At 36.0% G+C, this 236,983-nt stretch overlaps 5 protein-coding genes across 8 annotated transcripts; all 5 read left to right on the top strand.

Annotated features, from left to right (window-relative positions):
• Positions 1-649: 649 nt before the first annotated feature.
• Positions 650-12,012, top strand: LOC117330366 (ubiquitin-conjugating enzyme E2-17 kDa-like). Of its 2 annotated transcripts, none has more exons than XM_033888600.1 (6): positions 650-920; positions 2,656-2,719; positions 4,040-4,071; positions 7,387-7,464; positions 7,714-7,819; positions 8,354-8,850. In XM_033888600.1, the coding sequence occupies exons 1-6, from the start codon at positions 894-896 to the stop codon at positions 8,557-8,559; spliced, it is 513 nt and encodes a 170-aa protein (XP_033744491.1). In that variant the 5' UTR covers positions 650-893; the 3' UTR covers positions 8,560-8,850. The 2 variants fall into 2 exon arrangements, with proteins under 2 accessions (XP_033744491.1, XP_033744499.1); XM_033888608.1 differs by lacking the exons at positions 7,714-7,819; positions 8,354-8,850 and adding exons at positions 9,631-9,733; positions 11,345-12,012 and having other exon boundaries at positions 658-920.
• Positions 12,013-13,545: 1,533 nt separating this feature from the next.
• On the top strand, positions 13,546-16,592 carry LOC117330350 (ubiquitin-conjugating enzyme E2-17 kDa-like). The gene is made up of 6 exons (XM_033888570.1): positions 13,546-13,807; positions 14,458-14,521; positions 14,985-15,016; positions 15,326-15,403; positions 15,592-15,697; positions 15,938-16,592. Exons 1-6 carry the CDS (start codon positions 13,778-13,780, stop codon positions 16,075-16,077), a joined length of 450 nt encoding a protein of 149 aa, XP_033744461.1. The 5' UTR covers positions 13,546-13,777; the 3' UTR covers positions 16,078-16,592.
• A 9,259-nt stretch (positions 16,593-25,851) lies between these two features.
• On the top strand, positions 25,852-31,247 carry LOC117330341 (ubiquitin-conjugating enzyme E2 4-like). The gene is made up of 6 exons (XM_033888558.1): positions 25,852-25,967; positions 26,474-26,537; positions 28,604-28,635; positions 28,926-29,003; positions 29,441-29,546; positions 29,679-31,247. Exons 1-6 carry the CDS (start codon positions 25,944-25,946, stop codon positions 29,816-29,818), a joined length of 444 nt encoding a protein of 147 aa, XP_033744449.1. The 5' UTR covers positions 25,852-25,943; the 3' UTR covers positions 29,819-31,247.
• A 2,178-nt stretch (positions 31,248-33,425) lies between these two features.
• On the top strand, positions 33,426-224,088 carry LOC117330322 (BAI1-associated protein 3-like). 3 transcript variants are annotated; one of them, XM_033888529.1, is made up of 33 exons: positions 33,426-33,577; positions 89,036-89,234; positions 122,594-122,681; positions 158,727-158,804; positions 179,037-179,204; positions 179,856-179,922; positions 187,589-187,838; positions 189,594-189,638; positions 199,712-199,880; positions 200,457-200,660; positions 200,806-200,909; positions 201,287-201,404; positions 202,581-202,705; positions 203,190-203,280; positions 203,452-203,508; positions 204,126-204,232; positions 206,325-206,376; positions 207,438-207,473; positions 209,266-209,432; positions 210,684-210,807; positions 212,614-212,682; positions 213,042-213,116; positions 213,706-213,807; positions 214,533-214,742; positions 215,152-215,220; positions 215,564-215,710; positions 216,103-216,216; positions 216,426-216,509; positions 216,743-216,824; positions 217,351-217,389; positions 218,395-218,518; positions 219,227-219,426; positions 219,759-224,088. In XM_033888529.1, exons 2-33 carry the CDS (start codon positions 89,038-89,040, stop codon positions 219,854-219,856), a joined length of 3,660 nt encoding a protein of 1,219 aa, XP_033744420.1. In that variant the 5' UTR covers positions 33,426-33,577; positions 89,036-89,037; the 3' UTR covers positions 219,857-224,088. The 3 variants fall into 3 exon arrangements, with proteins under 3 accessions (XP_033744420.1, XP_033744428.1, XP_033744437.1); XM_033888537.1 differs by lacking the exon at positions 207,438-207,473; XM_033888546.1 differs by lacking the exons at positions 33,426-33,577; positions 89,036-89,234 and adding an exon at positions 97,456-97,627.
• Positions 224,089-231,603: 7,515 nt separating this feature from the next.
• Positions 231,604-236,505, top strand: LOC117330317 (flocculation protein FLO11-like). Its single transcript, XM_033888517.1, has 3 exons — positions 231,604-231,673; positions 233,274-234,916; positions 235,735-236,505. The coding sequence occupies exons 1-3, from the start codon at positions 231,619-231,621 to the stop codon at positions 235,801-235,803; spliced, it is 1,767 nt and encodes a 588-aa protein (XP_033744408.1). The 5' UTR covers positions 231,604-231,618; the 3' UTR covers positions 235,804-236,505.
• Positions 236,506-236,983: the final 478 nt, after the last annotated feature.

The raw sequence follows: 236,983 nt of genomic DNA, 5'->3' as shown, positions 1-236,983 counted from the left end.
TTAATGAATGAGAAAAAATGTTGCTGGTATATATGCTGTTGAAATTATGTCTGATATGTGGCAATTTCTGTTGAATACGAATTAAGCCAGTTTGAAAACTGCACCATATTTCTAGGACAGTGATGCAACAAATGCTAATACGAATATAATGGGAGATGCATGTTCTCCATGATTTAATAGGTTCCTAATTGTTAGATATTGGATAATATTTCAAGAACATGACATACTGGCTCAAACGGTTGTTTATATGAAATCTTAGCTAAAAATGCCAGAAACTGTTAAAAATTGATGAAAAGGTTTTGATTTTTAAAAATATTTATTGGAATTTTAATGGCATTTTCTGGACGTTTTTCGTTATATTTAGGGTAAAAAGTAACCTTGTTAGTCCAAGACAGTGTATGGCGTACAATCGTCCCTTCCACAAAATCCGTATTGAATATAAATGCAAAAGGATATACTAGTAATGTAAAATGATAAAATATAAATAATTTTCACAAATCAATCACATTATCGGAATTTATTCCAGTTAAATACTGGATGTTGGTGCCCCAAATGTACTGCACATGGACTGTAGGAACACATATTCACTGTCGGAAGCCATTATTCAAATGAGACTAAATTCAACTCCTATCTGCATATTCCACACACCTGTGGTGCATGCATTGTGCAACAGCATGGAAAGCATGCGACTTGACACACCTGTCCTATATTGTATAAATAGCATTCGTGATTGATTGCACATTCTCAACCGATTATGTAAAAAATGTGGATAATATTTTACATGATAGACAGTTTTTGGCTGATATCCTTTACACAGGAAGGTTGAGGATACCCGATAGCCAACGTCCTGGTTTGTGTATGGGTTGTTTACTGGTGGCTACAGAGAGATCATAATGGCATCTACAAAACGACTGAAGAAGGTAAACTCGTTTCTCTTGTTGATTTTAGTTGTGATGCTGTTGATAGGAGCTAACAGATTAATTTATATATATTAGTAGTTAGTGATCTATACTAGTAAACCGTCATAATGAAACGAATTGTAAACACTTCAATGAAGGAACACGGAAACATTTAAAGTAGAGAAGGGCCTTTTTGTTTGGAAATAATGTTAGTTCTGCTCACAAAGTATTTGCTAACGTAAGAGATCTTATAGGGGAATACTTATTTTGTATAGCGAGTAAATATATTTTATATTGCATACCATATTTTCCTAGTTTTGTTTCAGCTAATGCAAAAGGAAAACAATATCCTGTCTTACAGGAAATAACTCAATTTATCAAATTACTGTAATTAGACGTGTCACTCTCCTACTTGTATTAGATTTCTTGTTTTTGTTCCAGTTGTGTCCACCAATTCCTAATATTAAAAAAAACCTATTTTGATTTGTAACATGACATATTATTCTAGGTGTCTATAGAAACATTTTTGATATACCTACTGCTAATAAATGAGATTTTCTAATGTTATGAAGTCAGAATAAAAATAATGTTTCGAGTATATGTTCACTTTGTTTGAACTGATAAATATCATATTTGCGGTAAAATCAGCAAAATGTTTAAATGAAATACAGTTTTATTTCCAGCTCCAATAAATTGAAATTGATAGTGTCCGTATTCCTTTGATAAACGATTAATTGTGTTTAACATATCGGTTAGAATGATGATTAATTCCGGTCAAAGTTCTATCTCGGTTAGAGCGGAAGTGATCGGAAGGACAGCAGGAACACATATTATAGTACACAATCAATAATGTTTCTAAGTACCGTTGTGTATCGTCAAAGTTCTTTAGTCTAACTTCGCCGAAAAGTCACACTAGTAAATATTACTTTTGAAGATGATTTGCACCAAATGTCAAATATTCAAGCTGTACCATATAGCTGTTTGGACCATCTTGAATTCAGCAATGCTGATGGGGGCCAATAGGGTTGAAATTGAAAAAAAGAAATAAATAAAGGTCCTAAACAGTTGCTAAAGTGTTGATAAGGCGTGCTAAACGCACAGTGAAAAAGGCGAATTTGATTATTGGATTTTTGAGAGAGAAAAAACAAGAAACAAAAAATAAAAAATGAAAACAACAAAAAGTGTGTATATCTATCATCAGTAGAAAATGAAGATGGAACTATTACACCTCCACTTCCAGATTTTTACATTTCCTTCGAACTATTCTGAGTTGCCTCCGTTGCCTCACGGGTATCAATACTATAGGACCTTATTACCACCAACGCGACCTGGAAGGACAGAACAGCTTATGCTTTTCACATTTCTGTTTTTTTTATTGGTTCCACTGATGTAACTCTCAAATTGTATACAAAGGTTCTTATATTTTGTATTTTGTAAATCACCCATTTGATATTTTTAAACTTATTTGTACCACTTTTTTCATTGTGCATGTGTCGTTCTGATTTTGAGCGAGAAATATATTTCCTTAAACATTTAAGTGACCTTATTTTTAATGAAGGTCTAAGATCAAAAGTTTGTAACAAAGATGACTTACCGTAGAACTTACCTGTTAAGTACCCTGTAGAATCTTTGTTGATAAGTATTTATTTTTAGATAATAGGTAATATGATAACGGCATGCTACGTCAAAAATGTTCTTAACTCGCTATGTCATCAGATGTTTTATTTAATCAAAACTCACCCGATGTGGCGTGTAGGAGCTGCTATTGATGACGCGGGACCCGCCAGAGAACTGCTCAGCAAGCCTTGTCAATGATGACCGTAAGCCACCTCAATCATTTATTTTGTCTCGCTTTATTACAAGGCTATAATGTTACCAACTAATTTATGATTTACCAGCGATCACTTTAAGAATATGTCATTAACTGGATTTGATCTAGATATACGTTCTTTTCCCCTTCCGCTCACTTACAACCTAATCGGACTGATATATACTTCCCAATTTATAAAGTGTTCTGTCACAAACACACTTCAACACTTACGCAACACTTCAATCGGATCAATCAATAATACTTAACACAACAGTAGTTTCAAATGTGATCGAACCACTCGTAACTATTGTAAATTCAAGAATTAACTACAAAACGTATTTAAAGCACAAATTATTTTATCGAATTTATTTACATTCCCCCTCCTACTCTTTTTGTTGTAACTCGTGATCAATAATGACAGTTCGTTTTCGAGTTGTTTCCCATAGGACTTTGGGTATAGTATGTGGTAGATGTGTTCACGGACTAAACTCGGGGATTGGTTGTTTATGTTATCAATACTTAACCAGAAGAATGAGGTTAGTTGAAACCTACTAGAGATATTACATAAACTGCCCTCAAATTTGTCGAAACAAGTTTGTTAAATAGTATGATTTATAACATAGTAACATAAATGACGGAGGTAGACTTTTTAATGACTCCTGCCATGATACTACCTCGAAATCACGATCTACGGCAGATACTACCTCGAAATCACGATCTACGGCACCAAATCGCCTAGCGAGAAATACCCGCAGCTTATACCACTGCGTCACATCCACTTTTTTTTATATTTCATTACATAAACCATACATTCACTACCTTTCACTTTAGCAATCACTTCCATAACACAACACACGTTTAATCTGATTAAAAGGACGTTGAAAAACATTAAAAAACCCACCCAAAACCCCCCAACAAACAAACAAAAAACAAAAACAAAATAAAACATGTATCGGTTCCCTTATAGTTTACTTTCTCATCATTACATAGTTGATCTAGAGCACATAGGCATTTATCTATTATTATCACACAGCTTTCAATTTGATTTCAACAGAAAATTATAATTAATCAATTTCTTTTTCATTATTCATCGTTTACTTTCCAATTAATCATAAACAGAACGTTTCAATCGCACAGTGATGGTCGCCCCGATATCGTGACATAATCACAGTGACAAATCGTCTGAGATATGAATACCTGGATCGCTTTGCATATACATACATGGATGCGAATCGTACACATGTAGCAATTTTCAACACATACATATGATGCAATGTGTATCAAAACCGAATGATGTATATATTTATTTCCCCCATATTTTTATTTTCAGTTTTTCATTGGAAAGCATCACTTCTTGGCCCGGTGAGTAAATTTCACGATATTTACGATATATCATATCATTTTACACGTGATTATTTCACGATATTTAAGATATATCACATAATTTTACAAGTGATAATTTACACGATTCGAAATACACATTGCGGCTGTGAATTATAATGACATAAATGAATATATAAGCGATATCCCCATAATTTCATAAAATGACACTCATATCTAAACAGCGATAGGTCGGAGGTCGAGCTCGTGTGCCACAATTGATAGAGTTGGAAAGGTGCTAGAACAATTCCAATAACATAGTTTATAACACGCAAAATATTTATTTTATTGAGATACATAATAACCAGTAGGAAAACCGTAAAAGACATTACTGTTGGGACGACTGCTGTAAACTTAATAATTAGTATAATCATTTAAACACGCTACGAAGCGTAATGTTTTTAAACACTGCACAAACAAGTCTGGCTTATTGAAGACCTGCCGTCTTCCAGACATTGTGAATCAATGGAGAGTTTTTAATGTCTGTTAGTTACCTTGAACACAATCCACCTCAATCTTCAAACATAAAAGCAAGTAGTGCGGTCACATTCGTAGGTTTTGTACTATTATGCGTGAGCCAGCCTGTAATCATGTTCATACAATAACAGCATTTTCTGTATACTTCCTACCTTCAATGGAAACGTATGGGTAATAAAAACAACTCCCTGTTGTGGCCAATCGTGATTACATGACCATGAAATGGTGTGTGTGCAATGGACTGTAGTAACAAGTGCTGTAAGAATGGGAAGATATTCAATATTAACATTTTAATTTTTCTTAATCAATAAGTAGCGGGTTAAGATATACTAATGATAAATTCTTTTATCTTGACAGGGTGACATATTTAAACTTTCGTCTCGTTTTCAATACGGCCCTTTAAAAGACACATATATACAAGTTACAACAATTACATCACATTAATACTTTATAAGACAACACTTAGAAATAAGATACATAAATAACCTGCCAATAATTAAGATGACTAGTACGTTATAATAAATCTTCATAAGAATAAAGAACAAATATGTCAATTACCAAAACATAATGTAAAAAGTAATACCACAACTAAAATACAGACCAGACAGCGGGTGATTGGGAAGCCGCTACCAAACAAGCTTTTTGGCAGTTGTTTATAATTAAATTGATATTTTGAAATAAAATAATAATGTCTTCATAATAACAATTTGGAACAAAAGTGTGCATTGCATAAATTAGTTTGATAATAAGCAATATCACAGGATACAGACAAGAGAGCAGGAGATTGGGTAGCCCCTACCTAACAAACTCTCTGTAGAAAATTAATTAGGCAAAATTAGGTGTAAGTATAAAATAAATATGTTAATGATTTAAACGAGATGTAAAACCAGATGTAACCATAATATGTATCACAGGATACAGGCCAGAGAGCAGGTGATTGGGCAGCCCCTACCTAACAAGGCTGCTGTACATAGCATATTTAAATTAAAGAACGGCTAGTACTGGTTAAAACCTGGCTAACATAGGTAAATGAAGTTTGCTTTAAAGATTACACATTTTCTTCAATTATAAAAATGAAGACAAAAAGCATCCATTTCACACTCTTAAATAGTGGTGGTTGGAGTTAAAGTATCATTAATATATGAAATAACTCTTGCAGCTCTTTTTTTGAAGGATTACTCCAAACTAAACTGAAGAACAATACACGAAATTCTGTAAAACGACGGTATAATGTTTTTGGGACACCTCTAAGGGTATGGATTTTTATTTTTTTTAAAGAAGTAATGATGATGTTTATACAGATGAAAGGATAAAAAACATAATTGAAAATGATGATTTCTAAATTTAAAATAATATTTCATGGAAGAGTTTATGATATTCAGGAGCCGTTTCCTTATATAAAATTGCAACATTAAAAAAAAAAAAAAAGATACAGAGGGGAAGTACTGGAATTCCTAAGGGATTGATAATTCCTTACGAATGAAAATGATTTCAGTATCCTGTATCTTTGGCACATCTTGAAAATTACACTGAAAATGTAGTAATTTTCTGCCTCTCTCTAGCTTCTGAACACGTTGTTTCTCGTCTTTTGTTCTAATCCTTCAACAGACACTCCTTACCTTTCCAGACACCGGATCTGGATAGTAATCCAAACGTTTCATACAATAGAATTTTCCTTAACCTTTCGTTTTATTTTATGTTGAAATAGCACTAAAACAGAAATTCACTCCACATGAGAAATATCTTTTGTGTCGTTTAGGATGCATAATGACAGTGTTGTAAGTGTTGAGCCAAGATTCCCTGGTACTGAGTAATACTCGTACAGGTAAATTTTAGAGAAAACAAGGAAGAAGATGAGTATGGGGACTGACAAAGCATTTCCCCCCACCCAATCTTTCAGTTTGTTCGACGCAAGACGTATTCATTAAGTCAGTTATTGTGTCACTCGGGGCTTATTACACCCCGTCTTCGCCTTAGTACTCGAAAGCCATGCAATGACCTATACGTATAACATGACTGAATCACATAACTTTCCTGGTATATTCACAGGACTCACATAAACAAAGTATGACGCTGTCTGTTATCTACATATCAGTACATGCCTAAAATAGCTCATCATTTTTGGATCAGCGTTCGCGAAATCATGTATTCGCTATTATGTCTGAAGAGGTACTTGAGCGAAATGAAGTATTCGCGAATACTAACTGATTTATAGTATATGTTAGAGAAGAACGGATGCTGTTTGATTGAATTCAATCTTAGCTTGCTAAATAAAGACCATTTGTATTCAGTTCACCATTCCAAATTAAGAATACTTGAGACTTATTCTGAGAAACAGTAATGTATACTGTAGTTTTAGTTAGTAACGAATGAAAATTATTGTACAAAACACACAATTGAATGATAAATTTCAATATGAATTCAGTAATAGAGTGCATGACAAATAATGAATATCAACTTGCATCATACAGCTGGTAGTCCTTCTAGGACTCGTCAGGGGTGCTATTAATTATTTTCATGTTCTTAAATATTAAAATAATTGTACATTTATTGAATATCATAGTTTCCATACACTTTCTTTGTAACGAATGAGGATTGACCCGTGTTTTTAACAAACAATTCAGTCATACTAAATAAAAATATAGCTCGCTTCGGTGTCTTTCAGAGAGACAGCCTCTTTTCAATTTTGCATACTCCTACATGTAATCTTACAAAAACTGACGAATCATTTTCATATCTAATTTGTATATATATATAAATAATTTTAAATGTACATTGATTCGACACATGTTGACAGTAAATTAAATGTTTGATATGAAGGAAGAAACACCCTATGCTGGAGGCTCCTTTGTTCTAGACATCAGATTTCCAGCCGAGTATCCATTCAAACCACCACAGGTAAAACTGCATGCTTACTAGTATCTCATTCTTCATATGCATGATTATCTCACTTTGCGGAGTCTACCTTTGTGGAATTTTCTAGTTAATTCAGTTATTTTTATATAGCTTACTAATCTAGAATACTTAACTTAAGGCTTTAGTTTAAACAACATCACCTTAGTATCAGTTACACAAATATAAATTGTAGTTAGATGTTGCTTAATGATGCGTCTTTGCTTTAACACTTTAACATGTAAATAACACAAGGTAAAGTTCGAAACCAAGATCTACCACCCAAACATCAGCGTTAATGGCCAAATCTGTATGGACATCCTGAGATCCAAATGGTCAGCGGCCATTACAGTTAGCACAGGTGGGTAGTGTTATACAACCTCATACTATATTTTTGTATTTCATATCAAGTATAATTTGAAAATATTCTATTTCACAAATATTTACAAAAGGGATCAGACAAGTAACGTCTCATTACATTGCCGCAAAATATTTGATGCAAGGTTGATATTGTCCATTTTGATTGAGATGAATAGCAGGAAAACCTAAATGCAAATGGTTTCAAAAAATAGAAACAATTTCAGTAAAAATAATCATAGATAATTGTATACATAGAGATTGTTAGCCGGAATGATTTTCCCCCATGTGGCGTGGTCGATGTCTCCTCGCCATCAATTCCCTTCAAATTTTCTGTCATAGTTGGGAGTGTGAATGAACTTTTGATCAGAACAGCAAGTAATTATATAATAAAATCAGACAACGTATGAGTCGTTACTCACAATTATGAGTGTACATTAACAATATTTGGTAAATATAGCTCACAAATCAGCATTATAAACCAAAGTACAAAACTAATACCGAGCTAATTTTTTTATCTATTTTGATCTTTTTTCAGTGTTGTTGTCAGTAAGTTCTCTAATAGCAGATCCAAATCCCCACGATCCCTTTGTGCCGGAAATTGCCGAAATTTACCTAAACGATCACGAAAAGTTCACAGACATAGCGAAAGAATGGACCAAACTGTATGCATGTTCTGCTGTAACTGCTGAGCAGGATTTGACAGAAACCAGCTCTTCGTCAATGAGAGGTGAAGTCGTCTGAAAGAAGATAAACTTGTACACCAATGACTGTACATTATTCAGTGAAGTTGAGGAGAAACCTGTTGAAAAGAAGAATACTGCGGCGTTTGCCAAGCTAGGGACATTACATTTCTGAGGGTGGACTACTGAATTGGTTTTGTTAACATGGCACTGCACTAGTTTGTTGGTTTCTGAATGCTATTAAAACGAATCTGCATTTTTAATAATGCTTTAATGGCTTCTAAATGAAACGATGAATAAAGCAAACGTTTTCTGTGATAAATGCTCATTGTATGCGTTTCGACAGGCCCCGTCCATATAGTGGATCCTTTATATAACGCTTCCCATTTTATTTTCTACCCTGCTTACTGCAAGGCTATTAACCTTTTATTCTTTTCCTAAAGTAATTTACAGCTCCCTCTTGCTACATTACGAATAACGTTTGATTATCATACACGTGTGACCAATAGCATTGAAACGATTCTAAGGATTACTAAATTCAAAATAAAGACCATAATAAAGGTTATCAGCCTTAAAACAGTGGGGTGCGGTGTGTTACTATCTAAATAAATAGATGAAATATTGGTACATAAATATAGATATAAGAGTAAATGATATATATATAGGCTGGGCAGTTCGAGTCCTGGCTAGTATCCGAATCACGGTTTTATACATTATCTGTATACGTAGTTGTGTATTGTGTGGTTCAAGTAACAATGTAAAGATTTTACCAATTTGGTATTCGGGAAATCGGAATAAAAGTTATTTTACATTGTTTATTTTGTACATTGTTGGGTTATGAAAAAAAACAACAACAAAACAAAACAAAAACACACACACACAAAAACACTCAAACTTACTGCTAGGAAACTGACAAAAATATGTTTATAGAAGGAATGAGTTTGTGATAATCTTAATTATAGTTTTAAATATACAGATAAAATCCAGCCATGCACAAATAGTAAAAACATCGAATATCTCTTCCTTAAGAACGCTGAGTAATCATGTAGAGATTGTACTTTTAATTACATGTATACCGTTTTAACATTTTTTATCGGTTGCAACATAATCCTATATCCTTAAAATCTAAAAGGTGAAGTTTGAAACCAAAATCTATCATCGACACATCATAGATGGCGAGATTTGTATGGACCTTCTGCATTCCAAGTGGCTATCGACATTTACAATCAGTACAGGTAAGTCTTTTGTGTTTGATTCCCAGTTGTTTGAGTTTTTCTAAGTTAAGAATACTGTCTCTCCGTGAAACAATTATCATCATTATATGAGCGGTACAAACATCACTGGTCAAGCATGCACCAGCCCACTGTGCTGGATACTTGGTGATTTTGAAGAATTTTCGGGAGAGAAATTGGGAAAAAATAAGCGCGGTACAGTAATGTCGGTAATATTCACGTGGATTTAATTTCGCTACATTTGTGGTCATTAGATATAACCCGAAAAAATATACCAAGCGAATATTTATATATATATATACATGTGTAGAAAGGTTTTCAAGGTGGTGTTGTACGAAATTTAATAGCCGCGAACTGCCACAAATATAAGTTCTGGATTGATTTTAATTAAAGTGAAGTAAAATGTTTCCCAATTGGAGCACCTATGTCACCGGTTAGCCAGTCTTGAATGATACATTCACATAATTACCGAAACAAATTCGTTTGTTCCTTATTTTTATTGCCGATATCACATTCGGACTGTTATTGGAAAACTTCCGGGTTCTTTGATTACACAAGGTAATAACACCTTTAAATCCTTATTGTTTGATTTTGTGTATACTGGCGGACAGTGACGGTATGACACACAACTGTTTCCTTGGTTACTTGATTTTGTATACACAATGTATATTGACGGTGTGGTACACCTGTGTCCTTCGTTGTTTGGTCTTGTATATATTGACGGTGTGGTACACCTGTTTTCTTTGTTGCTTGATTTTGTATTTATTGACGGTGTGGTAGACCTGTTTTCTTTGTTATTTGATTTTGTATATATTGACAGTATCGTACACCTGTTTCCCTTGTTTGGTCTTGTATATATTGACGGTGTGGTACACCTGGTTTCTTTGTTGTTTGGTTTTGTATGTATTAACGGTGTGGTACACCTGTTTTCTTTGTTGTTTGATTTTGTATGTATTAACGGTGTGGTAAATCTGGATTCTTTGTTGTTTGATTTTGTATATATATTGACGGTGTGGTACACATGTTGTCTTTGTTGTTTGATTTTGTATATATTGACGGTGTGGTACACCTGTTTTATTTGTTGTTTAATTTTGTATATATTGACGGTGTGGTACACCTGTTTTCTTTGTTGTTTGATTTTATATATATTGACGGTGTGATACACATGTTGTCTTTGTTGTTTGATTTTGTATATATTGACGGTGTGGTACACCTGTTTTCTTTGTTGTTTGATTTTATATATATTGACGGTGTGGTAATTCTGGTTTCTTTGTTGTTTGATTTTATATATATTGACGGTGTGGTAATTCTGATTTCTTTGTTGTTTGATTTTGTATATATTGACGGTGTGGTACACCTGTTTTCTTTGTTGTTTGATTTTATATATATTGACCGTGTGATACACCTGTTGTCTTTGTTGTTTAATTTTGTATATATTGACGGTGTGGTACACCTGTTTTCTTTGTTGTTTGATTTTGTATATATATTGACGGTGTGGTACACCTGTTTTCTTTGTTGTTTGATTATATATATATTGACGGTGTGGTAATTCTGGTTTCTTTGTTGTTTGATTTTATATATATTGACGGTGTGGTACATCTGTTTTCTTTTCAGTCCTTCTTGCCGTTAGCAGTCTTATGGCAGATTCGAATCATCAGGAGCCGGAGTTCGCGCTGAGAGCCAAAGAATGGACAGATATGCATGCACGTCCGTGTCATACACGCGAACAGATCTCGGGGCCACCTTCAAAAAGTTCTGACATTGATTGATGGCCACAATGAAATATATTGCTGTATTATTTTCCTGTTATTATGAAATTATTAACTATGATAAATTTATGTATGGTTTCCTTTTAGCACAAATTTCCCGTATTAATATCTGAGTTTCCACGTACCTCCAAACCACCGGTGTAATCTTAATTAACACGTGCCTCGAAACCACCGCTGTAATCTTAATAAACACTTACATTTGTACCTCGAAACCATCGCTGTAATCTTGATTAACATGTGCCTCCAAACCACCGGTGTAATCTTAATTAACACGTACCTCTAAATTACCGGTGTAATCTTAATTAACACGTACCTCTAAACTACCGATGTAATCTTAATAAACACTTACTTCCAAATCACCGTTGTAAGCCCGATTTATATAGAGTGACCGATATTGTATGTCAAATAAGTCAAGTATTGTAATATCGTTGTTTAAGTGATTCCATTGGCCTACTGTGCATGTATAAATTGCCATTTTCAATTTCTTATTTTGTATAAAGCTATCAATTTGCATACTTGTGTTGTCTATACTCACTTAACGCACTGAAAAAGTGTTCGTTAAAATGCTAGGTCCAATCTTAATTCTCTACAAACCATCATTGAAAGCTGCAAATAAATTACACTGTCATATTTAAGAAATGCGAGGTTTGCTTTTGACGAATAAATAAAGCATATGTGATATATTTTTTATACCTAGCACTCATTAAATGATAACACAATGGGATGTCAGTCTAGTACATTACTGCAATCATACCTATATATATATATGTGTGTGTATATAATTTGTCCTGGACCTTTTAATATTGTGTTGTGACAAGACACGATTTAGTATAGTGAGTCAGTGGTGTAATTTAAACTAAATAAGCATGTCGTTAATTAAATGTACTTAACACATTTGGTTACTCATACAATGTATACACATATGTGATGCTTTATACCGCATATAGGTTTATAGGTATACATATACATTCTGCTATTTTACTATACACTGCTAATAGATAAGTTTATAAAATGTATACACAACATGTAATAATGTTATGCTGTATAAGTAAGTTTAGTATCTATATTACGATAAGCATATTATGATTATCAGGGGATATACAGCAGAGCGCTGGGGGTATTGATTATTGATAATACCATGTGACAGACTGTTATTATTCACATTATCGAGAGTTACATAGCTTTCTCAAATCAATTATCTTTGCCTTGGACACATTTCATATCTCTATACTGCAGCGTACGAGCCTGTATTAAACAAAAATCCAACCGTAAGAATACCGACATTATAACGAAACCGAAATTCTATTTGTACAGAGACTTCAGAAATAATATAAGGCGTAAGACCAGGTGTTCCGGAAAGGTAGGCGTCTTCTGCTTTATCGACGATACCGACAAAGCAGGCTAAATTTGGGCTCAGCAACATTCATATCATAAAATATCATAACAAATAACTAATTCAAGTAATGTCTAGCATGACTTCACAAAGGAAAGGATTCAAGTTATGTCTAGCATGACTTCACAAAGGAAAGGATTCAAGTTATGTCTAGCATGACTTCACAAAGGAAAGGAACATTTCCAAATGAGATCGTGATGTCTTCATATACATGTATCTCTTAAAAATCTCACAAACTGAGAAATAAGATTACAACACTGATTGAACAACAAAGACAATCCTAACCTCTGACAATTAATTAAACAATGCATCATTCTCAATGTCAGATAAATATACATTTCATTTAACCTGGCTTTCTGTCCGGTAAGCTGGTATATGCACTGTGTCTAAAGACGATATAGATTACATAAATTACAATAAAATGAATTGCATTGTAACAGTTAAGTAGGTATTGTTTCGCTTTTGATAAAATATCTCTAATTTCTAAAAATCCATTACCTGAATGAATCATATAATTCAGTGGAAATTCCCCACTGTTGTTCTATTTTTAGTAGCAATGTAAACTTCCAATCTTAAATATAGCAATGACATTGATTTCATTTTGACTCTACAGAGTTGTATAAAAAGTTCTGTCTCGAAGCCAAACCTGTATATTGACAATATACACACGATAAACACATATACCTCTACATTGTGTATTATAATCGATCTTTGCCTGGCTGCCGGTTATGTCCAATCACAGACAGTGGTGACGTGTGTTACTAAAGATAGATCACGTGTATTGTAAAAAGGTGCGGCTTTCCCTCGCTGTGCGTCATAACTAGTAAATATCAGACAGTTGCACAGATCTTTGTTTCTCTAGACATCCTTCGACACCGACACAATATGGGAGCGAACACCAAACGACTGAATAAGGTAAAACATGGCTTTTGTGAAACTATAACGGTGGCTATATCAGAAAGGTACATATGCTTATAGAGCACATTGTAGAGGCAAATTAGATATAAAACATCATCATAAAACTTACAGAATGAATACGTTTCCTTGGTATCCGGAAACAGGTTTTCCCTAGCTCCTCCCCTTCCTGAATAGTATATACATTAGAGAGTGATCATGATTTGTCAGAGATGTGTCTTATTAGTCGTTATACATTGAATTTTCATAATTTGCAGTGATAGAAAAATATCGAGAGAATAACTTTATTTTCGACTTGATTTACCTATCAACAATATGTTAGTATGTAGAATTACAACCCCCTCGAAAGATACTCTATACTTTATAAATCGTACTAATTATGTTTCATAGGTATGCATTGATAATCTCATCTATTTTACCTCTGGACAAGTTATTCTATATCTCTCTCGGGGCATTCAAAGTTGGCTGGCAAAGGTAGTTTAGATTAGGGATAATTTCTGTATTTATATTTACGTATACTCATTATTCCGAGACTATTTAATTTTGTTAGCTTTTGTGTTGCACTGACACTCCACACAAGTGCTATCGAGAGAAAATGTTAGATACATTATATAATATATCAGCCACAAGTATTAACGTGTTTTTTTCAGGAACTAATGGCAATGCAGAATGATCCACCACAGAATTGTTCTGCCGGGCTTGTTGGCGACAACAGTGAGTAGATCATACGACTGTAATTAAGCATATCGTATTTCATCAGAATATCATAATATCTTTTTATTTTTGATATTGATTAATCAGCATAAACTTAATTATCTATTATGTGATTCCCCTTTATTGGCGTTCTCAGCTGGTGTGTTTTATGCACAACATTTTGTCTAACATTGAAACACTACTCGGTAATGACAATTTTTTCTGACTTAGAAGTGCATTTTAATAGCTGCCAAACATTTTAAAATTTCAATGATACCATCTTGATTTGCGTCACCCATTTTTGTGTGTTTTTATCAATGAAGTTTAATGAGATAGGCGACATCCATGACAGGAATTCTGATACTTATTTTGATGCAAGTTTTTATATCCATTTGTGTGATCTCTTCTTCATAGTTCAGCATTTGACAATTTGTATGTAAACTATTTAATTTTTTTATTGACATTTCGTTTTGTTTTATTGCAGTATATCATTGGCAAGCCACAATAATTGGCCCAGTAAGTACAGTTAAGTTCATTAGATAACTCACACCCTTTTGGTAAAACTAACTTTACACATATTTTATACATATTTAAGTATTTGTTGCACTGGAAGGAAAGGCTACACTTTATGTGGGGCATGAATTGTGACAAAGTGTGTCGTCACATGTAAACTAAACATTATACTTAGAATAATAGTCGATTAATATTTTCCTCACGTATTGCTGTGTTAATTTGTGATTAAAGTAAAACACACACAGTCATAAGAAATACATATTGAATGTATTTGTTAAACAAAATTATTATTTATATTCTATTTCCTTTCAGGAAGATACACCGTATTCTGGAGGAGTGTTTTTCCTGGATATGAAATTCCCGACAGATTATCCATTTAAAGCACCGAAGGTGGGTCATACAATTTGTTAAATGGGTTAAGGGGTAAAAATTGATATCATTTCCTTTGTCAAGTGTGTAGAATTTGATAATGCATTCTTACATATAAAGTTAACGCTTTCTATTTTGCAAATACACCGCATTTCCAAATTCTGTGTTAAGGATGTAACAATAAAGGAAAAGTTTATTCTTTATTCTAGGTCTCATTTAAAACAAAGATATATCATCCAAACATCAACAGTAATGGAAGTATTTGTGTGGACATCTTGCGGTCACAATGGTCACCGGCCTTCACTGTAAATAAAGGTATATTGTTAACGGAAACCGAAAGTAGAATATCGTACTTAAAATATGTTTATAAACTGAAAAAAGATACAGTGCAGTTTAAGTGTTTTTGTGTTGTTATAAAATCAAATGATAACTTATCGATATAATGATGCTAGGTTACAATGGATAAAATCCATAACTTGGTTTTTGTAGCGATATATGTAAGTTTACATTATAGGCAATTTCACTTAGCTTATATTGTATATTTTCACTTTTCAGTTTTATTGTCGATAAGTTCTCTAATGGCAGATCCAAACCCTGCTGACCCATTGGTACCAGAAATTGCAAAACTATATGAATACGACCGACCAAAATACAACGCAAATGCAATGGAATGGACCAACAAGTTCGCACGGTGAAAACATTTGAAACGGACAAACTTGACCTATCCAAATAAATGACCTCATACAGACGTCAAATTCAATGGCATATCCGGACGCCATTTCCGTACCAAGCCATCTGTGATATATTTTAACAAGATGCAATGTGTAATTTAAAGCTTATGTTTAATAATATCAATGATAGAACTTTGGTACGTATAACACCGGTTCTCGTTACGGTAATTACATCTATAACGACTCGGTTAGCCCGAGTTCCCGACTTTCATGTTATAAGTTTATGCTACGCGAGTTCATCAACAACAGACAAAACCTGGATTTTAGATAACACAAAAGGATTACATAAAGGGAAGAGAGTTTCTAAAGTTATCAACATTTCAATTTAAAGCATTCATATTGAAATAAATCTTCTTGTTCGAGAAAGTTTATTTGATATATTTTGCAAGCTTATTGACAAACGAATACCTGTCTATGTATGTTGTATACCTGTATTGTGTTATATGTGTTGAAGTGTAATAAAGTTGTTATTTGTGATACTTACAACGTTTATGATATTATTGGAAAGTTTCTGTGTACCTACATCGATCAAATTATTAATCTGTGCAATATTAAGTACATGTAATAGTTAGATATATCTTCATTATTTGGCATCGAATGATTCCAACCCTTTTTAACAATAAAATAGACAAATATACACTTATATACAGCGATATAGAGTATATTTTATAGTGTCATCAGTGATACCAAATATATTTCACGAATTGGGCTAATATTTTAATTGTTTTACGAGTGAAAGATATATATTTGTATATATATATTAGCCGCACGAGTGAAATATACTTGATAATACTGAACATTCTGTTAGGTATTCTGTTTATTACATGCTTTTAGAAAATGTACCGGTCAGCTTTTAATTTTCCCCTTTGTCGTTTATAAGCAGTGTTTTGATAGGTCACATTATGGAAAGTGATATTTTTCACCAGTGAAATAATATCACTTTTATTTAATGAATAATTTTTGATATTTCACTAGTGAAAATGAAATATAATGGGATATCTGATATCACATTCAATTATCACATAAAATGATTGTACAAGAGACACACAAGGTAAAGCTAAATAATCAAAGCTTTGTAGTATTTAAAACTGTTACACATTTCCCAAACTACTCGTTTTAATGGAATCCGTTACAGTTACAATTATAATGACGTTTCCATTATAATTTCGGTTACTTTTATCAGAACGGTTTCATTTAAATCTACAATGTACTTAAAATTAGACTTGTTATTTCCGCTCCTCTACAATACTTTACGATACACTTCAACACCTTATTATTATTGTATTGCAGTGTATCGTATCGTAGAGTATCGTAGAGGAGTGGAAATTTTGGTCTGTTTTTGCTTTACGTCCTATTAACAGCCAGGGTCATTTAAGGACGTGCCAGGTTTTGGAGGTGGAGGAAAGCCGGAGTACCCGGAGAAAAACCACCGGCCTACGGGCAGTACCCCAAGTAGGTTTCGAACTCACAACTCAGAGGTGGAGGGCTAGTGATAAAGTGTCAGGACACCTTAACCACTCGGCCATCGCGGCCCCGGAGTGTAAATTACAAGTCTAATTTTAATTAGATTGGGTTTCTTTTATAATGGTTTCCTCTATAGTTGCGGTTACGTTTATAATGGTACCTTTTAATAATTATGGTTTTCTTTTAAAAGTCAATATCCCTGCGTTGTGTCTGAGACGTCAGATAAAAGGGGACGCTTTGGCTATACCTTAAGTATATTTTAAGTTCGTGTTAAAAGAGACCATTATGCATACACGTGTTTCTTTTGTTTAATCCATAATAAAGGCTGTAACGATACAAGGTCCCCGACCTCTTGAAACACAGAGCACTGCAGTATGACTATCCGGTACTGTTATTGGCATGCTCCCAAGTAACACATTTACAGGTAAACTTACGGATGCCCTGGTAGGACTTTTTAGTTTATCACTTATTATTTATTACTCGATATTTGCTATATTTTAGTTGTTATAACTAATTATTTATTTGATAATGGTAAGGCTGTACAGCATAATGGACGGCTTCAGCCCTAGCGAAAATTTAGACTGTTGATAAAGCATTAATCATTGCACTTAATTGATCTTTTACTGATTAGAGGTTACCTGCTAAGGCAATAATGAACACGGAATAAAAATAACAATTCAGTAATATCAAATCAGAATTAGCAAATCATAAATAGGTAACAACAAATGAAGAACGTGATTGTAGATAGTTTGAAGGTAATGAAAGAAACAAATAAGCACTAAAGGATAAATATAGTATACCTTTTAAGACATATGAATATTAATGATATAAAAAATATAACAGATAGTCATAATACTACAATACAACAATAATAATGATTGATAACAAATAAGTAGTAACAAATAAATGCTAACAAATACGTGATAACTAAAGATGTACCTACGGGGCTTCCATATTATACAGATGCAGAAGTAGTCAAATGATACGACTCGAGTATTATCCTAAATAAATCGTAAAATAAATATGGCGAAGAGAGACTATCAGGTTCGCTTTCCATAAAACTGATCATGGTAATGTTTCTCGTCTCTTCTTGTACACTTGTCAGAACGGATTAGGAACAAACTACGTTTTTTAATAATGTGACTAAGAGAAAAACGAGGCCTGCTATATAATCATTTGGAGAACGGTGTATGTCTGTTTTACGCAACATTTGTGTTTGGCATTTTTTCGGCGTTAATGTTAATGCTGTTTTGGCATATGTGATCTAATCTATGCGTAGAACATGTCCTTTCCGCTTCAATATCCTTTTTTTATGATGGTACTGATTGACTCCTTTCGAGTCCTTTCCTTCACTGTCTCATTCAGCAATGTAACCTGGTCATCTTGAGGAGGCTCTTAGGCATTTGTGTAAGAATGTTTCCAGGGTCTTATCATGATTGTCATTTTCAATGTTTCACTGTCGTAAAGTGATACTGAGATGACATAGTTCTTGTCTTTTGCCATATATTTTCTAAACCGTGCAACTATTTCAATGCTCAAATCATTTTAAACGTGTCATGCAGGTTATACCAAAGAAACATTGAATTCACAGATATTACTGCAATAGTCGTGAATTCAATGTTTTATATTTAAATTTCATACCTTTCGTAGTCATATTAGTACCGACATTAAATTCGCATTTCAGGTCAGATTTGATACAAGAATATACCACCCTAATGTTAACAGCAATGGTGATATTTATGTGGAAATCTTGGAGAGGAGATGGTCACCGGCCATAACTATGGATAAAGGTAACGGGTATCCGTTAAACTTTGCAATAAATATGGTAACTTGTCATCATTCTTATGAAAGATAACCATATAACCATATGACTATATACATGCCATAATACCCGTTTGGCTGTATGTTCAACATAAGTATTAATAACATTTTGAGAGATAGAATCCCTGTGTGTCGCGCACTTTTTTCATGAAGAACAAAATGTCAGGAAGTCGCATTTTATACTTTCAAATTATTGCTTTTTTGTGACTTAAAAATACAATTTTTTTTACACGTATGTTATAATCTACCCGTGTTTTGTTTCAGTTTTATTGGGTGTTATTTCACTTTTTAAGGAAGCTAATACTGATGACCCCCTAGCATTTGAAATTGCCAATGTTTACAAAAACGACCAGACAAGATTCAACGCAACTGCTAAGGAATGGACCGATAAGTACGCACGATGACAACATGTGATAAACTTTTTGTAATTAAAGGACGTCATCACGATTGACATTAACACGCAAAGCTTACTGTGATATGAATTATGACTAATTGAATCTTAATAACAATTTGATTAGGAAAACTTAAGGTATTCTGAGTTTGTGTATTAACCTGTAAGACACGTTATTTGCATTCTAAACTATAGTATAAGGAATGATACTTCATATATATCCACGTAGTTAACATTGAATTACAATCATTTTTATGAATTATGTTATATCGAAATTCATGCTGGTATCATTTGTTAAAAAATCGTTAATCATCACTCCGTCACTTTTGTCCCGTAGCCTCACTGATGTTTTAAACAAATGTAGCTATTTCAATGATTCCAATAATAATCATATAAAACGGCGTTAGCTGTACAGCAATCTAAGACTTCGCTACCTACGTCTGTGAGGATAGTGTTTATCAAATCATACGGTGGTTCATTTTTAGCTCACCTGGTCCGAAGGAGCTTATGCCATACCGTGGCGTCCGGCGTCCGTCGTCCGTCGTCCGTCAGTCCGTCAACAGTTGACTTCTTTTTCAAAACCGCTGATCGGAATTGAACAAAGTTTGACTGGTAGCATCATTATGGGCTGGGGATTAGAATTGTACAAATGGAGGGGCTGAACCCCCTGGGGACTGAGGAGCGGGACTAAAAAGGGTCAATTTGCCCATTAGATATAAACGACTTCTTCTCTGGAACTAAGCAATGGATATCACTAAAGTTTGTCTGGTATAGCATCGTCCAAGGGTAGGAATTCAAAATTGTACAAATGAATGGGCTGACCCCCGGGGGGCCAGAGGTTGGGGCCAAAAGGGGTCAGTTTGGCTAAATTTATATAAACGACGACTTCTTTGAAACTAAGCAATGGATATCACTCATATTTGACTGGTAGCATCCTTATAAGGTAGGAATTCAAAATTGTACAAATGGTGGGGGCTGACCCTGGGGGCTCTGTGGCCTTGTGGGGCGGGGCCGAAATGGGTCTATTTGGCTAAATTGATATAGACAGCCTTTTCCCTGAAAGTAAGCAATGGATATCAGTCATATTTAAATTGTAGCATCCTTATGGAGTAGGGAATCAAAATTGTAGAAATGGTGGGGCTGACACTGGGGGCAGGGTCAGGGGTAGGGCCAAAAGTGGTCAATTCGGCTTAATGGATATAAACAACTTCTCTGGAACTAAGAAATGGATATAGCTCATATTTGTCTGGTAGCATCGTTATGGGGTGGGGATTCAACATTGTACATATGGTGAGGCTGATCCCCCAGGGACTGAAGGGCGGGGCCAAATAGGTTAATTTGGCTAAAACGCTATAAATAATTGTCTTGAAGTAAGCGATGAATATCTATCATATTTGACTGGAAGCGTCATTAGGGGTATTCCTATATAAATTGCCCCCAGGAGGCTGAGTGTTGAGTCGAAAGGGGTCAATTAGGCTAAATATATATAAGCGACTTATCTAAAAGGGGTCCATTTGGCAATATTAATATTAATGACTTCTCCTTTTGAAGTAAGCATTGTATGACATTGATATTTCAGCGGTAACATTCCCAGGAGGTTTACACAAATAATTGGGCTGACACCCCTCATCCCCACCCCACCCCCTGGGGTCTGGGGTCTTTCCCCACCCTTGAAGACTTATTTCTTTTGTTTTATCTTTGAAACCATTCAGATCCCCACCCCATTATCATATATAGGCTTCTTTGGCATCAATAGATGAACACAATCCTGATGTAAATAAGCCCATGGTTCCCACCACCCCATGATACTTATAGTTTCTTTAAATACAGTCATGTTGAATCTTGACTATATTTCTGGGTTATATCTATGAAGCAGTTGAGATCCCCACAACATAATCATACATCAACAAATAAAGCTATTAGGAAATGGATCTTAAACATTATTTTAATGCTTGCTCAAAAAACCTGGTGAGCGATATAGGCCCTCTGGGCCTCTTGTTTTTATTTGTTGTGTGTACATATGATGCCATAGAGAAAGTTCATCTTGATTTGACATAAACTTGCAATTTGTTGGGTTTAATTAATAAGCAATTAGTTTGATAATTTTTCCTGGAAAGTCGGTCATCAAAATCTCATGACAACTCAGCATGTTTAATTTTAGAAAAAAATATCATTATATTATATGATATTATATATTTATTATAATATATAATATATTTATTATATAAGACAAAGTTTGATTGAATTTTTTCGAATCTAATTAATGCTGAGGGATAATTTCCCCGTTCCTAAATATCTTTTGATAGTCTTGATTCATTGGAATGTTATTATAACACCATCCTAAAAGATCCATTTTCGAATGAATCTACTCTCATCACTGAAGTCCCTCTCCGTCATCTCAAGTGATCACTCAGCATTAATTTGATTTGAACAAAATACAATCAACTTCGTCGTATATGATAAAACTCGTTTAATTATGAAATTATTCAGTGGAATTTCCCTCATGTCGTAAGTGACAGTATGTCCTAAACGAAGCAATGGCACGTGTTTCCTTTCGACTGTACTAAGATTTATGAAAAGGTCTATTCTGAAGCCAAATATATATATTTGAAATGCCGGTTAAATGTCCAAACACAAACACCGTTGACGTGTGTTACAAAACATAGATCACATGTATTTGAAAAAGCTGCGTCTTTCCCACGCAGTGCATTATAACTGGTAAAACATCAGCCAATTGCACAGATCTTTGTTTCTCCAGACACCTACAACATCGCCACAATATTGGATTTAACGCCAGACGACGAATGAAGCAGGTAAAGAATTCATTTGTTTTGTTGAAACAATTACGTTATTTTAATATCAGAACGGTAATGTGTTTATAGAGCATTCTGTAGAAGCAAATTCAATATAAAAATATCTTCGTAAATCTACATAGGGAATATGTTTCCTTGGTATGTAGAAACATGCTTTCTTAGATCCTTCTCTTCCTGAATAGTATATATAAGAGAGTGATCATGATTTGTCAGAGGTGTGTCTTATCATTCTTCATTTATTGAACTTCCATAATTTGCAACGCCAAGAGAAAGATTTAGTACTTGACTTGCATTTGATTTACTTATCCACTATGCTTTTATATAGAAATACCCCTATCCCATCCACTCTCACACACACCCTTACACAACCTCACACAAACACACACACCCTTACACGCATACCCTTACACACACCCTCACTCACCCCTCCCCTCCACCCCACACACAAACACACTCTTTATACTCACACTCTTTATACTATACTTGATAAATCATGCTTGCTATCTTTCATAGGTATGCATTGATAATCTTTACATCTATTTTACCTATGGACAACAAATTATTCTCGGTGCATTTAAAGTAGGATGGCAACGATAGATTATTTAAGGGATGATTTCTATGTTTCACGTATAATCAATCATTATACCAAGACGTTAATTACTAATCTATATACTGGTCGTGCAATGTAGCTGAGATATGATACATAACAATCATAGAATACTTATCTAAGTATTCCGTGTATTAAAAAATTATCTTTATCTATTAAATCTACATAATAAAATGCAGTATTCAAATTCCCCATGCAGGAAACAAACAAATGAATTTTAATGCGTCCCATCCCTTTATATCCAGTAGGCTCATTAACCGAATTTCCTAGTTGGATAAAAAACATTCACGACGCAACATATGTCAGACCTTGAAGGACGTACTATCTTTAAGCTGTGAGATGACCGTAATGGAGCTAATAATCTTAGAACATACAACCTATAATATAAAAAGACAAAAATTGTTTACGCAACTCAGCCTATATCGACTATATCGGAACAGTTTAGCAAAGGGAGTTTACCACTTGGTATATAGTCTGGTCGTTTTAATTACCAACCTGTGCCTCTAGCAGACCGCATGTGTAAATATTGTTCAAATGATTTGAATGAAAATGTGTTAGAGAATGAAATATCTTTTATATCCGATTGTTATTCTGTATAATGATATATGGATATTTGTATTTGATAGAGCAATGTATGTAATGAATAATTTCTCAGCATTGATCTATCGATCAACTTGTTTATCTTATGAATGGACCTAACCTGCAATTTATTATAGCGAAATCAGCATATCTCGTGCTTAAAAGACGATTACCTTTAGAATGCTATTATTTCATATTGTATGATTGTATAGTTATATGTTCTCATGAAAATAATTATTAACTTAGTGTCTTATCAATCAAATTTGGCTGGGCAATATATATAGTTTTTAAGTTTCAAATGTATTTTATATGAAATGTATGACCTAAATTTAAATATTTATTTTGTGACACTTTAATAGATAAATAGATTGATTGAATGGTTGATATCAACAAAATTGCCCCTTCATATACACTTCAAAAAAATTCTAATTAATTCCCACTCCAACTGTATCTAAAATACATGTTAGGTAGTTCTCATCGATCGTCAGATATCCACGGTTGATTGCACTACACTACGCTTTTCGTGAAAATACAATTTATCTTAGTTGGATTTGTAATTATAGGAGTCGGAAATGACCAGATATATGTACACGTTAATTATATCTAGAATCAAATTTAAATGTAAACCAAATACAATGTCGGAGAAAATAGGCAGTCATTGTAAGAACTGTTTATTATATTAGTATTCTTTGCTGTTTTTGCCTCATTTCAAAATATGCCTAAATCAGTTCAGTCACATGAACGCTTGTTCTGTAAAATAAAATAAAAATATTCTGCTACAGTACGCTGTTATTGCTTTACAAAATCATTCACATAATCTTAATTCACATATACATACATCGAACTGACCTTATAACTCATGTAGCCTTTGTTTACGTAATTGTTACTATTTGGTGGTATATTGTACACGTGTATCAGGGGACCATAAAATACCTATGTGGTGGTATATTGTACATGTGTATTAGGGGACTATAGGATATCTATTTTGTGGTGTATTGTGTATCAGGGGGATATAGAATACCTATTTGGTGGTATATTGTACACATGTATCAGGGGACCATAAGATAGCTTGTGAGGGTATATTGTACACGTGCATTATTGGACCTATACGTTACATAAGGTACTGAAAAACAGAATACATTTCGTGTATTGATATGCAAACGAAAACATAATCTAATTCTAAAGCGATTAAACTTATACTTTAAATATACTTACATGGAGAACATGACCAGGTGTTCGAGAAGGACAAGCGTCCTATGCTTCCCCGACGACACCCGAATACACAAACTGTTAGCTATTGATTTATAGGGAGCTAGGAACACGTTAGTTTGTTGTTTATAATGGTTTGATGAAATCTACTGTTCGATAGCTGCCTTTTTTATTGAGTTCTTGGATGTCATATTGCCTGTATACATCCTAGTGTGTTAAACATTGGTCCTTGATAAATTGGAGTGGTCAAATATTGTTTTGATACGGTTTCCATATCGAGTTAACCAAAGAAAACAAATCCTTTCGCCCTACCTCCTAACTAAAGAAAACATTTGAGTTACAAAAGTTTAATAAATCTATATCAATTTCTAATGAATGTGGAAATCAGCTAATTATGTTATATCTATAACCTAAGTCAGAAATCAATATAATTATATGTACACCTTATTATAGCCATTTGTGATCAGGATTATCACACACAAATTGATAATAATTTAAAATAAGTGTTGAATGTATGTTGATAAAGATACGGTGTATAAACAAGATAAGAACATACCAGTTATGACAAACAAGAATTGGAAATTCAGAAGCGAAGTGAGAAATATTGAATACGAGTGTTAGAATATAGAAATATAGGTACGACCGAGTGTCTGGATCGTGTTGTGTGTAATATTGGAATCTTAAAACAGCAATAGTTACTGTACATATCTCGATTTGTTTCTGGTTGGATGAACCCGACAGATCCCGAGATACAACTATACTTAAAAGACATACCTACATGTACATACATAAGCAGCATTGTTATGTTAACAACTCACGGTTGGAAAAGGTTTATACACTGTTGACGTCTGTTGCTATAAATAGATTAGATGTTTACTGTGCCTCGCATTGACATTGGTAGGTAAACTCTACACAACACACGACGCCAGCCCAATACACTGACACTATGGCGATGAGAAGATTGAACAAGGTAATGGCGTAGTGTAGAACTAGTAAGGGTAGGATGAGGTCCTAATATAGAAGTTTATTACATATACCTATTCATATTATACAGATTATCAAGTAACTGTGTGGATTAAAATGATTTGAATTCATTCACTAGTGTTCATGGTGTGACAAAGCCCCTATACTGTGGAGGTGTTACATGGTCAATACTGGTATATTGTTAACACCAAGATAATTATCATTAGCGCATTGTAATTATTTATATCAAGCAAGTAATTACCAATTATATACCAATTATATACCTATCTTTGTACGCGCTTCGTATCATAAAAGGTTGAATGTTGATTCCCTGTCTATAGGAAAGCTTCATATTTCAGCATTATTATACAATATGAAAAACGTGCAGCTCATTATAAACCACGTCCATTAGTGACGGCTCTCGCGGTTTCTTTAAAGTGAATTATATACAATACAAGTCACTGAGTGTGAACTATCTTCGATATATTCAAACATACTCACACTTTATTTCAGGAATTAACGACTCTAAAGGATGACCCCCCAAAGAATTGTTCAGTTGAACTTGTCGGAGAAAACTGTGAGTAATTATGAATGGATGAGTTCAAATATTTCACTACACACATTAAGTCGCGTGTCAAATATTTGAATCCATATCTAAAGCATGTGTCTTCTGTCATGTTGTAGATATATGCTTATTACTTCTTGATTTTTCCTATCCCTGTGGACAATATGACCATGTACTTGTTTACTCCAATCTGTCTTTACCCTGCTGCTCTACTTACGTCTGGTACCATGATATAAAACCTAGCTGTTTCAATTACATCTTTACTTATTCATGTTTACTTCTTTCTTCCTCTCTTGCATTTTCCTTCCGGAGTCGATGTTAATGCTATTCTGACATGCTTGATATAATCCATGTAACCTGGTCATCTTGAGGAGGGTCCTTCGGCATTAGTGTAAGAATGTTTCCAGGGTCTTATCATCATTGTCATTTCCAATGTTTCACTGCCGTAAACTGATACTGAGATGACATAGTTCTTGTCTTTTGCCATATATATGAGTTATTCTTATTTTGTAGTAGACAGTTCGTACATGATCCAGTCGCCTTCTGATGTCTTCGTTAGTACTGTCTGTAATGTTGACTGTACCTCTGAGGTAAATGCAGTTGTTTACATGTTCTATCGCATCTCCAGTAGCTCTTATTGTCTAGTTGATAATGATATCGATGCACATAATCTTTGTTTTAGAGACATTGATGCTGAGGCCAGTTGATTTTCATATTTGTCCAGTATATCTATGTTTGCCTGTATCTATTAATCTGATTAAAAATGCAAAATGTCGTCTGCATAGTCGAGGTCATCAAGTCCTAGTGTCATGTTCCAGTATATTCTTGTGTTTGTGTCATCATCCGGTCAATAACTAGGAGTAGTAGAAACCCAGACATCACTATTTTAACCCTTACTTGATATTAAACAATTCAGTAATACATCTTCCATGGATTGACTGGACATTAAACTAATTAAACTAGTCCTATGAACCTTACCCTGTATTCTATAGTGCCTCATAATCTTCCACATAGTATTTAGTTACACACTGGTTTTTCGAAGTCCACAAAGCATGTATATGAGTAAGAGTCCATTTGATGACCTACTCTGATATGTTCTTTGTCACTTTACTCTCGTGTCTTTTCCGCTGTATCTTTCTCTAAATTTCTTTTTCATTTCTTCCGATCTGGCATCTTCTACCTACATTTGATAGTCCGTCTCTCATCAACAAGATTCCAGTTGTCAGCGCTAAACCATTCGTTATTCGTTAGTGTTTTCTTTTTCGCCCCAAAGTGTATTTGCTGGTGTTTCGTTGTTTGCTGTTCTGAAGTAATTCCATACGTCTTAAATCTCTGTTTTCTCGTAGTTATTGAGGATGCTGAAACGATCGTTCAGTTTTATCGAAATGTCTCAGCTTCGCACAGTCCATGAAGCTTTTTATAAAGGGATTCTTTACCCTTCTCATCAAGCTCAATGATTGTGGTTTTGGTGTGTCTTGACCAGCATTGCGCTATGATGAATCTATCACTTATTGGTTGTCATTCCCCAAGGGACATAATAGTATCTGTCGACATACTACTGAATTATCTATGTCAAATGTAATTGTATATGCATTTTTAATTTGTTTTATTTAGTGTTATGAGAATTTCATTGAACATTAGCATATATGTCTAAACATTTCCATCAGGCTAGGAAGCAAGGTTTTTGTAAGATGTTTTGTTGCACAACCAATGAATGTTTATACGTGACGTTTCGATGACTAGTATGGTATTTACACTGTCACTTTCATCAGACAAATAACCAGGGCAGCATATGTACACAAAGGTGTAAAACGTGTACGTGTTGTCTTCGAAACTCGAATACCGATGTCGATTTCGGATATAGTGCAGTGTACCATACTTTGGTGCAGTAACTAATTGCACAGAAAATATTTAACGCATTTTTCTCAAGAACGTTAAACAAAAATATTGTACCTATTACTCTATATCTACCATACCGTGAGAAGATTTAAGTACCAAGGTATCGGATTATAATAACTGTACAGAAAGAATGCACACATCTTTTTGACATTTATGCATACAATTATTTTTTATTGTAGTATTTGAATGGCAAGTCAAACTCACAGGGCCCGTAAGTATAATTCTTCTTGTTAGTACGTTATCATTGAATATAAATGACGAATATGAAGCCAGTATTCCATATACATTATATGCATTATTATCTACACGTTTCGTGAATTGACTTTAATTGACTGATTGCTATACAAATGACGCTTATGTAATGTTAAAAAAAAGATATTATATATTAGTTGTTCACATTCTATTTTACCACAGAATACAAAGCAAAATCATCAGGAAATAATGTTTTATTCATTCAATTTGTTTGTTTTCATTCATAAAAGATATTCATTTTATATGTAGGAAGATACGCCATACGCTGGAGGTGTATTTGTCCTTCATTTGAACTTTCCTACAGACTATCCATTTAAATCACCAAAGGTAAGTCGGTTCTCTTGAGTAGTTCGTTTTGAAATGACACACGAGATATTTGTACTTTCAATACAAATTGATAGTTAAAGTAGACCCAATAATGAATTCAAATGCTGTTTCGCTCTTCTAGGACTCGTCAGTGATGCTAAACGTCTAAAGAATTATTACCTACTAGGTAGCGACGAAGGAAAGAACAATAAAGAAATGTTATTTGAAATCTGGATGAGGAGACGGAAAATACAAGCAATTCAATAAATATCATAATTTTCAGTATTCGATTTCAAAAGAACGTCCAGAACATGTTTATTCTGAACCGTGCCACTATCTAAATAATCAAATCATTTAAAATGTCTCATATAAGTTATGCATACACTAGTGCATGAATTCAATGTTTTCATACCTTTATTACTTGTTATATAGGTACAGGTATTAAATTGGTATTTCAGGTCAAATTTCATACAAAGATATACCACCCTAACATTAACAGCAATGGTGATATTTGTGTGAACACCTTAGACAGGAAATGGTCACCGAAAGATACAATAGATAAAGGTAAAATATGTAAAAAAAAAAAAAAAACAACAAAAAAACAAAAATAACGAAAGAAGAATGTTATACCACTGTCATTTAATTGAAAGAATATTCGTTAAACATGTTAAAAATCTTCTCCGTGTTTTGTTTCAGTTTTATCAGACGTCCTTTCACTTTTTATCGAAGCTAATGCTGATGACCCCCTAGTACCACAAATTGCCTCCGTGTATAAAGGCGACCGGAAGCGATTCAACGCAACTGCTAAGGAATGGACCGATAAGTACGCACGGTGACAACATGTGATAAACAAATTTTATGTAATTGAAGGACGTCATCACGACTGAAATTAACACGCAAAGCTTACTGTGATATGTTTAAGAGACGATTATATCATCATATGAGTGATGGAATCGTAGAAACAATTTCATTAAGAAAACTGGTCTTTTGCGCGTGAAAGACCCTGGAGTACAGTATCAGAAGTGATATGTGTTTATTTTCCATGTTGAAAAATTACAATTACAAGCATCATTTTTACGAATTCTGTTATATCGAAACTCTGGCAATCTGGTATAATTTGTTGATAAATCGTTAATCATTAGTCTAGTTCTTTACATTTTTGTCCCTTAACCTCACTGATCTTTTAAACTAATTCAGTTATTTCTACGGGATATCATTGGTTACGTCCAATTAGCGGTTATCGATCTGAGTGCGAAATTGATCGATATATAGGGATAGGATTTCACTTTTATGAAGCAATTTCTCTAAGAATATATTGTATGGGTCGTGGTAGCGATTGAATTCTGAGAGGAATTGCTGCACAAAAGCATGGTTAACATAAACGCGAAATCCAATCACTATATTTACACTTCATGACTTTCTATTATATTTTTATGTTAATCAATCCTCATTTGTAAATGACATCGTTATACCGTAAAAGACGGTTACTGGTGAGTGGAATTACCATTGTTAAAACAGCCAATGCTGACTCTTCACTTTAAGTTGAAACTTTATTTCTTTATGTTTTTACGTGTGAAATATCAATAAATAATACAAACATTAAGTGATATTTTAAAAACAATTTATATATATATATAATTTTACTGTATTAAAAACGTTATGTATATGGTAAAAGGTGTTCGTTTACTGACAGTTCCATACAGAAGTTCAAAGATCAATGCTTCCATGCAAGTATGGTAAACAAATACACCTAGTATTGTTGAATAGCGAAATGGCTTGGCAAGTCTAATTATACAAATATGAAAGGTGAGTTTACATGAATCACTGTGATACTTCAAAGAACTAAAGTTAAGTGCAATTTTCGCCTCAAAAATGACGCATCTAACTTTTATTTTTTATTCTTTAAATGGTATAAAATTGGAAAGTTTCTATACTTTAGTGTCAGAGCCAAACATTTTGAGTTTTGTGTATGATAATGCGTTTTTTTAAGGTTGAAGTTTGATTTTTTTTATATGTTTGTGACGAAGAAAGGTCAAAGTTATTGATCAGGGGCATACACTTTTGAATTTTCAAAATTCCTTTATTTTTGAAATATCGTTCACCTTGAGCGAGAAACCCGCGCATGCGCAACGCAGTATGTCCACAAATAGCTGCATAATTGCATATAATATTTGATGACAATATTATTGAATCGATATGTATTTATTGTATGTCATTTTGTTGTCTTGAATTATAATTAAATTGTTGTTTTTTCATGGGTGATAACGACATTGTTATTTTGTTTTTATCTAAGATTGATTTCTATTGTGGATCACAGTTTAATAATCTTCTAAGACAAAGATCAAATTCCTCTATCTATTGTCTATTCAAACATTCACACTTGGCAATATTCAAAAATACTCATTCAAAATGGAATTGATCCTGCCATTTTATATGAATCAATCTTTCTCCATTGGTCACATACAACAACCAAATCAAATGATAGTAATTTGTTTTCGTGGTTGTCTCCCTTGGCACCGATCATCCTTTTTATCAAAGTACGGTGACTAGATGATGCATACTGTTACCATGTCCACTGCATGACATTACATTGAGCTCATAGCATTCAAATTCATCGATCTGATGATAATTTCTATTTCTATTTCAATTTGAAATAAACGTCAAATATCAGTTGTAGATCGGATTTCATTGTATGTGTGTGTTAAATACATAGCCATGGTTTATTATTTATAATGCAGAACATGTCTCCATGAGTAGCACTAAAGAACAATTAGAGACATATAACAGACATGTTTGTGAAATATTTACATGCTTATTTTACAAACTGAAAAAATACTCTTTTCTCTCTCGGTAAAATAAATCAGGAAAACTATTTTATTGTTGATCCAGTAAGCAATTATGCTTTTTTCTGGACCCCAATTAGGGTAAAAAATAAGTTAGTTAGGGTTTAAATGCTTTAAACGCTGATTAGATCGTGGCTATCCAATAACCAATCAGCATTGACATTTCAAATGTTTAACACGGTTGTGATGTGAAAAAAAGTTGTAACCAAAAAGTAAATGTTTGACACATGGCCTAGTTTGACACAGATTTTCCTATCGGCCATTACGATGGACAAGGGCGTGCAACAGGATTAACTTCATATATGAACAAGTGTGCAACTAAGTTTGTTTCCTGCTAAGTTTAATCGTGACGAAGTTGAAGTGCTGACATGCCGTACTTTTTAAGCTACTCACTTGAGGAATTGCATGTTATTTGCCGGACGTTTCGGTGCCCAAACTAAGTGAAATATAACCATTTCCCAATGTTCCATGAAGCTAAGCGGGTTGCTTCAGTAGGCCACTAGAGTTAACTTTGACTGTACTTTATGGTCTGACGTTCATGGCATGCTAAGACTGTTTCGTATCCCATTAAAGGAATTTTCTTAACTCAGAAACTTTCCGAACATTCTGTAATGCTTTCATAGAGAAAATGAAGTTAAGGAACTTCTCTGGTTGAATAGGGGCCTGACTATCAAGCCTCACTCGTTTTTCTCAAGTCCCACCTTTCGAAAAACGCAAAACACACCAATATAGACGATGAATCTTTATCTTTTCATATCTTGATAACAAGCGATTGTTACGAGTTCCCTTTGGTATTACTCCCTCCACAAAAGGAGAAATGCTGCAATGGAAAATAGTCCCATAGCTTCGAAGTGGGACATTTCTGATTACGCCATGTGGTGCGAATGGTATTCGTCGAGTTCAGCATGACACAGCAGTATTGACGACCAGCCAAAATAGGACAGATTGTTACAGAACCTAGTCACATCACTTAGTCATACAATTTTTAAGTTAGTGAACTAGTAAGTATCATCAGCAAATGCATTATCGAAGAATATGCATCATACGCAGGATTCCTTTCCAAGAAAATCAATTTGAAGTTAACCTTATATATTGGTTAGTTAAAGTACCCCCGTATCGAGTGTGTTACTGAAAACTGGGTCAATGGAAACAAAACAGGAAAAACAATCTAATATTGATTTCGTTAGCTGAACTTCAATTGCCAGAATTTAGTGAGTAGTCTTTGAGGACATGCATACGTGAATAACCACGTTAGAAAATGCTCACCAGGAAAGGTTAATAGCTCTCGGGTGTTAATCACAAAATAATGTTCACTGCTTCATATATAAAATTCCTCCTGAGGAAGAAAACATTAAGTGAAAATCGATTCAAATGTAACACACGATTTTCAACCAAGTTCAATCACCCTCCCTTTTATTGCTGAATTATTACATCCAAACTATACGCCAATGATTTCCAGTAATTAAAGACCAGGACTATAATACGAATTGAATTCACTACATGTAAAACATGATATACGGTCATATCTGTCCGCTATAGGAAATCGATTTCCCTCACGATGGTGACGAGGCCTCCACGTGCTAGCACCATCAGCAGCAAATCAAAGTGCGACAATTGAGCGGTGAGTATCGGTGTGTACAGGGCTGTGACTATACAGTTACCTGTGGCAGTATTAACTGTTGTTGGGACTTAAACGGAAGAGGTACTAGGACATCATACTCGTAACTAGAGACTAAAGTCTGCTCTATCCAGGTAGGTGAATTTGTTTGTGCTATACATTAAGGAACGCATATGATTTATGAGTACATACAGTACATAAATATTTAATACTCAAGGTAACCTGACTGACGAATTGCCTTTGTTTTTCATTTGGGTAAGATACCTGACAAGTCTGAATGATTGCAATATATTCAACCGTTCGTATTCATTCCTTACAATATATAGGACAATTTCTAGATTTGTAAGGTAATACTCATCAAACTATTTTTTTATATAACATTGATCTTTATATATATATATATATATGAGTACGGTATATCGTTGTGTAAAGTGCACATCAGGTACAAACAATAGTACGCCACCTCCCTCTACACTCTACTCCAGTATAACTATAATCTATACAATAATCCTTACTGGCAAACCACACATAACATATGAGGAAAATTGGAACGATTTGGAATCCAATTACATCTGATATAGATTACTATGATGAATATATGATATTATAACTATGTTGATTCCCGACGCGTAATTACATCAACATTGCCTTTAAGCAAACGAAGCAGCAGCCCAGCTACATAAGGACACTCACATTCGTTAGAGCATACATAATATCTGACCAGATCGATAGTTGTCTTATATACAGATATGCAATTATTTATTGCTTTTTTTGTGTGAAAAGCTTCTGGACATTTTGTGACGTCCTCGGTATGTATTTGAGCGTTCACGGGCTGCCAGTCTCTTAGACACATGTCAATGGATGACAATCGTTGTCCCTTTGATTACTCACTCTCGTATCTCTCGTTTCGATCGTTAGCTGTACATACCAGTACGTTGCTCAATTTTCTTTCTTTCGGAAACACGTGTCGAGTTGTTGAACAGATCTTCTCTGTTGGAGATACGCCGGACATTTGTGGACTAATCTCTGTTGACATTTTGTTGGCTAGGGCTTCTGCTCAGGACGACATAGCCTTTGTTCTGTTAAACATTTTTACTTTTGAGGCTTCTGTGCTCTTTCTGGCTGGTCGCTTGTGTTGATGACAGCCTTTCTTGGCATTCTTTGTTGTTATCTGTTTGCTAGTTTGTCATTTTAGAAAATAAATGTTGTATTTAGATGTTCTTCGACAATCTTTGCCGGTAAGCTGTAAGAGGACGAAATGACTTGTATCCTTCATTATTGTGCACTTACTTGAGCAGCAACGTAAGAAAGCATGAAGCCAATCTATGTACATCTCGTATTTTAAAGGACATGTGTAACTTATGTTGAGAAATATGCATCCTATTATCAATAATCCTTTACTTTGAATACCAGTCCTTATATACACATGTAAATGTTACACGTTCTAGTATTTAGAATGTAGAAAATAAAAATGGAAATAACCAAATAATAATTGTGTCTCCTATGAGTCTACTTATTGAATAAGAAATTCCTGTCTGAATATGTCTTTGATGAATTACCTGTTTCTACTAATTGAATAAGACATTCCAGTCCGAATATGTATCCTATGAGTACCTTTTTTTATTTTGAATAATAAATACCTGCCGAATACATTGCTATTGGACATTCTATTGACGGATGCTGTGTTTTAGAGCATACTATCCCCGGACGGTAGTGTTGTTAATATTATTGATGGAATGGGACTTCATTTTCAGTATCCGGTCATCAACGTTGTTTGTTAGTAATACCTGAACATAGATATAGATCTACGGTAGAAGAGAACAATGAGGCTGTTTTAAAATAATTTGCATGCTAATCAATAATGCAAATATGGTTTGCGTGTTCGCTTCTCTTTGACCTCAGGAACATATATCGAGAATAGAATAAATTGCATGGAAAAATCTGTCCTACCTAAATTACACATCCATACATTTATTTTACCTATGAGAACAAAATCAAATATTTTCACAACTATATAAAGAGAATATAAACTCATATTATAATGAATAAATGAAGCTTAAGATTTAAGCAAATGATTTTCCCGGTAAAATTAGACTGAACAGTCTATACAAACATAAATGAATCATCGATTATCATATACGTCTGGGAATATATAGTAACACTATCTAACATGCCACTTTTTTAGTTTAAAACTTACACATGAATCCTTAATATGCCACGCGGTCTTTTGTGACCTAATCAAATTAAAGGACTGTTCCGGATTAATCAGATGAATAATAACGCTACTTAATTACTTTGATATTGATATGATATTATACAACATACTTTTGCGCTGAACGTTATTTCCGGACATTCGAGCTTTGGAGTTATTCTAAGACTGATCCGAGGCGTATTCGATGAGGTTTGGGGAATATGTACTTTGGATACATGACGGAGCATCTGTTAAATCTGTGTAAGCCGTAGGACAAAACGTTTGTCAATTCGATGTCTGTTTCCACTTAAATCAAACTCCTTGATCCACCTGATACTAGTGATATTGTTCTGTAACTACACCACGGGTCTCCAGGTATAGCCTGGAAAGAGTCAAACATTGGATGTTACGCGTAAACGTACGGGAGTAAGAATCGGTTAATGCCTACCTCGTATTCCCTTGAAATCTTATTTATTGAATATTCTCTGACGCGTTATCTGGCCAAATGTCAGGGTAGTAACATCCATCATCTTGTCTCTAATATCCAGTTTTTATGACAGGCCTAAGACCAATTATGCACGCCGTGCTTCAGAAATCTTGCCTGGCCTCAGTACACGAGGGTATTTATTAAGGATGGTGTTTGTTACCACCTCTGATAAAGATACGCAATATCCTGCGAAGAAGCACTTGATGAGAATGAGATCGTAGATACGGATATTAAATTGATCATCTGGTTTAAAAAAAAATCAGATATGTCCAGTCAGTACGTTGGTTATGCTTTAGAAACTGATTGGATAGTAAAGTCAGTCCATGTACGATCGCTGTATTCAATGATCATCACCACATGTTCCTTCGTTTAATATCTGAAATTGCCAACTTGTATTATTGGAATTTCGCTCTAGTCTCTGTTATTTAAATATTGTATTAACCAGTTATTGGTCGTATTGAATTGGACCTACATGGTTCTACATTTAACGTGTTAACACTCAGGTCTTTGCAATGACCATGTAATGCCATATTTAATTTTCTCGCTGTTGTCTAACGACATTGCCTCTAAAACATTATGTTGGAGCAATATTAATTCTCGAAAGTTATCAAAGTAAACATTATGTAATTTTATGCCGTGAATATAAGTAAACCGAGAGTTGCAGCTACACTCTACAAATGGGAGTATTTACATTGTTCTTAAAGCATTCGATAACAGTGCATGCACTCAAACATACATTATTTTATTGAATCTAAAATGCCCTTTCAGCTGTGTAAACGTAGGGTGGTGAGAATGATTTATTTCTCATCAAACCATTTATCTCATACGACCTGGCACTTAAAACGCACTTTGTTTGTTACCAGATCTGATTAGGTCGTATATTGTAATTATGACTGCTGATTGTCCCTAGATCCTAGTAAGAATGTCATGGTCTTTTAAGGTTACCACGTAATCAAAACATACCAAAGTAATCAACGATGTGACCACACCTTTATAATCAACGTTATCCGCCTCATCTACATTACTAATTCCTTCTTTCAAATAGTTATTCATTGGTATGTTTTGGTCGATCTCTCTTCGTTGAGCCAATCAACCATTGGGCATTGAAGGTATTTGCAAAAGAAATCAAATGTAGCATGGACGCTACACCGTTTATTTTCGAAAAAGCTTATTGCTGATTTCCTATTTCTCGGGAAATTGTTCGAACCTTGATCCCCAAGGCGTTTGTATTTTCACTGTAATTTAAGAATACATAAAGAACAAAATGTTAAATTCCAGTAATACCTTGAAGTGCCATTAAGCTGATAAAGGCTATTTCAGTCAATACTATTCAAATGTTTGTACTGAATATCGTGATTTTGGTTGATGCATATTTTTAACAGCCGCCAGCATTACCTCGTTGGGAAATATTCTGTTTCCATGTGTTGCTCTTTTCACTATGGAGATGTGACACAATTTCTATATGACCTACCCCTCTGCCCATTTTCTCTCTTTTTTCCATATGTTTAACAGTTTCCTGGATTTTAACTCAAGTTACCGATATATTGACCCACTTCCATATTCTGTTGATTGAAAGTTAATTATTTATTCTGTAAACAAATCATCCATGTCCCTGTATTATAAATGACAACCACCACAGCTACGTCAGGCACCGTTATTGTAATCATTCGGAAAACAGATATTTTGTAATCATATTGAAATGAAAAATCGATCATATTACAGTCAATGTTTTGTTGTTGTCACCGAGTATATGTCTGCTGTCATGAAACTGGCATTGTGCATGCAGATGTTGTTCGCTGGTGCATGGCTTTAAAATTTGAATTCACACAAAACGTAACGTTATGGTTGGTCCCGGCTGGCGTGTTTACATGTGATTCCGGCTTCAAATATCGACCGGATCGGGTCGATGACATAAAAAAGTCCATTCGTTATTGTCATTCGATGATTTGTTTTGTTTATTTTGGTCCCACAAGGACGAGTGAGTAAGTGATCAAACAAGAAAAACGGAAGGAAAAAGACGTGATAGTAAGAAATAAGAAGTATTGCAACAACGTCAGCGGATCGGATCGATTTGACCTCTTCAATGCGTTCTAAGCAGACATTTAATAATAACTCTATTTTTCATGGACACCAAGTTATAGACGATATCAGTCCTTATTATTTGGTTCTACAATGTCCTCTGAAGAAAAACAAGCCACGGACCTGGATATAGCCTATCAATTATCTTAATCACGAAGTGCATTGGATACAACCGTCATATGTATTTCCGCACAGGTTGGTTGTTTGAAGTACTTGCTTCTTGTATTTGGATACATTTTCCAACAACTAAATCCACTTTATAAATACTACATATCAGTATCGCAGAGTAAACAACAATATCACAGAAACCTACTGTAGCTCACTCTAGAGGACTGTGTTAGGGTATAAGGTCATGTACGTGTCATGGTCAAGAACACAAAACACCTAAGTCTCATCACTTCATGAAGTTCATTCATCACCAAGCATCACATGGCATTAAACCTTAGACGCTTTGATTGCTCTACGGCTTATGTCGCTTCTCCTCAAATGAACATCGCTTATTTGCCAGATCGATATAATGGACAAAATGCAGTGTCAATTTCCATCAATCATCCCTCCTTCTCGGTTAACTCTGTCTCATTTGATTGCCATTAGAAACCTCTGACACAAAGGTAAAGGCTGACTAGGCTACTCGATTGTTATGTTGTTATGATATATACATTTTGTTATTTTGCACTTGACAACAATTTATTTCTTTTATAATCATTTCTGGTAAAAATAAATTGGCAAAATTTTATGAAACTATAAAACTCGTCAGTCTATTCCTACCTGCTCATTGTAATTAATACATACAAATATGTTTTGAAGTAAAGGTGAAATGAGATTTTCACTAATCAAGTGATTAAGCTAATCACATTTTGAACAACTGGGCCCTAAAAAATATATAAATTCATTGCACGCAGATGATAATACAGACATACCATCATGCTATTATTTTGGAAGGATAGAATTTTCGTGCTTAACCATAAGTGTGAAGCAAATGATTGAAGTTTTTTTGTGAATGATACTGTGAATGTGTTTAGCTTTTTTCGCGATATTTCTCTCTCTAGGAAGATAAATATATACGAACATTTTATCATTGAATCGGTCATTGCAATGATATGGATACCATCGTAATTTGTTTTGTGGTTAGAGGAGGAGAGGAATGAGAACCCTTATTTTTTTTTATCTAATGATGAATATTTGGATATATTTAAGGATAGAAGGCAATCGAGTGGTCCTCCAATGTAATAAATAGTATCTGGTCACAAAGCTCATTTGCCATGCCTTGGAGGTCAATCACTAGCCTGGAATAAGTCGTTGTTTACATATTTGATAGTCAATCAAATAATATGACAATCATGTGTTGAGCTCCAAACAGACTCAGTTTGTTCGTAGACACAAGTGTAATATTTACACAATCTGGTGTCCGAGTCCACAGCTGTATATATCGACTCTGAATCGATGATATGGAAAACGGTACATTAACCAGACTCGTTTTCTCTCCTGTTTCTATAAAGAGCTAATGGTAACAGTTGTTGCCATATTTATACAACATTGGAGTGTTTTTAAATCACAATCTGATGTTATACCCAAGTATGGAATTCCTGTATGAAGGCAATCCCAGCACTCTATTCTGTACACTACAAAGAGTTCTAATTTGTATGTCATTTCGCTATCGTGATGTTTCTCCAACGTAATATACAACAAATATGCCGTTTACCAAAAAATATATGCATGCATATTTCCTACTGTGTAATTTCCAGTGAATCATGATGCTTAAAATGTTGATGCAGGGGGTAAACACAGTGAATATATCTTAGCCAGAGAGATTATCACATTGACTATGTCTTAGCCAGGGAGATTATCACATTGACTATGTCTTAGCCAGGGAGATGAACACATTGACTATGTCTTAGACAGGGAGATGAACACATTGGCTATGTCTTAGACAGGGAGATGAACACATTGACTATGTCTTAGCCAGGGAGATGAACACATTGACTATGTCTTAGCCAGGGAGATGAACAATAGCCAGGGAGATTATCACATTGACTATGTCTTAGCCAGGGAGATTATCACATTGACTATGTCTTAGCCAGGGAGATTATCACATTGACTATGTCTTAGCCAGGGAGATTATCACATTGACTATGTCTTAGCCAGGGAGAATATCACATTGACTATGTCTTAGACAGGGAGATGAACACATTGACTATGTCTTAGTCAGGGAGATTACCTCAGTGACTATTTCTTAGTCAGGGAGATGAGCCCAGAGAATATGGCTTAGCCATGAGGAAGAGCACAGTGAATATGTCTTAGCCAGGGAAACTATCATGGTGAATAAGTCTTAGTTATGGAGATGAGCACAGTAAATCTGTCGTAGTCAGGGGGATGAGGACAGTGAATATGTCTTAGCCAGGGAAACGATCACGCCGCGATCATCACGGTGAATATGTCTTAGCCAAAGAGATGAGCACAGTTAATATTTCTAAGCTAGGGAGATGAAGACAGTGACTATGTCTTAGCCAAGGAGTTGAATGCTGATTTAGAATATTTTAAAATCAATGATAGTTATGTTAAGTTATGCAATATAATATACTTTTGATTGGATATGTATTTAAATGTCTTTACAACAGCACAAGGAAACCTTCGGACACTCAAACTCTTCTCCGCTCCTTATCAAATTGATGTTATTGTGTTGATGATCCTGCACCATTTGATATGTAAATGATAAAATTGCATAAGATTATCTGTTGCTGCATTCCTAATGCTTGTGATTTATGTTAGTTGGTATACACTGCATATATGAAGGAAGCAGTACTCTAATTTTGTGGCATTCTACTTAGAGATGAAATGATAGCAAATGGTATCCTCACAGCACTAATTTTATCAATAATTTTTTTCATTAGAGACTTTATCGACTTTTCCACTATCATAACCTGATCATCTAAGATGTAAATTATATCAAGCTGTTGCCATCAAACTTATTCAAACAAAATAACACTGAATGAGAAATACTGTTGATAAGCAGTTGTTTCACATCTGGCACAGTCAGAAGTATTTGTAATTTATATAGTTTCTATTTCAAAGCCCAACTCATTGTTCACTGGATTTACAGAAGTGTTTGACCTATGTCTTTTCTGATACTAATACACTGCAATATATCGATGGGGTGTTCAAAGACTGAATACCTTAAAGACAAATTAATGCAAACATCTCATAATATTCAATATTTCAATTTGTGTACCAACATTTTATACGGATTAGCTGATAAATGAAAAAAGGGAGAGATTTAAATCGCTTTGAATAATTAATTTTTAGAGGAAAATGATATATCAACAGCTTGTCCATATGGTATACGTGCCTATTTTAATGCCTCCTTTCGGCAGTTTTTAAAAGAAGGCTAATAACTGTTTTGCAAAGAATACCCACCGATTGTCCCTCACAATTGTTCCTCACACTTCTAAAGAATCCATCTGGGACGAGATTGGAGTCGTGTAGTAGTGCTTTAGCATTAGCCATCTCTTTCACTGTCACGTTTTAACTTCCGCTGGCACTGCCTTGATTTTCTTTGGTGCTGTCACGTGGATTCTTCCGGTGGAGCGTCAGTGTGAAACTGACGCAGTGTAATTTCCCTTGTTCAACCAGACATGTGCATTGACAGAACTATTATTAGGTACTCATTGTCTCTTTCACTTTCTTTGCCCCCTGCTGCCAGTGCTGAATAATTTGCAACACATAATTCACAATTTTTCTACAAGCCATACACAAAAGATTGTTGAACTATTTGCACTGATATATAGCATATATATATAAGCAGTAGAGGTAAACACAGCAAACCAGAGAAAAAAACATAACGAAAAAAAGGGGGAAAAAATGTTGTTTTGTAATAGGAAAGTAGATCAATATTTGTCATATCAATGTCTGTTAAGTATTTGTCTCGGAAGAAAATCATCGATCCACCAAGGCTTAGTTCCAAATTGAAGTCGCCAACGGTGGTTGAATGGAGTTGAATACAACAGAAGGTGAATACAACAGACCTTATAATTGTATCAATGTCCCCTGAGTAGAAATCATCGAAGAAATTATTCCAGATCCAATCTAATAGTTAGTATATATACGATCTTACGTAAATTTTTAACTTATATTTTACGAAAGAGTGTTAGAAGTTTTTTGTTTGTTTTGTTGTTGGTTTTTTCCTTTGAGAGCCTTTGCAAAATGAAACTATCTTTTACCACATAACTCAGAATAAAGCCAATGTAAAACGCTCCAGAGTATATTGCACTAATGACCTACATGTTACACAGGCGAATTAACTGGATAACAGGGCGATAACGTGATAAATGTTGTAAGGTTTATCCAATACTAAAAGACATAGTTTGTTGTGGTTAAGCCTTTGGAATATTGCCAGTTTACCACACTGTACGGAGGCATGAGTGCACCCTGTGGAAATATCACGTTCGTGTGACTAAAAAGTGTTGTATCAGTATGAATGGAATGACCTTCTTTTCATTATGAACTGATGCATATTTCTACCTCAAAATTATTTTCCAGGGGGAAAACACAAAACGTGTTCTGTGATGCTATGATGTGGGTTATTGATCATTGACTGCCTTAAACAACAGTAATCCATGTCAATAGCGAACGCCTACAGGTCGATCGTCACTGTTCGGAAAGGTTACGTCCCCCGAAGGACCCGGGAGCTACGAGATTAGAATTTCAAATGGGATTATATATGGTTACAGCTTACTTCAGCTCAGTTGAAACCGACAGTTTTGTTTTGTTGATGATATTCTGCGACTCATTCTAGGAGATTATTTTCTAACTTCTACTTATTGAAACTCGCTTTGGATACATCTAGTAGTACATGTGTATATACAGTTAGTGGTAAATTGATATCATTAACTGTATTGATTTCAACCAAAGGCTACTAAACGTTATTTTTCAATAGAATCAGTAGGCCACGCACAGTTTGGCGCGGTGTCGCGTATTAATACACTAGCCCGAACTCCAATGTTTACATTTTCCCGTTGTGCCTGCACTGTCTGACATAAAAGATGCATATATTATGATTTCAGTGTTGTTTGCATGGCTTAATTACATACTGAGAAACAATATCAAGCAAAATCCGGTGTGAGATTGGTTTTACGAAGATCTGCAAGTTACACATAAAGAGTCGACTTTCACTTTGTCAGTGCATTTGTGATTGTAGCTGCAAAAAGCAACCGTGAATACGGTGGTTTTGCCACAGTATTTCAACCACCTTTTTACGAATAACCAAACACGTTCTACACATACAGTATGTCGATGGAAATGATCTTAAATCAATTGTAAATCAAACATGATCCATTGCATTCGCTTTTTCATGTGTTAATCCATTTGTTCCTCATACGACGTGTACTGGTGTCGCTGTGTCCGTCTGGAATAAACTCTTTCACAGTCGACCATGATGTCATCTTTCCCCTTTGGAATGCTTAGAAATCAATGTTTTTAACAGTTTGTTTAATTCAACTTATCATAGCAGATCGTAATTCAAGCACTTGAAGTTGAATAACCAACTTTCTGTTCGTCTAGTAGGTCTACGGTTTGAATTGGACGCCGCGTCACAGCTACTTTAATATTCTGCCGCGTAATATTTCCAAGTGTAAGAAAAGTGTTATATTGTACAAATGCTTGGAAGTAATTCAATTTATGCCATATTAAATCAAATAGATAATTAGATAAATAAAATTAACGAACGTTTTCCCGGTACTCTCTAGTTGAAAGTCAAATAAAACTTTTTCATATATTTCTTTTTATTTCTTTACTGATGTTTCAAAGCCTGTCAAAACCCGATGTTTTTCAATTTAACCTTTATAGTATTCCAAAGATGTGTTTCAGCAAATGTTTTAGTGTAAAAAAAGGTATGGGCAGTAAATATAAGGAAAAGGATTGAAGTGATTTTTCCTGGTGGTTTTTATCAAAAGGCTAAAGACGTAAGGTATCGTTACAAGACACTTTACAATTTACTAGTGTAGGAATAAAATTCGCTACTGTACAGACATAACTCACTGGTGTACAGACATAACTCACTGGTGTACAACTCACTGGTGTACAGACATAACTCACTGATGTACAGAAATAACTAACCGGTGTAACTCACTGGTGTACAGACATAACTCACTGGTGTACAATCCACTGGTGTACAGAAATAGCTCACTGGTGTACAGACATAACTCACTGGTGTACATACACAACTCACTGGTGTACAGAAATACCTCACTGGTGTACATACTTAATTCACTGGTGTACATACATAACTCACTGGTGTACAGACATAGCTCACTGGTGTACAGACATAGCTAACTTGTGTACATTTATAACTCACTGGTGTACATACATAACTCACTGGTGTACATACATAACTCCCTGGTGTACAAGCATAATTCACTGGTGTACATACATAACTCACTGGTGTACAGGCATAATCACTGGTGTACATACATAATTCACTGGTGTACATACATAATTCACTGGTGTACAGACATAGCTAACTTGTGTACAGACATAGCTAACTTGTGTACATTTATAACTCACTGGTGTACATACATAACTCACTGGTGTACATACATAACTCCCTGGTGTACAAGCATAATTCACTGGTGTACATACATAACTCACTGGTGTACAGGCATAATCACTGGTGTACATACATAACTCACTGGTGTACATACACAACTCACTGGTGTACAGAAATACCTCACTGGTGTACATACATAACTCACTGGTGTACAGACATAGCTCACTGGTGTACAGACATAGCTAACTTGTGTACATTTATAACTCACTTGTGTACATACATAACTCACTGGTGTACATACATAACTCCCTGGTGTACAAGCATAATTCACTGGTGTACATACATAACTCACTGGTGTACAGGCATAATCACTGGTGTACATACATAACTCACTGTTGTACAGACATGATTCAATTGTGTACATACATAACTCACTGGTGTACAGAAATAGCTCATTGGTGTACATACATAATTCACTGGTGTATGTAAATTATGAACCCTACGACAGGCTACAGGTAGCAGGCATTATTAAACTGCCGAACAGCGTTTGTTAGTACATCACTATCATTGGATCTCAGTATCAATAATCCGTACAGTGCTATCGCCATATTATTGGTAGATTAATTAAGATAACGTTGACATTCTGGTGATTGACTGAGTGATGACAGGGTGCCTAGAGCTAACATATTGTATGTAATAATAAACGATATATTCAAGACACCATCACGTTTAACATCCGATAGAAAATGAAATAGGCTGACAATATAGCTTTATTCCACGAATCTATACATAACAATGTTGTATACGGATATGTGTTCGTGGTTTTAACATTGTTAAGCTAATAAGGTCACGTTGTGTGTCCGTTTTACTTCCGTCAAATTGGAAATGAATTTCATGTGTGTGTCAAAAGAAGAATGAGTAAGAATGTAGTTGCTATCTATATTTGTATGTATTTCTGTGTAGCGAATATGATTACATTTCGTTGTAATCAATCGCCTTTTACACGCTATTCGATTTCGTTGGTTGGGCTTGACACTACTGACTTTAAAGTCCCAGTTGGCGATAGCTTTTGCAAGGCCTCAAGAGTGGCAACGATATCAGGCTTAATCAAATCCATATCGACAGGAATTGTGTATAGTGCCATCTTTTATGACATTACAGGTTTAAGCATCATTTTGTTGTTTCAGTGTTCATTAAAGTTCATGATAAAAATATTAAAAGAGAGTGTTAATTAATACTAATATACTGAAATTGATTTGTGTTAGCCATGTAAATTGAAGGATGGGAATTTCAATCTCATGCGGGTCAATATCGACCACTCCTGGTCGTTGCCTCTAGATGAATGCATATTTAAAACAGAAAAGCTGGACATTGACGGATATTTTGCTTCCGTTTCTACTGGAACATAACCTAACTTGTTCTAGGAATTGAATGCCAGCTTGTTGCAGACCCTTGCATTTGTATTATCAGATCGATACCACATGAAGGGCCAAACAATCACGGATGATAAATCGCTTTGGATCGTGGCAGTGTAAATATGATATGTAATTGTAGACCAAACTCCAAGATCCTTCTGCTTCGAGATTTGTTATCTTCATATCATAAAAAGCCTATTTGTCTACCCGTTTATTTCCAGCTTAATTTTATAATGTTTTTAAGGATAAGTCAATCTAATAGAGATAAGTTTGAATGCAGAGAACACGTAGGTGTAATTTTAACACATCTAAACATTTTTACATTTTGTAACTTTAAACTTTAAAATAACTATTAATGGGAGACAAACTGCCACTGCAACGCAATATTTTCATTACCATGATATCATCCATGTCGGAGCCTCGGGAGGGTGATAAGTTGGTAAATAAATAAGGTCAATTCCATCCGGCATGATAGAAAATCAATATAAAGCACAAATGTCATTTCCCTTTCTTACTGGATAACGGTGATAGCACTACAGGGCCAGAATATAATGTCACCCGATCACAGTGTTTAAGTGACACATTGAGTGATAACCTTAGTCAATTTCATACCAAATATGAGAATAAATTAAAAACTGATATACGCTTAAAGGCATTAAATTCGTATATGTTATTTTAATACTGGCTATTTGATTGATTGATGTGAAATCGACAATTCGAAGGATGACTAACACATAAACAACATATACTGAAAACGTACATATGTTAGAGGTTTTATGCTTAAAGTAATGATTATTTTAGTAAAACTTCCGCTTTATTATTTTGGATTACATACCCGGTATTCAGGATGCACTAATCTGCTAATGCGCCAATCTATGAGACCGCCATTTTATGACGGACTAAAATCTGTTCTGCTCAAACATACGTTTACAGTTGTAAACCTCATTAGATATACATGTAATTAAATATGTCTTGTCGGATTGGTCAAGGAAATGGGAAGTTCAAAAAGAGGCTAAAGGAATAATGGCTGATTACTAGTCAGTGTATTTAGAACCGTCAGAAGTGTTAGAATAAGATCAGCCTAAACTCTACGGATACAACATGGTCACAAATATTGTATTTCCTTTTGCGATATGAAGTTTGTGTTTAGGAATTCCTTTTCACCATAGTAGTTTTCATTTTGAGAACGTGAAAGAATCCGGATTTGACATAGATTTGTATGTTTTGTGTTGTCGATGAAGCAGAAGACATTTATCCTCCAGGACTACACGCTCTTTTTCTCCTTGTTTTTTCCAATGGCCCAAAATGAAAATTTGGAAATGTATTATTATTTTAGGCTCGTTTTAACGATGCGTATGCTAATTACGGTTAAGGTTTAATACTGGTATTCTCATTTTTCATCTTCAGTTGATTATTATTTGTAAACTTTCTTCATTCTACAACAATTGTTAAACAATTCATATCAACTTATATTATTTAGTCTTGTTGGCCCGAATGGAACGCGCGGGGAGTCTTAGTGTGGAAGGAAACCGGAGTACCCGGGGGAAAACCACGTGGTCGGTCAGGTGACCCCATACCTTTTCACCTTTTCTGGGAATCGAACCCCGGTAGCTTAGGTAAAAGGCGAGTGTGGTACAGCTGTGCCACTCGACCACACTCATTTGGTTATTAATAACTTAATTAATTAACATTAAGTGTGGATAATGCCGACACACACAAACTACTCGCTGATTCTCCTTGTTGATTGAGTCAATTAGTCAAATGTCAAGAAATTAGTTTTACTTCCTGAGTCGGTTTGGCATAAATAATCGCTGGAGGGGGAATAGCAGATTGTTTTATTAGCGTTGTACGCCTTCATGTTTATAGTGAGCCACATGCGTTGCGTGTACTGTCTCGATTGTTGACCAATGCAAGACATTGTTATATCATTGACACGCGAGGATATGCAAGTCATCACGGCATGCAATAGAAAAATGCGTACATTAACAGTCAATTTAATTGAGAAAAATAAGGTTCCGCTTTATCGTTTCCATAAAAATAAAAAACAATGTCTGCTTTAAACTTTTGTTAACAATATTTGAACCAACGGAAACTGTATTTCCAGTAATTTCTAGGACTCGACAGAAAATGAGGAATCCTATAACTAGGACGGTCACCATTTATCCATGTATATACTCATAGCAGCATTGTAATTAACCTCGTGGTTCTAATCTGAATTGTCATTTCTTTCGAGAAGGATATCACTTTAGCCGCGGAAAGGTTTACATCCCTCTGTGTTTTGTTATTTAACCCGGAGAAGGCGGAGAATGCATCAGCTTCCGGCACGGTTGGGGTTCAAGAAATTAGCCGGAACCTTAGATGAAACAGAGGAGTACGTGGGTGGACATTTTAATGAAAGAAGGGATTTATGATAACATCCTGGAGGTCAAGTATAATGCATCATGTTCTGTAAAAAAGTATTCTGTATGAAATTCTAAACGCGACGAAGGTAGCATGACATGGGGAATGAAAACAAAAATAAATTTGTCCGCCATTGATTGATGCGATGGAGGTTATCTGCTTGCCATCAGCACTGTCGACATCGGGTGCATTAAACTTGAGTTAAGCTGGCCGTGAGCACTCTCTAGATATTAATCTTTCTGAGCAAAAAGTTGACATCGTCGATTTATGAAGCTGAAAATTGCTTTCGAATCATGTTTGGGATTAGACATAAATACGCAGCATTGATTTAAGATTTAAGACACATAGCTTCGAAGCCGTTTTCTCTATAAATTAAACGATGATTTCGTGTAGGAATTGAAAGTAATTTATCTTTCTTTTACTTTATAATCAGATTCCCTATAATATAACAGTTTGAGTTGTTTTCATCTATTTGACAAACACCATTTTAAGAATGCATGTATTTACACCACCACTATATAACCCTATCACACTATAGTATGAAGTATGGCAGCGCAATGATACCAAACCGGGCATTCTGGTTAACGTCACACTACGGTTTGAAGTTATGACCTTATCATTACCATGTACGGAATTTTTTCCCCAGCAAATCAAAACTCTCATATACTTTTTTAGCAATGTGTGCAAAATGGCAGTAAAAGATGTAAAAATATAGTTGAAAACGCTGTAGCTTCTTATATGTGGCTGTTTTTTTGTTTCTTTTCCGTTGCGACAAAGGGTCATTCACAAACTATGAATAAATATTCCAATGGACACGTTCTTTTGGATGTGAGGGGTTTGATATGGGCGAGGCTTTCTGACTTTGGTTGACACTCGGAATATTAGGATATATATTCAATAAGGACTAACCATTATGAGTACCGACCAAAACATATTCATCATTTGAATAGGCTGCTTATTTGAAATTTCAGTGTTTCGGTGGTAAACTAGTAGTTTTTGCAAAACTTTTCTTATATTTTTATTTGTAAAAAATGACATGTTTGCTGCAAATGCACAGCAAAGTAATTACATTGAATAAAAGTCTGATGTAAATATTTGATATCAGAGATCACGTATTTGAAATATCAAATAACTAGATCGACTTTTCGAACAGTGCCATGAATGAGTGCCATGTATGTCATATAACAACTGACTAACTAAAGATACATCGGTTGAACATATGAAAAAAGTGACTGGAAACAGAGACAGGGGCGCATCCTGTCGGAGATACGAATATGTTTCCGGTTTGATATTGCCGTGCTTTCTGGTCCTTTTGATGAAGGGTTGTGTCTCTCAGGTCCTACTGTTGTAGTCGTTCGGTTTAATATGTTGTCAGCAAAGTGTCATGGCCATTGTTTATTTCCCCTTCGGCCCCATGCACCTAATGACATTTGGATAGCCAATCCATAAAAGCCAGAGAGAGACGTCAATTTTACTTTGTTATTGAATTGGTGGGTCTCCAACGTAAAACACGTAAATCGCAAGAGTACGTCTGCTGTCAGAACGCTTCGGGCAGAATTGGATTTAACCTTACCATAGCGTGGTATGACGACTGACGTTCTGTTCGCACTGACAGGCAAGGTCGGGCCAGTTGAGGTTCCTTTTGCTATTTTCGAGAGACTTGTTAAAATGCTTCACTGGTCGCAATCGGTTCCTTTCTCCATCTCACCCTAGTTATGTCATTAGTCGGAACATAAACTATATCTAAGAACATTCGACTTGATCAATACATGTTGTTCAACATACGCAGATATCTTGAGGCGGAAATTGGTGTTATGTCTGATAGCTATCGGGCTATGCAGCTAAATAACCCATCATGGATTGAATTCGCCGATGAACTTTGTCCCGAACCTCGTGTGGGTTTTACCTGGCATCCAATCCTCCCTCTTGTTGTAAAACAGTGCCGCCTCATGACTAGACATCCTAGTCATCAACAAGTCTCAAGGAACATTGTCCGAGATCCTCCTACTGGATACCAGGACTGTTCGCTGCCAGTAATTGTAACGTGCATCGGGGATATAACGGAGCGGGCATCCGTACAACACCTGTCCACGCTCGATGTTGTGTAACGTCGGTTCCTAGACTAACAACCGGACAGCCACAAAAGCTAGCTATTGGTCTCTTGCAGCTGAAATATAGCCCACGCATTTCTCTTCTTTCTCTGCAAGAGACATTTACAAATTGAAAGTGTTACATGACAGACAAAACAGAAGAAACAAAATGATAAAAACAAAGGTAAGCTTAATGACTGTAATGATGGGTGGACAAGTAATGCTTTATGCGCACGACATCTAGTGATAATTGATGTTTGTGCACGGCAAACAGTGATAATTACTGTATTCCCCAACTACCGAACTTTATCAGTTACACTTTTACCGCTCCAAGTCTATAAAAAAGAAGAGCACTAGACACACATTGAGATTTTAATTAAACAAACAATATTCATCACGCGGTATATTTACATATCTGGCCCCTGTGTCATTCAAACAGCACAGCTATGCCATCTGCAGCATTTGGAATTTTTGTTTGGTAATTTATTTCTTTGCTATTCACTCTTACGATAGCGTAAGGTATTAGTTAACACGTATGATACAAAAAAAATAAGATCATAACTCTGATCCGAAACGTGTGAAGTATTACACCAAGGAGAGATGCCTTTTTCTGCCCGGAACGGTTAAACTATGAACTCATAACCGCATATAACAGTGTATTATGTCGAAAAAGTATTTTTAATGAGATAAAAGATCATCGTGGTTGATACCGGTTTAAGTTAAAAATCCATCAACACAATAAGGTCACCCAAGACGATGGCAGCTGTATTGTGTATCGGCCTGGGTACTGAGCTTAAATTAAAACACACATTGGTTTTCAATGAATAATCATCAACGAGAATAGAGTACCTGTTCCATGAATATTATCCTGATAAGTATTCTATATAAAGATATTCTATGTTGTCATTTTCTGAGTTATAGCTACATAGAGATACCTCCGATATCTGTATTTCCTTACCTAAAACGTCTACTACAAATGTTTTTTGTACGGCAATAGTTATACTTGGTTCGTATTAACTTCATCGTAAAATGATGACACCATTTGTCTCACGGTATATTGTATATAATATCTCCGAGGTACACTTTATCAATTCCGCGCTGAATGCTTTACGCGAATGTTTTATTTAGATTGAAATATTGAATTAAAAGCATCAGAATTGTTTCATTAAGATTGAAATATTGAATTTAATGCTTCAGATTTGATGTATGGGATTTATTTATTTTTTATTGTTGTAAGCAATTGCTTCTTTCAATATTTTGTTTTGCACGAAAGGTATCTCAAGGGTCTAATAACACTTTCCGGCACATAACTTCCTTATTTCAAAGTCAATTATAAGGGTTATTGGATTTATTATAAAACTCTTACTTAAATGAAGAGCTTAATTGGAGATATTTCTGATACTGCATTTCATCACGTGATAATCAGTTATGACGTCAGTGTTTTTTGTGATGTTTTCATTTGAAATTATGTAAACGAGTTCTGTGATGGTTCATGTAAAAACTACTTGTGTTAGCCAGATATCTTTTAAAATGTTCCATAATAGATTTGATTAATGATGGTCATAAGAACTGTATTTCCTCACAACTCATTTTGTTTTTGCAATTAAAATGCATGGACTTGTTGAAAGAAAATTGATAAAGTTGATTTATTTGAAGAAGGTTTATCATCCCTTTCACCAGTTCTTGAAAATCATCACAATCCAACATTTTAAACATCTTTCCAACTCGAGCCATTTCATATGTTTTTTAGTAAGCGATGCTGATAATCTATCATTAGATGCTAATGAGTATGCAGGTCTGAAATATATTGATTTGCCATAAGTATAACATTATGGTCCATATTATATAAGATTGGTATTAACATCTTGATGGAGGTTTGTAGACTGGAAAACACTTACATGATCCACATTAAACTGTAGTTTGCAGAGAGCCGGGTAACGAAGGCCGAAAACTAAAACAGTTGCAATGTCTTTCTGTGATACCCTAAGGATATAACTACTTCTAAATATGTATCTGAAAATGAAAGTCAAAATAATATGTACTTATGGATTAAATTTAATCTATTTTTGTCCAAAACTCGTTGCTTAGTACGGAAAGCGTAAGAAAATTAAATATTAGTGTGAATGATCAAATTTATGAGCTGATAATTAACTATTGTATGAGCGTGTACGATTTCATGTCATAATTTGAAATGCCATAGTATCAATTATGCCCTGACATTTGTTTCATTGATAGTATATTATTATGGCTATCTGGCAAACAACACATATTTGATATCTGACATGTAAAAGTCACTAAAAGATAAACATCTAAAAGGGATTAGTTTATTTGTAAGGGGTTTATTACTCTTGCAAAGGGAAAAGTCACATATGATTCATTATATCTGTTCGTCCAGAAGGGAGTCTACAAGTGTTTGAACTTAGTCGTCTTAGTGAAATAAAAATGATGTTTCTCAAATGTTCAATTCGACCAGCAAAAACAAAGTAGTTGAATAAGCACTGCTTGGACAATACATCATGTCGTCTGCTCGCGTGATATTTTGTATCATACCTGACATAAGTTAGCGTGGAAGATATATACTATAAACATCGTTAGTTTTCATGGTTAGGTTGTGGGGATTCATTACCTGATGGATTTCATTATCACGAACCAGATATAATGGTACATGCAAGAACTTGCAATTTGTTACGCTGAAAAGCAATTTTAATCAAATTAGATTAATTTGATAATTGCCATAGCAGGACGAGACGCGAAATGGAGAGCGTCATGTTAATCAACACATTTTTTAGCAGACGACACTCACAGTTAGAGTTATTGGTAAAGTAAACCGTCTGGGACAGCGATACAAAATATCATTACAGCTTATTTGTCAATTATATTTGATTTATGATATCCTGCCAAACACATGACACTTAAACCTTTGTTTTCAAAGACAAGAAAAAACTGGAATCAGGCCACCTGACAAAATACATGTGCAGATGAAATTCATGTAATGATCGATATCTCTGACATTAATACTATCAATACTATAAATAATGTGGTTTGTCCTGGTTGTTTAGATTATGCTTCAGTCTGTGTAGACAGCATGTCGTGTTGAAGATAAATCCTAAACAGACAACTATCAATGGAATGTTTTGTGTTACAATTGTTATATTGTTACTTTCGAATCCGTTTTTTATATACCTGTGGAATAGAATCAAGTCGCAAACGGCCATTGTAAAATGCGACTTCTTAAGAACACACTATACCTTTTGTTCGTAACACTGTGAAACAAGTAACTATCATCACGATGTTTACTGTCCCCACGGAATATGTAACTCCATTGAGGAAACGTTCGTGTGTTTCGTCTTACTGTTATGGAGAAACAGCTCTACCTCTGCAAGATATTACTTGTTGTCGCGTTTAACGATTTTTAACCTCAGTTCGTACAAACGAAGAGAACGACAAATAGGGAACAATATATGTTGTGGAACAGGAGAGGAAATTGCAACAAACAAACCGGGACTCTAACCCGAGGGCCCCCGAACTCTAGACGGACGTTGAGCTACCTGGCCACCGCCGTTCATACCAGTCTAGTTCCGCTACAGTTGGGTATCTATGCCATGTCAAACGTTGTAAAATTCATAAATTTGTGTTCGTAGAATATCGATTCGTATTAAAAAAAATAAACAATTGTGTTTGTTTATTATTTTGTTTTCGATGTAGATGGAAAACTTACTCCAATGAAAATATTTAAGTTAGGAAGAATCCATGTCATCTCGAATATACCAATACAAGAGGAAGAACCATTGATCCACATTCGTGAATATCAATTTACAGTATTTTCATTTTGTTCCCCATTCTTTTGAGTATATATATATATTTTTTTACATATTTAGTAGCGTTCATGGAAATTAATTGGTAGGCTTTTTTGGGGAAAAACTTGTTTTATTTAAATGTTTGGCAATTGTTCAAGACTACCCAATTTATACGACATTCACTACGACATTAACATGATATATTCATAGACTGATACATTGATGTATATTACGATCAAGACAGAGTTGATTTTTATGGGAAAAAGTACACACCAAGAATAAATTTAATTCATTGTTGTTATAAAATCAGGCTAAGTCGGGATTCTTTTGGGACAAAAGAAGCAATTATTCAAATATAAACCGTCGCGCATCCCATATCAATACTCTATCTGCTGTTTCCATCTATCTGTGTTTATGCGGGACTGTGTAGATCAATACGCTATCAGATGTCAACAAAGGGAGGACAATCATTGGCTTCACTGCAATTTCATATCCGCCCTTGTGCCGCACATCTTCGTAATTTTCATGGCAATTTATATGTAAAGATAGCACTGCATATCAGATCAGTAAGGGAGCACAATACCAAGGCGTCGCCGAGGAGGTGAAAAGGTCAAATATAAAAAAATATGCAAAAATGAAATTAATTAAGATAGCCTTTTGGAAAGCAATGTGAGGTTTCGACTGATATAGAACAAGAATAAATGAGTTTATTAGTTTCACTCTCTGACAATTTAAACTTTTTTGAGCAAACCAGTAAGTCATAGCATATGGTTGTATTAGGAGGAAACAAGACCTCCAGCCAGTGGAAGTCGATATTTATATGTTACATGTGTGTATCGCCACAATTTCGAATTCTAGATAGCGATTTCCAATTTCTATATCAATCAAGGTCCCATCAACGGTCAATGAAGTAAGAAAATTGAACTCTATATGACAGGAAGGTATTTCTTTGGTATCAGGTTCATCTCTGAAAATGTTCATTCGGCTCCACAATCGAAACCGGAAGTGGAAGTGTTATTGGAATCTCTTCTATGCCTAAACACCCATTGCTTCCGGTTTTGCTAAGTTCTATAACATTTAACGGTTTGCGTTTCTTAAATGGATGATGCACGGTAAAAAGGATGCACGCCTCCATGTGGACAGTAAGGAATAGTTGTTTTAGTAAGAGTACTAGTAACTTTTCCTTATAACTATAAATTGGTGATAATTGTATATTTATGCCCGCAGACGTATGTCTACGTATAACATAAAAATATCGGAGAATGTCCCCCACCTGTACTTTCTTCCTGAATCAATAATATTGAGACGACGTTCTCATCACTGAAAAACGTAATTTTCTCTTCTAACCCGTTATTTGTTCGTCTTTATTTTTTTGACGATTTTTGACAGATTTTTAAGAAAGATGTAACTAGATTCAAGTTTGTTATCAGACATTGTGATGGAACGAAATTCGCCGTTCACATTATCTTAATCCGTTATATTTCTTTGTTTTGTTTCCATATCTTGTGTGATTTTTGTACAATCCTGTGTAATTTCAGGTGGTAAATACTGTTGGTGAACTGTATTTCTCAAGTTTGTCTAACCGGCATATCCCGCTCCAATTCACTTGAAAAGTGAGATGAGAAATCCTATGTTGAAAATCTAATATGAAATTTATTAAACTATTGGACTATTGCAGAAAAAACCCAGTATAATTCGTTTATTCTAATAACAAAGAACGGATAATGTCTAACTTTGCTGGCCATTGCATCTCCCCATCCAAAATGTGAATTTATTTCGGCTTATTTTGAGATTCTTCGTCGCATATCCTAGGTACCTTAATTACAATCAAAGTTCATGATACAGTTTAATTGATTTTGACCTACTGGATCAAACTCTGTATTTCTACTGAAAGGTATAAATATCTTGTGGGTCTTTTCTACAATAATCCAGGAAAAGATGTATATCTGAGGAAAGCAAATCTTTTATGCTATAGATTACAAATTAACTGACAGGGTTTCCTACCAGTAAACTGTAACTGTACAGAAGCTCTGTTTAGATAACAGACCTGAAGGAGACATTTTACTATTTAATCTATGCTGGGAGATATTAAGAAAGTAACGTTTCCGTTCCAGAACGCATACTTATGCTTTCCGGAGAGTCATGATGAATTCTTTTTTGTGTGACTAACTTCTCGGTTCCATGTTGTTGATTTTCAACAAAATACATGACTGTTTTAAAGGTTTAAAAGTTACACCATTTATAAAAAAAAAGTTTGAAAAACAAATTGAATTAAGCTGTCTATGCTCCGAATGTCCGAGTCCTCTGGGATTTTCACTAAGCTGAAATTGACAACCAGCAGATGGTTTTAACAGATAGACATAATCAGATACCATCAAGGATGATGCTACAGGGACAACTTTGATGCCCGTGGAACAAACTGAATATCACCATTTATACGCCACAAATCGAATCCTAGTTTTAATGAACGTGCTGCATTGGAGCGTGAGATTGAATCTCCTATCTGTTGACCCCCAATATTCCCTTTCCCGTTAAATATGCATACCAAAACCAATGTGATGTGTGCGAGCTCAGAAAATGTTACAGCTCCCTCTCAGTTTATTTGAAAACTTTATGTTCAGAGACAGGTTAATAGTATTCGGTTTTTTATTTCATTTCAGAGTATCTTGTAGCGCAGTAACGCCTACGAGACTTTCCATACATGAGAATACAATAAATAACAATAGAAAAACACTTTTAATCTATTTAATGACATGCATTTCAAAAATAAGTAACAGCTTCATGCTAGCAGCGAGTTTGATGATGTGATTAGACCGTCGTATGCTATAGAGTAGCTCTTATATTAGGCACTAATCCAGGAAAGTTTTAACATAGCTTGGTTTAAACTATCAACAGTATTTCCATTACCTTGAACATGGCATTTCAGTGAAATAAGCTAACAAGCGACCTCATCTTCAAAGTGAGTATAACATTTAAAAGACCCACTTCATATCCAAGATAAAAATATATTTACCATACTAGTGATAAGAATGCTATATATTTACCATAATTGTAATCAGAATGTTATACAGCAATCAGAATGTTATTCATTTACCATTAATCGTAATCAGAATGTTATACATTTACCATTACAGTAATCAGAATGTTATACATTTACCAACATAGTAATCAGAATGTTATACATTTACCATTACAGTAATCAGAATGTTATACATTTACCAACATAGTAATCAGAATGTTATACATTTACCAACATAGTAATCAGAATGTTATACATTTACCATCATAGTAATCAGAATGTTATACATTTACCAACATAGTAATCAGAATGTTATACATTTACCAACATAGTAATCAGAATGTTATACATTTACCAACATAGTAATCCGAATGTTATACATTTACCAACATAGTAATCAGAAAATTATACATTTACCAACATAGTAATCAGAAAATTATACATTTACCATTACAGTAATCAGAATGTTATACATTTACCAACATAGTAATCAGAATGTTATACATTTACCAACATAGTAATCAGAAAATTATACATTTACCATTACAGTAATCAGAATGTTATACATTTACCAACATAGTAATCAGAAAATTATACATTTACCAACATAGTAATCAGAATGTTATATATTTACAATCATAGTAATCAGAATGTTACACATTTACCAACATAGCAATCAGAATGTTACACATTTACCATTACAGTAATAAGAATATTATACATTTACCAACATAGTAATCAGAATGTTATACATTTACCAACATAGTAATCAGAATGTTATACAGTTACCAACATAGTAATCAGAATGTTATACATTTACCAACATAGCAATCAGAATGTTATACATTTACCAACATAGCAATCAGAATGTTATACATTTACCAACATAGCAATCAGAATGTTATACATTTACCATCATAGTAATAAGAATGTTAAACATTTACCAACACAGTAATCAGAATGTTATACATTTACCAACATAGCAATCAGAATGTTATACATTTACCAACATAGCAATCAGAATGTTATACATTTACCAACATAGCAATCAGAATGTTATACATTTACCAACATAGTAATCAGAATGTTATACATTTACCAACATAGCAATCAGAATGTTATACATTTACCAGCATAGTAATCGGAATGTTATACAGTTACCATTACAGTAATCAGAATGTTATACATTTACCATTACAGTAATCAGAATGTTATACAGTTACCATCATAGTAATCAGAATGTTATACATTTACCAACATAGTAATCAGAATGTTATACATTTACCATTACAGTAATCAGAATGTTATACATTTACCAACATAGTAATCAGAATGTTATACATTTACCATTACAGTAATCAGAATGTTATACAGTTACCATTACAGTAATCAGAATGTTATACATTTACCATTACAGTAATCAGAATGTTATACAGTTACCATCATAGTAATCAGAATGTTGTGCATTTACATTTACCATCTTGAAATGTAACCTAATTGATAAATAACAGCGCCGTCTCTGATTTGAGTTGACAGAAAACTCAAACATATTTGATTTTGAATACTATTTTTAAGATTCAAGATGTGTCCGGAACTTCAATTAAACAACTATTTATGATTATATCTCAGCTAGTATCCGTGTCGGATCTAGACGTTTATCATCGATTCAGCTTCAAACTGACCTAGAATATCTTTCAAACCCCTCTCCTTCCTTATGTAAGGCTTCATTAATTTTCTGATGTCGACATTACTCACCAATTGGTAAATATTGATTTTGTACCAGCCAGAAATGGGAAATTTAGCTGCGGGCATCGCCAAACGTTTACGTATATGTCAAACTTCTTGCGATGTAGACAGAACCATCGGTACAAGAAAGAATATATGACAAGATGGTATCTAGTATAAGGAGAATGCTCTCAATCAGAATTTATATTATAGACTGCTAATAGGGATATCGTACAGTCCTTTGTATGTAAGCTGAATACAATTTTATGATGATAGATCGTATTACGTCTGCCTGAATATCGAATTTAGATGGAGTTTTGGAGCTTGATTAAATAGAGGTTACACAACGAGTGGTTGTTGGATATGGAATTTATTTCACACGAGTAAGTTATTTTTTAAAAGTTACAAAAGACACGAGCTTTAGCGAGTGTTTTTTGCAACTTTTAAAAAATAACTTACGAGTGTGAAATAAATTCCATATCCAACAATTTCGAGTCGTGTGACCTGTTTCTACCACAATAATATCGGCTTGAATCAAAGGGAAACGTGGCCAAGTATAATTTGGCGTATGCAAATAAAGTGTACCAGTAACGTCCGGGACACGGTGATGTGACGTCATTAGATTATTGATGACGTCAATAACAATTGCAGCTTGGGTCAAAGTTCCCCGTGTTAGCCAATCAAAATGCGTACAGAGTTTATACCACGTGTGGTATAAACAGATTGTTAATCAACAGCTGTAATGATTAACTGATGGTCTGAGAGTTGAATAACACAGGGTATTGTGGTAGAAATAGAGGTTACACAACGAGTGGTTGTTGGATATGGAATTTATTTCACACGAGTAAGTTATTTTTTAAAAGTTGCAAAAGACACGAGCTTTAGCGAGTGTTTTTTGCAACTTTTAAAAAATAACTTACTCGTGTGAAATAAATTCCATATCCAACAATTTCGAGTCGTGTGACCTGTTTCTACCACAATAATATCGGCTTGAATCAAAGGGAAACGTGGCCAAGTATAATTTGGCGTATGCAAATAAAGTGTACCGGTGACGTCCAGGACCCGGTGATGTGACGTCATTAGATTATTGATGACGTCAATAACAATTGCAGCTTGGGTCAAAGTTCACCGTGTTAGCCAATCAAAATGCGTACAGAGTTTATACCACGTGTGGTATAAACAGATTGTTAATCAACAGCTGTAATGATTAACTGATGGTCTGAGAGTTGAATAACACGGGGTATTGTGGTAGAAAATTTCTTCTTCTTTTTTTTTGTTTCTCAATCCTTTTGACATGTGTTGTTTCCATTTCATCTCAACAATTTTAAATTGTTGGCTATGAAAGACTGCAACTGTGTAAAAGTATCAGATCTTTTATTTCATTTTCAATGTATATACAATTTATTACGAGAATATGATTAATATAATTGATATATTCTAAGAGTTTTCGTGTCAAACTGTTCTGGTTGTTTAATGTCAAATCGTGTATATTTTACTTAACTGAGTTTAAGATTGAATGCTGGCATTGACTGATAAAAATCAACAGCAGAAGAATAGCCACGCATAAATACAAATAATATTCTACCTCAAAATCTAGAAGGAAAAAAATCAAATAAATGTACGTGGAGGCGGAGACTCTTGAAAGAAGAACAAGGGCAAGACGATTGGATGTTCCGGAATATTGAGCGTCTTCATTAAGGATGACTGCGGTGTAAATCTAGTTCAATTCTAGGTAATATGATAACCAGGGTGAAATATATAGAGGATATCTAACAGTGTCTTCAGTAATACCAAATATATTTCACGAGTGAAAAATGCTGCGCACTCGTGAAAAATATCAAAATATAAGCCACACGAGTGAAATATATTTGGTATTACTGAAGACACTGTTAGATATTCTGTTTATTACATTTTTTATCAACGAAAATCCTACCCCGTATGCTAACTAGGACTACAGCGATAATTTGTAAACAAAAACAGTAGTTTCCCCTGTCCAGGTACCGGTGCTGACATATATGTCAAGCTTTCTGATTGGTCAATTATTTTGGTATTTTCTAATCTTTAATTTGATTGGTCAAATCAGCAAAAGTGATATTTTTCACTAGTGAAAAATATGATATTCTTCACTAGTGAAAAATATCACTTTTATAGAATAATTTTTGATATTTCACTGGTAAAAATGTAATAAATAGAGGATATTGAATGGTTTCCCGTTTAATATAACATATATTTCACGAGTATGACAGAATATCGATATTTTCACGAGTGCGAAGCACGAGTGAAAAATATCGAAATATTCTGTCATACGAGTGAGTTATATGTTATATTTCACGGGAAACCATTCAATTTTCTTTTTATTGCATTTCATAAACTTAAAACATAAATTAAAAACATCGAAAAATTAATAGTCAAAAAGTGCGGGAATCAGTACTGACGTCATCTCTTTGTGACGTTACTCCACGTCAACTTGACGGCGCCATTTTGAAAGGACTGATCAGCGCAATTTAAGCGTTTTCTGCTGTTATCGGATAATCTGTGCATGAATAGCTAACGTCTAGTGAGTATTAAGTAAAAAACTAGTCAGAATATTTCAGAAATACAGCAAAATAACCAATTTATCTATCTCCGCTTCGATAGGAAAAATCGTTTCAACGAGGTGAATACAAAGGTCCGCTCTGATTGGTCAAACACGGAAACTTAAATTTTCACCGCAAAACTTATATTTTCACTGCAAAATCTTATGTTTTCACTGCTCATCGCTGCAGTAAAAATATAAGATTGATCAGTTTGATAAATCTCTATATTTCACAGGCAAAAATGCAATATATATATTTATCCTGTGTGCTAGCTCACATTATATTCATTTTTTTCTCATTGTGTATCAATATTCGAGGGATAGAGAAACAATCTTAAGTCTACAATGAGACTCCAATATGTTCAGTACACTGTCTTTCTTTAGATCTGATAATTTAAACACTATCTTGCATTTCGATGGTGATTTCTTGTAAATACATGTTGCAAAGAAAAAAAATATAGTGCTTATTCACAGAAACTAGGTTGACGATTAAGCAAAGTCCTTACATCTTAATTTACAAAATAGAATGTCTCATGACCGCGTGTCGAGTCTGATCCAATACAACCTAATTAGAATCAGATGTACATTTACACTACGCTACTCTCTCTCCGTATGAACATTCATATACAGAGAGTAGCGTAGTACAAATGTACATCTGATTTTAATTAGATTGGATCCAATACTTCCGATTAGTTGTAAAATGGAATCAACACAATCACATACCGTGAACGTGTGTCTAACCTTTATATAACAACAGATAATAATGAAGAATCTGGACAGGCGGAGGGAGCAGTTTGAAAAATGGTGTTTTGTTGGAGGAATTCGGCGATGTTTTCGCGGATTATTGTGTTTTGGATGTAACAATTCGTATTGAGTGACACGGTAGGTTAAAGATAAATATTTCTAGATGACGGTAGTATATAGTATGCGCCGTGTCAGTTTGAATAAATGTGTTTTTTAGTCGATTGAAGTGTGGTGGTGTGCCGTTTCGCTCGTGGCGGAGTCGCCAACCTTGTACTTAACAGATTACACATACCACTGTCATATATACAGTGGACCCTCGATAATCCGAATACCTTCGTTCCCAGTCCAAACCGTCCGGATTACGAGTTTTCCGGACTGCCGAATTTCGTCTACCAGTTCAAAAAAATTGTCGTGTAAGAGTTATCTCCCTTGATTATATACAATCCTGGACGTTTCATAAACACGTCTAATTTGTCAGACTTTTTAACAATAAATATACTTATGTTTCTGATATGATTCTTGTTTTGTTTTATAGAAAGTAAAAAATAAGCTATGTTTTTAAAAGAACATGTAAAGTGAAAGTTGTTTTATTTATAGCGGGCATATGAGACATATAAAAAAAATGAAAATCAAATTTGCTATGCAAGCGCCTGTGAGAAAACGAGACCATAACCTTCCCAGCTGATAGAACAGTCTTTGCCTTCTTTGGCGGGGGAGAGCCAGGGTGCTTCCATTGTTTCGATTTTTGTTTGGCCTCTGGGGTGAAATAATAGACCCATGTTATATTCATAGTGACAAATCTCTGAAGAAAGTTGGCAGGATCTTCCTCAAAAAGTTTAAGGTTAGCACGCTATAATGTGCGCCTGGTTTGCTTCTGTTCAACTGTCAGAAGTCTTGGTACCAATCGGGCCGAAAGCTTTCTCATTGCAAGATCCTCGGTCAGAATGGAATGTACTCTCTCCTGTGAATGCCAACTCTATTGGCTATATATCGTTATGTGACACGTCTATCCGTCATAACAATATCATGAACTTTATTGACCATTTCTGGGGTTACAACATTGACAAGGCTTCGAGGACGGGTCATCCTCAAGGCTCTGTCCGCAGCGCTTAAATTCCGCCACCCACTTTTTCATTGTAGCATTTGAAGAGGCTGGCATATTTCCCTAGTGTTGATACCATATCATTATGGATATCCTCAAGTGTTAAACCTTCTTTATGCAAATATTAGATCACTGCTCTTTCACCGATTTTGTCCATTTTGCAAAAGCCGCTTGTCTCGTTTACTTTAGAGTACAACCTCGTCGATATAAACTAACCAAAGGAGACCAGTCCTTGGGTATACGGCCCTATATAGTCAGAGAATAGTAGGACTTAAAAAAGAACATCCATGAGTACCTCATTCAATACGAGGCACACAACATATCAATCATCCCTCGTACATTACACAAACACGCGTGTTGAGCTACGCTTGTTGACATCTCCTGTGTCATATGACGGAGAGTATGCTGCAAACATTAATGATGCATTACACATAAGGCCGAAATAAGCTACTTCGCATTATCATTACAGTTAGATAATTTCAGCGAGGCGTCGAACCGTTTCTTTAACATCAAATTCTCTGATGACATGATACAATCGTTTATCGTCTTACACTTGATTACCAATAACAGACAACGGGAGATTTTGCCTTTTTTGTCAAACTGCAGATGAAGATTAAGCAGAAACATCAGAAACACATTTGTAACTGATCCGTCTCATTCTGATACTCGCACGATATCGACAAGTAATCACGCACATATCCCAGACTTGATACGTATATAGGAGTGCTGTCATTTTCCCTGGTAAGAATATGACCATAGACATGAAATATATCTCTAAATTTCAAGCCGTCAATCAAGTCTTGTCCATGAGAATAGATACCACAGACGGAAACATAGACTTGTCCTCCTGTCTCTAGAATATTAAAACTCTAAATAAAATTGAGCTTTATTGTTTGGTCCCTAGCATATGTCTGATTCTAGACTAGTTTCAAAGTAGGGGGAGATAATCTAGTATTAGAATTTAGCTTGGCAATTCTTGTTACAAAAAAAGTGACCAGTCTAACAGAAACACTGAACGAGGCTACAATTATGAGGCTACAATTATGCCACTAAAATGTACATTTACGGAAAACACGATAAAAACATCTGAGGCATTGACCAATTTAGGCATTAATGGAAAGGTTTTAACATGAAAAGGTACTGTTATTAACACTGGCAGCCCTATATACGGTTAACTTAAGGGAATAGAGTATCTGAAAATGTTTTATCTTAGATAGTAGTGGAGCGTTCACATCTAAATCTAATTAGTCTGTATGTTCATTTACTCAAGTTAAATAAAGATCTCCATATCTCACACTGCATTTTACACTCTATGTAATTTGATTTAGGACTTGGTTACGTAGAGTTATATAAACAGAGATGCATTCATAATTGATAACTCCCCCTCCCTGATTCGATAACTTTGATATACATGTTTATCAGAGAAAAACACATTTGTACATGAGTGGAACTAATCTAACATTGTTAGTGTCCTCTTAGAGTACTTTGGAGTTGTTACAAGTGCAGATATTTCAGTCCCTTTAAGCAACTTGTCAGTCTCAATACGATATCGAACGTGCCTTGTGTATAGGATAGAACATGCCATTGTCTGCTTCACTGCAACGCTTGGCGTCAGTGCATTGATCCTATATGGAGAATCCTTGCATACCAACTATATGAAACACTTTCATTCTTGTTTGGATCACCAGCCGCGTGTTCAGGCGTGTCATATGCGATATATTCCCTGCAGAAAAGTACCTACTTAACTTTTTAACTCGTGTTGCATTGAGCTGAATTTAATCCGCAAACCTCGAAATTCTGTTGAACAATGTGTATACAGTCAAAATTTTGGTATCTGTTCAGGTGATGTGGCTTTATTGTCCAGACTTCAGGTGAGGGAATAATTCACTGTGAGGCGAGTTCCAGCGTTGATATATCTAACTTGTCGTTTAGGAATTGTTTACATTGACACACTTTGGATGTATAGATCACATGGTGCGAGGATCATTAATAGAATGCAAGGTGCAAGAATCGTTTATCTAACTTTACTGATACACAAGGTGACCGGTTTGCTGCTTGGACATACATGTTGAAGGATCCATGAAAAATTTGTACCAGAAGTGAAAAGAATATAATTTCCCGGAAATAGACCAGATATAAAGATGTTTCAAGGTAGTGTTTCCTTTATGTATTTTTCACTCTAAAAGTAATGTTTTACCTACTTGATTCCTTGTATTGTATTTCTCACAATTTTGATTAATTCATTTATATCGTTTTTCATATACATGTATTTATTTTATCATCCATGATTTGACAGATATTTGTTACTATATACTGAGTATCTGTTAAAATACACTGTGTCTTTTACTATATACTGTATATATATATTGTTATATACTTTATCTGTTAGGATGTACTGTATATATTACTGAACATAATATCTTACTTTATACTGTTTATGTTGCTATATACTGTGTCTATATGCAACTATATGCTGTATATATTACTATATAGTGTGCTTTGCTATACACTGTATTTGTGACTGTTTTTATTGTATCTGTTACTATACACTGTATCCGTTACTATATACTGTATCTGTTACTAAACACTTTATCTTACTATACACTATATATGTTACTATATATACTGTAGTTGTTACTATATACTGTATCTGCAACTTTATATACTGTATCTGTTACTTAACACTATATCTTACTATATCGGTAACTATATGTACTGTATGTTACTATATACTGTTGATATTGCTATAAACTGTATATGTTACAGTACACTGTATCCGTTACTATATACTCATACTATACTGTATTTGTTACTTTACATGTATTTGCGACCCTTTACCGTGTCTGTTACTATATGCTGTATATGTAACTATATACTGTATATTTTACTATATATTGTGCATGTTACTATATCCTTATATGTTTTTGTACACTGTAACTGTTACTTTATGCTGTATCTGTTACTATATTCTGTATTTGTTACTATATGCTGTATCTGCTACTATATGCTTTATCTGTTACTATATACAATATATATATATATATGTGACTATATACTGTATATGTTACTATATACTGTAAATGTTACTATATACTGTAATTGTTACTATATACTGTATTTGTTACTATATGCTTTATCTGTTGCTATATACTGTATTTGTTACTATACATACTGTATTTGTTACTATATACCGTATCTGTTACAATATACTGTATTTGTTACCATCTGCTATATCTTTGTGACTATATACCGTTATCTGTTACTATATACTGTATTTGCAACTATATACTGTATTTGTTACCTTATACTGTATCTGTGTGAATATATACTGTATATGTTACTATATAATGTGCATTTTACTATATGCTGTATATGTAACTATATAACGTACATGTTACTACATGTGTATATGTTAATATATGCTTATTCTGTATCTGTAACTATATACTGCATATGTTACTATATACTGTGCATGTTACTATATGCTGTATCTGTTTCTTTATATTAACATACAGCATGTAGTAACATGTACGGTATATAGTTACATATACAGCATATAGTAACATATACAGAATATAGTCACACAGATACTGTATCTGTAACAATATACTGTATTTGTTACCATATGCTACATCTTTGTGACTATATACTGTATCTGTAACAATATACTGTGTATGTTACTATAAACTGTATCTGTTACTATATGCTGTATATGTTACTGTACATGTATATGTGTCTGTTACTTTATACTCTATATGTTACTATATACCGCGTCTGTTACTTTATACTGTGTATGTTATTACATACCGTTCCTGTTACTTAATACTTTCTATAACTATAAAACATATGTCAGCTAACTACAATAGAGAAATGACAACTGGTATTGTCTGTTAAGAAGGCGAAATGACTTGCAATTGGAGTGCGGACATTATAGATTAAATTCACGTCTGTTTTTCGCCGACTTTGAAATAGTACAAGCGTACTAATAAACCTTCAAATTAGATTATCTTTTCAAGTGATAAGGGTGTACGTCAGGGATCCCGTATTGTATCAAGCTGGTTTCGACAACCTTGGTTGATACTGGTGATACTGTGTGCTTTGGTGTTGGTGTTAGACTGTACATGATAGCAAATGAACTACATTAAGGCTGTACCTATTTGATTAATATGTAGACATTGGTACCAACGAAAATGAAAATTTTTTTATATATATAGATCTATATGCGCTATTGTTTTAGATCTCACAAAACTGTTTAAGGAATATTATCATCAACGACGTTTATTGTGTAATAAAACAGGTAAAGATTTTTTCTATAGAATTATTCTACTGATTTGATACTTAAATTTGTTTTAAAATTATAAAATCAAATATGTTAAAGCTATCAATTAAATAAAAATAGATTATTCACAGCGAATATAAATGATATTTGGTTTAATATGGAAAGTGAGAACGTGAGTCGTGTTAGAAATGTTGAGATATTGTTCTCTTGGGACAAGATGAACAATAATATCAGGAGATCGGTTTTCTTATATCTATACTATATTGTTGAAACAGGTGATACAACATCTACAGCGCTAACTTCTTGTAAACTTAATGCAGTCATATGACTCCCTTACTTGTAATATTATCCTGTCAACTGAATTCCGTCACATGACTCCCTTACTTGTAACATTATCCTGTCAACTGAATTCCGTCACATGACTCCCTTACTTGTAATATTATCCTGTCAACTGAATTCCGTCACATGACTCTCTTACTTGTAACATTATCCTGTCAACTGAATACGGTCACATGACTCCCTTACTTGTAACATTATCCTGTCATCTGAATTCCGTCACATGACTCTCTTACTTGTAACATTATCCTGTCAACTGAATACGGTCACATGACTCCATTACTGGTGATACTATATATCCTGTCTGCTGAACCATCTACAGATGATGTCATATTAATAATTTACCGGCGAGCCATCAATATCTTCTGACAAATGCCCAACTTTCATACTTTTTCTATTTAAATGTTGCATCATGCCTCGTGATGTTGCTAAATTAAAACCATAAAAGCCATTCTATATACATAACATATATCATAAATTTAGTTTTATTTTATGTTTTGTGTCGGACGGTGAACAGACCAATTTATATTTTGAAATTATTTTTTGATGGAATAGATAACTTTTTTTCCCATTCGAATGCGGTGCATAATTTATTGAAAATCAATTATCATTGAAAGCATTGCTATAACATTTTAGTCATAATAATAAAAAGAAGAGAACATGTGTCGGTGCCTAGCTGTTGTTGATCAGTAGTTAATCATATAAATACTCCGTGTTCTCTCCAAGAACAGACGGACAGAGACACAGAATTTGATCATAATAACGCTCATGCACGATGATATAGTTTTATATGGCAGATTATGTAGATTTAAGGCTTATGTGACCGGCATCACAGATTAAAACCATATCGCAAATAACAGTTGAACAATATTTTTGCGGTGTAAGACCCCCCCCCCCCCCAAAAAAAACCCCCACCAAAGCATCCACTACAGTATTGATTCGTAGCAACATTGATTCCTAAAATTAACTATTTCCATAGGAAACTACATTATTAGATGTAAGGAAAATTATAAGTTAAAATTCTGTTGTTTTCCTTTGGGAAATTTTAAGTTACGAATCATCATCAGGTGCATTTGTACTTAAGCTGTTTTAATAAAACATCCAATATCAAAATTTGAGTTGAATTTTCATTTTGCGAACTTAAGTTTCGGATATCTTACCTGGATTATTTTGGGCCTTAGACCCTAGGATTACTTTCGAGACCTTGTAGAAGTAAGGACAAACCGATCGTATGGTGCAGTTTTCTATTCATCATCATCGTATTAAGTTTACATTATCTTTCTATCTATAGTGGGATTTCTACAATCCTTCCACACGGACGCTTTCTACTTGTTTTCTACAATCCTTCCTCACGGACACTCTTTCTACTTGTTTTCTACAATCAATCCACACGGACACTCTTTCTACTTGTTTTCTACAATCAATCCACACGGACACTCTTTCTACTTGTTTTCTACAATCCTTCCACACAGACACACTTTCTACTTGTTTTCTACAATCCTTCCACACGGACACTCTTTCTACTTGTTTTCTACAATCAATCCACACGGACACTCTTTCTACTTGTTTTCTACAATCAATCCACACGGACACTCTTTCTACTTGTTTTCTACAATCAATCCACACGGACACTCTTTCTACTTGTTTTCTACAATCCTTCCACACAGACACACTTTCTACTTGTTTTCTACAATCCTTCCACACGGACACTCTTTCTACTTGTTTTCTACAATCAATCCACACGGACACTCTTTCTACTTGTTTTCTATAATCAATCCACACGGACAGTCTTTCTACTTGTTTTCTACAATCCTTCCAAACGGACACTCTTTCTACTTGTTTTCTACAATCCTTCCACACAGACACACTTTCTACTTGTTTTCTATAATCCTTCCACACAGACACACTTTCTACTTGTTTTCTACAATCCTTCCACACAGACACACTTTCTACTTGTTTTCTATAATCCTTCCACACGGACACTCTTTCTACTTGTTTTCTATAATCCTTCCACACAGACACACTTTCTACTTGTTTTCTACAATCCTTCCACACAGACACTTTTTCTACTTGTTTTCTACAATCAATCCACACGGACACTCTTTCTACTTGTTATCTACAATCCTTCCACACGGACACTCTTTCTACTTGTTTTCTACAATCCTTCCACACTGACACTCTTTCTACTTGTTTTCTACAATCCTTCCACACGGACACTCTTTCTACTTGTTTCCTATAATCCTTCCACACGGACACTCTTTCTACTTGTTTCCTATAATCCTTCCACACTGACACTCTTTCTACTTGTTTTCTACAATCAATCCACACGGACACACTTTCTACTTGTTTTCTACAATCCTTCCACACGGACACTCTTTCTACTTGTTTCCTATAACCAATCCACACGGACACACTTTCTACTTGTTTCCTATAACCAATCCACACAGACACACTTTCTACTTGTTTTCTACAATCCTTCCACACGGACACTCTTTCTACTTGTTTTCTACAATCCTTCCACACGGACACTCTTTCTACTTGTTTCCTATAATCAATCCACACGGACACTCTTTCTACTTGTTTTCTACAATCCTTCCACACGGACACTCTTTCTACTTGTTTCCTATAATCAATCCACATGGACACACTTTCTACTTGTTTTCTACAATCAATCCACACAGACACTCTTTCTACTTGTTTTCTACAATCAATCCACACGAACACTCTTTCTACTTGTTTTCTACAATCCTTCCACACGGACACTCTTTCTACTTGTTTTCTACAATCAATCCACACGGACACTCTTTCTACTTGTTTTCTATAATCCTTCCACACGGACACTCTTTCTACTTGTTTTCTACAATCCTTCCACACAGACACTCTTTCTACTTGTTTTCTACAATCCTTCCACACGGACACTCTTTCTACTTGTTTTCTACAATCCTTCCACACGGACACTCGTTCTACTTGTTTTCTACAATCCTTCCACACAGACGGTTTCTACTTGTTTTCTACAATCCTTCCACACAGACACTCTTTCTACTTGTTTTCTATAATCCTTCCACACGGACACACTTTCTACTTGTTTTCTACAACCAATCCACACGGACACTCTTTCTACTTGTTTTCTACAATCCTTCCACACGGACACTCTTTCTACTTGTTTTCTACAATCCTTCCACACGGACACTCTTTCTACTTGTTTCCTATAATCAATCCACACGGACACACTTTCTACTTGTTTTCTACAATCAATCCACACAGACACTCTTTCTACTTGTTTTCTACAATCAATCCACACGGACACTCTTTCTACTTGTTTTCTACAATCAATCCACACGGACACTCTTTCTACTTGTTTTCTACAATCCTTCAACACGGACACTCTTTCTACTTGTTTTCTACAATCCTTCCACACGGACACTCTTTCTACTTGTTTTCTATAATCCTTCCACACGGACACTCTTTCTACTTGTTTTCTACAATCCTTCCACACAGACACACTTTCTACTTGTTTTCTATAATCCTTCCACACGGACACTCTTTCTACTTGTTTTCTACAATCCTTCCACACGGACACTCTTTCTACTTGTTTTCTACAATCCTTCCACACAGACACACTTTCTACTTGTTTTCTATAATCCTTCCACACGGACACTCTTTCTACTTGTTTTCTACAGTCCTTCCACACGGACACTCTTTCTACTTGTTTTCTACAATCCTTCCACACGGACACTCTTTCTACTTGTTTTCTACAATCCTTCCACACAGACACTCTTTCTACTTGTTTTCTACAATCCTTCCACACGGACACTCTTTCTACTTGTTTTCTACAATCCTTCCACACGGACACTCGTTCTACTTGTTTTCTACAATCCTTCCACACAGACGGTTTCTACTTGTTTTCTACAATCCTTCCACACAGACACTCTTTCTACTTGTTTTCTATAATCCTTCCACACGGACACACTTTCTACTTGTTTTCTACAATCCTTCCACACGGACACACTTTCTACTTGTTTTCTACAATCCTTCCACACGGACACTCTTTCTACTTGTTTTCTACAATCCTTCCACACGGACACTCTTTCTACTTGTTTTCTATAATCAATCCACACGGACACACTTTCTACTTGTTTTCTATAATCAATCCACACAGACACACTTTCTACTTGTTTTCTACAATCCTTCCACACAGACACACTTTCTACTTGTTTTCTATAATCCTTCCACACAGACACACTTTCTACTTGTTTTCTACAATCCTTCCACACGGACACTCTTTCTACTTGTTTTCTACAATCCTTCCACACAGACACACTTTCTACTTGTTTTCTATAATCCTTCCACACGGACACTCTTTCTACTTGTTTTCTACAGTCCTTCCACACGGACACTCTTTCTACTTGTTTTCTACAATCAATCCACACGGACACTCTTTCTACTTGTTTTCTACAATCCTTCCACACGGACACTCTTTCTACTTGTTTTCTACAATCCTTCCACACGGACACTCTTTCTACTTGTTTTCTACAATCCTTCCACACGGACACTCTTTCTACTTGTTTTCTACAATCCTTCCACACGGACACTCTTTCTACTTGTTTTCTACAATCCTTCCACACGGACACTCTTTCTACTTGTTTTCTACAATCCTTCCACACGGACACTCTTTCTACTTGTTTTCTATAATCCTTCCACACGGACACTCTTTCTACTTGTTTTCTACAATCCTTCCACACAGACACACTTTCTACTTGTTTTCTATAATCCTTCCACACGGACACTCTTTCTACTTGTTTTCTACAATCCTTCCACACGGACACTCGTTCTACTTGTTTTCTACAATCCTTCCACACAGACGGTTTCTACTTGTTTTCTACAATCCTTCCACACAGACACTCTTTCTACTTGTTTTCTATAATCCTTCCACACGGACACACTTTCTACTTGTTTTCTACAATCCTTCCACACGGACACACTTTCTACTTGTTTTCTATAATCAATCCACACGGACACACTTTCTACTTGTTTTCTACAATCCTTCCACACGGACACACTTTCTACTTGTTTTCTACAATCCTTCCACACGGACACTCTTTCTACTTGTTTTCTACAATCCTTCCACACGGACACTCTTTCTACTTGTTTTCTATAATCAATCCACACGGACACACTTTCTACTTGTTTTCTATAATCAATCCACACAGACACACTTTCTACTTGTTTTCTACAATCCTTCCACACAGACACACTTTCTACTTGTTTTCTATAATCCTTCCACACAGACACACTTTCTACTTGTTTTCTACAATCCTTCCACACGGACACACTTTCTACTTGTTTTCTATAATCAATCCACACGGACACTCTTTCTACTTGTTTTCTACAATCCTTCCACACGGACACTCTTCCTTATTTTTAATTACATGAATCTTTGTGACATTGTTGATGTTCGTTTTCAGGAGGCGCTCTCTTATGTGTCATTTCAATGTCTGCTTACCGTTTAACGGTAATAGTTGGTTGTTACTCTTTAACAGCCATGGTATAGCTCCATATCTATGATATATCATATGATAGGCACATCGGCTTGTCTTCTTCTTATTTTTTAATTTTACTTCACACTAAATGATGTAGACTATCATCATTATCTGTGTTTTACGTCACACTATACGATGTAGGGCTATCATCATTATAAATTTATGCGTTTTACTTTACACTATTCGATGTTGGACTATCATCATTATATGTGTATTACGTCACACTATACGATGTAGGACTATCATCATTATCTATGTTTTACGTCACACTATACGATGTAGGACTATCATCATTATCTGTGTTTTACGCCACACTATACGATGTAGGACTATCATCATTATCTGTGTTTCACGTCACACTAAAAGATGTTGGACTATCATCATTATCTATGTTTTACGTCACACTATACGATGTAGGACTATCATCATTATCTGTGTTTTACGTCACACTATACGATGTAGGACTATCATCATTATCTGTGTTTCACGTCACACTAAAAGATGTTGGACTATCATCATTATCTATGTTTTACGTCACACTATACGATGTAGGACTATCATCATTATCTGTGTTTTACGTCACACTATACGATGTAGGACTATCATCATTATCTGTGTTTCACGTCACACTAAAAGATGTTGGACTATCATCATTATCTGTGTTTTACAATAATTTACATGAAAAGAACATAAACGTATGCGTGCAAAGAGTGGCGTTGTAGTGTGCTTACATCAGAAAGGATAGCGTGATTGGTACAATTGGTTACAGGAATTTAAGTATGGAAATATGCATTAGTGAAGATGTTATTTATGGGATTTTAAATACGCTGAAAGTTTATGCAGCACCCCACAGGCTTCCAAAGACACAGTATTTCCTGGTTTGATAATGAATTGTCGTATATCTTTTATGAGTACGGCAGAGAACCAATACTTACCGAGTGCAAAACGTGAGTTTTGGGCGTCCCCGAGTGTTTATTGTCAGAGGCAAGCGTGACATATACACGGTTTTCAATGGCAAACTATTCAGTCTGAGTAAGTCCAAAATAAAACATTCATGGCAATTTATACTATATGTAACCGCAGTTCTTGATGGTGAAATCGGACGCCATCACATTATTTTTTGGCTTAAACTTTTTGTTGTTTTACAAAAACTTTGGCCCGCAGAGAATAACATAAGGGTTTTAATGCTGGAGAAAAACGGAAAACCGACATGGTCTGGCACGGACAATATACCCTTTTATAAAATTCCGGTTCACCAGCCGACCACCATGTCTGGTACGATACCTATTTCACAAGCCGACCACCATGTCTGGTATGATACCCACTTCACCAGCCGACCACCATGTCTGGTACGATACCCACTTCACCAGCCGACCACCATGTCTGGTACGATACCCACTTCATCACCCGACAACAAAAACTTTGGCCCGCAGAGAATAACATAAGGGTTTTAATGCTGGAGAAAAACGGAAAACCGACATGGTCTGGCACGGACAATATACCCTTTTATAAAATTCCGGTTCACCAGCCGACCACCATGTCTTGTGTGATACCCACTTCACCAGCCGACCACCATGTCTGGTATGATACCTATTTCACCAGCCGACCACCATATCTGGTACGATACCCACTTCATCACCCGACCGCCATGTCTGGTGTGATACCCATTTCACCAGCTGACCACCATGTCTGGTGTGATACCCACTTCACCAGCTGACCACCATGTATGGTACGATACCCACTTCACCAGCTGACCGCCATGTCTGGTACGATACCCACTTCACCAGCTGACCGCCATGTCTGGTATGATACCTATTTCACCAGCTGACCGCCATGTCTGGTATGATACCTATTTCACTAGCTGACCGCCATGTCTGGTACGATACCCATTTCACCAACCGACCACCATGTCTGGTATGATACCCACTTCACCATCTAACCACCATGTCTGGTACGATACCCATTTCACCAGCTGACCACCATGTCTGGTGTGATACCCACTTCACCAGCTGACCACCATGTCTGGTACGATACCCACTTCACCAGCTGACCGCCATGTCTGGTATGATACCTATTTCACCAGCTGACCACCATGTCTGGTATGATACCTATTTCACCAGCTGACCGCCATGTCTGGTATGATACCTATTTCACCAGCTGACCGCCATGTCTGGTACGATACCTATTTCACCAGCTGATCGCCATGTCTGGTACGATACCTATTTCACCAGCTGACCGCCATGTTTGGTACGATACCTATTTCACCAGCTGACCACCATGTTTGGTACGATACCTATTTCACCAGCTGACCGCCATGTTTGGTACGATACCTATTTCACCAGCTGACCACCATGTCTGGTGTGATACCCACTTCACCATCTAACCACCATGTCTGGTACGATACACACTTCACCAGCTGACCACCATGTCTGGTACGATACTTATTTCACCAGCTGACCGCCATGTCTGGTACGATACCTACTTCACCAGCCGACCACCATGTCTGGTACGATACACACTTCACCAGCTGACCACCATGTCTGGTACGATACTTATTTCACCAGCCGACCACCATGTCTGGTATGATACCTATTTCACCAGCTGACCGCCATGTCTGGTACGATACCTATTTCACCAGCTGACCGCCATGTCTGTTGTGAATTAAATCTGTGTATGTGTATGGACTGTCAAAGGTAATGACTTTAAACATTAAATCATATAATAGGTAAGTTAACTATATCATTGCATAGTTTTGATATTTATCTATATTTGAATTACCACGGCTATCCTCTCCATGACTTTCATTTTTATCGTTCTACTGTAACTCGCTGTGTGATTATTTCATTTGACTTGTCATGATTTAAATACTTTTACATAAAATATATGTTTTACTTCCAAGAATCCTTCGATGATTCATATCCAAGTCAAAATCTTATCCAAATCCATTGCAGAACAAATTATAAACAAAATATTTGACAGAAGCATCGCGCACCGTCATTCTAATGCATAAGATAAATGGCTTACTCCCAGTGGACACGATGAATATTTATAAGTTTGTGTGTACCCTTCCGGGACGGAATATGTTGACAGATTCAGTTAGGTCTGGATAGCCACACATGTCCCTACTAATGACCTCCTCCTCCACAAATGGACCTTCGGAAAGCACAATTAGAAGAAATCCATTAGGGATAGCATTAATTATTCACAGTCCTCGGTATGTCTCATTAATATCTTACTGACAACAGCCTAATCAAACATGTGGCCGAAATTGGGCCAACCAATTCTGTCTTTTGCAGATTTGATGTGTACATACACAGCTGAAATATACATTATTTACGTTAATCGTAATTTTCCTTCATTTCGTAAGTAGTTTGTATTCTTTAATGGGAGTTTGTGATATCTGGAATTTTAGTGGTATCTAAACCACATCGACAAATGATTTCGAAAATCCGTGTTCGTTTAGCTGTTAAGAGATGCAATAAAATTGGCTTCTGAATGACAATTCAAATCACAAAGGAACTAAATGATTTGGGAAAACCATCTTCATTGCATTAGTGAGTTTTAGTGTGGGTTAGTTATCCGAATGTTTCAAGAACACGTGAAAATGGATTTAAAGAGAGACATTAAGGAACTTTGAATATTTACGAGTTTCTGAAATCGCGCATTTAGTTAATGTCGTTCTTACATGTTTTGTACTTAACACTATACACATATACAGCATACAAAACTATACACATATACAGCATACAAAACACGTATATGTTTCTGTTTATTCATGCGTATATGCTCTAATTCTATCTTTTTCAGCCCAAGAAGCTTTACCTATAGAATATCACCTGATGTATTTTTCTTGACGTTAAGAAAATATGTCGTTGGTAACATGAGGTCATACTATCGATTCCCAAAGAATTTTAATATCTATAGAGATGAAGCTGTGTCGTAGTCCATTGTTTGTCGCCCCGCATGACATGTATAACAGGTTTACATACATACATACACGTTTGATTCCTGAGTATTATACTGGAGGTGTAATCTGCTCAGCTTAAGTTGATATAACGATTTACAGTTCGAGGGCAGAAAAATTGTAGATAATATAAACGTAACTCTTTGGAACATACATATCAGATTGCAGGGGTGTATCCGTATTTTATAATAATTTCTACTTTACCATCGTTCAGGACAATGAGGATATCGATCTTTCGAACTTGGAACAATTGCAGATGATGATAAACACTTAAACTTAAGACAGACTACACAATATACGTGAATACGTGAACAACTCCTTCGTATCAATTTAAGAACAACATATCTGAAGTAGTATTTGCAGGATTTACACACAGGAGCAACTTCCCTTTCTAAAATGAATGAGGAAATGAAAGGCTTTACACTTGTTAGACAACACAGAATGTTCTGATACAGCTCTGGCCTCACAGATACAGCTCTGGCCTCACAGATACAACTTGCGTGCCGTGACAAACACATATATGTCTAGAAAATACGTTTGGGAACTATTAATTCTATAAACTGCCATGGCCGTAAAATCGTGAACAAACGACAAAGCATTCCCGACAGACTGTAGCTGTCCAAGACTAAGACAGCTTCTGTCTGTATGATTCTGTTTCCTCACAGAATCGCAATTTAATGATTACTAAATGAATAATCAACGTTTCCAGTAGCCCTATATCACTTCATTATCATCTAGAAATCAATGAAGCAACGAAGACATTTCACGATTTTTCCTTTGAAAATTTCCTAAACAATGTGTTCAAAGACAATGCACAAAGGAAAACACGTTTAACGAGCTATACATAGGAAAAATCTAAATCTAATCTACATTCGACTGTATTTTCCCGGAACCTTTAATTAGGTCAAATAAAAGTTGGTTTGCAAACAAGAATACAGTTATAGAGTGGGGTTTGGAGAAATAGTCATTAAATTTTCCCCGAAAAAACTATGAAAGCCGGTAGACTACTTTATGTAGACATTCCTGTGTCATTGCTCATTCTGGCTGGTCTTGGGAAATGACCGGAAATTGGCTTGAATAATGGGTATTCTGCTCCAATGATCTCAATTACAGAAATAAATTCCACAGACATTATCAAAAACCATCAATTTGGTTTTAATGTATCGAACTCTGCATTTGTATTGCATGATGCCTGTTCTTTATGTGTGTTTTGTACAAACTTTTGAGATTGCAGGTGATAGACACTGTAGTGTTGGTGGACTGTAGTCCCCGGGGTTTACCGTACAGGTGGTGACACTGTTGGTGGAATGTAGTCCCCGAGGTTTACCGTACAGGTGGTGACACTGTTGGTGGACTGTAGTCCCGAGGTTTACCGTACAGATGGTAGACACTGTTGGTGGACTGTAGTCCCGAGGTTTACCGTACAGGTGGTGACACTGTTGGTGGACTGTAGTCCCGAGGTTTACCGTACAGATGGTAGACACTGTTGGTGGACTGTAGTCCCCGAGGTTACCGTACAGGTGGTAGATACTGTTGGTGGACTGTAGTCCCGAGGTTTACCGTACAGGTGGTAGACACTGTTGGTGGACTGTAGTCCCCGAGGTTTACCGTACAGGTGGTGACACTGTTGGTGGACTGTTGTCCCCGAGGTTTACCGTACAGATGGTAGACACTGTTGGTGGACTGTAGTCCCGAGGTTTACCGTACAGGTGGTGACACTGTTGGTGGACTGTAGTCCCGAGGTTTACCGTACAGATGGTAGACACTGTTGGTGGACTGTAGTCCCCGAGGTTACCGTACAGGTGGTAGACACTGTTGGTGGACTGTAGTCCCGAGGTTTACCGTACAGGTGGTAGACACTGTTGGTGGACTGTAGTCCCCGAGGTTTACCGTACAGGTGGTGACACTGTTGGTGGACTGTAGTCCCGAGGTTTACCGTACAGGTGGTGACACTGTTGGTGGACTGTAGTCCCGAGGTTTACCGTACAGGTGGTAGACACTGTTGGTGGAATATAGTCCCGAGGTTTACCGTACAGGTGGTAGACTCTGTTGGTGGACTGTAGTCCCCGAGGTTTACCGTACAGGTGGTAGACACTGTTGGTGGACTGTAGTCCCCAAGGTTTTCTGTACAGGTGGTAGACACTGTTGGTGGACTGTAGTCCCCGAGGTTTACCGTACAGGTGGTGACACTGTTGGTGGACTGTAGTCGCCGAGGTTTACCGTACAGGTGATAGACACTGTTGGTGGACTTCAGTCCCCGAGGTTTACCGTACAGGTGGTAGACACTGTTGGTGGACTGTAGTCCCCGAGGTTTACCGTACAGGTGGTGACACTGTTGGTGGACTGTAGTCCCCGAGGTTTACCGTACAGGTGGTAGACACTGTTGGTGGACTGTAGTCGCCGAGGTATGCCGTACAGGTGGTAGACACTGTTGGTGGACTGTAGTCCCCGAGGTTTACCGTACAGGTGGTAGACACTGTTGGTGGACTGTAGTCCCGAGGTTTACCGTACATGTGGTAGACACTGTTGGTGGACTGTAGTCCTCGAGGTTTACCGTGCAGGTGGTAGACACGTGTTGGTGGACTGTAGTCCCCGAGGTTTACCGTACAGGTGGTAGACACTGTTGGTGGAATGTAGTCCCGAGGTTTACCGTACAGGTGGTGACACTGTTGGTGGACTGTAATCCCCGAGGTTTACCGTACAGTTGGTGACATAGACTGGCCACCAGACCCTAAGTTTTTTTTTTTTAAGAATTGCCAAGCTAAATTCTAATACCAGATTATCTGCCCCTAGTTTGAAACTTAGGATCTAGAATCAGACATATCCTAGGGATCAAAATCATAAAGCTCAATTTTATTTATAATTTTAATATTCTAGAGACAGGGGGCCAGTCTAGTGGTGACACTGTTGGTGGAATGTAGTCCCGAGGTTTACCGTATCCAGTATGTCACGTTTTAGTTTGAATAGTGACACTCCTCAGAACATACAGAATGCCTGACTTCTTTTGAGATCTAATATTGAAAATTATGAAATTGATCAAAGATGTGGCTGATGCAACTCCCTATCTAGATTTTGAAATTGATTCCGGCCTCTTTTGAGTCACATTTGTCGCCTGCTTGGTTTTCTTTAACATCATTGACGAATCCTAGAAGGACGAAACAGTTGTTTAATTCAATTTTGACGTTCGCATTTAACTCTGAAATTGTATTGAGCTGTGCTGATATCTTGTGTGTCTATATATATTGTTTCAACAATATCAGCTGTAACAAACCAAACATAGGGACTTACTGATTACACGGTCAATGTGTTGTAAGTCGGGCTCTCTGTAAGGTCCTGAAGCCTTTGAGCTATATCCCCGAGAAATAAGACAAACACATATCATCTAGAAAGAAACATTATGGTCACTTTCAGTATGATATAGATTTAAAAACTTGGAGATGGAAGGAAACTGATTACTATCTGTTTTGAACTTTGTCACTTCGAGACACCTCAGAACAGCAATAATATTGAATATTGTATTCTTTTGCGTCGCGTGCTGTAGCCCACTTGTAAAGATTTCGATAAAAATGCTCGTTGTAGAAGCAGAATAATTACGCAGCGGGTTAATTATAATCCCAGCCAGTACATGTCAGCCAAGGTGTAAGGAAATTAAATTACTGACACAAGCCAATTAACCTAATCACTTTAAATTGACTGCTCCGATATAAAATCTAGGTTATTAAAAATCTTGATGATATCTTATTCAGAAAAATGATTTTACTCTCTACTGGATCCAAGGTGCCACTAGAAAGAAAGGAAAAATAGAATGAGACCGAATGGGAACAATGGAGAAACTGAGTAATTCTAAAGATAAGCTCAAGACTATAAGCGCGGTGTTCCTGCAGCCCAGACGGAAACCAATACGCTAACAAACATCCTTCCTCTAGTTATATAAAATCCATTATCCAATTTGAAAAATTACGATATCTTGAATCTGAAAAGTGAAACGCGTAGGCGTGGAAGTATGGAAATACTCCCGACGATGACTCGTTTCCGTGTGTAATTTAGTCTCAATTCAGAATAAATCATATATATTCCCGGATGTCTGTGGTACATTTTCAGTAAAAGTGCAAGTGGGCGAATAAACTACATAGGAAACCATATCTACTAGATTTTAGGAAAGATGAATTGTGTCCACATTTGTTGTTTTAAAGACTAATTTCATAATCAAAGCTGTTATTTTGTACAATCCTTTGGTTACGAAGTTTTCGCCTACGTGCAGATAACTAAGATTCGACTTATGACGATGGTCAGTTGATTGAGCGTCTCTCTGTTTTTACAATATTACCGGACGGCAGTATAAAACCAAAAGTGTCAGGGTAAGAACCTCGGAGCCTAAACTGACACTTTGTTTTTTAAATTTTCACGTATAACAAGTAACCACTGATTGAACGTGTTTTAATTTCACTGAAATTTAATCACTATGGTACTAATTCAAATACAATACACTGATTCGTGAACCTAGTTTATATGTTATCGGCTAGGAAGTTCATTTATAAATCAATCCTTTTATAACCGAAACTTATATAACCAAATTAAATTGTAATTGTAGAAGCTTTAAAGCAATGGCTTATGATTCTACTAAAACAAAACAAATACTTTCGAATTCTGATATTGAATAGAGTGTATATATCCAGCTCTCCGATAACGTTAATGACTGTGATGGACTTAATAATATTTATCATTTTTTTCATTAATAAACAGTAATTTTTCTGTATTTCGACGTCAATTTAGACCGAGCTGAATAGAAATATTGCGAATCACAAAGTTAATCCATATTAGAACCAACCAAAGTCTATGTCTTATGATCCTACTGTATATTACGTTCCTACTGTGTATTACGTTCCTACTGTGTATTACGTTACTACTGTATATTACGTTCCTACAGTGTATTTAGTTCCTACTGTGTATTTAGTTCCTTCTGTGTATTACGTTACTACTGTATATTACGTTCCTACAGTGTATTTAGTTCCTACTGTGTATTTAGTTCCTACTGTGTATTAGTTCCTACTGTGTATTAGTTCCTTCTGTGTATTACGTTCCTACTGTGTATTACGTTCCTACTGTGTATTACGTTCCTACTGTGTATTTAGTTCCTTCTGTGTATTACGTTACTACTGAATATTACGTTCCTACAGTGTATTTAGTTCCTACTGTGTATTTAGTTCCTACTGTGTATTAGTTCCTACTGTGTATTACGTTCCTACTGTGTATTACGTTCCTACTGTGTTTTACGTTCCTACTGTGTATTACGTTCCTACTGTGTATTAGTTCCTATAAGACTCTTTCATATGTGTGTATGTAGGATAGGGATATTCCACCCGAGGGGTCACAAAATGTGGTGAAACCCGAGGCTTGCCGAGGGTTTTACCACATTTTGTGATCCCGAGGGTGGAATATCCCTATCCTACATACACACATAATGGAAGAGTCTTTTTCTCTCATATCACTACCAAATTTCTGGCGAAAGAGTCCCTCAGCCATCCAATTTGTTCAATTTTTTAAGTTCTTTATTTGACGTTTTTACAAAAAATACTTATGATATTCTGAAAGATCATTCCCAATTTTGGCAAACTATGTTTGCACCCAAATTCCATTCCTTTTGTGGTTAAGTGATGAACGAATGAAAAATTCGCCAATAAAAATTGCTTTAACTTGACCGACTTTTGACGTGGCCGAAATTGTCAACATCCGAGAAAAAGTAGTTCTAACAACAATAACTTGAAAAATCCAACTCTGAAATGAGTTTTCCAATTTTACATATAATTTGATTTGCACCTCGACATATTTGATCATTTCACGGAACACAATGTACTTTTTATTGCCAAGTCACATTCTTTTATAAAATACTACGTCACTACATGACGTCACGACTGTCATTGGAATTCCATTCATAGTTCAAGGCTATTGAGAGTGATGTCGATCTCGATCGCCATGTTTCGTGGGTGGTAGTTTTAAATTCACAGTGATTTTGGCAACTTAATGTGTGAACCAGCGAACAGTGACTAGATACGAGTATTCGATCTTTTCTGTGACATAGGATTATATATGTGTTTAACCGGTTTTCTTGATGGAATGATGAAGGTAGGTCCGTCGATAACGATGGAAGGCTAAGATGACAGTTAGTTATCCCGGTTACTCTACACAAATAAAGACTATGTGTTACAATTAAAATAAATATATATTTTTATATGAACATCGAGGGGTGTCATTTTTACCGAATGTTTGTTCTTTTAAGAGCCAATTCCCAATTTCCAATTAGAAAGGTTAATGAGTAGCCCTACTGTAGGCCTAGGCCTACTGTAGAGTAAACAAATTCCAGGCCCCTTGTGCTGACGCAAACGGAACCATTTCATCGGTTGTGATGTTTGACATTTTCTTTTTTATAAACTTTTTTTTATTTATGGCCTTTTATTCAACTTCCTATCATTGTCAGGTGATTGTGTATTTGCATGTTTTAATGGCAAATGACAAACCTGTAGGGTAGACCAGTCTGTACAGTACTGTACTGTACAGTCGTAACTGTTATTAAACTGTTATAACAGGCCCGTACTGTAGCCCTAGTCTACAGTAACGGAGTTAGGCTATATTTTCGCTCAGATGAAATGTCTAATCGTTTAAGCGTGTAGCCCTATCGGTTTATTGTTGGTATGATATATATTTATCTCAGAATGTATGTATTTCTATGATTAAGTCCAACGTTTCAAAACCGACACCGACCATAAGGACTGTCGGATATAAACACAAGCAGACGACCTTGTAAGAGTTGTCCCCCTTGAACGCAGATTGCTCCGCGCGCGTGAAATGCTATGTAAGATAGATTTATCTTACATAGCTATCTTACATGGGCAAACTCTATCCAACATGGCGAGATATGAGAGAATACTGTGTATTACGTTCCTACTGTGTATTAGTTCCATCTGTGTATTACGTTCCTACTGTGTATTACGTTCCTACTGTGTATTACGTTCCTACTGTGTATTAGTTCCTACTGTGTATTACGTTCCTACTGTGTATTAGTTCCTACTGTGTATTACGTTCCTACTGTGTATTACGTTCCTACTGTGTATACGTTCCTACTGTGCATTACGTTCCTACTGTGTATTACGTTCCTACTGTGTATTACGTTCCTACTGTGTATTGCGTTCCTACAGTGTATTTGGTTCCTATTGTGTGTTTAGTTCCTATTGTGTATTTATTTCCTACTGTGTATTTAGTTCCTACTGTGTATTAAGTTCTTACTGTGTATTACGTTCCTACTGTGCATTACGTTCCTACTGTGTATTACGTTCCTACTGTGCATTACGTTCCTACTGTGTATTACGTTCCTACTGTGTATTACGTTCCTACTGTGTATTACGTTCCTACTGTGTATTACGTTCCTACTGTGCATTACGTTCCTACTGTGTATTACGTTCCTACTGTGCATTACGTTCCTACTGTGTATTACGTTCCTACTGTGCATTACGTTCCTACTGTGTATTACGTTCCTACAGTGTATTACGTTCCTACTGTGTATTACGTTCCTACTGTGTATTTATTTCCTACTGTGTATTACGTTCCTACTGTGTATTTAGTTCCTATTGTGTATTTAATTCTTACTGTGTATTTCAGTATCAATGTACCCTGTTAAGAATTGGTGCGTGGTGCTAGAATACTTTCGCATGGACAATTCAGGCTGATGTCGACGACACAAATGTTTGTATTCTTTACCTGCTAGACTTTATCACGTAGACGTGACACAGGGCAAGGACCGTGCGTGTATGACGTTCCAAGATAAAAAAAGAACAACTAAAAAAACCCAAGCTAGTCGCATGTGGCTGATGTAGAGATCCAATACTACGACCAATAGCAAACAAGATAAAATGGGACATGAAGGTCCCTTAAGCAATTACAAATAAAATGTCTGTGCTAATGCAGACGACTGGTGCCTTTTCGTTTAAGCGAACAAACCGATTCCGCCTTTCTGAAAATGTATGATTTCATGCATTATAGACCTACAGATGATAACCCAAGCATTGGAATTCTTTATCCGCCAGGTCCGCTTGAATATAAAATAAAATCACTAGGGCGTCCTAATTTCATAAACGATGAACTCTGTTCAATTCCGAAAAATCTTTTGGACAGCGATTAACGAAAATCTCTTTGTAGACTGGACAAGAGGCTTGATAAACATCAAACCAAATAATTCCATGGTTTGAAATATGATAATGCCAACTGGACTGAAATCTTCATGCTATGGTCATACTTTTGGAACTCTAACTTCAGAGGTGAATCAAAATCAAAACATTTTGGAAAAGTGTTCGTTTCGCGATTTTTTTCAGATTACTGTTTCGCAGTGTTTCTTTTTATTCAGAAAACAATGCAAAGTAGTTATACACGTATAAACGAGATATTTATTGTACGAACTGCTAAAATTTCGTGATTGACGTCATTTCTCCACTGAGGCCGCGATAGGTCGGTAGATTAGAGTACTGGATGCCATGGGTTTCCAGGGCGCGACGGTTTAAACACGACTATACCTGCTAAGGGTTCGTAGAGTGTAACGCAATTAGAAGCCTTGGCTAGAGAAGATGGGCAAACGACGGACCAGTTAGAATCAGTCAATTCTTCTATGCATTTTTAGCGGAATGGGAGTATGTATACGTACAAATGTACCAATGTTCTATGCTGTAGAAAGTAATGTAGACATTATAAATTTATTCATATCCGCGTTGCTCTTTTATTCAACGTTGTTGTATGGAAGGCCATGGACTCAATTATTGGACCCGGTTCCACAATCGCTCAAATAAACAAACGGGCGATGAAACCAAACGCGGTAATGGATGTATATTTACATATAAATGTTAGCTGCTGTCTATTCAAAGGTTTTGATAGAGTTGGTAGATTTACTTTCATCGATTCTTTTTTTATGTATTACAGTATTCACTTGTGGGTACCAAACCAGTACATTAACTTAATCATGGGCACAATTACAGCATCCGCTTACACAATGTACACTGTATCTCCCTAATGTTTTCAGATTTGAAATTATAGCTAAGAAACATTGCAATGAATGTTATTGTGACATATCGCTCTGTTAATCCAGACAGCACTATCGACGTCGACAGCTTTTGTGTGAAGAAAATTTATTATCTTTAACAGGTAGTGTTTCCCCAATTCATAGATCTAAAGTTTATTCCATATATAGTCCATATAACTACATCGGGCAATATGCATTTGTTGGGCGAACTTGCTGCCTGTCAAAGAAATGACTGGAGAGATGTCATGCCAGTGACATGCCATCCGGATGGACGCCGCAAAGGTGCTAGTGACATGCCAGTCCAATGTACAACCTTTTAGAAATAGGATTCAATATCTTTTGGTGCATAGAATAAGATAAGACATTGTAAAAGTTGGTCCTCCGATGCGGTCGATGCCAAAAAATTATTTGAATTCGGGAAAATTCTAAATAACCCGATAATGCAACTTTACGGTCATAATGAAATATCGATTGCAAATAACAAACACATTTTTCGCATATAAGAGTATTTGTATGATATGGATTGAAGGTTTGCATTCAAAAACTCAGTTTTCAGTTTTTTGATATTTATTTTTTTGATTTTGAAAACGGTCACATTTAGGTCGAAACATGGCAATATGCGCCATACTTCCTTCAACCTTCACGCCTATGCTCAGCATCGTAAGTGAGGTACACCGAAACATAAGTCCATTCTGGTATCAGTATGATGGATCGGAAATTACATATCATGCCAATGTTCAAGTGGCATACAATTCTGGTGTGAATATAATGGAACGGTAGAGATGTTACGTGAATGTCTGCGACATGACATCCCAGTGTCAATATAATGACCAGGGAGAAATGTCATGTGAATGTCTCCGACATGACATCCCAGTGTCAATATAATGACCAGGGAAAATTGTCATGTGAATGTCTGTGACATGAAATCCCAGTTTCAATATAATGACCAGGGAGAAATGTCATGTGAATGTCTCCGACATGACATCCCAGTGTCAATATAATGACCAGGGAGAAATGTCATGTGAATGTCTCCGACATGAAATCCCAGTTTCAATATAATGACCAGGGAAAATTGTCATGTGAATGTCTGTGACATGACATCCCAGTTTCAATATAATGACCAGGGAGAAATGTCATGTGAATGTCTCTGACATGACATTCTGGTGTATATATAAGGGAACGGTAGATGACAAAGTTTCAGTGAAATGACACAATGTAGGCACATGGAATTCCGCGGATGTGTCTCGCGCCACGTCACCTCGGACGTGATGGGGGAAGCTTTCATGCTGTAAACAAGGAACTTCTTTTCAAAACAACATTGCTTATATAAGATGATGATATATTAATCAAAATCCTTAAACTGCTTTCTTTTAAAATCAAAATTGATATTCTTATACTTCGGCAAATGTATTTTGCGGTGAATTAAGCTTTTGAATCGCTTACATATCAGTAAACATACTATATCCGAGTCAATGTGTGAGGCACGCCAAAGGATTTCTGATTGGTAAGAATCGACCCTTCAGTTGGCCCCATAGTTCATTGGCTAAATGAAATTGCGCTGTGTTAATATCACACCAGACAGAGTGGTTGGTTGTGTTCTATTTGCTCCGTGTTACACCATTTGATAGTTCCCTGTGAGCCCCAACTCCCACTATGAAGTCCCGAGGTGCGTGGTTCGATTCTCTATATCAGTTTCGATTGGTGTTACTTTGGAAGCTGAGAAATGGGTCGGTCAGTGTTGTCATGGTCAAGTTCAAGTTCTTTATTACAGCTCATCAAATTTGTATACACTTGGACTTGTCTTACTTACTACCTTTTCAAGAATGCATTTCTTATTTGAAAATTAAGGACAAAACATCATTATTCATGTCACATAAAAGACAAACTCTTTGGTGTCGCTCAATGTTATGAAATCTACCTTTTTCAATATTTACAGTGTGTTACGATAGTCGAATTTTAGCAATGTCTTTCAAGTATTCAGCTGATACGGGCTTTTTCAGATAATTCTGTAAATTATGACTGTTGTACATATGTTGATATAATTTTGTTTTAATTTTCGTTAAGACAGTAGTACACCACATTACAAATAATTTGGGCAGTAATGTCCAACGTTACCTCTCTATGTCGTCATGTTTTAAAACAACCTTGTTGACATTGTTCGATCTTACGCCACATATGTACCCTACCATTTTCTGCTCTTTCAAGAACTCGACACATTTGTACTTATTGTTAAATATTTATTCACAGCAATGGATGTTCCAAGCAGTCCTGGTTCACATTTGAGAGTCAAGTCTCCACACCGACATAGAAGGCGTCACCATTCTCCCAGTCGTACAGGAAGCGGAAGTGATTTGCGTCAGTCTAGACAGGTGACCGTAGTGACCAATTCTGGTAAACAGGAAGGAGATGAGTTTGAACTGCCACCGAGAGATTATCAAAATCCATTGTGAGTAATATTTTGATGAATATCGTTTTATATTTTTTTTGGACAGGCAGACTTTCGATTATTGTATTCAAAAGGCGCGGACTCTTCCTCCTTTTTATAACATTTTAACTTTTTGTATTTATTACGCAGAAAGAGTTTCAGCAATCGCTGTATACCGATATTTAAATCTGATATTTGGAATTGTCTTGCAAAGAACCAAGTATCCATTGCAAGGCACTACATCTCGGATGCAGTAACAGAGTACTGGTGTTCAAATCTCCACATAACAGTTGTAGTGAATTATTTTTTTCCAATCATTTGGAATTCGATAGACATATGTACATATTTTGTAACTGTTCGTTAAATGATGGAGTTTATTAGTATATATGGTACAAATAGCATTCCTTCATGATAAATAGCCATTATACAACGGACAAGTTATACATTGTCTTCTGTCGTCATTTGTATTACTATATTATATATATCAAATGATTAATCATTATGGACGTAGGCTTTAAGCCTTTATATTCATATCTGACAAAAACAGTGATATACATTGTATGTACATAACATAAATGGCTTTAAAGTTTACAATGTTACATAGGTCTTTGTAATCAAAGATTATGACTTGAAAGTGTCCGTCCAACAGTTTCTCGAAGTGCCTGATTGAGCTTGCATTCACAATTTGAACCGAAAGATTATCCCAAACATTTATAATTCTGAATGTTAAAGAGAATTGGGTTAGTTCTGAGCTACAGCGATATTTATAAATTTTGAAGTTGTGACCGCGGGTTCTTTCGTTGGTATCAAAAGTCAATAACTTTGAGGTATCTCTTCTTCTAATTATTTTGAAAACTGTAATTAATTAAGTCTCCTCTCATCCTGCGGTACTTCAATGTGAAGAGTTTCAGTTTCCTGAGTCTCTCGTTGTATGAAAGGTTCTTCATCCCTAGAAGGAGCTTAGTAGCTCTTCGTTGACCGTTTTCGATAATTTGAATATCTTTCAATTTTTAAGGTTTCAATGCACATGCTGCATATTCCAAGTGTGGCATGACTTATGTTGCTTGAATATAGACTCTTCCATATATGTAAACGATCTTCTGATTAAACCAAGTAATTAAATTGCCGTTTGAAATATGCAAGGTGGTATTTCCGTTCCTCTTTTCCTGTTCTTCTAATATGCAATGTCCTGTATTTGTTACGATGGAATTTTAACAACCAGTCTTCTTAACATTTTTGGAGGCTTTCTAAATATGATTGCAGAATACTTGTGTCTTCTTGACTTTTGATATTGCGATACAATTTTGTGTCATCAGCAAACAGAGTACAGGGTGATATTGTGTTGTCCGACATATCATTGCTGTGTGTTATAAATAGAATGTGTCCTAGTACGTTACCCTAGTACGTTATCCTAGTACGGTACCCTAGTACGTTATCCTAGTACGTTACCTTAGTACGTTACCCTAGTACGTTACCCTAGTACGTTATCCTAGTACGTTACCCTAGTACGTTATCCTAGTACGTTACCCTAGTACGTTATCCTAGTACGTTACCCTAGTACGTTATCCTAGTACGTTACCCTAGTACGTTACCCTAGTACGTTATCCTAGTACGTTACCTTAGTACGTTACCTTAGTACGTTATCCTAGTACGTTACCTTAGTACGTTACCTTAGTACGTTATCCTAGTACGTTACCCTAGTACGTTATCCTAGTACGTTATCCTAGTACGTTATCCTAGTACGTTACCCTAGTACGTTATCCTAGTACGTTACCTTAGTACGTTATCCTAGTACGTTACCCTAGTACGTTATCCTAGTACGTTACCCTAGTACGTTATCCTAGTACGTTATCCTAGTACGTTACCCTAGTACGTTATCCTAGTACGTTATCTTAGTACGTTACCTTAGTACGTTACCTTAGTACGTTACCTTAGTACGTTACCTTAGTACGTTACCTTAGTACGTTATCCTAGTACGTTACCCTAGTACGTTATCCTAGTACGTTACCTTAGTACGTTACCTTAGTACGTTATCCTAGTACGTTACCCTAGTACGTTATCCTAGTACGTTATCCTAGTACGTTACCTTAGTACGTTACCTTAGTACGTTACCTTAGTACGTTACCTTAGTACGTTACCTTAGTACGTTACCCTAGTACGTTACCCTAGTACGTTATCCTAGTACGTTACCCTAGTACGTTATCCTAGTACGTTACCTTAGTACGTTACCCTAGTACGTTATCCTAGTACGTTATCCTAGTACGTTATCCTAGTACGTTATCCTAGTACGTTATCCTAGTACGTTACCCTAGTACGTTATCCTAGTACGTTACCTTAGTACGTTATCCTAGTACGTTACCCTAGTACGTTATCCTAGTACGTTACCCTAGTACGTTATCCTAGTACGTTATCCTAGTACGTTACCCTAGTACGTTATCCTAGTACGTTATCTTAGTACGTTACCTTAGTACGTTACCTTAGTACGTTACCTTAGTACGTTACCTTAGTACGTTACCTTAGTACGTTATCCTAGTACGTTACCCTAGTACGTTATCCTAGTACGTTACCTTAGTACGTTACCTTAGTACGTTATCCTAGTACGTTATCTTAGTACGTTACCTTAGTACGTTACCCTAGTACGTTATCCTAGTACGTTACCTTAGTACGTTATGGGATTTTGATGATGATCCACTTAAAGCTTCTCTCTGATGTCTTCTACTTAAGTTTTCTATCTATTTTACTGTTTTACATCCTATTTTATATTTATAAAGCTTGTGAATGAGGCGACGGTGTGGTACTTTATAAAACGCCTTCATTAAGTCCATGTAAATGACATCCACTTACTGTACGTTGTCCAACATCTTTGTCCATCCATCCATCCATCCATCCATCCATCCATCCATCCAGGACTAGCAGCACCTAAAGTGTTTAGATCTACCGGGCTGAAAACCGAAGTGCTTATCGCTAAACAAGTCATTCATCTGCATATGAATTACAATTTTATTCCGAACGAGGTTTTCCATTGTTTTAAGGACGATACTTGGTAATCATAGTTCACACCCTGCCCCCTCCCCCACCTTTTTTTATATATATATAGCTTCCTTCCAAATTTGAGGCAATCTGCCTTCATTCAGTGATTTGTTGAAGAGTACCGACAGTGGGATACCCAAGACATCAGCAAGTTCTTTAAGTGTTTAAGGGTGCGTATCATCTGGCCCGCATGATTTGGTTCCACCAAGTTCTAAAATATACTTCCTAACTCGCTCTTCGCTAAAACTTATTTCATCAGAAGGCCGATATACTGTTTTTGCGCAAAATATAGATATTTCGCCTGGCGGTACTTTGGTAAAAACACTGGTAAAGAAATCTACTAGTCCGTCTGCCTTTTCAGTATCACTTGAAGCCATTTGTGTTTGGTCGCCATTCAGTCCCTTCATATCTGCTATTACTGATATCACTTTCCGTTTCTGGTTTTTCTTTCTAATAATACGGCTTTTTGTTGTCCCTTGGTTGCTTTGAACGAGAGTGTGTACGGCTAGGGTAAAGTGTACGACATTACTCACATCGTCCTTGCTATATAAGGCTGTAAATTCCGCTAAACTGGTTTCCAAAAGTTTTATCCTTTCTTCGTAGCCTGCCATGATCTCCGCGCATTTCTTCTCAACCAATTTTTCTGTTTAGAAGTTTCTTTTTCCACAGAAACTTTACATAGAGCGCAGAACCACATTGAGTCACATTATTTCAGAAATTCGTATCCTTCTCCCCTTTTCTGAGACGTGCGATGCAGAAGTGTTTCTAAAACAGGTCACACGCGTTATCTTGGCATTTGGGTTGCTACCATCCTTTTCATACATCTCACAAGTGGTTTAGCCAAAATGGGGTTTCATTTCAAGACGAATTGTCATTGGTTCGCTATCGGCCGTTTTGCTGGTTTTGGTTACGTTGTTAAATTGGCCATTTCCGGCTGGCATGACTAGAAAATGATCGCATCTCGTGTTTCAGCAGAAAACTACTTAAAATATAATTAGCGCCGTCTTTTGTTGCAAGTAGCCTAAACGTACTCACTGACACTTATCACGTTTGTTTGCCATCGAAAACTGTGATAAAATTATTAAAACCGCTCTGGTTTACCGGAGCAGTAAACAATGTGGTCCGTTGTCATTTATGACGTCACAATTATTGCAATATGTGTTGTTATATATGTATTATACACTATGTATTGTGGATCGAAATGTACTTTCAGTCGTAGTTGTACTGTGTTGAATATATGGTATACGTGTTCAATTCAATGTATATATATATATTGCGGTCCAGGTATTCATATCATCCAATAAACGACTTGTCACTATGATCATGTCATGGTATCGACCGACCATCACTGCGCCACTGGAACGTTCTTTTTAATTAAGAACGAGTATATTGCGCGGTATATGCTTCGGATATTTTTGCCTAGGGGATTAGGTACCGTAGATCAGGAGTTCGAGTCTCGGTCAGTGAATTAGTCATACAATTGTCTTCCTTTGTCATTTTTGTTACTATGTTATGTAGATTTAATAATAGATACCGTTAAACCCACGTGGCCTGTTGGCACTGAAGTCTGGTTCTAATCTGTTACATTGAAAACATGTCAAATGGTCGAACAAATGAATGTGACTATAACGAGATTGTGACGACCATTAGATGTTCATTTAGAGTATTTTCTTACGCTGACATTTCCCTTTCCAATTTAAGCATGCTTGGTCGTGGTCGCTTCCAAATGGACATTATTTCGAGCTTCCCTCACAATTTCCCTGAAAGATGTTCAAGGATATCATATATTATTTGAAATTCAATATTTAGGGCCTCATGCACCTTTTAGTTTCTAACAGTATTGACGAGATTTCTCAGTATCCTTCGTCATTGTCGAATAGTAATAAGGATTCCTGACCATAGAGAGGTTTGTCACTGGGGATTTGTTGACGGAATAGAATGTTACAAATAGTATGAAGTTGCTTGAATCAGATAATCAGCCAGGGAGAAAAAAAAATGAAAATTAACATGATGCTGGATGCACTGCTGAAGAGAATCGACATTGTGGTCATGCATTGCAGATCAGTTGAAAAAAATAACATCATGTGTAATGTCATTAGCACATTGACATGTGAAGAGTTCCAGTCCCGAGCAAATAATATCCTACAGTATTATCGCAGATACGTGTAAACCAAACAATGTCATTAGAATGTGACGCCTAATGATTCCCTTGCTCTTCAAAAGTGTTCAAAACAAATGGGTGTCATACACGTGTGTTCCTTTATCGGGTTCGTACCAGTTATACTGGTTCTCAGGTCTGTTGTTCTCATAATGGAACGCAATGTATAGTCGAAATTCAGTACTGAACACACCACACTAAACGAAACTGTCGGCATAGACGGCATGTCACGCTAAATAATGCGTAATTCCGATTTACTAGTTTTACTTCTCTTAGATCATTTCAACACTAACCGTAGATGACAATGGTGAAACAGAGCAATATCAAAATGTTATAATGGCTAACAGTTTTGTAGAGAGAGTGTGTGTAAATTCACAGACACTTGGAAAATTATCATAATTGGTAGTCTATGTGAATATATGTCTGTTCCTGTATGTTAAGGTTGCGGGGATGCATGATGTGCGTCGCTTTGCCATTTGGTTCGGTCGTTCGTTGACAGACTGTTTTGATCCCTGGTGGAGCCACACTACTCGATTTCAGTAGAAACACTATCCATTTCACAGCTGTGTGCATTCTTTAGCAACAAAACTGTCAGAAACGATTTTTTTGGACATTGCACTGAAACATCCCCGTTCGATGAGTTCAATGTTCGTATTTTTATGTGGAGAAAACTTAAACTAGTGTTTTCTCTGTAATTGAAATTTCATCCCAAGGCAACTATACACGTGTTCGACTTTCGTTTATTGCGATAGAACGTGCTAATTACAACTCAACGTTTCTGGGTAATTAAAAGAGAGTACTCTGCGGTCTCAGTGACACTTTTCCAATGCAAGGGAGATCACTCTTTTAAGATTCCGAACAAAATGTTATATAAAAGATACAACAGACCAGTCATGTTTTCCATCGATAACGATACTCTTTGTTAGAGATGTAGTATCGGTAATGGTATAAAGTACCAATATATCCAATCTATTCAGTTAAAATACACTTGAACATCCACATGTTGTTGTCGCTGTTCTTTGGTAGCTGAAGTGTGACTCGTGAGACCCTTCAATCTATTTTTAAAATCTACTCGCACACATACTTTTGAATGTACCAGGTATTATATATATGTAAATGTATTTTGTCCTGAATATTATTTACATAATGTTTGGTTCAAACGAAAAATACATATCGAATAACTGTATAACCGACCAATGACAATCAGTACGTTTAACTGGAACCTAGGGTTACGAATTAACAATTTATAAGTATTTTTAACGTTGACAAGTTTGAAAACATGGCTGAAACGTCAACGAAAAAACATGTATCATCTTCGAAGACTAGGTTCATGGAGAGCATAGACCATAAAACTTCGACTAGAAAATCGCCATGGTTTTATCGGAGAAATAAGGATATCTGTATTTCGCATTTCATTATATTTTAATTTTAGCTATGCTTTCCAATAATAAAGTGAACGAATAAATCAAATAATTAAAATACTAACCTCAAAGCTACCAGATGGCAATGGTCAAGGGAGGGCATGCAGTAAGTCACACCCAAGATGCGAATTCTTTGGATGTGATGGGGTAGGTGTACAGGCATGTCCCCTCCCCTACTAGAAATCTCACTTTTGGTCGACTTTCTGCATGCACCTCGGGAACAGCCCATCTACGTGCGTGACAGTTAATGTTATATCACACTGTAGTTGGTCCAGACAAAGGCCTTTCAATGGTTAGCCTCGTTCGAATGCCGAAACGTTACCGTTGGAAAGATGCGAGGTCTTCAATCATGCTTCCATAGAGTAGACGTGAGGCGTTCCATCATGCTTCCATAGAGCAGACGTGAGGTGTTCCGTCATGCTTCCATAGAGCAGACGTGAGGCGTTCCATCATGCTTCCATAGAGCAGACGTGAGGCGTTCCGTCATGCTTCCATAGAGCAGGCATAAGGTGCTCCGTCAGGCTAACAAGACACGTCTTGGGGACGACAGACAATAAATAGCTGATAAAGGCGAAATAACAGTTTATCAAACATACGCAGTTCAATTTTAATCTCTTAGATATCAAAGATAAGATATTGCAGGAAAAACGTTGTTTCTGAACTTTAATGAAACAAACCTTATTTTTAACCATTATTAGAAATTTGATTTAATTACGTCTGTAAAGTATGTGTGTAATGTCCGTGGAGAAGTGTCACTGGTCAGGTATCTCATTGGTCAATAAATATTAGTACGTTTTCATATTGGTAATAGTAGTAATATTGGTGCGTTAACGAATTCTATAATCTGATAAGCTTTTGGAGGGCCCACACGAATCTAATTTCGCAGTCTCATAAACTCTTGTTCAACAAACCAAACGTCCAGAAACGTTAGATTTATTACCCTTCGTTCGGATATAGACTAGATTAAGTAGATCTACCCGTAGAGTTACCTGAGTCTAACCTGGATGAACACGACTTTCTGTTACTAAGACCAAACTTGAACCGATAATCGCGTAGTTTAAGACATGGCCTTGTGTAAATAAATACCATCTAGATTAGAACTACACTAGCTTGGTATGCTATCGGGAAAATAATTCGTCAGACAAGAACAAAACGACTGGATGATTATTCAAGAAGTTTCCCTTTGTATCACGAGATAATTTAAAATTGACTGGTATACACAATATAGATACGAGGTGGATTCACGTATACCTGTATACCGGCTGGTAGCTACAATGCTGTCATAACTTGAGCAAGAGTCCACTATACGTTAACCCTATATAAAAACACGCCATACAGATTCATTTGTTTGGGAAATAGTACATCGGATTTCAAGCGTTGTTGTCAAAATCGTTTACGGAAGGAAAATAAATATGTATTTAAACCAATGATTAGGTTATACGATCCCGTACATTCACACACGTGCATGCGCGTGTATAGTGTCGAAATTAAAGCTGACGAATGGCTCTGCTAATATTGTCGATATCCTTTTATAAAATCGATTCTCATTACTATATATGAGGGTAAAGATTACACGTGTGTGCGTGGTATACATGTGATGACTGTACCGATAGCCTTGTGTCAGACACACCTGTCTGTGATGTGTGTATGTTTGTATGTTATGGCCTAGTCTATGAGAGGCTATGTTGATGTCGCATGCTCAAATGCAAGGGAACAAAAATGGATTCATACACCACGTTTTAAATTTTCAATATGGATTTCGAGGAACAACTGCGTAATGAAGCTGTACTGAGGAATATCGTGTTGTGAGTAAATGTGTTTATTTACTTTATAAACCATTGTTTGATATTATTCTCGAGAATTCAGGAGCCCTTTCATTCTAGCATTTCAGAGACATATATATATATATATATTTAGTTTTACAATATTCCCAATTATCATGGAAGTTACGTTTTATGTAGAAACTGTATTCCTAATACTTATCATGAAAAATCTAGTTTGATAATATAACTTTATGAACATTTTCATACTTTTCTCACGACATTCCTCTTTCAACACTCTTATCTCTCCCCTTTTAGTCTCGCTCTTCAAGTAAAGTAAGCTTCAATAACAAAATGTCAGATGTGAAATAGATGACATTGTAATATACAAACTTCACTGTACACCACGCCGGTGTTACGTCAAAAAGTGACCTACATAGAAATTGATACCCAGGGTCAAGTTTATAGTTGTCACTTTTATCTGACCATGAGGGGAAACAATTAAGGTAGGCCTCAACACTTTTATTATTCTATCGAGTATACAGACAATCAATTAAACATTGAACGGCTTTCAGTTGGCATTCATATTGACTATGAATGCCAACTGAAAGCCGTTCAATGCTTATATTTACCATCTGCGATTTTTTATTTGTCGTGCGATTTTTTTTTTGGAAATTTTCAAATTCAAATTTCAGTTGGCAGTTCATAAGCTGGTGAACTCGCAACTGAATTGGTAGGGTTATATAGTGGCAGTGCCATACAATGGTAAATATAAAGGTATAAATACGTGTTTGGTACTTTATTTTATGTAGAATGTAGGTTTTGATTTTCCTATCTGGAATGCGTTTGAATATACATGTATATATAGTTTCGTCTGTGCTCCAACCAACACGTCTCGTGATAAACACTAATTTGTGTCGTTGAAACAGAACACCCACTGTCTACAGTTTAATAACGACTGGATTACTTAATATCATGCACACATCTGTTACACTCCATTACATTTTATTGTATCAACAAAAATCATTCTTATTGTGCTGAAAACACACATACAGCTATGTGTTGATAAAACGAACTTTAGATTATTTTTATCATACTCTACCATGGAAAAATCTTTTTATTTTCTAAGTGAAGTTATTTCATAAATATGCCAGTTCGAAACATTTAACAGTATATACTATTGTACAATGTGAGGAGTGGGTGAGAGAAAGTATGGCGGTTTGATTGAGGTAAAGAGGATGTATGATAAAGTATTTATGTATAATATCAAATAGAAAATAGGTATGATATACTTTGTGAAAATAATAAATACATTGTGAGTTCTGTATTAAGGGTTAAGGGGAAGTTGTTAAATAGACGCTCGGTTATAGATAGCTAGAGTGTCGTAGGGAGATCGCTCTATTCTGTAGTAGTCTTTTGTAAAGTAATTAAATTGATAATCTTAAATGAATTACCTCCCGTTGATCAGTAATCGAATTTACTCAACAAGTATTCCTTTTCTCGGAATGATAGATAAGATCGGTATTTTCTGTTGATTGTAACCAGTTTATGGATAGTTTAATTTAGCGAAAGGACATCGTGTGTTACTGAGTGCATTGACATGGAGTTGACGGTCCGAGCACAGCCCTGAGGGTTCATGTTTACATTATTATTGTCTAGTACAATTGAACGAAACGTGTTAGAATTAGGTCACATGAAACCCTTTGTGAAAGCTACATTTTTTATAGACTATAAAAATGAAGAAATAATTTAAATTGTCAATGTTGTTTCAGTAAATAGGTCTGCAACATGCCTATTTGGGTACATTGTTATGCTACATGTAACGAACCAACCATATGGCACTAACACGATTTCATTCGTGCCAAATTCATCTCAAACGAAGCTTCATGTATGTCCTTTTTCGTTGTACATGTACGTTATACATACCCAGTGTATCTTATGCTCAGCTCTGTACGACACCTCTCGCAAAGTAATTTCATCCCCGATCAAATTGTATATTGAAACGTGCGAGTTACCTCCCGTTGAATATTGATATCAGTCTTTGTTTTAAATACCTTCATTGTCTGTCCTGCGCAAATTACGATTAATTGATTTATATACACTTCAGCCAAAATCACCAAAATTGTTCGTTATCCCATTTTCCCTAGTCATAAAAAATCACCAGAAACATACTCGCTATTCCATTTTAAATGCTGAGCCTCAAATGCTGTTGTAAATAAAAAAAAATGTTTTACAACTGTCACTATGAAGCAAGCTTACAATGTATCAACTCCTTAATCACTCCGAGTGACCAGAATGGAGCTGAACACAGGGGTAGGACATTTAGACGGGGTCGGGAGGTAGCGTTCACTATCCGCTAAAACTTGAGAATGGCCACGTTAGGATTGTTTATGTAAAATTCAAGGAGCCCGGAAGGCTGTAAAGAGGGCGAGGGGCAATAAATGCTCTCGTCCAGCGAGAAAGAAACATCCTATGACGTTTTGGAGTTTTCATGTTTGACGTGACTTATAATTCAATGGTAATCTGAAAGCATTTAAAACATTATGCTTAGGTTATTAGATTCTATTAGACAAATTAGAAATGAATGACGCGTTTGAAAAACCTATGATTTGTTGGATTCGTACGTGCACACTTGTTTTCTATAAATCGGAGCAAATTGGCAATGACATTACCATACAGTTGAACATATGGTATCGGGTTACTTTTATCGTTATTTTGTTCTTAACTTTTGATGTCTATGCATACTGATTATTTGATGAATTTTCTTCAGTTGAGCGACACCTAAAACTAAAACTGAATTAGGCCTATCCCTACATTAAACCATCACTCAAGCTCTCTATCTTTCGCCTACCCGAACCGACTTCCATTTCCTCGGTGCCGTATGGCTACAAACGTTTGCCGCAAATACAACAATAGATTATTATGACAAAGCGTCTGGCTAACGTAGATTCTTATAGAGATGTGTTACCTCCCATGAGAATGGATAATGTTAAAAGTCAACTTTCCAATGATTGACATTGATGTTGATGTGGTTTTGATGTTGTAGCGTGCTCCGTCAGATACGGGCTACCCATAGTATACCAAGTATTGATTTTTTCGTTGGTACATGATAAAGATTGACACGCGCTAATCAATAGGATGTCAAAGGAACCGAAATACATCCCACCGGCACACCTATAGAATAGGGAAACATGGGTTACGATATTTACGATATAGGCAATAAATAACAATGCTTAGATCATTTAAAGTGTTGTTTTATTATTACAGAAATAGGGGTTTTGTATATAAAAGTAAGGTCAATTGACTACATAAGCGGTTGACCATAAGTGGTTGATGTACGTGTAGTACTTCGCTGAAGCAAAACGTTCATCTTAATAGACCATGTCCGCTGAAGGGAGTCATGCTATTGGTCAGATACAATTGAGGGATATCGTTTTCCCTAAGCATTTAAGGACCTACATCTACAGTTGAATTGGACTGAGCATGAGTTAATTGGATCATAGCGAATGTGGAGCAACTAACAAAATGGGGGCGGGGTCGGGTCATCGAATCATTGACCTATACACATTCATTTTACAATCTTTGCTTAGTAAATCAGTGTTTCTATAACCTATAACCATTAAATGACAAACGTAGTTTCTACCACTCTATGCGGTGATATAGATTATTCCGAATATGATTGTCCTGATTCCTGGTCCATTATTAGTTTGCGACCTAGTGTTCCTGTTTAAGGATACTGGCATTAACAAAATTCTGGTGACCCCTCACTCCATATGACGCTGATAGATAAACTCAGGGGCGCGGATCCAGGAATTTGAAAAGGGAAAAGGAAAAGGGGTGCGTGCGTGCGTGCGTGCGTGCGTGCGTGCAGTTATTTAGTGGTATTAGGGGGGGGGGGGGGGGGGGGGGGGGGGGGGGGGAGTGAAACTCATACTCAAAGTGTATGTATATCGTGATTCTTTACCAAAATGTTTTACAAGAAACATGTGACATATCATTAACGTATCTGGAATTGGTCATTCAATAATGAATAATTGATTTACATGTATATGCATCAGAAATCACCAAACGAAAACACTTAAGCAACTCTGAAATATTTGATACTGATAAAATGTTAAATCCCCAAATATATATACAAGGTAAAATGTTCCAATGGACGCGTTAAGCTGTGTGATACCCTAGTTCATTGGTTTGTGTTTCTGTCATAATATTCTCAGCTGGAGTATTAAAGTCACACATTTATTGACCTATGAACTCATTGATGTTTTTGTAGAAACATCAATTCAGCCAAAGTGTATAGAACTGTTGGCAGACCACAAATTCGTATTAAACTCAAATGGAGCACTCAAGCACTGAAGATAACTGGGGCATATGCTATACATATTCTACGACTATACGATGGATATACCATATTTTATTGTTCCTCGGCGACAATATTTACCGAATAATAAACCATCAATTATGTATCGATGTGGTATAATATCCTATCGAGCAGTTACGCTGTAACGTAAATATCCCATCTTAGCGCAACGGGGGAATTTATATTACAAATGCCACCACCACCAGCTTCATCATAAATCACCTTCACGAGGAATTTTAGACAATTTGGTGGTCTATTGAAGTCATAACATATAATCTTTCCCTGTTCTCAACTTTCATTTACATTATTACTATTAAGCCTTTATCGTCAAATCCGCATAAAAGTTTGCAATATTGTAGGCAGAAATTAGTGGGAACGCGACGCAAATGCATAAAAACATGTATTTATTCGTTGCAGACTTGTTTTAATAAAATGTTGACATTATACAGTAAATATAGTTTTATCAGTAAATTAATAAATGTATGTGTGCACACATATCACTCGAAGTTCCCTGAAAATTATTATCTTCTATCATCTACCACAGTAAAGCCGAGTTATACGTTACAATTACGGAAAGAGCGCACATAATACCGACGATATACATCAAATTATCGTAATCACGCGCTGGCATCGATAAAACTGAAGTTGAAGCGTCCGTAAACCACAATTTGTTGTAAAATGTCCGTCCTTGAATTACGAGAGTTCCAAAACTAAAATAGCAGATATAGACCTACACTGTATAGACTTAACATATTCCTGGGTCACTGTGGGCGGTAGGTCTATAAACCTACCGCCACTATTACCCAGGAATATGTTACAGTCTTTACACAGGCGTTTAGACCTACCGCCCTCTACTACCCAGGGATATGTTACAGTCTTTACACAGGCGTTAGGCCTACCGCCCTCTACTACCCAGGGATATATTACAGTCTTTACACAGGCGTTTAGACCTACCGCCTGCTACTACCCAGGAATATGTTACAGTCTTTACACAGGCGTTTAGACCTACCGCCACTACTACCCAGGGATATATTACAGTCTTTACACAGGCGTTTAGACCTACCGCCACTACTACCCAGGAATATGTTACAGTCTTTACACAGGCGTTTAGACCTACCGCCACTACTACCCAGGGATATATTACAGTCTTTACACAGGCGTTTAAACCTACCGCCCTCTACTACCCAGGAATATGTTACAGTCTTTACACAGGCGTTTAGACCTACCGCCCTCTACTACCCAGGAATATGTTACAGTCTTTACACAGGCGTTTAGACCTATCGCCACTACTACCCAGGGATAAGAGACCTACCGCCCACTATTACCCAGGAATATGTTACAGTCTTTAATAAGGCGTTTAGACCTACCGCCACTACTACCCAGGGATAAGAGACCTACCGCCCTATATTACCCAGGAATATGTTACAGTCCTTACACAGGCGTTTAGACCTACCGCCCACTATTACCCAGGGATAAGAGACCTACCGCCCACTATTACCCAGGAATATGTTACAGTCCTTACATAGGCGTTTAGACCTACCGCCCTCTACTACCCAGGGATATATTACAGTCTTTACACAGGCGTTTAGACCTATCGCCCTCTATTACCCAGGAATATGTTACAGTCTTTACACAGGCGTTTAGACCTACCGCCCGCTACTACCCAGGAATATGTTACAGACCTTACACAGGCGTTTAGACCTATCGCCCTCTACTACCGAGGAATATGTTAAGTCTTTACACAGGCGTTTAGACCTATCGCCCTCTATTACCCAGGGATATGTTACAGTCTTTACACAGGCATTTAGACCTACCGCCACTACTACCCAGGAATATATTACAGTCTTTACACAGGCGTTTAGACCTACCGCCCACAGTGACCCAGGAATATGTTACAGTCTTTACACAGGCGTTTAGACCTACCGCCCACTACTACCCAGGAAGATGTTACAGTCTTTACACAGGCGTTTAGACCTACCGCCCACTACTACCCAGGAAGATGTTACAGTCCTTACATAGGCGTTTAGACCTACCGCCAAAACTACCCAGGGATAAGAGACCTACCGCCCACTATTACCCAGGGATAAGAGACCTACCGCCCACTATTACCCAGGGATAAGAGACCAACCGCCCACTATTACCCAGGAATATGTTACAGTCCTTACATAGGCGTTTAGACCTACCGCCAAAACTACCCAGGGATAAGAGACCTACCGCCCACTTTTACCCAGGAATATGTTACAGTCCTTACATACGCGTTTAGACCTACCGCCCACTATTACCCAGGAAGATGTTACAGTCCTTACATAGACGTTTAGACCTACCGCCCACTATTACCCACGAATATGTTACAGTCTTTACACAGGCGTTTAGACCTACCGCCACTACTACCCAGGGATAAGAGACCTACCGCCCACTATTACCCAGGAATATGTTACAGTCCTTACATAGGCGTTTAGACCTATCGCCCTCTACTACCCAGGGATAAGAGACCTACCGCCCACTATTACCCACGAATATGTTACAGTCTTTACACAGGCGTTGAGACCTATCGCCCTCTACTACCCAGGGATAAGAGACCTACCGCCCACTATTACCCAGGAATATATTACAGTCTTTACACAAGCGTTTATACCTACCGCCCACTATTACCCAGGAATATGTTACAGTCTTTACATAGGCGTTTAGACCTACCGCCACTAGTACCCAGGGATAAGAGACCTACCGCCCACTATTACCCAGGAATATGTTACAGTCTTTACACAGGCGTGTAGACCTACCGCCACTACTACCCAGGGATAAGAGACCTATCGCCCACTGTTACCCAGGGATAAGAGACCTACCGCCCACTATTACCCAGGGATAAGAGACCTACCGCCCACTATTACCCTGGAAGATGTTACAGTCCTTACACAGGCGTTTAGACCTACCGCCACTACTACCCAGGGATAAGAGACCTACCGCCCACTATTACCCAGGGATATGTTACAGTCTTTAACAAGGCGTTTAGACCTACCGCCACTACTACCCAGGGATAAGAGACCTACCGCCCTCTATTACCCAGGAATATGCTACAGTCTTTACACAGGCGTTTAGACCTATCGCCCTCTATTACCCAGGGATAAGAGACCTACTGCCCACTATTACCCAGGAATATGTTACAGTCTTTACATAGGCGTTTCGACCTACCGCCCACTATTACCCAGGAATATGTTACAGTCTTTACACAGGCGTTTAGACCTACCGCCCTCTATTACCCAGGGATATGTTACAGTCTTTACACAGGCGTTTAGACCTACCGCCTTCTATTACCCAGGGATATGTTACAGTCTTTACACAGGCGTTTAGACCTACCGTCCACTATTGCCCAGGAATATGTTACAGTCTTTACACAGGCGTTTAGACCTACCGCCCTCTATTACCCAGGGATATGTTACAGTCTTTACATAGGCGTTTAGACCTATCGCCCTCTACTACCCAGTGATATATTACAGTCCTTACACAGGCGTTTAGACCTATCGCCCTCTACTACCCAGGAATATGTTACAGTCCTTACATAGGCGTTTAGACCTACCGCCACTACTACCTAGGAATATATTACAGTCCTTACACAGGCGTTTAGACCTACCGCCACTACTACCCAGGAATATATTACAGTCTTTACACAGGCGTTTAGACCTACCGCCCACTACTACCCAGGAATGTGTTACAGTCTTTACACAGGCGTTTAGACCTACCGCCCACTATTACCCAGGGATAAGAGACCTACCGCCCACTATTACCCAGGAATATGTTACAGTCCTTACACAGGCGTTTAGACCTACCGCCCACTATTACCCAGGAATATGTTACAGTCTTTACATAGGCGTTTAGACCTACCGCCCTCTATTACCCAGGAATATGTTACAGTCTTTACACAGGCGTTTAGACCTACCGCCCTCTATTACCCAGGGATATGTTACAGTCTTTACACAGGCGTTTAGACCTACCGCCACTACTACCCAGGGATATATTACAGTCTTTACACAGGCGTTTAGACCTATCGCCCTCTACTACCCAGGAATATGTTACAGTCTTTACACAGGCGTTTAGACCTATTGCCCTCTACTACCCAGGGATAGGTCGAAGTCTATACATAGGCGTATATACCTACCACGCACAGCGACTCAGGAATTGTAGAACATATATTCTACCACAATACCCTGTGTTATTCAACTCTCAGACCATCCGTTAATCATTACAGCTGTTGATTAACAATCTGTTTATACCACACGTGGTATAAACTCTGTACGCATTTCGATTGGCTAACACGGTGAACTTTGACCCAAGCTGCAATTGTTATTGACGTCATCAATAATCTAATGACGTCACATCACCGGGTCCCGGACGTCACCGGTACACTTTATTTGCGTTTCCCTTTGATTCAAGCCGATATTATTGTGGTAGAAACAGGTCACACGACTCGTGATTGTTGGATATGGAATTTATTTCACACTCGTAAGTTATTTTTTAAAAGTTGCAAAAAACACTCGCTAAAGCTCGTGTCTTTTGTAACTTTAAAAAAATAACTTACTCGTGTGAAATAAATTCCATATCCAACAACCACTCGTTGTGTAACCTCTATTTCTACCACAATACCCTGTGTTATTCCACTCTCAGACCATCAGTTAATCATTACAGCTGTTGATTAACAATCTGTTTATACCACACGTGGTATAAACTCTGTACGCATTTCGATTGGCTAACACGGTGAACTTTGACCCAAGCTGCAATTGTTATTGACGTCATCAATAATCTAATGACGTCACATCACCGGGTCCCGGACGTCACCGGTACACTTTATTTGCATACGCGAAATTATACTTGGCCACGTTTCCCTTTGATTCAAGCCGATATTATTGTGGTAGAAACAGGTCACACGACTCGTGATTGTTGGAATTGGAATTTATTTCACACTCGTAAGTTATTTTTTAAAAGTTGCAAAAACACTCGCTAAAGCTCGTGTCTTTTGTAACTTTTAAAAAATAACTTACTCGTGTGAAATAAATTCCATATCCAACAACCACTCGTTGTGTAACCTCTATTTCTACCACAATACCCTGTGTTATTCCACTCTCAGACCATCAGTTAATCATTACAGCTGTTGATTAACAATCTGTTTATACCACACGTGGTATAAACTCTGTACGCATTTCGATTGGCTAACACGGTGAACTTTGACCCAAGCTGCAATTGTTATTGACGTCATCAATAACCTAATGACGTCACATCACCGGGTCCCGGACGTCAACGGTACACTTTATTTGCATACGCGAAATTATACTTGGCCACGTTTCCCTTTGATTCAAGCCGATATTATTGTGGTAGAAACAGGTCACACGACTCGAAATTGTTGGATATGGAATTTATTTCACACTCGTAAGTTATTTTTTAAAAGTTGCAAAAAACACTCGCGTAAGCTCGTGTCTTTTGTAACTTTAAAAAAATAACTTACTCGTGTGAAATAAATTCCATATCCAACAACCACTCGTTGTGTAACCTCTATTTGTATGACCTGTACGATTACCATGAAGATATGGAGTTTGCTATTCTAAAGCTTACCCTCACTTAGTCAATGCATTCTTCCGATTCTTACGATTTCCGTGAGATATGTCACAGACACAGAAATTAATGTGGATGAAGTCTATGGCCAGGTTTTATGGCCTCCTTTATAATCTCGTTCGAAAAGATGGATGTTTTTGATGTTGGTCAATTGTCAATGCCCCAATTCTCGCATTGAATAGTACGACATTTCGCAGATATGGTCAATATATACACTGCAAGTTTGGCCGATGAAAATGAATACATAAACAATAAACAATAATACTCACCTATACAGGTAGAAAAAGCGAAACGAAGAAACCTTCAACAATTGGATATTTGACGAAATACCAAAACACCAACCGTCGTAGTAATGACTTTCATGTGTATATATCCGTATACTACTGTTATGATAATTTGTCGATTCATCAATCCTAATCAATAAACATGTTATTTTCTGTTGACCGTTACATCCCACTTCATCACGCTAGCTCACTTTGATCACGGAACACACAATTCACTACGATAGTTTTCTACGACGCGTGTCAAATCTAAGTGATGTTAAATGGCATTACAATACGTACTGATACTAATGCGATGTTATTTCAATCTACAGTGCCTTGTCATGGTCAGCATCGGTATGTAAACTGTAATTCACCCCAGAATTATGTATATTGATAAATACATCATGTACTATCATTTAATAATTTTAACATACATTCCTTGACTAAGTAAAATTAATCTATAAATATATATATAAAACCAAAGAGCTGGGATCGAATGCGTGGCAATCAGAATATGCCGCCGAAATGTCCGATACGCTAACCATTCGGCTATGGAGACATACTCCATAAGGAATATGGCTTAGCTACAAAACTTAACTACATGTATTATACGGTGGGATGGAACATAGAAATCCATCAGTTCTAGATAATAGAAAAATTATTACAATTACTAAAAGCAGCATCAATACGTTGTAAACGAAATGTTCTTACATGTTTCCAAAGCAGACGACGTTTTAACATAACCCCAGAACTAGAATGTTATTTCCCCCAAAATAGTGTTTTCACTTTAAAACGAACTTTGTTTGAAGGGAAAATATCAATTTACCTTTTATGAATCAAGTGATATTGAATTTTCCATCAACATGTTCCTAGGGAGTATGATTGGGGCATGGTCGTTTAGATGCTTTGAAGTACTTGCTCTTTCAAACGCACAATTGCTCTAATTCCGGTGCTGTAAACAAACATGGCGACTGGAAGTTGCCTAGTGGCTGAAACTAAATTTAAATTGCGTATATTTCGGCAAGTAGGCATTATACAGTTATTGAATTTTGTTGAGGTGTTTACGAGACTATACGGACCTGGTTAAGAGTTTGTTCATAGAGTCCAAACACCACAACAAAAGGCAATAACTCTTTTGAAATATGGCAAACTAACACAAATGAATGGAAATAGCAATATAAAATTATGGAGATTTAATGATAGAACTACTGGCAGAATGACCGTTGACACTTGAATATTGTCAAAACAGTTGTTTTTTGCGCCTGAAGTATTTCTCCAGGTGTTCAACGAGTCATTTTTCTTCAACATTTCTTGTAATTCCTCTTCGTTTATTGCAGCGAAACGTTCTTGGGGTATCTCGTCTGCCATACTGTTAACAAAGTGATGCCAAACACTCGTTTGTTTCCAGCATTCTGATTGTCAGTTGTCCAAATTAATACGTTGCGTGATTGGATCATAAGGAAACAAATATCGCTGATCTGTACGAACAGGTCCACTCACAGACCGGTGCTTATGAGTAAAACAGGCTATTGGCCAATGAAAATCTAGCAAACACTCGAGCAATATTACAAAGTACATTATTATACCTCAGACTTGTATCACAGCTTCTGATTAGTGAAAACCATGTCACGTGATTAAAAACATTCGTTATGTCAACCACAACTTTCCAAATAATTCATTATTGACTTGCTGTCGCTTTCGAAACATCATGTCACCCTCTGAATATCATAATGTCACCCTCTCGTGAGCCCTCCAAAATCGTTATGTCACCCTCTCGTGAGCCCCAACTCGGAACTCTCTTCCGTAACGTCTTCAAAAGTAGTCGAATCAGAGAAGTTCCGAGTATTCTGCTTGACAACAACAATGGCTGCCGGCGGACGCTATCGTCTGCCAACAGAGGAGGAATTGGCGAAATTATTGCAAGAAAAGGATTCTAAAAACACCAAAAGGGTCATCAATGTGGCCGTGGATTCCTTTAGACATTTCCTATCTGCAACAGGTAGGCCTAGACCAAGGATTGTGAAAACTTCGACGTCCATACATTGAAAGTTCAACTGGGAGAATTTTATGCCGGGTCCAGAAAGACGATGGGGTACCTCTTAAAAACTTTTCTTAAAAACTGTTGATAGTAATAAATAAACTTATTGATATCAAAAGTTGCAAAAAACACTCGCTAAAGCTCGTGTCTTTTGTAACTTTAAAAAAATAACTTACTCGTGTGAAATAAATTCCATATCCAACAACCACTCGTTGTGTAACCTCTATTTCTACCACAATACCCTGTGTTATTCCACTCTCAGACCATCAGTTAATCATTACAGCTGTTGATTAACAATCTGTTTATACCACACGTGGTATAAACTCTGTACGCATTTCGATTGGCTAACACGGTGAACTTTGACCCAAGCTGCAATTGTTATTGACGTCATCAATAATCTAATGACGTCACATCACCGGGTCCCGGACGTCACCGGTACACTTTATTTGCATACGCGAAATTATACTTGGCCACGTTTCCCTTTGATTCAAGCCGATATTATTGTGGTAGAAACAGGTCACACGACTCGTGATTGTTGGAATTGGAATTTATTTCACACTCGTAAGTTATTTTTTAAAAGTTGCAAAAAACACTCGCTAAAGCTCGTGTCTTTTGTAACTTTTAAAAAATAACTTACTCGTGTGAAATAAATTCCATATCCAACAACCACTCGTTGTGTAACCTCTATTTCTACCACAATACCCTGTGTTATTCCACTCTCAGACCATCAGTTAATCATTACAGCTGTTGATTAACAATCTGTTTATACCACACGTGGTATAAACTCTGTACGCATTTCGATTGGCTAACACGGTGAACTTTGACCCAAGCTGCAATTGTTATTGACGTCATCAATAACCTAATGACGTCACATCACCGGGTCCCGGACGTCAACGGTACACTTTATTTGCATACGCGAAATTATACTTGGCCACGTTTCCCTTTGATTCAAGCCGATATTATTGTGGTAGAAACAGGTCACACGACTCGAAATTGTTGGATATGGAATTTATTTCACACTCGTAAGTTATTTTTTAAAAGTTGCAAAAAACACTCGCGTAAGCTCGTGTCTTTTGTAACTTTAAAAAAATAACTTACTCGTGTGAAATAAATTCCATATCCAACAACCACTCGTTGTGTAACCTCTATTTGTATGACCTGTACGATTACCATGAAGATATGGAGTTTGCTATTCTAAAGCTTACCCTCACTTAGTCAATGCATTCTTCCGATTCTTACGATTTCCGTGAGATATGTCACAGACACAGAAATTAATGTGGATGAAGTCTATGGCCAGGTTTTATGGCCTCCTTTATAATCTCGTTCGAAAAGATGGATGTTTTTGATGTTGGTCAATTGTCAATGCCCCAATTCTCGCATTGAAAGTACGACATTTCGCAGATATGGTCAATATATACACTGCAAGTTTGGCCGATGAAAATGAATACATAAACAATAAACAATAATACTCACCTATACAGGTAGAAAAAGCGAAACGAAGAAACCTTCAACAATTGGATATTTGACGAAATACCAAAACACCAACCGTCGTAGTAATGACTTTCATGTGTATATATCCGTATACTACTGTTATGATAATTTGTCGATTCATCAATCCTAATCAATAAACATGTTATTTTCTGTTGACCGTTACATCCCACTTCATCACGCTAGCTCACTTTGATCACGGAACACACAACTCACTACGATAGTTTTCTACGACACGTGTCAAATCTAAGTGATGTTAAAGGCATTACAATACGTACTGATACTAATGCGATGTTATTTCAATCTACAGTGACTTGTCATTGTCAGCATCGTTCTGTAATCTGTAATTCACCTCAGAATTATGTATATTGATAAATACATCATGTACTATCATTTAATAATTTTAACATACATTCCTTGACTAAGTAAAACTAATCTATAAATATATATATAAAACCAAAGAGCTGGGATCGAATGCGTGCCAATCAGAATATGCCACCGAAATGTCCGATACGCTAACCATTCGGCTATGGAGACATACTCCATAAGGAATAAGAGTTATATGGCTTAGCTACAAAACTGAACTACATGTATTATACGGTGGGATGGAACATAGAAATCCATCAGTTCTAGATAATATTACAAAATATTACAATTACTAAAAGCAGCATCAATACGTTGTAAACGAAATGTTCTTACATGTTTCCAAAGCAGACGACGTTTTAACATAACCCCAGAACTAGAATGTTATTTCCCCCAAAATAGTGTTTTCACTTTAAAACGAACTTTGTTTGAAGGGAAAATATCAATTTACCTTTTATGAATCAAGTGATATTGAATTTTCCATCAACATGTTCCTAGGGAGTATGATTGGGGCATGGTCGTTTAGATGCTTTAAAGTACTTGCTCTTTCAAACGCACAATTGCTCTAATTCCGGTGCTGTAAACAAACATGGCGACTGGAAGTTGCCTAGTGGCTGAAAATAAATTTAAATTGCGTATATTTCGGCAAGTAGGCATTATACAGTTATTGAATTTTGTTGTGGTGTTTACGAGACTATACGGACCTGGTTAAGAGTTTGTTCATAGAGTCAAAACACCACAACAAAAGGCAATAACTCTTTTGAAATATGGCAAACTAACACAAATTAATGGAAATAGCAATATAACATTATGAAGAATTAATAATAGAACTACTGGCAGAATGACCGGTGACATTTGAATATTGTCAGAAAAGGTATTTTTTGCACCTGAAGTATTTCTCCAGGTGTTCAACGAGTCATTTTTCTTCAAAATTTCTTGTAATTCCTCTTCGTTTATTGTAGCGAAACATTCTTGGGGTATCTCGTCTGCCATACTGTTAACAAAGTGATGCCAAACACTCGTTTGTTTCCAGCATTCTGATTGTCAGTTGTCCAAATTAATACGTTGCGTGATTGGATCATAAGGAAACAAATATCGCTGATCTGTACGAACAGGTCCACTCACAGACCGGTGCTTATGAGTAAAACAGGCTATTGGCCAATGAAAATCTAGCAAACACTCGACCAATATTACAACGTACATTATTATACCTCAGACTTGTATCACAGCTTCTGATTAGTGAAAACCATGTCACGTGATTAAAAACATTCGTTATGTCAACCACAACTTTCCAAATAATTCATTATTGACTTGCTGTCGCTTTCGAAACATCATGTCACCCTCTGAATATCATAATGTCACCCTCTCGTGAGCCCTCCAAAATCGTTATGTCACCCTCTCGTGAGCCCCAACTCGGAACTCTCTTCCGTAACGTCTTCAAAAGTAGTCGAATCAGAGAAGTTCCGAGTATTCTGCTTGACAACAACAATGGCTGCCGGCGGACGCTATCGTCTGCCAACAGAGGAGGAATTGGCGAAATTATTGCAAGAAAAGGATTCTAAAAACACCAAAAGGGTCATCAATGTGGCCGTGGATTCCTTTAGACATTTCCTATCTGCAACAGGTAGGCCTAGACCAAGGATTGTGAAAACTTCGACGTCCATACATTGAAAGTTCAACTGGGAGAATTTTATGCCGGGTCCAGAAAGACGATGGGGTACCTCTTAAAAACTTTTCTTAAAAACTGTTGATAGTAATAAATAAACTTATTGATATCAAAATTAATTCACTTATGTTTTTTTCGGTATAATAAAACAATAACTGCCCTTGTTCCGAGTTGACATGAATATTTGCCCACCCTTGAGGTGTCATGTCACCATCGGGCTACGCCCTCGGGTGACATGACACCTCTCGGCTGGTCGGAACAAGGGCAATAATTGTATAATGTCCCCGTATGGTCAGATCATATAATCTTGTCAATGTGTATTCAGATCAGCTGTTGTTTAGTCGATACGGTGATTAATATATGAAAAAGGATTATTATACATTGTATAAATATTTATTTAATTCTTTAATCATCAATATTATAAAGCTTAAAAACCACTCGCTCGACAAATCCGCTTTTTCCAAGTTTAATACCAAAATATGAAAAACAATCGAGTGTAAAACAATAAACATTATTTAACAAAATCCTCGGAAGATAGATGTCTCCATTTTCTGTATTAATTTGACATAAAATGACTTTGTAGGTAAAATACGCATGAAAAACCATAAAGGGAAATCGTTATCTTTAATGCTATTTGCTGTTATAAAAATGGCTTGATCCGGTAATAAAATCGGAAGGTTTTTCTTCTGTACTGAAAAGTCATAGAAAGGTCAATGCTGCCGGATAAAAAACTAGCTGAGTCTGGATTACATGGAACATGAACGATCCACCCACGTGCTATTTAAATGTAGGTGATACGAGGGATGATTGATATGTTGGTAGCCTCGTATTGAAGGGTGTACTCTAGGATGTTCAATTTTAGTCCTACTATTCTCTTACTATATAGGGCCGTGTACCCAAGAACTGGTCTAATTTGGTTAGTTTATATCAACGAGGTAGCGTTCTAATATGCTACAGTGAAAAGGTGGGTGGCGGAATTTAAGCACGACCGACAGAGCCTTGATGATGACACCCATCCTGGAGAGCCTGTCAATGTTTCAACCCCAGACATGGCCAATTAAGTTTATGATATTGTTATGGCTGACAGACGAGTCACAGAAAGATATATAGCCAGTAGAGTTGGCATTTCACCGGAAAGACTACATTCCAGTCTGACCGAGGATCTTGCAATAAGACAGCTTTCGGCCCGATCGGTACCAAGACTTCTGACAAATGATCAGAACACACCAGGCGCACATTATTGCGTGCTAATATTAGAGAAGATCCTGCCAACTTTCTTCAGAGATTTGTCACTATGGGTGAAATATGGGTCCATCATTTTATCCCAAAGGCCAAACGCCAATCGAAACAATGGAAGCACCCTGGCTCTTCCCCGCAAAAGAAGGCAAAGATTGTTTCCATCAGCTTGGAAGGTTATGGCCTCGGTTTTCTGGGATGCAGATGGTATTATATAAAAGGGATAAACAATCAATGGCACATACTATGCTTCACTTCTGAGGCAGTTACGGGAAAATATTAACCTTAAGCGCCACGAAAAGCTCACTAAAGGTGTGTTATTCAATCAGTACAATGCTCCTGTTCACAAGTCTGTCATTGCCATGATTGTGGCTTTGGTTGAGCATCCGCTCTATTCACCTGATCTCGCTCCATCAGACTTTCATCTATTTCCGAAACCGTAAACAGCTACTTCAGTCACCCACTTTCAGTCCAATGATGACGTCATACATGCAGTTGATGAATAACCAAGAAAAGGAGTTATATAAAAGTGGCATAGCGGTCCTTAAACATCACTGGCAAAAGTGTATAGATACTGAAGGGGATTATGTTTAAAAATAATACAATATGTCCTGCAAAACACCAACCATTCAGGAATGAGGCTCACACCATATCAATCAACACTCGTGTGTTCAATGGAATGAATTATTATAGCTATTATTACTACATATATAATAATTAATAGCATTCCCTAAATACATGATTTTTGTACGAATATAATGTATTATGTTTTACCACATGTTAGGATATACGTCTGAATAAAAACAAATAACAGCCACGTGGTATCACTGTACAATCGCCAATGACGAATATCATAAATTGAATGTTACAGCATGCGTGGATGATTCAATTAACATAATGGAAACGTGTAAGTATCTGTCTAAAAATCATACTAGTAAACTAAATGTAAGAGTACATGATTATATTTTGTGTGTGAGAAAAGTTTCTTTAACATAAGCATGCAGCAAAAATTCAAGTTAAAAACAATTACATATTACTAACTTCTTCAAAAGAATTCGAGAACGTCAAAGAACAAACTCATTTACCATTGAATATCAAAAAATCGAGCGATAAAAAAACAACAACAAATACACAGCAACAAAACATGCTTCATCAAATAAAATAATCACAGAAATAAAATAATATGTCATTTTAAATGAAAATCAACTGTAGATAAACATGTATGTATAGAATGTACCAATTGTTCGAAACACTGATAAGTATCGTGACAAAATTAGACTTGGCAGCACAAAATAGGAAGTGGTATTGTGGGGCAATGGCTGACAAGTACAAACGGCCTAGACATACGGTCTGTACATGCTGTTTACATAAGTACATGGTTTGTAGCTAGATTTCTATCTCTTTATACATACTACCATTTGTACTTTATCGGAGACGTGTGCAATGCATACGCAATCACTCGCAAAGCAGTTTTAGTATTTCATTGCGTTACGAGCATGCATTAGAAAAATGCAAGGATCGCAGAAAGCATCAGGAAACGTCTAGCTACATGCATACGTTAGAGAAATACAAAAATCACAGAAATCACCAGGAGACGTCTAGGCACCGAGGGACATCTAGCTACATGCATACGTTAGAGAAATACAAAGATCACAGAAATCACCAGGAGACGTCTAGGCACTGAGGACATCTAGCTACATGCATACGTTAGAGAAATACAAAGATCACAGAAAGCACCAGGAGACGTCTAGCTACATGCATACGTTAGAGAAATACAAAGATCACAGAAATCACCAGGAGACGTCTAGCTACGAACATATGTTAGAGAAATGCAAAGATCACAGAAGGCACCAAGAGACATCTAGCTACGAGCATATTTTAGAGAAATGCAAAGATCACAGAAATCACCAGGAGACGTCTAGTCACCGCGAGACATCTAGCTACAAGCATATGTTAGAGAAATGCAAAGATCACAGAAATCACCAGGAGACGTCTAGGCACCGAGGGACATCTAGCTACAAGCATATGTTAGAGAAATGCAAAGATCACAGAAATCACCAGGAGACGTCTAGCTACGAGCATATTTGAGAGAAATGAAAAGATCACAGAAATCACCAGAAGACGTCTAAAGGAAGTGAGAGAGTTGATTAATTGATGTGAGATCTGTTGGGATGATTTGGTTTGGTTTATTTTGTTTTACGTCCTATTAACAGCTAAGGTCATTTAAGGACGGCCTCCCGTGCGTGCGTATGTGTGTTTTGGGAAGCTGCGGTATGTTTGTGTGAAGTCTCCTTGTGGTAGGCCGGAACTTTTGCCGATTTATAGTGCTACCTCACTGAAGCATACTGCCGAAGACACCCAGCAGGACACCCCACCCGGTCACATTATACTGTCAACGGGCGCACCAGTCGTTCCACTCCTAATATGCTGAGCGCTAAGCAGGAGTAGCAACTACCATTTTTAAAGACTCTGGTATGTCTCGGCGAGGGGACAGAACCCAAAGCCTTCCTCACAGCGGCGAACGCTCAACTAAAGGCCAAAAGTGAGGCATTGTCAAGGGAGACATTAGGAAGAAGAAAGTTGTTCAGAAAGAAGAGAAAAGATAAGATCCCAAGTTTAGTCGCCTCTTACGATCATGCAATGGGGGCAGCAGGTGCAATTCTTACGCCCTACCTGCAGGGTATGTTGGGATGAACCATCAGTAGAAACTGAGCACATCCATTAGGAAGCAAAGATGTAAATATTTTCACATCGTTAAATGAGTGTTAATCAACTTAAGGCTGAGGTGATAATGATACCAACATTCGTCAATTGAACATTGCCACCTCATTTCCATAGAGAAAGTAAGAGAAAAAACAAAGGATCAGAACAACGCCGAACCAATACATTATATCAAAAGTTTAGGGTTGACGCTGATGACAGAAACGGTCCACGAAAATTGGCATCTTTGTTAGTGGAAAAACGTTAATATTTCAGTAAGAGGGATGAAAGTAATGTGAATTGGTTGATCAAAGAAACTAATGTAGAATTTATCAATTATAAAAAGAAAAAAAGTGAAAAATGAGGTTACCTACTAGATATATCGATATAGATAAAACAAACCTCAGATGTGTACCAAATAGGATCATCCGAAAAAGTAATGAAAGCATGACAAGCTCGAATATTGCTCAACAGTATAGTAGCCACGGGACGCTCTCGCGCTAATATCCACGATCACGTGACAGACCAAGCCCATACTGTTCTAGAAGAATGAAATATTGATGAGCTTGGTACTTAGACATAGTCAATAATAATGTTGGATAGAAGGACATTGTGCCCTACATCTGAAACAATAGGATATCGGCCATATGTTTCCTAGCAATTCCTACTGAGGGGATGCTGTTTATTATTTTATCTTTGCGCCTTTGTTTCATCATACATGTTAAAAGTTCATTGTAAATCTACAATTCGAAAATATCACAAGTCAATCAAACGTATAAACGGTTTGATAAAAATAAATGTAACACTATGATATCGATAAAATGTTTTAAAAATCTTTTATCACGAGTATCGTTTTAAGTCACAGTTATCGGAAATGGCTCAAATACTTTTTCTAGCACTATAGCCCCTTTCTTTTTTATTTGATGAAATTAATTCCAGGTCACATACATGTACATTGTATAGTTACCCAATCAACGGTTTTTGGTGGCATTTGTCATGGTTTTCTCCTTTTATAAACACTGCATTAAGACCTTGAAAATTGAAAGATAAATAGCCAATTGTTATTGGTAAATTATGATATGTAAAAAATCATAGGTTATGGACAGATGTACCTGCGGCTATTATCAAAGGTCTGAAACCATCTGGTCAGTTTGATAGCTTTGCTATTATGACTCTTTATGTACATGGTATATATCATTAATATATCCATGGAATTTATAACACAACCGCCAGTTCCACAATACAGGCCTCAATGCTGTTCTCAATGTCTTTCTCAACAGTCATAGTGTATATCTGTATTATCATATTCTCTGTTATTTTGCCTTTTCATGACACACCCCTGTTTCAATTCTTTTTTGGAGTCAAGGTTGAGTAACGATTTCGTCAGTATCTATGCGGATGGTTGTAGATTTAGTTCGTCGATGAAGCATAAGACGTTTGCTCTTCCTGAATACTTTGCTTTCTGCGTCTACTTTTTCAAGGGTGTAAATATTTATTTGTCGTTGTTTTGGCCTCATTTTATCGATTTTGAGGTGTATTATTACGGTTTCGTGTTTATGTCGGTTCCCTTGTTGTTTTAAAAAAGTATATATATATATAGGATAATAAATGAACTTTCATTTCATATGAGATTTTATGAAACGAGTCTTAGAAGTTTTTACGAGTTTCATAAATTATCATATGAAGATATATAAACGAAGATGAATTCAAGATGTTGTTTCGTCACGTAACATTTTGACGGGCAATATCAAACCAAAAGTCATATGACGTCACAATCGATTTCTGACTGGCGTAACTAATGACAAACGCTCCAGGGTATATTACACTAGTGAAACATACACAAATTTATTGCATTTTTGCCAGTGAAGATAGATAAATTGGTTATTTTGCTTTATTTCTGAAATTTTCAGACTAGTGTTTGACAAAATACTCACTTAATGCACAGAATATCCTATAACAGCAGAAAACACTTAAATTGCGTTGATAAGTCCTTTCAAAATGACACCGTCAAGTTGACGTTGAGTAACGTCACCAAGAGATGACGTCATTACTGATTCCCGCACTTTTTGACAATCATTTTTTTATGTTTTTAATTTTGATTTTAAATTTATGAAATGCAATAAAAAGAAAATTGAATGGTTTCCCGTTAAATATAACATATATTTCAATCGTATGACAGAATATTTCGATATTTTTCACTCGTGCTTCGCACTCGTGAAAATATCGATATTCTGTCATACTCGTGAAATATATGTTATATTAAACGGGAAACCATTCAATATCCTCTATATATTACACGGGCGAATTCACTAAATAGCAAAACAGTTGTGTGATAAAAACTTATTAATGAAATATAAAAATGTGGTAGTGAGTAAAACCTGAAGTTATTGATTTGTTTTGTCCAAATAATGGACATGATGACTACATGATCTACCTTTCGCTACACATCAACACTGATATACTACACAGTCCATCATTATACCAGTTAACTGTATTTTATGTCGCCACTACCATTTCATCTTTCTCACTCTTTGTCCAGACCGACCGCGCACTTTAAAAAAGAAACACAGCATTAATGTCAGACCGTAGTATCTACCCATGGGTAATGCTAAATGACTTTTCTTGCTGACAAAGCACAGTAAAAAAACTTACTGACGGTGAGAAATTGTACGACAATGTAATTGAAATAGTGCTAAAGAAACCACGGAGCCATGTGCCTCTCTCATTGGCTCGTACCACACTGTTACTGTTAAAATGCAGTATATGATAATGCATGTTTATTTAATGAAGGTTGACGCATTTTGACGCCTTTTTTCTTTTTTTGGAAATGGCAGTTTCTGGAGGCACAGTGAATGTGCGCCAAATTGTAGGTGCAAACTTGTAAAATATCACTCCGTAAAGACATATAATAGGATCTGTGTCATTACAGATCCCAATGTCAGGAGGCAGCATTTACAGGATATTAGGTAAAGCCTTATGTAATGTTTGCACAGTGCATGTTATCCCCATGTGTAATATATACAAAGGTATGAGGAGCTGAAAACAAATAAGGCCGTTGTCCCCAATGTATGATCATTCGAGGTATGGTTTTTTTTGGGATTGGACAATGGCGTAGTGATCGCAGGGTCGTTAGTTCGAGTCCCGGAATGAATAATGTGTTTTATCCTTGAACAAAATACTTTATCTGAGGACAAATCTACGTACTAGAGCAACGTTTAAAAGGAAGAAAAAGCTGTTAATGCCGAACAAACGACAGCTCCGGCTGAATACTCTCAGGGATTGGAGAAAGATGATGTTTGGTAACTAAAGGCATTGAGGTTTTGAGACGGCTATAAACTTCAAATAACTATAAATTTACGAGGCAATAACTACGAAATTTCTGGTATATTAATATTCCTTAAGTGTTTTATCTATGTCAATGAAAGGACTCAAATTATCCTGCTGTTATAATGGTATCCCTTCAGATCGCCTTCTCCTCGGTAATCGCCTTCTCTGGCTCCATCACTCGGGGCCAGCGTCGGTATTTGACTTTATCAATCGCCAAAATATAAAACAACAGTCCATCATTATACCATCACATAATAATGCTACTAAGACTTAAGATTGTGGTTAATGCGTCTACAGTAGTTTGAGTTTATTTTACCGGTTTGGTAGACACATAGAACCGATTACAACATGTTTTGTGTTAAACGAGGAGCAGGTTGTGCTATATAGTAGTAATTTGAGTGTCGTTATACAGTTATTGCACGCACCCAGAGTGTGATAGATTTGCCTTAATAATGTTGACTTATTATTTTGAAATAAAAAAAAACTGTATTTGGACTGTGAAATATATGTTACTCTGATTAAGAAAATTTGGAAACGTCAAGATCTACAGAATAAATGAAAACATTTGATGTACTTGATATATTGAATGTTAACCCATAGTTAAATATTAGTGGTTTGTTAATGTAACGTACTACTGCTCATGACACTTCATAAAGAAAAACATTGATACAGAAATAAAACATCTATTTGTGAACCGGACCAAATTAATATAATTGATATATCGCTCGAAAAAAGCCGATATATTTAATTAATAGTCCTTATTGGCAATTGAAATAACAACTGTTGAAATGCGTTTCCACGATTTTCAGTATTGCGATTCAATTGCGTCACGTAATTGTTACATGTGTGGCAAGTTTTAAATGTAATTAAGATCATGTACACTTTTTTTCTTCGCAATACAGTGTTTTCCCCTCCAGCTCAATTCGTAGAGCGTTGGAATGCGTAGCAGGGGTTCTCTTTTTGGATTTTCGCTGGAACACATCTTCCTTGTCAACCTCCCTTTAATGACAGAGAAAAATGTTGAATTGAAGTGGTGTTCAGGGCAAACAGTAGGGAGTGGTGTGGCTGATTTTGATTCGATAATATATCAATATTGATCTTCTAGATTCTTGTGATGGGGATCCTTGGGGTGCTTGTTGATTCACAACGAATGCACTCTTTCCTGTTACACATGTTACCTATATATATATAATAATTGTATTTCTGAACAGTTTTTAAATTCTAAGATCTCTATGTTTATGTAATTGTGTTATCATGATTAAATCGAAAACAAAATTAGCCACATTGACAACCGTTCTTCGTACACGTATTGTCAATCAAGCACGTTTACCTGTTGACTTTCTCTATGTGAAGGTTACCTTTATCACAAATTTGAACACGAGCGTAGCTGAATAATTAGCTATTACATATCGATGAACCAGTATTCACAGTTCACCTGTGTTCTCTACCAGAAACTTGCTTAATACATAACCCCACCTCAAATTCACGTGAGGATGGCTTCCTGTCATCTGGGGCTCTGTGTATACCTGGCTGTCAGTGTGTCGCAGCCGTATGTGACCAAGGGATGCTGAAGCTGCATAGTCATTCCTAGCCAGTACCGAGAGTCATATGTATACTACCTCTGTGACACACGCCACACATTCTGCCATTGATCAGCGGTGATAGTAGCCTACGCTACAGTCCACTTCATAAGGCGTCGTGGTTAGCTCTCCAACAATAACAAAAACATTGCTGAACGTCAGTCTTTCGTTCACCGGCACGGGAAGTTAAATAATTGATAGGAATACATCAAATTGCCGTATTGTGATACTGTGGTGGTGACATCTGTTTGTGGCGCGTTTTACGGCAACTGTCCCAATGGGTATCATCTACCTGCCGTGAAAAGCTGTCTTTTGTTTGTGTATATCTATGTGATTGCCTTACCCAGAATGTCCCGATTAAGGGGATCATCTCCTTTTACTCCTTACAGGGTACAGGAATCGGATGGAAATTTCTTTGAAAGTTTCACAGCGTTGTCATGGAGACAGGCTAACAAGAGATTACGTGCAACATCGGAGGTAAGTGGAAATTCTTTCTTTCTAGAGCGTGGCGAGAACATAATTTGTAAACAAACCCCTTGTGAATGATGGCAGCCTTGTATATATACAGGAAATCACGAACGATCTTGTAGATACAATAGATACAGTATCTATCAATACAATGGTCTCTCTCTCATCGACTGGTTAACAAGCCTGATGGAATGTTAGAACGATTTTCAATTTTTTAATATATATAACCTACACGGATATATGATAATTGAAAGCATACATTGATCGATTGATATATACATATTCATCATTTAAAGTTAATTATTGATTGAATTCGAGCAGCCTAAGATAAAGTAAACATTTCAATCGAATCTTTCGTAAAAAAAACCTTGTTTGACGAGTACTGAACTTATATTTTCAAACCATGTTTAAAATTGAGTCACAGTTTTCTTGCCTAGAAAGACATTTGATATTTATACAAATCACATATATGTTTTCAACAACAAATCGTTGTTCAGTGTGTTCTCACAAAACGTTCGCTCATCGTCAGGATAACCATACTTTTAGACATAAACCATGGGTCATTGTTCAATGAATGCAGTCAATGCCATTTGGACCATATCTACACCAGCACGTTCTTAATTGGTATCCACATAGATCACTCCCATACCTAAGCTGGTCATATAAAATTGTTTCATCAATGTTCATTAACTTTATCGCCTTCGATATTGTCAACTTATGCGCTGAACCGTGGATAACCGATCTTCATCAGTTTGATGATATATCAAGTTCAGTTATCAATTGAAATGTTATCAGATTTAATCATATGTTAATAAACACGAGTGCTTTCACACTGTATTTGTTTTTACGTAAAACAAATTTGATTCCAAGAATATGTATCATATTTCAGTCCTAAAAAGTACTTTAATGATTTTTTTCGGAAAATTAATAGCACATACATTGAATCATTGAACAATAAATTTGTGTAATTATCAAACCAAAACACAAATTATCTTCGATTATATCAACACCAAAGTATGTACACGATTTCACCAAGTTAGTCAAACCCCGGGAGTTTCAGGCCCAAGACCTTGTACACATATCAAGGTGTTAACTCTTGTTTTTGTTAATTTGTGTTCCCATTATCTTCGAAAATATCATATATTTTTTTCAATTATTCTCATATGAAGAAAACCACTTCAAACGTGCTTTCCCCGCGAGTTTATTAGTCTGGACTGGATACTTTGTTATCCTCACGGGAAAACAACTCCTTCGTAGACAATTTCTTCTTGTTTGATAATATAACAAGACATGTCATTTAACTGTTCAAACTTATCAGTATATCCCTTAGGCAAAGTCGATCCATCGAACAACGAAATACAGCACGTGTTATTGAAAATATCATTCACCAACGCATTTGTTTTTGTACCATGGTATTAATATACAATTTAAAGTGTGTCTTTATCCTCAGGCAGCAGTCAACATCAGATCAAACTTTTCCATACCGTATATATAAATAAAACATAAGCTATAGAGCCAATGTCTTTTGTGATATTATAATTAAGTGTCATTAGGTAAATGTGGGTTTAAGATAGAACACTCTTGAATTAAAGACGGGATGTAATAGAGGTGAGAGTACCTAAGTAACAGTAAAATGGGCGGCAGGCCATTATTAGCCTCTTCGACGTCCTACCATTATGGAAATAGCATCGCATTATTCGCCTTCTTTGATCATGAAATGAAATACGGCAGGTTGATTATTTCCTCCTTATGCTGATACCTGTGGCGTCTTCGTTGGTTCTTTATATGACGGTTTAGATGCCCCTGATCAAGCATAAGAGGTTATTGACAACTGCCCTTAAGTTGTAGTGTTAGGACCATATATATATACACCATTTGTAAAACAGCACAATAGGTACACATTGTTGCAAAATGGCAAACGCTATATAGTTGTCCCGTAGTCAAAGTAATATATATTCATTTCGTATGGTATAACACTTTTCTAAGCTTATTTAAAATCCTTCCTCATATTCAATAAAAGGACCATTTTGGAAAACACTCAATCAATGGAGAGTATTGGCTTTGCACCGACCAGGAACTTTACATCTACGAAAATATAATGAGATTTTTCGGGATGATTTTGATAGTGAGGTTAAATAGTGGGGTTTGAGAGGATTAGGATGATTTTAATTCTGAGACGACAGTGTGGGCGTTTAGGGATGGTAATGATAGTGAGATGAGATGATGGGGGTTTGGGGATGATAATGGTAGTGAGATGAGATGATAGGGGTTTGGGGATGATAATGGTAGTGAGATGAGATGATGGGGGTTTGGGGATGATAATGATAGTGAGATGAGATGATGGGCGATTAGGGATGATAATGATAGTGAGATGAGATTGATGAGGGGTTTGGGGATGATAATGGTAGTGAGATGAGATGTTAGGGGGTTGGGGATGATAATGATAGTGAGATGAGATGATGAGGGGTTTGGGGATGATAATGATTAGTGAGAATGAGATATGAGGGTGTTTGGGGATGGATAATGGATAGTGAGGAGAGATGATGGAGGGTTTGGGATGATAATCGGATAGTGAGATGAGAGGATGGGGTTTGGGGGATGAGGATAATGATAGTGAGATGAGATGATGGAGGGGGGGGGGGGGGGGGGGGGGGGTGATAATGAGAGTGAGATGAGAGGATGAGGGTTTTGGGATGATGATAGTGAAATGAGAGGATGAGGGTTTGGGGATGATAATGATAGTGAGATGAGATGATGGGGGTTTGGGGATGATAATGATAGTGAGATGAGATGATGAGGGTTTTGGGATGATAATGAGAGTGAGATGAGAGGATGAGGGTTTAGGGATGATAATGATAGTGAAATGAGATGATGAGGGTTTGGGGATGATAATGGTTGTGAGATGAGATGATGGGCGTTTAGGGATGATAATGATAGTGAGATGAGATGATGGAAGGGGGGGGTGATACTGATAGTGAGATGAGATGATGGAAGGGGGGTGATAATGATAGTGAGATGAGATGATGAGGGTTTGGGGATGATAATAATAGTGAGATGTGAGGATGAGGGTTTGGGGATGATAATGATAGTGAGATGAGAGGACGGAGGTTTAGGGATGATAATGAGAGTGAGATGAGAGGACGGGTGTTTTGGGATGATAATAGTAGTGAGATGAGAGAGAGAGAGAGTTGTTAAACATTCTAACAATTGTTAGAATTAATTTAGATACACTGTGGGAACATCGAACATTACATTTCTCTAATGATGGCAAAGGCTACCCATTTAGGGTCATTCATTGGTAAGTCAGAAATCGATAAAAATCATCAGGATAAAACAGGCTAGAAAGAGACATTACGCTATCATGTAGTCCCAAAAACCATAGGCTACTTCACACTACGTCTGACACAAATAACAACGTTTCCACCAAACCGACGAATTTGTTAATTTGATATTGACGTTGGACAAAGGACGCATGATTGAGACAATAGCTAATTCACGTGCAAAACAATACGCTACATGAACCACATGTCCACAAAACGATGAACACATTAAGTCACTTGACAAACATATCGTGTATAATGTGGTTAGAACACTTTAATATGATAGTCTTACCTATCTAAGTAGCTCATCATGGCAATACAGGTGTATTCAAAGGTTAGCATTTACCTTTTGGGCGTTAAGATTATATTTATGTATATATCACAACGACTATTTATGTTTATTATATGTTAAATCGATCGAAACAGTTCTTTTCTAGAATATGCAACATATATACTGATATGTAATGTTAACAATTCAAGCATTATTTCAACAGTAAGCCAGAGGTGAAAATATCAATATTTTATAATAGTTAGGATTCTATTGTCACACTCAAAGAACGTGACAGGTCCGTACCACGCGTCAAAGTTACCCGAATGTATTGTCAGTTTAGTTACTGGTTTTTCGTAAACAATACACTTGCCATTGGCCATTGTTACATTGCTTTTTCTACTTCCGTCTGCACTGGTTCTATTTAATAGTCTCTGTCCCAAAACAAATGATAAGCATACAGTAACCGCATCCGTTACCGGTTCAGGTTCATTACCCGTGCTATTTAAGGGTTTGCCGGGAACAAAATGTACTAGGCAGACGGCACTGCCTTTGAAGCTGGACATTTAGTTCAATATCGATCGCCACATAAACTGATATGGTATGTAGCAGTTCTCGTAATGTTGCTGAACAGATTAGACAAATGATGTATCTAAAAATTTATTAATAATAATTCTAATGTTCTGAATAGATTGCATACAAATTAAAAGAAATGTATTTTACCCTATTATTTATTCTATATTTACTATTATAATACGCACATGAAATAATCCTGTCAATAAAGGAACTTACCCATGCTTACTTTTGCATAATAAATATAAAAGTCGAACGGTTCAACTCACTAACAGTCTATCTTTGGAAATTCCACTCTACTCGGACAGCCTAGGCGTCCTGGGGCAGATCTATAGTAAGTCTGTTAATGGTGTTTTGATATTTTTCATTAGCCTTGTCATTGAATAGTATACGTTTTCTATTTGTGTAATTGAGGTTTTTTTTGTGAAAATGACGTAGGAAATCATACCATCGCATACGGTTGCTAATTTGCGAAATGAAACAAACCCGTGATTCTATCTCAAAACAGATGATACAATGTCAGAATATGAATAAAAAGACATACTTATTCAATACCACTGAACGAGATAGAACAGGTCATCGGCAGGGTAAACGTCTGCTGCTCACCGAAGATTACCGCAATGGAACGTTTACATAATGAGAACCGGGTAGTGATATGGAAGCCGTTTGGTATACTACAAACAATCAAGGAATATACTATAACTTGTCATCAAACAAGAAAATAAACATATTTCAATCTCATTTGGGAAAAAAGTGTCTTGTTTGTATTTCAAACACCTCGATAGATGCTTGATGTCTACATGTATTTTTCAGAATAGGGACAATTGCCTGTGTACATGGTGAATAAGAACTATTTTTCGTTCAATTTCTAATGCTTATGAATAAGAAAGAAGAAAATTATTAATTTGGCAAAAAAAAAACCAGCTCTGATTGAACGCATGTTCAGAAACAGGGCAAATTCATTGCGACAATTCATGTTGGATGAGTTGTGATGTTTCTTTGGCATATCAGTTCGTGTAAGCACACCATCAAGTAAACGAGCCGCAGTATTCTTATAAACTGTTGCACGAGTTTATGACATTCATCTGTCATAGACATACATGTAGACGGAATCAAATCATCGCTTCAATTAGCGATATTGTGATCTATTTCTGCTTGATTGGACGTGGTGTCTGCCGTCTGCCATTTCAGTGACACGAAACTGTAAAATTCCTCCTTTGTATGGTGAGCAATAATTGTGCCCTGACGTTTCAATAAGATAGATCAGTTGGAATACAGTCGTTATTCTTGCATTGCGTTGTAACAAATTCACTGGAAATCCATAACCTTGAACAAATTTGTATAGGATATTCCACCCTGTCACACTGTACTGTCAAAAGCATGACGGTTCTAAAAATCAATCAATCAATCAATCAATCAATCAATCAATTAATCAATCAATCAATTAATCAATCAATTAATCAATCAATCAATTAATCAATCAATTAATCAATTAATCAAAGTAAATGTAAGAGACTCCAAAATATTGTTATTCGTTTACAAAATGCAGAGCTAAGCTTACATTAACATTTTTTTGTTTAACACTGACATCGATATGATGCATGGTGCAACAGACTTTGCAGTTGCTGGTCCGTATTCATGCTATTTATTTAAGTTTTGTCTGATATTTTTCAGTAAACTTCGATGACCGGCAGAACTCATGTTACTCTCTTATGTCAGTCATTCACCTTTAAAAACCTAAAAATATATTTAAATGAATTATCTTTTGAAAACTACTATTTGATGTTGTAGCTGACGTTTTTTACGGGGTCACCATGACTACATTGCAATGAATGTCTACCATGATCGTGTGTCCTATGTTAGAAATCAGTTCCGCAGTAAATTATTCACGGCATTTTCAGAGGTTTGAATGTCAGACTTAGCGGGTTGATACTAAAATGTGGTTTAATCGTTAACGAGTTCTGTATCGGAATACCAACGTCACCAAGGAGATGGAAGTATAGCCTGGTCGACACAGAAATTAGACAAGACTTGTCTGTTTAATTTCGTGACCGATATACTAAAGTCATGTGATAGTCTCGTGACTGAGATGTCGTACATATCTTCTATTCCTGATGATTACTACTCTGGGTAAGATAAAGGATACGGTGGCACGTCATCGTTCTTTACCAATTTATTATTATAGTTATTACGTTGTTGTTTATTGTATGTAATGGGATTCTGTATTATGATTATTTTGCTACAATATCGTTGATTTTTGAAAATCAAACTGACAAATATACACAAATATATTAATCTTGTAGATTACCTATAGACATATTTCAACTATGATATAGATTATTTCACAGCATATATGTAACCAAGCAACGCCAAGTTTACGATGCTACTTTTGGGCGGCGGAACGTAGTTCATGCTCCTTTTTCATAACAATAACAAATGAACTGAATAAATAAAACAGTGTCCTTGATTACTTAACCTGAAATTTAAAGTCCCGTACACAATCCTTGCAAAAATAATGGTAGACATCTGGGTGGTTTTGTATTTCTAAAATAGATTCTGAATTACATACTAATGGCATTCTTGAAGAATGTCTTATATCGTGTTATCTATTAAAGCATGTATAGGCAAACAATAGCAAAATTATTCATACATAAATATTGACTGTATTCTTTTGTTTTTGTTTTGGCATTTATTACTTTTTTGATATAGTGGTACTTTAAAACGGTATTTATATTTCAGTCTCTTTATTAGGTCACCTGAGACGAAGTCTGTAGTGACCTATTGCGATCGCCTTTTGTCCGGCGTCGTCGGTAAACACTTTACATTTTCGACTTCTTCTCAATAACCAAGAATCACAGGCTCATGTATGCTGGGAGGCTGGGGGGCTAACACGTTTGTTCAAAAGAATTACATCGATCTACTTTCAAGGTCACAAGGCTGATGTGTGTTTAATGTTAGAACAACATCATCTATCAGTGTACACAATAGAATTCAGGTGACCGTTAAGGCCCCTTGACCTCTTATTATATATATATATATATATATATAAGCCCTTTAATATCGGTTAGTAGATGTTTTATTAACTTTTATGGGACTTCTAGGGTTAAAAACAAATATCTATCGACCACATGAAAAGGCTTAGATATCTGGCGTTGTCTTCCATTCAAGATTAGAGTATCCTACACAATCATCATTAGGAGGACAGAGACCTGGTAGATAATGATTTTATTGATACTAAAGATACCACATGACACCTTGTAGTTTTTTTCAACACTACGTTCATTGTCTACTTGCTGTTTTTTAATACTGTTTCGATAATTGCAATCATGATCTATATCCCCACGGTACGTCTGTATGACCTTAGGTAATCTAAATCGTCTGTAAAATGGCTTTCAGGCGGATTGATTCTATCCCCAAACATCCATTAGAGAACTTATGTAATAATAACAGTTGATTGAACATGCGTTTTATAGCGATACCTGGTGTAATACGTGTGTAGTATAGCCAATATAGTATCGTCTTTTTTCCTCAGTTAAATTATTTTTCGTGTCCAGAATTTTCGAGGATTGAATGGTACCAAACGGACTCCCAAATTACCAAAATGTAGTGAAAATGTTATATAATACTATGTATGTCTCTATTTCTGAAATAAATCAAAAGATGGGAACTTCTCTGTTGGTAAGTGATGTCTCTTCAGATTGACAACCACGACTATCAATCAAGTTCTAACATATTCCCCAATGAGACTAAATTCTGTGATGTATTTATAATAACTAATGAGATCTACATAGTTGTGAAACATTTTGACTTTTTACACATATAGTTACAGTATACATCTAAATAAATTGAACATCCATCAACCCCTTTTAACCAATCATGCTGCCAAGGAATATACACAGATAAGCTCTTCATGATATGCTGTTATGTTTCTAGTGAGTTCCACCGAGTTGTACTCAATGTTGGTGTTCTCTAATTTGAGAATAACAATTTGCTACCAGGATGTCTCGTGAAATTTAAAGATAAGTTGATTTTTTTTGGTGTCAAAAAATAATTTTCTACTCAAGCTTGGCTCAACTGAACTACTACATTCTGTCAGCTACATTTGTCAACTAATTTGGCCAGTTTCACGCTGCATGCGCGTATGTTTATGTGCATAATTTCACACCATTTGATCATTATCATTTTGCCACAGAAGTAGTGTTGAATTAAATTTGTGTTGAGACAAATTCAGTATAAACTGCTTCGTTTTGATTCAATTTTTTACTGCAATAATATAACGGCGTGTGTTTGGACACATAATCATTTCTCACTAAATTTCATCACGACACTAGTGTTGTCAATCATGATTTAATTGTAGTAATGTCATTGTACAAAGTGATTACCACTGTAATGATATGAACACCACAAAACCCACAAACAGGTATAACTAAACCGAAATCCAAAGAAGATTGCAGTTGCAACAAACAAGAGTAAAGTATACTGATGTATAAAACAAATGCAACTAATGATAACACATTTTCTTTAACTATACTTTGATGTCTGCGAGAGATAAACAAAACATATCACAGACAGTTGAAAACATATTGAATCCGGTTTAACACACTGTGTTATTTCAACGTTTATTGTACGTATCTGGCAGCAACAATTGAATCGAATTGATAGAAGATTAAGACCAGGGACTTGAAACACATTTGCTCGACTAAGTATGGGCATTCAAAAAAACATTATCAACACATTATTATACTGAAAAATTGAATGCTCATACACACAAGAAAAATAAATTATAAATATTGCTGATCAATGAAAATCAACAAAAATATCTAATTACTTGATTGCCGGATTAATGTTCTATTATGATAATAAAATACAGTGAACTGTCCAAAACATTGTTATTGATTCGTGAGTGTGTGGAAATAGATCAGAGCACTAGTAGACTCGTCTAGCGTGACGGTAAACAAATCTGAAACACAAAACATATCGATTACATTCCAATAATATCTCTCCTCACAGGGCATTGGGAGCAAAATTCGTTTTTTTAAGGAAAGATTTCTTTGTCCAGTTGTTTCCCAAAAACCAACAATATTAGTATAGGCTCTCAATCTCCACAACTAATTTGGCTCTCGAGAAATGATGATCATACATAGGGTGTATTATATATATACATGTATGACTTTCGAAGATATATGCGGAATTAGATGTTTTATCAATGCCATTTTTATCGATTTTGAGTAATGCAGTTCACTATAAGAGAATGCATTTGAAAAACAATATAAGACTTTCGAGCATCAGAGGCGAGGTAATCATCATCAAACTCTATCTGTAACAATTCAGTATATCCATCAAATCAACAATGAACAAATACCGAGACCCATATCATGTAAAATATTAAACACTTGAAAACAGTTTAGACCATTAATCCAAGGCCGCTACAGCAACCAGCCGCTTATTTCGATCTTTACTTACAACGTTATCAATAGGGACAGATTACAAACAAGCTGTATGATAAACGTAATGATTTCAATTTCTCAAAAGTCAATTTTCCATTCCTAGATAGCAACATCCATCATCCCCTAACAACGATGTTTACATTTCACAGTTGATTCGATATCGAAGGAATTGTTCCACTGTTGCTATGTTCACGATTTCCGTGGCAGATGTTGATTACTGACAAAGAAATTAAAAAAGCAATGTGTCGAGAGATTAAGGTTGATAAAGACCATGGGCAAGTTTTATGGCCGACTTCATTTCCTTATTTGGAGATATTCTGTTTCTTTATTCGATGTGAAGTCAGACGTGTTGATGGTATGCCTTCTGGTACCGTTGTCACCATCCAAACTCACATTTGAGATTGTGACCTAACCCAGATTTAACATAGATGTTATTGCGGATGTCGTCGATGAAGCATTCCGTATTTTGTAAAATTGCGAAACAAGTTCAATTCAGTGAACCCATAACTGTTACCGTCCGATTGAGGAATCGAACCCCGGTCGGCTGAATGGAAGTCAACTGCGTCACCACTGTACCCCCGACCACCCTAAACTGAAACTGATTTGTTCTGCATGTTTATTGACATCCTTTGGCTGGTTTTTATTTTTGTGGGTCACCAATCGCTTTGCTCATGATGCAAATTTTGACAAGGTGGTGAAAACTGTAATACGCCTATGGGATCGTCAGTTCTAATCATGTGATTATCAAAGGAGTTAAATGATTGTCTCTTGTACGGCCTACATAAAAGGGGACAATTAAAGATGTCAGTATCAATTTCCACTAATTTGGCTATGATAAATGAAGATCCTTTGTCTTGATAATATTTGTCCCGAACTCCGATACAGCAATATGATACTCATTTCAGACAGTCCAGATGAAACGCACACGGTTTGAGTTCATTATTATGACTCCCAGACGGTATTCGTTAGACAACACCTAGTCATTCTAATTATTATTGAAATGATTTTAATGAACACAACAAGAAAAACAAACGAAGCTAATATGAAACAATTACGGTTGAGTTGGAAGCGCCGAATCCGTAACGCCTTTCTATCGATTGGTGTGCCATAAGGCTGTAAAGCCATGGTCATAGCAAAATCGTTTGTACTTACGTCCTCCCTCACATGCTGATGGCTGTTGATTCCGGACTAAAAACCTTGATGGCAGTGTATATAGAATATCGATAAAAAATATAGCGTCCGGCCATATATGTCGGTGGCTAAATAAGTACCATACATACACGTTGATAATGGCAGGACTTGGTTAGAACCATCAAAGGAATATCATAAATGTGATATCTACACAAATTATAGGGGCGCCAATGATATTAGATGTCAAACAAGACATACGCTTTGTAATAAAGGATTGAACGAGATATTACGGTTACTCCAGTATATACACTGAAACTTGCTCTAAAGACCGATAAATAACATGTTATCTAAGAGCAACAGAGAAAACCGACAAATGACGAAACCGTAACCCAAAATCTATAAAAAAACCCCAAAAAAATCCGGAAAATACGAACAAAACAATCTAGATCTTCATAGAGATCCTATAAAATTACAAGGAGAACAAGACCAGGTGTTTCCAGTAAGCGTCTTCTGCTTCACCCGCCATACAAATCTAGGTCAAAGCCAGGTTCAGTCTATTCTTGAAATGAGGATGGTGACAACGGAACCGCAAGACATATTAACAATTTTCGAACATAACTGACTTCATATTGCACGAGGAAATAGAATATTTCCAAACGAGATGATGATGTCGACCATACACTTTCTCTTAGCCTTCATCAACCTGCATCTTTTGAAACCTTATGCTTTAAATATGTCCGTCAGTTGTCATGGAAATCGTGATAATGGGAACGAATCCTTGACTATTTAATCAACTGGCGCATGTAAACACAGAATGTAGGGGCAGCAGGGATGTAACTTGTTTTCTTCGCAGTATAACAAGAAAATATTGCATGTGAGCCACTATAAGTGATATCCTTTCAATGAATGTCATTTTCCTCCCTTCAATGGTCTTGAGATAGGCTTGACTTATATTGGTTATCGATTTCTATAGGATTGTCTAACTAATTACACAGAACGTAATCCTTCACAAAGTATATATCCTCAGGCTTCTTTACACGCATACACCGATAACCGGAAATGCACTCTGGATAAAGTGCAAAGCTGTGTATGCAAAAAGTAAACTTTTATTCTACATACATGTATATAAATAGACATACCAAATAAATTGCTTGATCAATTTGGCAACATATTTAATTTCATTAGCGGCGTATTGACTTTCTGGACAAATCAAAGGAGGCAATACCGTATTTAAAGTTTTTGTGCAACTGCCAGCGGTAACAATCCAAATTTAGTAACAATTTCAAGTATATATAGTTTAAAAGGTACGTCAAACATGTATAAAAGGTACGTCCATACATGTATAAAAGGTACGCCATACATGTATAAAAGGTACGCCGTATATGTATAAAAGGTATGCTGTTTAGCTGTATGATAACTGGAAAGGAAATCCATGATTGCAGACATTTCAGCACCGGTTAAGATGCATCTAATAAGAATGACAGTTCTTGGGCATACGTAAGGCGATTCAATTTATCTTATTTCCTCTCGAACACCTAATCAGGATCACAGAAATAGAAAAAAAAGATGCCCGCGGCATCAATTTCCGTAACAATGTGACAATTAGAACAGAAATGTATAGCAATGCTGTGGACAGAGTAGCATGTACTTTAAATTACTGATGTAGTCAATGTCTGATGTAAATGATGATTGCTGACTATACAAGTACACAAAGCAGGCCGGAACCGGAAATCTAGGCATAATATGTAACGTAGAAAAGATGAATAATTATATGTAATCTGTTTACGGTTTGAATGGTTACTACCACTCGGTTATTAGTATTGCAAACAATAGCTTATAGGACAATAATTCTATTGAGTTACATTGTATGAATAGAAACAATGGATTGCAAAATGCATGACCATTGCATGATAAGTACAGAACATTTATATTGATGTATGAGTAGACCTAAATCAAAATCAATAATAATTTATATTCATTTGGCATAAGATTTTAGTGATAGATTATATACAAGTGCACTGCTGTAAGACTAAGTTTGTATCCATGGACACATTAAAAAAAGGACAAAAACAACATTAAATGTTGTTGTTTAATCGCTAGATAAACAACTTAATGAACCCTTGAGCAAAGCGAACGTTGGTAAGATTAAGTTAGTGCATTTCTCTACAGGCTTTACATTTATGATCACGTACATTATAAACAGCCGGGTTTCCATGGAAACGACATTTACTTATCTGCCTTCAATTTCTAAACCTGTACAAATGTAGTAAAATGCATGGATATTTCTAATATCAAATATCATCTTTTTAATTTATAACTGATTGTATACAACATAATGCTTACATATGTCTGACTTTTATTAATTGATCTTACAAGAACAGGATAAACAAATGTATACGTTAAATAAGAATAGGATAAAATCGACGCACTTTTAGAATCAAACACTGTCGATGCCATGGGACATGTTAATGGAAGCTCAATATACCCCCCCCCCCCCCCAAGTTTTGTTTCTCCTCGGACTATCTTTGTCCTTACCTTTTGGTTAAGTGTCTCCTCGGACTTTAGTTGTCCTTACTTTTGGTTAAGTGTCTCCTCGGACTATCGTTGTCTTTGCTTTTGGTTAAGTGTCTCCTCGGACTATCGTTGTCTTTGCTTTTGGCTTAGTGTCTCCTCGGACTATAGTTGTCCTGACCTTTTGGTTAAGTGTCTCCTCGGACTATCGTTGTCCTTACCTTCGGTTAAGTGTCTCCTCGGACTATCGTTGTCTTTGCTTTTGGTTAAGTGTCTCCTCGGACTATCGTTGTCTTTACTTTTGTTAAGTGTCTCCTCGGACTATAGTTGTCCTTCCTTTTGGTTAAGTGTCTCCTCGGACTATAGTTGTCCTTACTTTTGGTTAAGTGTCTCCTCGGACTATTGTTGTCCTTACTTTTGTTAAGTGTCTCCTCGGACTATTGTTGTCCTTACTTTTGGTTAAGTGTCTCCTCGGACTATCGTTGTCTTTGCTTCTGGTTAAGTGTCTCCTCGGACTATCGTTGTCTTTGCTTTTGGTTAAGTGTCTCCTCGGACTATAGTTGTCCTTACTTTTGGTTAAGTGTCTCCTCGGAATATTGTTGTCCTTACTTTTGCTAAGTGTCTCCTCGGACTATAGTTGTCCTTACCTTTTGGTTAAATGTCTCCTCGGACTATCGTTGTCCTTACCTTCGGTTAAGTGTCTCCTCGGACTATCGTTGTCTTTGCTTTTGGTTAAGTGTCTCCTCGGACTATCGTTGTCTTTACTTTTGTTAAGTGTCTCCTCGGACTATAGTTGTCCTTCCTTTTGGTTAAGTGTCTCCTCGGACTATAGTTGTCCTTACTTTTGGTTAAGTGTCTCCTCGGACTATTGTTGTCCTTACTTTTGTTAAGTGTCTCCTCGGACTATTGTTGTCCTTACTTTTGGTTAAGTGTCTCCTCGGAATATTGTTGTCCTTACTTTTGTTAAGGGTCTCCTCGGACTATCGTTGTCCTTACCTTTTGGTTAAGTGTCTCCTCGGACTATCGTTGTCTTTACTTTTGGTTAAGTGTCTCCTCGGACTATTGTTGTCCTTACCTTTTGGTTAAGTGTCTCCTCGGACTATCGTTGTCCTTACTTTTGTAAAGTGTCTCCTCGGACTATTGCTGTCCTTACTTTTGGTTAAGCGTCTCCTCGGACTATTGTTGTCCTTACTTTTGTAAAGTGTCTCCTCGGACTATTGTTGTCCTTACTTTTGGTTAAGTGTCTCCTCGGACTATTGTTGTCCTTACTTTTGGTTAAGTGTCTCCTCGGACTATTGTTGTCCTTACTTTTGGTTAAGTGTCTCCTCGGACTTTAGCTGTCCTGACCTTTTGCTAAGTGCCTCCTCGGACTATCGTTGTCTTTACTTTTGTTTAGGTATTTCTTCGGACTCTTTTCGTCTTTCGCTTGAGTTGGAGCCTCGGTTACTTATAATTGTCTTCCCTTGTTGGTACCCCACGAATCCTACTTTCGAAAAATGGTCACAAAAGTACTCACATGTGTTTACATTAAATTTTCCTTTTGGCGATCAAATGAATTTTCTCTCCAAAATATTGTCTTCGTTTTGTACAGAACATGTATTTCTGATAACAATTAAAAGTATTTGCTATCAAAGATGTTTCTTTACCCCATAACAAGTTAATGTTTTAATAAAAAACGTGTATCTTATTATTCATAGAAATATTAAGTAAATAGACAAAATTATAATATCGGATCCCGTATGGATGATCAACAATTAACCCGGAGGTATATACAAGGGGAAAGTGTGTGCATGCTGGTTGATTATCATAGATATCAATCAAATGCAATTCAGCTGAAAGGCAAAGATCGGCGTATCTAATATGAACAACATACATGTTGTATGTACAATAAAACTGCATGAATCTTTTAGGTATGGCGTTAGCTATTGGATTGAGGACAGGGAAAGGGAAAGAATCAAACACAGTCGCCCAGTTTTGTTGGTGTTCACAGTGATGCGGGAACGGTCGATACATACCCAATGAAATAAAAGAATCTCTGTTTATATAACTTAATACATTTCTCGGGAACTACGCGTTCTGTTTACACTAAGGTGATGACTTATCACTTATTTCATTCATCCTATCTCGCCGTTAATGACGTTACGCAATTCAATGTGATTTCCTGCACTTTATGATTGTCTCAATGAGCGTTGTAGTTCTTAGTGCCAATCTCTACCTTCTGTTTTTGTCGAATGCATTCTGATCTGGTTCTTACCGAAAAACAGTTTAACAGGACATGATCGATGTGTGTGGACATTTTCAGTTTTTTTTGTGGTTCAAAATGAACACTTGAAATACTAATCTATGAGAAAGTATCAGAAAAAAAAAGAATATTTTGTAACCGCGAACGAAGCTATCCCCCCATATAATCGCAAAATTGCATGGCAAAGCGGTTAGACAACACAATTTAGAAAATAGTTCCTTTAAAAAAGTGTTCATAATCAATATTCATTCGCTTCCCTCCATGTCAATTTTAAATTTCAATGCAAGGCAACTCGAAATTTTAAACCATTTTAAAAACGCAGAAACGGTATTTTCAGTAAACAAAGCCATAACATATGAAATATATCTTTACTAGACAAGCACTTTCATTGAAGGGTACTGGCGTATGTTACCAGTCTAAGAACAGTGACATTATACGGCCTGCTTCTTGAAGCGAAGTGTCTTATCCTTGTCCAGATCAGAACTAATGATCTCTGTCGTTGATGCCGGAATCCAAATCAGACATAATTTCCTCTTGTTCGCTATTCACTTTGAACTACATACATCAAATAACGCACTTATTACTGAAAAAAAACAGCATCGGGCTTGTATGATGTGGATTATGACTTTATTTGGTATAGCGTAATTATGATTTAATGGTTATTTCCATTTTTACAATGATTTGAAGTCTTGGTAGATCATCACAGGGCTCAATTTCCCAAAATATGATTAGCTCAATTTTAGTTTAACAAAAATTTACAATCCTAAGACAATCATTCCTGGTAAAAAGATACGAAGTTATAAAGCACTCTTCAGTCTCTTCACCTGTCTGTTTTAAAGAATATATAAACAGAGGATTTTAAGTAGAGGGGAAATTTCACCAATCAAGTTGATAAGCTAATAACCTTTTGAACTACCGGGACCACGTATTGATTAGGTTACTATGGTGACCATGATGTAAATATCAGATGATTTTAAGCATTGATTTTATGTCACAATAAATACATGATATGTGCATATCTTAATGCTGTGTGAGGAAAATTTGCTTATAGATAAGTGGACATCAAATATAAAACAGTATGATACGTTGAAGTGGTTGCCTTGTGAAATTCCTTAATGCAATGTCCATCAGATTTCTCAAATAAGCCTTATAATTAAAAATAAAAGGATTCTTTCGTAATTTCAATAACCTGAGTGGAATGTATTCTCCACTTTTCCAGTTTATGAGGTTTTAAATGCCATCCTTTGTTCAAGGAGTAATCATGATTTTTCTCATTATGTTTTCACAATTGGATTTGATTTAACATAAAGTACACTCTCCGGGTATGATTAGTTAAACTGATAATCTCAGCTTAGTTCATTTGATAAGAATGAATCAGAAATGAGAACAATACTGAAATATTTTTTTTTTTAAATAGGCATGACTTCACGTCTATTATAATATGTTTACCGGCAGGATGTTTGTAAAGTAAATCTGTTCCGAATATGTTAAGCATCGTGGCGGTATATCTTGGTTATATTCGTCAGAAAATTCAATTAATATGGCAATGCAAACAAATGGATGCGGATTGATATTGGAATTGCAGGAAGATCTTTAATGCAAAAACGACATTTTTGTAAGCAATACCAGTGAAATTAATTAGAACATATCAAATTTAGTCACTTGGGAGACAATTTCATGTATGTGATCGAAGAGAAGTTGTTTTATTATCTATCTAAGTTAAGCATTCGATTGCTTGAAATGTAGAGAAATCTTAATGATTAAATTATCAGCCATATTGCCAGGGGAATGCCGTATTGGCAATGTCAGATATGTTCACGATACCTCTACAGCATTGTTGTTGTTGTGTAGGAATTTCACTTAATGCACACATACTGGTAAATCAAGCAGCAGTTTAAATGTATTAAGGTAGACAAATCTCTATAAAAGACATTTGTAAGTGTGTAAAGCATCGTAAACAGTTCTGAATTTGGTTGGTTCATTACGGAAGTCTCTCTTAAAACATCCTAACAGTCTTCGTTTAATGTAAACAGTGATCTTTACTATTAAATAAAATATCTTAATGAAACTTACATGCTCAAAGTACCATTTTAACGCTTCGGAAAATGTATTATTGCAATATATAGCAATGATATGTTATACAAGCTTTGCTACATTTTATTACTTAATGGTCTCCTTAAAACCAAGGAATGATTTTTATTGAACAATTAACCTTCTGATGGAAACAGAAAACAGAATCTGAAAAGAATTCAAAATAAATCCTAATCTTAATTTGAATTCTGCAATCAAATATAGTCTTCGGTGTTTAGTAAGGTCCAATAAAACAATGTTCGAATGGAACTTTTTTATGCTGTTTTATTTCAGAATTAATTTTAAGGCCAACTTTAATTAACCTACCGTCCCTTCTAGACTTCCACACGTTTTGTGCCTTACCATCACGGACGAGCTCTACCAGGAGGAAAAACTTCTGATTTAGTGATATATATACAATATATGTATAATAGATAATGATTATTGCGTTATTTACTCGTATTTACAACCCTTTCATTAAGCGGTATATCGTTATGCCTTATGCTCAGCAACAAGGGAAAGCGACCTACATTGAACCATAATTATAAAGTAAAATCGTTTTAAAAATGACATTTACCGATAAATTTTCACGGAGACCTTTGAAAAGTGGGTATAGCTAACATTTCTTTGAAATGTAAGCTTGCTTTCTATTCCATCCATGATACTAGTTAAGTAAATCTAGGACAAAATCATAATTTGTTTTAACATTAACAGGTATAACATTTGTTACACTCATAAACAAATGCTTACGTCATATCGCAACTCGAATCGGTGAATAAATTTTTCCACCGGAATTGGTTGCTCTTTTACACACTTCCAAAAATGACTAAAATGAACATTTTCTTGAATTCTCAAGAGGATATTTCAGCAAAACTTTGATATGCTTTAACGAAATAATGTATGGTTCTTAAAAATGAAAGAAAATCTATAACTCTTCCTCTTAATATGATATTTTAAAATATTTAAGACTAAAAGTACGTTTGTCTAGAATGAAGAATGCAGGAGAAAAATGAAATTAACATTGAATTGAAACGTGATCATAAAGCGATAACTTGATCAAATATTACTTATGAAAGAATCCCAATGTGAACACATTTCGTGAGAACATTTGTAGGTAGGAGAAATCAACCATATACAGCTTACTTCTGGTTTTCTTTGCCGGTTCCAGTATCCCGGTGTCTGTTTTATCCAATGAACTACCCTACTCACATGTGTTAAGCTGTAGTAATAAAGTGAGCTGATACTTTATATATGACCATCATCTGTGAACACGACTACAAAGGCGGGAATCTTCTGCTACCAAACCCACAGCGGGCCAGTATATCTTGTATCATTGTACTTTATTGTACTATTCAGCATATCAACATTTCCACAAGGTATTCCTAACGGCCATCATGGCGATACTGACGGGTCATACAGTACCATGGTGTATTCATAGTGTCAATGCAGCAGTGTATCAATTAACGGCTCATTTTCATAACAACCGCTCGTACCAGTATATGCATACATGTAAATACATGAACAATTTGCTTTACAATAACAATGAAACAGGGTGTGGGTTGTAACATAAATGAAAGTTATATGTATTTTTAATCTTATGTGATGACTCATATAATTTTTTTTACCATAACATAAATAGGTTGGGTTTCCTTCATAAGCCGCCTACAGCGTATAGAGGAGAGCCTTTCACTGGCGCCATATTGGCAGCAAGGAAAACTTTTTATTCAGTTTTATAGTTGAAAAAAATTCAACCTTCACCCACTTGTTTTGTATAATTGCTGACGGTGGTTTTCTACCGAACCTTCACCTGTATATCATATATAAGATGGCATTATTAATGTACATTTAACTTATATATGTATATATACATTGTAATAAAACTGTCCCCTTGTGTTGGCCATTTCAGTACATAATATACCTTGTTTTTTGTAGATGGAGTATATATTAAGAGTGTCTTATTCTGTGACAAAAATCAGGTTGACCCAAGAAAATAAACGTTATTGAGCAAATAAATGACTTTTACGTCCGATCGACGATTACCCTCACCACTGTTATTCACTGTACCACCTAAACTCGAGATAGTCGTAACGACAAAATGACACGTTGACATCATAAAGGGTTACACAACAATTCTCACTCCTCGAACGCGGGATGTCTGAATGTTAAACTGATATTGCAATAACAAAGGGCAACACGTAAAAACAATGCAATATCAATACAATGGCCCCAGCATCAGAGTCGCACAATATTAGCATGTGAGTTCATATAGCCATCCACACGGCGATTCAAGCAACCACTCCGAGAAAGACGCACGTATAAAGATATTAATGACTCAAGGATACTCATTTTGGTCAAGGAGCCAGAGATTATGTATTTCTATCCCACACAATCAATATGAATCCTTTTTATTGTTGGTCTTTTGACTTCTCTATTCAGATTGATTTCTTTCAACCTACTTTCAGTTATGGTCTCCTCCTAGGTATCAAAATCAGCCGATATGACGTCAGACGTGTTTGATGCCCATTGATATACCGAGTGCTTTCTTTGTGACCACCCTTACTCTCATTCGAGATTGTGACCATCCTAATTATCATTCTAGATTGTGACCTTACCGGATTGACCTAGATCTCCGATTCCCCTGATCTTATCCTTCCCCTACTTTTTCAGGAGTTTTCGTACAAATCTATACTTTTCTTACGTTTAATCAAGTTTTGATATGAATTATGTTTTCGTAATTATGTCGGTATTCTCTCTTTTTTTCTTTTTGAGATTGCATGTGGTTGACACTACTGGTGGGCTTTTCAGTCCCGTGGTTTACCGTAACCTGCTTATCACGTCTTTTCATTTGAATTGTGACATTGTTCAGAACATATGGATGTGTCTTCATGTTCCTTTTAGATCCAATATTGGAATTTATTGCATAATTCCCAGTTAAATATAGATTTATCAAACTGATAAAACTAATATTTTCACTGCAGCGATGAGCAGTGAAAATATAAGATTTTACAGTGAAAAAATAGGTTTTGGAATGAAAATATAAGTTTTCGTTTTTTGACCAATCAGAGTTACCCTTTATATTCACCTCATTGAAACTTGCCGAATTTTCCAATCGAACCAAAGACAGATAAATTAGTTATTTTGCTGTATTTCTGAAATATTCTGACTAGTTTTTGACAAAATACTCACTTGACGTTAGCTTTTCATGCACAGGTTCTCCGATAACAGCAGAAAACGAACCATCTTTAAATGACCGAAGGAAAAAACTTACGCTTCAATATGCCGCCCAATTGAAATCCAACCCGAAAAACCCGGCTTTTGATCTTGTTGTCAATCCGCAATACCGAAAAATATTCACTCAAAACCAAAAACTCTTACCAACATTTGGCATTAGAATTTCGAATTTTCTTCATGAACTTAACATAAGCTTAGACAACATAGGCGAATACACCGTATCGGATGTACCGCCATGGCTTGTCGAAATACCTGATATTAACCTTACTCTACACGTGAGGGCAAAATCGAGTGCATTACCCGAAGAACACAAATCCTCCTTTCGGGAGCATGCTATTCCGATCACCATTGCTCTTCAATCCGCTTACCAGATGGTGCCTCTATCTTCTCTGCGGAAGCATGTGCCATCGATTTGGCCCTCGACCATATCGAAGAACAACGCATTAGAAAGGCAATAATTTGTTCCGACTCTCTATCTGTCCTTCAGAATTTACAATCACGAGATCCAAAGAATATACTCATACAAAACCTTGTTTTACGAATATCTCGTATCTTAAAAAAATGCAAAATAACACTATTTTGGATTCCGAGCCATGTCGGAATTAAAGGCAACGAACTTGTTGACCGCCAAGCAAAACTTGCTCTAAATCTGCAACAAACAAATATTAAAATACCATATACAGATTTCAAACCTATAATTAGTTCTGCCATTCTGAGTAAATGGCAGCAACGCTGGTCTCTAGAGACGAGCAACAAACTGTTTAAAGTACAACCAAAACTTAAAACATCAAAACCAAGTCGGAAGGATCGTAGAGAGGAAATAGTCCTCTCTCGGCTCCGTACCGGGCACACATATCCTACTCATTCGTTCCTTTTGAAACGAGAGGATCCACCGGTGTGTTATGCATGCGATGCTCAATTCACAGTGGAGCATTTTTTAATAGAATGTTCCGATTTCAAGCACATTCGTGATAAATACTTTCGAGTCCCGGATATGAAAACCCTTTTCAGTTCCGTGGATTCGAAAACAATATTTAGCTACTTGAAAGAAATCGATCTATTTTATAGACTTTGATGTCTTTTACGTTACTGTCTTTGACGTTCTATTTATATAACAAAGTTCACATAATCTATTCGTACATATACATATATTACCATTTTTAACCAACTTTTTTTATCATAATGATCTAAATATACAATACGGATGCTTTTAATAATGACAAATTTTATATGATTTTAATTTACAAAATAAAACATGTTAGTATATTGTTTGGCCCTAAATGACCCTAGTTGTCGATGGGCCGTAAAACATAAACAAACAAACAAACAAACAAAGCAGAAAACGCTTAAGTAAATTGCGTTGATCAGTCCTTTCAAAATGGCGCCGTCTAGTTGAAGTGGAGTAACATAAAAAAGAGATGACGTAATGAATTATGTTGCTGGCTGATTTCCGCTCTTTTTGACACTATTATTCATTCGATTTTTCTTACTTTGTTTTTTAGCATAAAAAACCATAGAAATAAAATTGAATGGGTTCCCTTTGTATATAACATATATTTCACTCGTATGACATAATATGTCTATATTTTTCACTCGTGCTTCGCTATTTATGAAATTTATTGAAGTATGGGTCTTTTGCACCTCCCCATCCAGATATTTGTTAGTTTTCTTTCGAAATATTTAGAGTTTTTGGTCGCCTCCTAGGTACCTACCTTTTGGCCCTTTGCGCCACTGACGAGTATTAAGATGACAAAGAAGCTGTGTGCTAAGTGTGTGGTGCAGTTTAATCCACTTTTGCTGTAGCATACTTTCATTTTCCTGATCAAATAACGTGTTGTGATATTGACATGAAATATTATGATAGTTTGTTTCGGATAGTTGTGAACTTAGAATTCTACCAACCAAATTCATTAGGTCATATACGCAGTGTTCTCGGATTTTATTGTTGTTCCTACACATCAAGGGACAATTAGATAAAGCATCACCATGGTAATATCTTCTTCTTGAACATCTTATGATGATGAAATCACAATTCTCTATAGAACAACGATCTCTGTGTTCCCTTAGGGAATTCAGCATTTCGTTGACTCAGAGAATTTGTCAAATATTTGTCACTCACTGGTTTGATAAATTATGATGTTTTTTTTCCATTTTGTGTGACAGTCATTGGTTCACTTTGAACACGAGTTAAAAATGTATGATATAAATTTCTCGTATAGAATGAATGAAAATTCACACAGCACTCAGAAGTTCGCAACACTATTGTTAAAGGTCAATGAATGGAGATTTTAAAATAGTTCAAATATCGCAGTTTCATTTGTTGTTCTTTTAGTTAAAAGGTTCAAAGTTTATCTCAAAAACGATAAACATGTGCTATTACAATCCAATGATGAAGGCCAACACAAGTCAAGCATCAACTCCAATCCTTCACAAGAATTTATGTAAATGAAACTTCGAAATGGTTCTATATAAAGACAAAATCCTATCGTTTTAGTTGTGATTTTTGCAAAAAGGAATACAAAATTGATTTCCAAATGTGGAAGAAATAAATCGTGTCTTAAATTAGAATATATTTGAAGTGACGTTTGTATATTTAGGCATGTTATAGTTCCATGTAAGTAGAAGGTTAAGGTCACCTTTATAAGAGTATCGTGAACTCTGACAATCATTTACGGCACTTTATGTTAAAACTGGGAATCCGAAAGGTCGTCGAAGCTATGTTTAGCAATCGACGTTAAATTCAGTGACAGGAGAGTATGATCGTAGACTTTATGTGTATACATATCGCTATATAGCCAGTGGCGCTTAAAAGGTTTTATTTAACACCGCTCAACATGATAAAACCAAGATATTTAAAGATCAGTCTGCTGAAGATTGACATTTCCACGGACAATGTTGCCTATCTAGAAAACGATTTTAGTTTGAGCGGTGAATTTTGTTTCATGCTGTATGTAGTGCTGACAATATATCTACTACATTAAACATATCCTATTATAAGCAAGTTATGATATGTAAGGTTCATAGCTTTTCATCAAATATCTTATTAATACATTTTTGAGAACAACTTCCACAGTTTGAGAGAGGTCACTCAAATGTGTATCTATAGTACGATGACATGGAAATGCCATATCGATAGCATCACATAACTGCTAGTTATGTCATACGGGCTTACCAGCCATCATCGATATTACACCTGTTGGTTATGCCATATGGGCTTACCAACCATCATCAACAGAACACCTTCTAGTTATGTCATACGGGCTTTCTAGCCATCATCAACAGAACACCTGTTGGTAATGTCATATGGCCTTACCAGCCATCATCAATAATACACCTGCAGGTAAGGTAAATACGGGCTTACTAGCTATCATCAATAATACACCTGTTGGTAAGGTAAGTACGGGCTTACTAGCTATCATCAATAATACACCTGTTGGTTATGTCATATGGGCTTACCAGCCCTCACCAACAAAACACCTGCTGGTAAGGTAAATACGGGCTTACTAGCTATCATCAATAATACACCTGCTGGTTATGTCATATGGGCTTACCAGTCCATTATTCAGAAGTTTCAGTGCAATTGGTACATTAGGTTTATTTTGGTCATTTTCGTGACCGGAAGTTAAGAATCCAAAATTCATGTTACAGTGATTTTCCAAATTAGTCGCATTTTACGCAATACAATATGTAATTGATTCATCAATAAGGTACATGGATTTCTGCTACGCGTACATGTATATGGTGTTTATATAAAAGTATGTAAATGCCATAGTACATTTGTATATCCGTATTGAAAATCAGTTTCTAAATTGTGATATATTTTCTAATGGGGTTTGGATAATCCTACCGTTATCATAACTACAGTTATTTACAGTCTTAAAGACTGAAACCATCTGTTTCTAGGTGGATTAGTTGTGAACACGTTATAAAGATATATTGATTATTCATATGTGACACTTATAGTATTAAATATTAACTTTATTCGCGGCATGACACCTTCAGTATAAGGGTTCCGACACCATGAAATAAAACATTTTGTAAATGATTGATTTATCAAAATATATTTTCTGCTGTGGAACTATATCTAATTTTCAGGATTGTAGTAAACCTTGTTTGAGTAATCAGGCCAACTTCCGGTCGTGTGGTTCGATCAAATCGAACCAACTTTCCCTGTATTGTAACAACCACTTGGTGATATCGTGTACCTATTCGTTCGTGTTCCAATAATAGTAAATATTACCATACTCTGGTTCACACTCACGCGACATATTTTCTTAAACCTTGTCAACCCGAGTTTAATATGAAATGGCATCTCTGATTGGATTGGGAATAAGGTCAACATGAGCTGACCTTTTGTTTGATCTCGTGCCACTAGGTGTTTCATTCCGATCGGAACGGATATCCTTTTAATTAAAACGGTGTCAGAACAGTTCAAACTCGTGTGACACTATTTATATATATAATTAAAGATTGCCCAAGCGGTGTGCGAGGTAAAATGACCATGGTGTCGTTTGCATATATTACGCTGTACTCATCACCATGACTACACCACTGTGCTATGTTTTGTTAGCTTATTGTATGTAACCATTGTCCAATTGCTTAGGGAGAAATGTGACAAGTATATGGTAAATTAGAAGTCAATTCAATCGTCTTTTTAACTTAAATATCCTAATAAACATACATTAAAGAAAAATGCAAACCATACAGTATGTGAAAAACGTTTTATGTTAAAATATCCGTGCCACACTTTTCGCGCACACATTGATTCAGAAATAGTTTGGAGTATTTTCAAAATATTTGTTTACTTATGTACTGTTGTTAAATCCTGCACTCTAATTAAGTTTCTCAAAGACTGATTTTTCCTTCGTTGTCATTTGATTTCAAATGAACTACTCTGATGTTCCTTTTGGAAATCATCATGACCAATTTTACGTTATTCAAATGTTTCCTTCTATTGTTTTGACGTTGATAACTATCCATTCATGTTAATGCTTTAAGAAATGAAGATAAGTAAATGTCGAATTCTGACGATCCTACATGAAACGTAAACGATATCGTGTATCTCTTGATTCAGTCTGATTGACGTTTTTACAGATGCAAATTTTCGTGATCCACAGATTATGCAACTTTAAGCTTTTGTCATCGCTAACGAGATCTAGAATAGCTAAACAGCTGTATGCTGCAGTTTAATTTATTTTGGCTTGTTGTATCTACCTCACAATTTGTTTTGAAAGATGCAAATATATTGTGTGTCTTTTGTACAATTCATTGAATTATCTACATCATACATTGTAAATATATTCTACCAAATGTTTTTTCCGTATCATATAGTATCGTAATGAAAAATAGTCTGTAATTTGTAGTAACCGGAAGTAGGTTTTGTTGCTTTTAGAGCCATCTTGTATGTATATCAATAAATGCTAATGCTTTAATGGACCATTCACACACCAACTACACACACTACTTGGCAAAAATGATCTTGATGTGTCGAATCGTCAATTGAAGAATAATTCAACATATCATAAAGAAAGGAAATAAACCTCCAACAATATAAACACATTTACAGACAGACGACCTCAGAAAGCAAATGTTGTATCTGACATTAACGACACGTGGTAAATAATGGTGGTTACAGATACGGTGTATGGTCCAAGCAATACACTTGTTTATCATATTGTTCGGACAATAACATCATAAATGCACATAGACTATCGTAGAATGATGTAATTCTTTATCGAGACAGTAGCCATCAGATCGTAAATACATAAGTATTCAATACTTGCAAACTTTAAGTTCTCAAGTTGCTCGCTTTGTCTCTCATGTTGCTAACAACTTTTTTTTCTTATTTCACATTGTTGTTTTCTTTACGTACCAAAATTGGTGTCCTTGTTTCCCGATTTGTTATATGGGGCCGCGGTGACCGAGTGGTTAAGGTGTCCTGACACTTTATCGTTACCTGGTACTGACCGTAGGCCGATGACATTCCTCCACCTCCAAACCTGGCACGTCCTTAAATGACCCTGTCTGTTAATAGGACGTTAAACAAAATAAATCAAACTTAATGAAACCCGATTTGTTATATATGTTTCGAAGGGATACTATCGCAACTTTTGGTAATGATTTATATGAAAATATATAGAGCGCGAATCACCAGGAATCTCCATATCTTATGAAATTTGGAATACAAATAGCTTCGCAATGCAAAATATTTGATGCAATTTCTCAAAATTTCTCGAAATGTCAAAACTTCAAATAGACAAATGAGAAAAGCAAAAAGATATGTGCCCTACGCATTTGTAAACAATCAAGTTTTTATATGTATTTATTTACAAATAATCATGTTGTTTCTAAAATTGCCGTCTGTATCAAACAGACTTCCCCAAGAAAAAGTGTTGGACGACTGTTTGTAGAGAGCCATCTAATTCACAGAGACGTTTCTTATATAACTGTCGACATCAGACACTAGCGAACTAGATATCTCAGATAATTACCAAACAGAACCTTCTACATTATTCTTTATTTTACTACAATTACTCCTTTGAGAATTCATCATTTTGAGAAGTACTTGCATTTGCATATCCTCTAAAGCCATACTGTTTGTCTATATGACGTTAACACTGTATTTATACCCATTAAAGGGAAGATCGGGAAATGCGGAGAAGGAAATTATTCAAAAGCACAATATTAAATTTCCTATGAAATATTTCAGTAAAACCGTATTACTACATAGATAGAAAAAGCAGTAGTTAACTACTGTAAAACAGTGACCTTACCCACTCTATACAAGCGAAACACGCCAGGGGTTTTCAAATTATTATTCTTTTCTTCACCAAAAACCTTCATTTTGCCTGAGTATAGGTTCAAGGCTTTCCCCCTATCACGACAAAACAATGAAACCAACCACTGGGATCGTATGTCTTTACCATCCACATCATGTCATACAACCACGTGACTTTTTGTCAGATTTGAAATATTGATTAAAAAAGATGATAAGGTTGAAGCATGGAATTTCTCAGATTTACTGTACATTCTACCAACTGTATTTTTGTCCCCGACCAAAATGTGTAAAACGACAAATGAATATGTAATGTCAAGGCCAATGAGTTCGAAACATCCTTGGCCATGGTAGTAAGGTTGGGTTTTGTCATATCACACCTAATCATAGTAATAACGTTATATTTTGTCATATCACACCTGGCCATGGTAGTAACGTGAGGTTTTGTCATATCACACCTGGTCATGGTAGCAACGTGAGGTTTTGTTATATCACACCTGGTCATGGTAATAACGTGAGGTTTTGTCATATCACACCTGGTCATGGTAGTAACATGAGGTTTTGTCATATCACACCTGGTCATGGTAGTAACGTGAGATTTTGTCATATCACACCTGGTCATGGTAGTAACGTGAGGTTTTGTCATATCACACCTGGTCGTGGTAGTAACGTGAGGTTTTGTCATATCACAACTTGTCGTGGTAGTAACGTGAGGTTTTGTCATATCACACCTGGTCATGGTAGTAACGTGAGGTTTTGTCATATCACAACTTGTCGTGGTAGTAACGTGAGGTTTTGTCATATCACACCTGGTCATGGTAGTAACGTGAGGTTTTGTCATATCACACCTGGTCATGGTAGCAACGTGAGGTTTTGTTATATCACACCTGGTCATGGTAATAACGTGAGGTTTTGTCATATCACACCTGGTCATGGTAGTAACATGAGGTTTTGTCATATCACACCTGGTCATGGTAGTAACGTGAGATTTTGTCATATCACACCTGGTCATGGTAGTAACGTGAGGTTTTGTCATATCACACCTGGTCGTGGTAGTAACGTGAGGTTTTGTCATATCACAACTTGTCGTGGTAGTAACGTGAGGTTTTGTCATATCACACCTGGTCATGGTAGTAACGTGAGGTTTTGTCATATCACAACTTGTCGTGGTAGTAACGTGAGGTTTTGTCATATCACACCTGGTCATGGTAGTAACGTGAGGTTTTGTCATATCACACCTGGTCGTGGTAGTAACGTGAGGTTTTGTCATGTAGGTTAAAGGTTCCGACGGTCTACCTAGTATGGACATTATAAGTAAATTAGTAGGATTGTATCAGGATTGTGCATGATATGCGTGTTATATTGTAGTAGTAACATTTGTTATACTATTGATGCAGAAGAAAGCTCATCAGGCTATGTAGTGTTTAAAACCAGAATACTGGCTGATCAAAGTAATATATCTGTATAAGGACCCATCGTAAATAAGATAAACCTTCATTGTGAACATAATTAAAAAATGTGTTTGCCGAGTTGCATCGATAAAACGTTGCTGACAATAAAATGTGAGAAGTAATCATATAAGGATCCGATTTTGCCTTAATGTTTTCTATTTTGTTTTAAAAATGCAAATATATCTAATACAGCTTCTGATACATTAACCCGAAAACACGAAAAACAGTCTATTAAAGAGGTTGAGTGTCGATACGTGTTTTCCCGGTAGGGGACAGAATGAAGGAGAGTTTTGTGGATTAGATGTACGGGCAAATATCGATCTCAGGAAAAGAATGGTGCATTTGATCATATCCCCGGGGCCTCTCTGCCGTCATCAATTATGCAGTGGAGGTCCACAGACCGTTGGCGAGGATCACAAAAAGACCTTACATTTTTATCGGCAGATGGTATTGGGTTTTATTTGGAACATTTCGGCGTTAACCTTTTCTTATCTAACCAAAGTTAGACCCGTATCCCAACTCTTCGAACAAGTCAATACGCGAGAACTTCTATTTTAATAGTTTGATAGTTCAGCGGTACATGCTTACACATAATCGGTTTTGGGGCATGTGTGTAGGCTTAGAATCATTCACCACAATACTCTAGTTTTCGGTAACAAAGTGTACAGTTGAATGATAATTTGTGTAGTGTCCACATATCCGCAGCATCCGCATCGGTTAATTAGCCGTCGAAAAGTACCTGTTTGGAGACACAATTATTTATCAGGCTATGCACACATTTGGTAGTCACGCAAAAAGCCTTAAGGACCATTGCAGTGTTCGACACGTAACCGTAGCGAGCACAAACCAGAGACCCAGACATGGAAATGAACTATATCAATACAAGAAACGAATCTTACGTGTTAAAGGTACATATCTCTACATCCAAAGGGACTATAGATTTAGGACTAAAACGAGAGTTCACACCTTTAACGAGCTTTGATGTTCGTGACTCTCTCTGCTTTTTACCTCTTGCAATCATATCGATCAATCTCCTTTTATTTCGAACACGCGGTTTCCCCCTCAATTACCACTAAAGGAACATGCCCTAGTATACAACAGTCACAAGGTTTGTACTTTTTATCCTCATCTGAGTGCAAATGGAGGATTTACTTTGTCCATATCACTACAAAGAACGTAAACTTATAAACGAATATAAATTGCTGCAGCGTTTGACATATAATTGAAGTGTTTGGTATATTCAGTAATCAGAAATGAAAACAGACTATTTTTTGAATTCATATAATCATGTCAGTGCACTGTTTGTTGTCGCCAATTACTCTGGTAAATTCTGTATTCTTGGCAATCTCTATTGCAAGAACGCATTGTTCCGTTTTTAATTGTAGTCTTAACGCCGAATACATGTATATGTACATTGTATATACATATACATATAAGAAAGAAGAAAAAAAAAAAAGAAAAAAGACGGGGCATGATATTGATATACAAATGGCAACCAATAGAGAGGCAATTATAACACATGCTTGACTGTGATTGATCAAGCGAGAAAGTAGCGTAATTCAGTGTCAATTGGCGTTTTTGAGGTTAGTGGATTCGGTAAAGGTGTAATTGCGTCGTGATTTTGATTAATCCGAACGAGGCTCTGACGTAATTAGATGTTGTGTAATATCTGCTAGATTGAGTTATTGGACCAGGGAAGGTCATTGTTCTAGACATATTGGTTTGCGAACCAAACATATTAATGACGTATATTATATATGTTACATTGTGGCATTTACAGGCAATATTAGTTTCCACACCCATAACCCACATGGAATTTGAAACGATATTCAATATTGGAAGAAATGGGTAATCATAAAGGCCATTTCAATAAATGCATCATTATGCCAGTTTCATATATGCGCTTGTTAACTCAGTTTTTATTTGCAAAAAACCTTGACCCATTTCCGTTTTGAACATTTTACCTTTTTCGCTTACAAGTTAGCTAAATAGGTGTGTATCGGTAGTCGTTTTGTCCACTTACCTCTGCTTCCATCGTCAATATATTCGTTCCTGCTCAAAAATTTAATCAGTGTTAGCTCTGCCTCAAGGACCCTCGTGAATAAATAAAACAGTCATGCTTTACGAGGAAGATATATCCTTATTTCAGGGTCTGTTCTCCGGATGGTATTAAGTTAATTAACGATCTATTCATTAAGAGTGATTGGATAGTGGTTTAGCGATCCATACTTTAACTATTTCTAATCTCATTTGCTACTGGCTTTAGGGATCTCCAGTACTCGGAAAAGGGAAGACATTGGTACTTTTCGGCTTACTCCGTGTTGAGAAAATAAGTTATTTAAGATCGATCGATTCAGTCTGACGAATTGGTAGTAAACAGTTCCGTAAAGTGTTGTTTCTTCCCTTATTTGCATCAAACACAATGAAGATAGAATGATTGCCAAGGTAATAGTACATCAATGTTACAGGCTATTCCGTTTGAAGGTATGTTTTTTGAGGTCCGTTCCTTGGAGACACTTACTAATAGTAGACCATTTTAATGTATATCGACTTTAGATTCTTACCTTGCCTTTTGCCATCCGCCGTTTTTACAGGTGCCTACACCAGCTTCGTTTAAGATAGATATGTATCAAATCGACTGTGGAATCTCGCCTTGCCCTCTGCCATTTCACAGGGCCTGCACCAGATTGGTTTTAGATAGAAATATATCATATCGACTGCTGAATCTCAACTTGCTCTCTGCCATCCGCCGTTTTCACAAGGGCATGTACCAGATTACTTTTAGATAGATATGTATTATTTAAGGATTAAACTGTCTTTTTTTGGTGTCTATGGTCGATAAAGATGCCAGAGCTTTGCAAACAAACGTCATATTGTGCTAATATGACGTACGTTAGTTACAAGTAGTTCCGGTGGGTGAATATATTCATGCTCGGCATGGATTGATGTCACGTTTTGGGTGTCAATTATGGTCACATAGACTGCAAATCTTTTTACTTAGTTTATATCGTGGCTTTGCCACCAAAATGTAAATATATCGCCTTTACAAGTTAATATTGATACCCCCTGAATCGCTGAACCTTAAAAGCTTTGCCCACTTCGGCACATGTTGTTCCTGAGTGAGCCGCAGTGAGCTCCGTAACATTGACGTGTTTCGATGGTTGCCAAGCTTCGTAACGTTGACGTGTTTCGATGGTTGCCAAGCTCCGTAACGTTGACGGGTTTCGATGGTTGCCAAGCTCCGTAACGTTGACGGGTTTCGATGGTTGCCAAGCTCCTTAACGTTGACGGGTTTCGATGGTTGCCAAGCTCCGTAACGTTGACGGGTTTCGATGGTTGCCAAGATCCGTAACGTTGACGGGTTTCGATGGTTGCCAAGCTCCGTAACGTTGACGGGTTTCGATGGTTGCCAAGACGATCTTTGTCGACCTCTTCGGCACCATAACATCGGTTTTCCCGCTTCTTAGTTTTTGAGAATTTCTCCAGGGTTATAAATAATTAATACGTTTGTGAGCAATCTAATCCCACGTGTGATTTTGTCCTGGGCCAGTCCCATCAATTACAACGGATCATCCTATTTGATAACATAGCATGCTTCCTGTGATCAGAACGACCCGTGATATCTTGTCTTAGCGATTGGGGATTAGTGATCAGATAGGTTTCTACAACTAATTGGACATGATGTTAAAGATAATGATTTCCTCATCTAGGCCGGTGGTTTTTATCCTGCATATCGTTACGATACCACATACAGGCTTATATGGCGACGAAAGAATCACATAATCCAAATATCTAATTTCTTGGTATGTACCAGAAATGACATCATGTTGACGAAGAGAGTAGGTTTTTCAAGATCGGATTTAAATTATATTCTCAAAAAATAATGTTTTGATTTTCCTTGTCAATCCTTTTAAAGCTGATATTTTGCATTTACAAACATGTGATGTTGGAGCGAAAAAAATCCTGCATTAATATCTTACAGGTAATGCCTACAGCTTAGGCTTAAAAGCATCATGTCTTATAAAAAAGGAAATTAATGACATCGATGCGGATATTTTTTGCGTACGGACTTGTTCCACAACATCAATGTCATTACAATAATTTTTTCAAATATTTTTAAACAGGAATCACTGTAAAAAAAGAAAAGAAAAAAAGGCAGTAGGATGTAATAGTGCATGAGGGCGAGCACTTAAGAAGTACACAAGACCTTAAGAATCTAAGAGGTTAAACTATCACCGTACTGGATCAGTGAGAAGTATTTCCGCTAACGAGTTAACCTTTAAAGGGAAGTACTCACTGGGCTTCGGTACGGGTACATTTTACTTGTGTCATTAAATATCCAATAGAGGGGACCTCGTAGTATTAAAAAGTTATTCAACGGCTTACATGTGAAGTTTTGGATATACATTATTAAATATACATTGCTTTATTTGTGTGGTGGCCAGTGTGGTGTTGGGATATACATTCTCTGCTTTTTAGGATATTTAATTGTGGTTGCACAGGAAATCTTTTAATACTAAGGCCACCATTCTGTCTTCAAGTCTCCTTCATATATTTTACGATATATTGCGATATAACGTAAAGGTTTCCAGAATTATATCACCGTGACCCAGGACACCCTCGGTTAGGCCGAGTTCCTATCGTTATCAGAAAAGTGTTCATTGTTTTGTTATCGGAAACCATTGTCCCATTGAATATCATTGTCCCATTTGCCATTCATTATTATCAGGTCATTCTATTTTTTGCCAAAAGAGGAAAATGTTCTACTTTTCTTCCCCATACGAAACAAATCGGAGCGACGGCACCAGTTTCGGATCGTACGCGCCGCTTACAGTTTCATGTACGGAAGTCACTATATACTGTACATTGCATTGACAGGATTCATACTTTATTTGATAAATACATTTTTTGATGCGTGAGTATCATTTGTTTTTTTTCTTAGAAAATAAATTATTTACGATCGTTCACTAGATGTTACACAGAAATTAAAATATAACATATAACATCCCATAGCCGGCTGCGCTAGTGCCCTAATGCGAATCCCCGGGTATAGATCCGATCGGCGTCCAAATCGTCTGGGAAGCAAATCCTTTCTATTCAAATCGTTAAATACTAGTATTCGGACATGAGTGTTACTTCCTTTTCCTCATTTACTGCCGTTGGAGTTTAACTCTGCGCTCCTCCCTATCCAATCCCTACCCCCTGGAGTTTTGTTATTGTGATTGAATAGCATACAATCACACCATGGATTGTTTTGAGGATAGACGTCTTTTCTTCATTATGAAACTCACTATGTATCCCTTCATCTCCTAGTGGGGATGTCAGCACCAGGTGCTTTATATTCACATATAACCTGGATTTATGTACGATTACGGTAAAAGTACAGACGATAAACATATACCATAAAACGGGAACGTATATCATCAAATAATTTCAATGGCTTAATCATTCTTTAGTACATTTTTGCATAAAGACTAAATATGTTGAATAGAAAAATAAAATAAAAATAAAAACAAAAACAAAAAAAACAAGCAAAAACAAAAAACAAAAGAAAAAAACACCGAAAAAAGTGGTTCAAATTTATTGTTACTTACTACTGACTTCCCGATTCTTGGTTACCTAACTTCTTTTTCTTCAAGGATCAAAAGGGGGGAGGGGTATAATATAGAATAAACCAAAATCATACAATGAGATGGTGAAACAAATGTGAGCGAGTAACAAAACATTGCTGTATACCTACATGTACAATAATCATTGAATAAGTATTCTTCTTTGACACTTAGGTGACGTATTACTACTATTCATTAAGTCCAACGCCCACAAAAACTGAAACTATCTTCAGCATCTGAAATGAACTATCACGAATAAATCCGAGAGGTTTTAAAATGTGAAGATAATTAGGTTTTCTTCTCGCAAAAATACACAAATAAACTCGTAAGGGGCATTTTATAGCATGTTGTCGCAATATCCAGATACCCTTGATATTTGATGGAAAATATACGACAATTGGAAAGAGTAAATCTCAAATAATGAAGTCATTTATCTTATTTTAAAGTAATTTGTAATGAATTGACGTTTCCCCAAAGGAATTGTTATTTTTGTCAGCAGAGACAATTTGTAATGCAATTTCACTCTATAATTGATAAAAGATACGGTAATTTTTACTTAATGAATCTCAGGAGGATACTCTGATATCCGAATCCACCGTATATGGTGTGTAAGATGTTTAAGTGTGGCGCCCAGTTTCTCATTAAGATATTCAAATAAAGATTTAATTGTTAAGCCTGCACCGTGACAATCTTCTATCCCTCGCATTTTGGCACAATCCTTTATGGCTATTTTCCCAGCACTACACGGTGTGCTGCACCGCGTATTAACCTCGCTCAGTTCATATAGTCGTGACGTCATGCATATTGATGTTAACCAGTTAGTGTTCTTAATTTATCGAGTGCTTAGTTATATATATATATATATGCATATCTAACACTTTCCCAATACAGCTGTTATACCTATCATGCAACTTTGAATAGTATTCAAGTGATGAATAAAGTCTTAGTGTGTTAGAAATCAGGAGTACCCGGAGAAAATCTACGTAGTCGTGCAAGTGACCCCTAACATTTTCATTTCTGTTCGGGGAATCGAATCCCGGCCGTCTAGGTGAAAGACAAGTGTGTTTCCACTGTGCCTCTCTACCACCCTGACTGCAGTTAGTGCTAGCTCTAACCCGAACCTATTCTCTCAGGCAAAATAGATAAGTGAGATTCCCTTAGTATTTCATTTGTAAGACTATCCACATTTTGTTGTTTTCCTTTTAATGTTGAATCTGATAGTTACAATAATGCTATGCCATGTTTGTAAATTCGGTATACATATGGGACTCTATGTTAAAACGTGTCATGTACTTATATTCAGTTTAATTAAAGTTTATTTAAAATAATTATCATACAAATAAGACTTAATAACATCATACTAGAGCAAGTCGAAGAAAAATGATTTACTGAAACTTAATTATTTCATTAATGTCAATTTTTGTAGGATGGTCACGACCGACACCCACCGTCAGAGGCACAGTTCGCTGTGAAGCCGAAATCTCAGCATCTTACAAAGAATGAGGTAAGTCACTTATTGGTCTAATTATTTGATATACACGGTGTCCGTGGTCAGATTTTGTTCAGATTTTTAACGTCTGAAATCCAAACAATCATGAATCCGATTGTAACATTAAGAATGAGAACCATTTTGCATCTTTAAATACATTTCAAGAAAGGTATATTAGGGAACAACCAACCAATTGAAAAAATATATTTTTGAAACAGCCCCTGTGTATAGAACGTTGAGCCAAGGATAAAATGTCTGGCAGCCACTGATTGGCCAGTATGTTATGAAGTGAGAAAATAGATATGTAGACTGATAGGTAACTATCAATCAGAAATGTTGATATAAATTTCGTAAGTCCGATTGGTTTTTTCCCCAAAAGTTCACGTAATAATAGTAAACAGGTAAACATTTACGATTTTTGAGAATTTTTACTGCGAAATTCACCTATTTTCAAAATGGCTACCCTGGAGAAAATTTGAGCTGAAGGACCCAACTTTTTTTTTTGATTAGGTGTTATATCAGACCCTAAACTTTTGTTATAAACCATAATCGTCATATTCAATTCAAGAATTTGAATGAAATAATCCAAAACGTTAACACTAAAGTCTATGGGAAAACAATTGGTTGGTTGGTCTCTTTATAATCAGTGAGGCTGAAGTATTTTGTCTAGATTTAAGAGGCCTGTTGTTTTGACCGATAGCACTAACCAGTGCATTAAATAATATCGATGAGGTGATTATCAAAACTTCTTTCAATACATATTCATATATATATATAGTCGTAAATTATTGAGTGTTGCTCTTGAACGAAATGAAATTGCGACTATGTTAGTGATTGATACAATTCAGCAGATGCAGCCGTAAAAGCTGTGTGTTGAACCTTTTAAAAGAATATTCAGCAAAGTACAAGTTTGCGAAATGCGTCTCTTAAAGCAAATCTAACATTTAAAAGCTGTCGAGAAGGAGCCATAAGGAACCTCGTGGTGACAAAATCTTTTCATGACGAAATTGTTGGGTGTTAAAGATCAAACGGGGACCTATACTCCACGTTCAAACATTTATATACGTAATCTTCAGTTGACAACAGTAAAAGCAGTAAACAGCATAGGGAATTTAATTCAGGAGATCGAGATGGGTATATATGTTCCAAGAATAGGTAGGGCTTTAGGATACAGCAAAGACATGCTCAAGGGAATTCCGCAGTCATGGATACCGTAAGATAGAATAAGGATTTAATCAAAGCAATGGCAGTCCATCCTGGATCTTGTCATCTGATTTGGAACGAAAAGGCTTTCCGAGACCGCCGGCACCTGTAGCAGAAGTTATATACATCAAAGACAATAGACTTTTTGTACCTCTTCAATGGTAGACAACCAAACTCAGGCAATTTAAAAGTAAAACGATGTTATTGGTTTGAGTGCATACTTACAATGTCCAAATCTTTGTCAACAGTAGAACTCCTCTTTTGTTCTAAGTCTTCTTTAAAACAAGCCAGTCTTGCCGCCACTATTCATGAACATTATAAGCATGAATAACTGAAATGTAAATATATATAATAAAATATCTGTAGCTGGATAAAAGGGAATCATTTCTCTTCATTTGGATTAGAATCTCTCTTTTAACAAAAATATAAAGCGATTAATTACCCTTCCCCCCCCCCCCCCCCCCCCCCCACACACACACACACACACACACACACACCTTTCAGATATCACTTTGACTTCGGTTTAATCATTTCAATAATTATTTTCAATAAAATGTATATAATGTATGACCTAGGATTTTATACTCGCTGAAAAATCCCTTCCTTCTTCCTGATGCATTGTGAAACAAGGTATTGCACGAGGTAAAATCCCATCTAGATAGGGTATAGCTTATTACGTATTATTTCACACAGAAAAGGAAAAATGTTACTTGTTCTCCTATTGGACATCTTTTAAATTCTATCTACATTACTATTACATCCGCTCATATTCCAAATCACAGAAAAATAATCCATATTTTTGATATCGTTACTCTTTTAAAAGACCTGGGCTTATTTGGTCTTATTTTCTTTGTACTTTTTCAAGATTTCGATACATTTGTTTTTTTCTTATTTCGCCCCGTTTTTTCTTCTTCTAAGAACGGGTTCGTTTAAATGTCGGTGTTCGCCGTTTATGCATACATTTCTAATACACGTAATTTGGGAAACATAATAATACCTTCTCTGTATGGTTTCTAAATGTATCTGTATCCAACGGATACCCTGTGTTCGTAGATACAAAATAATAAAAAAATAAGTGATACGAGCTGTTACGACGGAGGCTAGATTAGTTTGGCTTTAGACCGTCAACGGAACAGGTCGTGCGCCGCTTCTGCCACTAAGATGTATGAACATTTCTATTTTTAAAAAACTCAACTAGCACGTACTTCAGTAGTAATCTCTTTTTCCATGGAAAAAATACAAACAAAAACAGCGGTGTTAGCCCGAATACCAATCACATGAAGGGTAACCCGATAGACAATTCCCCAACTGTATTTACACACAGACATTGGCAGAGTAATAAGTGAAACATTTGCTTTGTGCATACGAAAGCGGTTTATGTGGCATTCCTCAAATACATGTCGGGATGTACACGATTTATTATCAATTAGGGTTTAATCTTGCACAAAACTTTAAAATTTCAATATGTACCAGAAAATCGCACAACATGAAAGTGTATTTTGGTAGCATATGTTGCTTAAGGCTTTCATTCCGTAGATTCGATACGCTGTTACATTTTCAACAAGATACTTAATTCACAATATATCGATGTAATTTCAGCAATGTAACACATGACAACTGTTTTTTTTTATTAATGACGTACAATGTGTATTTTACATGTAACCTATCAAGTGCATTTAATTATCAAACCTATGTAGAGAGAGGTAAGTAATAAATCACCTCTCTGTGGTGTAGACAGAAAAAAGCCTCCTTGCAGATAAAATGTAACAATATTTGTATATCTCTGTCTTCATCACACTGAAGTGATAACTTCTATTAGTTGATCTCTATTTTGGGAAAGACAGCTCATACACGCCTTCATTCTGAACGTCCTTCCTCACAATGACAGCTCGTCCTGTGTAGCGTAGCCTTATCGCGAAGTATAAGTGATATGGTCACACCATCAATGTTATCCTACATATCCTTTCGTTTGTGCGACGCATAGAGTCGACCATTACAACATGGAAGATCATGTATGTTAGACATATGTTGGTGACTAAAATAGACCGAGCTCGAAACCCCTTATACTTTAATAAAACGATATTAATAGTGAGTCCCATGTACACCGTCATCATCAAACGGTGCTGTCCTGTGCTCCACGACGTGGTGCAATGAGTACCAACAGTGTTTATTCAAGCTAATCAAGATAAATGTTCCTTTTCGGAGAAAAACCGGAACATGTATATGAAGCGTTTGTCTGTATAGTGTGCCTAATAATGTTTCTTATTGGGAATATCTATGTTGTAACTTATGTAATAGTAGCCAGCGCTACGGATACTGCGGTCATTTTCCAACATACTAACAGCTTTTTAAAGTCGTTTACATGACATGTATTGTAGATATGTTCGGCGGTCCAGTGATAATGGGTGCATTTATGGAAAAGCTTTGTTGCCATGGTAACTTATCGTCGAAGTTTTATGGTAACAATATGACACCCTCGGCATTGGAAAATAACAACACCACATTTTTCTTATTGTATGATATAGAATAGTTAAGTATATGGTATATTGACGTTGACAACCAGGTGATGACAGTTTATATAATTTCTTTGCAGGAACTGGCAAAGTGAAAAAAAAAAAAAAGAAAAAAAAAACAGATTCTGAAAAAAATGCCAAAAAGTAAAACCAAAACGTTAATTTACAAAGAAATTCAATATCAGCGGCCAGAGGGCATTCGTTCTTAGAACCATCATGGTGGTAGCTTAGTGATTTATTCTTTACTTTTAAATAGACATAATATGATGTTTCCTAGTTTGTTTTCTTTAAAAATTTCCAGAGAATGTTGCTTCTTTCTTTATTTTACTAACCGTGTTTTCTTATTGCATCAGCGGTCATTAAATATGACGTCATAGTAAACCGACTTTCCGTTTTATAGCTCGCTAAAGCGTTCTTCATGGGTGTTTCCTTCTAGAACAGATTATTTTAGATTAAGATGGTGGAAGTGTTATTATACAGACCCATGGAACAATAAAACAGGGCTAATACATAAATATCATAATGTATCATAAAGATTTTTCAATGGCCTAGAGCAACTGATTCTCTGTAATAATAAATAAACAGGGATATATGAGCTTTTTGTTCAAAAATAAAATTGTTCATAATCTAAGATCGCTCGGACGGATAGGGTATTCATCTTACAACAAACATATCCCGTGTTGGAGATCCCAGTTGGTTGGCTGGAATGAATGTCGGGGTTGACAGAAATATAAGTCAACTTTTACTTCAATGTCTTCCGAAGTAATGGAATGATCGGATAAGAACAAACACTCTTTTACATTTTGATATTTTGAGTTTCCAAGATGTCCTTCTGGGTGAAATTATATTTGTATGACCATTAAATGAATTATATGTTAATAAATGAAATATTTTTACAATGTCACTCAACAAATATATTCTACTATATGTTCCCTTTAAGACTGGGGTCTGTAGATTATGAAACCGATGTTCCATGTAAACAACCCACTGTAAGCATTTAGTAAAATTATTTGACGCAAAGAAAAACAACTTTTCTTCAAGAACAAAGTTAATTTAAATATGAACACAGAAGAACCTTAAACCTGTCACAGACACGTGGATATCCGACGTTAAACGTTATAAGATACGTTTGGACTAAATATAATTATGTCATAGATACTTATGGTGTCAAATCAGTGTATAATAAGTGGTTAATTCATTAAGAATACCATGATTAATTAATATCGATATCACTTGGGGTAAATAATACTATACAAGTATAAGGTGTTTAATAGTAAAACGTGACTATCAGATCTTCACTTCATGGCGGTACATTGTTACATTATGGAGTGTATGTACATCCTTCGGACACGAGGAAAAGCGGCAGCGGTGGGCATTTGATCAGCGTAAATCTATGAATATGATAATTTAATTCACGTTTCAGCTAGCAGCCAGTTATGCTTATCTGGGTTTTATTGGACAATAGTCACAACAGAACCAGGAACTACTGTGAACGAAACCATAACGAAAGCTGAATATCTGAAAGTGAGAGTCTCTATAATTACCTGCTACTACCAAGGGATGGTACATATGATACAGAAAATGTTAGCACCTGTAAATAGGGCAAGATATAGTAGAACATAAAATATACATAAACTGCATCATACTGTTGTTTCGTCCTTCTAGGACACGTCAGTGATGATAAGAGTATAAAGTATTGATTTTAGGAGGCGACGGACTTCACTGAAAATAGTACGAAAGAAGTGTCAAAATCTGGATGGGGAGGTACATATGTAAAAAAGGCCAAGCAGTATCGATATATACTAGATAAAATCAAAAACAACAAAATGATCCCGTAAACTCAATATCGAAAAAACGTAAACATAATATGAACTAAAGATATATTTACACGTACATCCTTGAACAAAATATCATGTATATCGGAAAGGTAAGCGTCTTCTGCTTTCCTACTTCGCTCGTCGAATTTATCTAGATAAATTCTAGGTATTGACGTGTCTGCATAGGTCCGCGATTTGAAAAGTTTCTATAAGGAGGAAAACGATATTCATTACTTGTGAGTGTGTTTAAGACACAGAGTTCTTGTTGATGTCCTTTTGGAGAATCCATGGTATACCTTTGATACGTCTGTATCACATATTCATATATCTATCTCAATGTATCATCAAGAGGTTAGAACGGCTATTATTAAGTTCTTGGTAGATGAATTGCCAGGTACATTCCTTTAATGTTCACCTAAGTTTAAATTTTGAATTGAGGTAAGTCGCTTGAATTATTTTCATTCTGTACTTTTTTTGTGTGTTTTGCTCAGCAATATAAAACCGGGTTAAGGTCATTTTATAACCTTATTACTAGAATGTAACGCACGATCATTAATTGTCGGACTCTTCATCGGAAATATTGCACAGCTCCAATAGCAAATCGAAAGCAATATATCAATCGATGATGCCATGTTTTATTATAAGTGATGAGTGTATAAATAATTTCGCCGATATCATGCTTGCTACAAAAATAGTCAAATTATTCTCAACGTATACAGTCTCATTGTCAACTGTCAGACAAACGCTGTCAATATTGAACTAAACAACCACATGCCATCATAATGAACACCACCGTCGAGACCATTCCCGGCGTCTACAATACCAGTGAGTAATAGACAGAATATTTTATTGTGTATCGACAATACTCTGGTTTCAAGTATTCCTCTGATTTAGATTGCAATAACACATACCTGTTTTATTAGGGATCTTGTCTTACTTAGGCATGACAGATCCTGCCATAAATCCAGTATATGACTCTGGTTTACCTGGTCAGGATGTTGACTGCCTGGTTTCCGGTAGACAGTCCCCGATGATCTGTTTACATACAAAATAATAGAAATAATTGTAATTCGATAGTATCATATATAACAATGACTATATCTAATTGTGCACAGTAAACATTTCTAGAAAATAGAAATAGTCATCTGTAACATCTACATCACAAGGACGTCAGACGGTACATGTATAGATTCTCATAAATATTGAATTTGTATTATTGTAATCAAGCAACGGTATAGGCTGCAATCACGTCAGTTTTGTTGAAACGCTTAAAAGGTTACTAGCTATATATTTCAGAATTCTTTCCGAAAAAATCTGAAAACTCACTAATGCAACATTACATGTCAAACGGAGTTACGAAACAGTCTAGATTGCTGCACAGACAAAAAGATTTCAAGAAGAAAATCATTAAACTGGACAGTCATTTGAATAAATGGCATTGTAATCGAATCTTACTAATGGGATATCTAAATATGCCAAAACTCCCATACACAATTGCCCCCCCCCCCCCCCCCCTTTCCGAGATCGTGGCGATAACTATTGACCTTTACTTAGAGACTACTTGTGAACCCACTTATAAAACATACCGTAAGTCACTGCCAGCAACCGTTAGAAACTGTACAATGTTTATTCATCGATCAGTTGTTTTCATCTTCGTCTTCCAAAAAGAGACTTCGAAATAACCAGAGTTGTTATTCTACCCCATTGCAAACACTTGTTTTTGTTTTTTTGAATTTATTTCTTATATAAACTTTCTTTATGTGGTTTTCTTGGTTTTCCCTAGACAACAGTCCTCATATGACTCTGGTAAATACGTTCAAAACGAACTAAACAAAACATATTTCCATCTTTTCTTTCGTCAATAAACGTATGGTAAGTTTGTTGTCTGAATTTTGCTCATGACTTTTTTGACCTCTTCAGCATCGTTTATAACATTAGCGGTTTGGAGGATGTAAGCCTTGTATAAATACCAAAGGAAGTCATCTACAGAGAACGGGCTCTTTGGCTAAAGCCGTTCCGGGGATTCTTTTAGATTTAACCAACCTTGCATCATAGTAGTTGCGTATACTTTTCCCTTTTTTCTTTTTTAAGTGGATAAAACTAATATAATCGCCTTAAAATAGAAACAAAAACACCAACATGCGTTGAAAATACCAAATCTATTGAAGTCATTTATCGGTTTCGTGGATTTGAATTAATCTACATGCTATACAAGTACTTGGCTTCGTGATCTAGGTCATAATTAACTGGACACTGAGGAAGTTAACCTCACACTTAAAGCGAAGTTAATAATGTGTTCTCTAATATTTCTCAATTTTATCAGTATTTTGTTAATATCGTCTTCAACCTATGCGTTTTCAATCTGACATCTGTGATATACTGTCACGTATCCTGCCTTTTCATGTCATTTGTTCTTCCCAAATTCAATGCTGCTGATACGTTTCAACAAAATTCAAGCAGTATCGGGGATATTTCTTTATTTTACACAAGGCTTTGACCAGGAAGGATATTTCTTTAGCTTGATCACAGAAATCATTATTTCCTCCAATAGCACATGGTTTTGTTACTCTTGCACTGCGTCATCAATACTTTAATCACGCTACTTTTTCTACCCTGTGTTAAATGAAGACGCCATCTTACAATATAACGTTACATATACAGTAATTACAGAGCGTGGCAGCTGTCTTCTATCTAAATTGATCAAGACAGATTGATCTTTCCGTAGGCAGTAGGGTACATGAGAAGTGTGGAAAAATTGATCAATCACAATTCTATGTGATTTAGAGATAGAACTATCTCAACTCTCGTCTCGCCCACAGTATTTTACTTCTTACATAACGGGTAAAGATTTCACTGGATGTATGAGGCCGGGGAAACCGAACATGATTTTTTAATTGCAGAAGTACATTTATTACCAATATGATTATGTGGGTGTTGATTTACATCCCCTTTTGTGCTACAAGGGTAGCCGGTTTTACACGTTACAAGAACCTACCAATGCCAGCAGAGGACGGATACGGACTTTATGAGACACTTGTTGATGGGAAATACGACATTATTCAAGAGACAGGACTTTCAAATGTATTGTGATGTTAAGGCTGCCAATGATTCTGTTGTGGACCTGTGGTATTATATCATTGTAGCAGTCCTTTGTGGGCTGAACTGGGTGAAATTTGTGATGCTAACGTGTTCTGGAATCTGTCTCGTCCAGATACCGGTCAGATGGAAGGGCTCTTCGGTCGTTTATGTAAGGATTGCTCTGTCTGGCTGCCTTCGTGTGATCTGGTGTAGATGATCAATCTTTTGTTTATCATTCCAATATCTGATTCTGGTGTTCTGGAACGTTTGTTATGAATGGCGAACCTAAACGCTCTAACTCAGCTGGGCAGCCTCGTTTCTGGTAATGTAAATTTCTTAGGTAATCATATAAATAACGCTGAAATAAGAAGAGTCTACGCGTAAAAAAATATTGATTAAATCTACGTTTGTCAATTAGAAGTCTTAAAGTGCGTTTCGACAATCCGGAGTCATTGTTTAGATTTATGTGACTTTAATAAGAATCGTTTTTCATTCCAAAATCAATTTCACGTCATATCAGTCTCTGGAACGTAAACAAAACCCAGCAAAATATTTTGTATGGTGTAACGATAAAAAGCAATAGCGAAAATCGCCCACTACCTATTTTCCCCAATGATGTTGATGTTAAAGTATATCGTATTGAACAGCTTTCATGACTAATTATACAAGTTGTTTCTTTGCCCTCCGTTTGATGTATCTACATATATGCGATATTTTCGTAATTTAATAATACATTTCAACAAAGCTTTCTTCCGAATTTTTTGGAGTTTTTTTTTTTTTTGGGGGGGGGTATCAACATCATTTTGATTTTCTTTTTCGACCCGCTCCCTTTTTATTTTTGATATATAGGCGATATCCGTTTACTGTGTTCATCAGAAGTTGGTAAGAAACACTACCTGAAAGAGTTGATAAGACAGAGTCTATTCATCCAGACCTCACACTCAATGTACACAGCTACGGTAGTACAGGTCCTGGAGTCTATCCCGTCACGCGATATCATTGTTATCACATTACCACTGTTTGGATTCATATTGAAAACAGAGACGGTTTCAAGAAGACCGAATTTGCTGTGTTTGGGGGAAACCTATGAAGCAGTACAGTATGAAGCCATTTGACCTCAATATAATGTTGTCTAAGCGATCGAAAACAATTGAAAGGTGCTTAATTAGTAGGTCAATGGTCACTTGTCCTTAAGCTGATGTCTATATAGGCATGTAGCATTGTATGGTCAGTGACGATTGATCGGTCATTCTGGCAGCCATACCTATAATCATGCCGTCATCGTATTCTGGTATTCCTCTAATCAGAACGCTCCATAATTTGGTCATTCGTGATAAAGTACCACTATGTCACCATGACAGAGCTGATAATTTCTTTAATGGTCTCGTGTCGTAAGTATATAGCCTAGTTAGGACATTTTATTGTACAGGGCACTGCTGTACAGATTTTCAGATTACAGTTCTTGTCTTCAATGTTAAGATGTATTCCAATGGAATCACAGGACACATACCTTAGGATAATGCTCGTTAATCGCATGCTATCACGGAAACCTTAGCAGTACGCTGATATTTATGTGAAAGGGAGGACAAATCGAAATCACCATATAAGCAGTGTTGTCGTCCAAATCGAATGTACCTGTAAGCAGTTAAACTGTGTTGCATGTTGCACATTGAATATAATGCGTGGGTGTAAGCGTTTGATATTCTTTAAAAAGAAAGAAAAAATCAAGAGAAATCAGTTATATTACTGTTAGACGGTTTTGTTGTATTTCAATTTTCATTTTCGTTTTGAAACACAGAGAAGAATGTTTTTTTGTTTTGTTTATGTTTTCGTTTTTGTTTTTTGCTTGCTCGGTTTTTTGAGAGATGGTATGGTTAAAGCCCATCTTCACCACTGTTGATGATGGTGATAAGTGTGCGGTTTTATTGTCGCGATCATGACATCATTAATGAATATCCTGTTCAATAGAATACTTGACATGTTCGACGCTTGTTGCTGAACCCAATAGGTCCATTGTCAGCATCCCGTAGAAAGTGACGTTGCCTTTAATAGACTTAGATTTAAATGGTGAATGTAGACTATGAAGCAAAATATGCTTTCTTTTGAACTTTAGGGTTAAGATCTTTCCCAATGAAATAATGTAAACAAATACGTGCTGACAAGGGACACCAGTTTGACATGAAAGATGAGTCGGTGTTTTGTGCGCTTGGGCAAAATGGTCGGGATTCTATTGAAACTCGTCATACATTGTGTGCATTTGGCGTGGGAAGACTGGCCATAAATGTTATTTATGACATCTCTGTCTTGTACACGAGCTAGGTGACCACAGCTAGTTTGCTGTTAAGAAACACTAGAAATTGATAATGAAGACATAATATGTGTTGAAAAGGTCATTTATTAATGACAAATCAATTTCAGATATAAAGATATACCCCCAAGTTATAAATTAGAGAAATTATGACTATAACAGCAAAGATGGGGTAAAAAATAGGCACTGATGAGGTCATTTATTAATGACAAATCAATTTCAGATATAAAGATATACCCCCAAGTTATAAATTAGAGAAATTATGACTATAACAGCAAAGATGGGGTAAAAAATAGGCATGACATAATACCCAAACAGTACATCCATAATATATTTAAATCAATATAAAGATTATATAACCTCAAGATACCATTTTCAACATGATGAAAAGTTGGTATATGCATATTAGCAAGTATAAGGAGTCTAAAATTGACAGTTCAATACCTGTTACACTGGGAGGGCATAAGGGTGGGAAATCAAAAGTGTTAAAAAACTTCCATCAGTGGAGATAAACTTTTACACTTGATTTTCCCAATGGAGGTGACGCTACTGAAGGTCAATCTCCTCTGTGATAGGTCCGGTGGCTGGGCTACGTGTCTGCTGATTGGCTGACCAATCACACGCTTATATCCCTTAAGCCAAAATGACCAGAGGTCAGTCAAGTCCTGGGAATTTTCCATCACGTGGCCCAGACATGGACCTCCTTCTTGACCCCTCAATGTTAGCCCATTTACATAAAAACCAGAAACAATGGGAGATGCGAGTGGTGCCACTGCCCCTCTCAACATATAATAAACAAACAATTACAGACTGACATAAATGTATTTATTTATACAAATATAAATAAAATAGATCCTCTATGGATAATGATGGGATGTTCCGACAGGTATCATCATCAACACCAACGTTTTGATCTTCAGGTTGCGGCTTTCGTTTCTGATAATTCTTGAAACACTTCACACACATGCCAATCTCTTGATCATCAGTATAGTTAATGATATCTGATTTTGAAACATCAAGCGACCAATTGTGGTGGGGAAGTCAGCTAGTTTCTGGTAAATGATATTTAAATTCAAATTTAAAATCATGGACACAATATTTACTTGAAGAAAATGTAAAACGTAATGTCATAAGAACAATGAGATTGCGATATATCGGGTATGTTGTTGCAAGATTTGTTCAGCCACTATAGGTCATGTAATATATCGTATTTAACGTTTTAATGATAATGTACAGCGATTGTACACATGTCGGCATACGTGTATACATGCACGTGCTACGGGTTATTATAATTTAGGACAGGCACATGTGTACATTAAAGTTCGGAGAGTAAAAGGGTGGTCTGTTATGTCCATTATCATTCAAAAATAATATGGGGTGACACACACCAAAGCCAAAAATCATCACTTTCCACAAATGGTAAAGTTATTTATCTTTGGGCAGGTTTAGGTTAAGTGATAAAGCTCTCTATACGCTAAAAAAATTGAATGAACTGAATGTGGAAGACATTCAAAATGACATTTGACAAATTGATGGTTTTTTTTCGCAAAATGCGTAACAAGTAAATATTTTCGGATTTTCGAATTTGGTTTATGGTTCAAACTTTCCTATTTCGTTAAGATAAACAATCTGTTGTAACATTCCGCGTTCTTAGTTTAGTAATTTAGTGACGTAATTAGTTAACTAGGCAAGTGCATCATCGATTAATTTGGGTTAAATGTATAGCGAAAGGAACCAAGTTTGAAAGCACAAAGCAATGTAACGGTGAGTGGTTTCTAAGGGTAAAACATTCTTTAGGCCGACCCCTATGGGAAATGAACATCGCTGGAAACCCCTCCTTTGAATATTGAGGCATAATGTAGCGTTCTACTTGGAGTAATAACTTAGGAATTGAATGTTTGTCGAGTACCAAGTGAGCATTCAATATGGCAGTAAGTAATAATGTGTGAGAAGGATATAATATCTTTATCCTCTTATGTCAATGTGTGTAGGTGACGCAGTAATAGGAGTGATTTATTGAACACACTGGATATAGTTACTACGTCCAGTAATTTAGATAATAATGAGGCACGTGTAGAATTTCACGCAATGCAGTGTATAATCGTCTCAGTTTACAAATGTATGCATTCTTCATATAATTGTCGATAATCAAATAAATAAATGTTAGACAACATTTGTCATAATCCTCATTCCCTTTTATACTATATCCTATCGTAGGAAGTATACAATCTGTCTATCAGGAAAACACCAATGACGTCAATATTCAATCATATTCTTCTACTACGTTCACTTAGCTGTAATCTCAAAATCAAAACAAGAAAGACAAAATATTAAAGTAAATATTAACACTGATACAATTGAAATGATAGTAGGACCAGGTGTTCAGAAATAGCAAGCGTCATCTGCTTTGTAGACGACACTGTATACCATATCAATCTAGATATAGGTAAAGTCACCTTCTCTTAATGATAACCATATCAATATCTAAAGTCTGGTTTTGGCTTGAAATAAGAAGGAAATTTTTTTTATTTAATTAATTTGCTATTTAATATTTTGCAAACAAATTTTTCGTAAGAACATCTAGTTTATAAAATATGGTATATTCAATGTATATACTATTATATGGTATTGTGTATTGATTTTGTTACGTCGACCGTAGAAAATAAGAAATAGAGACAGAGAATAGCGAAAAGAAATGTAGCACATGGAAACTAGTGACGCGTATTGACAATCCGATCAGGGTCCACTTTGTATGTAATGGAAATTGTGATTATACCCAGAACAATGGTGTCAGGGAAGGAAAATGAACTGTAGGAGGAGGGGAATGAACTCATAAAATAACAAAGGAAGGCCGACCGAAATACATTTATTGATACCTAAATTGAAGGGTTATAGTAAGTACAAAAAGATCCAACTCCTAATTCATAACCAAATCACATAAATATTGCTTCTGCACAAGGCAATATCCGTGTTTTTGTTTATACTTCAATTGACGCCAATGTGGACTCTTCTGTCAGGGTTCAGTTTCTAATAATTATTTCCTCGATCCCCTCGTAATATCCAAGTCCGACGTCAGGAGTTGTTATGACCTTCTTTCCAAACGAAGAAAAGAGACGATCTCTCGTCTATCTCTAGGTACACAGATAAACACGAAGGGGTTGTGACCTTGATGGATGAGAATCGTGTTTATGCTTCAAGGGGTATTCCTTCGTTTGACTAATGTTTAGGTCATCAAAATCAAACTTACTGGAAAAGATGTATTTTCCAAGTAGTAAAAGTTATACGATATGTTTTTTTCCTGTATATTTCGCTGTTTATTTCATTACATGTAAACACAAACACTGATATAATCATCGTTCGGATATAGATTATATTAATAGAAATTGTGCAAGTTTCTGATGTTCAAACGAAGGAATGCCCCTTGATGAACTGTACATACCTACGAGGTATGGACCCTACGTGTCCTGTATGATTTGTACGTACCACCGAAGTATGGACCATACGTGTCCTGTATGAACTGTACATACCACCGAGGTATGGACCATACGTGTCCTGTATGAACTGTACGTACCACCCAGGTATGGACCCTACGTGTCCTGTATGAACTGTACATGCCGCCGAGGTATGGACTCCACGTGTCCTGTATAAACTGTATGTACCACCGAGGTATGGACTCCACGTGTCCTGTATGAACTGTACGTACGTCCGAGGTATGGAGCCTTCATGTCCTGTATGAACTGTACATACACTCCACGTGTCCTATATGAACTGTACGTGCCACCGAGGTATGGACCATACGTGTCCTGTATGAACTGTACATACACTCCACGTGTCCTATATAAACTGTACGTACCACCGAAGTATGGACCATACGTGTCCTGTATGAACTGTACATACACTCCACGTGTCCTATATGAACTGTACGTGCCACCGAGGTATGGACCCTTCGTGTCCTGTATGAACTGTACGTACGTCCGAGGTATGGACTCCACGTGCCCTGTATAAACTGTATGTACGTCCGAGATATGGACCCTACGTGTCCTGTATGAACTGTACATACCACCGAGGTATGGACTCCACGTGCCCTGTATAAACTGTATGTACGTCCGAGATATGGACCCTACGTGTCCTGTATGAACTGTACATACCACCGAGGTATGGGCCCTTCGTGTCCTGTATGAACTGTACGTACGTCCGAGGTATGGAGCCTACATGTCTTGTGTGAACTGTACGTACCATTTTATACCAAACCCTTCGGTATATACGTGTTGTTTTTCATCCATTTATTGGTCCTACGTATTAATTTGTTCATGTTTTTTTTTCTAAATGTATGTTGACTGATGGTCAAGGTTTACACTGAGTCGTTGCTGATTTAGTTTATCAGTTAAAGTTGTTGCATTAAACCGCACAATCCTTCCCCGACAACATCGTATTTTATCTTATTATGTCGACAGGCGAATTTACGAAATAGGAACGTTTTCTTCAAAAGATTTTTGGACAATAAGCGAGATTTGAACTTGTAATATGTAGGTCAGACCATTACCGCGGTATTACCTCTCTTCTTCATAATAGCTTTACTAAACCAACTCACATATTGTTCATAAAACATAACATAAAACATGCGGATGTTTGTTGACCAACAAATGACATTTCAAATAAGTAGAGTCCATTTAGTTTGTGACAGGTAATTGATGTCAGTTGTTTACAGAAGGGAGATAAACAAGTAAAAAATGTGTTTTGCCTTTGCTATGTATCTGAGTTCAACGATTTACATATTTACATTAAACGAACACATTAATGTCCTTATCCATAATGCATGTTCAGAGTTATTATATCGAGCTTAGCCAGTCATGGCACCACTTTTATGGAACATGTTGTAATTATGACTTGCATACGCCGTTTGTCTTCTCGCGCAAAGCGTGGTTGACTTAACTACCGACAGAAACAATTGTATTCAAGCATTGAGAATATAACTAAAAGAAGCGTACACTTGGCATGATTTGTGTAGTAGTTTATGATTTCTTAGTCATAATGGGTTGCTGCTGTGATACACTTCCATCATGGATAAATTGTCTATTGACTATGTGAGCGTTGTCACCACCACTCGGTGATACCAGGAATTGTACAAAGGTAGAATCACCTTAAATACGACTTCAGTAAAAATAGATACGAAATGAAATACATATATCTTTTCCGTCCTCCTAGGACACGACGGTGATAGGATCAAGACTAGTTGATGTCTACCAGGGAAGTAAGGGAAATCTAAAAGAGCCAAAGCAGAATAAGAAAACAGCTTAGAAGGGGATAATTCGAAAAAAAAAAAAAAAAAAAAAAAAGTCGATACGTGTTTATATTTTGAAATGGTGCCACAGAATTAAGTTTTACCTGTAGATCATGCCACTCAGCAGTTACACCCAGCAGTTACACCAAGCAGTTACACCAAACAGTCACACCCAGCAGTTACACCAAGCAGTTACACCCAGCAGTTACACTCAGCAGTTGAACTCAGCAGTTACACCTAACAGTTACACCCAGCAGTTACACCCAGAAGTTACACCAAGCAGTTACACCCAGCAGTTACATCAAGCAGTTACACCCAGCAGTTACATCCAGCAGTTACACCTAGCAGTTACACCCAGAAGTTACACCCAAGAGTTACAAAGGTTAAAACTTGTACATGTAGATTTCGATATAAATGACTTACCGCATTATATCGAAAAGCGTGTCTTTATATAGTTGATGTTTTCAAAGCATTGTTTAATGTAAAGGTCAAACAATTCCTGGTAATGCCAACGCTTCAACTTGAAGGAACTTACATTAACAGTGTACTCATCCCATGACCTCCCCGCAGATTTAGTTACTGAATACTGACTCAATGCTATTGGAAGTTATTCGATAATGCTTGTGGATAAAGTGGATACTGTGCTATAAACGATATATACATCTATCAGTTCTGATTGTTATTACTGCGGGATTCTGATGTCCTTGGACACTATTCGGGTTGTCCGGTCTCCAAGGGCTCCATTCGGTTGTACAGTGTCCGAGGGCTCCATTCGGTTGTACAGTGTCCCATGACTCCATTCGGTTGTACAGTGTCCCATGACTCCATTCGGTTGTACAGTGTCCCAGGGCTCCATTCGGTTGTTCAGTATCCCAGGGCTCCATTCGGTTGTTCAGTGTCCCAGGGCTCCATTCGGTTGTACAGTGTCCCATGACTCCATTCGGTTGTACAGTGTCCCAGGGTTCCATTCGGTTGTACAGTGTCCCAGGGCTCCATTCGGTTGTACAGTGTCCCAGGGCTCCATTTGGTATTGTGGTGTTCCAGGGCTCCATTCGGTTATACAGTGTCCCAGGGCTCCATTTGGTATTGTGGTGTTCCAGGGCTCCATTCGGTTATACAGTGTCCCAGGGCTCCATTCGGTTGTACAGTGTCCGAGGGCTTCATTCGGTTGTACAGTGTCCGAGGGCTCCATTCGGTTGTACAGTGTCCCAGGGTTCCATTCGGTTGTACAGTGTCCCATGACTCCATTCGGTTGTACAGTGTCCGAGGGCTTCATTCGGTTGTACAGTGTCCGAGGGCTCCATTCGGTTGTACAGTGTCCCAGGGTTCCATTCGGTTGTACAGTGTCCCATGACTCCATTCGGTTGTACAGTGTCCGAGGGCTCCATTCGGTTGTACAGTGTCCGAGGGCTCCATTCGGTTGTACAGTGTCCCAGGGCTCCATTTGGTATTGTGGTGTTCCAGGGCTCCGTTCGGTTGTACAGTGTCCGAGGGCTCCATTCGGTTGTACAGTGTCCGAGGGTTCCATTCGATTGTACATTGTCACAGGGTTCCATTCGGTTGTACAGTGTCCCAGGGTTCCATTCGGTTGTACAGTGTCCCAGGGTTCCATTCGGTTGTACAGTGTCCGAGGGCTCCATTCGGTTGTACACTGTCCGAGGGCTCCATTCAGTTGTACAGTGTCCCAGGGCTCCATTCGGTTGTACGATGTCAAAACGCTCCATTCAGTTGTACACTGTCCCAGGGTTCCATTCGGTTGTACACTGTCCCAGGGCTCCATTCGGTTGTACACTGTCCCAAGGCTCCATTTGGATTCTTGCACTGGTCTTACTTACACGCGTAGTACTGTCATGAGTTTAAACATTTACACTTACTCGACCACCCCATTGTCGAAATGCATCGTATTAATATTTCGGCATTTTTGGAGAAATATAACATACATTTTCAAACCATTAATTTGAAGCTATTTTGTGGTGTATAATCATTTCCGAAAAGGTTTTTTTTCGGATTTAATGATGCTGAATTCAAGCAGCTTCATAAAAATATATGACACTTTTAATTTCTTTTAGCATAATTCCATTCCTGTCACATTTGTTCAATAAGTGTTCAGTTTGAGTAATTGGGTGAGGTGGGACGGTTTATAGAGCGCCACTGTTCATTTGCCAAAATAATTAAGTGTTTTAATAGCGCAAGACGGCATGAAAACAAAAACAAAGATTGATAAACTAATGTAGTAGTTCGTAATTCGCTTAACCGATAATTCGATAATGTTTATAGTTATGCTATATCAGTCAGTACGATTTTGGCTATCCTTTGAGGTTGCTGTATTTTCAATCAGTTTATAATGTAAGAAAATAGGCTCACTCCGATCGTTGACATCATGGCCGATTGCGTCTGCGATTATGAATGCATTGAAGTTGTTTCGAACTCAACATGAACGATGAATGCATTGAAGTTGTGTCGAACTCAACGATCCAGCAAAAGGTGGAATCTTTGATATCTGCCATGGATATATGACACCAAATATAAAGGATACGAATTGTTCAGCGTAATGAAATGAATGAATGAATGAATAAATAAATAAATAAATAAATAAAACGGCCCTGATGGCGACACTTCCTTGGTAAGTGAACATACAAATCGTAGGCATTCACAGCAGCTACCTAGCACCAGTGTCACGAGCGTAACATGGTGTTTTCTCTCATTGGGAAGCATAGCTAGCAAACGTGACACTTTGAAGTAACGATAGACCAAAGTCATCAAAGTCCACCAAGGACATCAGAGGGGATGTATCATCGTGATTTAACCTGCCCTTAAATATATTATACGTATTGAAATAAAAATGTATTCACTCCGTTATTTCGTGATTTTTTTTCGTGGGAAATATTCTGAGAGTTATATCGCGACAATTGCCTCGAGATTCGTTTGAAGCATACAGGCACTATATTTGAGATATTTCGTTTCTTTTGTTATCACTAATACTGTAACTGTATGTAGGTTCCCATTACAGTACAATCACTCGAAGACTCATTGCTTGGTAGTATAGCTTCTTAAATTGTACTGGAAGAGTGAGCTGATATCCAAATGCTAAACCATCTTAATATACATCTTATCTAATCTAACAATATCAGACATGAATACTATTCGTGTTCTTCTTTATATTGAAGTTAAACTTCTACAATTCCTACAGAAAAACGTATTGGAATAAAAAATAATATTTTTGTTTTGTTTAAAACGTAAGTATGTATTTGAACAGTAAAGTTTCATACGACTGTTAAAGTATATCTAAAAGTGTTCTCGAAATGCGTTTCTCCAAAGTTTGAACAGTTCCCCCAAAAAATTATAGGATTGTGTTCCTTCATCCAATTCCCCATGTGTCTTCTTATAATATTTTGATGGTCTCGTTTTCAGATATAAATCTTTCCTATGGTAAAACATTGTCCTTTATTTAAAAAATCATCTTCTAATCTTCTGGAACGTTATGATTATAAGAGGACAACGCTTTGTGAAGTTCTGTTCGTTTTAGAGTACAGATAATGCAAGCATGCACTTTGTTGTCGAGTACAGTGTTTACTGCAAATCATTTAACGATTATACCGGTAATTAATCACAAGTGGTTATTTGCGAATTTTATGTGGCTGCACACTCTGAAATATAAGGTTTCCTTGCAACTCCATAATCCAGTTTGCGTGTATATGAATTATCAACAAACCACTGGTCCTAAAATTCAATTATAATGATAACATTCTGGTTATATATAGTGTGTGTCGGTGAGTTTGTTTAAGATTCTCGAGGAAATAAAGTTTTACATCATAGAATGTACTGTATAGGCTCAGTGACACAAAATAACACGAATTTCTACAGGAAATCAGAATTCAACAATATATATATTAAATACATCTTGTCTATAACTATATATCCTAAGATCTTCCTTTATGAAAATCAAGTTATTGGTGTGGATCCAAGAAATAAGGTCAAATTGGCTCTTGTCTATTGATTATAAATGTATTATTCAAATAGCTTTTACGGTCGTTTACGGTTTTTCAGTTTGAGCTTCTGTATATCGAAGTCCTATACACCATCAAACATAAGATCGGGACAACAGCAGGCGGACACTCGCCATTTATACAGGACTTGTACCAGTATGCACAGGAAGCGTTCGGAATCAGTCCGGAAGACCACGCCCACCTTCTGGCTAGAGCTACAGAGGAAAAGGTACTGACTTATCAATGCGAAGATAGCTTGCCGGCTATGTCCAGGAGATCCTGGTCCATGTCTTATATGTAGCATTTCATTTCAACTTCCTAATAATGTGTTAATTGTGTTGACACTGTAGTGTATTAATCTTTCATTATTAACTTGTGTCTGCGAATTATGTAAATAAATGGCGTTTTGTACGGTCTTTTACAGAATTCGCATAGTTGAAATGGGAGTGATTGAAAGAAGCCCGAATAAAAATAGAATACAATACTTTAGAAAAGATGCTTCTTGAACTTCTTTACATGTTAATTTTACCGGTTTAGCTATATGCTTATACAATCAAAGTAAATAACGCGGTATAAAGAGTTATAAAAGTTTACACGGGCAAAACATGTTGATCCAGGTTGAAAATAATCCTTAAAAGAACAATATACTTACTGATTTCTTATTTGAAATACAAAAGAAATATCCATGATAAAAAATCATCTCTTTGTATATCAAAAATAATGTTTACAAAGAGAATATTCCGAAGGAAACTTTGATAGGCTTATCACTTAGGGAAGCAATATTTGACGCAACGATGTAAAATTTTAACTAATCCGTTCACAGGATACTGACAAAAATTCCAAAAATATTATTTCATGAAAAACCTGTTTGCTTTTGCAGCCTCCTATTGTCGTCGTGAATATAACAGTGATCAAAGCGAAGGACTTAGAAGCCAAAGATGCTGATGGTAAGTTTACACGTATCATTAACAATATAGGTGACTCAGGACAAACATACTGAAAGCTATAATCTATCCGACTACACGATAGCCAAAAATATATTTGAGCTGCGTGCAAGTAAATTTATATATAGAAGACAAATGAGTCTGTCGGGATCGTTTATTTCAATTGCAAAGCACTGTCTATTCCAAAATAGTCTCGGCAGATCAGCTAGTCAAAAGGAATCGGAATCAAGCCAAAGATTTCAAATGTAAAATTAACCGAAATTAAGATTGAATAACCAAAAAATTTTTTTAACCTTAAATTTTACGCACTAAACAAATCGTATGTCATCTCCGCAAAATTAGCCAATAATTATCATTTCAACATCCCATGATAATTTTGAGCCGATTTTTTTTCCTTTTTGCGAGAGGTCTGGGGGCCGCCCAGCGGGTCCCAGGGTGGCGAAGCCCCCCTGTAGATTTTTTTTTTGTATTTCCTCGTACCTGTCGGTAATTAATATCACTCTATTCACGTTAAAACCGCGCATTCTTCTTCATGTTGCGTTTCTGTCTTTTTCTCATTATGAACTCAATTAACTTCACAAATTATCATCAACTTATTGAATCTATGTGATGAAGTTAAGCAAAATTGCAATTGCCCCCCCCCCCCTGCCCCCCCGCTTCCTACGCCACTGTATGTATTTCATATTACGCGAAACTGTATGAAAGTCATGATTATATACTGGCGTTTTCAAGATTATTTCATTAGAATTAAAAAAAAAAAAAAAAAAAATATCATATCTTGTTTTCATTACTAAATTAATGTTGAATTATCATATCCTGTATCTATTACTAAATTAATTTTTAACTCTCATATCCTGTATCTATTGGTAAATTAATATTAAACTCTCATATCCTGTATCTATTACTAAATCAATATTTAACTCTCATATCCTGTATCTATTACTAAATCAATATTTAACTCTCATATCCTGTATCTATTACTAAATCAATATTTAACTCTCATATCCTGTATCTATTACTAAATCAATATTTAACTCTCATATCCTGTATCTATTACTAAATCAATATTTAACTCTCATATCCTGTATCTATTACTAAATCAATATTTAACTCTCATATCCTGTATCTATTACTAAATTAATATTTAACTCTCATATCCTGTATCTATTACTAAATTGATAATGAACTTTGATATTCTGTATCTATTCCTAAATTGAATCATCAATGTAATATTCTCCTGTGTTTATTATACAATCCTAACACATTTGGATGTACTTTATGATAAACATGTATGAATGAAACTTATTTTAACTTCAGTAAGTCCTCTTTGACTTCTGATAATTTGAGCGTCAAAATGTGAATGCTTACTGTTTGGCTTATCATCAAAATGAATTGTCTATATCTCAGGAAATTAAGGAAATTGTAGGACAATAGATTCAGCTGTCTGTTAAGTTATTGAGTGGATACAGTCATACATATTCAACCGTTCCCATTTTGCAAAAAGCTGTGATAAAAATAAAGATATTCATGTATATATAAACCTGTAACATTCATTGGATGGATGAGTTCAGTGGATTAGTGTTATACGTAACACCTGTCAGTGGTATTTTATTTTTATTTTATAAGCAGGAATTACATGTCCTAACGTGTCAAAGGTAGAGGACAAGAAACATCTTTACTTCCTAATATAGATACTTGCAAACAAACAGTATAAGGAATTGATAAAAGGATTTAAATGACATTTTACGATCAATACATTCTTCCTGTCTTCCTGTTTACTATGTGAGGTAGAGAACAACAATTGTCATTGTAAACACCATAGGGATACACCTTTTCGTGTTAACAACGATATCACAATACGCAGCAATAGCAACACAATAATACATAAAAACAATATAATTCTTAAAAACAATTTAATACATAAAAACAATATATTACATAAAAACAATTTAATACATAAAAACAATATATTACATAAAAAAACAATATAATACATAAAAAATATAATGCATAGAAACAATATAAAACAAAAAAATACAATGCATAAAAAAATACAATGCATAAAAAAATACAATACATAAATCAATATAATACATGAAAAAATATAATACATAAAAGCAATGCTTTAGTATTGACTATCGAACAACATTCGTCTACATTGTTTTGCATATCTCTATGATTAGATGTTCAGTAATTACTGATTAGTTACAACCATACACACAAAGCCGTAACAGTCTCCATTGTATGTGATTAATAGGATAGGCAATTAGTCATTTGTTATAGGAAACAAGACGCAGTAATAATATCTACAATGACATTTTTATTGCTATGTTCGTAAGACATGAGCCACATACATACTCTTCCTGAAAAAAACCTGAAAAATAAGCTTACGCTTACACACAACCACACTAAACAAAAACAACCACACCAGACACACACAACCAAACCAAACACACAGCCACACTAAACACACAGCTACACCAAACACACACACACACACCAAACACACACAGCCACACCAAACACACAGCCACACCAAACACACAGCCACTACAAACACACACAATCACACCAAACACACACAGCCACACCAAACACAGCTACACCAAACACACACAGCCACACCAAACACACAGCCACACCAAACACACACAGCCACACCAAACACACAGCCACACCAAACACACACAGCCACACCAACACACACAGCCACACAAAACCATCCACACTAAACACCACAACACCAAACTAACACACACACCACAAAACACCAAAGACCACCAAAAAACGCACCAAAACACAAAACAAAAACACACAGCAACCAAACAAACACCCAAAAAAACACAAACACCAAACACATCACACACACCCACACAACACACACCAACACACACACAGCCACACCAAACACACACAGCCACACCAAACAAACAGCACCACAAACCAACCACACAAACACAAACAACACACCAACAAAAACAAAAAACACGCACAAACCAAACAAAAAAAACAAAAACAACAAACAAAAAAACAAACAAACAAAAAACACAACACAAAAAAAAAAAAAACAACAAAACACAAACAAACAACACAACACAAAAACAACAAACCCAACAACTAAATCACACCAAAACAAAGCAAAACCCAAAAAACAAAAAAAACACAACAAACCACACACAAAAACAACAAACACCAACAAAACAAACACAAAAAAACACATCACACAAACAAAACAAACACACAACAAAAACAAACAACCAAACACACACAGCCACACCAAACACACACAGCCACACCAAAACACAAACCCAACACAAACACCAAACAAAAAACCACACAAACACACAAACACACACAACACACCACAAACACACAACACACCCAAACCACAACACACCAACAAAACCCCAACACACACCAAACACACACACCCCACAAAACACACACACACACAAAACAACAACCACACAAACACAAAACAACAAACCCCCACAAAACACATACACACAAACACAAGCACACAAAAATCACACAAAAAACACAAAACAAAAAAAAAAAAAACAAACAAACACCAAAAACACCAAACAAAAAACAGCTAACCAAACAACAACACAACAAACAAACAAAACACAAAACAACAGCCAAAAAACAAACACAAAACAAACAAACAAGCACAAAAAACACCACAACAAAACAATACACCAAAACAACAACAACAAAACAACCACACAGCCACCAAAAAAAACAGCCAACACCAAAACCAGGCCACAAAACAAAACAGCTACACAAACACCACAAACAACCAAACACACAGCCCAAACCAAACACACCACAACAAACACACAAACCAAACACCGACACAACACACCAAAACACACAACACACCAAAACAAAACACCAAACACAAACCACACAAAACAAAAACAACACAACCACACCAAAACAAACACAACAACAAAACAACAACCAAACCAACACACAGCACACCAAACACCACAATACCAAAACACACACAACACCCCAAAACACCAAACACACACACACCACCAAACACAACACAACAACAAACACAACCAAACACAAAACACAACAAACACAACACACCAAACAAACCTAACACCAAATCACACACAACCACACCAAACACACACAAACACACCAAACATACACAACCACACTAAACACACACAGCCACACCAAACACACACAGCCACACCAAACACACACAGCCACACCAAACACACAGCTACACCAAACACACACAGCCACACCAAACACACACAACCACACCAAACACACACAGCCACACCAAACATACAGCTACACCAAACACACACAGCCACACCAAACACACAGCTACACCCAAACACACACAGCCACACTTAACACACACAGCCACACCAAACACACACAGCCACACTAAACACACAGCTACACCAAACACACACAGCCACACCAAACACACACAGCCACACCAAACATACAGCTACACCAAACACACACAGCCACACCAAACATACAGCTACACCAAACACACAGCCACACCAAACACACACAGCCACACTTAACACACACAGCCACACTAAACACATCCACACTAAACACATCCACACTAAACACACACAGCCACGCCTAACACACACAGCCACACTAAACACACACAGTCACACCAAACACACAGCCACGCCAAACACACACAGTCACACCAAACACACACAACCACACCAAACACACAGTCACACCAAACACACACAGCCACACCAAACACACACAGCCGCCACCCCAAACACACACAGCTACACCAAACACACACAGCCACACCAAACACACAGCCACACAAGACATACAGCCGCACCAGACATTCACAATCACACCAAACACACAGCCACACCAAACACACAACCACACCAAACACACACAATCACACCAAACACACACAGTCACACCAAACACACACAACCACACCAGACATTCACAACCAAACCAAACACACACAGCTACACTAAACACACAGCTACACCAAACACACACAGCCACACTTAACACACACAGCCACACTTAACACACACAGCCACACTAAACACATCCACACTAAACACACACAGCCACACCTAACACACAGCCACACTAAACACACACAGTCACACCAAACACACACAGTCACACCAAACACACACAACCACACCAAACACACAGTCACACCAAACATACAGCTACACCAAACACACACAGCCACACCAAACACACAGCTACACCAAACACACACAGCCACACTTAACACACACAGCCACACTAAACACATCCACACTAAACACACACAGCCACACTAAACACACACAGTCACACCAAACACACAGCCACGCCAAACACACACAGTCACACCAAACACACACAGTCACACCAAACACACACAACCACACCAAACACACAGTCACACCAAACACACACAGCCACACCAAACACACACAGCCACACCAAACACACACAGCTACACCAAACACACACAGCCACACCAAACACACACAGCCACACCAGACATACAGCCGCACCAGACATTCACAATCACACCAAACACACAGCCACACCAAACACACAACCACACCAAACACACACAATCACACCAAACACACACAGTCACACCAAACACACACAACCACACCAGACATTCACAACCAAACCAAACACACACAGCTACACTAAACACACACATCCACACCAAACACAAACGCGTAGCACTGACAACATGACAATACACTTCTTTTTTTAAGTAATTATGAAAATATTACACATTATAAATGCCGACAGTATGATAATAACACCAACACAAATATTAAGGACAGTTTATGTGGACTTCACATAAGGGCACCATCATTGCTCTAGCCGGTTCATAATCTTTGTAGCACATCCCAAGTTATATCATATTGTTGCAAGAAAGACAATTTAATATTAAAAAGGAAATAAACTGACACAGAAATTCAGTTCAATACAGCAACATATATGGAATGGACAGAAACGCAATGCAATATCACAATAATTCACAATATTAAAAAATGAAACATTATAAGCCTGGAACACAGGTATTATAGGTTAAGATTTTAGCACAATTGAATCTTTTGTCCCAGGTATCTTTCGTCCTGAATGATATTTAGATCATATCATTACAATACCCGAACGAAGATCTATTACACCTAAAATTACAAATTGAATGGTAAAATGTGAGCTTAATTTGGTAATAATGATACGGGCTTTAAGATTTCATTAGACATTTACAAAACTACTGACACTAAACAGCAGTATGTGTCCTTGGGATTAGATTAATTTTAGTCCGAGTTATCACACGCACATGTAGCACCTGCTTACGCGCTCCAAGCATAACAGTTTAATCGAATGTTCACATGGTCCTAGTTTTTCCTATTGTTAACTTATCTAAAATGCAATCATTCGAAGCATTTGACATTTCCAAGAGGGTCACACTAAAGCTGTTCCTAAGTGCATACCATTTCCGTTCCCAGGTTTCCATCTCCTTCATATTGCTTCCTTCACCAATGGACAGCCTGACTAATTGCTTCTGTGAAATACGTTCTCTCTTAAACTAGCCCTGTCATGTCTATAAACGCAGATATTCCCGGTGATATCTTTCACCACTCAGACGTTCTTTGAAAGTGATAAATGCCGGTTGTTGAAGATTTTGACAAGTAGAACTTATGTCTTTAACATGCCATCTTCAAAGGCATTTACACCCAGCTCATTTTGTAGATAATGTAATGTAATTGTTGTCGATTACTTTTTGTGGTACATCACAGAGTAACAAGAGGATTTTCTCCATAAATAAGCTTAAGCATAATATACACTGAGAGGAAACAAGATGTCTTTAATATCAAGACAAAGAAAGACTTCTTTGAATCAGTCATCGATGATTTTCAACTAATAAATTCAGTACAAGTCATGCATTAAATACCTTGATACATTAAACAGATTTAGTCATTGAGGCTTCAAACAAAGTGCTGTTATCTTACTAGTAACAATTTTTTTAACGTATGCATACATTAGTAGAATATCTTCACCACTTTATGATTGAACAATACCCACAAACGTTACTCTAAACAGGTTGCTCTCTCTTTGTCAACGAACATTTTTGGAATTTACCTGTCAATGATGACTTTGCTTTCGTAAACACCAGATGCAGAATCCCAGAAAGCCAGGCAACTGCATAGATCGGAACCGAATAAATCCGGCCACAAAACAATAAACCTGCCGTTACAGATCATGGTTAACGATCAATGCGTGTCGTAGATAGGGGTAATTTGAAAATGGTTGACACACGAGAGAGTGCCGTACCGGAATCGACTTGTGTGTTATTTACCATCTCATTGTGCCCAAGATTAAAGTATAGTCTAAAAGACCTGTCGGTTTGATTACAATTTCGTACACTTTCACACCTAAATGTACATACGATTCAGACTGGGTCAATTGTCTAATGAAGTTGACTGAGCGAGTATTGGTATGTCATTCATGAAATAAAATAAACATACGAATACATACTAAAATATGAACAATCCAATTTGAGGGAACTGCTTCACATTATTCTTAAAGATCTCGTAAGGTCAACACAACAAAAATTCTGTGACAATGATGACAACGATGATAGTAAGTGAACTTTTATTTACAGGATTCAGTGATCCCTATTGCATGCTCGGTATATGGCCAGGTCGGCTGCAAGATGGTGATGTTTTCTCAGACGAAGACGAGCAAACAAAATCTAAGGAAAAGAAAGGAAGCATTACTCGGAAACTGTCAATGCCCGGATCAAAAAAGAAACGAGACAAATCGGCTCGTGACGTCATTCCGGCCAAATATATCCGGAGTACAAATGTTGTTCAGAACACACTTAATCCGGTATGGAACGAGAGGTTTAGATTGTAAGTATAGTCTTGCTACTTCAAATTACATATACGATAAATAGTGACCGAATAGTATTATTATTGTGATAAAATATACAAACATACTATATTGATGAGGTCGGTAAATTTATATCAACAATATATTAAATATTGACCTTTATCAGAGGTTGATATGCTTTCAGGTAATAAAACCATGGTAAGGCCGATGTCAAAAGATTGTATACATTTTCATAATAAAATAGACTATCGGTGATTAAAATACTTGATAATTAAAAGTTACTTTCAAAATATCACACTTACTGCTCATCGGTCTAGTAATTGCTTGCAAGATGTTGAACATTGTTAAATACCAAGGCGGGATTATTCAGAATCCATTTTTAGAATCAAGCAATAATTTAGCAAAACCTTTATACATCACTTTTTCGGTCATCCTATTGCGACCAAAATTAATTAGATCGTGATGAATTATTCCTTATCAAGGACATACACGTGGTGGATTACGGAAACACCATCCCAATAAACCGTATGATATTGTCTTTTGAGGAATGAAGATCGTTGCTGTATCAAATGAATCATTCAGATTTATACCCAAAGGAAAAGAGTGAGAAAATAAAATTGTTTAAATAGTGTGTTTATTTAGCTTAGATTTCTCCAGAGATATCAGATTGCATTATGTAAGCATAATCAAAGTAAATTTGATAGTGAAGGTTGAACAAGGTTAGACCTAAATCTTTGTCAAGGTCAAGATATTTCACATATATAGGGAATCATCCGAGAATACCAACTTATCAATCCCATACAATACAGGGACAGAAACTGTTATGATATTGATCAAACAATTAAATAAATTGCCCTGGATGTTTGTTCAAATAGGTTTCAACTTCCTGATCCGAAATTGTTTCAAATCCTCAACACAGGTAATCTTTTAGTGACATAATTTGTACGTAAAGTAGGTGACATGCAAATAAAGCGAAATTCTAATTCAAATCTAGATCTGATATCAGAAGTGTATCGTTCTCAAAATGAGAACAGTCGAGTGAAAACGGAACCGCGAGGTATATATAAATACGTGTCGAATAAGTCAAATTTCATATAGCAATATGCTATTTCCAAACAAGGTCAAGAGGGCGACCAATAGACTCACATAGCCATTGAACTTTCCATTTCTTGATTGTTATACCCTGCTTCCTCGACCGATAGTAATTGCAGAGTTGATTGGATATTATAGGGGAAGATTCCCCCTCCAACCCTCGTATATATGTAATGTAAAAATCTAGATGTACAGCTAGCTGCATAATATACGAAATTGGTTTGTTCTTGCTAATATAAAACTCGATTTAATGGCAAAATACATTTGGGGAAAAAATGCTTTTTGTTTTGTTTTGTGTGGAGTTGCGGGGTAGTGATAATTTGGGTTCTGAGAATGTTAATTGTAAAGATTATTATTACCGTCTTAATTATCAAATTCCGTTGTTTTTCACAGGAAATGATTCTTTTTAGGACTTCTAACTAGAGTTACGCATTTCAGAAACGTTACCGTACCTTTTAACGAAGAAGATAAAGATTTGATTAAATATCGATTGATATTCAAACCGAGAAAGTAATTACGTGTTAATAGCCTTCTAGCTGAATATCGATCCTGTTTTATTCAAAATGTCTTCTTAGACATTTAGCTAAAGGCTTACATAGTCTTGCTATCTAATTCATTATTTTGCAAGGAACTAATTCGCAGAATGTTTTAAGTTTATTTCTATTTTTAATTCTATTTTTCAGTGATTTGGAAGACGTTCATTCGGATCGACTTCACCTGGATATATGGTTAGTATCGGGATGAAGGGGGAGTTCAGATAATACAAAGGTAGTTATATATCCAGCCACCATATGTAATTCAAAGGCTTTATTCCGTGTCTCGGAAACGATTTATTTCGAAAATGTTAATTTTACAGCATGTAAATGGACTCCAGTAGGCGCAGGTTGCAGGTGATCACTGGATTGAATTGGTAACAAGATCTCAGATATGTGATAATGCTGCTGACGGTGTTTTGATACATCAAATATGATATAGATGTATGGTAAACAAATGAATGTAAAAGGGACAGTGATATATGATTTGTTACCGCAATACATAAAGGCAACACAACATTTGGTTGTCGGGTAGCTCAGTGGTAACTAATCTATAACCTAGGCGGCCGGGGATCGATTCGGACGTGAAACGTTATGTGGTCACCTGCTCGTTCACATAGGTTTTCCCTGAGTTCTCCGGTTTCCTCCGACAGTAAGACCCCTCAATCGCAACCAACAAGCGTGATTAATATAAGTTGATATAACTTGTTTCGCAATCGTAATAGGAATTAATTTCAAATCAACCAAAACGTCAACAATAAGGTCAAATCAACCAAAACATCAACACTGAGGTCAAATCAATCCAAATGTCAACAGTGAGGTCAAATCAACCAAAACGTCAACATTGAGGTCAAATCAACCAAAACGTCAACACTTAGGTCAAATCAACCAAAACGTCAACACTAAGGTCAAATAAACCAAAACGTTAACACTGAGGTCAAATCAACCAAAACGTCAATACTGAGGTCAAATCAACCAAAACGTCAACAATAAAGTCAAATCAACCAAAACGTCAACACTAAGGTCAAATCAACCAAAACGTCAACACTGAGGTCAAATCAACCAAAACGTCAAGACTATGGCCAAATCAACCAAAACGTCAAGGCTTAGGTCAAATCAAACAAAACGTCAAGACTTAGGTCAAATCAACCAAAACGTCAACACTGAGGTCAAATCAATCAAAATGTCAACAGTAAGGTCAAATCAACCAAAACGTCAACACTGAGGTCAAATCAACCAAAACGTCAACATTGAGGTCAAATCAACCAAAACGTCAACACTGAGGTCAAATAAACCAAAACGTTAACACTGAGGTCAAATCAACCAAAACGTCAATACTGAGGTCAAATCAACCAAAACGTCAACAATAAAGTCAAATCAACCAAAACGTCAACACTAAGGTCAAATCAACCAAAACGTCAACACTGAGGTCAAATCAACCAAAACGTCAAGACTATGGCCAAATCAACCAAAACGTCAAGACTTAGGTCAAATCAAACAAAACGTCAAGACTTGGGTCAAATCAACCAAAACGTCAACACTAAGGTCAAATCAACCAAAACGTCAACACTGAGGTCAAATCAACCAAAACGTCAACACAAAGGTCAAATCAACCAAAACGTCAACAATAATGTTTAATCAACCAAAACGTCAACACTAAGGTCAAATCAACCAAAACGTTAACACTGAGGTCAAATCAACCAAAACGTCAACAGTAAGGTCAAATCAATCAAAATGTCAACAGTAAGGTCAAATCAACCAAAACGTCTACACTAAGGTCAAATCAACCAAAACGTCAACAATAATGTTTAATCAACCAAAACGTCAACACTAAGGACAAATCCACCAAAACGTTAACACTGAGGTCAAATCAACCAAAACGTCAAGACTTAGGTCAAATCAAACAAAACGTCAACACTAAGGTCAAATCAACCAAAACGTGAACACTAAGGTCAAATCAACCAAAACGTCAACAATAATGTTTAATCAACCAAAACGTCAACACTAAGGACAAATCCACCAAAACGTTAACACTGAGACCAAATCAACCAAAACGTCAAGACTTAGGTCAAATCAAACAAAACGTCAACACTAAGGTCAAATCAACCAAAACGTCAACACTAAGGTCAAATCAACCAAAACGTCAACACAAAGGTCAAATCAACCAAAACGTCAACAATAATGTTTAATCAACCAAAACGTCAACACTAAGGTCAAATCAACCAAAACGTTAACACTGAGGTCAAATCAACCAAAACGTCTACACTAAGGTCAAATCAACCAAAACGTCAACAATAAGGTCAAATCAACCAACCAAAACGTCGACACTAAGGTCAAATCAACCAAAACGTCAACACTAAGGTAAAATCAACCAAAACGTCAACACAAAGGTCAAATCAACCAAAACGTCAACACTTAGGTCAAATCAACCAAAACGTCAACACAAAGGTCAAATCAACCAAAACGTCAACAATAATGTTTAATCAACCAAAACGTCAACACTAAGGTCAAATCAACCAAAACGTTAACACTGAGGTCAAATCAACCAAAACGTCTACACTAAGGTGAAATCAACCAAAACGTCAACAATAAGGTCAAATCAACCAACCAAAACGTCGACACTAAGGTCAAATCAACCAAAACGTCTACACTAAGGTCAAATCAACCAAAACGTCAACAATAAGGTCAAATCAACCAACCAAAACGTCGACACTAAGGTCAAATCAACCAAAACGTCAACACTAAGGTAAAATCAACCAAAACGTCAACACAAAGGTCAAATCAACCAAAACGTCAACACTTAGGTCAAATCAACCAAAACGTCAACACAAAGGTCAAATCAACCAAAACGTCAACAATAATGTTTAATCAACCAAAACGTCAACACTAAGGTCAAATCAACCAAAACGTTAACACTGAGGTCAAATCAACCAAAACGTCTACACTAAGGTGAAATCAACCAAAACGTCAACAATAAGGTCAAATCAACCAACCAAAACGTCGACACTAAGGTCAAATCAACCAAAACGTCAACACTAAGGTAAAATCAACCAAAACGTCAACACAAAGGTCAAATCAACCAAAACTTCAACACTTAGGTCAAATCAACCAAAACGTCAACAATAAGGTCAAATCAACCAACCAAAACGTCAACACTAAGGTCAAATCAACCAAAACGTCAACACTAAGGTCAAATCAATAAAAATGTCAACACTGGTCATATGTTTACAAAACGTCAACAAACAACAAAATAGTGCACAAGAGTGTCAATTAAAGACGGGAAACAACGGCGACACAAGGTGCAAAATACCACAGCGTTTAAACACGAGGGTGCAATATACCACAGGGTCGAAACACGAGGGTGCAATATATCACAGGGTCGAAAAACAAGGGTACAATATATCACAGGGTCGAAAAACGAGAGTGCAATATACCACATCGTCGAAATACAAGGGTGCAATATTCCACAGGGTCGAAACACAAGGGGATAGCGTCGAAATACAAAGGTGCAACATACCACAGCTTCGAAACACAAGGGATAATATTCAATTTACCACAAAATCATCATTCCACAAAATAAACACAATGGATTAAATAACAAAATCAAATGTACCATATTGTCAACACACGACAAAATCAACATGTCAACAACCAAGAAAAAAATCGTTAAAATAAACCACAACATGAAAAGAGAAAAAAAAGAAAGAATAAATAGTCCAAATTGACTTCTAAAATGATTACTTGCCTAGTATAAAAAGCAGACAATGACCGAATAAGCTGCTAAAAAGATTACTAACCAGAAATAAACCATGTCGATAGCAGCTTTAATCGCGAACATGATGTAATGATTTGACAATTATCAGAAGAAACCCTGATCTTAAGTCTGAACGAAACGTGATCACGAGATCGAATCATATCGGAGCAAAGACTAATTATCAATCAAAACCACCCGAGATATACTCTGTGTTGGTACTGAGGCCTACAGCCAGGAACGCTATGTGATGGATATGGTGTGTAACTTCAGAATAACGACAAATGACGTCTGTTGATGGAGACATGTTTCAGTGGCACTAAGCTATGACACCTTCAATCTCATTAAAGAGCAGCCATCAACCTGGTCAAGTGTTCGTTTATCCTTGTTACAATATCAGTATTGCCATTTAAAGTGTTATTAAGTACATGTTCAAAAAGCTTTACATTCGTAAAGATTTGCATGTGATTGCATATATCATATCAAATCGCTTAATCATAACTCACCTGTAATCAGTTTTCAATGGACAACAAGTCAACTTTCTCATCTAATCGCACTATATTCATTGCACGATTACTACCTTATCCAGCATACCCATATCATATTGTCAACCTGGCGAATGTCTACGTTATCCAGAACACCAACGTCATATTGTCAACCTGGCGAATGTCTACGTTATCCAGAAAACCCGTGTCATATTGTCAACCTGGCGAATGTCTACGTTATCCAGAAAACCCATATCATATTGTCAACCTGGCGAATGTCTACGTTATCCAGAAAACCCGTGTCATATTGTCAACCTGGCGAATGTCTACGTTATCCAGAAAACCCGTGTCATATTGTCAACCTGGCGAATGTCTACGTTATCCAGAAAACCCATATCATATTGTCAACCTGGCGAATGTCTACGTTATCCAGAACACCAACGTCATATTGTCAACCTGGCGAATGTATACGTTATCCAGCATACCCATATCATATTGTCAACCTGGCAAATGTCTACGTTATCCAGAACACCAACGTCATATTGTCAACCTGGCGAATGTATACGTTATCCAGCATACCCATATCATATTGTCAACCTGGCGAATGTCTACGTTATCCAGAACACCAACGTCATATTGTCAACCTGGCGAATGTATACGTTATCCAGAAAACCCGTGTCATATTGTCAACCTGGCGAATGTCTACGTTATCCAGAAAACCCATATCATATTGTCAACCTGGCGAATGTCTACGTTATCCAGAACACCAACGTCATATTGTCAACCTGGCGAATGTATACGTTATCCAGAAAACCCATATCATATTGTCAACCTGGCGAATGTCTACGTTATCCAGAAAACCCGTGTCATATTGTCAACCTGGCGAATGTCTACGTTATCCAGAAAACCCGTGTCATATTGTCAACCTGGCGAATGTCTACGTTATCCAGAAAACCCGTGTCATATTGTCAACCTGGCGAATGTCTACGTTATCCAGAAAACCCGTGTCATAATGTCAACCTGGCGAATGTCTACGTTATCCAGAAAACCCGTGTCATATTGTCAATCTGGCGAATGTCTACGTTATCCAGAAAACCCGTGTCATATTGTCAACCTGGCGAATGTCTACGTTATCCAGAAAACCCGTGTCATATTGTCAACCTGGCGAATGTCTACGTTATCCAGAAAACCCATATCATATTGTCAATCTGGCGAATGTCTACGTTATCCAGAAAACCCGTGTCATATTGTCAACCTGGCGAATGTCTACGTTATCCAGAAAACCCGTATCATATTGTCAACCTGGCGAATGTCTACGTTATCCAGAAAACCCGTGTCATAATGTCAACCTGGCGAATGTCTACGTTATCCAGAAAACCCGTGTCATAATGTCAACCTGACGAATGTCTACGTAATCCAGCATACCCATAACATATTGTCAATCAGGCGAATGTCTACGTTATCCAGAACACCAACGTCATATTCTCAACCTGGCGAATGTCTACGTTATGCAGAAACCCCTGTCATATTGTCAATCAGGTGAATGTCTACGTTATCCAGAACACCAATGTCATATTGTCAATCAGGCGAATGTGTACGTTATCCAGCATACCCATAACATATTGTCAATCAGGCGAATGTCTATGTTATCCAGAATACCCGTGTCATATTGTCAATCAGGCGAATGTCTACGTTATCCAGAAAACCCCTGTCATATTGTCAATCAGGCGAATGTCGACGTTATCCAGAAAACTCGTGTCATATTGTCAATCTGGCGAATGTAGTATGAGTTATTGTTATGTAAAGTTCAACAATGTGACTATTTTAGCAAATTTCGTTTGAAATGAAAGCCTGTGAAATCTTCGGAAAACTCCTCATTTGCGCATTGGATCTAATGTAAATCTTCACAATAACATCGTCTGTTTTAGATTATAATACTTAACAGAATGTTTTACAAAATTACATGAAACTTAATTTAACCTCGAATGCTCTGCGAAAAATGTGAATTTAGTCTGTTATATATAGTTAGGTTGTTATCATCGGCATAACAAAAAAATGTAAACTCGACCTATCCCGATAGCTGCACGTGTGCACCTGGTAAGCATGAGACAAGGTGTCAACAAAAGTCACAAGACCCTGGTTGTACCAGGCGATAAACGACAAAACTATCTTTGACAATTTTGTTGTTGACAAGCTCACTCTCTCTGTCATATGCCTTTCCGATTTTCCGCCTAAATATATTTGACACGTATAACCGAAAAAACACTACAAAGGATGTGTGTCGAAACTGACAACCTTATGTTGCATTTCCGTGTGTTCACGTGTACACGTGAGTATAGATATAAGCAGAGTTTACGGAACACCTCCGAAACCCTATCATATGTTATTTGCCAGATTTTAGCAGATAATTAATAGTTTCTGAACAATTATAAGTCAACTGAAAATATCTATCGATTATTATCATGACAAGCAGTGGTCATATTTTAAATAAAGCACATTTGTAAATCCCACACGTGGTCTCCTTTGAATATACGCATGCTTATCTATCAAGTTTAGGTGAGCGCTCTGGCTTCTGGAATATCATCGATGCATAATGAATCAGCTTTGCTTTTCGTTCGGCTGAAAACTATCATCATCAATATTCCATCAATTACAATAATGTCTGTGAAAATGAATCATTGTAAGAAATTTTGTTTTATTCATATGTTCATCCTGAGAGTCTTGTCCCCGAAAACTTGGTATCATTTTAAACATGAATTCATCTTTGACCCGAAGACGTTTGGTATGCGTAACATTTTCAAAAGAAGGAATTCTAACCTTTTGTCGATTCTGTTGAATTACTTTGAAGGCTTATCAGGATCTTGTTTGCATTTGAAGTGATTATTTCTACCTTAGTTAGTTTCTAAGATTGGCAGCTACCGTTGTCGTCACGAAGGCGACAAGTTGACGGGAGTGATGTATGACAATGGTGATGATGGCTGGTTGTTCTTGTTTTCACCGTGCTGGTGTTAATGAGAGACGCCAGTAATGGCGCACGTGTGACACACGCTCTCCCAAGGGCCCGGCAGACAGGTGTTTAAATGCGTTAGCATAATTATCGGTCTCGCAATCAAATCAGGGCCGTATGAAATCCTGATTTGATGCTGGTATTTTAACTTGGATAATTCTTTCGTTCTTAATAACCCCATCAGAGAATATGATATATTTTGCAAAAATATTTCATTTTTTAAGTCGAGATCAAGATTGTAACCTTTTCATATTTGTCGGAATTATGAATCCCTCGCATCCACTGTGGTAATTGAATCTCTAAAATATATCAAAATCCAATGTTCATCGATACGACTTAGTAATTAGTATAGACTGAGGGTATCATATTTTGGAAATTACTGCATAATTCAATTTAATGTTTATGCATATGTTATAATCCTCTCTTTTTTAAAAACATTTACTGAAAATAAAATTGCATTAAATCTAGCTCACTTTCATGTTTGCATTATCCTGAGACACTTAAACTTGCGTTACTTTTTGTTATCTAATTTTCATTTCGGAAATAAAAAATGAAATAAAAAATGTCTTGTCCTAATATGTTAATTAATGAGGAAAGCGGATATTAAACTTTGTGTACGACCTAGAAACCGAGGAGCTAATATATTGTAAGATTACTAGTTGATAGTCTCCTGAGGCGTAAGGGAAATGTCACAAGGGCACAAAATGAGCGAAAGGCGGACTTTTATAGACTGTTGGACCATTCATTGTCTAATGATGATGACTTTGCGACGATTGAAGTCGCCGCGGCTCTCGAAAACACAGCAAGCAAGAGATGCTCCATACATAGCGTGTAGTCTCCAATCTATCATGGCCTTGAGGACATTCAGCACTTACGTCACTTCCTAGGGCGGATCGATACTGTAAAGGTGGAACAGGACTGTGATATTGGAAGCAAGATAAGCTTACGAACCACTGTCACATATTTTGCTTTGTTTTTGGCATTTCCTTACGTTATTCACTGAGTTATTTATTTATTTATTTACAATGACTGTTTACTGCATACTGACAATTTGTTTTTAAAGTTAACAATTAACATATCTTTGTAATTTACCTTATAAAGATGATACAACTTTGGAATGTATTTATCAGTATGATGAAGACATTCCGATATAATGATTTGTCCAGCTTGGGTAAACAGTTGAAAGGCTCATGGGGCTTATATTGGAAGATATGTTCCCGGAGGTCTACTCAAATAGAACTCAGGAGATTTTGTCTGATTGTCCTTGTTCGTAAATATATGACAACTAGTTGGTCTTGTATTCATCATGATGCATTTCTGAAGGAAGTTCTTGTCTGTGTTGGTAAGTACATCAATTCTGTAATCCTACAGTAAAGAAAGCTACAATATTCTTTTGAGAAAATATGTTATAGCGATGGCCCAAAAGACATTCCTAGAACTATAAATCAGTTAACCTTACATACGTAATACATAAACGTGCGGGTTGGGTATTTACCAGGACAGAAATGTTTAGAGCATAACACGATGGTTTAGGTTTGCTACGAAAGGAGCATACCTCTTGTTTTTAATTGTCAGAAGTATATTGTAATTAGGGATTATCTTGAGAAAATACCTTTTGTTAAGCAACAAATACACATATTGAGATTCAGTCCACGGTTTTGCAGATTTTTTTATATCGTCTTTTTATCTCTGGTTTTTAGCCCAGGACTGGATCTTTATTTCATGTTTTGTGGTGGTTTTCAACCTTACTAAGGCTAGCATGGCGGTGGTTTATATGTCAACCCCACTACGGCTAGCATAGGTTCTTGTATGCTTTTATCTACATTTTGATATTGATTTTAGTTGCCATTATTGTATGGGTGCAACTACTTTGCAATCATAAAAAAATATTTCATGTTAGAAGCCACTAGGTGGCTTTCTCAGTAATAAATTTAAATGTCACCCTGGTATGTGGCCATTTCAATTTCATATACTTGTCAGGGTTATTCTTGATAAATGTGGAGGGACATAAATACACATATTGAGATAATGTATCATGAAGCAATTCAAACACTCCGTTATTTACCGTTTCCCTACTTTACTACCAGTTGACAATACCTGTTTTTGTGAAACGCTTAGATCACTTTTGAAGATAATTATCAAATAATAAATATATTAGCGGCCATCATGATACATACTGTATTTATGGAATCAAATATGAGGCAGAGTCGTCGACTAGAACGTTCTCAGAATTGCACTCCAGTGAGTGGTTCATGTTATAGGAAATGCATCTGTGATGGAATAACGAAATATGTTAATCAGTTACCATTTCTTCACTAAAGACAATATCCACCATAATACTATCACAACAGTTAATGTACTTCCATTTCCATCCAATGTATAGATATTTTGTTAGTGAATTGTGAACTATCAATATTTCACTGAAATCTGATATTTTTGGTGATCCTTCGATATCTAAAAGGCAAATTGAACATTTGAATTTGATATGTGAATGCAACTGAACATCATAATGTCACAACTCCGGTTTGCTTGAAAATAAGTTTCTAATAAAATTTATGTAATTGTTATGATATCATTATAGTATTATGATATTGTTATATAATTATGATCTTATGATATTTAAATTTCATGATATTATTATGATATTGTTATATTGTTATGCTATTTTGATGATATTGTTATATTTGTATGATATTGTTACGATATCATTAAGATTTTGTTATTTTATTGTTATAATATTGAAATTGTATTATAACAATTTTGTTATTAAACATGTTTCATATCCAATTTTAGAAGACAAGCAGTATTTAGTTTTCTTGTATTTCATTTGAATTTACTTTTGAGCTCTTCACTTAAGTTTCTTTATCAACAACCTCTTATAGATAGATACTTTCAAAAGCAGCTTACTAATCATGCCTATCGTATACATAAATTTATAACTTCCTTTCCTTAGCTTCACACAATCATCTTTAGTTAGTTGTATTGCTTCGGGAATTGTTGTATTTTGAAATACCAACTCTTTCAGGGATCATGACGACGAATTCTCTGTGATCGAAGCAGCTAAGAAACTAAATGAAGTTAAAGGTTTATCGGGACTGGGTCGATACTTTAAACAAGTGGCCCAGTCGGCCAGGACAACCAAGTGTAGTGGCAGCGTAGACGACTTTCTGGGTTGTGTTACAATAGCCCTTGATGTAAGTCTGTCTTTAAGAGTTTAAAATCGTATTTTTGAATATTGATCATTCACATGCTAATCATCTTAATCATCCAGATCATTACAAAATGGACTATACTGATACTTATAATGCCACTCTCTGTGTATAGATACTTGACTTCGGCTAGCTTATTAAAACATATGTATTACTCATTTTCCTTCTTGCTTATAGTATTGCACACTTCTGCGCTACCTTTGTGTGCTATACATACCCTCTCATAGACGGAAATAATAAGGAGATTACTTTTTCCGAGCCTTTTCATATACTTCACTTGTTAATATGCTGTCTGCATTTGTCTTGACTCCAGCGACTGATAGACTTTTGGCATAATTACAATATTGATGGCTAATATAAACAACAATATTTACATAGCGACTACTGACAATGGGAACAAAACCATATGTTTCAGAAGGGTAAGCGTCTTCATCGACTACACCCGTCACCACATCCATGTCAAATCCTGGTTAGGTTACATTCTCTAAATATTTCTTTAACAACTTTGTCTGTGTGAAATATGGAGTTATCTTATTAAAAACATATTTCATAAAATTGCAGGACATCCCGTCCACGGGAAAGGAGAGATGGATCTCTCTGGAAGGCCGAACAGCTCGGTCCAACATACAGGGGGAGATCAAGCTGAAGCTAAGTCTTGCTACGCGAGAGGACCGCGGAATACCGGAGGACGATAACTGGACTGACGTTCGTCAGCATGAAGACCTCATGTCCGTGTTTGTTCAGCACGAAGTCAGAAAAATGGACGTACGTTATTTTAGAAATGAAACTTGCATATTTGTGTGAAACATGAATAATTAATTAACGCGCATGTTTTCTTTCAAAGTGTCATAATCTTATGGTATCATAAAATAATACGATATACGTTTGACTGCTTTGTTCATTTGTTCAGGATTCTCCATCTAAATGGAGGGGAGACTTGCCGAAAGCAGCTATGACGATCCTTCATCAGCATGCAATTCAGGGAGATGTCACAGATGCCCAGCAGGCAATGTGGTAGTTATGTAGTTATTTAGACGCCATTCTGGTGAAATACAATTACAAGTCGAAAGAATTTCTACAAAAATTGATATCTCATCAGTGTCAACAATGAAGCTTTATTCGCTTATTCGTCCTTAACATCCTGTCCTGTACAACCTTTTTATCATTTTGCGGTAAAATAAAAGGTCTGTTTACACGTTGGGATTTTCAGGTTACCAAGATTTCATCCTGCTTACCACGACCAGTTCTTATGAGTTTGTTTAGGAAAAGACTCCTTGTGACCACGGTCTATATTCCCAATATTAAATTCGTTAGTCGTGAGAGATTATGTAACTTTCTTCTTGTGTTTGTAGGATTTTTGAAATCTAAGGTAATCTATTTTTAATTTGTAGTAAATGGATAGCGTACAGTCGGAAACACATGGAACATCATTTCGACTACCGGATACTTCTCAAGCTTCTTGGCGAACTTGATCGCTTATGGACACCAGATTCGTTCTCCCGGGAAGAGGTATGTCAATGATATCCTCCATTAGCAAATACATGTATTTTTGTTTGAATTGTATGAAAAGAGATGCTATATGATTAATCAATTATGTCATGTTTATATTAACTTTCTGAATTTGTTAAAATCTTAAATGAATTATGATACATCTTATTGGCGATTAAGCGGAACAGAGATATAATATGCCTGTTGTTATTTCAACTATCAGTCATGGATTTTTATAAAAGTGTTATCGTTTCAGTATAATCATACGTATTACATGGTCTCCTGAAATTATCCGATATCCAAAAGTTCATCCAATCGATTTGACTACATAGGCTAGTGCACCTATACTTTGTAAATTTGTTTATACCCAATTTCCTAACTGTCTTGGATTTCGACACTTATGGTCCTTGACATCAAAACTAAGGCCAACAAAGAAGTAACCGCTTCAAACGGCTATATGACAATTAGATAAGATATCCACCATTCAATATATCCGTAGCAGTTACTAAAATCATTTATTTGAAGATGAAATGCATTTGTGATTCTTTTATAAAAATCACTGTCATGATGATGGTGATATCGATGTATGTTTCATCATTCTGGAAACGTCAATGCAAAAACGACGAGACGGGCAGACAAATTTCCACTAATCTAGTTGTCCTCCTACCAGCCAGTGTATTGGTGAACATATTTCCCCTGCGTTATCTGAAAGTGTCCGTTAATCGGTTTGCCAGTCACAGACATATTGTCTTTTGCATGTCAGGATAGACAAGTCTCGATAATCCAGTCACTCATAATCCGATTGACCTTGTTCCAAGAAACGGTTTTAGGAACATATTTCCCCTGTCCTCTCTCAAAGTGTCATTTCATACATCGCAGGTAGCCTGATTACTGATCCTGTACAATCATTTTGGATATTTTTTCTTCAAATTAAATGCATGACTTTCGATATATCTTGATTTATGCGGTTTCAAAGCAAAACGCAATTCATGGAAAGAGAATCGTTTGTTGGCTGTTGTCAATGTTGAATGTTTTGTTCATCACGTCATCGTTAATACGAGGGATTCTTGATTATATGATGATAGAATAAGGAAACTCCAAATTGTTTGTTTGATCATGCCTGATTTGTGTTACAAATAATCTTTACGATGTAACTACAAAAAAATACCCCGCTGTTAATAATTACAAACCTTTCAGGAAGAATGTCTGGCTGAATCCTTCAAACAATTCAATCAATATTGCCTTAGTCTGCTTAGTAAACAACGAGAAGTGTTCCCAACATCCTGTAAACAAAGCATCTCTCGACTTGAAGCCATGATGCAGTGAGTTGATACGATTTATGCTATTTATTTGACGTATTATAGAATTAAATGTACAGTAAAATGTATTTAGTCAGCAAATAAATTTGAGACAGCAGACATGACATGAATTTCAAATCGACTTTCCGAAATGGTATACACCTTTTTTCTATCGATTAAAAGAGAGATTTGTGAAAATTTGAAAGCTTAAAATTAATGAAAAGTGTCTGTTTTGTATCCATGGATGTATATTAAAATTATATATTTATAATTAGTTTAATTTTCGAAAATTATGCGTCAGATCGCGAATGAATGTGAATATCTAACAATGAAATCTTGCACATCTAAAAACATGGACATTGTTATAATGAGATTTTGAAAACAAAAGTGTCCAGTTTATTTCCTAATGCAGTTGTAAAATGACACAAAGCATGGCGTGTAACTAACTAAAAGTATGCTAATCTCGTTATTACTGTCAATTGTGTACTTAAGTTTTATCATTCGACAGATGCCTGGCAAACGTGTACAGTATAGATGTATTCAGACGAGTTTGTCCGTTTGAAAAGGAACTACTGCCGGAGGTCAAGGTAGCAATAAAGGTATTTGATTACTGATTGCATTTTAGAAATTAAATCGATGAATTTGCGATCAAAGATATATCATTCCTGAAAATCATTGATTATTTAGAATAGATTATTTTACTGTTTATCACTGTTTGGTGTTGTATTAATGGTGATAATTTCATTGTTAGTATTTCAATTCTGTTTCAGAAAGGGACCCAAGAATGGTACGATAGAATAAGTCACCTTAGGCAAGCAAGCTCAAAGGTATGTTCTTGTAATTTGATGATGTATATAATCCATTATTTTCCTGAACAAAATACTTTCGAAATATTTGTGTATACAAATACTAGGTCAGGGAACCAAACCTAAGAATTGATATGAGAATCAGCGCCCATGAGCCATTCATTCGACACGGGTAATTCATATTTAAATCACTGTATAAAGAACCAAGTTATTTGTCAGGGTTAAAAGTTCATTTTGCTTCTGAAATTAATTACTTGTGAACAAGATATCTTAAGAATCAAGTTTGATTCCTTTAAACTTTTTCGTTTGTATTTACACACATTTATCATGAAATAAAGTTCTTCAGTAACTGAGTTTAATTTTGATGGTGAGCGTTCAAGGATGAAGGGTCAAATGTAAAACTACACTTTGAAAAAAGTCAGTATATATATATAATGAACTGATAAAGGTTATGGGGGTATATCTGTAAACCCCCTCTCATTTTGCTCGTATTCACCCTTGTTTAATCATTATGACCATAGTATGATGTTAACGATACGTTAAGATTTGAGAAACTAGAAATAATTTGAGGAACACGAGTGCTGAATAGACATGCGCTGAGGAGAATATACATACATGAACATCCGTTTTGATTTCAGTCAGGTGACCACGAAGAGGACATCATACAAAGGCTGATCGAATTAACCAACCACCTGAACGCTGATTTGGTATCCGCTTCGCTAACCTACAACCTGCTATATGAACAGTAAATATAATATTTATTTCCAACGTTTCACCTTTACGCCGATAATACGTATTCACGTAGTCCATAATGTCTGGAGACGACCATGAAAGGTTAATATGACGCCTGTCATCATCATGTTCCTTTATATAGTGCCATCCCAGAATGACTTCATGTGTTTTTACTAAATTGAGATAGATATGGAGTAAAGGATTTGAATTGATATAAATGAGTCATGTCACATACTTGCAAATGGAGATTAATTTGATGGAAAGAAACAGACGTTTGAAAGACTATCCATTCCTGAAATAAGGCTAGAAAGATTTGAAATAAATGGCACTGATTCAAAATGCAATATGTTCAACTTTTCTCCGGATTAATTGTGAAATACCTGTGAGTTAACGATATATCTTTATTTATATATTTGGTTCCTTAGTCCAAGAATTAATTGTATTTACGCATCTGTGGAAAAGAAATATTTTGACTCACTGTTAAATGTCTTAATGTTTCAACTGACCAATTTTAACATGTTATGAAACATGTTCTTCATGTTAAGTTAGTGTGAATGTGAGACTGGAGATTGGTATATCACAAACAATTCCTACACTGGTTTTGATATATTAAAGTCCATTCACAATTTTAACATGACTTGCCAAGGAATAAACCGAACAGCGCTCAGATCATGCAGGGAAACTAATCAACCTAAGAGAACATTGCATACGAGTCGGGAGATACATATACATTGGTCCTGTAGTGTATTTTATTATTGGTTATCAATTAGGTAACCCGGTAGGTCTGTCAAACCTGATGAAATACGAAATTAAAATTTCGATACACGTTCATTAACATACCTTTAACAAAACGACACGCGTTTGCATAAACAAATCTTAGTTTTATGATCTAATTAATGCCGACCGGGAATGTTGCAGTACATGATTTATATTGATTACATTCCATATGGTGTCATCATGGTAATCGATTGAAAAAGATAAATTGAAAACCTTCGTCCTTTGAAACAAAGAGAGAAATATCGCGTGTGTTGTTGTTTTCAATAAGAGAACGTTTGTATTGACTTTCTGCTGCTGCAGTTCAGAGCTAGGTCTAGTTTGACATCTCTCTGTTATGACAGAGAGCAGTACGTACCAAAGTGTGAATCCGTTTATGCCCATTACATTTGAAATAAAGTTTATCAGGAATATCATATATCACCAGCGCCCTCATCTGTTAACGTCGACAAAAACGTGTGGAATGAAATCAGTGTCGATATGTCCGCTTATTCTAATTACTTATATCACCGTAATTCACCAAATTTCACTGCCAATAAAAGCTTATCTTTGTCAATGATACGAATAACAATTTAAACAATGATTTGCATGTTAATCTATCATGTTTTCACGAGAAACCCATCAACACCGTTGTTGATATGGAAAAATACTTATAAACGCTAGGTTTATTAAATTGCTGATGATTGTAATATAGAGATATACATTAATTAGTATTTCCCACTCTATGTACGTTAAAACCGTACTTCTTATCCGTGTTGTGTTTCTGTCTTGTTCTCATTATGGAATCAATCAACTTCACAAATCATCATCAACTTGTCGAATCTATGTGATGACGTTAAGCAAATTTCGTATTAAGATAATATATTGACTTACCAGACTAGTGCAGACGACCGCCACACAGGTCTGAGGATTGATATACTAGTATAAAAGTCGGAAAGTTCCGGATGTACAAGACTACGTTTTTATCTTTGCCTTCAAGAAAACATTTTCGGTACGAAAATTTACAGATATTTATCGAAATAAATATCAAAATTTCAAAATTCGTTAGTTCCCCCCCCCCCCCCCCTTTTTTAAAAAAAGATTTTAGATTTTGGATGTCAAAAAGGGGGAATGGGGGGGGGGGGGGGGGTGGGGGGGGGGGGGGGTGTGCAGTTGCCTAATGCATATCATCGAAATAAACATGAGGTGAAATGTGTTCGATGTTTGTTGGTATTTATGGTAATTTCGTTGTTTCGCGGTTCTCATTGTGACAGCATGGACTTACCTGTGTTTGACCAGATTGACATCGATATTTTTCAATTGTAAAGGAATAATTGATCGCTTTCTTTCAGAATTTTCAAAGTAAACTACTGTGATACGACATATCGCCAGCTGGAGAAATGGGTAAGTTCTACTTTCACTTTGCATGTATATGTCAGTATGATGAAGTAATGTGTAGAAGACATTTATTTACCTTTGAAGTATAAAAATCCTTCTAAAATTGTCATCCAATTACATATATTTCTTTTCAAATGATGCCTTTCGTATATTACGGCAAGAAAAAAGAAATATGAATATATAGCAAAATATAATATCTTGTTCATATTAATCTGCGAGAAAACAATACTACTAAATTGGTATTTCAATAACGTGTATTTGTGTTTATGTTGAACGTCCTATGGTATTGCTCACATGTGTCCTTGCCATTATGTTTGTTGTTTGTGCATGGTCATATAAGTTTTCAGTCAGTAAGGTAGTCATCATCTACTACAAAGAGTACCCGGCTCAAAATGACCCAGACTGTGGGATAAATAAAATATTCAATACTTTCATTTGGCCTCTGGATGTTGGTAGTTTTTGGCATAAGGAAACTTTTGTTTGTATTGGTTCTGTTATTTTAGAAGCTAATACTGATTCTTTGATTTATTTAACAATTGCCTCAAAACACAGTACAATTTAAAATAAGTAATTGTTTCGATAAATTTTGTTTTCTCTTTCTTGATTTCTGGATTTTGGCCCTAGCAATAACTGACAATTACTGATTTGCCTGTATATGTGAAGTTTGAATTGACTTGTGTTGTAAGTGTACAGAAATAATGAGTTTGAGTTGAAAAGTTTCCTGTGTTTTAAGTTATTAAATTGTGTTGAGCCTTGACTAGTCACTATTTAACCAATACTTAGATCTAATTGAATGTCGTGGTCTTGTTTATTGCTGTCTGTATATTGTTTTCTGTTGTTTTGAACCTCTTTACTCTAAACAGAATGGTTTTTGTAGCAAAAAGTAAATAAACAAAATGCAATCATTCTTTTGAAAAGACAAATTCTGTTTTTTGTTTTGATTTTATAATTAGCTTTTTGGATTTGTACAGAAGAAATTCCGGACTTATGAGGATGAATTCATTTTCTTTGTTATTTTTAATTTCCGTCCGTGATATTAAGTAAGGTATTATTGTCTTGTTTCACAGCTTTCAGCAGATGTATTCAAAGGCCTACAGGAAGAGGTCTGTGCATGCACTTTATGTGAATGTTTTACACTTTTTTATTCATTACATTCCTAAAATGTACACTTTCACCGTAGAAAAGTAGTTTTTGTTGGTTTCGCTGGTATTGATGAAAGCGAATTTTCGAAACAAATTAGTCATATGCAATCAGATATACTTGTATATGTTGTCTCAAAAGTATATTAAAGAAATTTCGAAACAAGTTATGCCATCGTCATTGCATCATACTCAGTCGTATATATTCTCTTTTAAGCATATGGTATATACATAGTCTGCGGTTATGGGGTGATGCTGCTAGAAATTCAACCGTATGCTTATCTATGCTTATCGCAAATGTGATATCTTGTAACAACGTGATATCCATTGAATAGTGCTAGACAAATAGTGTTATATACATTGATTCTTCGTAATCAAAATGGTGAAAAATTTTAAATCACTAATTAATATTGAAGACTTATGTTTTCTTAAGATACTTAACTTGTTTTTCAAAATGGCTGATATTTATTGTAAGAAACGTGTCCTAATATTAGTACAGTATCAGAATGAAAACTAAAGGAATACTTTTTAACTTGTCCTAATCTGTCGTCTGTTATTTGAACAGAAGACTAGACATATTGATTCCCTTAATCAATGCAATTTACATGAAACAGTATTTGTTACGTGAGGTAATTTCGTATCAGGAGCATATATACTCACACCAATTAAATATTTGACATTTTTTTTAATTAGTAATGTAATAATATGTATTACATCGTTTCCGTAACAAACAGTAGTAACTGTTCACAAAGACATGCACTGTAGTTGTTAGATAGCGTAACATCAATCTGGGCAGTATATCTCTCAAACACTTCTGTTTTGTCTGACACATTTTTGGAGATTTTTTTGTCGCGCTATGTTACATTTTATAAATATTTCATTATTACAAAATATTTATTGTACTAGAAATAGAGGTTTTGATTACTCGCATATATTTTGATTCTATTTGTGTCTTCTACTTGAATCAATATTGTTTACTAAGATCAAAAATCTTTTATGCAGTAATTTTGCACATATTCTTCATGATAGTCCACAATTTATTGTCTTTCTATGCTTGCTAAGTATCCCTTCAGCTTTACCAGTGCCAAAACTTTAATCATACATTCTATAATTTGTGGTTGATGACAGTAATCCACAAAAGAAATGGTGTCAATTATTTCAGTATCTGCCTTCTGAAACTGCTTCACCTCTGTAACATTATTTTGTCTGCAGTAAACTAACACTAACCACCCAATATATATTTGTTACATTGTACCGAAGGTTCACATCTAAGTTACCGTATAAAATAAAATGTGCTTTCCATATCAGAGGACAGAATATCTTACTAAAACACTGGGGGAAACACTGCAGTTCACATCGCATGGTTTTGAATTTAAGTATTTATTCATTCAAATCTAACAATAACGTATCGTGTGTGGAATCTATTGAATTTAAGAGAATATTATGTTCCAGCTCCTCTTACATTGTATGTTCAGAGGTAAACTACTACTAAAAGAAAACAACATTGAAAGAAAATTGAGACATGGGTTTTGCAATAAGATTGATAAGCGGTTATTGTTAGGTTATTGACATTGAAATTACGATTATAAACGAATTTATATGCACACGTATGTGAACTTCCTAATGAAATGACACATACTTCTTCAATTTTAGCGGGAAGTAGGAAAATACACTTGGTTTAAAAAAAATTAAGGTTGTAATCTAATCTAAGGAGTTAATGTAGCCTTGACATTTTGTTGTGTACCTTCTTTTTTAGCTCGGAGAGGAATTCAATAAGGACTTGAGACAAACGCTGAGTAAAGTAGAATCCCGATCAGAGGAGGCTTCCACGAGAGGTTCAAGCCTTATTATGGGAACCTGTTTATTCGAACTGTACTTGGCTTTGCAAGAATTCTGCAATTTTCGTGAAAATTTACCAAATGGGTAGGTCGTTTAGTGTGAGATTCGTTTTCTCTCAGTTTCAATTACTTTAAGAGCCCATTTCTTAAACAAATATGAAATTTCTCCTCAGTCCCGTCACATAATGTCACAGCGTTCAAGAGTTGTTGAGGTTAGTTATCATGGGGTTCTAAAACTGTTAACATGCTTTAAAACAGTAATAATCCAATTTAGTGAACGTCGACTTACCAAAACTACCTGTCTTTGACATTTAAAAAATGCCCAGTTGACCAAAAAAAATTCTAAACATTGCTGAAATAAGATTACTCTGAGCTAGCAGACACATTCTTTAATTAATTGTCAACCTAATCCAATAGCGAACAGAACAACAACAACTCTGAGTTTACAGGTAACAAGGGACATAAACAACAAGAAAAATACCACATGGCTCTAACGTTACTGACATTCCCATATCTTTTATATTTGACTTGACAATACTTTTTAAATTTCTCTAATAATTGTATCGTGCATCTGATGATGAATGAAATGCACTGTGTCATTTAGCTAAATGCATCAAATTTGATAAGATTAAACATTCCGTATTATATTAAATTTATAAATCCAATTTAAGTGTACCATAGTGCCTTCACCAGAACTAAACCGCACATTTCGTTTTAAGAATAGCATACCTCCCACAAGAAATTGGCCATTTTTCTTTTAATAACATAGCCAAGAGTAGGTGTGCGATTATTCGGGTTATCTAGCAATCGTCAAATCAGTATCGTTGTCTTTTGATTATATATATATATAGTATCTTATATGAGTTTTCATTTTATATGAGATTTTATGAAAAAGGTTTTTTTATTATTATTATTTTTGCGAGTCTTGACGGATTTAATAGAAAAAATTAATATAAAATGAAAACAAATTTCAGAACTTTTATTACATAACTCATGTGGCGCAGTCAATGAAAATATTACATTAGTGTGATATCTAAACATATTACACGGGCGAAATGTTGCCCTCACCAACATAAAAATCTGTCAAAAATATGTTTTGGAGTTATGTGATTAAACGTATCTTAAATTTGTAAGGTGTTTCCTTCAAAAAGCAATTGAACAGATAATATAACACCGTGGTAATATTTCGTCTTTATTGCATTGAAATTGAAAAGTTTATTTGAATAATTGTCATTGGTACTCTGCCTAATCCATACGCATGAATGACAGTTGTTTACCTGTGGATGTAGGTAATTAAAATATCTTCTTTTCACTAAAACAAATCTCGTTTGTCCAGAGATCGAAGAAATGTCCAGATTGTACGATATTACCAGTGGTTCAGATTTGTTGTGGCCAATTGGATTGAAGTTGCCAGACAAAAATCTCTTCAGAGAATCGTGAAAGCTGTGGAACTCGACAAGGTCAGTGTGCATATGATTTATTCAAAACCATCAAGTAGTACCGAAGCAATTGATCAGGTGTCACAGACAATGGACCACTTGACTAAAATGTCACTGGCTTATATCCTTTTTCGTTGAAATATGACGCAGACTTTGGTGAGCATCGTTGGATCAGCAATGGCGTCGCCATGTTCCTAAAAATTATATGGTTTTGTATTTGTACCAAATCGAAGAGTAATATCATGGCTGGTTATATGATCTTGACATGATAGGTGTCTGTTACCACTGCGTCAATGACACGGTTATGTGTCTGTTAACACTTCAACAATAACACGGTTATGTGTCTGTTAACACTGCGTGAATGACACGGTTATGTGTTTGTTACAACTGCGTGAATGACACGGTTATGTGTTTGTTAACACTTCAACAATGACACGGTTATGTGTTTGTTACCACTGTGTCAATGACACGGTTATATGTCTGTTTACACTGCGTGAATGACACGGTTATGTGTTTGTAACATTGCGTGAATGACACGGTTATGTGTTTGTTACCACTGCGTCAATGACACGGTTATGTGTTTGTTAACACTACGTCAATGACACGGTTATGTGTCTGTTACCACTGTGTCAATGACACGGTTATGTGTCTGTTTACACTGCGTGAATGACACGGTTATGTGTTTGTTACCACTGCGTCAATGACACGGTTATGTGTTTGTTACCACTGCGTCAATGACACGGTTATGTGTTTGTTAACACTGCGTCAATGACACGGTTATGTGTCTGTTAACACTGTGTCAATAACACGGTTATGTGTCTGTTAACACTGTGTCAATGACACGGTTATGTGTTTGTTAACACTGCGTCAATGACACAGTTATGTGTCTGTTTACACTGCGTGAATGACACGGTTATGTGTTTGTTAACACTACGTCAATGACACGGTTATGTGTCTGTTACCACTGTGTCAATGACACGGTTATGTGTCTGTTTACACTGCTTGAATGACACGGTTATGTGTTTGTAACATTGCGTCAATGACACGGTTATGTGTTTGTTACCACTGCGTCAATGACACGGTTATGTGTTTGTTACCACTGTGTCAATGACACGGTTATTTGTCTGTTAACACTGCGTCAATGACACGGTTATGTGTCTGTTAACACTGCGTCAATGACACGGTTATGTGTCTGTTAACATTGTGTCAATGACACTGTTATGTGTCTGTTACCACTGTGTCAATGAAAAGATAATGCGTTTGTTAACACTGCGTCAATGACACGGTTATGTGTCTGTTAACACTGTGTCAATGATACGGTTATGTGTTTGTTAACACTACGTCAATGACACGGTTATGTGTCTGTTAACACTGCGTCAATGACACGGTTATGAATCAGTGTACCATTGGGTCAATGAACAGCTCTCAACTGCATTGTCGCGGCCATATCGTTATAAAAACAAGGGATAATTACTTTGCATGGTGCCGGACATGGCAGGTTCAAGACCATCACACATAACACGAGCCAGTGGCGGATTCCTGCATCATTTGGATTTCGAAGCTTCGAATCCAATTAGTTAACACGTTGTATGGCATATATCCTTTATATATCTTATAGTAATATTAATTGGGATAATTATATTGAATTAATCATGTTTATGTCATGGATCCATATTTCAATAACGGCATATCATAATAAATCTGTTCGCGGTACATTTCGTTTTGTGTTTGAAGCCTTGACAGAGGGGGTTACGAATTAAATCAATTAACTTAATCCCTTAATGATTTCCATCGTCTTGGTATTTACTTAAATCCTCTTGCATACAGGTAGCCGAAGTAAGTGAGGGTACGAAGTATAGTACTTCAGCGGTCGATGTGTGTTGCTGCTTTTCACAGGTACGTACATTGTAATGAACACCAAACACAGGAATAAGATAAATACATACTTGTCACTCGATATTTAAAAAAAAATACTTTCCAAGTAAATTAAATGTTATTTCTTTGGTAAAATACACGGAGATCAGCCTGGTAAAATATTAATCTTGAATTATGGTATTTATAGGCTCCGAAACCTTGGAACATGAAAACGTAATGGACATATTAAAAATAACATTTTCGTATGAAACTTATTATGTCCGTCAGGCTGTAGGCTATTTTGCTACGATGGAACTGTTCCCTTTGTATCAATATAACATATAGTTCTTAGATGTGCACATTATCTTAGTTTACAACTCATTTTGTATTATGTTACACAGATGACCGAATTTTGGAAGCAGTTGAATTGGCCAGATCTCCTGGATGCCTTTCCATTAGTTCAAAAATTGGCAGAGGTAGGAACCGTAGACACACGTTATCAACGTAAGGTACCATAAGCACACAATAGAACGTAAGATCCAATATGGGCCGAACCTCACGTGCTATCAGTCTTTAATAGGAGTGTGGTATCCCGAGGGGTTTCGAACGGCGGTGGTGGAATGTTTTCTATTCCGCGTAATAGCTCAGGGGGTTGGTATATAGAATTGGTTAATAAAGAAATAATTGAATGTGACTAAGGACATTTCGGATGATGGTTGTGTAGGCTGAAAAAGACAGTTCAAGGTTATAAGGTTTGATAAGGTACATTGTTTGAATAGAACGTAATTTTCTGTTCTTTTGCAAATTAACCAGGTTTTTTTTTATACTCGCAATTGTGGTTGTAGGAAAACAACTAAGTTTTATTTCGCAAAATAAGTGGGTTATTAATTCAAATGCATTTTTTTTATACATATTCATTCAGTGAGGATTTGTGCACCATTCTAATTTTTTTTTCTGGAAGGGAAACTATTATTATTATCATTTTATCAGTCGATGGTGTTCGAAAATTTGTAAATTGAACATTGAGGCTCCAGAACAAATTGCGCCGTGCATTATCTATTGAAGGACATTAGCAAGGGCGCTGTGATGTATGCAGATATGATACACCAGAAACTAAAAGATGAAGGCTATTACGACGAGGTTGGGCAGTTTGATGTCACTGAACAGGTGGGTAAAGTCTTATGTGTGTGATACAACTTCGTCAAAGACACGGGGATTAAAGCAGCGAGAACATATCAAAAAATCAAATCCTGTGGTCCTAACACCATACTATATAGACGAATATTTAGCCCACTGAGATATAATAATTCTCTTCTATTAATATCATTACATCAACTTAGAGTGAGATCTTTCCAAATCTTAATTGAGCACTGTAAACGAAGACAAATATCAAAAAAAGAATGTACCATTACCTTGCCACAGGGGACTGCGAAACGCGGACTGACGTTCTAATGCAGCTTAGTTGTACTCGACATATCGCTGAAATAAACACTGATATGCATACATGAAACTTCCATGGTATAACAAAATATGAAACGTTGTTGGGTTTCTGTCCTTTGTTATATCACCTTAATATTTCATATGTCAATTAATGTTTGAGAATGTCCTGTAGATAAAATTTATATAGATTTATCTATTTTGATTATATGAACGGTATCAGAATGATTGACTTACACTCACTAATAGTATTACATTTATATATTTGAATTCCCTTCTACTACACCTCGTCATATTTGCCTTGTATTTTCTGCAATGTTCTCCCTGGAAATATATTTATTTGCACACCTTTTATCGATTTAAGTAGGAATTATCATTTTGATAGGATCTTAATAAAAGGCTATTAAATAGTTGCATTTTATGTATTCAGATTCAATCAAATTTCTATTCAACAGCTCTGCATTACAATAAACAACATAGAACAGGTTCGCCGAGCCTTGAAGCCTCTTCCTGAGATGTTAAGATTCGCTGACATACAAAGAGCTGTCGAAGCAAGCAACGGTACTGGAAAAGGCTGCAAATTTAACCTCAGTACCATCGTCAAGGAGGCAGACGAATGTATGGTGAGGAAAATCAAGACAGTCGTCGACCGCGTGGCAGACAAGGTAAATTGGCAGTCACGTGGTCACATGCAACCTTCATATACAGACAATGCACACTTAGTTATTGTCTTGCTAAACAATATAGTTATATGTTTATTCTAGCTGCATCAATCGTATGATCATGCTAGAATTTACCAAACAATATCAGACATTTAAAACGAAAATTATTCATCTAGTAACAACTATACAAATCATTGGCAACCTTTGTCTATAACTTCAGTATATCGAAAAGAGAGAAGTTGGCGTTACATTCGGTTTGTTGTGGTGATATGTATGCATATGGCGTTATGAATATGTCTTATATCAGCTCCGTCTTAAAAAAAATGTAACAATCCTATTCAAATAGGTGATATCACCAAATGAAATAAAGCCTAAAACAATGCCCTATATGAATAGCTATATATATCAACAGATGAGGCCAGATATAAAGAAGGACGTTTTCCACTTAAACTGGGCACCAGAATCGGTCCCTGCTGACGATGTAAGTACTTGATCATTTTCAATCCAATCCTTGTTTACAAACGTCTCAATGATGACAACTTTGGTAATTGAGACGCTTGTTAAGAAAGGATATGACATCAGTCTCATATAACATCTTATTGGTTGCTAGCAAAGGTCCATATCGACTTTTTTGTGTTGATGAAAATATTATTGTCAGGGCTTTCGAGTATTGAATATGAAAATAGCGAAAAAAATAGACAGTTTGAAAAGAAAGGCAGAAGAAAAAATATTGTCCGTTTCATAATTTCTACGAAAAATACCAAAATGTTTGCTTTAAAGTAATACGTTTATGCACGTAATTGTGTCATGTGACTATATTCCAGGCAATCGGGGACTTGCTTACGTACCTTGACAGCAACTTACTGACTATGAATAAGAATCTGCTCAAGACAAACTTTGACCGAATTCTGTTATCACTCTGGATGGAAGTCTTGGCGGAATTCAAAGAGACTATTTTGAAAGAAGAACCGGTAAGTATACCTAGAAGCATAATCAAAGAGTGTGTTTTTTCGATGTTAAGATTAGGAGATTTATTGAACGTGTTCAATATAGACAATATATCTATCCAGTGCGTAAGGGAAGTAACTCCTGTAAGCTTATGACTGATTGGGAATCTCAATTGCATATGAAGAATCAAGTCACTATATCTGTATTTTTTTTATTCTTTTTGTTTTCATTCTTGAAAAAGGATTTTCATTTACTGATCATTACTGTCGACTTACTGCAAATAGATTTGTATATTTTCATAGCAGCTTGCGTATGCTTTCATTTTCCGAGTATTTTTTTTTCGTTCCTGATCCACTCGTACTTCAAATATACGTATATGTATCGTACCTTTTCATACATTTTTTCTTTTCTTCAGAGGCAACCGATTCTGTATAAGAGAATGTATGACGCAATAGAGCTACTAGTCGACTTTTTCTATGCAAACGAAAAAGGCCTGCAAATGCAAAAGATTCAGTCTGAGCAGTACAAGGTAAACAAATTATCCTATTGGAATCCTTTGTTTAGGAAGTAACTCAAACGTTATATAATACAGTAAAACCGAATCCTTTCCAACTTGCTTCGCATTTTGCCAGGCCGCATAGAATTGTATAGTGACTTTAAAAAGTGTGAACAAAAATCAAAATTATTACGTGTCAGTAAAGCCGGCTTAGAAAAATTGACAAGTATCATTTGTTTCAGGAACTGAAAGAGTTACTTAGCCTGCACAAACTCAACACATTCCCGCTGATAGAAGTTTTCTTTGACGAGAAATTACAACAACAGGTAAACTTCCATTTTCAAATTTGATATGTCGGAATTGTTATCTTCTCGATATAAATGAATGAAAATGACATATGATTGTAGATACCGCCATCGTCGATATGAAGTACATTGTGGTATAATAACATTGGTCTAAACTGAGGAGATGTATAATGTAGTTGCTTCATAGCATATCATGGCTGCCATGGTATAATGTGGTAATTGATTCTAAAGAGAATTATTGGTTACTTTCACAGAAGGAATGCACGAGCAAGGAGTATGGAATTCTCAACGTAAGGATGTGTTACAGACAAGACTCACAGTCACTCCTGGTGGAAGGTATGTCATAGTATCATATCAATTTATTTATAAACAGTACTAGAGCAGTACAACACGGTCTCGAAATTGTAAAAGTGTTTTGAATTTAAGAATAGTCATTGTCAAAACTTAAGTCTTCATTGTCAGTACGAAATCACCTAATTTACATATAAATTTAAACTGCCTACCACACAATTTTTTTCAAGGCTTGTAAACATTCGTAGACTGATTTTATTGAGATTTGTAACGTTTTAAGAATTAATTCAATGATTTTTTTTTTACATTATGGAGACAGAGGTTTGTAAAGAAAGTACATCCCATTTTTATGTGTTATGGTTCCTTAACTTAAAGAAAATCTTTTTGATAATTTTGAATGGTAGCATATTTCTAGCCATTGTTAAATCTTGTTCATGCATTATTAAAGAATTATATAAATATTCATATGGATTTTTCTTAATTTGTATAAACATAACATATATATGATATTTGTAACTGAATTTAAATCTATACATATAAATGACGTAACCATTACATTTTCTCTATCTAGTCCTTAACGCGAAGGATGTTATACCGCTCGATGCCAATGGTAAGTGTTTTACTACCGCTCAAGTATCACCAATCCATAACATGTTACTACTTTATAGAATTACCACTTCCAGTTAATGTAGTAAGAAATCTTATCAATATTCACGATGGCGACTCTCGTTGTGTATGAGTACCAAGTAATGCCTAAGTACCTCCAATAACCAACAAAGATCTCACAAAAACAATCAACATGTGGGTTTTCGAATTAAAACATCGGTTAATTTCTACACTAAACCTAAACCTAGTTGTCAATACTGACTTATCATCACTTACGATTCCTAGAAATATGGCATAGCTATATGATGGCATAGTTATATGATGGCATAGCTATATGATGGCATAGTTATATGATGGCATAGTTATATGATGACATAGCTATATGATGACATAGCTATATGATGGCATAGTTATATGATGGCATAGCTATATGATGGCATAGCTATATGATGGCATAGTTATATGATGACATAGCTATATGATGGCATATCTATATGATGGCATAGTTACATGATGGCATAGCTATATGATGGCATAGCTATATGATGGCATAGCTATATGATGGCATAGTTACATGATGGCATAGCTATATGATGGCATCTCTATATGATGGCATAGTTATATGATGGCATAGTTACATGATGGCATATCTATATGATGGCATATCTATATGATGGCATAGCTTTATGATGTATTTTACTTCAGTTTGGCTGTAATATATATATATCAAACTCTCAGCTTATACTGAAATTTGTCTAGTTTGTCATTTGTAGCATTTTAAGGTAAGCAGTGCATGAAGCAATATGATTTGATAAGTCTCAAGTATAATAAAATCACTGAAAAAATGAATTGAAATATTGATTTTCAACAGACCTTAATTACTAAGAAATAATTAGCATGTATTGTTTTTTATATCGTAACATTAAATTGATGCTTCTCGATCCCCCAATAAATAATGAAAACATCATGATACATTCTCCAAAGTGTCTGCTATTGATTTTGTTTACAGGTCTGAGTGATCCGTTTGTACTTCTCCAGCTGTGCCCAGAACACGTGTTCCCAAATGTTACGATACAGAAAACGAATATTGTGAAAAAGACATTGAATCCAATATTTGAAGAAACGTTTGAATTGTGAGTGTATCTGTTTAAGATCATCATATATAATATATTCCTTTGCATGGTGTTGTTATTTTAATCTGGTTAAATTATAGGGTGTTTACATAAATTGAGCCTAATGTAACAAACCTACAAATGAAATACATATTGTATATATATTAAGATTCTCCGTTTCCTTTACTTAACATTTTCTTTTTCTTTCGGGACAAATTTTGAGTAAGTTCGGAAGTTCTCTTAGGATTTCATAATATAAAACAGCAGTATCAAACTTGTTTTAATCCAATCCTTTATATCTTCCAAAACTGTCAGATTGTGATATATAGTGTATAATGCATTCATTTGAACAACACATACAGTTATTGACTGCAGCAATTCTCACCAGAACAATAGAATTTAATCGACTATTCAGAAAAAAAGTTGTTTTTTTATTTGGTTTAAACTTTGTTTTATCATTGTATATCGCAATGGTACATATATAACACAAGAAACGGATTTAAAAACATGTACATAACACTTGTAAATATGAGTCTGTATTTTTAATTTGTATTGAATGCATATCCAATAATCAAAATTTAATATCACTTTTCAAATTTAGCAACTCGTCTTATCTCCTACTTTTTTGATATGACGACTTTCGAACAACAAAATGCAATTTCTTTATGGATATGGTTAAAATATGTTTGAAAAATAAATAATTACAAACAAAGTATTCTTCTATCATAGTGACATCACTCCCGAGCAGTGTCGCCACGCTGGAGGCGTCCTTGTGATGACGGTGATGGACCATGACTACGTATTCCAGAACGATTTTGCTGGGGAAGTGTACGTCAGTCTCTCGGATCTGCCTGGCGTAGAGGAGGAAATATCAGGATTCGACGCCTTAAGCATCACATCATTCCCCATGATGCAACCAAAACACAAAGGTATGACAGGAAATACCAAAGATTATAAGAAGAAACATTATAACATAAACTCAAATTGTATTCGTCTTTGTAAATCATTTTGCTTTCAGTGCCAATAAAACTGACCTAGCTTGATATTGCACTATCATTTGAAAGTGTAGGTATTTTCATTATAGATTTTCCCGTGACCAGTCGATGTATCGGACGCCACTTACATTTTCCACAATGCCTGGATTTTTACTCCTAGTACATTTTCATATATCAGTGTAAATCCATTTTTTTTTCATATTTTACCCTCGTGTTATTAATTTTGAGTCGCAAAAATAAAATGAACATCTTTAATTCTTCTACAGAAAATGGGGCATTGGACGTGTTAGCAGCACGGAGCTGGGATAAGGATGCAGATGAGTTTGTCAAGAAAAGGAAGAAAGTTGAGGAACAAGCTGTTTGAAGGAAATTTATCACATAAATCGAATTCATTAAAGCTACAAAGTCAAGATTATGCTGGCAAAATATTCCATAAGAGGAATAGGAAACCCACTTGGATTGGATACGGCAATGAAATCCACTCCTCAAAAAACCAAAGGATATTTTGTCGCGGATAGAATGGCCATCGCTCTTCAAACATCCTAAACATTTTGTCAAGATAAAACTAGAAACTCGCAAGAGGTGATGACGGGAAAGTTTTCTTAGAGATGAAATTAATCCAAAACGGTTCAGATTTTTAAAAAAAGAGAGTTTCTAATATCTTTTCACATAAAATGCCTTACGACTTTTTCTTGAAATAACAATGCCAACGCCAATATGAAATTAAAATTTCCAAGTCTGTCATTTACCTTTTTGGAATATTTAAAGAGAATATATGCAATTGGCAGTTACAGAACAAAACACTTCCGCAATAATTATCATGCTTTTATTTTTACTTTTGAGATTGTTAATTCTTTAAGATTATATTTGACATTTAATTGGCGGTTCAAATTTGTTTCAGACAAATCTGTTTTCTGAAAGATGAGATTTGTATCATCTTCTGAATACCTGAAAAAAGTTGTTTGTGATTGTTCTGATTCAATACATTGTATTAGTGTTTACATGCGATTGATGTTAATGTCATATATTTGTTAAGGAAATTTTACAGATACTTTCGACAAGGTACAAATAAGTATGTCATAATATTGTCATATGTCCTAGATCTGTAATTGAAATTTAAGAATTATTGCTCACTGATTGCTTGATGAAAAAGTTAAATATCCCTGTTTAAATGACAGACACTATTAGATCTAAGTATTTATTTGCAAATTAGAACCATTCAACTGTGTTGACTTTGCTCATTCAATGATGGACGAAGCACCTAATACAGAAATCTATTTAATATTAAGAAAATAAAATATCCTAATTGAAAAATTGTAAAAAGGCTAGAAATGTGAACTTCGCAGAAATTTTGCTTACATGGTTGTATGAAATTTTGAATTCTTATTTGATAGTTATCATGCTTTTAGATTTAATTTGCTCAGATAATTTCCAATATTATGCCTAACGTGATGTTGCTAAACACGGACCAGATAAAATCATACAGTATCTTAGAGAAATGAAAAGTCCTTCTTATTCGATTGTTAGATAGCAAAATCTATAAATTGTGCTCAATTAGCAAAACGTTTCTTGGTAACTCAGAGAAATCCACAACTCTCAATATCTGATATTTTGGAAAGTTTGTAAATGTGACATTTTAATTCACTACTTTGAAGGTGTATAACGCGCCAGTTTATATCTTATGCAATGTTCTAGTCCGTTAAACCAGTCCTAATTAGTGACCATTATATAGCAGGTTACAGTGAATTGACATGCACTTTACAATATCTTATTATAGACTGATGTTGACCATTGTTTATGTTTGATGTAAGAACATACATTGTCCACGTGTGTAATTACAAGGTTCATCTTAGCACATATATGTATTATTTGTGGCGTAATTAAAAACTTCGCGCATTGTCAAATTCCAACAGAGTAGCGCGATGAGGAATTAGAGCACCCACATTTTCTGCAATAGAAGTTGCATATAAAAACGGAGCACAGTCTTGATTTAGCGCGATGCTTTCGGCGTAAAAATGACATTTCCGTTAAATTATGTATGTTTCCAGAATACTACAGCATTTAACACTACATCCAAACCGGCAATGCTTCATCAACCATAGGAAAGTATCATTTTGATTCCATTTTATGGAGCATGTAGACATATACAATGAAACGTCGTTAAAATAAAAAAATCAGCCAATGATCGCATTGCATTTAGATTGAGGTTGCGATATACCAAGTTAGAGTTACCGATTACAGAGGTACATTTATATTCAGACACAATCTTCATTTTGAACGGTGCTTCGGCAGGAAATGTCTTAGAAATGATTTTATAACACGCATAGCTATTCTTTACAAACTTAATAAACGCTTTACTAAGAGATATAGAGCAAATATGACATCTTTCTTTGGAATCTAGTACTGCATCAAACCATGATATCATTTTATTTCGGAATTTATGCATTGCTCCTTTGGCGACATTTCACTGTATATGTAAGTATTATGTGTATTTAGACAAGGTGATATAACAATGATCACGTATTTTCATTATGTGTATTTATCATCATGCACAGGGATAACGAAATGCCGCACTTTGAAAATAATATCTAAGCGTTTATTTTGTTGTGATTCATTATTGCCATATGTTATCATAAACATCTTGTGTTGAGTATAAGTTCTTGCAATTGACTCACATGCTTGTCTATCGTATAATTGTTGATATATAATATGCATTGTGAAATTGTAAAAAGTCTTCTTGCTTTTTTGGTAAATATGTATTGAGGCAATGTCTTATTTCACGAAATTATTTTTATTATATTTAATGATAATTTGAGTACTTAAATACTTCATCAATTAAGTTTGCAATACGGGGATTATTTGAGTGACGTTCAGCGATTGATTTTACAATTACATTGATGAAAAAGCATTACATTTTGCGGATTAATGCACGGTAGAATTTTGTCTTTGTGAAATTAAGAATTAACTTATTCATTCCCCTTAAAGTAAATGGCTAGATTACACTTCAGGGGCAACAGATAGCGTAAGTATCATACAATGAGTAAGGTATGATATAATGTCCTGTCTGTGTGTATTTCAATATAGGCAAAATACAAATAGTCTGCGAACATGTCGCTTTAGGCACAATCTCGAAAATAATCATTCGCAAACATTCATATATATTACTATTTGTTCAATATATTATAACAATTAACATCTAGATTTAGATTTTATCTTCATAAATTCAGTTCAGGCACTTCCAAATTTTTATAAAAGCTTGCTGCCGAATAATCATATTTCGCGGTAAATATAATTTCCAGATAAATCGCAACGAGGACGTTGATTTTTTTTTGCAACAGATAAACAGCAGATTGTTTAAGAACCGTTCTAAATATTTTAATTTAGTGTTTATGTGAAAAAATATATGTCTACTTTCTGTAATTTAAATATTTGATCAACCTAATGTTGCCTTTTATTCCATTATACACGTTATAACATTGTTATAATATACACCTACCGTTTCATTATCACCAAAACTTGATCCTTTATGCGTTGTCAGCACTTGTCAAGAGTGAAAAACAATGTTTCAAGACTTGTACATCAAAATAAGATTTTACATCCTGTATGCGTTGTTAGCACTTGTCAAGAGTGAAAAACAATGTTTCAAGACTTGTACATCAAAATAAGATTTTACTAACATTTAAAGATATCTAATTATGTTTGTAATGTTAACTGTATGGTTATTTAGTCATTACGTATGTAACTTTTAAAAAATTATTTTTAATTGTTCACTACGAATGGTAAATGGTAATACAGCATTAACAGTGTAAGGGTCTCAATTAAATATGAAAGACAAACAGAAGCGTGTAGCTGATATCACAAAAACAAAGATGTCGGACACCTAGTAAACAAGATATTACATGTATCAAACAGCACCTTGTATACATTTAATTAACCGCTTCATCAATATCGATTACATTACTTTGAGTAGACATGTTTAGGGCCTGCTATTCTCATGAGTGCCATAAAATAAGTATTGTATAGTGATACTGTAGCTTATAAGGATATCACAGAATTCCATAATTTGTGCTGGGAGTTGTAATTAGATCGTATTAAAGTAACAATTGTAAGACACTATTCTATAAATCAACACCACAATTGATTATCTGATAATTTAGCTGCAGCAAATCTACATAGATTTTAACTTCTCTAAGATATATTAAAGTCACATTTTGTGAAAATTAGTAATAATTCATAATCCGATTGGAAATAAAAATAAAATGACGGCATCATTGAAATATCTTTAGTTAAAGTCAATCTACATCCTTGAGTCACTAATTTTTATGTATTTTTGTACCCTGTTTTTATGTGTTCAATTTACTTTTCCCATGCAAGTCAACGTTAGTCAGACCAGCGTATGCATATCTCAAAGCAGGTAATAATTTGTGATTGATACCAATAGATTTTTAAAATACGAATGATATCGTACAGTACAGGAGTGTTTCTACACTATGGTGATTCATTACACAGTTTAATTTTATCATACATGTACATGTGTATTACAAAGTTCTATGTGTACCCGTTTTGTGATTTTACAAAATAAAATATTTCTTTGAATACATGCGTTGAACGTTTTGTTTATGGTATTTAAGTGAATCGTAACTGACACATTGTTTTGTGGTGTCTATCTGTCGGTCTGGCTGTGCGTCCGGCCTTGGGTGCAATGGATTACACTTAATGATGCCGTAGTTTCCGTTTATGATGTCTATGCTTGGTATCCAGATTGCCCGGGTCGCATAAGTTTAACTTCAGGTCAAAGGTCATGTGATCCGCTTCAGTCACACGTTAGTTTCCATGTTCTGTTCTGGTTGGTTTTATCATGCTCATATAAGGTACACACATTGTCTGCGTTGAGGGGGCGTAGAGAAGCGCTTTTCTGGTTTGTAGCTCTAGCATCACGTGGTTTGTTACCAATCACAGAATAACAGCAACAGTCAACTCAACAACAGCTGTTGGCTGATCATGGTCATGGTTACTCTGTAAAAGGAACAGGTCGGTGTGGCGTGTACATAGTGCTAAATACGGTCTTTGTCACTCAGCTGACAGAGAATGTTTCTTTGGCTCAGGAGGTAGAGCCTTGGCTTATCACGCCGGAGACCCGGGTTCGACTCCTGTCGGGCACTCGTCAGGAATGTGTTTTCCTTGTTCTTTCATCTGTTTGCTTGTATTAGGGGATGTTTCTTTATGCCACCGGGTCATGGTACTCTGTTAGCTTGTGTTAGGGGATTACTCTTCATGTCCCCGGGTCATGGTACTCTGTTAGCTTGTGTTAGGGGATTACTCTCCATGTCCCCGGGTCATGGTACTCTGTTAGCTTGTGTTAGGGGATTACTCTCCATGTCCCCGGGTCATGGTACTCTGTTAGCTTGTGTTAGGGGATTACTCTTCATGTCCCCGGGTCATGGTACTCTGTTAGCTTGTGTTAGGGGATTACTCTTCATATCCCCGGGTCATGGTACTCTGTTAGCTTGTGTTAGGGGATTACTCTTCATGTCCCCGTGTCATGGTACTCTGTTAGCTTGTGTTAGGGGATTACTCTTCATATCCCCGGGTCATGGTACTCTGTTAGCTTGTGTTAGGGGATTACTCTTCATATCCCCGGGTCATGGTACTCTGTTAGCCTGTGTTAGGGGATTACTCTTCATGTCCCCGGGTCATTTTACTCGGTTAGCTTGTGTTAGGGGATTACTCTCCATGTCCCTTTGTCATGGTACTCTGTTAGCTTGTGTTAGGGGATTACTCTTCATGTCCCCGGGTCATGGTACTCTGTTAGCTTGTGTTAGGGGATTACTCTTCATGTCCCCGTGTCATGGTACTCTGTTAGCTTGTGTTAGGGGATTACTCTTCATGTCCCCGGGTCATGATATTCTGTCAGCTTGTGTTAGGGGATTACTCGCCATATCGCCGGGTCATGGTACTCTTTCAGCTTGTGTTAGGGGATTACTCTTCATATCCCGGGTCATTGTCCTCTGTTAGCTTGTGTTAGGGGATAACTCTTCATGTCCCCGGGTCATTGTCCTCTGTTAGTTGTGTTAGGGGATTACTCTTCATGTCCCCGGGTCATTGTCCTCTGTTAGCTTGTGTTAGGGGATTACTCTTCATGTCCCAGGGTCATTGTCCTCTGTTAGCCTGTGTTAGGGGATTACTCTTCATGTCCCTGGGTCATGGTACTCTGTTAGCTTGTGTTAGGGGAGTACTCGTCATATCCCCGGGTCATGGTACTCTGTTAGCTTGTGTTAGGGGATTACTCGTCATATCCCCGGATCATGGTATTCTGTTAGCTTGTGTTAGGGGATTACTCTTCATGTCCCGGGTCATGGTACCCTGTTAGCCTGTGTTAGGGGATTACTCTTCATGTCCCTGGGTCAAGGTATTCTGTTAGCTTGTGTTAGGGGATTACTCTTCATGTCCCGGGTCATGGTACTCTGTTAGCCTGTGTTAGGGGATTACTCTTCATATCCCCTTGTCATGGTACTCTGTTAGCTTGTGTTAGGGGATTACTCTTCATATCCCCGTGTCATGGTACTCTGTTAGCTTGTGTTAGGGGATTACTCTTCATGTCCCGGGTCATTGTCCTCTGTTAGCTTGTGTTAGGGGATTACTCTCCATATCCCCTTGTCATGGTACTCTGTTAGCTTGTGTTAGGGGATTACTCTTCATATCCCCGTGTCATGGTACTCTGTTAGCTTGTGTTCAGGGAAGATGGTCAAAATAATAGATGAAAACATCCAGTTATATTGTATCAGGCTTAGACATCTTCAGTCGTTTCAAAATTATCGAATGTATAATCTTTGTTTCATTAAGAGTCAAAGTAAAAAGTGTCATACCCCTCCATCTATTCATTCGCTAACATTATGATTCTAGAGGAAATATTTTGACAATTTTACAGATTGTATATCTGTTTCAATGAAAACTTGTCAATGTCAATATATATTAAACTAAATATAATATCAACTATCAAATCTTACACTTAAAAGAGGTAAGAAGAAGAAATTAGATATGAAAAATACATGTGGACGTCCGAAACAGCAGCAACAAGCTACATCTTATCAATATAAAGACGCTGGACATCGACACCGCGCCATCGTTAATACTTAGAGAACCTTTATTCTATGTGAGTAGGAAATGATTTCTAAAATTATACTGACGAAGATATGTTTTCTTTGTCCTTAATGTATTCATATAAACATATAGTTACATGTATATTAATTAGGTTTACCTTGGTCCTTACTAACAATGTAAGTAACAAAAACATCAGGGAATATAATAAGAACAAAACAAAGATTTAAACGTTTTCTGCTTCATCGCCGACATCCGTCATGCAAAGGGATGTTAAATCCTGGTTAAGTAACATAACGAAACAAGGGTGGTGACAACGAAACTACCAGGCATATCAACAAACGTCGAATAGTTGTTAATCGGAACAGGTCCATGAATATCACCAACTGGGACGTGTAAACACAGAAGATAGCAAAGCAGGGATGTTACTATCTAGAAATGGAAAAGTAACAATTAACAAATTAAAATCATCAAGATTAAATCAGTCTCTCATGAATTTAAAGTTATCCCTGCTGGTAACGTTTTAAGTAAAGATTGAGACAAGCGTCTGAAGTCTGAAGTGTCCGTGATCTCATCTTCTACAGGCCTTATTCATTTGTTATTTAAAAACAACACATCGTCAATATACATGTACATTGAAGATGAATTTGAAGTTATACATGTACGTTGCATGTTTTGTTGCTCATCAGTATAATCAGTCTCGCATGAAAACGTAAACAATACGGCCAGAAGAGGAAGACATTTCACATAGGTATGTCAATAGTCTGTTTGAAGATTTTGTCGATCAAAATTTTGTCGGCTTCGATCATTCTCATGGTATTATAATCGATTATTTCCTCAGAGTCTATGAGGAATATTTAAGAAAATACGTTCCCAACGCCGGAGAGAGAACGAAAACTAAGCTTGGAATAGGGAAGGGTAGTGTACAGAGGGGGAAAAGCTAACATTATCATAGAAGGAATGTTTCAAAACTCTTCAAAATCTTAAAAATCAACATTCAGTTGCTCCTAATCCCGTAGTAAAACGTATCCCAATACGACTGCAGACCTAAGTACTATGAATGCTAGCATGACTAATGGTCCAGCAATAAAATGTTGTTTATAAACATTCTTATGAAGTAAAGGAATCCAATAGAGACAAAGTAGATCAGCACCTTTATCCTTAGCCGGTAAGTTTCTTTTATTATATATTTTCCATTTCTAGATTGTGATATGCTTTCTTCCACTACCTATGACGGTTATTTATCAGTTAATTAGATATCCCAGGACTTTTTTTTCTAATGTCACGAGTTCCGTGACAGCTAAATGTCGACTGCTGACGATAAAAGCGGGTTCGTGAAGGTTTTTGGTCCTTATCGTGATCCCATTTAGAAATATTACATTTCTTAGTGCAATATGAAGTTTGACTATTCCATCCTCGTTAAGATCCCGGCGGTTTCGTTATTACTACCCTGGCTCTCTTGTGTGAATCCATATTTTGTTCCTATATGCCCTTGTATTATTGATTTTGATTGCATTTACACGTCCGTAATCTCAATATGTTTAATATCGAGCTTAAAATAAGAATACGAAATACTATTATTGGTATGTAACAGGACTTTCTCTTCCACAATAGTACCTTGTATTAAATCTTTCAATATAACTGAAGCTGGGGTATGTTGTCATGTAAAAGATCTCAAACATTGGAGGTCGGTAGAAGTATTTCATAATTGTCCATAAGTTTTATGGCACTGGTTTAATAGGAACACATAATTCGTTACGTTTTAAATTGTTTGCAGAACATACGAATAACAAGCACTTTGGTGCAGTATTCTGTGCCCCGTACCATATATTCTTATTATAAACTGTCAATAATGATTTTTCTCTGGAAAAAGAAACTCATAATATAATTTTGAAATGCTCGAGTACTCCTGAAGCACTTTTCGTACTAAATTATTGGTCTCTTAGTTTTCCATGTACATAGTAACACCCATGTTTTATTTGCACGGTACATTTAAAAGTATACAAGGGAGCCACAAGGGCCCTTATCGTCCCGCACGCCTGACCTTTATCGGAGTCCACGGATGTGTTAACCTTAAATCACTCCTTAGAGAAGACAATCCTACAGGCTTGTCCCTAATCCAACTCGCCTAAGTACAAGCCTGAGAAACTTCCCCATTCTATTACTGGTCGATTTAAATGAAACATAACCCATCAAAATTAAGTAAATTATATTTAATGAAATATGAACGTATTTTTAAGATTCAGTAAGCTATCCGTATTCAGGAGTTTAGGAGGGGGCGGTTAACCTCACGTGCATCAGCTATATACTGGTATTAAAAGATATTGCCAGCAATGATACCTTTGTATATACTTTATATTATATAAATGTATTATATGAATCATAGCCAGATTCCTTAGATGCTGCATCACCGACAAAGAGTAATTATCAACGATTGAGAACGAGAACAGGCTGCTGTATTCGTTTTTATACATTTTATACAATACTAAAAGTTGCATATGTTACCCCGTTGCCCACATCCAAACAAGTTTTACTGTGACGATTGTGAATTACTGATATTGCTATTTGCATAAAATTGCAGATATTAGAGAAAATAAAGGACGTTCAGTTTCATAATAAAAAACAACTATTTTTGCGTCAAAGTTTTGATAAAACTCTTTGTTTTATTCAAACATATTATTTTTAGTTGATGGTGACTTGATTTTTCTTTTGGTAAAAATATACTGCACATACGACTAGGTGTAGAACATTGATATGCATATCCGAATTGATAAAAATTCCGGCTTCAATTTTCAAATTACAGCAACAAAAAGTATTTAATATAAATATCAAAGCCGATGTCCTTATTTTTTGAGAGTATAGACGTTGATGAAGATATGGGACACAATCATTAGGAACACAATTATGGACGTACTTATGTTTAAATGAAATAAAACCAAAATATAAAGTAAACATTTTATGTTCATTTCAAACTTGCCGCTAAACAAAACAAAACAAAAAACAAAAAAAACTAAAATTGTCAGAAAAAAGGACCAGCAGGATGTTCCTTGAACTATTACAGCCAGTGTGTAAACGCTGCCTCCTTAAGTCAGGTTTCAACCACCACATACTGATAGCAAGTAAAAATCCTTTTATAAGTAAACACATCGGATAGTTATACTTGTTGAGAGTACTTTGAATCATATCCCGTGCTTGATTCCAATCTATTTTGTAGAAACACAGATAATAAGACAATTCCGCGAAATACAGTCCCCCACCGAATGTGACGCTATACGGCAAGAATGCACAGATGATAAATAAACCCGATGGATATTTCCTGATAGATATAGATAATGAACACAATGTTTTACAATATATCAGTGTTAATGTATTATGTTTTGATGTTAGTAGGGATTCCCCGGCATTTAGAAATATAAATATATACACTTAATACACTATCGGTGTTTGTTGGAGTGAGTTATAGCAGACATGTCTATTTATTGAGAAAACTAAGCAACACAACACCTTTAGTTCTTAAAAGTATTTTGAAACATTGTACAAAACAGAGACAGAGGATATGCCGAATAATGCCAAATACAAATTATTGTTTCTTCCTTCTAAAATTCAGTCATGCTGATCCAGAAGAAAATATAGCAAAAATCAAAATTAGGCTTAACAGACTAATTTCATTGTTTAGAACTCTTCTTCTTTGCGGAGAATCCCATTATTAAAATCACCATGCCTTGTGTCTACGTGAATCATAAACCTCTGAATGCAAAAAGAAACATCTGACCAATTAAATATATAGATAAAACTGCTGATGGAAACGAAAACACAGACAGAAAAATATTTAAACAGAGAGTAATATATTTTCAAATACAATAAAAAAATTAATTCAACATAATGACGTCAAATTTAATGGACGGTAAAGAGTTTTAATCACGTAAGTAGATTTAGCCAATACGACATATTTACTCTTACATTAAGATACAATTTACAACGTACTATTGTGTCAATTTATGGTCATAAACTGCGGTTTCGTCAATCCTCCCTACACCTAGGGGGATGTATGTGTGGCTATAAAGAAGGGGCTCTTCACTTGGAGTGGCTGATAGCCGACAGTGTGATTATCAGTCATTGTGCTCACAGATAAGTGCACTGCTTGTCCTCCAACTTCCAAAGGAACACAGACATCCAGCAGTGACGTGTTGACTCCCAAACAGCTACACAGCAGGTGAGTCAGCAAACAATTAAGGACGTTATTATTTTAAAAAGTATTTTACTTTGAGAAAGTAAAAAATGGATGCATATTGTTAACAGTAATTAACCGACTTACAAGTGAGTTCAAAGTTAGTTATTTTGAGGTTTCCTAATATGATATATCTTTTTGGTTTATCTTTTAAGACAACAATTTCATTTATTTATTTTTCATTTAGATAAAACAAGCGGTAGATTAGAAAACTGGTATTGATTTATGCTAATTTTATCAAAAGTAAAAATAGCATGATTTAAGTAACCGATTCCATTTTTCCTACGTGAGACAATACTCCAGGTAACCTTTTGTAAACGTCACATTTATCTCCTTGGCAACAACAACATTGTTATATTTTACAACATGATTGCACCAACTAACATAATACGGTATCTTAGAGATTGTACTTTTAGGACTTTTAGGAGGTGAAATTTTGGCCATGGATGTTTAGTGTCATTTTGGTTTTCTCATTTTTCTCTTATTTAGAAGTAGTGCATTGACATTTTGGTTTCTCATCAAATAAATCCTGTTCGCATGACAGCGAAAACTAATGATAGATAAACTGATTTTTAAGCTAAAGTTATTACACGGTAATTTAGTTTGAATAATAATGAAATGAAGAGAAGCACAAAAAGACAAATAATAGATCAACATAACAAAAATACATGTATTCGATAAAAAACGATGTTAAACAAAAAAACAAGTCATTCTGTCATTTGACCATAAGGTAATTCGAATGTATGGTTGGATTCGTTTTTTTTTCTTTCAGAAGTGTTTGAAAGCCTGCATTTCTCAGTATGGAGTTGTTTTCCCCTTTGTTTTCCGTGGCTGTTTTGATATTTGTCATTTTTGGTAAGTTTTTAAGGATCTCTTACCAAAGTCTTCTTGTAAGAGAATTGGATTTTTGTTGTACAAGCTTTAACGATCTGTAACAGTCATGTCTTAGTGAGGAAGAATGTAAAGAAAGCATCACTCAGAACAGCAAATATATGTATGTCAATGTAAATATATATTTTGTCCATGCATTTCCGTAGTCATATAGATTTTGAGATAGATTAACAAATGTTTGCATATTGGTAGTCTGCATTTTATATTCCAGGTGCACATTTCTTACAAAAATCATCTTTAAAAAGGTGTTAGTCGGATGATCAAACATAAACGCACAATAGGGAATAGTACCTTTCATTATTAGTCCAGTAATGCTTCTATAGACATATTATGGATCAAGGGTGGAAACCCAGACGAACATCTAACAACATCAGAATGAGTCTAAATAAGTCTCAAACTACAAAATAGGAGATGCATTAAACCCCATATTTCACTTTTATATTAGAACGCCGCACAATGGATATTCGTCAATGGTTAAAAAGAGTGTTATAAGACTTCATGAAAAATAAGAAATATAAAATAGCACTAATTCGACAATTGAAATGCAGTTTTTATGCTAACATAACAGAACAAAACGGTCCGTTCAAATTCCACTACAATGTACTACCGCGCCGCTCAATATGGAACATATTGACAATGTGTTATCTTTCAATAACAAAAATATCCTGTAGAACTTAAACATCAGCCGGTATTATCACGATATTTACTTACAACATTACCAGTAGAGACAACTTACAACTGTATGATAAGCGTGATTATTTCAATTTGGGTTAATTTCCCGTCTCTAGATAGTAATGACCCTGCCTCCTTTACCTAGGGTGTTTACATATCCCAGTTGATTCAATATCCAAGGACTTGTTCCATTATAACGATTTCTGTGACAGATGGCGACTACTAACGGAGAGATTAACAACACAAGGTTTCGGGAGATGCAGGTTGATGAAGACCATGGGAAAATTTTATATTCGAGGTCATCATCTTATTTGAAGATATTCTATTTCCATTTTCGGTATGACGTCAGACGCGTTCAATGCTCATAGATCCAGTGGTTCCGCTGTCACCAAACTAGTTCATTTTGAGAAGTGACTTAACCCGAATTCGACCTGTATTTGTATTTCGGGTGTCGCCGTGACCTGTATTTGTATTTCGGGTGTCGCCGTGACCTGTATTTGTATTTCGGGTGTCGCCGTGACCTGTATTTGTATTTCGGGTGTCGCCGTGACCTGTATTTGTATTTCGGGTGTCGCCATGACCTGTATTTGTATTTCGGGTGTCGTCTATGAAGCAGACTCATTCTTTCGGAGCACATGGTCTAATTCTCCTTTTACATTTTTCAAGGTATCCCTGAAAATCTATATTAATGTACCTATTTGCCCTCGCTTATGTTAGAATAATGGTTTCGTTATTATGTCGGAATTGAATGTCTTGTGTACTTTTATCAACATAAAAGTGATAAACTTCAGCTTTAGTAAAATATTTGTCATTCGAACTTCACATCACAAAACTGAAAAAAAAAAAATCTTGTAAGATATTTTAACATATCTGCTGTGGCCTTGTGTTTCAGGTTCTAGAACAGCAGCAGCAACAACAACATCTACAATAGGAAGCAGTTCAGCGACAAGTACGCCATCATCAACACCTGATCATTCAGCCAGTTTGATGTCCTCAACGACTGGTTCCTCTGGTGATATAGGGTCTTCAACATCACTGTCCTCAAAACCAGACTTTTCTGTAACCTCTTTATCCTCTTCAGCAGATCATTCAACAAGTTTATCATCCAAAACAGCAGATCCATCAACGAATTTACCGTCCTCAACATCAGATTCTTCAGCGAGTTTACCGTCCTCAACATCATATCCTTCAACAACTTTACCGTCCTCAACATCAAACCCTTCAACGGATTTACCATCCTCAACATCAGATTCTTCAGCGAGTTTACCGTCCTCAACATCATATCCTTCAACAACTTTACCGTCCTCAACATCAAACCCTTCAACGAATTTACCATCCTCAACATCAGATTCTTCAACGAGTTTACCGTCCTCAACATCAGATTCTTCAACGAATTTACCGTCCTCAACATCAGATCCTTCAACAACTTTACCGTCCTCAACAACAAACCCTTCAACGAATTTACCGTCCTCAACATCATATTCTTCAACGAGTTTACCGTCCTCAACATCAGATTCTTCAACGAATTTACCGTCCTCAACATCAGATTCTTCAACGAATTTACCGTCCTCAACATCAGATTCTTCAACGAATTTACCATCCTCAACATCAGATTCTTCAACAACTTTACCGTCCTCAACAACAAACCCTTCAACGAATTTACCATCCTCAACATCAGATTCTTCAGCGAATTTACCGCCCTCAACAGTAGATTCTTCAACGTCAACACTCACTTCTCTGCCAACTGTTACTGTGTCTTCTCCTTCGACAGCTCCGTCTCAATCGATACCTCAATCTACAGTAACTTCCACAACAACTACAACTAAACTGACAACAGTATCATTGTCATCGCCAACTATAACTACACATCACTCGATTTCATCTACAGCCATTTCACCTGCAGCGTCAACTATAACAGATCATAGTTTAGCTTCTTCGACAACTCGCACTCAAACGACATCTAAACTTCAATCAACTACACCCAAGAGCTCTTCATCTGTACCTACAATTTCATCTCCGATAATAACAAAGACCTCTTCATCTACACCAACAACTCCGTCGACAAGCACAATCTCTTCATCTGCGCCAACAACTCCGTCGACAAGCACAATCTCTTCATCTGCACCAACAACTCCGTCGACAAGCACAATCTCTTCGTCTGCGCCAACAACTCCGTCGAAAATTACAACGCCCTCTTCATCTGCACCAACAACTCCGCCAACAAGCACGACCTCTTCATCTGCACCAACAACTCCTTCGACAATCACAATGACCTCAGAATCTGCATCAACAACTCCGTCGACAACCAAAACGACCTCTTCGTCTACACCAACTGATTCGTCAACAACAACAGCAGCTAGTTCTACTACAACATCGGCCAAACCAGAAATGACAACAGGTATATCTACTTCAAGACTTACGCCGATAACATCCGGTCATCAGTCTTCACTTTTTACATCGCGCCAGACTGGTGATATGGTCAATACGACAAGGATTACTACGATGCCCGGACCACCAGATTACTCCAGAGGCAAGGTACGCAAACTTCCTGTATTAATCCGATTAGAACAGTAATATATCGCCGAACAATAAGGTTTTATGTTTCCTTCACTACAATAATGCTCTGAATGTAAGCAAAGCGATGATATATCAATGTTCTTCTGTCATACTCGATTCTTTCCATACAACACTCGTAGATAATCGACGTAAACGTTGTATACAATTAAATCCATGAATGATTCAAGAAAAAAATCGCTGCGTGCAAATATCGGCAATGACCGAAATGCTCATATAGGGCACTTCTCCAGTCACGAATGGAATAATGTCAACCATACTTTCCAATATTCCACATTTCAACAATAAAGGGAAGAGTGTTCTTTTCAATAGATACTTATTTATGATTACTTATTTGTTATTTGATAATCTTGACAAACATGCAAAAATATTTTTTAAAATTGTAACTGTATTTATTAATATAAATATGCTGCTAACAGTACTCGACACGTTTAGTTTTCTAAAGAGAGGTTGCCTTCTTATTCAGCATTCAAACTAGGAGAATAAAATAATAATTAATAGTCAATTCAAAAATAAGAAACAAGGAATAGAAAAATAACAAAAACAGACTTCAAATAGACTCTAGGCAATTGTATACTTGACGGAACTCCATAACAGAAAATAAACACAAAAGGACAAATATGATCAGAATACATTATCAATCAATAATAACATGAATATGATAAATAATTATCATAATATTCAGAATAATTATGCAATCAAAATAAAGTAAAGCTAACAAATAAGTCGTAAATAAAAAATGTGTCTCCTTGGCTAATGCCATGATGATTTTTTTCCAGGGATCCAGGATAAATTGTTCAGTGCTGACGGGAGTGGTGCTTCTACTTGTTTACATGTGTCTTACATAGGGATTTTAACAAGATTCTTTCATTTAGTTTCGTATTTTAGCTGAACAAAGTGGTTTTTCAAAACCACCGCAAAACGTAGGTATGGACTATGGAGCCATTTTGTTCTTATTTTGAATAGAATAAACCTATCCCAGGTACACCTAATCACCAATGCGAAATGCGCCCGTGGCGCCCACCTTTTGTTAACAAAGTTCAATTTTCTTCTGGTACAGTTTATGTAAAGATGGAAGTTTTCAAGAAAGTGTTTTGAAAAGCCTGATATAATGAATTATATAAACGGTAAATTCAAAGCAATATTTTAAATAGTTTTAAATCAAGATAATTGCCTTTTCCTATTTATTCATATTTTATTTTATTTATATTCGCACAATTGAATTGAAGCTCACTAAAATAAGTATGTTGATTGAAATGTCTATGTTTACTTAATAAGGAATGTATTTCGGTCAAATAAAAAGTCACATTTTGTTTTCAAAATGAGAACTGGGTTGGTGACAAACACCTATGGTATCGCTGAGATCGAGCATATTTTATCTTTAACATGATTTTGTTCAATACACAAATTCAAGTGGGATGGTAGTACAAGCTTAAAGCTTATATCAATTCCTTTCCCATATTTCATTATCATTGAGGTATAACCGCATGTTTAACCCTAACAAGATATAAAAGATAGGAAAGGGATTTTCTTGTGATCTTTAATGTCAGAAATTGCTGTTATGCGTTAGTCTATTAAATCAGTGACGTGTATATCAGATATACACGTCTCTGATTAAATACTCTTCTCTATAAACTCACGAACACTAATCTACCTACAATATGTACCAATTCAAGTTTTATACCAATAGCCTTCCGTTATGACAAGAAAAGGGTGGGTTTCCGTGTCCTACATTGTATATGGATTGGCGTCCCCGAAAACAGGTAAGTACAGGTGTTCAGCCACCATGTAGCTAATGTGATATTTTAAATCAAAATCTCGATGTCATGAAGAAGGCTTCAATCTAGCCGTTATAGCCTATATTGCAGCAAACTGGAATCTAATAACAGACTTGAGCAGCTTTTGGTGTGAATTCTAATAGATTGTCGGTAGTAATTTAATTAAGGACGCGTGAGAAGTCATTTGACATGTCGGAGATGGACTTTGGTATTGTCGAGTCAGTTACCGGTGGATGGATACGGTTACGAT

The sequence above is a fragment of the Pecten maximus genome, chromosome 1 (genome assembly GCF_902652985.1).
Source record: "Pecten maximus chromosome 1, xPecMax1.1, whole genome shotgun sequence".
Classification (NCBI taxonomy): Eukaryota; Metazoa; Mollusca; class Bivalvia; order Pectinida; family Pectinidae; genus Pecten; species Pecten maximus.
This window is presented reverse-complemented; position numbering and strand designations above follow the sequence as displayed.

What these genes read in the sequence shown, in the direction of transcription:
- LOC117330322 (XM_033888529.1), top strand. Translation starts at nt 89,038, where the DNA reads ATGGATGTTCCAAGCAGTCCTGGTTCACATTTGAGAGTCAAGTCTCCA. An exon ending in ACGAAGTCAGAAAAATGGAC is followed by an intron (nt 200,661 to 200,805) that starts GTACGTTATTTT and finishes TCATTTGTTCAG; the next exon opens with GATTCTCCATCTAAATGGAG. An exon ending in ACGAGAAATTACAACAACAG is followed by an intron (nt 216,510 to 216,742) that starts GTAAACTTCCAT and finishes TTACTTTCACAG; the next exon opens with AAGGAATGCACGAGCAAGGA.
- LOC117330350 (XM_033888570.1), top strand. Translation starts at nt 13,778, where the DNA reads ATGGGAGCGAACACCAAACGACTGAATAAG. An exon ending in ACACCAAACGACTGAATAAG is followed by an intron (nt 13,808 to 14,457) that starts GTAAAACATGGC and finishes TGTTTTTTTCAG; the next exon opens with GAACTAATGGCAATGCAGAA. An exon ending in CGGGCTTGTTGGCGACAACA is followed by an intron (nt 14,522 to 14,984) that starts GTGAGTAGATCA and finishes GTTTTATTGCAG; the next exon opens with TATATCATTGGCAAGCCACA.
- LOC117330341 (XM_033888558.1), top strand. Translation starts at nt 25,944, where the DNA reads ATGGCGATGAGAAGATTGAACAAG. An exon ending in AAGTCAAACTCACAGGGCCC is followed by an intron (nt 28,636 to 28,925) that starts GTAAGTATAATT and finishes TTTTATATGTAG; the next exon opens with GAAGATACGCCATACGCTGG. An exon ending in ATCCATTTAAATCACCAAAG is followed by an intron (nt 29,004 to 29,440) that starts GTAAGTCGGTTC and finishes TTGGTATTTCAG; the next exon opens with GTCAAATTTCATACAAAGAT.
- LOC117330366 (XM_033888600.1), top strand. Translation starts at nt 894, where the DNA reads ATGGCATCTACAAAACGACTGAAGAAG. An exon ending in ATCCATTCAAACCACCACAG is followed by an intron (nt 7,465 to 7,713) that starts GTAAAACTGCAT and finishes AAATAACACAAG; the next exon opens with GTAAAGTTCGAAACCAAGAT. An exon ending in GGCCATTACAGTTAGCACAG is followed by an intron (nt 7,820 to 8,353) that starts GTGGGTAGTGTT and finishes ATCTTTTTTCAG; the next exon opens with TGTTGTTGTCAGTAAGTTCT.
- LOC117330317 (XM_033888517.1), top strand. Translation starts at nt 231,619, where the DNA reads ATGGAGTTGTTTTCCCCTTTGTTTTCCGTGGCTGTTTTGATATTTGTC. An exon ending in TTTGATATTTGTCATTTTTG is followed by an intron (nt 231,674 to 233,273) that starts GTAAGTTTTTAA and finishes CTTGTGTTTCAG; the next exon opens with GTTCTAGAACAGCAGCAGCA. An exon ending in CAGATTACTCCAGAGGCAAG is followed by an intron (nt 234,917 to 235,734) that starts GTACGCAAACTT and finishes ATTTTTTTCCAG; the next exon opens with GGATCCAGGATAAATTGTTC.